At 57.7% G+C, this 243,793-nt stretch overlaps 7 protein-coding genes across 14 annotated transcripts; 1 reads left to right on the top strand and 6 right to left on the bottom strand.

The window, feature by feature from the left end:
- The first annotated feature begins 1,292 nt into the window (after positions 1-1,292).
- Positions 1,293-31,111, top strand: UNC13A (unc-13 homolog A). The gene is made up of 41 exons (XM_084302848.1): positions 1,293-1,330; positions 4,241-4,270; positions 4,530-4,629; positions 4,854-4,971; positions 5,201-5,324; positions 5,451-5,524; positions 5,602-5,656; positions 6,155-6,190; positions 6,690-6,900; positions 8,772-9,329; positions 10,342-10,435; positions 11,218-11,267; positions 11,803-11,881; positions 13,103-13,174; positions 13,432-13,651; positions 13,899-14,126; positions 14,549-14,690; positions 14,864-15,033; positions 15,339-15,454; positions 15,557-15,720; positions 15,905-16,055; positions 17,832-17,900; positions 18,028-18,117; positions 18,205-18,339; positions 18,518-18,651; positions 18,874-18,959; positions 19,194-19,320; positions 19,410-19,506; positions 19,638-19,781; positions 20,259-20,342; positions 20,581-20,658; positions 20,893-20,981; positions 21,107-21,259; positions 21,381-21,504; positions 24,356-24,394; positions 26,316-26,372; positions 26,482-26,562; positions 26,672-26,819; positions 28,596-28,688; positions 28,788-28,947; positions 29,403-31,111. The coding sequence occupies exons 1-41, from the start codon at positions 1,309-1,311 to the stop codon at positions 29,689-29,691; spliced, it is 5,091 nt and encodes a 1,696-aa protein (XP_084158974.1). The 5' UTR covers positions 1,293-1,308; the 3' UTR covers positions 29,692-31,111.
- A 463-nt stretch (positions 31,112-31,574) lies between these two features.
- LOC311219451 (unconventional myosin-Vb-like) lies at positions 31,575-44,583 on the bottom strand (the record flags this gene model as incomplete). The annotated part of the gene is made up of 36 exons (XM_084302589.1): positions 31,575-31,733; positions 31,807-31,887; positions 31,974-32,148; positions 32,234-32,504; positions 32,846-32,996; positions 33,252-33,341; positions 33,594-33,745; positions 33,907-33,975; positions 34,255-34,348; positions 34,511-34,697; positions 35,991-36,085; positions 36,163-36,390; positions 36,510-36,638; positions 36,980-37,125; positions 37,246-37,339; positions 37,463-37,672; positions 38,241-38,480; positions 38,749-38,905; positions 39,011-39,222; positions 39,483-39,594; positions 39,670-39,756; positions 39,886-39,983; positions 40,077-40,220; positions 40,672-40,755; positions 41,043-41,165; positions 41,244-41,384; positions 41,600-41,681; positions 41,868-42,133; positions 42,213-42,325; positions 42,551-42,652; positions 42,832-42,913; positions 43,053-43,193; positions 43,339-43,495; positions 43,630-43,774; positions 43,861-44,023; positions 44,278-44,583. The coding sequence occupies 36 exons, from the start codon at positions 44,581-44,583 to the stop codon at positions 31,575-31,577; spliced, it is 5,286 nt and encodes a 1,761-aa protein (XP_084158715.1).
- Positions 44,584-47,931: 3,348 nt separating this feature from the next.
- LOC311219413 (RNA-binding protein MEX3D-like) lies at positions 47,932-58,123 on the bottom strand. The gene is made up of 2 exons (XM_084302539.1): positions 57,897-58,123; positions 47,932-49,255 (listed from the first exon to the last, which is right to left on the bottom strand). Exons 1-2 carry the CDS (start codon positions 57,991-57,993, stop codon positions 47,988-47,990), a joined length of 1,365 nt encoding a protein of 454 aa, XP_084158665.1. The 5' UTR covers positions 57,994-58,123; the 3' UTR covers positions 47,932-47,987.
- Positions 58,124-58,197: 74 nt separating this feature from the next.
- On the bottom strand, positions 58,198-58,470 carry LOC311219450 (uncharacterized protein; the record flags this gene model as incomplete). Its single annotated transcript, XM_084302588.1, has 1 exon — positions 58,198-58,470. A coding segment is annotated over one exon (273 nt), but the record flags the coding sequence as incomplete, so codon positions are not given.
- Positions 58,471-68,181: 9,711 nt separating this feature from the next.
- MBD3 (methyl-CpG binding domain protein 3) lies at positions 68,182-84,854 on the bottom strand. The gene is made up of 8 exons (XM_084302473.1): positions 84,773-84,854; positions 83,484-83,606; positions 78,173-78,332; positions 76,420-76,557; positions 74,009-74,099; positions 73,359-73,536; positions 71,953-72,150; positions 68,182-70,323 (listed from the first exon to the last, which is right to left on the bottom strand). The coding sequence occupies exons 1-7, from the start codon at positions 84,784-84,786 to the stop codon at positions 71,958-71,960; spliced, it is 897 nt and encodes a 298-aa protein (XP_084158599.1). The 5' UTR covers positions 84,787-84,854; the 3' UTR covers positions 68,182-70,323; positions 71,953-71,957.
- Positions 84,855-92,106: 7,252 nt separating this feature from the next.
- UQCR11 (ubiquinol-cytochrome c reductase, complex III subunit XI) lies at positions 92,107-95,197 on the bottom strand (the record flags this gene model as incomplete). Its single annotated transcript, XM_084302680.1, has 3 exons — positions 92,107-92,371; positions 93,764-93,898; positions 95,148-95,197. The coding sequence occupies 2 exons, from the start codon at positions 95,195-95,197 to the stop codon at positions 93,778-93,780; spliced, it is 171 nt and encodes a 56-aa protein (XP_084158806.1). The 3' UTR covers positions 92,107-92,371; positions 93,764-93,777.
- Positions 95,198-98,817: 3,620 nt separating this feature from the next.
- TCF3 (transcription factor 3) lies at positions 98,818-171,163 on the bottom strand. 8 transcript variants are annotated; one of them, XM_084302855.1, is made up of 20 exons: positions 170,883-171,163; positions 168,445-168,546; positions 161,729-161,801; positions 133,820-133,893; positions 132,640-132,736; positions 125,477-125,544; positions 122,210-122,339; positions 120,720-120,769; positions 115,770-115,872; positions 115,390-115,529; positions 115,141-115,267; positions 114,295-114,353; positions 113,550-113,628; positions 112,388-112,461; positions 111,719-111,922; positions 110,776-110,899; positions 110,272-110,437; positions 109,102-109,340; positions 105,425-105,569; positions 98,818-104,691 (listed from the first exon to the last, which is right to left on the bottom strand). In XM_084302855.1, the coding sequence occupies exons 2-19, from the start codon at positions 168,517-168,519 to the stop codon at positions 105,427-105,429; spliced, it is 2,025 nt and encodes a 674-aa protein (XP_084158981.1). In that variant the 5' UTR covers positions 168,520-168,546; positions 170,883-171,163; the 3' UTR covers positions 98,818-104,691; positions 105,425-105,426. The 8 variants fall into 8 exon arrangements, with proteins under 8 accessions (XP_084158981.1, XP_084158984.1, XP_084158985.1 ...); XM_084302858.1 differs by lacking the exon at positions 109,102-109,340 and adding an exon at positions 106,103-106,329; XM_084302859.1 differs by having other exon boundaries at positions 110,287-110,437.
- Between the last annotated feature and the right edge of the window lie 72,630 nt (positions 171,164-243,793).

The following is a 243,793-nucleotide window of genomic DNA, read 5'->3' as shown; positions in this document are numbered from 1 at the left end:
GCGGGGAAGAAAAAGGAAACATTTCACCAATATCTCCCCTTCGGGTGAGGCTCACTGACACCCGAAATAGGGTTTGGGGCAGGAAACAGACCCAGGCTGCAGACCTAAATCAGCCCCCCCGCCACCCCCACTAAGGGGTGTGTGAACCAGAGAGCCCCACCCCGGGGCAGTGGGGGCTGGACAGACACCCCCCACCCTAAAGCAAGGACAGACCCCTACATACACTAGGGTTGTAGGGGAAAGACCCCCCCCCCCCCCCCATACACTGGGATCATACAGAAGGACAGACCCCCCCCCCGCCTCCTGTACGAGCAGGAGCCCCTCCCCAGAGCCATAGGGGCCGCATGGCCCCCACCCCAATGCCATAGGGGCAGGACCCCCAGTGTTATATGGGCAGAACAGATCCTACCCCCGATGCTTATAGGGGCAGAAAAGAGCCCCCCCACCTCGCCCTCCCCCCCGGGGGGGGGAGGCAGGATCTGCCTTGTGTTAAATGAGCAGAATAGACCCACCCCGGTGCTATAGGGGCAGAATAGACCCCCCCAATTCCATAGGGCCAGAATAGACCCCCCCCCTCAGTGCCATAGGGGCAGGACCCCCCACCCCACCCCGGTGTTATATGGACAGAGCAGCTCCCCCCCCCCGGTGCTATATGGGCAGGACCCCTTGTGTTAAAAGGGCAGAACAGACCCCCCCGGGGCTATAGGGACAGAATAGACCCCCCCGGGGCTATAGGGACAGAATAGACCCCCCCGGGGCTATAGGGGCAGAACAGACCCCCCCTCCATTTCCATAGGGGCAGAATAGACCACCCCAGTGCCATAGGGGCAGGATAGACCCCCCCCCCGATTCCATAGGGGCAGAACAGACCCCCCCCAATACCATAGAGGCAGGACCCCCCCCCACTCCGCTGTGATATGGACAGCCCCCCCCCGTTATACCGGCAGGATCCCCCCCGCTACCATAGGGGCAGAACAACCCCCCCCGGCTGCCCTACAAACGCTACCACACGGCCAAACCCCCCCATCCCCAACCCCCCCCCCTTCCCCAAATCCCCCCCCTCTCCCCAAACCCCCCCCTCCCCAAATCCCCCCCCCTCCAGCAGCGCTACACAGGCAGCCGCCCTTCCACCTTCCCATCAAAAAAAAAAAAAAAAAAAAAAAAAAATTTTTTTACCCCCCCCCCCCAGACCCCCCCCTCCTTGAAGCCCCGGGGCGGGGGCGGTGGGGGGGGGGGGGGGGGCGCTGCTGACGTCAGCGGCGCTGTCCGAGGTGCTGAACAAGATGGCCGCCCGCTAGCGCCGGGACCATGTCTCTGCTCTGCGTCCGAGGTGCGGGGGGGGCCGGGGGGGGGGGGAGGGCACCGAGACCCCCCCCACACCACCACGGGGGTGGGGGGGGGCACAGGGGGAGGCCCCGGCTCTCAGCTCGTTTTTTTTTTTTTTTTTTTTTTTTTTGAGGGGGGGGGTGGGGGGGGGTGGGGGGGGCGGCTCCATTCATAAAAATAAAATCGCGGCGGGTTTGTGAATGGAGTGGGGGGGGGGGGGGGGGAAGAGGGGGGGGGGACAACCCGGGGGATGTGGTGGTGCTGGGGGAGGTGGGGGGGGTTTGGTGGGTGGGGGGGGGTTAAACGAGGCCCCCCCCCCAGCCCCCACATCGCAGGGGTGTCCCCCCCCAAAAAAAAAAGCAGCTCCCCCCCGTTCCCGTCCTGCACCCCCCCCATCCACCCCCCATCCACCCCCCCCGCCCCCCCCCGCATCCCCCCATCTCTCCCCAAGCACCCCCCCGCGGACCCCACGCCCCCGAGCACCCCCACCCTAAAGCCTCCCCCCCCACCCCCCCAACACCCCCCCATTTCCCCCCGCTCCCCCAGATGCGCCCCATCCATCCCTGCCCCCCCCATCCACCCCCAACCCCCCCATCTTTCCCCAAGCACCCCCCGAACCCCAAATAGCCCCCACCCCATTACACCACCAGCCCCAATGCCCCCCCATGCCCCCCCAGCCCCACCCCCCCTTCTACCCCCAAACCCACATTCCCACCCCCCCATCCGTTCCCAACCCCCCCATCTTTCCCCAACCCCCCCAAACAGCCCCCACCCCAAATACACCCCCCCACCCCAATGACACCCCCATTCCCCCCCAGTTCCCCCCCCCAGCCCCTAACACCCCCCCATGCCCCTACCCCACCGCGGGGGGGGCCGGGTTCTCCCGGGGGGGTTCAGGGCAGCAGGAGGGCGGCTGGGTGCTGGGGGGGGGGGCTACTGGGGGTGCCAGTCACGCCATACTGGGAATAACTGGGAGGAGCAAGGGGGGGCGCAGGGGGACTGGGATTCCCCCTCCAGTGTTTGGGAGGAAATTGGGGGGCCCCCCCATGCCCCCCCCGTGCCCCCCCCCCCCATGTGTCCCAGCCCCCGCAGCACCCAGGGAGCAGCTCCCGGGGGGGGGGGCAGAGGCTGGGCACGTCCCCGTGTGCCCCCCCCTGGTTATAGGGCAGCCCCTACGCCCCCCCCCCCAGATTTGGGGGACCCCCAGATTTGGGGTTCCCGGGGGGGGGGGGCCGTGCTGGAGGGGCTGTCCCAGGGGGTGGCACCCGGGGGAGGACGGTGACACACGGCCCCCCCCCCGGCAGCTCTCCTCCTGTCACCCTATTTCTGGGGCCACGGGGGCCGAGGTGCCACCTCTGCGCCCCCCCCCCCTCCCCAAATGTCCCCATCCCCCCCTTTCCCGAGGGGCTGCGGCCACCCACAGCACCCAAAGGAGCTGTGACAAGGGGGGGGGGGCCAAAGGGGCCCCTGGGGGTGTGGGGTGACAGACGGACAGACGGACGGGGGGCAGGATGGGGGGGGGCAGAGGGACGGGGGGGTGGACGGACAGACGGACAGGGGGATGGGGGGGTGGCTGGACGGGCAGACGGATGGACAGGCGGGTGCAGGGGTGGATGGACAGGGGGACAGACGGACGGACGGACGGGGGGGTGGACGGACAGACAGACAGCTGAATGGGGGCCGGACAGACGGACGGGGGGGAGGCGGATGGATGGACGGACAGCCAGCGGGACGGACAGACAGGCGGACAGACAGACAGACTGACAGACTGACAGCCCCCCCCCAGGCCCTGGGGTCCTGCTGTGGGGGGCTCAGGGGGTGGCCGCAGATGGTGGCAGATGACAGCCGGGGGGGGGGCCGCGCGTTCCCCCGGGGGTTCGTTCCGTCACCTCGGGTATTTTTGGAGCTTTCCCCAAATATTCCCGGGCTATTTTTGGGGTTTTTCTCCCGTTTCGGGGGCAGCGGCTGGCGGAGGGCGCACGGGGCCTGGATGCCCCCCGGTACCGGGGTGTCCCCCCCCCAGCCCCCCCCCAGGCCACACCGCGCCCCCCCCCCGACACCCACGTCCCCATGGTGCACGTGCCGCCCCCCCCCCGCCTGATTTCCCCCCCCCAGGGCCGGGCAGGGGCCACCCACCCCATGTGCCCCCCCCCCCGTGTCCCCCTGTCCCCCCCTCCCCGTGCACGTGGCCCCCGCGGTGGCACGGCCCCGAAATGCAATCGCCTCGGATAGCGCCAGGGCTATTTTCATCCCTCCTCGGTCACGTTGTTCCCCCCCCCCCCCCGCCACCCCCCCCCCGCCACCGCCACCCCCCCGCCGCCCCCCCCCGCCCTCTGCCACCCGCGTCATTCCCCCGTTCTGCGGGTGCTGTGTCATCCTGCCCCCCCCCCCACGTCCCCTCCTGCCACCCCCGGGACACCGCTGGGGACCCCCCCAGCTCCCCCCCCCCAAGCTGGGGGTGGAAATTTCCCCCCCCCCTCCATGAACCCCCCCTCCTCATCTCCTGGCTGGGGGGGTCGGCGGCTGCCTGCAGGGTGGGCTTCGGAGGGGGCTGGGGGGGCGCTGACCCTGCTCACCTGGGGCGTTATTTCCCCAAAACGGACCCAGATTCAAAAGGGGACCCCCCCCCCAATTTGGGACCTCCCCCCCCCAAATTTGTGACCCCCCCCAAAAAATGAAGGCTGCTTCATTTTGGGTTGCCATCGCTTGTCCCACACCTTCTGTGGGTTTTCTTTTTGGGGTGGGGGGGCTCTGCTGGGGAGGGGTCCCACCGCCTCCCCCCTGTCTCGGGGTTTGGCTGCAGTGGGGGGGGGGGGGACAGGCCTGGGGACCCCCCCACCCCCTTGGCAGCCTCGGGGGGGGTCCTCAGCCCCCACCCCAGCTGAGCCCCCTCCCTCTGTCTCTGTCCCTGCAGTCAAAAAGGCCAAGTTCGACGGGCCCCAAGGTGAGCGCCCCCCGCCTGTCACCGGGGGGGGGGTTTGGCTGTGGGGGGGGGGGGCACAAGGGGACCCCAGGCTCAGCCTTACCCCTGGGGACATCGCTGGGGGGACAGGGCTGGGGGTGCCCTGGATGGAATTGGGGGAGGGGGGGGGGTCACGGCCAGGCCACCCCAACAGCGGGGGGGGGGGGGGGTGTTTGGGGCTGGGGGGGGGGGGGCACACACTGGGGGTCCCCTCACCCCCCCCCCCCGCTCGCTCCCGCAGAGAAGTTCAACACCTACGTGACGCTGAAGGTGCAAAATGTCAAGAGCACGACCATCGCGGTGCGGGGCAACCTGCCTGCCTGGGAGCAGGACTTCATGTTGTGAGTGTCCGGGGGGGGCACCCCCAGCTGGGACCCCCCCCAACTCCCCCCTCTCCCCTCCCCTCCCCGCCGCCCCCTGCGGCCCCCAGAAGGACCCCCCGGTCCCTCCCTGCCGCTGCTCCCCCTGCCCCCAGCCCCGGCTGAGTCCTGGGGGGCTGGGGAGGGGGCTGGGGGGTGGGACTGGGGTGGGGGTGACCCCTTTTTTTTTTCCCACCCCCCCCCAGTGAAATCAACCGGCTGGACCTGGGCCTGACGGTGGAGGTGTGGAACAAGGGGCTCATCTGGGACACCATGGTGGGCACGGTGTGGATCCCCCTCCGCACCATCCGGCAGTCCAACGAGGTAGGGCCCCCCCCCCGGCGCCCCAAATGACACGGAGCCCCCCCCACCACCCATGGGTGGCTCCCCCGTCCCTGCACCCCGTGATTTGGGGGCACCGGGAGCCCCCTTGGGTGCTGGCCCCTCGTGATGTCCCCGCACCAGGGCTGGGCGCCTGGGTCACCGAGGGGCGCAGGGGTGTCCCCGGTGCCCCTGCTGAGCCCCCATTTCCCCCCCCCCAAAAAAAAACCAGGAGGGCCCCGGGGAGTGGCTGACGCTGGACTCGCAGGTCATCATGACCGACAACGAGATCTCGGGCACCAAGGACCCCACCTTCCACCGCATCCTCCTGGACACCCGCTTCGAGCTGCCGCTGGGTGGGTGCCCCCCCCTGGGGGCTGCACCCTCCTCTGGGGAAGGGGGGGTTCAGGGGATCCGATCCTGCAGCCCCCCGCCCGCTTTTTGGGGGGATCTGAGCTTTTTTGGGGTTTTTCCCCCTGCAGATATCCCCGAGGAGGAGGCGAGGTACTGGGCCAAGAAGCTGGAGCAGCTCAACGCCATGCGGGACCAGGACGATGTGAGTGGGGGGGGGCTGGGGGTGGGCAGGGCTGGGGGGGCCACGGGCAGCCCTCACCGCCCGCTGTCCCCCCCCAGTACGCCTTCCAGGAGGAGCAGGAGAAGCCGCTGCCCGTCCACGGCTCCCAGTGCTGTAAGTGCTGCCCCGGGTGCCCCCCCTTTATCCTGCCCCCCCCATGCAGTGGGCTCGGGGCTGCTGGACCCCAGCCCAAGGGGGGCTCAACCTCACCCCGCACCCCGCACCCCGCACCCCGCACCCTGTCCCTGTCCCTGTCCCTGTCCCTGTCCCTGTCCCTGTCCCTGTCCCTGTCCCCATTTTCCGTCCCTCCCCTCTCTGCTGGTGTTTTGTCGCCCTTGCGTGGGACCCCCCCGTGGGGCTGAGCCATGGGGGACAGGGGCAGGGGGGGCCATGGGGGTGGCAAGGGGAGCCTGGGGGCTGGTGTGGGGGCTGCTGAGTGGGGGCAGGAGCAGGGGGCCCCGGGGGCAGCTTGGTTTGTCCCAACCCGTGCCTCAGTTTCCCCCTTTGCAGTCGCTCCGGGGCCGTGCCCAGCCCTGGCGCTGTCCCCAGCCCAGCTCGGTGCCACCCCAGAGCTGCCACCATCCTTATTTCCTCTGCCCCTTTTCTTTGTAGGCAACTGGAATTATTTTGGCTGGGGAGAGCAGCAGAGTGAGTATCCCGTCCCCTCCTCGCCTTCCAGCCCCACGGTCCCCAAGGCGTCCCCTTCACCCTGCCACAGCCTGGGCTGGGGTCCCGCTGGTGGCTTTGCGCTGTGGCTCTGTGCTGGGCGAGGACGGGGACACCGAGCGCCCTGTCCCGGGCAGGGTTGTCCCCAGGGGCTGGTGGGGACACGAGGCTCTGTCCCCTCAGGCTGCCCGAGGGCCAACGAGCAGCTCAGGCATTGCCTCCATGGCAGAGCATCCTGGGGGCGCAGGGGGGTCCCCGCACCCCGTCCTCCTCTCCCCTTTTCCATGTATCCTATTCCCCCTCCGATGTCCCTGGAACGGGACACACACCCTCCCCTCGCCCCCAAATCCCCTCTGTGAGGGGTCCCACGCAGCCCCCCAGCCCCTTCCCCGCATCCTGCTCCCTGCACCCTCCGGTGGCGGTGGGGACGCGCGGTTTCGGGGTGCCCCCCCCCCATCCCGCTCACGGCGTCCCCTTGCAGACGACGACCCCGACAGCACGGTGGACGACCGGGACAGCGACTACCGCAGCGAGACCAGCAACAGCATCCCCCCGCCCTACTACACCACCTCGCAGCCCAACGCCTCGGTCCACCAGTACCCGATGCGGCACCAGCAGCAGAGCTCCCGCGACTCCTACACCGACTCCATGCAGAGCTACGAGCTGGACTACTCGGACCAGCGGCCCATCAGGTAGCGCCCCGGCGGCCGGCGCCCACCTCAGCCTGCTCTTCCCACCCTCCCGCGGGTGGCCGAGGCCAGCGGGGTGGCACCGGGGACATTAAGGGTGACGGAGGGACGATGGAGAGGCGAGGAAGAGGAGGGGGACGGTGCCGGCCCCGAGCCTCTCCTCGCTGGGGACCGCGGAGTTCTCCAGCTCGCTTGGGTCAACTCGCCCCGTCCCCAGCGGCGTCCCCAAACCATGAGCGAGCCGGGGACGCAGACGTGGCCATAGGGCAGGTGGGGGACGAGCCACACGGTCACAGCTCCCCGCCAGCACAAGGTGCCAGCCCCGTCCCAAGGACGGAGCCCCCCCAGCCCACGTCCCCGCAGCGGCGGGGGGATGCTGGGGCACGGCGGGTGGCGGCGGCGGCGCGGCGCCGGGACCTCGCTCACCATCGTCTTCCTCTCCTCCCCGGCAGACGCTACGGTAGCGTAGACTCTGCCGCAAACGACGCTGAGTCCGCTTCCGCGTCGAGCAGGCGGACCAGCCGCCAGCCTTCCCTTGAGAGCAGGCGGTCCCTAGACCTATCGGATAGGTGGGTCGCGTCCTCGTCGCGTGCCGTGTGCCGTCGCAGAGTGCTGTGGTCGCTCCTTGCAGCCGCGGTGAGGCCAACACCAGTCCCGGCAAGGGCGGCTTCGCGCCCCGCCGTGGGGTCCCCCCAGCACGGGAGCAGCCTTGGGATGCTCCGAGGTGGGGGGGAGGAGGAGGGGGGAGGTATTTTCGCCCCTCTTGCTGCTGTGCCGGAGCCGGCGGTGGGGATGTGCCCGTGTCGGGGCGCAGCGATCAGGTCCCCATCGCGGCGCGGGAGCCGGTGCCGCGGGGACACGAAGGCCGCCTGCGTCCCCGACCGCCTCCCAGGCTGCTACAGCTCGCCAGGGAAACCCCCCCCGCAGTGATTTGGGACCCCAAGACTCACCCAGGGGCCCCGCTCGGGCCAGGGTCAGGCCGGGTTTCCAGGCATGAGCCGTGTCTCCTGCACCCCTGCGCCCCGACCCCCATTCCCCGAGGAACCCCTCTGTTGCCGGATGATGCCTGCGCCCCTGGGTGTCCCCAGCACCCCTGGGTGTCCCCGGCGCCCTGCTCCCCGCAGCGTGTCCCCATCCTCCTGCTGGCTCCCTGCCTTCCCCAGGGCGCTGCCCGACCCCTTCCCGTGTCCCCCTCGCCCACCCCGAGCCCCGGCTGGAGACGTGGTGTCGGCCTCTTCCTAGGCATGTCCCTGTCCCTGTCCTGTCTGCATGTGTGCTTCTGTGAGTCCCCGCAGCCCCGCGGCCACCGGGCCACCCCGTCCCCAGCAGCACCTGGGGTGCGAGGAGTCCCCCCGCCCTGCTGCACCCATGGGTGCCGGCAGCAGCGAGAGGAGGGTGCAGCGGGAAGGGGGCGGTGGAAAGGGCCTGGCCCCACAACAAGAGCAGAGAGGGGACCCCAGGGGGTGTCTGTGGGGAGGGGGCATCCGTGAGGGGTGCAGGAGAGCAGGGATGGGGTCGGGGGGCAGATTTTGCAGGAGAGGGGGCAGGAGGCCAGAGCTGGCTGTGGGTGCCACCCTGCCACGCTGTGCCCCCACCCTTGGCAGGGGTGAGCCCAGGGGACAGCCACGAAGGTCCGGCCCCCCCAGCACCCCCCACCAGCCTGGGGGTCCGGTCCCAGCCTTGGGTTCGTGCCTTCGACCACCAGGACGAGGAGCCCGGTGCCCACGCAGGGGCACGTCCCGGGGGAGCCCCCGCCACGCCAACCCCATCCAGCCCTGCTGCCGCGGGGTCCTTGGGGGGCGAGGGGTTGCGGGGCGGGCGGTGCCGTGGCACGGACCCACGGGAACCCCGTCCTTGTCCCCCTCGCCCCGCAGCCCCACGGGGAGCAGCCGCTACGCCTCGTCGGCCGAGCTGAGCCAGGGCAGCTCCCAGCTGAGCGAGGACTTCGAGAACGAGAGCCTGCGGGACTCGGAGCTGGACGAGCGGGACGGCGACTCCTACCACTCCTGCCACAGCTCCGTCAGCTACCGCAAGGACTCGCCGCGCTGGGAGGAGGATGAGGACGACGACCTCTACCTGGAGGAGGAGGAGGAGGAGTTCAACGAGGACTACAGCGAGAATGAGGAAGGCTACCCCAAGGAGGAGGAGGAAGAGGAGGAAGAGCTGCGGGAGCCGGGCACCTACGAAGCCCCCGAGCACGACGCCTACCCCCCGACACAGAAGGCACAGCAGCAGCAGCAGGTCCCACAGCCCCAGCTGGTCCCGCAGGCGAAGCCACAGCAGCAGGAGAGGAAGGAGGAGAGGAAAGAGGAGAAGAAGGAGGACAAGGACACCTCTGTCCCACAAGAGACCCCGGAGGCCCAGCGGGGAGGGGACGAAGCCCCCCTGCCAGAGGCAGAGCCCGAGCCTGAGCCCCCCAAACCAGCTGAGAGGTAGGAAGGCGATTTTGTCCTGGGATGGCACTGGGATGGCACCATGGGGATGCTCTGGACCCTCCAAACTGGCCGTGGTGGCTCTGCTGTCACCCCTGTGTCCCCTGCCTGGAGATTGCCCCAGCCAGCAGCTGGGCACCAACACGGTCAGAGAAGGGAATTTGGTGAAAGCTCGGCCGTGGTCTCCCGTGCTGCACAGAGGGGGTGGGGGTGGCTGAGTCCCTGGCACGGCGCGTGGATAATTCAGGTGCCGGTCGCTGCCTTCAGTTTCTGAATGCACCCATTGTGCCATGGTTCGGTGAGCACAACAGCTCCGCGCAGAGGGGAAGCTTTCTGGACTTTATTTTGGTTTAAATTATAGACTGGACCTGGGGAAGCTCTGATTTAAAGGAAGACACTATGATTTTTTTGCATGAAAAAAAAGTCTTTTTTTAGGCACAAGGGCTGGCGACAGCCCTGGCAAAGGTGCCGTCGGTTCAGGTCTGCCTGCAGGGCCCGTTCTGTGGGCAGCCACTGGGTGGCCCCACACTGGGGACCACCCAAAGCACGGGTGAGGTCCCGCAGGGTGTCCCCAGCTCCCCGTGGCCTCATCCAGGCACCAGCCCCGCTGCCACCTCACACCGGGCAGCCTGGGAGGTTGGGAGCATTTCTCTTCCTTTTCTCCTTTTCTGGATTTTACAAAGAGAGGAGGAAAACAACCCCATCAGCACGTCCAGGCTGGAAATTCATCCCTGGGCGCATCCACCTGCTCCTAGCCCTGGTGTGGTGGGAAGCCCTCCAGCTCCCTTGGGTGCCCAGGGCAGGGTCCCCTAAGGGTGAGGGGATTCTGGCTTCTCCTCACTCTGCCTTGAGCCCTTTGCTTGGGACCTGCCACCACTGCAGAGCCCTCCCTGGTAGGAAAGTGACGTTTGCCATGGCCACGTTTGCTCAGGACCCATTGGGACCCCTAAACCTCATCCGTGCCCGCGTCCCGGTGCCGTGCGGGCGGTGAGCGGGCTGTGTGTCCTTGCAGGGAGCCGGCGGAGGCGGAGGTGCAGGACCCCAAAGCGCGAGCCAAGGCCAACTGGCTGAGAGCCTTCAACAAGGTCTGCCTGCAGCTGCAGGAGGTGAGCGTCCCCGTGGCACGGCACGGCACGGCGAGCCCTGCCTGGCACCTCCACTGCCCGCCCCGTGGCGACCCGCACCTCGAGGGCAGCGGGGACCCGGCTGTCCCCAGCCCGTCGGTGGCCCCACGAGGGGCAGGGAGCGCTGAGGACCTTCCCCGTGTGTGCTGCATGCCGGTGCCAGCCCCTCCGCCCCGTCCCCTGCGTTGCGCTGACACTTTTTTGTTCTGTTTTTAGACTCCATCCTCCATCTTTTCTTTTTGTTTTGGCTCTGGATTCACCCCACGGGGCTTCCGTCCCCCTCCCTGCCGCTTCTCTTTTCAGTTCTCCACCACCATGGCCCTTGCGCCCGCGTCTCCCCTGCCCGCAGGGGAGGGCTGTAGCCCGCCTGCAGGTAAGCATGTCCGAAAGGAACCGGCCCCGCTCCGTGCGTGCCTTCCCCGTGTGCGTGCGTGTGTGCAGGGATTGCCCCGCGAGGGAGGAAGAATTGGCTCTTTCCTCCTTTTTTTTTCACCTCCCAAAAAAAAAATTCCCCGGGGGTCCCTGCACACACCCCCTTCCCTGCCATCTCCCTCAGCTCCAGCTCTGCTGTGCCCTCGAGTGCTGCTCCCACTCCCCAAAAGCTGTGGTTCTGCACGGTGCAGCCGCCCCCACCCAACTCCACCACCGAGCTTTCGGGGCCGTTTGGCCTCCTCTCACCCTGCTCAGCCTCTCGAAGCTATCGTAGAGCCCCATCCTTTTAGGACCAGGTGCTGGGTGCTCACAGCCCCCTCTGTGTTTTGCAGGCCCGCGGGGAAGGCGATGGAGAAGCTAAATCGCTGTGGTTCAAAGGCGGGTGAGTACCCGGGGGGCGCGGGGCTGGCCCCTCCTGCCGACTGTAGGACGGGATGAGCGCTTTGTGGGGCTGGGGAGAGCCGTGGGGAGGTTGGCCCCATGAACTGGGGGCCAGGTTTTTGGGCTGGAAGATGGTCGTTTGGTGCTTTTGGAGATGTCCCCGGCTGCCGCTGTGTCCCCAAAGAGGCACCACCAAGGGGACAGCAAGGAGGTGAGTGGGACAGGGGGCACGGAGCCGGGCGGCAGCTCCCGCATCCCTCCTGCTGTCCGGGACCTGAGCGATGCCACGGGGCACCCCGAGCCCCCATCTCACCCTCACAGGCAGCCCCGCTCCGCACCAAAAAGCCCCCAAAGGCTGTTTTTCACTCCATTTCCCCCCGCACCACCGCAGCAAACCGGCTCACCGTGGGGCAAGCCGCAGCTTTCCAGCAGCCCCCCCCTTCCCTGCGCCTTCCAGCCTGGCCCCAGGAGCGTGGGGGGGGGTCCCCTCCTGCCTCAGTTTCCCCCTTCCCCGCTGACTTTCCTCTCTCTTGCAGGCCTGGCGGCGGGCTGATCATTATAGACAGCATGCCGGACATTCGCAAGCGAAAACCCATCCCCTTAGTTAGCGATTTGGTGAGGTTCCTCCCGTAACGCCTTGCACCCCACAGCCGCCGGCTTCGCTCCCGCTGGACCGCGCCGCCCGCGCCCCGCTCCCCGGCCGCCTCTAACTTGCTTTGTGTTCTCTGTTCTCTCTCCTCCGGCCTGGCTTGGCCGCCCCCGGCTGCAGGGGGGCGGCGGTAAGGTTTCTGCGCTGCATTAACAGCATGCCCGACATTAAGCCCGGACGCAAATCTCTCCCTCTAGTCAGCGATCTGGTGAGCGCGGGCCGAGGGGTTAAAGGGAGAGCACCCTTGGGTGCTGCCAGCCGGCCCCACCGAGCAGCGTCTGCTCCTGATGGTGGTGGTGGTGGTGGAGGGGGGTCCCGGGCTGATTTGGGGTCTCCTGGCCCAGGACCGCGGGTGGGGGCTGTGAGGACGGCGTGGCCGGGCTCTCCCCACCCAAGGGTGCTTCTCTTTAACGGAGCTGCAGGGCCCCGACACCAAGCATCAGCCCGAGGCGTCTGGTTTCCTGAGTTTTGCCGGTGCCACAAGAGCACGGACGTGTCCCCAGTCCCCTCCTGTCCCACCCACCTGCGGTCCCCAGGGCTCAGGCGGTGCCGGTGCCAGGCAGACAGACCCATGTGCTGCAGGAGTGCTGGTTTTTGGACCCCGTGCTCTCCTCCCCAGCATCCTGATGGGCTGTGCCATCCCCTCGCTGGGCACCGCGGTCCCATCCAGTCCCTGCATTGCACAGGGTTCCTCTGCTGTCACCTCTGGTGACAAAAGACGGTGATTTTGGAAACCAGACACCTGTTGTGCCCAGAATTAGGTGACCTTCGCCTCCTTCCTCCACCTCCAGGGTGTCCCCATCCTGTCCCCAGCCCCCTGCCCCGTCCCACCCCGCTGCTCCCCCTCGCTGCCCTTGTCCCCAGCCTGCTCAGGGCACCTGCTGATGCTTCTGCTGTGCTGTGTCGGTGTCGGGGTTTTGGGATGCTGGGTTGTGGGTGGCAGTGGGGTGGGCACTGTGGGAGGGAGGAGGTGGGGGCTGCTGCCTTGTCCTGGTGGGATTTGGCAGGGGACAAAGCGGGGACACTCCTTCTGCTGTGAAATGGCTCCTAATAACAGCCTTTAATTCCCTCCTCGCTGGCCCTGGCTGCCCGCAGGCAATGGTGAGTGCCCCCACCCCAGTCCTGGGGGTCTCGGACCCACGGTGAGGGGCCGTGCTGGATCTGGGGTCTCTGTTTCTTTCCCACAGTCCTTGGTCCAGTCCAGGAAAGCCGGAATCACGTCCGCGCTGGCCTCAAGCACCTTAAACAACGAGGAGCTGGTAGGTGCTGGGTGGGATGGGGCACGGGGCGCTGACAGTGACGGGGACGCGGGGTCCACGCTGCCATCCTCCTCTGGCAGTGACAGTGCAGCCACCGTGCTCGCAGCCACGTTTGGGGACAGTGACATTTGTCCTGTGCCTGCTCCACATGGTGCTGAGCTCGTCCCCATCCAGTGGTGATGCTGCGGGTGTCCCGACACCCATGGCTGGGGGCTCTGCATGAGCTTCTCCCCCCTCTCTCTCCCTTCCTTGCCCAGAAAAACCATGTTTACAAGAAGACCCTGCAAGCCTTAGTGTACCCCATCTCCTGCACGACGCCCCACAACTTCGAGGTGTGGACGGCCACCACCCCCACCTACTGCTATGAGTGCGAGGGGCTGCTCTGGGGCATCGCCCGGCAGGGCATGCGCTGCGCCGAGTGCGGCGTGAAGTGCCACGAGAAGTGCCAGGACCTGCTCAACGCCGACTGCCTGCAGAGTAAGGAGCCACTGCCCGTGGCCTCGGCCCTTCTCGCCTTGGGGTGGCACGGAGCGAGCGAGCAGCGATCTGGGAGCTGGTCTGCTGCATGTGTGGGGAGGTGGTGAGCAGGGCAGAGCTGCTCTGGGCTGGGTGTAAACCCCTCCGGGTTTGAATTTGTTCATCGTGGGGAGCTTGGGGAGGTCTCAGCTCTTTCCCAGGCACTGGCTGTCCCCCCCCAATCCCACCTGTTGCTGTCCTCTCCCAGGGGCAGCGGAGAAGAGCTCCAAGCACGGAGCAGAGGACCGAACCCAGAACATCATCATGGTGCTCAAAGACCGCATGAAGATCCGGGAGCGCAACAAGCCGGAGATCTTCGAGCTGATCCAGGAGGTGTTTGGGGTCACCAAGACCACGCACACGCAGCAGATGAAGGCAGTGAAGCAGAGCGTCCTGGACGGCACCTCCAAGTGGTCGGCCAAGATCAGCATCACAGGTGGGCACCGGCTGCGCCTGGTGACCCACGCTGCGGGGACCCTGTGGCCCTCCAAGGGGTGACCCTGCGGGCACAGCTCCTGACCCCCCTGCCTGATCCCTCTAAGAGCCACAGCATTTGAGGCGAGAGTGGAGACGTGCTCCCTGAGCCATGCTGTCCCTCCACCTCTTGTCCCTGCAGATGTGGCTGTCCCCATGCACAAGCACGCTTTGTGCACCAGCCCTCCGTGTCCTGCAGAGTGGCTTTGGTCCCCGGGGCTCTGTGGGATAACACTGGGGTGACATCGGGTGCTCATCTTGGGGACCTTGGTGTGGCCACAGCACTGACTTTGCTCTCTGTTCTCTCTGCTATGCCACACGTGTGCCTGGCGTGGATGGGTGTACGTGCTGTGCCGTGCTGTGCCGTGCTGTGCCGTGCCGCAGTCGTTTGTGCCCAGGGCCTGCAAGCAAAGGATAAGACGGGCTCCAGTGACCCGTACGTTACCGTCCAAGTTGGAAAGACAAAAAAAAGGACTAAAACTATCTACGGCAATCTCAACCCGGTCTGGGAGGAGAATTTCCATTTGTAAGTTGGCCCCTGGCCCTTTCAGCCCCTCCTTGGCCGTTTGGGTGGTGGGCGGCAGGGACCTGCCCCAGCTGAGGACGGGGGGTGCTGCTGGGTGCCGGGGCTGTCCCTAACCCTGGTTTGGGGAACCGGAGGCCGGGTTTCCCTGCTCACCTTGCCCCTCTCTCCCCCAGCGAGTGCCATAACTCCTCTGACCGCATCAAGGTCCGCGTCTGGGACGAAGATGACGACATCAAGTCCCGCGTCAAGCAGCGCTTCAAGAGGGAGTCTGACGACTTCCTGGGCCAGACGATCATCGAGGTGCGGACGCTGAGCGGGGAGATGGATGTCTGGTACAACCTGGGTAAGCAGCCGTCCGTGTGCCACCCACCCTGCCACATAGGGGGCTTTCGGCTTGTTGGTGTGAGGTCTGCTGTTAAAAACATCATGAGATATTGGGATCAAGTGTTTGTGTGGGGTTGCTCAGGGAAACTGAGGCACGGAGAGGGGCCCCATCCCTGTAGTACCTGAGGATCCATTTGAATCCCTCTCTGTGATGCCTCGGTTGCTTTGTACTTCGGACCCTCCGTGATGGAGCCGTTACAGGATGGGGGTGAACAGAGTGGCTCCAGGGGGCTCACTGCTCACCCCACTCTCTGTGCCCTCCAGACAAGCGGACGGACAAGTCGGCCGTGTCGGGAGCCATCCGGCTGCACATCAGCGTGGAGATCAAGGGCGAGGAGAAGGTGGCTCCCTACCACGTGCAGTACACGTGCCTGCACGAGGTGAGCCATGCACGGACCACATCTCCGCACCGCAGCGCGCTGGTCCCCGCCGTGCCACTGCCGGGCCCGGGGACCTGATGGGACTCGTGTGTGTGCCCCCAGAACCTTTTCCACTTTGTGACGGATTTGCAAAACAACGGCGTGGTGAAGATCCCCGATGCCAAGGGGGATGACGCCTGGAAGGTGTACTTTGACGAGACAGCGCAGGAGATCGTGGATGAGTTTGCCATGCGCTACGGGGTGGAGTCCATCTACCAGGCCATGACGTGAGTTCCTTGTCCCCGGCGTCACTCCTGGCCCTTGTCCTCCCCACATGCTGCTGTTTGTGCTCCCACCCTCACCATGGGGACACGCACCCACCCTGCTTGCATGTGTTTGCCACCTCCTTCTCCATGAGCACCCCGAGCCCCGCGGCACCCAGCGCCCTCACCTCGCTCCTCTCCCCGCCAGGCATTTTGCCTGCCTCTCCTCCAAGTACATGTGCCCGGGGGTGCCGGCGGTGATGAGCACCCTGCTCGCCAACATCAACGCCTACTACGCCCACACCACCGCCTCCACCAACGTCTCGGCCTCCGACCGCTTTGCCGCTTCCAATTTCGGGGTAAGTCCGATGGTGCGTAAACACTCCTTCCTTCTTCTTCTCTTTTCTCTGGGGATGGGGGTTGGGGGGCAAAAAGGGGGCAAAAAGGGCCGTGCAAGGCAGCTCCCCACCCAACGGCAGCTGGGCAGTGGGATATTGGCCCCCGCTTGCTCCCAGATTCATCCCTCTCCCATTTTTGGGGAAGGAAATGATCCACAACCTTCCTAGGAGAAGGTCTAAATTCGCTCCCAAAATTATTATGGTGAAAGCTGTCTTGAAGTCAGGACCGGCTGGGATGGCAACACGCCGTGCACCCTCGGTGCCAAAGCTGGCTGGGAGCTTTGCACAGCCCTGCACGCGTCGGGTGCGAGCCCTGACCGCCGCAAACTCACCCGGCTGTGCCAGCACCCATGGGTGCCTCGCTGATCGCAGCTGAGTTTGCGCCGGGACTGGGTGCACCCGTGGGGACGCGGGTGAGGAGGGGGCTGCGCTCTCACCCCGGCTGCCCCCGCGTCTCCCCTGGGTGCACGCGGGTGCTGCGGGGTCGGAGCCCAGCCCCGGTTAGGGCGAAGCACTGGGTAGCGAGGGACGGGATAGCGAGAGCCGAGCGAGCCGTGCCGCAGGGCCGTGCGGAAGGAGGAGACCACACGACAAACCTTTTCTCTGACGTGGAGGGTTTTAAAAACTTGTTTCTTTCTCTTTTTTTAGAGAGCCTAAGGCTGGGTCCTAAAGTGCCCGGCCGTGTCGCTTTATCCCCGAGTGCCAGCGTGTCCGGTTTTAAGCGCGCTGCAGCCGCTCGGTGCCGGGGGCCGTTGCTGTCTCTGGCACTCCGAAGGTTTGCGGGCGCCAGCGCAGGCTGCAGGCTCGGCCGAGCCGTGGCCAGGTGGACGTGGGACTCGTCCCCGGCCCCACTTGGAGGCAGGGGGATGACAGGTCCTGGGATAGCCCCGGCTCCATCACGGCCGACGTGGGGGTGTCCAACCCCTCCCCACCCAACCCCAGCACAGGGGCACAGCAAAGTGCCTCCCAGTTGCTTTGCTTCCACCTCATGTGCCTGATTTGCAACCCGATGTGAGGTTCACATCCCTTCACCCCATGCGCAGTGGCTGGGAGCTGAGTTAAAGCCTCTCATCCCCAAAGACCGTCAGCCCACGGCGTTTCCCCTCCGAGCAGCCTGGGCAGGGAAGCAAGGAGCCCTCAGAGCACCCACCTCCTGCTTTGTCCAACAACACTCTGTCTCCAGCAGCCTTGCTTTGTCCTGAAGCAGCTCAGACCCAAAGCTGGGAAAACGCAGCCCCAGCACAGCTGCTCTCCCCATGCCCTTTTTTCCTGAGCTCTCCGAAGGCTTCGTTCCCGGCGCTGCGCACCTGGAGGTGCGATGCTGCAGCCCCCTCCATGCTCCTGCCTCAAGCCCAGGCTTGGAGGCACCCGAGTGGGCAGGGCAGGGGTCCCCCCATCCCCCTCCAGCACTGCAGGAGCTGAGGGGATGCATTCTGCCTCTCGGTCCTGCACCGAGGGGTCCCCACTCTGCAGGGGCCACGCATGCCCCAGAGCCACCGAGTGCTGCCACCAAGTCCCAGTCACCGGAGAGCACGGGCTGCTCCGTGGGCACCCCAGCGCCCAGGCACAGCGTGGTGGTGGTGGCAGGAGGGAAGGAAGGCAGGGATGGAGGCAGGAGGGGAGGCAGGGCAGCAGGACAGGGCCGAGCGGGCTGGGGCGAAGAGGCAGGCGCAGCGGGGAGGGGGGCGGCCCCCGCTTCCTCCCCCCGTTCACCCGGCCCCGGGGCTTTCTCCGCAGAAAGAGCGTTTCGTCAAACTCCTGGACCAGCTGCACAACTCGCTGCGCATCGACCTCTCCATGTACCGGGTAAGGCACCGCCGAGCCTCAGTTTTAGACATTTTCATGTTTAATAAGGTCTGCTTTCACCTCCCCCCAGACGGAGTCCTGCTGGCAGCTCTTCTTTTGCCACCAACTCTTCTTTTTTCTCCCCCAGAATAACTTCCCTGCCAGCAGTCCCGAGCGGCTGCAGGACCTCAAGTCCACGGTGGATTTGCTGACCAGCATCACCTTTTTCCGGATGAAGGTATTTGCCCCCTCGGGAGTTGCAGATTTGGAGCCCGGGCTCCCCGGCTGCCGGCTCTGCCCACAGCCCCGCTGCCTCCCCACGCAGGTCCAGGAGCTGCAGAGCCCACCCCGAGCCAGCCAGGTGGTGAAGGACTGCGTGAAAGCCTGCCTCAACTCCACCTACGAGTACATCTTCAACAACTGCCACGAGCTCTACAGCCGCGAGTACCAGACGGACCCGGTGCGTGGGCCTGGGCCACCGGTCGCTGCAGGGACCCCGGTGCTCCCCTCCATCCATCCCCTGCCCTTCTCCATCACCCCCCTGCACTCGTCCTTCCCTTCTCCCCCCATGATGCTCCCCATGAGCCCCGTGGGGCAGACGGGTGACCGGAGCCTCTGCTGTGTCCCCATCGCTCCAGAGCAAGAAGGGCGAGGTGCCCCCCGAGGAGCAGGGGCCCAGCATCAAAAACCTGGATTTCTGGTCCAAGCTCATCACCCTGATCGTGTCCATTATCGAAGAGGACAAGAACTCCTACACGCCCTGCCTGAACCAGTGAGTCGACAATTAATTTATCGCCAAGAAAGGGACGCTCGGGGGGGATGCTCACAACGTGCCATCAAAGCTGGGTTTTCCCTCTGGACGTGGGGCGCAGCATCCCTTGCACAGCTGGGGAAACTGAGGCAGCGGGGAGGAGGCCGGGGGCTGGGTCTGCAGTCACGGGAGCCCCTTCTCACGCTCTGAGCACCTTGTGCCCACGCTGCCCCCCTGCCCCAGGTTCCCCCAGGAGCTGAACGTGGGGAAGATCAGCGCCGAGGTGATGTGGAACCTCTTTGCGCAGGACATGAAGTATGCGATGGAGGGTGAGTGCCCCCGTGCTGGGCGGAGGAGCTGGGCAGGAGCCACCTCAAATATTCCCCTGGAGAAAGAGGCAAACCCACTTCACCCCTCATCAAAACCACGCCTAGCTTAAATCCCTCCCAAGAGGCACTCCCATCTTCTCCCCATCCCCCTGGCATCCCTGGAGCTGCCCAAATTCCCCCGCCAGGGTTTGGGGCTGGAAGCGACCGCCCCGCGCTCTCGCCTTCCCCGTGCAGAGCACGACAAGCACCGCCTGTGCAAGAGCGCGGACTACATGAACCTGCACTTCAAGGTGAAGTGGCTGTACAACGAGTACGTCACCGAGCTGCCCTCCTTCAAGAGCCGCGTGCCCGAGTACCCCGCGTGAGTGCAGCCCTGGGGGGTGGGGGGCCGGGCAGGGGGCTCGTGGCTCCACGCTGCCTGGTCTCACCGGGGACGTGCCTCTCTTCCAGCTGGTTTGAGCCCTTCGTTATCCAGTGGCTGGATGAGAACGAGGAGGTGTCACGGGATTTCCTGCACGGAGCGCTGGAGAGGGACAAGAAGGACGGGGTAAGGCTGGGGCGGCCGATGGGCACGGGAGCATCCCAGGCTGCTGCAGCGGGGCAATGCCCGGCGTGTCCCCACTGGGGACGAAATCCCTCGTCCCCTCCGCCCGCTCACCCTTCCTCTCGGCCCCCCAGTTCCAGCAGACGTCGGAGCACGCGCTCTTCTCCTGCTCCGTGGTGGATGTCTTCTCCCAGCTCAACCAGAGCTTCGAGATCATCAAGAAGCTCGAGTGCCCCGACCCGCAGATCGTCGGGCACTACATGCGGAGGTTTGCCAAGGTGGGCAGCTCACGGGGGGTCCCAGCCCCCCTGCGCCAACCCAGTGCCCTCTCTGCCACCTCCCACCCAGCCACGGAGCACAAAGTGCGCGCTGCTCAAGGGGATGTGCCACCACCAGACCCCGTGTGTCTCCCCGCTTCACTAGCGTGGGCCGTTATCTAATGAATGCATTGATTAGTTAATTAATCTCAATTAATTAAATGCCACCGTCTCGCTGCAGAGTGGGAGGGAGCTGCAGGCGGGCTCGGCAGCCGGTGCCTTCCCTCCTGCACTGGCACGGAGCTGCCCGCAGAGACCGGGTGCGCTCAGTCTGGCTGCGCCCACGCTCCCGGCACATCCACGGGGCCGGGGGTCCCGCTGTGGATCCCAGCCTGGGAGGTTGCTTTGGTGCTGTGGGACTCATGGTCTTCTTCTCTCCTCCTTCCTCCTTCTGTTTGCTGCTCACCGGGCCGGTCCCCGTCTCTTGTCCGGCTGCAGACCATCAGCAACGTGCTGCTGCAGTACGCCGAGATCATCTCCAAGGATTTCGCCTCCTACTGCTCCAAGGAGAAGGAGAAAGTGGTGATGTATCTCCTGCTGCTCGCCGCTGTCCCCGCGCGGTGGCCCTGGCTGTCACCTAGCTCAAGAGCTGGTCCCTGTGACCAGCCTGCCCACAGTCTTGGTGCCCAATGGTGGACCCCAAAATACTGCAGGGCTCGGTGCCGTGGGGCTCTGATGCCCCCCATGCCGGGTGGGGAGCTCACGGGGGGCTGTTGCAGCCACGTGTGCTGGTGCTGACCCCCCCATCCTGCCCCTCCAGCCCTGCATCCTGATGAACAACATCCAGCAGCTCCGCGTCCAGCTCGAGAAGATGTTTGAAGCCATGGGGGGGAAGGAGGTGCGTATCAGGGGTCTCTGGGGGGTTGGGGGGGACACCACAGGGAGGGGCCGGATCTGTTCTTTTTCCCTGGCTCCACAGCGCTGGAGCAGTCCCAGCTCCTCACTTCTGCACGGGTCACCCCACCCCATCCCACCCTGCTCTCACCACACCAGACACGGACGGGCAGGGTTTGGGGTGCAGAGGCAGCCCCCCGGGGGCCCTGCTGCCTTCTCCAACCTGTTCCCCCTCCAGCTGGACACCGAAGCCAGCGACATCCTCAAGGAGCTGCAGGTGAAACTCAACAACGTCCTGGACGAGCTGAGCCGAGTCTTCGCCACCAGGTGAGGGGCACGGGCAGTGGGCCAGGGGCTGGGGTCCGGGAGCCGTGGTCGTGGCCGGGCTGGGGGCCTGGCCCTGTGGTGTCACCGGGGGGGACGCTGAGCCTCCTGGGCGCTGCGGTCCCCAGCTTCCAGCCGCACATCGAGGAGTGCGTCAAGCAGATGGGTGACATCCTGGGCCAGGTGAAGGGCACCGGCAACGTCCCCGCCAGCACCTGCAGCAGCGTCGCGCAGGATGCCGACAACGTCCTGCAGCCCATCATGGACCTCCTGGACAGCAAGTGAGTGGGGACGGGTGTGCAGGGACACCCCCCGATGTCCCCAAACCACCCCAGGAGCAGGGGGGACCAGCAGGGCTGCGGTGGCCGTGCCGGAACCTTCAGCCCCGTCCCCTCTCTGCAGCCTGACGCTCTTCGCCAAGATCTGCGAGAAGACGGTGCTGAAGCGGGTGCTGAAGGAGCTCTGGAAGCTGGTGATGAACACGATGGAGAAGACCATCGTCCTGCCCCCGCTCACCGACCAGACGGTGAGTGACAGGGACGGGGACCAGGGACAGGGACCCTGGAGCTGCGGCCGTGCGGGACGTTGGTGCCAGGGCCCCTCGCTGGCTTCTTGAGGGGTGCAGGCTTCGGTGGCACCCCCAAACGTGTCCCCAGCTCATGGCTGGGGACAGGATGGAGGAGGGAAAGGTCACCCTTAACCTGGGTGCCCAATGAAGCCAGCGCCTGCTCGGCTGGCCTCACCGACAGACTGTCACCTGGTGCCATCATGGCACCAGGAGGGGGGACCCGTCCTCTCCTCCCCTCCACACTGGGGCAGCGCCCCGTGCCCTGTGTCAGGAGGGGCTGTGGAGATTTGGGGGTGTGCCCCCTTGCCAAAGGCCCGGGGGAGGACACAGGGCTGGGGCAGAGAAGCCCAGGAATGTCCCTCTGTGGGGGGAGGTTTCCTGCAGGCTTCAAGGCTCCGTGTCACCGTGCTGTGCACCCGTCCTCCCCCACGCAGCGAGGCACCCCCAGGCTCTCAGGCAGGGACGGGGAAAGTCCCCCCTTGGGTGCCACCAAGGGCTCGGAGCTGAGCCTGTCGTTCTCGGTGGCTTTTGTCACTGTCACAGGGCTGGGGTCTGGCTCTGCCCTGGAGCCACCAGCGGCTGTCAGCTCTGCAGGGCTCTGGGGCTTCTTGCGCTGTGTTGGTGCCACCAGCTCTCGGTCCCCATCCCGGTCCCTGTCCCTCCAAGCCACGCATGGCTCCACCACGCCGCAGTGGCAGCGTGCCCTGTGCCGAGGGGAGGTGGCAGGGACATGCAGGTGGCTGAAAGCCCCCCCCGGGGTGATTTTTTGCAAGGGGAGGCAGCCCTCGGAGCTGTGAGGCTGGTCCCTATACAGGGCTCTGCCCACCCGGGGGGCGCAGGGCTGCGTGTCGGAGCCAGGTCCCCTTGAAAGAGCCCCCCCCGCTGCTGCAGGGAAGGACGGGGCGGGTTGGGATGGGGCCATGGTGCTGACAGCAGGGTATCGACACCGCGGCACGGCTGGTGGGGGACGGCCCCGGACCCTCGCCCCGGGGAGGGGGCAGCCGGGGGCTGGCACCTGGGGTGGGGGACACGGAGGAGGGGGCCAACACTCACGCCACGGTTGTTCTCTCCAATTGCTCCGCTCGCCCCTCAATGGCAGATGATTGTAAGTACGGCAGCTCCCTGTCTGTCTGTCTGTCTGTCCGCTGTGTGTCGGTCCTGGCCTCGCCGGTTCCTGTCTCGTGTGGCTGCCCGCGCCCTGCCCGCGCCCTCCTCCGGCCCCCTGTGCCCCCAGCCGGTCCCCGTCCTCTCGCTGCCCGCTTGGCACCGGCCCCAGCTGGGTTTTTAGTGGGGGGGGGACAGAACCTGGACACTTTTGGGGTGCCTGGATTTGGGGGTGCAAGGCTCAGTGCTGGGGAGGGGACGGTGCTGGGCAGCTGGGGCAGTGCCACGCGTTCGGGGCAGCCGAGGCCGGGCTGAGCCCGACTTCTTGCTCCGTGCCGGGGGGGCCGGGGGCCACTGGAGCTGGAGCAGGGGGAGTGGTGTGTGCCGGGCAGATGGCAGCTCTTCCTCACCCCTCGTGCCTCAGTTTCCCCGTGGCCGGGCTGTGGCCGTGGTGAGGGCTGCGGGGAGCATCGTGCTGGGACACGAGGTCCCGGCCGGGCGGCTGGCAGCGGGCGCGAGGCTTTTCCCCGGGCAGGGCACCGGAGCCCGGACTCGTGGCTCCCTCTCTTGGTGCTGCTGCTGGTTCTCAGACCAGGAGGCTTCAGTCCTTCCTCGTCTGCTGGGTCTGGGGCTGTCCGGGGCAAGGGAAGGGCCAAATCCCCCCCGGCCTGAGCCCTCCTCGAGCACGGGAGGCGCAGCAGCAGCGTGGGTGCGACCGGGTGCTGACCTGCAGGGACAAACACCCGTCCCTGTTCCCCCCCGGGCCTTTAATTTCCAACAGCAGCATTTGGAGAGAACTGGGGCCTGCCCCCTACCTCCCCCCCCGACCCCACATCCCTGGGGGGGGTCTGTGTGGTGCCAGCTCTGTGGGGCACGAGGTCCCCCTGCCCCCCCATCACCCCGTGCCTCAGTTTCCCTCCAGGGTAGGGAACCCTCCTGGTAGCCCTGCTTGGTCCAACCGTGCTGCTCCCCCCCCCCCCCCCCGCCTCACCCCTCATCCCCCTGCTCCCCCACCCCCCCGCAGGCTCTCTCACCCCCTCTGCTGCCCCCTCCTCATTCAGACGTGCTCCAGCCCCCCCCAGGAGGCTGCTCCTGACCCCCACCGTGTGACCCCGCTGTTGGCCCCATCTCTGCGGGGCCTGGGCACGGGGCCAACGCTGGGACCGGAGCTCTGCCTGTGCCCACCCACCCTGAGTGTGCCCCCCCCGTGCTGTGAGCACCCACCAGTGCTGGAGGGAACGGGGGGGCACCGGGGGCTGCCCACACACAGCTCCTGCTGCCCCGCAGCCCATGGGGACCAGTTCCCTCTGAGCCCAATATCCCATGGGGACCAGTTCCCTGACCCCAATGGGGACCAATTCCCTCTGAGCCCAATATCCCACAGGGTCCACTTCCCTCTGAGCCCAGCATCTGCATCCCAGCACGGACCAGTCCCCCAGGGACCCTGCGTCCCAGCAGGACCCAGTCCTCCACTGGCCCAGCGTCCCAGTAGGAACCAGTTACCCCCAGCCCAGCACCCCAGGGTGGCAACCAGTCTCCCACCAGCGCAACATCCAGCATCCCAGAGGGACCAGTGCCCCCCACCCCTTAGGAGCTCAGCGATGCCCTCTCCTCCAGCCTGCGGCTCCCACTCCTCACGTCCCCCCCCCGCCCCATCCCACGCTGCCCCCCCGCCACCGCTCAACCTCTGACATTGCTTCTACAGGGCACGCTTTTGAGAAAACATGGCAAGGGGACAGAGAAGGTAAATAGCCCGTGGGCTCCGTGTGTGTCCTCGCCCCGGGGGGCCACCCTGGTGGCCCCACACCCGGCCCCCCCACCCCCCCCGGGGCCTGTCCGTGCTTCCTCTGTCGTGCTGTCTGGCTGTGGCGTGCTGTGGTGTCGCGCTGTGCCGTGTTGTCCAGGACGTGTGCGGGATGGGGCCGTGACCCGTGTCTGTGTGTTGCGGGGTGGGGTTGTGCCGTGTCCCCCCCCCCCAGCCTCTGTGTGTGTGTGTGGGGTGTTTCCCATCCCAGGCAGGCGTGGGGGACGCTGCCCCATGGAGATGGACCCGGGGGGGCTCAGCATCCTGCCGGGGAACGGGGTGTGTGAGCACAAGGGAACCTGGGCACGAGCCCGTCCCAGTGCTGCTGGCCTCGGGAACGGGGCTCTGGGCCATGCTGGGGGGGTCAGGGGGCTGCTGGGATCCCCTGGATCTCTGCTCCCCCCGTCCCCATACATGGGGGACCAGCAATGCTCGCCGAGCCCCATGACCCTCCCAAAAGCAGGCAGGGCAGGCAGGGCAGGCAGGCGGGCGCTCCCTCCACCCAGGTGCTCCCCACTGCCAGGCTGGGGGCCAGCACGGCCCCCAACAGCCCCTTTCCCCCCGCTCCCCAGCCCTGGGTGCCCCAAAAAGCCACACCGGCACCCTGTGGGGCGATGCTGTGGTGCCTGGCCCCACTGTCCCCGTGCTGTGACTCAGGGGACCCCCAGGTCCTGCCCCGCTGTGTTCCTCCACTGGCCGCAATTCCCCAGCCGTGGGGGGCTGCAGGGAGCGAGGACCCCCCCCCAGTAGGGACGAGACCCGGCACACTCACTGCAGGCTGCCCGCTGTAACTGTCCCTCGCTGTTCTCCTCAGAGCAGGGTGAAGCTGCCCAGTCACACTGCAGGAAGGACACGGCTCCTCTGCTCCCCGGCCTTGTCCCGTGCTCTGTGGGGTGGGGGGGTCCCGGCTCTGTACCGTGTCCCGTGGGGGTCCCGGCTCTGTGCCGTGTCCCGTCAGGCTCCGTTTGACAGCCACATCCCTGGGCTGCTCACCAGCCGGGGAACGGGGCCAGCAAGGGAAGGGTTAACGGGGCAGGAGTTGGGGCCACAAAAGGTTAATTTGGGGTCGGGGGGGGGGATGTTACGAAATGAAGGTGTGGGGGGGCCAAACCCTTGCGTAAGGCAGCGGTTCGTGGGGGTCTCATTGCTGGGAAGGACTGGAGCTGCTGGTGCTGGGAGGAGCCGGGCCTCGCTGGCTCTGTCCCAGTTTGCCCAGTTGCACACTGGAGGGCCTGGGACGGGGAGCTGGGGCTCAGCCTGATGAGCGGGTGCAGCCCCGGGGGTGGGTGACACCCCCACACCCCATGCCGTGGGGCTGCATCCCCTGGGGCCGTGCCGGTGCTGCCCGTGGGACGACGTCGTGTCCCCATCCATGGGGGCGGCACGGTGTGGGGCAGCTGGGGACCGGCACCGTGGGGACCGGTGACACCGAACTGTGGTGTCCCCTGACTGGGGGGACCGGGGGTGCCATGCGGCCTCAACACCAGCACCATGGGGCACAGGGGGATGGTGCCAGGTGCCACGGCTGTCCCCCTGCACTCTCTCCGTCCCCCCACCCCGTTGCACTCTCGTCCCTGCGGTGCCAGCAGTGCCTGGTGCTCGGGGACACGGACGCGGGTGCTTGGGGAGCAGGCTGGGACCCCAGGGCGTGCGGTGCCTGGCTCCAGGGTGACACCCTGCCCTGGTGTCCCCGAGCCTCGTCATCACTGTGCCCTGTGTTCTGGGCTCTTGGGGAAGCCCAGAGGGCTCGGAGGAGCCCCCCCAGAGCCTGGGGGTGCCGGGGAGCCCCCAGGCAGCAGCGCACCCAGCCTTGCACCCTGGCCGCTCACCGGCGCCGTTCCCTTCTCTCTGCTCTCCGCAGGGCACGCAGATGATCTTCAACGCGGCCAAGGAGCTGGGGCAGCTCTCCAAGCTGAAGGTGAGGGTGGGGGGGGGGCCCAGATCCCTTCGGTGCCGGGGCAAACGGCACCGTCCCCCTTGCAGGGTCCCGCTGGCCTCGCTCTGAGGGCAGGATTTGTCCCCGGCAGGACCACATGGTGCGGGAGGAAGCCAAGAGCCTGACCCCGAAGCAGTGCGCCGTGGTGGAGCTGGCCCTGGACACCATCAAGGTGAGGGCACCCTGGGGCGCAACGGGGAGATGGGGGGGAGCCCATGGGGGAATGTGGGGAGGGGGGGCAGCAAGCAGAGCCCCCACCCCATGGCCGTCCGTCCCTGCAGCAATACTTCCATGCTGGTGGCGTGGGGCTGAAGAAAACCTTCCTGGAGAAGAGCCCCGACCTGCAGTCGCTGCGCTATGCCCTGTCCCTCTACACCCAAGCCACCGACCTCCTGATCAAAACCTTCGTGCAGACCCAGGCTTCACAAGGTAGGGCCCCCCCCCACCCCCCCGGCCTGCTTCTCCCCCTCCCACCCCTCCCAGGGCCGTATCCTGCCCCCGTCCTGGTGGTGCTGGGGTCCCGGAGGCTGCGGGCGTGAGGCTGGGGTGGGTTGGATGAGTTCTGTGGATAAAGAGGGGCCGTGGGGTGCCCGGGGCAACCTCATCCCCCCCCCCCAAGGAAGAGCAGCGTGGCCCCGGTGCCAGGCTTGTCTGCGCCCCTGGGGCGTGCGTGTGCTGTCTGTGCGTGTCCCGAGGGACGTCCGTCCGTCCGTCTGTCTGTGCCTCCTGTGCCAGCCGTCCGGGGGCCGGCGGGGTCCCACGGGTGCCCGCAGCACCCCCGGGTGCCGGGGTGGTGCCCGGCGCCTCCGTGTCGCTGCAGTGTCGTCCGGCTGTCGGCCGTGCGTCTGTCTGCCCGATCTGATCTCTCTTTCTCTCTCTTTCTGTTCCCCCCTCCCCTTTTCCTTTTCCTTTTGCTGTCCCCCCCCCCATGCACGTTGTCTCCTTCTCCTCTCTCCGTCCGCTCCGTGCCGTGTCTCCGTCTCTCTCTCTCCTTCCCACCAGTTCATGGTGGAAAAGGTGTTAGGTTTACCCTTAGTGAAGAGATTTATCCTGAGAAGGGTAGGTGCACCGCTCGCCCGCCCCAGCACCCTGCCTGCAGCCGCCGGCCTGGGCTAGTAACCGTCCCCCCCACCCCCCCCATGCCAAGATCTGTGCCCCCACCCTCGCCCCAACCGAGCGCAGCCGCTTTGGGCTGAATCGGGAGGAATTTGGGGGCGCTCAGCCCCCTCCCCGTCACCGCAGCTGGGGGTGCCCGTGCTCACCTTCACTCGTGAGCTTGGGGCGCCCAGACGGTGTCCCCAGAGCTGCTGCTGGGGGGGGCACCTGCCACCACCCGTGGCCACCCCCGTGGCCCCCCACCCCGCTGCCAGAAGGACCATTACTAGCCTTGCTCCGGCGAGCCCCCCCCTCGAGGAATGAGCACAGCCCCCCCCGGGCCCCGCTTGGCCTCCATCGCACACCGCCGGGGTGGGGGGGCCGGGTCTGCACCCCCCCTGCTTGGCCTCCTGCACCCAGCCCCCCCCCCCCCTCGCCCTCCATCGCCTCCATTCCGGCTCAGCATGCGGCACTGCCCAGGCAGGGGTGCCCGTGGGGACGGGGGGCTGGGGGGGGGCAGAGGATGGAGGCTGGAGCGTGGCATGGCCGCAGCGCTGTGCCCCCCCCTGCGCCGTGCTGTGACACCCGGGGACGTGTCCTTCTCGCTCTGATTTCCTTCCCACCGGCTCGGTCGGATGCCCTGAGCCTGCCTTGCCCCACCGAGCCTGGCCCCCCCCTTCGCCTTGCACCCCCCACTCCTTCACCCATGGGTGCATGCACGGCTCAGGGGGTGGGGTGGGGGGGTTGCAGGTCACCAGATCCCTGGGACTGGATGTGGTCCCCGAGATGGAGGGGCAACGTGGGGCCACTGGTGGCCCTGGTGGTGGCACAGGGGCTGGGACAGGTCCCCTGGAGCACTGACCCCCCCCAGCCCACAGGCACCCCCGCCCCGTCCCCCCTCTGCCCCATCAGGGCAAGGGGCTGGGGCCCAGGACCCACAGACTGGGGGGGGGGACAGCAGTGACCCAGCCGTCCCCACGTGGGGACCAACCCCGCTGTCCCCACCCGGTGGCGGTGACCTGCCTCCTCCAGCGGGGTGGGTGGCAGGCAGGGGACACCGGGGACATGGGGGGGGGCTGGCACTCACGCTGCCCCCCCCCGGCCACGCAGGATCCGGTGTGGACGACCCCGTCGGGGAGGTGTCCATCCACGTGGAGCTCTTCACGCACCCCGGCACCGGAGAACACAAAGTCACCGTTAAAGGTGGGTGCCGGTGGCCTGGGGGGCAGGGGACCGGGGGGTGGCAGGGGACCCGGGGGGGGTGGTGGCACCCCGTGAGCCTCCCGTGCCTCCTGCACGCAGTGGTGGCCGCCAACGACCTGAAGTGGCAGACGTCGGGCATCTTCCGTCCCTTCATCGAGGTCAACATCATCGGGCCCCACCTCAGCGACAAGAAGAGGAAATTCGCCACCAAGTCCAAGAACAACAGCTGGGCCCCCAAGTACAACGAGAGCTTCCAGTTGTGAGTGGCAGCCCCCGGGGATGGGGACCCCTGGGGACACAGGGATGGGGACATGGGGATAGGGACATGGGGATGAGGACCTGGGAATGGGGACCCCTGGGGACACAGGCTTGGGACACGGGCATGGGGACCCCAGGGGATACAGGGAGGGGGACACGGGGATGAGGACAAAGGGATGAGGACCCCTGGGGACATGGAGATGGGGACACAGGGATGGGGACCCCTGGGGACACAGGGATGGGGACACCACCACCAGTTTCAGCTGCGGTTGCTCATCCCCACTGGGATATTTTGGGTATTTTCACCTTGGCAAAAACCACACAGGGAAAGCAGGAAAAACAAAAACAAAAACAAAAACGGGATTTTTGGGGGGCAGGCGGGCAGTGCCCACATGTGCCACTGTCTCGGAGCCCCCTCCCCGTGCCAACGCCGCCTGTCCCTTGTCCCCCCCGCAGCACCCTGGGGACGGAGACGGGCCCCGAGTGCTACGAGCTGCAGGTGTGCGTGAAGGATTACTGCTTCGCGCGGGAGGACCGCACGGTGGGCATCGCCGTGCTGCAGCTCCGCGACATCCTGCAGCGCGCCAGCTGCGCCTGCTGGCTGCCCCTGGGCCGCCGCATCCACATGGACGACACCGGGCTCACCGTGCTGCGCATCCTCTCCCAGCGCAACAACGACGAGGTGGCCAAGGAGTTCGTCAAGCTCAAGTCCGACACGCGCTCGGCCGAGGAGGGCAGCAGTTAAATCCCCCCCCCCTTGTCCCCCCCCCTACCCAGCCCAGCGTCCTCCAGCCACGTATAAGCCATAAGAGCGGCCACGAGAGGAGGCGCCTGCCCGGCCCCGGTGTTTGGGGGGGTGCAGGGGCAGCGTTGGACCCCCCCAGTCCCTCCCCTGGGTGGTAGCGCCGAGCACGAGCACCCCCCCGTCCCACCCCGATGGGGCTGGGGGGGCTGCAGGGAAGGGCTGGACCCCAAGCTGGGCGATGGGGAGGCTCTGCCCCTTCCCAGCCTGGGCTGGAGGGACCCTCATGCCCCATCCCCACCCCACCTGGCCCTAAACCTCATCGAGTGACACAAGGGAAGCACTGGGATGGGGGGGTGGGAGGTTGTGGGGGGGTCTTCCCAGCGTGATGACCCCTTGTCCCCCACCCGGTGTTAACCAGGGGCAGGGCCCCCCCAACCCAGCACCCTGTACATATGTAAATAGCTGTACATACACGGGGCAGCAGGACACGGCCGTGTCCCGCACCCCGAAGGGCTATAGGGGCTGGGGGGCCGGTGGGCACAGCCCCCACCACAGGGTCCCCCCCCCCAGCCGGCGGTGGCACCACCAGGGCCGGGAGCAGCAGGGAGCAGCCCCCGGCCCCTATCCTGTCTTCCCTGCCTGGCCGCCGTGCGGGTGGCCCCGCTGCCCCCCCCCAGGGTGCCAGGGTGGGGGGCACCCCCCTCCCACGGGCTGGGGGGGCACCCATCTCCCTTGGCTCTGGTGAGCAGGGACTGCCCACCCCCACCCCCCCATGTGGCACAAGGTCTCTGCAGCAACCCCCATGGGACCTCTTTGGCACAAGCAAGACCCTTGGCCCCCTCCCCAATAGGACCCCCCCCCATATTCCCCATTAACCACCATTTCTGTGTGATCAGTGGTGTGCGTGTCTCGGGGGGGTGGATAGGGAGCACAGCGTCCCCCCCGTGCTGAGAGGGACGGCCACCCCTCAGCACCAGGGGGGACAGAAGCCTGAAGCCCCCCCAGGTCAATATATACCTCTCAGCCCCCTCCCCACCCCAAAACAGGGTAACCCAGCCCCCCCCCTCCCAGTCCTTTTTCTATAGGATTTGCCTGGGACCAAAGGGTTTAGGTATCCACTCTCATTTCTGTTCAATGTTTACACCCCTTTTCTAACTGCTGCTCCCGGGGGGGGCCCAGCCCCATTCTACCCCCCCCCCCCAAAAAAAATGTGCCCCTTCTCCCCCCAGTCCTGTTTGGCATGTGATTGAACCGACCACCCCGCTCCTGTACCCGTGTCACCGATGCCCCTGTGTCTGTACCTCCCCCCGCCGGGGGGGCTACCATGGATGCATGACCGTGAGATGTTTTGCACTATTTTGACTTTTTTGGGCTCTGTAAAAATATTTTATTATAACTGACATTAAAAAGCACACCCTTGGCTGTGGCTGCGGGTGCTGGGGGATGGAGGAGCAGGCACCCAGGGGCTCCCTATCCCCACTGCCCCCCCCTTTAAGCTCAACCCCAAGGATAAGGACCCCAGGGATGCTGCACCACCCCCCCCCCCCAACTCAGGATTTGCTCTTCCCACCCCATGTAAAGGCCAAACTCCATCCCAGGGTTAAAGGGGACTGGGGCAGACCCCAAACACCCGCCCCCCCCACCTCCAACCACCCCCACCCTGCAAAGAGCGCATGCCCACAGCCAACCTCAGACACCCAAATTATCTGCAAAGACTTTTATTAGCACCAAAAGGATTAAAAAGTGGCCAGAACAGATGTGGCTGCGCCACAAAACAAAGTACCCACGGGTCTCAGCAACAAACAGCCCCCAGGGGAGCACCACGCAGCGCAGCAAACCCCAAATCACCACCGTCCTCCTGCTCCTGGGGGGTCAGACAGGGCTCAGAGGCGGAGGAGGAAGGCCAGGTCTATGGTGTCGGGGATGCGGAGCTCGTCCAGGTGCACGGGGGAGGCGACGAAGGGCAGGTTGACAGGGAAGAGGTGGCTGGTGTCCACCAGCAGCTGGCTGGGACCCCCCTGCTGCTGCTCCTGCAGTCGCTTCTGCAAGGGACACGGCGCTCAGCAAGGCGGTAGCAAAATGGGGACAGAGCCCGGGGCCGAGGTCCCCGCTTACCTCCACGGTGCTGATGAAGTCGGGGCTCACGCGCTCCTCCAGCCCCGCAGCGGGGGTGTACGCCCGCAGGATCTTCACGACCTGGAGGGACATCGGGGGAGCTCTGTGACCCCCCTGCCCCAGATCCCAGCCCCAGGGGGTGACCCCCAATCCCCCCCCTCGGGTACCTGCTGCGGGGACAGCACCGTGCACAGGCTGCAGATCGCCCCAGCATCCTCCTCCGTCGCCTTCTTCACCTGCAGCAGCTGGGCAGCCTGCACCAGCGGCTCCAGCATCTCGCGGGCCCCGCTGTGCTGCAGCCCCTGCGCCCGCAGCCACTGCTCCAGCTGGCTGATGTTGTACCTGCCGTGACAAAGGGGGTCAGGGGGAGGCACCCACCGTGTCCCAGCCCCCCCAAAACGCACTACAAGCCCTTGGGGGGACCAACCTGAGCTGGATGCCGCGGGTCCAGGAGCAGGCATCCTTCCTCAGCAGCAGGTAGTTGAGGGTGGTGCCGCTGACGAGGAAGAGGAGCTGGCGCAGGACCTGGTGCCCAACGGCCGGGGCCAGCCTGTGGCGACCCAGGAGCTGGTGGAAGGAGCCCAGCTGCTGCAGGAGCTCGGGCAGGGTGTGGGCTACGGGGGCCGAGGGCCGGTGGAGGCCGGGAGGGCAGGAGGAGGCCAAGCCCTGGATGGTCTCGCTCTCCAGCATTGCGGAAACTGGAGGGTTAGGAAGAAAAAAGGGGAAAAAAAGGTTGGTCAGAGCAAAGAGGTGCTGTGTTGTGCTTTGCAGAGCTCCTTAGTGCTGCATCATGGTTGGGGACATAAAGACTGGTGGAGCAGGGGGGTGAGGGAGCCCCCCAGGGGTGCTGAGCCCCCTCCAGCTCCCCCTTCCAAGCTGGGAGGCTCAGGGAGCAGCGGGACCCCACAGAGACCCAATTCCAAGCCCAGCTCCGGGCACACCACAGGTTGCTCCTGCAGCACTCCCCTCCCCAAGCCAGCATCCCAGCACAGGGGCCCTGCGAGCCCCCCAGCCCCCATTCCCCGAGCCCCCTGGGTACCAATCATGGGCTTGAGGCGCTTCTCAGCGGTGCGGATGAGCTGCTGGTAGAGCTGCACGGCCAAGGCGCCCAGGCTGCGGCCGGCACTCTGCAGGTCCAGGTGCTGCAGGCGGTGCGTGCTCTGCCGCGCTGTGTTCCCCTGGGAGCAGCTCTGCGGGCACGGCCAGGTCAGGGGGACAAAAAATAAGAATAAAGAAATACAGGGTACCCCCCCCCCATCCCTTCTGGGGGATGAACGCATCGGCTCCATCCCTCTACAGCCCCATGCACGCCCAGGTTGGGATGCTTGGGATGCAGCCCCAGCCCTGGGCAAGCTTCACTGCCCCCTTCCCAAAGTCCCCAAAGCCCCCACACTTCCCAGGAAGGGTGTAGGGGCGTGATGTCCCCCTCCCCAGCCCAACCTCACCTCATCCCGGCCGTACTGGCGCAGGCAGTTCAGAAGCTGGCAGGTGTTTGCCAGCCAGAGGGCCACAACTTCAAAGTCATCGCTGTGCTTCTGCAAGGTGGGGGGGGAAAAGTGAGAACAGGGGAGGGGTCAGCAAGGCTCCAGCAGTGCCAGCAGCAAGCACCCCCACCACATGCTTTCTCCAAACCCCCCCAGCCCCAGGGGATGCTCAGGTTGGACTCCCCAGCTCCCCCACACAAAGCCCTGGGGACCAGGCTGCAGCCCCAGTGCCTCCCCCCCATGTGCCAGCAGAGCTCCTGCTCCTCAGCCCAAATCCCCCCCCAAGGGGGCCAGGCCCAGCACCTTCATCACCCTCTTGATGGCATTGATGGCTGCATCCAGCAGGGAGCGGGCCCGCGGCTCGTCACGGCAGTGGTCTGCGTGGCGGAGGCAGAGGAAGAGGAGGAAGGCCGGCAGCTCTGGCAGCGCCCCAGGGCTGCTCTGCGGGCGGTAGTCTGCAGGGGGGAGCAGGGGACAGGCACTTACTGGGAGCTGAAGGGGGCAGGGTGCTGCCCCAGCGAGGTGGGAAGGATGAGACCATCCTCTGGGGAAGAAACCCTAGTAGGGAGCAAGCTGCTCCGTTGGGTAATGGGGTCCCCGTCCACCCAAATCCTACCTGTGATGACGGCCTTGATGATGCGCCCTTCGTCCTCCGTCCTCCACGCCAGCATGGCCTGGGACAGCCCTGGTGGGGATGGGGCTGCTTGGGACACTGCTGGCTCCTGCCCCAGCCCGGCGGTCTCTCTCTTCACTGGTGGGGAGGAGCAGGGGTCACATCCTGCTGTGCCCTGGGCTGGGGGACCTGGAGCAGGTCCCTTCAGCTCAGCCCAAGAAGAGCTCCCCGGGGTTTGTAGGTACCCTGGTCCCCACACCTTGAGGCCGGGTGATGCACCAGCCCCAAAACAGCCTGCCCCCCCCACCCCAGCCAGCCTTGTGCTCCCCCCCTCCCCATGCAGGCGCTCACCTGTGAAGTCCTGGATCTGCTTCGCATAGGCTCTGAGCTGCTTTTGGAGCTTCATGGTGGTCCTCTCCTGCTTCTCCAGCTTCTGGGACAGCTCCTGGGCAGGAACAGCTCTTGTAGGGTCAGCCACCACCACCAGCACCCAGCTCATGGGGTATGGAGCTGGGGGATGCCTTGGGTCCCCTGCATCACTCCCCAGTGGGATGTTGGGGCTCGCTATGGGGTGGGGGGAGCTGCCCGAGCCCTGTGCCCCCCTTACCCAATTCTCCTCCTTGAGCCTCACGACGTGGTGCTGCAGCCCCTCCTGGCCCTGGTGCCGCTGCAGGTCCTGGATGAGGGCTGCCTGCTGCTGGCTCAGCTGCTTGAGCGAGCGGATGTCGAGGTGCAGCCCCTCCACCTCCTCCTCGTGCTGCTGCTTCTCCTCCTGCAGCTGGCTCGCCAGCAGCCTGCGTGCGCCGGGGGAACCCGAGTCACCGAGCCAGGCCAATGTCACCTGCCTGGCCTGCCCTGGGACCCGTGCTGTCATTGTCACTGTCAGTGACACACAGCGGGGTCGAGAGCACCCTCAGCATGCCCGTGCACCCCGCTGAGGGGTGCAGACCCAGGAGGAGGGGGTGCCATCCCCAGGGACCTGGCAGAGCTCAGAGGTGTGCCCACGGGAACCTCGTGCAGACCAACACGACCACACGCAGGGCACTGCACCTGGGTTGGGGCAGTCCCAGACATCAGCACAGGACAAAGGGATGGAGAGCAGCCCCGTGGAGAAGGGCTTGGGGTACTGGTGGGTGGGAAATAGGACACGAACCAGCAGCGCCTGCTCGCAGCCCAGGAAGCCAGCAGCACCCTGGCTGGGGTGAGGAGGGGATTGTGCCCCTCTGCTCTGCCCCTGTGGGACCCCACCTGGAGCACAGGGTCAGGGAGTCCAGAGGAGGCCACAGGGATGCTCAGGGGATGGAGCAGCTTTGCTATGAGGACAGGCTGGGAGACCTGGGGGTGTTCAGTCTGGAGAAGAGAAGGCTCTGGGGAGAACCTACAGCAGTCTGCCAGTGCCTGAAGGGGACTTGTAAGAGAGACTTTTCACAAGGGCACATGCTGATATGACAAGGGGTAAGGGATTTAAACTAAAAGAGGGTAGGTTCAGATGAGCTGTTAGGAAGGAATTCTTCCCCCTGAGGGCGGTGAGGCCCTGGCTGAGGCTTCCCTGAGGAGCTGTGGGTGCCCCATCCCTGGCAGGGCCCAAGGCCAGGCTGGATGGGGCTGGGGGCAGCCTGGGCTGCTGGGGGGGGTCGTGCCCACGGCAGGGGTGGGACAGGGTGGGCTTCAAGGTCCCTTCCAACCCAAACCTCTCCATGGTGCTGTCAATCATCACACCCCATTCCTCAGGGCATCATTTGTCCCTCAAAGCCTGCAAGACTGGGACTTGCCCCCTGCCCTGATCTTCCCTCTGGATGCACCAAGGCCAGCTGGGGGCACCCAGCAAGCTTGTGGGGTGGGGGCACCCATTCTGGGGAGCTCCAGCCTCCCAGGAGGATGCAGCACAGCAGGGAAGAGGAGCCAAGGATGCAGGTAGGGAGACTGCTGCTTTAGAGGTTCGGAGCTGCCCAGCATCACAGCACTGCACGGGTGAGGTGGCTGCAGCCGGCCAGGACAGCAGGGAACCCCCCAGCAGCACCCCACGATGCTGCACCCCACTGCAGGGAACCCAGCCCCAGCCAGACCCTCCCTGTGGCCCCACTCACTTGTTGGCAACCTGCACAGCATCGTAGGCGTGCTTCAAGTCATCATCCGCTGCCTTCTCCGGGCTCCTGCCCAGCCCCAGCATCCCGGCGATGTTCTGCCAGGACAGCAGGGCAGGGTGAGAGCAGCCCCAGCAGCCCCATCCAGCCCCATATCAGTGGGGCAGGGACTCACCCTTCTCTTCAGGAAGTCCAGGGGTTTCTTCTCCTCATGCTCAGCAGAGGCTTTGCTCCTCCGCAGCTCCTCGCGGGTGCGGGCCAGCTCCTCGGTGACGGCGTTGAGCTGCCCCAGCAGCAGGAGGTACGCCTGCTCCAAGGGGTCCTGCCCCGCGCCGCCGTTGGGCAGTGGCTCCGCCGCGGGCTGGGGACCCTCGGACACTGGCTGACAGCGCTCCTCCGGCCCCTGGGTGCAAGGAGGGGGCTTGGAGTGGGAGCCAGGGGCTGAAATCCCTGCAAACACCCCCAGGTGGGCGCATGGCGGTCCCACAGGCTCCTTGTCACCCCCAACTCTGCCAGCCCCACCATTGTCCCCACTACCTCAGGCTGTTGGTCGGAGCCATCCCGCGACGGGGCGGTGGACATGGAGGACAGGTAGCTGCTCTCGGAGCCCAGGAAGCTCTCGGATGAAGGGGAGCGCCTGAAGGTGCTTTGCTGAGGGGGAGGAGGGCAGGGTTGGTGCCCCACACCCCAAACACCGACCGGCCAGCACACACCACTTGTCCCCTCCCCAGGATGGGGCACAAGGACAGGGCAGCTCAGCCCTCCAACCCCACAGCTTAACAGAAGGTAGTTTTGGAGCCTCCCCCTTAAAGAAAGGTGGTTTTGAAGCACCCCCAAAGGATGATGGCTTTGGAGCCCCCCTCCTTTAAAGGACAGTGGCTTTGAAGCCCCCCAGGCTGCCTTAGCTGGGGGATCCCCCAGCACACGAACCCAGTTGCCCACTTCCCATAGTCCAGGGGTCCCCAGGGGGGTCGAGCCCCCCAGCCCCTCACCCTGTGGAAGGCCACCTCATCCCGCAGGTTCTCGTAGCCCTGCTCCAGGCGGGCGTACTCCTTCACCAGGCTCTGGTAGCGCGCCCGCTCCTCCTCCAGCTCCTGCTGCAGCCCCCGGCTCTCCCGCACCGCACGCTGGTGCTGCTCTGCAGGGGACAGGGGACACACGGGTAGGGGACAGGACGCAGCCCCTGCAATGGGGGGGGGGGGGCACACCAGGCCTGCAGGACCAGCCTCGTGCAGGATGGGGCAGGGGAACCCTTTACCTTCCAGATCCTGCGACTGCTCCAAGGTGCGCTGGATCAGGGCATCCCTCTCCTCCCCCAGGTGCAGTTTCACCGCCTCCACCTCTGCCAGGCGCTGGGGGGGAAGCAGAGGGGTCAGTACAGCCCAGAGACCTCTCCGTGGGCACTCAGCACCAGGCTCAGTGCCCTGGAAAACCCCCACAGATCAAGAGCAGCTCCAGCTATCCCCACAACAGACCTTCCGGAGCTCATCAACCTCCTGTGCCAGACGGCTCTCGGCACTGTGCCTCTCCAGCTCTGCCAGCCGCTCCTGCAGCTGCTGGACCTGGGCATCACGAGCTGCATCCTCCCGCAGCCCCTGCATCTCGGCCCGCAGGCGCTGCACCTCCTCGGCGTGGGCAGTGTTCAGCGCCGAGAGCTGCTCCGCCAGCCGCTGCTTCTCCTGGGCCTGGGGGGGGGCAGAGCAGGTTATGGGGTGCTGGGGGCATCCCCTCAGGTCCCCCTTCTCCCCATCAGTGGGAGCCCTGCGCCTTGGGTACCCCCCCACCACGCAGAGCTGTCCATCAGGCACCATCCCAGATGGAGCCACGCATCATGAGCTTTGCCATGCCTTCACATCCTGCTCCCCACCTCCAGGGACAGGGCAGCACCACAGGGGCCCTCCCTCCCACCCCGCAGCCACCCCCAGGGCTGGAGCGGTGGCAGCCGGAGCCGAGACGCTCACCCAGATGGCAGCAGGAGATGTGGCCGGTGGGAGAACGCGCTGTGCCGGAGCCATTCCGGCACACGCTGCTGTGCTGTGAGGCTGTGCCCACCCAAGCACCCAGGAGGGCTCCAGCACCTCCCTGGGGTGCATCAGAAACCCAGCACTGACCCCTCAGCACAGCACTCCTGCCTGGGGACACACGCCCTGCAGGGCCAGCTCCATGGGCAGGATGGGGCAGCCCAGGGCTGTGCTTCTGGTGATACAGGGACTGGTCGGCAAAGGCAGGTCCGAGGCAGGCTGCAGCACCCACCTGCTCATCCAGCCTGCACTGCAGCTGCATCACCTTGATCTCCATGCCCTTGTGCAGCTGCTTGTAGTGCTCCACCGAGCGTGCCTCCGCCCGCAGGCGCCGCAGCTCCCGGCGCGCCCGTGCCCGGCGGTAGCAGCACTGCAGGTAGAGCACGGCCCCGCGCAGCCGGGTGTAGTGTCTCCGGGCCAGCCAGCCCCTGACGGCTGCCTGGATCACCACAGCTTTCTGGTGCCACACCATCTGCAAGGGAGAGACGGGGCAGTGGCACCACCAGCAGGCACGGGGACAACGGTGATGCCAGCCCTGTGCACCTGAGGACACCGGGGGCAGTGCCACGCTGTCACCAAGAGGTGCTGTGATGCCAGCTGACCCTGAGCAGCATGGCAAGATGTCACCAAGGTGTCAGGAAGGTGACAGCATCACCGAGAGCATGCTGCTCCCCCAGTTGCATGGGGCAGGGGCTCCCCACCACAGGATGGGGGCACCCAGCACCCTGCCAGGCTCCTACCTGCCGGTACAGACGCCGGGCAAACATGCCTCGGGCGAAGGCTTGGATGGTGACAGCAGCCCGGCGTGTGCGCAGGTAGGAGCGCCGGGCCAGCACCATCCTCATGGTCTTCTGCAGCACCACAGCAGCCCTGCTCCTCCGCAGCATCGCGGCAAGCCTGCGGGGAGGCGAGGAGCTGGGTGCAGGGCAGCAGAGCCCCCAGCACACCCCAGAGCCGGGTTTCTGCTCGTTGCATCTCCCTCAAAGCCCCATCCCTGCTCACCTGCGGGCCAGCAGGCCCCGGGTATGGCGCTGCAGGCAGAGCACCGCGGCACGCACCCGGCCGAAGCGCCGCCGCGCCAGCCAGCCCCGCAGGTGCCGCTGCAGCAGGGTGCAGGCTGCCCGCAGCCGCCGGTACCGCAGCTCCTCCAGGTACGCCACCTGGCCCGCCCGGAAGAACACCTTGCTCTTCCCACACTGGTACTTGCTGGGGTCCTGGGGGCAGAAGAGGGGAGTCAGAACCAGGGAGGAGGCACGCCCTGGACAGGTTCCTCCAAAGCAATGCTCTGCATGCTCCCAACCTCCCTTGCTCAGCTTCCCCAGCAGCTGGGGGAATCCCAAATCCTCCCCACCAATATTACACCCATTCCTGCACCCCATGGGGCACGTACACACACACTGGGAGAAAGATGGGAAAAAGCATCAGCAAGGGATGCTCAGGTACTACAGCTGCACCCCCTGAGCAGAGCCCTTACCTGGAGCAATCTCCCCAGGGCAAGGCTGCAGCTCTGCTTCACATCAGCACCCCCCAGCTCCTCTCCATTCACCAGAGCCCTGTATCTGTCGAAGAACTCCTGGTATGTCCACCTGTGGGGCACAGAGGGGATCAGGGGGGTGTTCTGGCCAGGGGAAGCCCTGGGGTGTCAGGGAAGCAGGGGGTACCTGGAGGGGTAGCCCGCGGCACTGATCCGGATGGTCTCCAGGACCCCACAGGCTCGCAGCTGCTCCACTGCTCGCCTGGAGTCAAACCTGGGGCCAAAGATAAAAAAAACAACTGATCCCATGCAGCTCATCAGGTGTGCACCAAGGCATGCAGGACAGGAGGGACAGGGCTTGGAGGGTGGGAGCAGAGCCCCGTGGTGCCCCCACTGCACTCACACGAAGGGCAGCTTCTCATCATTGGGTTTGATGCAGCGGACATAGTGCGGCGTGGTGCTGCCCAGCATCTCCATCAGCCGGTTCAGGGAGGCTCTGAACTGCAGAGCACAATGGGGAGGTGGTCAGGGCCAGCAGGAGGGCCTGGGGGTCCCCTGGGACAGGGCAGGACTCGGGGCTCCCCCATCCTGTACCTGGCTGGAGATGGACTTCTTGCTCCTCTGGCTGCCAGGCAGAGACCTGCGGCTGGGGCGGCCGGGCAGCCGGTGGCCGCTGGACCTGCGGGACTGCAGGGACACGTCCCCATCCTCCAGAAAGAGCTCGGCCAGCAGGGCAGACTGCACGGAGCAGAGCTGTGAGCAGCAAGCAGCACCCCACACCGCCCCAGAGCCAGCACCAGCAGGACACGGCCCCAGAGGCCAGCCCCGTGCAGGATCCCGACACGGCCACAGCCCCAGTGTGCCCTAAATGTGCAGGGACCGGCTGTGCACCCAAGGGAACCCAAGGGCAAGTCGTGGGCACCCTCCCGGGTGAACAAAAGCTCTCCCCCCAGATGTCCCTTACCTTCTGCCAGGGCCACATGGAGCAGAGGGGAGGAGAAGACAGCATTAGTGACATGGGAGCAGCAGCACACCCCAGCCCGAGGGCAGGAGAATGAAATTGGGGTACCCACATCACGGGGCACCCTGACAGTGGGTCACCACCCCCAGGAAACGCAGGGCTCACCCTGCACGGCTTCCACCTCCCTCAACACCCACCCCTCGCAGCACCCATGGGGCTGGCTCTCACCTTGCTGGCTCGCAGCAGCCCCACCAGCTCCTCAGGGATGGTGTCCCTGTTCTTCTCCACGAACCCACTGCACTGGTACTCCACCTGGCAGGGGACAACACCAGCACCAGCGTTAGGGGCTTCCCTGCCTGGATTGGGGCAGGGCTCTTGGAAAGGACCCTTGCAGGAGCCAGGGCTGGCTGTGGCCACACTACTGATGGCACCACCACCACAGGACCTCTTGTTTTCTGTAATTCCTGCCCTTGGAGCTGCAGCCCAGCACGGAGAGGGCAGAGGCTGCAGGAGATGTCCCCAGCAGCTCCTGAGGGTCAGGCTGGGTGCTGCCAAGCCCCCCACCCAGCGAGGTACCACCACCACTGCAGCTCTCCTACCTTGCCAGCGAAGTGGCAGACAATGAAGGCATCCACGGGCCTCTTGGGCTTCTGGAAGTGGGAGCTGCCGAGGTGGGTCTGGTAGAGCTTCTGCGCCCAGCTCCCGTCACTGCCTTGGGGCATCTGAAAGGCAGAGGGGTTGGACGGGTGGCCGAGGGCTCAGGACAGCCACAGCAGCCTGCTCCAGTGCCTCGTGCCCACCTTGCACTCCTCATTCAGCAGGTCCAGGATGCCGAGGCGGCCCTCGATGAGCTCAATGCATGGCTGGTTGTCACAGAAGTCGACAAAGACCCAAGGGATCTCCTCGGTCACATACTCTTCCTGCTCCAGCTTGAAGACATGCTGGAGGGAGAGATGGGGAGCAGGATGAGGTGGGGCAGAGGTGGCCGGTCACCGGCCTGGCTGCAGGCAGCAGCTGGGTTTCTGCAGGGCAGGGGCACTTCTGGGGCTGTGCCCAGCTCCAGCAGCCTCCCAGAGCACCAGCCACATCCCCAGGGCAGAAAGCCAGAGGCACCGGCACAGCAGGGTGCTGGAGGGGACATCTGGGTGACACCCACCAGGTTGAAGAGCTGCTGCAGCTTCTCGTTGGCGTAGTTGATGCAGAACTGCTCAAAGCTGTTGAACTCAAACATCTCAAACCTGCGGGGAGAGACCTGGCTGAGCAGGACAGAGCCACCCCAACCAGCCCGGAGCTGCAGGTGGCCACGGACCCAACCCCGCTGCAGGGACAGGCACTGCCCCAGGACCCAGCTGGTGGCCACAGACCCACGGCAGGAGCAGGACCGTGCTCTTCCACGCAGCATGGCAGAGGGGAGCCACCCTTACCCGTAGATGTCCAGGATGCCGATGGAGGTGTGGTGGCCCTCTGGTGACCGCAGGGCACGGTTGACCCTGCTCGCCATCCACCTGAAGACCTGCCCGTACATGTGCTTGGCCAGGGCGTCCCGGGAGTCCAGTGCCTGCTGCCTGGAGAGCGGCTTCAGGTAGGTCTCCCCAGCGGTCACCAGCTTGCGGTGGCAGAGCCAGCGCGTGACCTGTGCCTCCTCAATGCCCAGCAGCTTGCAGAACTGTCTCAGGGCCTCATCAGCAGGCTGCAGAGGGACAGAAGTGTCACCAGCACCACCGGGATGCGGGTCCCGATGCAGCTGGGCATTGTGAGCTCTCACCCACCTCCACGAAGCACCCGTCCCCGTGGCGGTCCCTCCCTCTGACCGCAATGTCACCCAGATGCAGGATGGCAGCAAGGACGGAGAAGAGCTCCAGCTGGTCGGCCTCGGGGACACCTGCGGGCACAGCGGGGGCGTGAGGGGCTGCCCCCAGTGCTGGGGGGATTCCCACATCCCACAGGCTGGGGAGATGGGAACAGCCAGCAGATATCTGGGCTCCCCAGCACCGGGGTGTCCATCCCCGGTGCTCCCACCAGCAATGGGGTGAGGGCAGTGGGATGGTGGGGACCAGCCCTGCCCACCCCCACGGTCTCCCCCACCCATGCCCCACCAGGACAGTACCCAGGAGGGAGAAGGCGTGCCGTGTGTTGTCCAGGTCAGCTGCATCATCGATGCCAGCAGTGCACCGCCCCTGGCGGGTGTAGTGGAAGGTCTCTGCCCCACCTGCAGGCAAGATGTGCAGGTGGTGAAACCAGCACAGCCCCACCAGGCCCCAACCCCCCCCCCATCCTGCGGTGCAGAGCACACACAGCACCCACTGGCAGCCCAATCCTGCCTCCATTTTGGGGAACAGCAGGAACACCAGCACTGCCCACGCCATGCCACGGGGCCGCGGTACTCACGGAGACCCAGGCCCTGCAGCTCAGGCAGGGCGGCCGAGGCACAGAGCTGGTAAAAGATGTGGTAGTTCCTCTCTGCTGCCGCCTGTGGGAAGAGCAGCCAGGTCACCTCAGGGCCCCAAAAAGGGCAGTGCTGAGGCCCCAGACCAGGGACAAGGGACACTTTGCTCTCCCAGTGAGACCCAGGAGGAGCACAGCAGCCCCTGTGCAGCCCCGAGACCCACCTGGAAGGTGACACGGGACTTCTCCAGCAGGTAGGTTTTGATGGTGGCCCCAGTGACACGGGCTTGGCTGAAGCCAATCTCGATGTACTTCCCAAAGCGGCTGCTGTTGTCGTTCCTGGTCGTCTTTGCATTCCCAAAGGCCTGGCAGGAGACATTAGGTGGCCTCAGACCTCCAGGTGCTCTAGAGACCTTCAGTCCCTTCCACCCACCCACATTACTGGAGGGAACATCAGGGATGCAAGGCCACGAGGAGCACAGGGAGAGCCTGGGACGGGCAGGGACCCACCTCCATGACGGGGCTGGAGGCCAGCACCTTCTCCTCCATGCTGGAGTCCCCCAGGCAGCCCCCGACGGTGGTGAAGTACCTCATGGCGTACTTGGCTGACGCAGTCTTCCCTGCACCAGACTCGCCGCTGATGATGAGGGACTGATTCTTCCCGAACCTGCAGGAGGGGGACATGAGCCCATGCCCCAGGGGGAAGGCTCTCCATGGGCCGTATGGGGGCTCCAGCCCTGCCCCACCACAACCCAGGGGGCTGCTCTCACAGCAAGACCCCCCCCATGGTGCTGCTCTCACCTCACCATCTGCTTGTACGCCTCCTCCGCCAGCGCGAAGATGTGGGGGTCCATGTCCCCCATCTCCCGGCCGCTGTAGGCGTAGATCACCTCCTCCTCATAGATGGGCAGCGGCTTGTAGGGGTTGATGGCAACCAGGATGATACCTGGAGAAGGGGATGTGCACAGGGAAGGGGCATGAGGGCACCCATCCCGGGGTGTGGGGGGGGGACACGGGGTGCAGGGGGCTCACCACAGTAGGTGTAGATGGCGTTGGCCTCCAGGAAGCGCACGCGGAGTGAATGCAGCACGGCCGGCTCGTGCAGGTAGCTCAGGGCCACCAGGTCATCCTTGCCCGAGAGGCACTCGGGGTTGCAGAGAGGCGGCAGCTGGGACTCGAGGGGGTAAGCCAGCGTCTGCAGGGATGGGGCAGGATGAGTGCTGAGCAGGGGCAGGCAGCCCCACGGTGGCAGCACAGGCAGAGGATGCGGCCACAGCACGCTGTGCTCAGACAGCAGACAAGCCACCAGGCACATCCACGGCCTCTCTGCTCCCCGCTGAGGAGCCCAGGCTGGTTTGGGGGCACAGAGTGAGCCCCAGCACCCAGCTTGGGATGCCCGGCCGTGCAGTGAGCAAAGGGACCCATGGGACCATGAGGCCCCAGCCTCACCGAGCCATCCTCCAGGCGGAGGTGCAGAACGGCATCTCCTTCCTTGTAGTCTCTGGTTAGTTCTGCTGCCCTCCAGACCTGGACAGAGTCAGGGATCCAGACCCGGGCACCCTGCGAGGACACAGAAGGGATGAGGTCCCAGCAGATGGCCTCAAACACAGGATAGATGCAGACAGCCCTGAGCTGGGCATCGCAGCCTCCTGTGGCTCTCGCAGGCAGCAGCCTGGTGCTCAGCATCACCACCAGGCACCCATGGACCTGCTGCTCCTGCTGGCAGGGATCCTGCCCAGCTGTGTAGGAGGGCATGGGGGCTACTGCTGTGGGATCAGCAAAGATCAGAGCCCAACACCAGAAAGCTTCTGCAAGAATGGGATCAAAACCAGCTCCGGCACCGCAGAAACAGAGCCAGGGAGATACCCCAGCCCCAGGTTCCTTGATCTGACCCAGCCCCGTGGCTCTCCCTCCCCAGCAGGCAGCACCCCCTGCCCTAGTGCTTTAGGACAGGCCCTGCCCCACTGCAGGATGCAGGGAGATGGGGAACCCACAGCTCCAGGACCCCACTGCAGCAGCTCCGCCAGCCTGCAAGGAGAGAGGGTTGCTGCAGGGGGCCGGTGCCCCCGCTGCTCCGTGCAGGCAGGCACGAGGCCATATTGCAAGCTTAAAAAGGGAAAAAAAGCTCCTCTAATGGCTGCAGTGCTGCTGCCGGGCTCAGGGAGCACCTCACTGCTTCCAAACACCGCCTTGGAGCCCTCTGCTGCTCTCACACCCCGCTCCCACCCCAGCCCCTCATCAGGGGCCAGGGCTGGCGATGCCATCCTGCTGCTGAATCCACAAACCCAGGGGAGCAGTGGGCAGCGAACCCCCAGGTCTGGGGAGCACCCACATCACTGCCCTGCTGGAGCCCAGCAAACACGAGCCCAGCAAGCTGGGGAGGGGGCACAAAGGGGGCTGCGCTTTGGGTGCCCCCTCTCAGGGACCAGCAGCAGTCCCAGAGGTGCTGGGGGGGGGGGGGGGGGCAGCATTGCAGCCCTTTCCCCCCACCCCCAGCAGCACCAAGCCTTACCTGCCCATAGGGCTGCCCTGCTGCCATGGTCACCCCCACTTCTGCCACACTGCTGCCCCCCCTGCCTGTGGTCCCTTTATGGCTGTTAATTGCTGCTAATTGGCTGGGGGGGTCCCCGCCCACTAATTGCTGCTAATTGGGTGTGGGGGTCCTGCCCTGCTCTGCCACCTGGTCAGCCCCACACACCCTCACCCGCTAGGGGAGATGATGAGGGGCTGTGGCTAGCTTCTCCCCACCCCACAGCTGCAGCACCCTAAGAGACCCCCACCTTGTAGGCACCCCCAAGACACCCCCACCTCCCATTTGGGGCATCCAAACCCCCTCCTGGGACCCCCCTGAGAAGGGGACAACCCAAGACCCCTTGAATCACCCCCCTACCTGGGACCATGGAGGGCACCCCAAGCCTCTCCTATCTAAGACACCCCAAAATTGCCCTCATGCAGGGCAACTTGGGCCACCCACACCCTGACCCCCACCCAGGGCACCCCAAGCACCCATGGGTGAGTGACGGAGCAGGGTGCTGCTGAGCTACCCCCGGCTGAGTTCAGCTCAGTCCATGAAGGGATTTTTTTTTTCTCAGCGCACCTCCAGCCTTTTTCACTGACTCATGCCATGGGTGCATGGGGGGGACACCCAATTTGGGACCCTCATCTGGGGCCCCCTACCATGTGCAGTCCCTGTGGGGCCCTGACTTCCTTGCCCCAGGTCCCTGGGTCTGGGGGGTGGCACCCTGCACCTGCGGTGTGCTGGTGGGTGTCTGGGGGTGCTGCTGCCCATGGGTGGCCACAGCCCTTGGGAGTAGGTCCCCATGGCCTGTGGGTGCTATTTTCTGTGGGTCCTTGTGGTCCATGGGTGCCACTGTCCACGGGTGACACAGCCTGTGGGTCCTCATGGCCTGTGGGCACCCTTTTCTGTGGGTCCTCCTGCCCCATGGGTCCCACGTGCCCACGGTGGCCCTGGATGCTGCAAGGAGGTGGCTGATGGCCCTGTGCAGAGGGGCTCAGGGTTGGTGACCAAGATGAGGCCGTGGGGTTGGCCTGGCAGCTGGGGACAGGGGGATGAGGGGCTGCACAGGCAGGGTAAGAGGTAGGGGACAGCGAGCAGCCCCGGGGACAAAGCGGGGGCGCTGGCCAGGATGGGGACAATTCACCCTGTGGCAACATCCCCTTGGGACCCCACTCTTGCCCCAGGCACCCACCCGCGCCCAGCTGCTGCACTCTGAAGCAATCCCACGGGGCTCTGCTGGGCAAATGGGAGGAGGGGAGCCTTGTCCCCCTGTAGGACAGTGCAACAGGGATGTTTGCTGATGCAAAAATTAATCCCCGCTCACTCGAGGGCCGTCAGCGCCACGCGGCTCGTTAATGAATCCCATAGGTGGGCTCGCGCCGTGCGCACCCTGCGGACACCGGCCTAGGCCCCAAAAGCCAGGGAGACAGCAGGTGCTGGGCAACCTTTAGTTGTTTTTTTCTCCCCAAACTGGTCCCAAAACCCGGCCAAACCACCCCGGGGATCACCAAGTGGGGACACAGACAGACAGACAGACGGGAGTGCTGTGGGACAGCCGTGCCCAAGGAGCCCGGTGCCGAGACGCCGCGGGCAGCGATGCAGTGGAGGCAGCACATGGGTTCGTATATAGTAAAAAGTCTTTATTAAGAAGGCTTTGAAGTCAAAAAATAAAACTCTTGATACAATTTTCATAACCGTCAAGTCAGCTCAGCAAATATATAATCAGTACTTTAGCCATGTAAGGTTAAAGGTCCGTTATTTTCTTTTTAAAATAAAATATATTTTAGTTTTTAAAATTTATTCAATAAAGTACATATTTTCCTATAAATTCCCTACATATACATAAAGAGGTAAAAAATAAAAAAATAAAACTAAAAAAAAAAACAAACACAAAAACGACCGTGAAATAAAAAGGAGATAGAAATCTGTCAGGTTTTTGTGACGTGACGTGTCCACCGTGCCCCCTCCAGCCCCCGCCCGGGACCCCCAGCCTCTCGTAATGCGCGTTTTGGGCAGTTTTCACATTGGCAAAATAGAAGATAAGACCTGTGTTACAAAAAAAATATATATATATTTATAGAACCGTCAAGAATCATCCAAAAAAATAACTACATACAAAAAGAACGACAACAAAAAAATTATAATAATAATAGAATGCTTTTAAAAAAATAAAAGACAACCCTTGCGTGTCCTAAAATAAAAAGTGCAACCGGACCTTTTCTTTCTGTTTATTTAACTTTGCAAACTGAATACTGTTATTTGGAAAGGACTGTTGAAGAACAGCTGGGCTTTCTCCTCCCAGCCGCCACAGCCGGGTTAAGAGTTAAAGCTATTCTGTAAACATTTGATTTTGCTCCTCTCTGCGGTTTTGCGCCCCTCTTCCTCGTCGTCTTCGTCCACCCCTTTCTCCCCACCCCTCCCGACCCCTTTATTTTATTTTTTTTCTGTCCGCCCCTCCCTCCCCACGATCCTGCCCTCCGGCTTCCATCCAGCAAGAGAAATAGCATCTCTGTCCCCCCCCCCGCGCCCCCAGTCTGATCCGTTAAATAAAAAGGTTGATTCCAACAGTTTAAAGTCCTTAAAAAGCTGTGTTGGGGGGGAGGGGGAGGGAGGGCTGACCGCCCCGGCTGGCCGGCCCCGGCTAGGAGAAGATGTGGATGGCTTGGGTGGCCGGCGTGTGGCACGCGGGGCACTCGGGCTCGGCTTTGCCGCAGATGCGCATGGCGCACTCCATGCAGAAGAGGTTGTGGCCGCAGGGCACCAGGGCGGCGATCACCTCGCTCTCGAAGCACACCATGCACTCGCGGGAGCTCTTGCGGTGCCCGTCGGAGCTGCTCGAGTCGGTGGGCGAGCCCGAGGCGGCCGAGATGCTGCCGGGCAGGGAGGAGGAGGAGGAGTAGCCCGTGCTGGTGGAGAAGGAGGAGAGCGAGCCTTGGGTGGGCAGCCAGGACAAGGTGCTGACGGGGTCGCTCTGGATGCGGCGGGCCAAGGGGTGCTCCAGCGCCCCGCCGGCGCTCTCGGGCAGGGTGGGCGAGTGGCGCGGCGTGGCCGCCCCGCTGCCGCGTCTCTGCGAGCCGCCGACGGAGGAGGAGCAGCCGCTGAAGGCCTGCAGGGGGTTGGCGGCGCGCTCGAAGGGCGACCAGATGGTGGTGGGCGTCGTGAGGTCCAGGGCCAAGAAGTCGAAGCCGAAGTCGCACTCCTCCGAGCCCAGCGAGGCCGGCGGCTCGCTGAAGGCGAAGCCGCTGCTGGTGCTGTAGGGGCTGGTGGGGCTGGCGTCCGCCACCCGCCCGCTGTAGAAGGACTCGGTGGAGGCGCTGCCCAGGGAGCTGAGGCTGTCGTTGCGCAGGGCGGCGGCGGGGCGCCGGGCAGGGTGCGGGGCCTTGGCCCACAAGACGGCCGCGCCGCCCTGCAGGTCGAGGCAGACGTCGGTGCCGTTGGTGTGGAAGTCGTTGTCGGCGTTGACGTCGATGAAGGAGCCTGTCCGCATGGTGATGTGCGCCTCGATCTCCTCCCGGGCCCGGTCCACGTTCTCGGGCATGCCCGTCACCTCGAAGACGGGCTCCTTGTCCCGGCTGGGCGTCACGATGTAGGTGTGCGTCTGCTGCTGGATGCGCTTGATGGTGGCTCCCTTGGGGCCCACCACCAGCCCCACCACGCGGTACGGGACCCTCACCTGGATGGTGGTCTGTCCCGGCAGGTTGGGGGGCCCCTGCATGGCGCCCGTCAGCCCGTTCACTTTGTTGCGCGTCGCCCGGATCATGGAGAAGTGCTCGGCGGCCGAGAGGATCTCCCTCTTGGCCATCTCCACGTCCTCCTTCCTCCCGGTCACGATGAAAACGGGCTCCTCGCCCCTGACCGGCGTCTTGATGTACGTGTTGGTCTTGGCACGCAGGGCTTTGATTTTGCAGCCTGCAGAGCGAGAGCAGAAAAGAAACATCACGTCAAAGGCGAGACCCCACGGGGACCCCTGCTCACTGCCTGGGGGGGAGATGCAGACCCAGCGGGACCCAGCAGGTCCCAGCAGGTCCCAGCAGGTCCCAGCAGGTCCCCCAGCTCTGCAGCAGCAGCACAGACACCCCTGGAAAGGGCTCTTGCTGGTTTGCCTGCACCTTGCACCAGCTGCCAACACCGGGAAACAGCCCCGGCCGTGCCCAAAGGCAGCGGGGATGGATGTGGAGGGAAGGGGGAGCCAAGCACCAGCACCCCCTCCTCGCCTCCTCCCTAATTCCTCCCTGAAGGGACACAGGGGACACCAACGCAGGGACACTGCATGAGGGACAGGCTGCCAGCACTCCTGTTTCTGGAAAGACCTGCTCGCCCCGCACCAGGAGCGTGATTCAGCGGGCAGAGCCTGTGCTGGGACGCAGGAGCCTGGGGTTTGGTGCCTCGCACAGCCCGGCTGAGCCCCTGCCCCTCTGCTCCCACCCGGCTGAGCCCCTGTCCCCGCAGCACCCTCCCAGCCCCGCTGCTCGCTCCGGCTCTGCCCACGCTTCACCAAGCACCCGCTGCACATCACACCCGAAGCAAAGCTGGGAGCCTGTGGGGACGGAGGCTGCAGGAACGGAGCCCGAAGCCCATCCCTGCCCTCCGCCAACTCGGCTGCTGCAGACCCCTGCTGATAACCCACGAAATTGCTGCACGGCACCAGGGAGGGCTCAGCTGCTCGCGGACGCAGACACGGCGGCTGCGAGCACCCGGCTGGCTCAGGGCATCGCTCCTCCTCCTGCCCCGTGGGAGGGCAGGGCTGCTCTGCCAGCAGCGAGGCTGCAAAAAGCAGAGCCCCGGGAGGCTGCCGCGACGCAGCCGGGGCCAGGGCTGGAGCAGGACACCCGGGCAGCCCTGTCCCACGCAGGGGCACCGACCCACGCTCGGCTCCCTTTCAGCACTGCCGCCAGTGAGCAGAGCCCTGACAGGCTGCGCTGTTCCTGGAGACCAGCGTGCTCAGCAGGGCATTAAGTGTCATGAATAATTGAAAGCTAAAAAGCTGTCAAAATCAGCGAGCGGCGGCTGTTCCAGGTGTCACACCCCGCTCTGTGGCTGTGCTGAGCCCTCCGATTGCCACGTCCAGGGGGAACTGAGGGGGGTACGAAGCCAGCCTGTCCAGACACCACCTCCAAAAAACTGTGGCTTGTGCCAGCAGCCTGGCTCTGGGGCAGAGAGAGGAGCGACCAGGCACAACTGGGGACACAGGAAAGCCACCAGCTACGGGCTGGGACTTCACATGGGCCACACCAAGTGTCTTTGGAGGCCACCTCCAAGCACTTGTTGCAATCCACCACCTCGAGCCCCTCTTGCCGCGTGTTGCCCCGGGGATTAGCACCCGCCCAGGCTCAGCCTTCCTGCAGCAGGGCTCAGCACGGGGCTGCCTGGTCCCACGCCGGCTCCTGGAGATGGGAAAGCCACTGAGCGGCTGCGGGAGCTCGCAGAGGAAGAATGTGGGTGGAGAAGGGTTTGTCTGGGCTTTTCCTAATTTAGGACAACAACTGGAAGGTGTATTTATGGCTGGGGGCAGCACAGGGGTGGGGAAAGCAATGGCCCAGTCACCAGGGCAGGGCAGAACGAGCAACCATCAAAGACCCTTTTTTTTTTTTTTTTTTTTTTTAAACAAGCATGTGTCAGTCCTGGCGAGGCTGCCTGGAGCAGGGAGCCTGGCAGCCCCACGTTGCCCTCCCAGATTTATTCCAGCACCTGCTGCAAGCTCCCTTCCTGCTCCACGTCTCGGCAGCACGAGGCCGGCACAGGCGGTGTCAGCAGCACCAAGCAGGGGGCTCGCTCCCCCGAGGCGACGCTCAGCCCGGTTATGGAGAGGGGCACCTCAAGCCCAGGCGATGCCGTAAAGTGGAGCAGAGGGATGCTCACACCCTGCTCTGGGGTACGGCAGGGAAATAAATCTTTGCTAAAACCACCTGGCACCATCTGGGGGGGCTCGGGGCGGGGAGAGCTGCACCAAGCCCGCGGAAGCCCACAGAGACTCTCCCAAAATGCTGGAGGCAGCAGCGAGGCTCTGAGGGTGTCGCTTGCTGCGGGGACAGGTGCTCTGGTTGGGGGAACGCAGCATGTTTGGTGCCCTGAGACCCCACATAGCCACCAGCACCCTCCTTCCAGCCCCCTCCGGGGACACGGTGGCACCGAAGTGACATCCACAGGGGCAGCAGGCACGATCTGCCCCCCTGAGAGCTGCAGGGCGTTTTGCTGGTCCCCCCCCCCGGGTGCCACCCTTGCAGCTGAGATCTGAAACTGTTCTTCCGATCGGAAAAGTGATTTCAAGACAAGGAGCTATCAAAAGCTGCCAGCAGTTCTGGGAGCTGCTCGGTGACAACGGCCCCTGGGGGCACGCCGAGAGCTGCTCGCGGAGCCGCACGGGGGTTTCTGAGTGATTGAGCACCCGAGGCAGGGGCTGGGGAAGCTGCTCACCCGCGGCCACCTCCGTGCCTGTGCAGGAACAGCGCTCTCACGGCTCCATGCGAGGAGCCTGGCACGATGAGCAGACGAGCACTCACAGACGGGCACCACGGGGATGTTGGAGAAGTGCTTGCTGCTGGGACGGGCACCGGGAGAGCCCCACGGCCCCGAGCAGCTGCAGGGACCGGCTGGGGGCTGGCTGCATCCGTCCCTGGTCCCAAAACTCCACCTAAGCCAGAGAAACGGGGCTGGCAGCTACTGGCCGTGGGGCTGTCCGAGCAGCGGGTGGCAGCTGTGGTGCTCTGAAGGTCACGGCCACCACCGGCGGATGGGCAGCTTCCCCGGGCTCAGATTCAGGACCACTTTTAAACCCACGCTGCACAGTGAACCATGGGTCTGCGAGTCCTGGGGACTGGAGAGGACACCCAGCCTTGCACTGGCACAGATCCCAGCAAACCCTCTCCCTGGTGAGGTGGCTGAGCTGATCCTGCTCCTCCCCAGGGGGCTCTGGGAGGTGCCAAAGCGCTCGTGCCGAGCACCCCGCAGCCCGCCTGGGGGACCCCAACTGAGCCCGGCGGCCTCAGACCGCGCACCACACATGGTTTCACCCGCAACCTGCAACTGGGGGAATGCTCTGTACCAGTACGAGCTATTTTAGATCAGTCTCAACACGCCCCCACCCAAGCGCGCTGCGCAAGCCTCCATCCCAGATGGCCGCATCCATCTCGAGTCCGCACAGCGCAACCCCAGCGGGCGGGGGCCGTGCGGGACGGGGGCTGCGGGGAGGTCCGGGCGTCCTGCGGTGTCGCCAGCCCTCACCCCAGACCCAGCACCGAGCCCCAGCCACGTGGCAGCGGTCGGCGTTCCCAGGGTTTAGCTTGTTGGGGTGGCCGACGCGCAGCAGTAATTATGAGGGAGGAGGAAAACAAGGTGCCAGACTTTGCTACGAGTCTATAAATAAGGTGGCTTTAAAAGTGTGTTTCGGATCCAAAAAAAAAACCAACCCAACAAAACAGGGGGCAGACCCTGGGGAGCTGCAGCCCGCACAGATCCCTTCCTGACACATCCCCGCCAGCCCCAGGAGCTGCTCTGTCTCCAAGCTACGGCTCTTGGGGACAGCTCGGCGCCCCGTGGGCCCTATTTCACAACAACCCACGGCCCCGTGATGCTGCCAGCCAGCACCTTCTCTCCAGGGGTCTGCCACGCGCACCCCCACCAGGTGACAGCCACGGGGCAAAGCCCCTTGCACCGGAGTCCTGCCCTGACTGCCTGCAAACGGCACCGGCAGGACGCAAGCTGGAGGCTGCTCTCCAAAATGCTCCCAACCCGCAGTCTCCACACCCTCCGTCTACGAGCCGCCCTCTGCCAGCCCCACGGATGCGCCCATGGCACCTGCCCACGGGGCTGCCCCTCGCTAGCAGGTTACAAGAACAGAACCCGGGGGGATCATCGCCGTGGTGGCACCCACTGAGGTTTTCGCTCAGGGCACCCTCGCACGGCACCGCCAACGAGGCCCCGGCCGTCTGCCAGCAGCCCCACGCCGCTCGGGGCTGTGAGCATCGCAGGTGCCCACGAAACCTGCAGAGTGGGATGGGAGGCACCTCGCCATCCTCCACACTCCCGGAGTCATCTGGGCAGGAGACAAGAAACCCACCACGGCACGCGGCACATGGCTGATCTGCTCGCTGGTCCCAAGCACAGCCCGGCCACAGCCCGCTGGGACGCGGTGTGGCCCCTCCACGTGAGGAGGACAACGCCAGCTGGCTCCCTGGCCGGTGACCAGGCCACGTCTCCGTTTGCACGAGGAGCTTTGGCTTGTGGTGCCCCAACCCTGAGCTACGAAAACCCAGGGGGCAACCAGGCTTCTCTGGAGGAGTCCCTGGTGGCGTTAACCAGCAGGACTGCTGCCTGCAGAGCCTCCAAGAAGACCTCGGCCTTCCTCTTCCCCGGCACTTCCTCGCCTCTGACCCCGCACCACGGAGCCACCGGCCCCCTTTGGTCCGGGCGAACAGCACCAGGACCAGACGTGGAGAAGCACACGTTGCTCCTCCGCCGCATCTCTTCTCCCCTCTTGCTGAGCGCTTCTCTCCACCTCTCTGCAAACAGTAATTAATTCTCCCTCACAACAGCTCTGCGGGAGGCGGGCACCTCACACCTTTGTTTCTTCTCCAGACTCCGGGGAAAGCGAGGCAGGGAGGCTGGGCTCCTCGCCACGAGACGGAGAGGAGGGAGCTGGTGCCAGAGCCAAGATCCAGAGGCAGAGCCTTCAGCGACCGGCCCAACCCGCGCTGCCAACCCCAGGACTTTCTGGCTCTGCTCAGATCAGACGAGGCAGCAGGAGGTGGCCGGGCCAGCCGAAAGGACGTGGCACGGCGGGCAGAGGACGGCACGGCGAGGGGCTCTCCGGCAGGCCCAGCCAAACGCCGCAGGTTGGTTTGCAGACGCTGGGGCTGGCTCAAAAAACAAGGCCCGTGGTCTCTCTGTACATTTTCCAAGCACCGAAACACCCGCTGCACTCCGGCAGGGAGGAGAGCAGCCACATTTCATCCTTCCTGCATCTCCCCTTCAAGCATCCCAGCGTCTCCTATAAACAGCAACTTCCCAAAATCCTGCACAGAGCTGAGAAGTGCCCGCACATCGCAGCGGGGAAGTGGAACCAGGCAGCGAAGCTGCACGGGGCAGAGCCAAAAGCAGAGCCCCAAGCCCTCGGGATGCTCCGGCAGCCCCCAGGACACACGCTGCTGGGCACGGACCCCCCAGCAATGCCTGCACGGGGCTTGGGGCTCCAGCAGCCAGCCCGCCCCGTGCCCCAGCCTCCCCTTTCCCCGGCACGGCTTCGATCACCTTCACGTCACCGCCCTACTTCTGCTGGCTGGAAAGAGCAGAACGCGATCAATGCCCACAGCGCTTTTTGGAGACAGTCCCTCCCACGGCAAGAGTCATGAATGGGCTTGCACGCGAAGGCATGACCACGTAATCCTGCCCGGCCACGCTGCCTTTCGGGAGCGGTGTGGGCAGGGACGAGAAGGGCCTCGGATGCAGGCAGGCACCGCGCCGCCACCGGAGCCGGGCTGGACATGAGGGGCTGCAGCCACAGCCTCCGGCCCAGCCGACACAACACCGAGGTGCTTTGCGCAGCAAAGGTTTGCTTCCTGAGCTGCTGCTCCCTTCGGGAAAGGTGTAACTTAGCAAGTCTGGAGGAGAGAAATCAAAGAAAAAGGAGGAATTGGAGAAATCCTGGCCAACGCCCTCTGTCACGCAGCAGCCCATGGGACAGCCTCGCGCCGGCTGGATGGGGACAGCGCTGCCTGCCTACGGGACCTGCCTCCACCCCGATAAGCGGCATGGGCAGAGGCGCTGCTGGGCCTTGGGGACAGGAGATGGGTCCCCAAAGCACCCCGAGAGCTGCTCCAGCACACGAGGTGCCGTCAGGTGCACACACCCACCCCCAGCTCGCAGAGACGCTCAGCACCTGCACCTCACCGCTCGTGAGCGCAGCCCTCCCGCTCCAGCCATCGCCTGGCCGGGGACGCGGGGACCCTGCGGGCTTGGCCCCGCAGCCGAGCATCACCCCAGAGCCACCAGCGATGCCCCAGGGCAGCACCTTTGGGACACACATTTCTGATGGCGCTGCCTCTTTTGTTGCGGCGGAGCTGAGGGGATGGGAGGCAGGGAGCAGAGCCCGGGTGGCGGGGAGGTGACAAAGCCTCCCGAGCCTTTCAGCCACCAGGGATCCCGGTCCCTGCCCACGCATGGCACCACAAGAGCCCGTTGCAGGCTCTTGGCCAGGCTGGGCGCTCAGGATGGAAGCAGGCACAGGAGAAATGAGAGCAACGGGGACATGGCTCGGTGGGATCTGACCTGAGCCCACAGCACAGCTCGCTGCTGGAACAACCACGGACACTGCAAAGCACCCCAGGCTTGGTGCCCCCCCAGGGGACACCCACAGCACACTGCTGCACCCACAGGGGGACCTGGGGACCCGAGGGACACGGTGCCAGCACTGACGCAGGAGGACGAGGCACAGGAGCCCTGAGGAGGAAGGGCTCTGCTCAGTTTAAAGCCCCCGGTGCTGCAATGGCCTTGCACTTCCCTGACTTAGAGCAGCTGCCAGCAGCGCTGGAGGAAGCAGAGCGCAGCGGGAGCACAGAGACACCCCGGTGACACCCCTGTGCCCCCACATGCTGCTGAACCAGCCCCTATATACCACAGCAGCCCCCTGCCAGCAGAAACACAGGGTGCCAAACGCTGACCCCTCCTCACACCAAAACCCCAGCACAAAGGGGCTGCAGCATCCTCGGGGAGCCAAAGGCACCCACGGAGCAAATCCCACGGGGATGGGCGCTGTGGGCGGGCTGGGGCACCCACGGCCCATCACTGGCACCGTGTCCCCCCAAACCCCGCAGCAGCACCCCACTCACCCCACCTCAATGTAGCACAAGCATCTCTCCCAGCCTCCTCCTGCAGCCCCACGGGGCTCCATGAGCACCCTGAGCTCCACACGAGGTGTGCGGGTACCCGGGCACATGGCGAGCTCCTCGGGGAGCAGAAGCCACCCCGAGGCCGGGTGCTGCCGGAGGCAGGACACCTGGACAAAGTCGGGTTCACCCAACCCACCCACGAAGACGCTTCCCAGCGGAGGCACGGACCTCACCGTGGGATCGCCAACCACCGAGGGACCCCCGGGGGGCCGCGAGCCCCTCGCCACACAGCCGAATCCACGCCCGCATCCCGAGCGGAGCGCGCTGCTCTCCCCGCGGCGCTCCTCTCCCCTCTCCTCGAGCCGCCGGCGACGTCCCGGGCTCGGCGGTGCCGTTGTGCCGGGCTGGGCCTCCCGGTGTGCTGGCGAGGGGTGCGCGGTGGAAAAGTTGGGGCCGGCCGGGAGCGCGGCTGGCGGGGAGGCAGCGCAGGCCAATGGGAAGCGCAGAGCATGATGTCACCACGCTCATCGCAGCGTGGCTCGGGCTAACAAAGAGAACAATGAGGCTGCCCAGCGCCCCGCTTCCCCGCCGATAAAATGCCCCCCGGGACCCCAGCACCGAGCCCCTCCGGGAGGGACGGGGCCGGGGCAGCGGGGCTGGGGGCAGCGGGAGCGGCGAGCGGCACCAAAACGCCCCCAGGTCGGGGCGCGAGCAGCCCCAGGACCCAGCTCCACCTGGATCTCTGCGGGAGCAGCTCCCTTCCTTTTTATTTTATTTTTTTTACCCCCCTTTCTGTCTTTTTTTTTTTTTTTTAATTTTACTTTTAATTTCCTTACCGGGGGGCTTTTTCCTTCAAGGTGCAACTCGGGGAAACGGCTATTTGGGATTTCCTCGAGACAAAGCCCACGCCTGGCACACACACGCCCAGGGCTGAGGCGTGCCCGGGTGTCCTTTTGTGACAGATCCCAGCGAGCTGGGCTCCCCCCCACCCCAAACTGCTCCAAATCTGGGGAGTTTCACCTATTTCCACCAGCGGATCCATCCGATGGGCGCCCTTTGGCCGCGGGCTCCGAAACGCCCGGCGTTAGCGCAGGGCGAAGGGGGGAGAGACGGGAGGGTGTGGTGGGGGGGGGGGGGGAGGTTTCTGGGCTAAAATAAAATCAAGGCTCTCCCCGCAGGCCGTGCCCGTCCCTACCCACCCCGCTGCCACCGACTTGCGAGAAGTCCAGCCATCCCGAGAACTTTCCCTACGCGCCAGGCGTTTATTCCGCCCGTGCTGGCCTACGTGCTTTAATTCATATTTACCCTTGCTTTTATTTTTATTTTTTTTAATTCCCCCCCCCATAAAAATCGCAGCTCGCTCGTAAAAGCCCCGAGGCGAGCGGGTGCCGCCAGGAAGAGTTTTTTTTTTTTTTTTTTTTTCTTTGTATGTGTTTTTTTTTTTTTTTTGGGGGGGGGGGGGGGGGGGGGTGGGCAGGGATTTATTGCCGTCAAGTTTCCGCCTCCGCGCCGCTTCGAGGGGAAAAAAAGAGACAAAGCCCGAAAAGTGACCCAAATCGGAGGGGAGGGGACAAAGCAAGAATTCAAGAAAAACCCAAACGGGGGGAGCGGAGCGGCACCGAGGGGGGGGGGGGGGGGCGGCTCCGGGCATCCCCCGGGGCCGGTCCCCGAGGGTGGGAGCGGGGTCAGGGGGGGATGTCCCGAGGGGGGGGTCCCGGGGCCGTTACCTTGGCGTCCCACGATCTCGGCGACGTGCTCGGAGCTGGGCACGGGCACGCACTCGGTCATGTTGACGCTTTTCTTCCTGCCGCCCAGGATGCTCATCTGCTCGGGCAGCGGCAGCGGCGGGGCGAAGGGCCCGAAAACGCCGGGATGGGGGGGGTGGGGGTGGGGGTGGTGAGAGTGAGGAGGAGGAGGAGGAGGAGGAGGGGGGGGAGGAAGAGCAGCGGCAGCAGCGGGAGGAGGGGGGGGGGAGGCGGTGCCGGTTAGCGGGGGGCTGCCCCCGCTCCCCCGGTGGCCTCCCCGAGCCTCGCCGGGCTCCGCTTCCTCCAGAGCCTCCCCCGCCGCCTCGTCCAGCCCCAGCAGCGACAGCTGCGACAGGGCGAACCGCAGGGCGGCCGCTTCGTCCGGCGGCGGTGCTGGCGGCGGCTGCTGCTGCTCCTCCCGCTCCGCCTCGGGCTCCGGTTCCTGCCCGCTGGGCGGCGGCGGCGGTGGCGGCGGCGGAGGGCTGAGCAGCGCCAGGCAGCGGGGCGGGCCGCGGGCAGCCTGCCCGCCGTCGGGCTGGTAGATGGAGCCGGGCATGGCGGCGGGAGGAGCGGCCGGGGCGGTGCCGGTGCCGGTGCCCGGGGCCCGGTGCCCGCCGCACGCCGCCGCCGCCGCTCTGCGCCCCCTCCCCCCCCCCACCCCCGCCACCGCCCCCCCCCCTCGGCCCCGCCCCGCCCCGCCCCGACAATGGGCCGCGCCCCGCCGCGCGCCTGCGCGTGCAAGGGGAGGGGCGGGGCCTAAAGGAGCCACGCCCCCTTCCCTCGCGCTCCGCCTCGCCGCTCGCACGGCTCCGCCCCGCCCCTCTCTCCTCGGCCCCGCCCCCTCCGCGTGACTCCGCCCCCTCGTTCCATGGCCACGCCCACTTTCGTCGTGGCTCCGCCCCCCCCCCCCGGCTCCGGGAGCTGAACCCTGGGGCACGGCCACGGCCCCGCGGGGACCCCCCCGGGGGCTGGAGGGAGCCGGAGCCCGGCCCCGCCTGGGGAGGGTCCGGAACACGATGTAAGAATGGGGGAGGTGGGCGGGGGGGGGGGCTGCGGGACCCCCGGGGCTGGGGCCCGAGGCTCCGGGACAGCCAGGATTGGGGGCTGCCTGCGGGACCCCCAGTGCGGGGACCCCCAAGCTTAGGGGCTGCCTTCGGGACCCCCAATGCGGGACCCCCAATGCTCCAGGGCTGCAGGACTCTCAAGCTTGGGGGCTGCCTTCAGGCCCCCCAGTCTCTCCCCAGCCCCCCCAGTCCCACCCCAGCCCCCCCAGGAGCCCCCAGCAGTGACAGCAGGGACGCAGCAGGTCCGGCTCTGCACAGCCCTTTATTTGCTGGGGCGCCTCTCCCCCAGGACGGAGGACACAGCAGCAAAGGGTCGGCCACAGCCCGCCCGGCCCCCCCAAACGCAGGCAGCCAGCCCAGGTCAAGCCCCCATGGTCACAAATTCAAGGGTCTGGGCTCCCGGCCCAGCTGCTCTTCCAGCCCTACAGCCCCTGACACCCACAGAGGTCCCCGAAGGGCTGGCTCCAGGCATAAAACACCTCCTGCCCCCCCAGGCTAACTCACAGCTTTCCTTTCCAGCCCCTTTCCTCGAGGGGTGCAGTGTGGGGGCTCCCCAGCTGTGCCCCCCAGTTCTGGGAGCTCCCCTGGCTGCCACCTCTGTAGGAGTTGTTCTGCAGCAGGCTTCAGGTAGAGAAAGAAATTTGTTGAGTAACTGGGGAAGAAGGAAGAGCTTGTTAGAACCCCGTTATTTTCCAACATGTACTGCTGCCCACCACGCTGTCGCTGTAGGGCTGCCCCCCACCGACCAGCTCCCTGCAGAACAACTTCCCCCAAATCATTTTCTCCACCTGGGCCACGGGGTTATAGGGAATTTCCACAGACGGAGCTTTAAGAAACCCTTCCTGGCAGTGACGACACGCTAACTCACCCTAATGCACCAATTATTAGGTCACCCACTACCTCACATGCCCAGATTCCCTGCTCAGATTCCACAGGTCCCATTCTCAAGCTTCATTTTCTCCATTCTCACGTAACTGCCTTCCCAAAGCGCTGTCTTTGGGACTAATTCAGCCAGGCAGCTTGGGGTTGTTTTTAATTGCGAGCACCACCACCCGCGTCTGGTCCAGAAACCCCCTTCCAAACAGCCCTGCTCTGTTTGCGTTTCACAGAGCCCTGTAAACATTAACTCCTGCCAGCCAGCAGCCTAAACACACGGGCAGTCCCTCGGCTTCCACATTTTGCCCTTCAGTTGGTGACTGTGCTACAGGGATGGACTTTCACCCCATACTTCTGACACTCCGGATGGTTCAACTTGTATGTCATCTTCTCAGCGAGATAACAGCCATGGGGAACTGCCCCCATCCTTCTTTCCATTCCTTTTACCCACCCATCTAAACGTAAAATGTTTCCAAGAAGGATTTTCAGCAGCTGGAAAATATGTGAAGTTTCCTCCTTTCACCTCAGAGCTCTTTCTTGGTTTTGAGCTGACCGGCTCTTCTTGGGTGGCTGCAAAAAGGAGACGGCTGCAACTTCTCCTTCCCCAGGCATTCACAGCTCCGTTTCACCAGGATCAGGCCGCGTCTGCCCAACCTCAGCTCTTGCAGAGATGCACCAGCACGAGCACATCTCCTTGCTTCCTCCCACCTCAGCCTCCTCTTCCCCTTTCCCATCCCCGTGCCACGGGCTGGCAGCTCCCGGCACGTTAGGGACAGCTCGCCCTGCTGCAGGCTGAGGCTTCTCCTCGAGGGACAGATGTGGCAAAACCAGCAGATCTCAGCCACGCAGGCTGGCTGAGAGACATCCCCTCCTCTCACTTCCCAAAATATTGAATTCACTAAGTTGAAACACCCCGCTGAACTACTAAAAATAGTGGGTTTTCCATTACTTGCGGTTAAATGGTACGTCCCCCTTCTGAGCTTCTCCGATATACAGAAATTGGAAACTCATTAATGACCACCTAACCCTATGCCTCTCTCAACTTCTGCGGGCAGCTGCACCAAGGCAGGAGCCTCCCCCTGCGCTGTGAACCTGCCTGAACCAACCCTGACGTCCTCACAAGGCAAACCCTGCGGCACGCTGACCAGCACGGGCCACCAGCCCGGCACCTTGCGAGCCCCACCAGGAGCGCTGCACGTGGGCTCTCTCACCCCAGCAGCTACACCACCAGCTCCCAGCGCTGTCATTTTTGCCTACACTGTGCTCTCTCAGTCCTCTTGGGAATTCACTACGTCAAGTCCAACAACACTTAGAGACGCTGCCAGTTCTTAAAGTGCTTTTGGCAAACCTGGTTCGTAGATGCTCTGCCTATGATCTGTTCCATTTTCAGCAGAACTAGCTCATGCTTTCTTCTTTCCTTAGATTCTTAATTTCATTCGTGACCCTAAGTTGCCTTTTTTCTTAACCTGAGTAATGAGGAAGTCTTTAAAAGCCTTGCCTTTGTTAACAAAGAATTTGTCTATGTAATCCATTTCTCCAGCACAGCTCCAGTTCTTTAACAAAAAAGAAAAAAAAAAAAAAAAACAACAAAAAAAACATACAGATTGAACTTCCCTAAACACAACTGAAAAGAGAAGGCCCTCACTTGCTGCTTCCAAGCCCACCTCTATAATCCATGCCAGAAGGTTTCCCCATTTCCTATCCGGTCCCATTCACTCTCTCCTCTGCTGCTTTGCACTGCCTGTAATCCTTTGCCAGGCAGTCCCAGTTACCACAACCGATCCCAGAGATGCTCTCCGGGTCACAAACCTCCTTTGCTCACTTTCCACGTGGCATCACGCTTACAGAACAGGCATTTTTTGTCCACAGCTATCACGTTAGGAGAGACTTACTGCACTTTCTGTGTAGCTTGTAAGTGGGGTGCAGGCGTTGTCATCAGCTGAAGCAGGTCTCCGACCAGCACTGAACAAGGATGTCGCTCAGAGTGACCTGTACAGCCCCCTGTGTACGTACAGGGAGTTAAAGAATGCTGTACTAAAGCACAGCAAAGGTGTAACAGCACATTGAGCCATTTTCTGCACGGCGAAATAGATCAATATAGCTACAGCAAAGTTATTATTACCACCACAGCTATGCAAGTAAAACTCCCTCAAGTGTGATTCTGTGACAGCCACGTCTATTTCAGGTCAAGTGTGCAAATGCAGAAGTTAAAATGCCCTAGCTAGAATATTTATTGTGCTATAAAGATCAAGCCCTAAAAGAGGAGATACTGAACATAGAGGGGTGGGGAGGAAAAACCCCACACTTGTTTCCTTTCCTTTTAATCACAGCACATTAGCCAAATGCGATAAACGGGACCCAAGGTTTAGGTGGGGAAAATACTTTTGGAGGACGACTGCAAGTGGTTCCTCTAACTCTTTCGGAGATCAAACTCGACTTTCTGCACTGTTCTTCAAGCACATGCAAACATCATGCAAAAAATACACGCTCTGAGCGGTGCAGAAGAGGTGGTGCAGCTTGGAGAAGAACTATAAAAAAGTCCTCACTTGTGTGTGGGAAGGCTTATGGGAATATTTCAGCACATCAGGAGCTGAATCACTGCATGTAGGTGGAGCCAGACAGATTGACAAGATCTGCAACTTGAAAGATGACCTAAGTCTGAGATCAATCATCTCAAAAGTAGCTGACTGAGGGAACAACATATGGAGACGGATCAAGGTGACGAGGCTGAATGTCAGCACGGCAGGGAAAAACTGCATTAGATGCACATGCTACAACTGACCGAGCATTGTGCAACTCAAAGCACGGACAACTGCATTCCTCCCGGCATAACAGGCTGAGCGCTCTTTTCTTCTGTTGCCTTTCAGTGTCACCACAACTTTATCTCAACAGACTCTTGTCTACTACAGCAGCACGTAAAAAAGGCACTCTGGGGGAAGCCATTAGCAAATGTCTCTTTTTCATGCATTAGATTAATGAAGAATCTGGCTTTCAGGTAACGACTTCTGAAAAGTTGTGGAGCAGCCACTTGATGCAAAACTAAGAATTAATTGTACATCAGATAAAAGCAAGAAAAAATAAAAAGACTGTGCACCAAGCTTTCAAGTTTCACAGCCCTTCAGATCACTGAATCCCAGTAAGATCTGCTCTAGAGGTTAATCCAGGACATAAAACCGGACTCAAATTACAAACAAACCCAAGTAATAACTTATTATTCAACTCTTTCAGAAACTTGGGAGCCGATTCGTCAGAAGACCTGTATTTTACACATGCAAACACACAGATTTCTACAGCTAAGCAGTTCCTGACTTCTGCCACCGGAGACAAAGAATTTATGAGGTCATTCAGTGCCCCACTATTCTAATTCAGCATGAGCTCAGAATATTTCCATTTGTGCCTCTGTAAGGTAAGAATACACTAAACATAAAAAGATTAATTTACCATCAGTATCATCAATACTGAATTAGAATGCTAACTGATCACCCTGACAAGCATTTCAAATGCAATTTGGTAGGTCATTCTGAAGTTCAACATGTTTTTTCCTTCATCGTTCTCACAAGTGCCCTATCACTGTAAAACAGGCTTTAGCAAATGCTGTCCTGTGCTGTTGGGATCAAACTGAAGGGTAATGGTTTTCCCTCATTAGTTCAAGGGAAATTCCCACCCCTGGAAGTGTTCAAGGCCAGGCTGGACGGGGCTTTGAGCAACCTGGTCTAGCAGGAGGTGTTCCTGCCCCTTGTGGGGAGGTGGAATTAGATGATTTTTAAGGTCCCTTCCAATCCAAATCATTCTATGATTCTGTGAACACAGTTGATCTCTGCTCATCTGAGAATAAATCCAAGTTTTAAGCTTGCTATATCCTCTACAGGACACCATTTTCCATGCCGTGGAATGGATTCTGACCATGGGCAGGCAGGAGGCAGTACGCCACCATCTCAGGTCTGTGTCTGCTTCCAGCAGGAGCTGAGATGCACAACGCAGGTACCATCGAGTTTATGCTCAGTGACAACAGCTAAGAATATGCACTCCGTTTGATAGGGGATAACTGGCATCATCCAAAGACTCACATGCACAGCAATCCCAAATGAACAGGACTGACTTGATAGTTAATGCTGAAAAACTTTTTTCTTCATTAGACACATTCTTCCCATTCCCTCCCTCCATTTGTTTCAAGCCCTTTAAACACGTTATCCTACCTGCTTTTTGAGGACTGGGAGAATCAGGCTACATTGAACAGGCTTTCTTTAAAGCGAGACAAAAAGGACATGACTCAGAGGTGCTGAAAGACTTAGTTACCCTTTTGTATGTTCTGCTGTATCTACCTCCTGCAAAGTAGTACGGAGTAGGAGTGAAGGGAAAAAAAAATGCAGTAAGCAACTAGACACAGAGTCAGAAGGAAGAGCTGAGCCTGTAGGTAGGTTATCAGACCCAAGGAACAGACCTGAACAGAAGGTAGGGAGGGATCTGGATGGAGGTGAGATGGCTTCGCCCCCTCTCAGGGCGGGACGCAGCCTGGGAGGCCCCCGGCCCTCACTGCCTGCAGCGCTGCACCCAGCCCGACCTGGGCCTTGGGATGGGTCTGGGGGACATGGGGGCCAGGGCAGCTCTGCTACGAGGACAGGCTGGGAGAGCTGGGGGTGTTCAATCTGGAGAAGAGAAGGCTCTGGGGAAACCTTCCAGCGGCCTGCCAGTACCTAAAGGGGCTGCAGGAATCAGAGAATCACAGAATTGTAGGGGTTGGAAGGGCCCTCAAGAGATCACTGGGTCCAACCCCCCTGCCAAAGCAGTTCCCAGAGCAGGTTGCCCAGGCAGGTGTCCAGACGGGCCTTGAATATCTCCAGAGAAGGAGCTCCCCCAGCCTCCCTGGGCAGCCTGTCCCAGCACTCTGTCACCCTCCCCAGGAAGAAGTTCTTTGGCGTGTTGGTGCGGAACTGCCCAGGCTCCATTTTGTGGCCACTGCCCCTTGTCCTGTCCCCACAAACCACTGACAAGAGGTTGGCCAAATCCCTCTGTCTCCCACACCTCAGGTATTTGTGAACATTGATAAGATCCCCTCTCAGCCTTCTTTTCTTGAGGCTGAACAGACCCAGGTCCCTCAGCCTTTCCTCACAGAGGAGATGCTCCAGGTCCTGTATCATCTTTGTAGCCCTCTGCTGGTCTCTTTCCAGGAAATCCCTGTCTTTTTTTTGTACTGGGGAGCCCAGAACTGGAACTGGGAAAGCTGTGGAGGGGCTCTTTGTCAGGGGTGGGCAGTGACAGAACAAGGGGTAATGGCTTTAAGCTATAAGAGAGTAGGTTTAAATTCAGTATTAGGAGGAAATTCTTCCCTCTGAGGGCGGTGAGGCCCTGGCTGAGGCTGCCCCGAGGAGCTGTGGGTGCCCCATCCCTGGCAGTGCCCAAGGCCAGGCTGGATGGGGCTGGGGGCAGCCTGGGCTGCTGGGGGGGTCGTGCCCGTGGCGGGGTGGGACGGGGTGGGCTTCGAGGTCCCTTCCAACTCAAACCACTCGATGGTTATGTGATTTTAACTGCTGGCAGGGAGCCTGGAGAGCCGCCTGTTGGGCGCATTGTGCGCTTTCACAGAAAGAACTGGGAACCCGTTAATTTTCTAAAATGCTCTCCCACACACAGAACTGTTGCAGTTGCCACAGAGGTAACATTCAATGGCAAACAGGAGGGAAGAAAGGCAAGAGTATGTTTGGTAATGATACTAAAAGAACAATTAAAAGTTGATGAGAAACAGCCAAGACAAAGTTAGACAGAGATGAGTAAGCAGCAGTCCTGAAAAACTAAGGATAAAGGATTAGGTGTAATATCCGAGGCCTCAGAAATGAAATAAACAGGCCTGGAAAGGAAATTTGATTACCAGCTTGTGTGTTTCAAAGGAGAAAGTCTTAAACCATGGACAATACCAACTACATGGCTACAAAATACTTACTACAGAGAAACACAGTTACGCAGCAGCTCTGCAGAAGGTACAGCAGCATCAGTGGATTTTAACTCTTTTAAAAATCTTTGGGTGCAGTCCTCAGTTGTGCAACTGGGTGCCTTTCACAGGATTAGCACAAATACTAGTTTGAACCAAGGAAACTTTAACTAACAGGATAGCCTGCTGCCTCTTCCCTCTGTTCCTCCAATTGCTACAGTCAGCCTGTAAAAGATTACTTTTCAGCAAGACAGCTGCAAAACACATTTAACCTTCATTTACATTCCTATTCAATGTTTTCTTAGTTTATAGAAAGGAGCAACGGGACAGTCTCCTATAGCTATAAAGAAGCTGAATTACCTCCACCAGTAGCTGATAAACTAGCACCGATGAAAAGGTTTCATTCAGCACAGTTTGTCTCGCACAAAGTGAATGCTTTTAGCTTCCACTGCAACTAAAATGCATTTTACTGATGGAAACACATGTTTCTGATTTGCAAAGTTCATTTCAGCAAGCCTGTTTTCACACAGGAAGCAGAACAGAATAGTGCATTTATCAGTGAATTCTAAATTTAAATATTTTTGCTTTAATACTATCACTAATAATTCACAGCCCTGAAACAAAAGACTCCGTATGTCAGGCTTAACATATCTACATTTTAACAGTCCAGCCATGTCACTCATGCCTGTTTTCCCTTCCTAAGGTGCTCAGGTTACAAGCAAGACAACTCCTCCCTTTTCTTGCTCAACAGGCAGTTCAGCAAGTTCAACTTCGGATGCGAATCAAGCTAACTTTTTCTTGGGCAGAACCACCTACAAAAGGTCTGCAGGATAAATCTAAACTGCACCAATACCCATGCAAATTCATTTATGTTTATTGATTGCCCAACATTTTATCCATCTAGAATTCAGTAAAAATAATACTGGTAATAAACAAGCAGGGAGAATTAAATTCCCTTAACTTTGTTAGTTTTAAAAAACACAGCAGAGAAAAAAACCTGAGTCATCTTAACGGAACAGCTCCAACACACTTTGCGTAAGATAAAATCAGAAGTCTTAAACAACCAGGAGTCTCTTTCACTTTTGCACAGTAAAACTGTGTTTTGAGGGTTTTTGCCCTATCTACCAACATCAAGCAAAACAATTTCCCTCATCTCCTCCAGCCAGTGCCCTCTGGAACTGGGCAAGCTGCTGTTTCCAGATGAAACAAGAAAAATCTGAGCATGACACAGGATAAGTACAGCTTTTGTGAATGCTGATGGTATATATCCAACGTTACATTGCCTACAGAAAAAGATGAAAAACTTCAACTGTATTGGACAAGTTCCTACCCTTCCCAGTGAAGATGCACAAAGACCACTAAAATCTGCTTATATGTCACTTCCAAAAAGGATTAAACTAGCTGAATATAACTAACTCCCCACAGAGCTTGGTGTAATTATTTTTATAGAAAATAGCCAACCAGAATAGATTACTGGTGCGCAACCAGTGCGCAGGACAAACCTAAGGCTATTTTACACTGCTGCTTTGTATTACATACATTTATAATCTTTGAGGACACAGAAAGGTGCCGTTACCGCTGATGGAAATAACTACTGTTTTCAAAAGCATCCTCACAACTGCTTCTCCAAGCAGAGGAACCTGGTCTCAGACAGAACCACTGTAACTACATTCACATGTAACAACTGCTGTATATTATGAAAAGTTAAAGATTTTGCTGAACTCCATTCAATTACTTTTCCTACATGTCTTATTAACTAATCATCTGCTTCAAAAGCTCTACCTCAAATAGCAACTACTTTCTCCACCTTGGGGATATATTCGACAAAGGCAGACAACTATGTGCCCCTTGGTCATGTCCATGGCAGTAGGCTGTGGCAAGACAAACTAACCCAGCTGTTGTTGCAGCACCATGAGAAAGAAAACAGGTTCATTTAAAAGGAACTTTTCATTCACTTACCTGTCTCACTAAGCAGGTAAAGTTATTCCCTGGGATGTGACAGGAAACCTGGGCCCCTTTTTGGTACTTTGAACAATCAACTCCATATGAATGAAAACAAACTTTTTAAAGGGCTGACAGGGAAAAAAAGAGCTCAGCAAGGAAAGTAGAGGTAAGAAAACAAAAGAGCTGGCACACAAGTTAGCAACAATTTAAACTTAATTAATTCTTCTTAATGAATCTTCAATGCATTAAAAGACTAGTATCAACTTCTTAATCATCTGAGTCCTGGTGCTTACATATGTTTAAAATTTATTTTGATTAAAATAAAAAGTAAAAGACATCACTAGATATTTAAAAAGTTTTTAAAAAGTCAAAAGAAATAGTGTCAGAACAAGATGGCCATGTTCAAGAAACCCCCTCCAGGATGGATTGTAAACTGCTAGAGTTGAGATTCAGACGACCACATCAGCAACTCGCCCGTTACACAGGACATCCTGGTAGCCTCTTCCTCAGTGAGGACACAGAGGACTCTGCAGCAAGAAGGAACTGGCTTTCCACAAGTTTCATCCATTCTCCTCTTCTGGGTCTCAAACTTCAAGATCCAAATGTCAGAACAGAGCCCACCACAGAAACGCAAGAGCTTTTCTGCTGAGGTAACTGGAAGGGGCACAGCACAAAAACTCCAAGCAGGGGCTTGAGGGAGACCAGAAGAATCTCTACTTTGTGAGAAACATTTAATTCAACACAATGAATTACAAGAGGACAGATTTACAGAATAATAACCGTAACAGACTGTTCAAAAAGGAAAGTAATTTTCACTGGCTGCAGTAGCAGGTAAAGTTCCCCAAAGGAATACCTGGTAGAGCAGCAGCAAAGTACAATTCAGTCTTCTTGCAGTACTCCAAATGAGCAGTATCAAAGAATTTTGTATTCTCACATCTTTAAGAAAAGAGTTAATATAGTATCAGTCACTTTGGCATGGGATATTTTTCAAGGAGCTTAAACCTATTCAGATCACTACACTGAACTACTCCCAAAGGCTATTACTCGCCAGGCAATTCCCCTGGTCCCTTGCTGTTCCTGCTAATCATTCTTACATGATAAAGGCTCTGGGAGCTACTTTCTTCCCCAAGTTTTGGGATACCAACAACTTGTACAATTGGTTAGTGGCACAATATTTCATCCACCACTTTATACTGTACTTTCAGCTGAGACATCCATGCACAAATTATGCAATGGATACCCTAAGACTAAAATAACTTCTGCAACCTAGTCAACGCATTCTCCAAGCTACACACACATCTTTCTCCCATCTCTCTATCCTCCCTCCCCAGATAAATCCCTTTTTAGCCACAAGTTACCCCAATATGCTCACAGTTGTACTAGAAGAGACTGATGAATCAATCAAGGTACCCATGGTGAAGCCAAATACTTATAAACACATTAAGGCAGGTTTCACATCATTTCATTTTTTGGACACAAAATGCTGGTCACTTCACTGCACATGCAAATAAGAAAGATTTAATACTTAATAAAAAGCTTTAGATTCATTTAGATATCAATTATAGAAAAATCAACCTTTTGCCTTTCTTGTTTTTAAAAGAGGTCAGAACATTACTGCACATGAAAGCAGATGTGTAGACACACCTATTGGAATGGATTCCCTTCCCTCCACACACACAGAAACAGAGGTCAGGGTTCTTGGCACCAGAAGAGAAAAGAGGAAGGTTTCCTCATTGTCAGTCAGAAATGAGTCATCCTTCCATTCTGAGTTGAGAAGGTCCTTCTGACCAGACCTAAGCCAAAGCAAAATATACCACAGAGCGGGTATATTTATCTTCAAAACTCTGTTCTGCTATGCTTGGACATACACAGAACTCTGTATCTAAAATGTGCACAGTAGTGCATTCGGTGTGGTGTTGGAACTCGCTAAAAACCAGATTGCCATTGACCAGCTCCTCACGTGTAACTTCCCCTACTCATCAAAACCTCAGGTGGAAGAGGCACTGGTAGTTCATCTCTGAGACTACGCTTTCAAGACCAATGTGGTCTTGCGAGGAAAATGAAATTCACTGACCCAAATAGACACATGGAATGACAATCCACAACATAAAATGACCTCCCTACAGTCTGGTACAAACAGGTAGCCTACAGCAGAGTAGCCAAGGAGTGAAACAGCATCTCTCTCACTTGCATTAGAGAGAAAATGGCTTTGATGGGTCATTGTTAAAGATACTTTGCTAGAAAAGCTTGAAAAAATCACTGACCCACAAAAAAAAAAAAAAAAAGGACAGGAAGTTTGGTTCCTATTATATTCCCTCCCACTCTTTTTTATTCCTTTATCCCCTCCCACTTTTGTCTTCCTGATTACCCTACCCCTTTAGAAAAAGGAGGGGCAGTAGAGTTTAGTCAAGTTCCATCTTCAAAACTACCCAGCAATTAATGAACCATCAGCTTCTCAACTTTTCCTGAAGTGTACATCAAAATGCTCATAGGTACAGTTGGATTGTTGGTGCAATTTACTCTGCAGACACTCTTGGCTTTGTAAATAGTTGTGCTGACCCTGCTGATAGGGTTTATACTGGGAATTCTTAGATGGAACTCCCTAGAAGAAAAAGAAAAAAGACCTTGTAAGTTAGTAGGCACTTTTAAACACCTTTGTAGCAAGCACGCTCTTAAAAGAATAAATAAAGCACCATTGGCAAAACATAGCCGTTTCTTTATCTCCTGTTTTTCACCTTCAGCAGACAGTTTGTTCTGGTTCTTTGCTGTTGCCAGACCTTTGTAGTAGAAAGGAATGCAAGATATTCACTGTCCAAATAAAGCTACTGTTAGTCATGTGGTAAAACAGGAAAACATAAAGAGCCCAGATAGAAGATGGTATCTCCCAAACGCCAAACAGATTTCACAGTATAATCAACCTTCCAGCATGAAGGATCGCTTAACATAAAATCATTCTTCATTCTACCTGACACTGAAATACAGCTGCCGCTCCCTCCAAAGGGGGTTTTCTTTTCTTCTGCTCTTCATCCTAAAGATTCCTTTCTTCCTCCACATTCTCGACTCTTGCCTCACAGGCTCACACAACCGGAGTCTGCATAATGAAGTGCCCTGGGTATTGGCTATCCTATCCCAGCGACAGAGCACTAATTGCTTTTCTCAGGCTAAAACTTAATATGATCAAAAATTAAAACCAGTGAGTTCTGTTTTTATCTCATTGCACGAGCTCCACCGATGAAACACGCAGGCTAGGGTTACATCAAACAACACAGCAAGGAAACACTTTGCTTCACAGGATGGTGCTCTGTCCCTGCCTAGTGCAACAGGCAATGCTTAAGGGAACTTCAGTTGGTGTACCTTGGCTTGGCTTTATAAAACTGCCTCCCCCCCACCCCATTACTACACAGTGAGGATTTATTATTCAGAGCTATTTTGGTTTACAAGACAACAAAAAAAATCCATTTGCACCTTTAAAGAGGTCCACTGCACAAGTGGAAGTCAGAGAGAGACTTGAAAACAAGAAGCAAGCCCATTATAATTGTTTTAAGGGATACACAGTGTAAAGGCACATTTCTGGGAATCCTGCAGGTACCAGTGTTAACCATTTTTTTCAGTTATTCACAAATTTTGAATACATGCATTCTTCTGTTACTTTCGGTTTGCTAATTCCTGCCACAAAGTATTTTAGCAACTTCCTTCTTTTGATGGTCATGTTGCCCTTTCTGACTTCTAAAATGTTAGTTAAAATTTCCACTATTCTGCCCCCTAATACACCCTGCAAGAAAATGCTTACTAAAAAAGCAAAGGTTAGCCAAAAATGGAGGGAGGGGAACTAAATCCATAAGATGGCAGCTGCCCTTCCTGCCCACAGTATCCTCTTCCCTGTCATAGGTAGTAATAAATAAACTGGGGAAAAAAAGTGACCACAAAACAGGTGAACGTTTAGGAACTGACCCAGTTTCAAGACAGAACCCTTCAAGTGCTTACACACACATTCTGGTTACGCTTTTAGCCCATCTAACACAAACATAAAGCCCCAAACATTTGATGACAATAAAAACTCACCAGCCATCATACCCCTCAAAACATTTGATTTTTTTTGGTGAAAAGAGCACTTTTGAAAATGTGTGCTAAGAAGCAAAGATTTGTTGATATATGCCAGGATTCCCTCTGAAACCATTTCTGTCTTCAGAACTATTCGGTACAGTTTAAGGAAAAAAGAAAGTTGTCATACCTGGACTATACATTCTCCATCTCCTGGTCGTGATCCTGTTCCTCTTCCTCCTCCTCCTCTTCTCCTTCTTCCTCACCTCCTTCTTTCTCTGAAGGAACTTCCCCATCTCTTGCAATTTCCTCTACGTGGGCAAGCATGTCAGCCATCAGGGCTTCCTCCAGCCTCTTTCGCACCTGCTGCACCAGCTCCTCTTGCTTCCTGCCCCAGATCAACGAACACTTGAATTAATTCTCAAAGCTAACTATTTCAAGGGAAAGAAATCTTATATTGCTCATCCATGAGGCTGGGCAGAGAAGCACAGTTTTAAAAGAGCCCTCAGTAAGAACTGCACTGCAAAAAAAACCCGCCTGGCATTACACTTTAAGTGAAGCTGAGAAACACTTTATAAAAGTTGCCCAATTCTTTCTATTGTGAGTCCTTACTACTGATTGTACAATTTCTTAATTCTGGCTGAAATTTGCAGCTGGTTCAAGATTTTTTTTTTTTAATCACAAATATTAATTTAAGCAAGAAAAAGTCAGCCTACCCTGCTCAGATTTCCAAAAACAAGAATGGATTTTTTTTTTGACTATTTCATTTTTTTTCCCTTCATTCTCCTTTTGAGTAACAATCTTAAATTTTACAGCTTCTTTTATCTCAAAGTCACAGTGATGTAAAGAAGCGGTCAACAATTTGTGGCTCATGGGACTCCTATTTCATCTCAGCCACAGGAAATCAGAAAGTTATAAACAGACCTTTTTTCCTGGTCATTCATGTATAAATCACACGGAAGGAGTCATCCTGTAGTTCAAAAAGATTTACCAGCTGAACAGTCAAAACAATTACTGCCTTTGTACACTGTTAATGAATGTGAAGTAGTGTGATTTCAGGTTGAGAATGGAATATACCAAGGACATTATCAAGTGCTTAAAGCTGAATTTGACCAATTTTGATTCACTGAAAGCAAGCTATACCTACATAAATGGCATCCTTATTTGCTGCCACAGCAGTGGTTAATGCTTTTATTTGATCTTGTGCTGTCACAAAGGAGTAAGATGGCGAAAGTCTCATTATTTAGCATTTCCCCAATCCCTCCTTTGTTTAAGAGTTGCCTTAGTCAAGGTTACTCAAATTCAGATACTCCTTTTCAGTAACAGGAGACATACTGACATGAAGAACAAATATGAACCTGAAACCTCAGAGTAAGCAAGCATGGGTTAAAATTAAAAATAATGTGCTTTAAGTACATCCATGAGAGCTGCTTTGTGTAACAATTCTTTCTACTCTTCTAATAAAGACACATTCAAATTAACTCAGCAAGCCCTAGTGCTCTATCAAACATTCCAACTCGCCAGTGAAAAAACGTGGTGCTGTTTTATCACAAGAAAACATGTTCTAAGACAGTATCTGCTATTTCTAGGTAATACCTAATATCTTCATCTGTCACCATAAATGCTTTGCAAAGCGGCTGTGAAGTGTTTAGCCAAACTCCAGGATTCTTCTCGACGGCTGCAGACAGCTGGCCAGTGATGGGCATAGTGCTGGTGTGCAGAGCACTAGCGATAGCAGAGAGAAGGGTTTCATCAGTGCAACCAGGTCCAACCCCTGCAAGCCGGAGGAAAAGCAACGATCAGCATGGCACGTGACAACATGGCACATCAAGACAACAGCAATAATTTCAGATTTAACGGCAAAGCACGCGCTCTCATTTAGAAAGTCAACACAACATAAATCTCAGACCTCAACACTTCCAACGGCACCTGTGCTCCCAAGGTTATGTAAACCTAGATCAATTCCTCATTATGTTACATAAAAAACAACCTGGGAATGGAAGCTCTTTAAACAAGCACTGCTTCTGGAAAACAAACCAACAAAGTCTAGAAACTTTGCCACTTCCTCTCATTATGCTTCAGCATCCCCTGAGGACGGAGGGCGCCTGAGGAGTACTAAGGGCTCCTGCTGAAGCGGGAGTGGTCCACAGCACCGAGGAGCAGGAGGAGGTTGACACAATACCTTCAGATCACCGCTGACTGGGATCAAAACGCCACCCCTGGAGTTGAGGGCAGACTCTGATTACCTTGTAAACCTTTTGGAAGGTCCATTGTTTTCACCAGCTCCTCCGCAATGTCAAAAGCATTCAGTCCACTTAATTTCTTCTCCCAGAAGAGCTGACATCAAAGAAAGTGTTTATTGGTACAAAGCAGGGAAATGGAATCGACAACCACACAAAGCACCTGCTTACAAGCAGAAAGGGAAGGGCGCTGCTGCAGACAGTTTTATATTGGATTTACTGCAGAAGTGGTCTGAAGGCGGGGAGCAATCCTCATTACCAATCTCACATCTCTGTCCTGATTTACTGCCTGGAAAAAGACTTTCCTTTCCTCCAGGGACTGGTACTCACTGCTTCTGAACTGGAACAGCAAGGCAATGCTTGCTTGCTTTCACCCCAGTGCACACACAGTATGGGACAGCTGTTTTTTTTTACACTACTGTTCCTCTTTTGCTGCCTCGCATATGCCACAGAACTGAAGTTAAGGAATGCAGAACTCGTCCAAGCTATTTATGAGGTCAGACATTGTTTTATTCCTCTCCAGGCGTTTCTCATGGGAAGGATCACCGCTAGACCTTCGAAGAATTTTGAACTACGGGTTCTCCTCAGACCTAAACAGAAGTGAACCCATGGTTTGGTGGGAAGTCAGATACTAAAACTAGATAAACTTTCAACTCTCAATCTACGTGTATAGGTATGATCAATGCATAGCTGGAGTATATTTTCTCTTACAACAAAGCAATTTTATTGAGGCTTTGAAAAATGGAAAATTTTACCCTATACAGTCCAGACACATCCCCTTTCCACACCTGTCAAAATCTGAGCGTAACTGAACCCACACTACTTTTCCAATTACAAGCTCCTAAAAAGAGGAAGGAGGACAGTCAAAGCCAAAACACATAGGCTGGATGCTCGTTAGCTACGACTTTCAAATAGGCAAATATAAAGCCAGCACATGATGGGACTTCGTAGTGCTTTAGAATTCTGACGAAACATCTGGAGTCAATTGACCAGAGGTTTCACTATACTATATTCTGGTAAAGTAAGTAAGGAAAACCCAGACTGAGTCTACAAAGCTGCATTGCAACAAGTAGTAACGTGAGCAGGAAACTACAGAGGCTGGCTTACCTCTCTGCACTGGGGCTGATCTCTGCTGTCTAATGACTGTATTCATGTAACAATCTCTCCCTCAACAGGAGGCAAATCTCTATTCAGCTCAGGTTTTTTTGCACATCAACTTCTTACTTTTAGTGTCTTATTGTCCTACCTAGCCAAGGAGTTTATAGGAGGAGCAACACTACAAACACATGTGTCCTACCTCTTTAGGAAACAAAGCTAAAAGCCCACAAGCCTTGTTTAAAAAAAAAAAAAAGAATTAAAAAAAGCCACTCCATTTCAAATAGATTCTAAATCACACTTCAGAAAGATAAGTTCTTAAGTTTGCATAAAAAGTTTTCAGCACAAGAGGTTATTTTATAAGGTAAATCACTTTCCTCTTCAAACGATGCATTTTAATTCCACCAGACCTGCCAGAGTTTAAGGTATACCAGTAATTGACACCATTGACAGTGCATGAGCAGACTAATGAAGCTGAACATCTAGTTTCTAAAAGGTATAAAGACAGACGCGCCACAGGAAAGGATTCACAGAATCCCTGGTGTGAGCTCTGTGGAGGCAACAGGCTGTCAGCTCTACCTAACACTAATGAAAGGAGAACGCCTTCCAAAGGCTGCTTTGAACACGTAAGCCTCATTTGAACCAATGCCCAGCTTCAAAGGTACATTTGCCCTAAGCACACTTTTTGCATCTTTCACGAGATGAAATTAAGCTGAAAGATTTCCTTTACTTCTGGTGTATTCTCTTGTTTGAAAATATACAGTGCGTGAAGAAAGACAACAACTTTACATTAATGACGTTCCAAGGGAATTTCTAACCATACTCATCCAGGCAGAGTTAACTACTAATGATACACCCATCTAAAAAAAAGGCCCATGCAGGGGGTACAAGCCCTTGCAGCACATCACAAGCACCACGCTGTAGTCTGCACATGAAACAGGGATTTCTTGAAACACAGAATTCTAATACACTTGGAACATTTTATAACGATTACAATGTAAATTTCCTCTAAATTGTTTGACTTCTGTCTACATTTGTAGATAGGTCTTAAAGAAGTTTTTAACTAAAATAGAACTGTGACCTTAACAAAGGTTGGAGTCTAGTTATAAAACAGTGCAGACAGAATATTAGCTGTATACTAGAAACGTTTTCTGCTCTGATTTTAAAAGCTGGAAGCACTATAAACTATTGTTTCTGAAATCTCAAATTACCGTGGACGTTCAGTGTTAAAAAATGAAAGTGTTTTCTTTTGGGACCTTCTCAGCAGCAAAACCAAAAGTCTCCTAGCTCTGGAAAAATAGTTTCTAAGCTCCAAGCCTTACCTGCCGGGGTTGGTCCACAGCTTTCTGAGGATCACTCTTCACCTTATTGCTGGGATGGTTTGTGATCTTTGTGACAGGCTGTTTGAATATGGAGGCTGTCTGTCTGACAGGCAATGCTGTATTCAAATCAGGCTTGCCCTACAAATTTCAAAACAAAAGGAAGGGAAAATCCCATAAAACATTTCCAGTTTACCAACATGCTACTACAGCTACAAAGATGCGCTGTGGGCAAGAGAGACGTTATGGACTTGAAAACTTGCCTGAGCTTAAGCTGTATCAGTGGGACCGTTGAAGATGGTTGTGCATTTTTAAATCTTGCCCAAGAACTTTAAAATGTAACCATGTTTTTCACTCTCACATTCTACTTAAGATACCAGCCACCTCTCATTCTAGTTTATACACGTTGGTTTTATTCCAATTTTGACAGAAGTCAGGAGTCAGAACAGTGGATTTTAAGATGACGAGCCACCTTTGAACCACTAACCCTGAAGGTTTTGACACAGTGTTTGTAATAATTAAAAAGTTTATTGTGCAGGATTTAGAGGCCAGTTTGCAAATCCAGAAGCCATTCTAACACCTTCAGCTGAAATTCAGTTGTGTATGCCAATAAATAAAACAATACAGCTGGAATCTTGATCACTTTTTTACCTTCAGTTCTTCATAAAATTCATTTCTTAACGGGCCTGATAACTACCAAGCATTCACAACATGACTGTATCTTACACTGCTTGCAAAACGGGAAGCATGTTCCTCATTCCTGAGATCTACTGTGCTAATCTTGAAATGGCTGTAGGACATACTTTGTTCTCGAGGATGCAGACACAGTATCTGCTTAACATATTTATTCATGAGATGTAGAAAACTATTCAAGACAAATACCACCCTGAATCATCTTGTGCACTAATCCTAAACTAATGATAACTATACATTTATTGAAAGGTTTGGGCAGAATTTATAGCCTAAGAGGGGTGTTGGCTACTGGTCTGACTGAGGCAAGGCATTTTTCTTTTACAGCATCACTACAGCACCTAGTGCTGCATGTAAATCTTCCTATCACTTAGATCAGAGTACTGTTCTTGATTCTTTACCAGTTGACATAATTAGAAAATAAGCATTATGCTGTTTTCCATATTTAACATTTAGGTGCAGAGACACAGCTTTTAGGTTCTGAAAAGCATTTTGGCATCTGCTGAAGATGACATGAGCCTATCTATCCAGGCTGACAGTATACCACTGTAACCACCATTTTTATTCAACTATAATAATCAAAGCTACTGGGTGCCAAACACAGGCTCCCTATTTTGCTCTGCAGACAGGCCTTGCTGTCCTCTTGTCCCTTCCTCTTTTCGCCCAAGCCACGTTCTGTCCACGGATCAGTTCCGAAGCAGAGGCACCAAGGCCAGCTGCACCACCTCGCCGTGCCAGCAGCACGCTGCAGGCTCAGGGCTCTGGAGGAGATGGTGCCAGATGCGGCCACCACCAGCCCTGGAAGAAGAAGAGAGGAGGAGGCCAGCCCTGCCTCCAGCCCTTCTGGCTGCAAGTTTCTCCATGTCTCAGTACTGTGGAAGAATCAATGAGCTGCAGCTATCTGTCCAACACCCTACAACAGAGGTAATATCCCACACAACTCCAGCTTCCCCCATTCATTACAAAACGCTCCCTATTTGTGTTATCCCACATACTGTTCTGAGAAGCAGCCTGGCCAGCACAACAGGTGGATGGGAAGAAAGCTTCCAGTGTATCTTACTCTTACTTTGGCTTGGTTGGAACAGTCGTAGCGCATCCTCTGTCTGTTCTTGTTCATTTTACTCATCAACATCTTTCCCGTGCGGAAGTCAAAAGTGCTGAGGTCCATGGAGCTCCCCAGGTAGCGAGCCAGCTGGGGCTTGCTTCGGAACTTTTTACCGCTTGGGCTGAAAAAACGTAGAAGAAAAGAAACACGGAGGGAAATTAAAACCCTGTGGACTTCAATACCAGTGCTTGAGACAAATTTTGTTTCCTTCATGAACTTCCAGAAGTGAAGTTCACACTCAACACAAGATGGGTATCACTGCATTCATGTCAGCTCCCCGTGCTTATTGTGCAAGAGACAGACTAACTGCAGGACTTGTGAGAGTGTTTTTGTACATAAAGAGCAGAATTCACACCAGGTATAAATTAACAGGGTGTAGTTCACACCATAACTGAAGTGGAAGACAATGACACAGAAGTACTTAGTGCTCAATTGTCTCAAATAATAAATGCCTGTTTTCAAGGATAATTTCTTCTCACAGGAGCATTGTCTGACTGGCACCATAAACTCTGCTCGGGTTCCTGCCTCCCCCTCGAGCTGTGCATTTGGGTTGGATTACAAGGCTTTGGTAGCATCTGGAGCACCAGGATTGCGCAGTATCAAGTACTCAGGGAGGACAGAAGTTAACTGCTGACAAGGTGCAAAGTAAAGAATTACAAAGCTTAATTAATGCAAGAATAAAGGCCAAAACCTTACAAAAGTTTCCATTAATGGCAAAGCAGAAGAGATTCTTTTTAAACACATGATTTTCCATGAAAGACTACAATCTGGCAAGCACACACAAATTACTCCTGTTTTATTTTAATAAGAACTCAGCCTTTTGCACTACTACAAAAAGCACTAATTGAACCCTTTTGTATTTCATGCACAAAGCAAAAATAAGTCAATGCACTGCGACTGCACTGTCAGACCTACACAGACATTGAGCACAAAATAATCCTTCATGTTCTCGTTTAGCATCACAATGCCACTTTATTCTCTTAATTTCTTTCATTTCAGTTACTTTGTATCTTTAACACACCAAGTACTCCATTTTTTGGCAAGCAGAGGACACCACTACCTATGAAGCAGGCAACCTGCACATTCAGCCCCAGTGCCAGTCTGGTAAAAGCTCACTTCGCGTTGCGCTAAGCACAGGTTAGCTAGCAGATATTTAAGACCGAGAGATGCCAGCCTCATCTTCTCCCCCCACCCCGCATTTATCTATTTTCTTCTATTACAAGGCAGTTAGCGTTAGAGCATGTTTTCAGCCATATCACAGGGAAGCAGGATTATCTCCTCACCACCCTACAAACACTGTCTGCTCTCGATCTACCGGCGATCTCGTTAGGAAACGCGAGGTCACATCCAGGCAGACCTCAGGAGCAGCCTGCCCCTGCACAACGTGGTGACATCCATGAGCTTGGAAATTCAGAGCAACTTCCAAATATCCAAGCACTGAACTTCAAGTGGCTCGAAGCAGCACCTACATGTTAGAGACCCCGATTTTCTATGGAGGAGGGACACGATACCAGCATGACTCAAACCTGCTGGAGATGAATTAATGCCGATGAGGTTCCAGTGCCTCCTGGAGACAGACCTGTGATCAAGTCACCTGCTGATACTCCTGAAGCCAGAACCACAAGCTCCTTGTTCCGAGACTTACACTAGAAGGCCAAGAATAACTTGAAATAATAAAGCTGTCAGAGGCTGAGCAAAGCAGCATTACTAACTAGTCCAGCAATGCAGACCCCACTCTACCAGTGTTGCTGCGGGAAGATACTAACAACCTCTCTAGGGTTTTCTTTCAGGGTAGCTCAAAGGAAAAAGCCTTTTTTCACCACATTATCTGCTTCTTTGAAACCTTTATAGGAGTAAAGTCTGAAAAAAATAGCATGAGCACGGAATTTCTAGTCCCGTGGTAGTGACTAGCAGTGGCAAGTCAATTAGTCCAAGTCTTAAGACTCTCTACTGGAAAAAATAAGATTAAAAAAAAGAGAAAGAGAAAAACAGATAGCCAGAATGAAGCAAAGAATGAAAAATTCTCAAAAAAAAACAAAAAACAAAAAACAACAACACCAAAAAAAAACCTGTGAGGCAAAGACAGTATGAATTATATTAAAAATGTTATAAGCCTCTCAAAGGACAGATGATGCACATGGCAGCACCTGCCTGGGAAGCTCCTGGCCTTGGCTGCCCCGTGCCACTTATCCTGCCCCACAGCTGCCCCGCGTGCTGCTCGCACACATGCACAGGTATCCAGGCAGGGAGAATTGTCATCTGCAGAGGGCAGGGAGAAGAGGAGCAAGCACTTCATCACCAGCCGTTCTTCAGCAGGACCAGCACGCTGCGGAGCTGCCCAAAGACTCAGGCATAAGGGCAGGAGTAAGCTGACAGAAACAGACTGGGACTGGACACCAAATCTGAAAACAGTGCTTAAAAATACAGAGGGAGTTGCATGCCTTGACCCCAAAAGAGGAATACCCAGCTCCAGTACCCTAACTCTGTTAGGACAGGGCCATCGCTGCTGTTGGTGAAGTCAAAAGGGAAAACTGGACACTGCCTCTTCCAAGACCTGCAGCTCCACTTTACGGCCTGGCGTCTTAACAGAAATCCACCAGAGGGAATTTTGGAAATAACATGGTAGGCTGGATGGTGCTGAGGTGGCAAGTGCCTTGTTCTGTCACTTACAATGAGGGCACTTCCAGAACAGCAGAGCCAGGTACACTTGGAGGCAGCGTGCTGCAGCCCCTCAGCTTTTTGCTCGGTACGCGTCCTGGTAGCTCTGCAAGGGATCTGAAAAGCTGCTCGAAGTCAACTTACAACTAAAAAAATTCTGAAATGGCTCAGACTCCTGTCCCTTCCTCGGGACGCTTGGCCCAAAACAAAAGCACTGAAGTGCAAAGAAGGCAAACTTTTATTCTGATTACACACTGAGAAAGGCAGCTGGGTCCTGAGCCGTCCTGCAGCGACGGCAGGGAGGGAACAAAGCTCCTGCAGAAAGCCAGCAGCGAACTCACAGGGTAAACGCAGCACGAGCAGGCAGCTGCAGCCAGACCGTGCTCGGTGGGGCACAGCTGCTGGCCACCTACAGGCTCCCAGCAAGCCCAAATCCGAGCAGCAGCCCCTCAGAGCCCCCCTACAAAGCACGAGCGAGTTTTGCTTTGTGGTGGAGCAGCAGTTAGGGAACCCGAGTGTAACTGGAAGGCTGGTGTGCCTCTTGAACCACAAAACAGGGATTTTCTTTCTGCTCCAGAGCCTCTATTTTTTTGTTTGTTTTTGTTACAGAGTCTGAAGAGGCCCAGAAGAAGGAAATTGCAATACAAAAAATGCAGAAATCGACCTCTTCCAGATGGTACTGCAGGCGCTGGTACTGAATTACTGCCTGCCACGCTTCACCCCGCCACAAGCAGGGCGGCCGCAAAGCTGCGAGGGATTCCCCTGCCTGCCCATTATCTGCCCCGCACCAACAAACCGAGCCAGGCAGAAATGTGGGGCGGTGTTGGCGAGCCCGAGGAGCCCTCCTTTGTCGTGCAGGGGCTTTGGGGGCGCAGACGGGGCCGAAGGCAGGCAGCCTATTGAGGGCGAGCCGCCGCCAGGTGCCCGCTGTCCCCGCGCGGCTCTGCCTTTGTCTCCTCGCCTCCCGCGCCCAGGCAGCGGCCGCCAGCCCCGGCTGCTCCCCTCCTCCTGCCGCGCTCAAGAAGTCTCCTCCCCTCCGCTCTCCCCATTTAGCGTCCGCCAGATCCGCACGACTTGGAGAGCAAGGGACAAAAGACCAAAAAAAAAAACAAAAAAAAACAAAAAAAAACAAACCCAAACCACCAACCCACCCCAGATGTTGTCTGCCTTTGAACGAAATGGAGACGGCCGTCACCGAGGGGAAACGGGCGATGGGAAGCGTGTGCTTAGAGCCTCGCTCCCGGCACGGGGCGATGGGTGTAGCACAATGTGTTTCCTCCCCTGCTCAAACCCTGCTGCCTCCTGCGCCGCCGCACGCGCGGCTCCTCCCAGCCCACCCCGGGACCTCGGCACGCACCCGAGGGCGCGCGGCTCCCCGAGGAGGCACCTCCTGCACGCTGCCACCCGCTCCCCCAGCACCTGCACGTTATTCATGGCAACAGGATCCGTACTGAGCCCTCGATCTGCCTCGGTGCTGACCTCAACAAAGCGGGTCCTGGAGCGGGACAGCACCAACACAGCATGGGTACAAGAGCAGGCAAGCACTGCAGCCACCGTAACCCATCTCCTGTCCTCGCACCTCATCGGCATCTCCCTGTAACCTCCGCTCTGCCTGTCCCGAGCTGTCCTCCAGCACCCCAAAACCATCCCTTGGCGGAGGACAGCCCCGACCGTCTCCCTGAGGCTCACCTCACCTCCCGCACCAGGGCAGCTTTGCTGGGGGAGCTTGGGATAAAGCTGAGGAACTGAGAATGAGCAGAGCGTGCTCTCAGGGAAAGCATCCTCCTCTGCAGCTTCGGGGGGGAAGGTAATTCTTTGCAGGACAGCATTACGAACATTTTCTTGAACTTTTTACTTAGGTGCTGCGAAGGTAACAAATTCACACCAAAATAAGCTTCACCTAAGAGACTTAAGTTTTCCAGAGCAGAGATGCCAACAGCTTCCTGAAGCAGAGACAAACAAGCAGCCCAAACTTCTCAAGACACTTTGCCATCAAACCCGCAACAGAAAACAGCACGAAGAGAAGCCACGCAAAGCAGCCAGCAACCTCCTTTCCCCAGGTGGGGACACGGAGCCTGGGGAGAGCCCTCGCAGCAAACTGTCTTTGAGAGCCTTGGCTGCCTTGCACAGCTCCTGACGTGCTCCCCTGCCCGATGCCAGTGCAAGCCCTCCATCCCCACACCTTTCCTGCTCACTCAGGATGTGGCCCACGAGCCACACCACATCAGCCAGACGCCTCCTGGGCTCTCCCAGCTCTCACATCACAGACAAAACAACACAAAAAACTAAAAAGGTGAAACACTTCTGCACTGTCAGCAGCTGGTAAGCACGAGGTTGGAGGACTGTTCGTAACAGCCTGCTCGTGGACTGCACCTCGAGGAGGGCACTGCCAGCAGCACACCGCTGGTCAGACGCACATTGTGCAGAGCACGCTTAGCCTGCGAGATGCATTCACCTCCCAAAGCAGAATTCACATTCGACAGAAGGCAAGCTTTCACGTGGAAAGCACTTGCTGCTAGCATTTAGGGCTGCAGAAGGAAATCTCCAAACACACAGCACAGCAGCCCTAAAGGAGGCTTCAGGAAAGCAGTACGTGCCGCCCGCCGCTGCTCACCTCGGACTGGTGTTAATTCCCAAGGCTGGCGATCGCACACGAGAGCGCTTGTTTCCAGTCAATTCTGACGTGAAACCATGCACGCAGTTATCCACGCTTACTGCATCTGTATGCTCGGAGCAGCTGGGCAAAAAAAAAAAAAAATCAGCCAGGTAAACAACAGGCAGAAATAGCAGAGGTATTAATAAATTGCCACTCACATATTTTCCACTCTGAGGTAATGCAAAATGCAACAGTAACCAAAAATTAGTGCAGCAGGGCCGTGCTATACCTTTGATCTCTGTCCAAATTGATATAAAGGGAAAATCCATTATACCTTGGGAATAAAACTATGCTACTTATCTTCTCCCCCCGCTCTTTTTATAAACGCGGCTCTGAGACTGCAACTTTACAGATAAAGCCCTTGGACAACCAGGGATCTCGGGGGCTGTCAGCTGCGCTGCTCTGGCTGCTACAGGTGGTCCTTTCTTCTCCCCGCAGGCTGGGAGCTGCGGCTCAGGGGCTGGCACTTCAGCTTTGGGCTCTCGGCAGCGGCCGTTTGCTGCTTTGCTTACGGCTCAGCGCCGCACGCTACCCTCGCAATCGCAGTGTGATTTCCCAGATGAAACTCCGCACGTGCAGCAGCTGATAGCACGCGTCTCTCCGATTAGAAAGGCCAGGTGAGGACACCCGGGGAGCCTGGGCTACGCTCCCGCAGCTCCCCACGGGCCCGAGCTTCGCACACCGCCTGCGGGCAGCCCCCGGGTGTGCTGCAGCCGCCCCGCAGGGATGCGGGAGGGATCCCCGCGGCCCCCCGCAGCCCCACGGCACCCACAGCTCGCAGGACGAGCAGCTCCCGGCCGTTTGCTGCCCCGGCAGCGCCGTGCTCGGGTTGGGGTGCCCGCACCGAGCCCCCTGCCCTGACACCCACCCGCTGCCAGCACCCAACGCTGCCTCCTGCCCCAAATTCCTTGTGCAGAGGGAAAATGAAGCGGGCAGGGCTCCGAGGGGGCTGCACATCCCACAGACACCCCCAACCCCACAGACACCCGCCCAGGGAAGCCGAGCAGCACCAGACGGGCACAGAAAGCCGGGGGGGGGGGCCGGGGAGCTCAGTTCCCGGCCGTGGGGTGCCCGCAGCCCCCCCGGGAGACCCCCGGTGGCCGAGCCCAGCCCCGCCACCACCCCGGGCCCCCCCTGGAGCAGGTCCCGGAACCCCTCGGCCCTTCACCCCCGGGTTTCACCCCCGGGTCCCGGCCTCGCCCCCCCCCCGGCCCCGGTACCGCCGCCGGCCGCCCCCCCGCTCCCACCTTTTCCGCTCCATCTCTGCCGCCGCGGCCTCCGCTCGCCGCCTGCCCGGGCCCCGCGGGGCCTCCCCCGGCTCCTGCCTCCCGCTGCCGCCCCCCCCCTCCCTCCCGCCGGGCCACCGAGCTCCCCCCCCCCCCTCGGCCACGCCGCGGCTCCGCTCGGCTCCGCTCCGGGCCCGGCCGCTCCGCTCCGCGCCCGCCCCCGCGGTTCCGCTCCCGCCCCTTCCCCCGCCGCCGCCGCCGCCGCCGCTCCCCGCGCTCCGCCTCCCGCCAGGGCCGGGGGCGGCCGCATCAGATCCCTCCGCCCGGGCACGCCGCGGGATATAGTCCCAAGCGGGGGGGCAACGGGGGGCGGCGGGGTGGTCCTCACCGAGCCTCCCCCGGGCTCCCTCGGAGCCCCCCCGGTGTGCTCAGAGCCCCCCCCGGTCCACCCAGGGACCCCCCGCCTCAGCCTCCGCGTGGAGCCGCTCCAGAGCCCCGCGGCGACGCCACAGAGACCCCCCCCGAGACCCCCCCCCAAGCTCCCCGGAGACCCCCCCGGCCGCCCACAGCCAGCCCTCCGCCTCCACATGGACCCCCCCCCCGGCTCCACTGAGACGCCCCTGGCTCCACATGGACACCCCCCACCACCACAAAGACCCCCCCGGCTCCCCGGAGACCCCCCCCCAGCTTCACAGAGACCCCCCCCGGCCGCCCATGCCCACCCCTCCGCCTCCATATGGACCCCCCACGAGCTCCACAGCGACCCCCCAGCTCCACATCGACCCCCCCGAGCTTCACAGAGACCCCCACTTCCACGGAGACCCCCCCCGGCCGCCCATGCCCACCCCTCCACCTCCATATGGACCCCCCCCAGCTCCACATCGACCCCCCCCGAGCTCCACACGGACTCCCCCGACCTCCTCGGAGACCCCCCCGGCTCCCCGGAGACCCCCAAAGCCGCCCATACCCAGCACATGGCCCCCCCCCGGCTCCGCGTGGACCCCCCCCCGAGCTCCACGGAGACCCCTGCCCACCCCTCACCCCCAAATTGCCCCCCCCGGCCCCGGGCTCACCCCGGCGCCCTCCGCCGCGCCCCCCCGCGCTGTCCCGGCGGCGCCGCCTTGGGCATCCTCCTTCCCCCGCGCCCCGCTCCGCGGCCCCGGCCCGGCCCCGCGCCCCCCGCCCCGCCCGCTCGCGCCCCCTGCAGCCCCGGCCCCGCGCCGCAGCCCCGGGGGCACCGGGCGGGGGGAGAAAGGGGGAGGGGGGGGCACGGACGGGGCGCCCGGGGCGTGGGGATGGGCACCAAGGACGGGGGGCACGGGTGGGGCAGCAAGGACGTGGAGTCATGGACGGGGCACAAAGGACACAGGGCATGGACGGGGCACAAAGGATATAGGGCCGTGAACGAGCCGTGCAGGACACGGCCCGAGGATGGGCCACCAAGGACATGGGGCCATGGACAGACCACGTAGGACATAGGGCATGCAGGACATTGGGCATGGATGGGCCATGAAGAGCATAGGGCATCGGTGGGCCACCCAGGACATCGGGCATGGACGGGCCATGCAGGCAGGACACGGCCCCATGGATGGCCCACCAAGGACATGGGGCATGTAGGGGCCAACCAGGACATTGCCAGGCCACCAAGGACATCGGGCCATGTGGGACATGGCCCCATGGATGGGCCACCAAGGACCTGGGACCATGAACGGGTCATGAGGGACATGTCCCATGGATGGGTCACCAAGGATGTGGCCCCATGGGCAGACCATCCAGGACACAGGGCATGGATAGGCCACCCAGGACATCGCCCACAGATGAGCCACCCAAGATATGGCCCTATGAATGGGCCACCCAGTTCATAGGGCATGGATGAGCCACCCAGGATGTGGCCCCATGGACTGGCCACCGCAGAGATGGCCCTATGGATGGGCCACGCAGAACATAGGACATAGATGAGCCAGCCAGGACGTGGCCCCATGGACGGGCCACTGGGGCTGTGCAAGTGGCAGCCCCACGGTCTGGTGTTGTGGGCACGTGGGCAGGGCTGTGCCAGCGCCATGGGTGCTCAGTGGGGCCATGGGGCACAAGAACCCAGAGTCTCTGCTTCTGCAGGCTGCGGTGGCATGGTCCCAGCACAGGGGGCTTCTCCTCGACCACGTGCCCAACAGCAGGACCCACGCAGCTCACCGTGCCCAGCCTGCTGCACCCAAAACTGCCCTGACCCAACACCCGCTGCCTCCTGCAGTGCCTGGACATTGGAAGAAGAGGGCTGGTCTGCTGCGTGGCCCTCCTGGAGGCTTTTTCTGGGATGGCTGGATTTGGACATTTTACAGGTCTTTTCCAACCCAAATGATTCTGTGATTCTGTGGTTTTGCTGGGTTCGTTCAGCACGGTCAGTAGCACCAACATCCATGCTCCTGGGGTTAAGTCCAAAAAGAGATTCATATAAAAAATACAAGAGGGAAGAAAATCTGCTGTGGAGGAGATGGTGAGAAGACAAAGCAATGAGAAGCATTTTAGGAAACAAAACAGTAACCAACTGCCTACTGGGTGCATAACGAGACCGTGTCCACGCACCGGGGAAAGCCCAGCCCAGGGGGCCATCGCCACGACCCTGACCACGGGCATGTGCCCCAAGGAAACAAGCACCACAAGTCACCACGTGCCGCCAAGCCACTGAGTGCAGTACCCCAGCAGAGAGGTTTCTGCCTCCGGCTGCTGGTGAACGACGTCTACCTGGAACCCCGTGGTTTGATAATCATGACCGAGCAGCTGCGTTTTGGCAGCCGGGCGTATCACAGCAATATCCACCTCCCGAAAAGCACCGAGCCATTTGTCTTGGAAGCACCGCGCAGCAGCAAGCTCCGCAAGGCAGCCTGCTGTCGAAAACATCTCGGAGCAATTAATTTTTCTTTAATGAACAAGTGACACACTAGGCTTTCGTTAAGAACCTTGCACAGACCGGCAGTCCTGAAGCGACCGCGATTGGAGGTGCAAAATAACAACGCCTCCCAGCGTGCGCCCGAGTCCTGCTGGCATCGGCAGGGCTCAGCGCCCTCCTGGAGACGAGCACGGCCCCGCCACCGCTCAGTTCTCCCGACACTGAACTTCTTCAGTCTGCTTGAACTTCCCGTACTTCCTCCAGCTTGCATCTGTGCAAAAAGCTGTTGTAGTTTTACTGATTTTTTTAAAAACACGTCTCACTCACTTGTTTCAAACTCCCTTATTTGGAAAGCAGCAGGGAGCGCGAGGAAGGATGTGAGACGTGTGTCGGGGATGAGAGGAAACCGAGTCCCACACACATGGGGCACGAGTTGTCCAGGCACAGGTAAAAGTTCAAAACAACTTCAAAGAGGTGGGTGCACTCCTAGGTGCAGGGTTGCATTTGCTTGTACAGGAAGAATTTTATATTTCTGATACCTGACAGAGGAGATTGTGTCTTTACTTTAATCAATACAGAGCTTTCCGTTGCCCTAAAGGCATTCCATCTCTCTAGGGTTGTTTTTGGTTTTGTTGGTTTGTGTTTAACATCCTCTCCTTCTGGACTAACGCTTATGAAATGTCTCGCTTTGCTATCGCTATTATTTCCTGCAATCTTGAACACGCAGACCAGAAAAGCTCTAATTGCCGGTATTGATCAAAACCACATTATTTTTCACAAACATGCTTTCCCTTTTTCTGTGTTGCTGATTTGGGGGGATAAAAAATAGACCAGCTAAAGTCATAGCATTCCAATCGAACCCTCGTGCTAAAACACAGCTTCTTGATGAATAAGAAAGGTCCATGGAGCAAGCGGGCAGAGGGGAACTAAGGCAGTTACCCCGCTGCAGGCACAGAATCCTGCACGTTCCTTGTCCCCCTGCTCTGAAACACTCCTCAGCACCTGGGCTGGAAACTCAGTAGCTGTCTCTTTTACACCAACCATTCCTCTTTCACTGACTAAAATCAAAGCCACAAAAAGGAGACAACATTTCACTGAACAAGATCATACAAGACACAGTGTCCACATTGGAACACCGCATTTTGAGGAAGACACTCTGGGAGAGAGCCAAGAGGAGAGCAATGAAAATCATCAGCTGTCTACAAACTGACCTACCAGGCACGAGGGAAGAACCGGATTTGTTTAGTCTCGAGAAAGCATCTGAGATCTGATAACAGCCTTCAAATATGTAAAAGTGAAAGAATTACTGCGCTTGCATTTCAGAAGGGGAGAGAATTTCCTTTTTTCCAAGCATGTAAGCACGGAAATGGACCATGTGCAGGGACCAGAAGCTCTCCCTCAGTGGCACTTTTTAAGAACAAACTGGACAAACTGGAAAAGCTTGGGAGTGGATCCTGCTGTGGGGTGGGGATGGAGAAGCTGACCTGTTAAGTGTCCGCTGAACCTCAGGCACAGGGTAACAGTAGTTAGAAAACTGGTTTTCACTGACAGCGGGTGCAGGCAACAGGCTGCAAAAAAAGATGGTGTTTACTGTAAGAGTACGTGGAAATTTGGGCAGGAACTCTTGAGCGCAAGGGAAAATGTTCCTGTGTTCCTTTGGGAACGCTGCTGAGGTACAGAGGATAAGGTACTTGTAGACACTGATACCAGCTGGGTGCACTTGGGTGCCAGGCAGCCTGCGTTGCTCCAGGACTAGCAGATAATCCAAAATCACCCAAATCGGCTGCTGCCAGACACAGAAGCTAGCATAGACTGTCCAGACAGAAAAACCTCTTCCACTGAGCTCCGCGGGTAGCTCTCCCTTCTGCTCTGCAGTGGCTCATCCCAGCCCCAACAGAGGAGCTCGTTTCAGAGCAGGATTCACCAGGGAGCAGCCAGCCCACCAGAGGGGCTGGAGCTGAGGTTGATCCGGAGGCTGCAGCAGTCAGGAGAGCGGCAAGGTCTCTAGAGCTGAATGCAACAGACTGAATGGGGCTGTGGTGGGTGTGATAACGGCTCCGTGTTCCCACTCCACCTCCCGACACCCTTCACAAGGAAAGCGAAGCGTCCGGACCAAACACTAAAAAAAAACAAACATTAAAAAAAAAAAAAAAAAAAAAAAGGGTATGCTGGAACACAAGTCTTACTGTTTTTAGAGCTTGCTTTTAAGTTACGCAGCTGACACCAAGCTGAAGGCGCTTTTTGATTTCTGCAAACGCTCAGCCCTGCGGCTGAGCCACCGCTGTGCCCTCTAGTGGATCTCTCCGGCTGCGGAAGGGCAGCTTCTCGTATATCAGCTCCTGGTCTTTAATTAATTTATTCACGTATGTAATGTATGTGACATTTTGTCAGCTCATTCTGAAAAAAATATTAAACTATTAGAAAAGAGGTAATGCTAGAATATTAAAAACTAGAAGGATCACCCCTGGCACCCGGAGAGTAATTACTCATATTTTAACAGAAATTTGCCCAAGAATGCAAAGCCACTTCCAATGGTGTATTTCTGAAGAATGCTTGCTCTTGTGGAAGGAATACTAGAAATTAAATTAGTTATAGGCTAATCCTAGGGTTAATTAGAGACAAAAACGTCATTTGAAATGCAGCAGAAAACACAAGCAGCTGAACAATCGCCAAAGGGTAAACAAATCCAAAGTCCGTATATTCCTTACGGTGCCTGCCTGTGCAGGCAGCTGGTGTTTGGAATATGTTTCTGAAGTATCTGCTGATCCAATCTGCTGTGCACAACGCTATCACTGGGCCCTTGCTGACAACCCTCACTCGGGAGAGCTGCAGGCTGAGAACACGGGAAGACCACGGCCCTCCGAGGAGCGGGCAACAGAGGCAGGTCCTGGGCCTGAGGCCTCCTGGAGACTTCCCTGAGCAGTGGGAGCAGAGGCTCAGCCGCCCACAGGAGCACGCCAAAACTAGGTCATCTCTGAAGTCAGCAGCATGTTGTGCCCGTCCTGTCTAGACATGTTGAGCAGGTAAGAGAGAGCACAGACTAACTGTTCAAGCCTGGTCTTACGATCTTGATGGCATGTGAACGTAGGCTAGCACAATGCCCACTTTCACGGCATGCCTCAGATGAAGATGCGTTGATATCCATGCACACGCTCAGGGATGTTGTCGTCAGCATTTCCACGGACAGGTTCAGCCCTCCAGGAGCCAGCCCAGAGCTCAGGAGCAGCTGGCAAGGGGACAGACTGCAGAAACAACACGATCAGCCCATTATGCTTCCGTACTGCCCGACTGGAGTGAGTTTTGCATAGGAAAATAATTTGTTTTCCCCACACAACTAATTACTGATGATGCTGCACTAATGCTGAAGCAGTTATTGTTAAGTAGCTCAAGCGCCCTGTCAGATTTTACAAGTTTTCTGCAGAAACATCACTGAGGAGCCTTCAACCCTGAGTGTAACTCCCAAGCAGCACAGCTACTGCAACTGAGATAAAAAGTTTTCCTTAAAAAAGATTCAAGCATTAATGAAATGCCAGAACTTCTAACTAGGTGGAATTTGGCACTGAACAGAGAGAAAGCAGCGATCCTGTTATCACTCAGACACATTTGTTTGCAAATTTTGGCCTTTGGGGAAAAGGGCTGAACTTCCCCCCCAGGTCTGAGTTGTCTGCTGTGGCTTCATGGCTGAGACTATGTCAAGACCAATCCCCACACTTCATCTAGCAGCTAAAGACTTTCATGTAAAGTGCTCTGCAGTGGGTTGTTTTGTCCCTAATTTACATTTTGATAGATACACCTAAAAAATACAGATGTGGGTGTTGAGTAGGAAAATAATATACATTAAAAAACTAACCCTGAAGCTCTCTAAGCCACTGAGTTTCATCCTTGTGTACTGAAAGTCTCCCAGGGTTTGCAGACTACCTTCCTCGAGCCCCTAGACAAGAAAAGCTAGCCTATTTTTAGCTAGCAGAAAAAGGCAGCCTATTTTTAGACAAGCATACAGCTTTAAAAAGGTGTTGACCTCTTAACCTATCTGTTTGGATGCAGAAGTTGATGTTAAAAAAAAAAAAAACAAACAAAAAAACACAAAGCCTCACACCAAAAGCCAGTGATCTGTGTTACAGCAGAACTCTGCAGCACTGGCTAAGGGAAGTTAACTGGAAGCAAGAGCCCACAGATGTGACCGAGCTAGGAAGGACCAGCTTACCATCAACACATCACTAAGAACAGTTCAAAGACCACAGCAGCTTTAAAAGTTATGAGCAACAACTACCCCGGGACAAACCAAAGGCTCAGCAAGCCCAACCCTAACAGCAGGCACTTGTTGATGCCTGAGGAAACTGCACAGGAAAGGAGGCAAACACGTGGCACACTCCTTAGGACACACACTCAAACAAGCTGAAGACACAACACAGAACCAAACAGGGATCTGGTTTAAAGAACGCAGGCAAAGAAGATCACAGCACCACCAAAACATCATTCACGTGGTTTATTTTGTACATCAGCTTTACAAATTACTTGCATTAGGCCAAGACCAGCTGTGGAAGTGATGAGAAGAGCACTAGGCAGGCTGGTACGTGGAGTAAAACCCCCTCACAACCAAGTGGCCACAACTGCTCATGGCAGAGAGCGGGATGTGACAGCCCACTGCAGAATCTGTACCAGGCATTTCAAGTTCACCTCAAAGCAGGTCTCAGCGGACGGATGGCTCCAACACACTCAATCCAGCGATAAATTTCCTACAATAAACACAAAGCAGTCATTAAGCACTGCGTCCCGCAACGTGCTACAGCAGTCAGCATTACAGAGAGGTTTCCAAACCCTCTGGTATTCACACAAGACATTTCTGTTACAGATACACAAACACCAGAAGGCTTTTAAGTCTCTTTGGAAGGAACCGTAGGCCACCACAGAAGCATCCTCTTCCTCTACAGCACTGAGCGTGTTCCAGATGATTTGTGCACGCTGACACATCAGTGCTCTTATGTGAGGAGAGAGAATGTAGGCTGTGGGCTCGGGAAGGCATCCACATACCTACTACTGACCAGGACAGTTGTTCTGTACAGAAAGCCCTTTCTGCTTAATTTAATTGTTCCTACATCACCTGAGAGCTTTTCCGCTGACTTCTCCACAAACTTCCACAGTCACCTGAGATACTACGAGCACAGCTGAGTTTCATGAAAAATTTCTTTCATCCTTTGGTTACGCTGAGGAATAAATAACCTGTTTGATGCACATTTTGAAAACAGGGAAGACACAGTAAAACATCTACAATCCAACAGGTACCTCTGCAACAAGCCTTACAGAAGCACTGGTTTCTCTATGAAATTCTGTGTAGCTTGAAGGCAAGCCCCTCACTTTCATTTACCAACATTTATACGTAAGTTATTCCGAGAAGCAGCAGCAAATATAGAGGGGCACACAGCTTCCTGATAGCCTCTTCTTGTCAGCATCCTTTTAATGTAAGGCAAAGTCTTCATAACTCATATCTGCAGTGAGGAATGAACTAATTCTAAGCCTGCTTACTACACGTGTGTGTATTCAGAGGCCTAACAGCAGGTACTGTAATTGCTGCTCTAGCTTTATGAATGGTCAGTCTTACAAAAACCAGTGTATTTCATACGCAGTTAGAAAGGGAGAGGAAAAAACACCTTGAGAAAGCCAATTTTCAAATGAATTTTTTGTATATAGTAACCAGCACAGAACACGTAGCTTATTTTTAGTAACTCCATGGAAAGGAAAGGCATCCAAATTTGCCTGACAGCAAAACCAGTCTTGAGCTTGAAGCCATTCTAGCTAAGATTAGAAGTGGATCCCTCAGAAGTTCCAAATGACCACAAAAGACTTTATTTGGCTTATCAAGAATTTCAGTAAATTGTGAAAAATCCACTGCTTACAACATAATCACTTGAGAATAATGCTCTTAGTAATACTTCATCCTTTGGCACTCCGAGAAGCCCTACCCCTAACACAAAACAAGACAAGACAGAGCAATAAACACTGAATAACCAGATTAAGCAGCGCTGTTTTGGCCCACCAATTTGGCTGTGCCCTGGAGAAACAAGGCACGCCAACTGCCGCATCCACACACCTCCACTACGTAAGCTGCCAGGTGCACAAACCAAACTCACCGTTAGAGGGAAGCTTAGTCTTCAGTTTTATACTTGCCACCGATGTAGGGCACATACTGAAGGACGAGCTTCCAGTCTGTGATCCATATTACACCGGCACCAGCTACAGCACCCCACGTGAAAAGGGTGGGAGTCCTAAAGAAGAGAGGCAGACACACAACACACACAGGTAAATGACCAACCCTCCAGTCAGAGGGCTGGCAGACACTCACCCCGAGGTACCCAGGAAACTCATTTCAATCAAGAAAGCAGCTTGACAGAAATTTGGAGAGAATCCCATGCACAAAGGAGCTGGTTTCCAAGATAACCAAGATGTTTTACAGGAAAGGGTCGATATGCTTTTATTTAAGAGAGGTGCTACTAAGTTTAGAAAACACAGACTGGTTTATTATCCTAACTCTCCAGCTCATTTCTCCTTTATTCTTGCCTGTGGCTACCTCATCCTTCCTCACCATGAACCGGCAACCTCAGGCGCTGCAGCAAGCACCTCTGAAACGCTCTGAGGTCAGCCAGGACAACACGCAGGCCACACACATGGCTGTCAAACCATGGTAGGATAAAATCTAACCCCAACAACCACTTCTCAGTGCTGCAAACCCCATCTGAACCAAGAGAGAACCATGGAGTGGTTTGGGTTGGAAGGGACCTCGACGCCCACCCCATCCCACCCCGCCATGGGCACAAACCACCCAGCAGCCCAGGCTGCCCCCAGACCCATCCAGCCTGGCCTTGGGCACTACCAGGGATGGGGCACCCACAGCTCCTCGGGGCAGCCTCAGCCAGGGCCTCACTGCCCTCAGAGGGAAGAATTTCCTCCTAATACTGAATTTAAACCTACTCCCTTATAGCTTAAAGCCATTACCCCTTGTTCTGTCACTGTCTTCCCCCCCCACCCCCCCGACAAAGAGCCCCTCCCCAGCTTTCCCAGTTCCAGTTCTGGGCTCCCCAGTACAAAAAAAAAGACAGGGATCTCCTGGAAAGAGACCAGCAGAGGGCTACAAAGATGATACAGGACCTGGAGCATCTCCTCTGTGAGGAAAGGCTGAGGGACCTGGGTCTTAAAGCCATTACCCCTTGTCCTGTCACTGCCCCCCCGACAAGGAGTCCCTCCCAGCTTTCCTGCAGGCCCCACAGGCCGCTGTCAGATCTCCCGGGACCCTTCTCTCTCCCTGAGCACCCCCAGCGCCCCTCAGGGCTCCCCCGGCTCCTGCAGCAGCCCCCAGCAGGGCGGGGGCGCCCCAAAGCTCCCTGAGGGGAGCAGAACAGGGCCCAGAGGGGGAACTGAGGGCCGGCTGCGGCCCCCCAGGGCCCCATAACCCCCCCCCAGGGCCCCATAACCCCCCTCCCAGACCCCATAACCCCCCCCAGCCCCCCCGGCCCTCACCAGTTCTGCAGCAGCTGGGCGTAGCGCGGCCCCAGCACCCTGCTCAACATGGCGCCGCCTCAAAGTCACCCCCGCGCCGCGCATGCGCCGCCGCCCCGCGCCGCGCAGAGGAAGGCCCCCGGCCCCCGGCCCCCCGCCCGGGGCTGCCCGCGGCGCTGCCTGAGCGCGGCGGTGTTGTCATGGCAACGGGGCTCCGTGACCATGGCGGGGGGGTGAGGGGACGGGGCCTGGCCCCACAGCAGGGTAGGGACACGGGGCCAGAGCCATAAATCATCGTTAGGGTTGGAAAACACCTCCAGGATCACCTGGTCCAACTGTCCCCCTGTCACCGCTGTCACCCCCTGAGCTGTGTCCCCAAGCACCACGTCCAGCCTCAAAAACACCCCCAGGGACAGGGACATTGGCAGGGACTGGCCCTGACCCCACACAGGGCAAGGGACACAAGCCCTCAGGGCATGTCCCCGTCCCTACAACAGAGAGCCCTGAGGGGACCGTCCCTGTCACCCCAAGGGAGAGGGGTCACAAGCCCTGAGGGGCTGGTTCTGCCCCTGGACAAGGGCAGAGATGTGGGGTGAGCCCCCTGTCCTCATGCTGGAGCAGGAACGTGACTGCTGGGGATCCGGTGCTGTCCCCAGGCTGCCCCCAGCTCAGCTTCTCGCACTCGGTGCTGGGGGAGGCTGGCATCTGTCCAGAGCCGTTTCTCCAGCGCCTGGCTGTGCCTCTGCAAACCCTCCTAGCTGCTGTCACTCAGGAGAGGGAGTTTTGAGCTAGATTTTTTTCATAAAACATCCCCAAATCCACCAATGGTTTCATAAAGTTCCTCAGACTCCCCAAAGCCAGCTCAGCTCCTTGTTAATCTGCAGGTCCCAGAAAGTCCAGGGGGATGCTGGAGCCTGATGCTCTCATCTGCCTGAGCTCCGTGGCTGGGCTGACTCAGCCTTGGGGCTGCAAACCCCATCAGCGCCAGTGTCCAGGAGTGATGCCAGCAGCCTGCACCTCCCTTCACACCCTGCGCTGCATGTGCAAGTTTCACAGAGCCCAGACCCACAGAGCTGAATCTCTTGCAAAAATCCAGCCTGTATTTTTTTTTCCTTCTCACCAGGACACAGAACAACTATTTTATCAGCTCTTTGCATGATCAACTTCACCACCACATTTTGACAGTTTGAGTTTTTCTCTGCCTAGATACCAGCGGGGCGATGCAGGTTACTGAACCGTGCAGGCTTTTGGGTTCATTTCTGTGAGTTTTTTCTCCGTTGCCCACGCACCAGCTGGTGCATGAGGAAGTCAGACGGTGCCGCACGGCGTGCGTTCCTGCAGGAAACTGGTGCCTTTGCCACCGCCACTGTGGGTATGGAGGGGGAGTGAGCCTGGTGGGCAGGCTCTGCACAGGTTTGGCTTTTTTAATGACATTTCAACTGTGTCTTGAAGTCATGCAAATGCAGGACAGTCTCGGCTTTCAATTTGCAATGGGAGTTTCCTAGATGACCAAAAAAAAAAAAAAAAAAAAAAAAGCAAAATAACTCCAAACTTTAGAAGCAATGAAAAACATCTCAACGTGTATCTTCAGAAAAGCCCTGGGGCTTTCAAGGCAATTCTGAGGGCATTTCCCCCTGCTTTTCCACAGTCCAGGCAGACACTGAAAGACACAATAATACTACCAATTTCCTGGTTAAACCAACAGCAATATTATCTTCTTCCAGCGCATTTTACTGTCATCTACAGTTCAAGTGCTGCAGAAGGGGATCTGCTGGCTGCTCTGGACACCACACTGTGACACAACGCTTGCTCATTCCTTGCAGAAACTCATTTTGGCTGCTGGGAGGAGAACATGGCTCAGACTGCAGCAGGGAGCTGAAGCCTACCTCCTAGCTGTAAGAGGCCACCAAGGTGAGGGAGGGACACTTTCTTCCATGGCTGTCTTCTGTGGCACAGCTGTCCCTTTAGTTTTGGAAGCAGGAGAGAGGGCAGCAAGCCTGGTTGCCCAGAGCTGCCTTAGGTACACCACAGTGAAGCCTGGAGTGAACTATTTGCTCTTGACCACTCTGCAGCACCTCCTGCGTTGCTCCTGCCCTCAGCTCCCAGCCCAGGCGCTTGCCTGCTTTAAGTTCCGCCTGGTGCATCTCTGAGTGTCTGTCTTCCAAGCTGCAGCCTTGCTCCCAGGCACACTTTTCTCCCACTTCTAGATTGGGTACAACCTTGGTTTCTCAGTCCTCACTCTTCCTTGTACCGATAGGGGTAGACAGCTCCATCCTCACCCTGGGAGTGCTCTTCACTCCCTGGCCTGGCAGATCACATCTCAAATTTCTTGATAACCAAAGTATTTGGTGTCCTGAAGCAGTTTGGCTTCCATGGACCTGTCCTAGCACTTAGCCAGCTCTAGGGAGAAAAGCAAGTAGGCTGGGCACACGGCCATGCAGCTCACAGGGCCAAGGAAGCGAGGAACAATGCAGGGTAAAACCAAGCCCTGCAAGGAGGCAGTGAAGGCAAAGAGGACGAGGCGAAGCGTATCAGCAGGGACAAGGAGATGCTGAATTGAAAGGACAGTCATTTGATTCACTCACTGTGGCTCGGGAAGAGCAGTGCACTACCTCAAAGAGAGCTTGCTTACTGCTGAGAGAAGGGAGACAGGGCTTAATGACATTTAACTAATTACTGCAAGAGTCACTGCTTAGTTAATTTGGTCGGTTTTTCCTTCACGGCGCTGTGTGGACAAGCCCTGGGCAGGAGCAGCACAGCAGAAATGCCAGCAGCAAGCCTGAGGAAGGAGCTGCTGTCAGGCAGCATCACAACACCAGGGCCTCAGAGAGGGTCTGCTGGGGCTCGGTGCTCCTGGCTGCAGCTGCCACGGCTCCGTTTCCCCCTGAAGTAGCCCGATGTGATCAGCAAGCTGGCAGCAGGGGGCTGACCCAACCACTGAAACCACATGGGTTAACGTGGTGACGAGCTGGGGGAAATGCCTGTTGATCAGAGGGGCAATGCACGGGGGAGCTGCCCAGTGAGGGCTGGGGGACCAGGGAAGGGAGAGCCCAGCCAGGCAGCGCAGCGGTGGGCTGCAGATGCAGAAAGTGATGGAGCGAGACCAACCATCACGCCTGATGCAGCTTGGCCAGGGCACTGCCTCACCACTGCGATGCACTCGTGAGGCTGGGTGACCTCCTGCTGCTACTGGCTCCAGCCCACTCCTGCTGGCTTTAAGCCCTCCCAACCCCTCTGCCAGGTCATCTCCCCCCTCCCCAGGCTGTGCTGGGCTCCTGGCAGGGGCTGGCCACATTTATCCCAAGTGCCTGCTTGCACCGACCTCGCTGGGTGCTCCCCAGGCAGGGCAGAGGCAGGGAAGCAGCAGCGCCCTGGGGAGGAGGCCCAGGACCTCTTTGACCATGGCACGGCCGAGGGAGAAGCTGTGCCAGAGACCCCAGGTCTGCGAAAGCCCCCTGGGGCCAGCAGCAGCTCAGGCTGCCCCATGGTGGGCAGGAGGAACAGAGAGCGAGGGGACAGCACCTGGGAACCTGCTGTGGCTCGTCTTTTCCTTCTTTCTCTCTCTTTTTTTTTTTTTTTTTTTTTTTTTACAAGGTAAAACCTTTATTACAACTTTTCATTCATAGGTATACAACATCTGAAAGACAGATATGGGGAAAAAAGGTAATATTGTTATAAAATGTCACATTTATTGCTACATTACTGTTATATACAGGACAGTTCTCAAAATCTACTTTAAAAAAGTTAGGATTATTTAAAAATTCCAAATAATCCAGCCAGCTGTTTTGACACTTGTATAAAATTATTTAAAAAAATGAAAACAATTCTTATCTTGAGGCACTCAGAAACACAATTTAATCCCCCAATTGTGATTCATTTCAGAGAACAACGCATTTCCCCACCCCCAAATACTTTATTTTTCTATTTTTTTATTTTTGCTGGGTTAGGCATATATATATATATATTTACTATATATATAGTTCAAAACTATAATGTGTATCTGATTTAAGAACAAGGATTTCAGCCACTTAAGTACATCTGGATTTACAGGTAGGCAGCATAAACATCAAAAGCAAGGACCAATTTTTTATTTTTTTTTTAAAGGCCAAAAAAACAAAACCAACCCAAAACTTTCTACGGGGTTAAAAATAAACAACTTCCGCAGGCATCTCCCGTCTGCTCTCCCACCCCCCCCTCCTACAAAAATATATATGAAGAGCAACCGAGTGATGCTTCATTTTCTCAGAGGGCTCCTTAGAAATTGGTTCCTTCCCCACACACCGCGAGGCCGTCCCCGCTCGGCCTCCCCGGGTGCCTCCTTCCCCTCCCACAGCTCCTACACCCCGGCAGGGGAGCCCACGGCCTCCCGCGGCCCCGTCCCTCCCCGAGCCCCTGTGTTACGAGGTCTGCTCAGACGCTGGTGGGTTTCAAGTCATTTGGCCTCGGCACCCAGGCCCCCACCGTTTTACAGCACAAGCTCTGCTCCCCCCCAGTGCCCAGTGCAGCGGCGCGGTGCCCACAGCAGGGATGGCAAAGCCCGAGGAGCAGGAGGTGTACAGCAGGGGAATGGCAATACTGGCACGGAGCCCCACGGCGGGGCTGCCTCTTTCCCCCTGGGAGGGGACACGGGACAGGAACACAAGTTTTAGCAGAAGGGATCCCAGACCCGCTGCAGCAGCCATCTCCCAAATCCTCCTAGCCCAGCGGACGGGCTGGAGCCACCTCGGGGCTGGAGGTGGATGAAGGGAGCCCAGCCCAGCAAGGAGGTGGGACGCAGCTGCTCCATGCGGAGGTGCTGGGGAAGAGGGGGTGAGATGAAGGATGCTGGCAGCGAGCTGCTGAGCAGCGAGCAGAAGGCACGGGAGGGTGAAGCGTGCGTGGAAGAGACCCAGGACAGGCCCTGCCCCTACAATTCAGTGCTCAGCTCCCACAGCACGAGTTGGGGGGGTGTTCCTGTGCTCTCATCACTCATCCACCCCCCTGGTTCCGGGGCGCCGGCCTGAAAATGGTTTTGGAGCTGCTAGAAATGAAGCTGGACCCTGAGAGCAGCAGGGAGCAGGGGCTCAGCAGTCATGGACGAGAGCGGAGAGAAGGGGCTGGGCTGGGACCTGCAGAGCCCTGGGGGAGAGGAGAGGGGGTTGCATAGGATTTCACAGGGCAAAGTCCTCGTGCAAGCTTGTGGTGCTGAGAACAGGTCTTGCTATTGCTGGTGTTAAGCAGGAACGGGGGAATCCAGCAGCCACGGCTTGCTCCAGGTCAGCCAGCTCCGTGTCTGGGGCTCGCTGCCTGTCCCAGCCCAGCTCCAGCACCAGCTCTGTGTCACCTCCCCGTCCCCAGCTCTTTGCTAAAGCCCCAGGCCGGGGGCTGGCTGCACCTGGAGCTGGCCCCGATTCACCAGCACGGCACACAGCAGGGCCTGCAGGGCCACGGGCTCTGCTGGGACATCAGTTGGCGGCCATCCCGTGAAAGCAAAGCTCAGGGATGGAGAGGAAGGGGGATGGGGGTTGGAAGCCCCCTGTTTCTTGAGGGCCCCCTCTCCTCTGCGGGCTGAGGGGAGGGAGCAGTGAATCTCCCAGCCAGGGCCCAGGCCCCAGAGGCTCGGCTGGCTTCAGCGTGCGTGAGACACAAAGGACCTCTGAGAGAAGCTTCTGCACTGAACCTGAAATTGCAGACTCCTGGGGAAATCCCAGCCTGCTTCTGCCCTTCCTGTTCGATCACCACCGGGCAGCAAGTGCAAAACCTCGAGGAAACCGGCGCATCGCCAACGCACCGACTGCCCGCCGAAGTCACGGCTGGGGAGCTCGCACATCACGCTTCTGCATTTCTCAGCTGGAGAGGGCAAAAACCCCAACTGCCAGGCACAGACCAGGGCCCCAAGCAGCGTGCAGGCAGAGCACGTCCCCACACCACACACAGCCACATCCCTCGCACCCAGGCTGGAGCTCGGTGCAGGAGGTGGCACAGGCTGCAACCCAGACGTCGTGGGTCCTGTCCCCTCCCGCCAGCACAGCACCTCAGGAAACCAGAGCGAGATGTAAAAGCAGGGGGCAGAGAGCCCGAGGAGATGTTGGCAAAGAGCAGGAGCTGAACAGCAGCCAGGAAAGTTGGCTCGGCTGCGAATGGGTCTGGTGGTGGGTCACAGGCAGGGGAGCGGTTCCCTAAGGAGCTGGAATTGGGCTCCCCAGGGAGTGCTGGCAGCAGGTGGGGGCTGCCACCACGAGACCATCGAGGTGCGGTCTCGGGGAGGCTGCAGCTGTTTTGCTCTGGGGCAAAAGCAGGTGAAGGTGAAGCGAGGGAGAAAGAACAAAAGTCTGCGAGTTTTGCAGTTACTAAAGCAGATCCCAGGCACTCCCCAGCACCTGGCGGCACGCTCGGCTCTGGAAGCAGGGCCGAGGGAGGAAGCACAGCACCGAGTCCCCCTCGCAGCGCATCACCTGCCTGCGGCACCTCCCTGGGCAGGACCACCGACACGAGGGATATAGACAGGGAAGAGAAAGGGGCAGAAAAGGGATCTCCGAGTTCAGCAGCAGAGTTCTCTGGCCACTCCACCTGAAGAGCTTCATTGCAACAGGCTGGGGCTTCGGGAACAGCACCTGGCTAATGATTGTTTTTAGGAAAGCCACTGTCCCTGCAGGTTACAGGCACCACGTTCACTCCAAGCCCAGCACACCAGGCAATCCAGTCAATTTTCCTTGCTACACTCCTGTAAAAGAGGCAGCTCCTGGGCACAGCAGTGCCAGGCCCCTGCCTCATGCTTCCCTGCTGGAGAACGGAGGACCCAAACCCTCCCCAAGCCCTGGCACAGTGGGGTTTATGCTCCAGGACTCAATGCCACACCTTTGTCCAAGCCCTGCCAAGGAAGCTGGCCAGTTTTGCTACAAACAAAAGATTGAAACCACCTAAACACGGATGGAAAGCCCCTTCTCTGTGGGAATGCCTGGTGGTTGGGGGTGTTGTGTCAGCCAGAGCCCCCTGGGCCTGCGCAGTGTCAGGCAGCACTCAGAGGGGATGAAGCATTCAGTGAAATTTTGACCAAATCATAAATTTTCACACGTTCTTTGCTGACAGTTTCTGCATTATTTTTTTTTACAGGACCTTTTCTTTCAATCCACCTGTACACACGACCACCTTCTCAAATTCTTGTTGCTAAATCAAAATGTCGGGGAAGCACTTGAAAGTCTTTTTGTATGGTTTCAAGCTTGCCAGGCTAGGACATCGCTGCACCCCCCGGTACTGGGGCAGCTGCACTGAGCCCGCAGAAAGCCCCACACAACGAGTGCAGCTGACTCCCCACTCCCTACCCCAAAAGAGCACCCAAAAGAGCTACAGCTGGACCAGCAGGGAGAGAGGGGCCCATCCTGCTCCAGCAACTGCACCCGGCTCCTGTCTGGGATGCCTGCGGGGAGACGAGCGATGTCCTGAGTGTTTCCAGCACGTTTTGCTAGAGCACAAAGCATGGCTACAAAAAAAGAGCACCAGGTTACGCCAAGGAAATGCTGCGGGAGACCTAATCCTGTTCACCAGCCCTTCCCTTTCTCTAAGCTGAAGCAATGCAGCTCCCCGAGAAACACAGGCCAGAGAAGCAAAGAGGAGAGGGACGGGCCCTGCTGCTGGAGCTCCAGCTGTGCTCGCTGTCCCCACGTGTCCCTGGCCAGCCCTGCACCCCCTGACCGTCCCGCTCAGCCCGGCCCCGCCAGGCAGAGCCAGGCAGCAGCCGGCCCTGGGCATCGGAGGCACTGCCGAGCTGGGGCTTCACCTCGCCCTGGGGTGCTGACCCCGTCTGCTGGGAAGATCCGGGCACAAAACACTTCGGAAGTGATTCTGGAGAAGGGGAAGGAGAGGGAAGAAACAAAAAAATCCCGGTGGACGCTGTTCTGTTGCCAACTGCTGCTGGGCTGCTGCAGCTCAGCACCATCGTGGCCCTGCTGAGCTCCCTGTGCTGGCTCCTGTGTTGGTGGGGTCCCCGCCGTGTGCTGGGGCTTCCTCCTGCTGGGTGCACTGGAGCCATCTGCAGCGGCCCCGGTGAGCCTCGGAGTGAAGGGGTCGTTGGCACAGCTCGGCTACCGGAGCCTGTCGTGTGGGACGGGTGCTTGCTGCTCCCCTTCCTTCCCAGATGGAGACAGGAGGCCGGGAGCACTCGACAGCGGCCACCACGCGTCCCCCGTGGCAAGAAGGGTGGCGTGCTGAGCTGAGCTCACCTCTGTGGATGCTTTGGAGTCACGACAGCGGGTGAAGGTGGGATGCGAAACCACCCCTCTTCCTGAGCCTGCAGCACTTGCACTTCCAGTGGTAACAGCTCCAGAGCGCGGAGATGCCACAGAGGCAGGGATCCTGCTGCAGCCACGGCTTGCCGAGGGCTGGAGTGGCTGCTCCCCTTCCCACCACCTCCGGCTCCTGTGTCCGTGCGTCCATCCGCCCTGACGCTGACAGAGCAAGGTCCCCGCTGCTGCCTTTGCTCCACCTGCCTCTGCCTCTTCCCAGTCCCTCCAGCTTTGTTCGGTCGTCTTTGTTCAGCACAGCCCCTGGAAGCGCCTCTGACAGTAGGAGTTCACTCGGATGCACGGGCACAGGGCGTTCTCCTCCGCCCTGGGTCTTCCTCTTGCACCCGCGTTGCTTCTTGGCTTACCTTGGAAGCGCACCAGTCCCTTGGTTCTCTTCCACCCCCTGGTGCCTGCTCTCTCCTGGCAGCTCGTCCTCCCTGCCACGGTGCTCCAGGGGCGGGATGCAGCCGCCAGCAGCCTCCAGGAGGAACGCGAACCCTGCAGGGAGCTGTGATGGACTCCGCCCGGGAGGAGCTGGAGCACTGCAGAGGATGCTGCTGCAACTTGCTTTGCTGTTTAACTTCCTTTTCCCAAATCAGAAGTGGCCAAAGCAAAGAGATGGTGAATTCAGCACGAGTTTGTTTGTTTGTTTTTTTTTTTTCTTTTTTTTTTTTTTTTTATAATGGAAGGTACAAGCCAGGCAAGGAAGAACATCTCCTCGCTGTGGCTACATTCGCTTTTAGTGGCTTTCAGAGCCGAATCTGAGAATTCCTCTTTATATCCAGTCTCTCTTAATACAATTTTAATATTCTGGTTGATCCTAAAGATGCAACGTTAACTATAGAAACAGCAGCAGAAAAGCATGGGGTACAAGACATTTTTTTATACAAAAAAAAATTCTTTTCGTCGCTTACAAAACATATGCAAAAGAAGCTAAAAAAAACAAAAGGCATTGCTATTTGTTCTACATAAAAAATCTCATAACTAATGTTCTTTTTTTTTAAAAAAGAAATATTAAGCTTAGGCACAATTTTGCTGCTGGCTGCTTGTGAACAAGCCAAGAGAACACGCCACCCCCTCCTAACTGAGTGATATGTATTGACTGTTCCGCACTTTATACTTAAGGCAATTTTTTTGTTTTTGTTTTGTTTTTGACAAAAGTGTTTTTCCACCCCTTACGTCATGCCAGGATCCGTCCACGTGTGTCAGTATTAGCAGTACTAAAGTTTATGGTACGAGAAGGTTGCAGGTCACACCGAGGGTTTTCTTCCTACAGATCTCTGTATCCAGAGGAACAAAAAGATCTACAAACAAAACAAGCAAAAGCCACAAATGAGAAAAACCCGAGTGAGAATAAAACAGGGCCACTGTACCGCAGCCTCATCTCTGCAGAAGTCAGCCCCGAGGGCCTGACATGGCTGAGCAGAGCTGAGACATGAGCTTGCTGTTTTGCTGGGCTGCCAGCTTTTGACTTTTTAAACATTATTTTTGGTTTTGCACAGCAGCACCATGCCCCCAGGGGATGTGGGGCCACTACAGGGGGACTGCAGGCTGCTGGGTTAGCCCTGCCCCATCTCTCCTGCACGTGTTCAACCCCACATCAGCACCCCTGTACTGCTCAGACTAAAACCAGGGACAGCCCAGCAGGACCTGCGCATGCCACGGCCTTGCTTGGGATTTTCACTTTCTCTGCTTTCCCCAGCGTTTCTGGGACCTGCCCTCTCCCTCCTGTGGGACCACCAGCAGTCACTGGTTTCCAGTAGCCAACTGGAGCAGGGCTGGGAAGTGCAGTGCAGAGCTGAGCTTGCTCGGGGTGGTGAGAGTGCCCAAACCCCCTGTGCCAGCTACGGGATGGTGCCTCTCCTCGGGCAGAGGCTTTGGGTGTGCATGGACGAGCAAATGGCACACACGTCTGGCTCATCCCCCAGAGGTAAATTAAGGAGGATGCCGGCTGCAGCCCAACAAGGGGTGCTGAGCTGCTGAAGAGGAGCAGCACACGTCTGGACCTGGCTGGGATCACGGGGCAGGGAATAATACCTTTACATGTGTCCGACAGGGTTGTGACCATCTCCTAGACCAGGATGTGAAGCTGAAAGCGTCATCTGGGGATCTCCTACCACTCCGGACACTTTCTCCTCTTCCCGACGTTTCAAGCAGGCTGCTTTAGGGTTCAGATTGCGCTCTATGCCAAAAACAGCAAGGGAGGAAAGGAAGCAACCTCAGTCTGGGCAACAGCATCGTGCACAGCAGCAGCATCCGAAAGCGAGAGGACAGGGTCCCGGGACAGACGCACGGGACATGCGAGGAAACGAGCTCGGTGAGAGCTGCTCTCTGCCTGCTGCTCCCAGCAGTGGCTGCAGTAACGTGGCCGGACCCTGCTAGAGCAAAACCCCGTGCCCGGCCGAGCCACCGTGCCAACCGAAACGTGTGCTTGCTTTCAGAAACCCCCACGTGCCCCAGCCAGCTAACGGAGCCGAAGACTGAGTTTTCCAAAGCTGCTTAATGGGATCCAGGTGCCAAATTCCCATTAAGCACGACAGGAAAAGGGACAGAGAGGCTCCAAATCCACCCCGGGGCCGTGGCTTTGGAGAGCTCAGCCGGCGGCGCGGCGCACCCGAGGCAGACACAGAAGGAAGCAGGAGCCGCAGAGCCACACGCACACGCAGAGCTGTGGGGGGAGAGGCCCCGAAATGCACCTGCCAGCTGTTACCATACCTCGTACTTGCTGCTCCAGGCCCAGAATGACCTGCACCGCTTGCTGTAGGATGATCAGTTTGGTCTGTGCTTTGTCCGTTTTTAAGTGCATCTGACACATGCGTCCCAGTTCCTTAAAGGCCTCGTTAATGTCCCGCACGCGCACCCTCTCCCTGGCGTTATTGGCCATTCTCCTCTCCCGGTCCCTCAGATCTTTGTCCTCCAGTGACAAGGCCTCGTCTGTACTGCTGGGTTCATAGCACCACAGGGGTTAGTCAGGGGGGTGGTACCAGGAGGGGGGCTAGACGTTGCCGTGCTGGTAGTGCTTCTGGTGTCCGCTGCCAACGGCCCAAGCGGCCTCCCTCTGGGTGCCAATTCGCCCCGGGTGCGTTCTGGGGCGGCCCAGGCCACTCGGGCCATCGGCCACCCCTGCGAGCCGCGGGAAGGTGCTGCCAGCGCGGGGCTGGGGGGCTGCGGATGCAGCAGCAGCACCGACAGCTTCCCCCCCCTGCAAAATTTCACCATTCTGCTTGTTTTCCAAAGTTTGGGAGGCGTGGGGGGTGTCCCAGCCAAAAACGTTGGGTTTATCCCCCAAGCCAAAGACTTGTTGGCAGAAACCAAATTCTTCTTTGCAGTTTCCTTCAGAAACCAGAGCTGCAGTCCTCCCAGTGAAGGCATTTGTGCCCCAGCAGTGCAGGGCAGCGGGGCCCAGCACCCTCTTATGGGTGGGGGCAGCACTGGGGTGGGAGCCGAGTGCCCCCGGCTGCTGCTGGAAGTCAGTGTCAGATGCAGACACTGAACCAAGGTCTTTCCACGGGGCCAAAATCCAGCCCCAAAATCAGCCTGGAAGGGGTGAATTTTCTTTTCAAGGCAGGTTTGGGAGCTCAGGAGAGCTTCCACCACTGGTGGCATCCTGGGGGTGCCCCAAACAGGCCGGTGGGTGGGGAAGGCAGCACCGTGCTGGCAGCATCTTCAACCTTGGCCTCGCCCGCAGCCCGTCCCCTCCGAGCCCCCAATTTGCTGTACAGACGACCTTCTCCCCCAGAGCAAAAATTCTTGCAGGAAAGACACCTTCCTCGGGTGAGACCTCACACCAGGGCAGACCATGGCCTTCGGCTCCAGAGGAGCCACGTGGGGACAAGCCCCCACCTAAGGTGGGTGGCAGAGGCAGAGCCTTCCTGGGTCTGCTCGGGGGTCTGGAGAGCCCCCAGGCTGCGCCTGACCACGTGGAGGGGAAGTGAGGGCTCCCCGGATGAGCTCTTGCCTGCATGGGGCTGGGGGCTGTCGCTGTCCCTGCCACTGTCCCTGCCTCTCTTCAGCGCCTGGGGATGCTGCAGCTGGGGAGTGGAGCCTGGCAGTGACAGGGCTCATTCCTCCCAGCTAACGCTGGTGGCTGTGGCTCCTGGCAGTGCTGCAGCTCCTCAGTGCCTTGCACGCCGCAGCCGAGCGGGATGGAGCCCTGTCCCCGCCACCAGCAAGCGCTGCTGGTTTGTGGGGCCATGCGGTGTCCTCAGGGCTGTAAGGATGTGCGGCTCCTCAGCCAATTTGTGGCACCTGCCTGCCTGGCTCCTGTAACACCTCCCTGATCTCCTTCCCCTTCCTGCCCGGTTAGCCGCTGATCACGGCACAAAGACCCCAGCAGCCCTGGCTGGGCACACGGGGGCCCCATGGCCCCACTGCAGCCCCACAGGAGGGGATGTGGGGTCGGCTTCTCTCCTGCAGAGCAGCCTGGAGACCAAAACCGCTGGAGAAGTGAGACCCTAGCTGCCTGCTCTAAAGTCTGCCGACAGCAGCACACGGGGCTTGACTTGCTTCCCCAGCTGCGTCCAAGAAGGGTTTAAAAAGGGACAAGCGTGGGAGACCAAAGTGACCACGGTGCCAACTCTGTCTAACCCGGCCCCACGCCACCCCTCGGCTCCTGTCTCCATCCGCAAGCAGCAAGTACAAGGTAGAGAGTGGGACCACCGAGAGGTCACGGCTGGGGACTGTCTGTAGGAGATCGGAAAGAACAGAACCAAAAAAAAAAAAACTCGAAATAAAAAAAAAATAAAAAGGAAGGGGAAATTAAAAAAGAGACAGGAAAAAATATACGTTATGAAAGGCAAAAAATTACAAACTGAAGAGAGGCACAAAGGACTCCAACATCAATGCAACAGCAGAGGCCAGCAGAGAGGAGCACAGCCAGGCACAAACCACGGATTCGTGTTACAACAGCCTCTGCAGAGAGAAAGGGGGTTAACCTGCCCGGCTCTGGGAGGCAGGAGCATGCACTGCGGGTTGCGGGAACAAAGCAGCAAAGTCTCCGGAGCGGGAAGCTGAGCCCTGCGAGCCCTGCGCCTCCCCTCCGGGCGCACACGCGTGGGGAAGGAGCGAGCCTGCCCCGGCGAGGGGGAGAGCCCGCACATGGCCACTGCTGGCTCCGGGCCCTGCTATGGACACGCAGAGCTCCCGGCTCGTGAGGGACAGCGGTTCTGAGAGGCGGCGAGGGCTGCCCGGTCCTGGGCTCAGCCGTGCCAACCCCTCGCACGGTGCCTGTGCTCCCCAGCGCTGTGCCGGGGAGGAAGGAGGCACCTCCCGAGCAGCCATGGGGAGGGACGGGCACTGGGCTTGGAGCTGCCCTTGGAGAGGTTTCAGGTCCTCTCAAAGATTTGCTGTTTGTTTGTTTGGGTGTTTTTTTTTTTGCTGGCCAAGCAGCTGAGCAAAGCGGCTGGCTGCAGGAAAGCGGGGACAGCCGCCGGGGCTGGCGGGCGCAGGTTCCCCCTCGGGGACCAGCATGCAGCACACGCGATGGCAGGGGGGAACAAAAGAGAGAACAGCAGGGTTGCAAAAAAAAATAAAAAAAAAAAAGGACAAAAAAAAGAAAAAAAAAAAAAAAGGACATCAACAGCCTTGGGAATCCAAGGCCACAGGGCAGAGAGAGAGTGCAAGGCACCACAGCACATGTCACAGGAGACAGACAGACAGACAGCCCCGTGCCGATCAGATACGTAAAATATCACCACTCCGGGACCCTCACTGACCTCTAACTTGTTGCTCCAGGTTCAGTATGACTGATACGGCCTGGTGTAGGATTAGCAGTTTGGTCTGCGGTTTTTCGCTGTTTAGGTGGAGTTGGCACATGCGTCCGAGCTCTTTAAAGGCCTCGTTGATGTCACGGACCCGCAGGCGCTCACGGGCATTATTGGCGACCCTCCTTTCTCTCTCTCTCTCGGCTTTTTGCTCTGGGGGAAGAAGATCGTCCTCCTCATCCTCATCTTGACTAATGGTTTAAAATAAGAACGAGACAGGGACATTCCTCGCGTGCACTCTCAGCACTGGTCAACTCACAGAAAAGAAACACACATCGGGCACCGAGACGCTGCACCCCGCGTGCCCCCGCTGGGACACGGGGACATGCGGTGACTTCGGAGAGAAGCAATTAAGACTCTTCTTCTTCCATCCCCTCCCCCCTGCATTTTTTTTTTTTGAATACAAAGCAAATAAAGAAACCACAACAATGCGATTAAGGCCTGAGTTTGTCGCTGGGAGGTTGTGCGGTGGCCCGGAGAAGGCATTCAGGGCTGACACTGGCGTCGCCAGCTACAATTTCGGGGACGGGCAGCACCTGCCTCTGGGGCAGGAGGCGGCTGCTGCCTGGCAGGAGCGGGGCCGGCACTGCCCCTCTGGGCAGCATCGCCCTGCCGAGGTCCCCAAGCCGATGGCGAGGCTGTGGACAAGCCAGCACACTGGAAGGACTCCACCTGATCCGCTGCCACGTGTCTGGCTGGATGCAACAGGGGTTGAGGAGCCCCGAGGCAGACAGCAGAGCCAAACTGAAGCAGGGAGGAGGCTGAAAACTCCCCCAGCCTCCGGCCAGGGATGCTGAGCGCCCCTTCCTGCCTGAGCACAGCCGCGATGCCCCCAGCGAGCACCCAGGTGGGCGCAGCTTGCGCGGACAAGGCACAAAGCCTCCGGCCATGGGGATGGGGGCAGCAGGGCAGGGAGGCCAGGAGCCTTCCCCAGCAGGGCACGGCCCATGCCACACATCTGTGAGGACGGGCAGGGCTCCCGTGGTGGGCAGGGGCTGGTGGGTCCACACCACAGGACGACCCCCGGCCTCACCGAGCTGAGCCCAGCGCCTGGGGGTCACCGTGGCCGTGCCCCAGCCCGAATGCCTTCAGACGGGTAACAGAGTAAGTGAAGGGAGAGACCTGTTCAAAGAGCACCTTGTTCTGTTCCGGGAGGGTTTCAGCTCCTTCTTCTCCTCTTCTGAGTTATCCGCCACCGATGTGTTCTCCTCGTCCTCCTTCTCCTCCCGCTTTATTTCGCTGGTTCCCGAGGAGACGCTGCTTCGCCCCAGCCCCCCTGACAAGCCTGCTGAGGAAGCAGAGGGGGTTGGAGTGAGCTGGGGGGGGTCCACAGCCAGCAAAGCTGGAGGGTCACCGGCTCTGCCCCACAGCTGCACCCCATCCCCTTTACCCGCCATCCCACCCCTTCCAGGGTCAGAGCCCAGCCCTCCCCCAGCAGCGCAGGGCCCAGGGGCTCCTTGCACCCACAGCCGAAGGGACAGGAACACGCAGCACAAACCAGAAGCCACGTCAAGGACCTCTGGAAAAGGGTCAGCACTGGAACCACCAGGGAGCACCAGCCTCGTGAGAGCCCCCACCCCGAGCTGCCATGGGACTGCAGCGTGCGCGTGTGCGGGGCTGCCTTACCGCTGTACGTGTCCTGCGGCCTGCTGAGGTCGGGGAGCGAGCTGGGCTGTGACGGAAGTGTGACATGGTTGTGGAGCATGCTGGGGGTGCTGGACAGCCCGTCTTCGGGGTGACCTCCTCCCACCTACAGCAGAACGAGCAGAGCAAGCCTTGAGGGGTGGAAGTGTCACGGCCAGCGGATGCGGGTCACCCCGAGCAGAGCCACGTGCCCTCCATGCACGCTCCCACAGAGCGCTGGCATGCAGGAGAGAAGAGCCAACCTGCACCGGCTCCCCTCCAGGGACTGTGGTGAGGACACTGCAGAAAGCAGCTCTGTGCCCCACGGGAAAGCCTCTTTCTGCTGGGCTGCACAGCTCGCATGCTGCAGACACCCTGCATGGTTGCACACATCCCGTCTCCACCAAGCACCAATATTTCTGCAAGCCCCCCAAGGCCCCCAGAACAGCGGACATCCCAGCAGCACGGATGTCACCCTGAAGGGCTCGGGCGCAAGGGACAATGGTTGGGCAGCCATCCTGAGCCTGAACTCCCCAAGGCCGCACTGCGTTGGCAGGACAGAGCCAGCCCTGCTGCAAGTGCTCATTTCTGCAGCTGGCACTGTTTTGTGGCATGGGACACACAGGTTGTCCATGGCTTAGCTCGGGTGCAAAGCACATCTGGTTCTCCAGAGACTGGAAATGCATTAATGTTCACTTTAGCAGGGAACCAGACCTGCCACAAACATGCTGCTGCGGACAAGGGTGGACCCTGGGGAACCAGCACAAGACCCCGTGGGTGCTCAGAGCACCTGGGATCACCGGTGGCAGTTCAAAGCTGCCACCCAAGCAGGACAAATCGAGCTGCTCTCACACCAAAAGCAATGCCCCTCTGACTGTCGGGGGACGTTAGGCCATAGCTTCCCGATACAGCCCTGCCAGACACCACCGTGTGCTCCCCCACTCACCAGACTCGGGTGCCTGCTCCCCAGGGACATGACCGAGGCGGGGAAGGCCTGGCCCAGGCTGCCCACAGCGGCGCTGTGAGCTGGTGCTGAGCCCAGGAGCCCGTGCATGTCCCCGTGGCTGCTCGGCATGGCGGCTGTCTGGCCCACGGCGTGATTCCTCAGCACGTGGATGGCTTCGTCCAACCTGTCTTCCATTTTGTTTTGCTTCAGGGAGCGGGTGGAGAAATAAACCTGCGTTAATGCCCGCAAAGCCAGCAGCCCCTTGCAGCCCTCTTGCTAAGGCTGCAACCACACCTCCGCTGCTGCGAGGCGGACGTGGGGAGAAACAACACCCTGACCCCGGCACTGCCACCCCCAAGGACACGAGGTGTCACACCAGCAAGTCTGCTCCGACAAGGGGGGCAGAAACCAGCATGAATCTGTAAGGCTGAGCCAGCCCCGCAGTGATGTGGGTGGGCTGTAACGGGCTGAGGGTGCTGGGCTATGTCAGCAAGGCTGGGGGCTCGGGGAATCAGGTGCCCAAATCTGCTCAGCTGCACCCAACCGTGTACCAACCACCCTCCTTCGGGTCCCAGACGTCTGGGGGAGGCGTTTACCCAGCCCACTCCCACCAGCTGCCTGGTGGAACGGAGAAGAAAAGGAGAAAGGAGAACTTTGGGCAACACTTACTAAGGTGTGGAGGCTCCCTTCGTAGCTGGGAGATAAGGCACCCTGTCCGCTCGCTCGCGACCACTGGGATGTGCCTGCAAACAAACGGGGACAGTTTGGGACCGGGCACAGCAGCCGCTAGGTGGGGCTGGAAGCTGGGCCAGCGCAGGGCCACCAGAGTGCTGCGCAGGCAACCATGGCGTGCCCTGCGATGCACAGGGCCACCACGGCGCTGGTCACACCACGCACAGGGGCTGGCACATATAGGTCCAGCCACGCCACGTGCAGGCACAGGTTTTGCCCCTGCTCCCCATCACCACTCCCGAGGAGCTTTGGCTCTGGGCAGGGCAGCCTCATCTCACAGAGATGCTGCCAAGGGTTGTGGTCCGGTCCCACAGCCACCCGGGGGACTTTCTGTATGGCCCCTGCTGCTCTGCCTTGTCAGGAGCCTGAGCTCAGGTCTTTGGAGCTTGAGAGGTTTTAAAATCCGTATTATCTCAGGGAAGAGGCAGGCAGTGTGCCCACGCTGCTGGGCCAGGGACCAGGGCTGTGCTGCTCTCAGCACCCCTCCCAGAGCCTCCACGGCTGCTCCCATCTCGGTGGAGCAGCAGGCCGGGGGGGTCACGTCGCTCTGCACCCAGACAGCCGGGACGTGGACCTTCAGCAGGTGCTGACAACGCTTTTTACTAGTTGGCTGCGTCCCAGTTCAAACTGGGCTCCTCCCATGGGAGACAAAACCAGGGAAAAACTGCCCAGGCCCCACTGAGACAGGATGCTCGGGGACGGAGCTCTCTGAATGGTGTGAGGAGTTTTGAGGAGGGGGCAGAGATGCTTCAGGCTCGCTCCTACAGCAGAGCCACCTACTAAAATACCTCTGCAGGGGCAAACCCAGGGGCACATGGGGCCATCGCCCTGCGTGCCACGCTCCCAGAGCTGTGCCATGGGACAGGAGCTGTGCTGTGCACTGCTCCACTCGGAACAGAGGGGGACATGCACCTTCCAGCTTCCCTTTCCTCCCTCTTCACTCTCCTGCTTTCAAAAATAAGGGGGAATTTGGTCAGATTGCCAAAAGCATAGGGTCTGTAATGAGGGTTTGGAGCTGATCTGGGAAGCACACTGCTTTACACCCCCCGACAGCAAACCCCACGCACCCCTTTACAAGAAGAGCAACGCTTTCACCTACCTGCAAGGCCCTGAGGGGAGCCGACCGGTGTAGAGGGGTTTGATGAGAAGTTATTGCTAGAGTGATCTGGGGAATAAATCTAGAGCAAGAGAAGCAGGGCACAGTCAGCAGCGCTCACCCCGTGCTCGCTCTCCCCTTCCCAAGCACCGCCGCAGCGAGGACCAGCACGTCCCTCCCATCCCAGCACCAGCCCCGGAGCTACCCCCAGCACCCCGGGAGCCTTTGCCCTGCAGGTCTCCCTTTAACACTGGGGTCTCCCTTTGTCCCCCCACTGCCGCTGACCTCCCTTCTTGGAGTCCCGCTGTGGAAGGAAGCAAGAGACCCCAGAAATTACCATGGGGTGCAGCACCTTTTGCAAAAGCAAAGGTCCCTGTGCTGAACGGGACAGGGGCAACCTCAAGCTCTGAGAGCCCAGCAGCAAAGGACGCTGCTCCCCAGGGGAACCAGTGCCCTCCAGTTTGAAGCAGCACACATGGACAGGGCACCAGGACCATCAGGTCCTACCACAGGGACAGCGTGGGGCACACGGCTGTGCAGTGCAGTGTCAGCTTGTGGGCACGGGTGTGCCCGTGGGGCTGTTGTAACGCCCAGTGCCTCAGTTTCCCCATCTGCTAAGGGGCAGCTGTGTTCCTGGGGTGCACAGGCTCGCCCAAACTTCTTGTGTCTATCTTCCCCACTGCCAAGAGGGGAAAGGGGGAGGCCTATAGGGGCAGGGAATGGGTCAGGGATCTGCCGCAGCTCTTACTGAAGCTAGTGCCTTCCCAAGCGCGTCTCCTGAGCTCCCGGCCGTGGTTCCTCTGTTACCTGTCAGGAGAGGACAAAGACATCACTGCAGGGCGCCAGAAACCCGCTGTGACGAGGCACCTCATACCAGACCTCCTCTTCACCTGCTCTCAGATTGAAATCCCTCATTCTTACTGCTTTTCTTGAAAAATAAATGGAGGCACAGCTCAGAGCGGCCCGGACGAGGGCGTGTGTGCCCCAGTGGCTTCCCTGGGGCCATAGAAACATCTCGACGAGACGAGGCTGAAGGCATCGTGCCCTGACAGCAGCCAAGCATTCCCACCACAAGACCCACTTTAGCGGGGCACTTTAGGCCTCTACAATCCCCAGCTTGTTCAAGGAAGGGGAAAGAAGGGTTTCCCTAGGAATCAAGGTCAAGGACCTCACTTGCCAGGGAACACGAGTTCTTTTCAGTAACAGGCTTTGTGACAGGTTCAGCAGAGCCAGAGACTGAAGCACTCAGGGCTTTAACTTGAATGCAGCACTCTGGATTTAGACGAACGGCTTCACACGAAGCTCCTGCGCCCTCCTGCAACTTGGTGCCAACCCCCCCACAGCTCACATAAGCCATGGCATCCCCACGGGGTGATTTCACAGACCCTGGTCTCCTCCTAGACTCACTCAGTGGGGTGCCAGCCCCTGCTGCCTCGGGAGGCCAAAACCCCACACCTGACCCCTGTTAGAGCCAGCCCAGGCATCCCGCAGGGGTGACCTGCACGTTGCGTGGCACACGAGGGACAAAGAGCACACAGGTGTCACAGCCCATCACTGCGTGTTGGCTCCGCGGGGTGCCCGGGGCCCTACGTACCCATCATGGTGTCTGTCCCGCTGATCGGGGGCGTGTGGCTGGAGACGCCGTACGGGGTGGAGGCCGAGGAAAAGCCCGACACGGAGGGGAGCCCGCCGTTGACCTCTCCTGAATGCAGCTGGTAGTTCTGGCGAGAGGGAGAGAGGGGTGAGGGAGAGAGGGGTGAGGGAGGGCCCCGAAAGGCTGCAGCCGCCGGAGCTCTGCCCGCAGGGCTGTGCCGCGGCTCCCGGGGGCTGGCGGGGACATTACCATGCGTTCGTGCTGATGTAAACTGTTGAAGCCGGCGGGCTGCGGGAGCGGGGAGGAGGAGCTGCCCAGCATGGCCCCGTAACTTGACTGGCTCATGGCACCGGGTGAACTCCACAGGTCTGGCGAGTTATGGAGCCCGTCTGCAAGGGAAGGCAGAGGTGAGCGGGGCAGAGATGCCGGCACGTGTCCTGCAGCCTGCGCTGGGGGCTGCTTCTGTCCCCTTCACCCATTGCCCACGCTGAGCATTGCCCTGTTTTGGCACACGGAGCTGTTTTGGGGCTGCATCTTGTGCTCCAGCCCCAACCACACGCTGTGCAATTCCTCCATCAGCTGCAATGTGCTGGGCAGCCCCTGTGGCACCGGGGTGGTTAACAACTCACCTGCCATATAAAAGGCTCCGGGATACACAGTGCTGGGAGGTTTCGAGGGGGTATATCCAGCTGGATCCCTGCTGTAGTCATCACCTGAGTTGGATGGATACACCTGCAAGGAGGGAAGAGGGGGTGAGGAACAGTGCTCGGCCACCCGCCGGCCCCGCTTGCTCCCTGGGGGTCACCCCCCAGCACGGCTTCGCTTCCCCTCATCCCAGCAGGCAACAAAAGAGGCAAAATTTGGCAAAAGAGGTGGGGGTCAAAGTAACGGGGATGGTACCAAACAGCCTAGGAGTGGCGTGGGGTCGAGCCGACCAGCCTGCACCTTCCCGTAACAGCACCCAGGAGGCCGGCACCAGCACAAGTTTCGACTCGCTGCTCTAGTTCCCTTTTCTGTGGTTATAACTTTTTATGGGTAACCACAAACATGATCATTTCTGCGCCCTAACCCGCACCCAAGGGCATGGGCCGGGCCGGGAGGAGATGGCGTGGGGTGCTGGGGACGGGGACCAGCGAGCCCTCAGGACCGGCTCATCCCCATGCTGTGTTCACCTGTGAACCTGTGGGCTGCAAGGTGCCACAGCTTTATTTATTTTAACAATCCTTCTTCATTCCAGCAGCAGGACAGCCCCCAAAACCCCAGCCTGTGCGCGTCCCAGGGCTGTAGGGACACACGCAGCCTCCCAGACCCCACAGGGGGAGTGCCTGGCCCCAGCCCCGCTCCTTGCACTTGTGCCCGGGGTCAGGCTGCAAACCACCAAAAACGGGGAGACCACAAAGCTGTGACCTGAGCAGTCCCTCGTGCGGAATGGCACACGGGAAAGGACAGCTCTTGGAGGGTTTTTGGCCAGATTTTTGCAGTTCCGCTCAGGTATGCAGTACTTGACAGTACATTAAGAAAAAAAGGATTTTTTTTTTCCCTAAATTAACCAACCGCATCCTAGAAAGCCCTCGCAGAAAACCATCATGCGCTTTGAGCAAAACCATACATTTTTAAAGCAGGAATTCAACACGCAAAGAAACCGAAATGCCACTCGAAATTACGTGAGAACCTTTGTTTCGGCCTATTTTCATCACCCCTTGATTCATTCTGAAACTGCTATTTGATTTTTTTTTTAATACCCACGAAAGCAGAGGCGGGTGCAGGGGCTGGCTGGGCACGCTCAGCCAGCTCTGCCTGGAAGATGCAGCTCTCTTTGGAAAGGAAACCGGCCTCAAGTTTCTATTTCCCCACACCCAGCCAGCCCCTCTGACCCCTTCCCCTCACCCAGCAAGGGGGGGGCAAAATTGTTCTCTATTTCTGCAATTGCCCAAAACACTGAGAATTTCTTCTTTTTAGGGGGAGTAATGGATTAAAAAAAATCTCTGAAATGCACCAGTGATTATATTTAAATGCATTGCTTCTTTTTCCCCTTGGGCCCCAGGTTCCTGCTTCTTGGACCAACTTCCCTTGAGCCCCGCGGGCAGCGCTTGCCCTGCACACAGTTCTCATCTGTGCCCTGTGAGTGGGCAGCTCCGTCCAAGGCCAGCAGCCCCCCGTGGTCCCCTGCCTGCTCCCCTTTGGGTGCTGACCTCAATGGGGAGGCTTTGCCCTAAACCAGAGCTGAAAAAACCTCCCCAGGGCTGGCGTGGGGCTTCCCCAGTGGGCGGTTGGACCCCATGGGGCACCAGGGAGCTAAAAGCAACTTGTGGGCATCAGCACCACTGGGGAGCCAGTGGAAAACGAAAATAAAGAGAGGGAAAGGGTAAAATCTGACAGACAGAAACCGTCCTCCATCCCTCGCTCAACAAATGAAGATTTGGGGGGGGCTTTGCCTTTGTGCTGCATCGAGCATGGCTTTGGAGGAGCCCCACGCGTGGGCAGCGCGTGCGCACGGCGGCTGGGGAGAGCGGGGGAATGGAGGAGGCTGCGAAGAATGAGAATCCAGTAAATTGACTTTTCCTATAATTTGATTAAATAGCGGGAGCTGGGACAGGGAATCGAATGAAGCACGTCTAATAGCCCTGCGCCATCTGCCAGGGGCTGGCACCTGGCCAGCGCGCGAGGCAGCTGTGCGGCAGCGGAGCAGGGGGGCCGTGGTGAGCCTCAGCATCCATTTAATAAATCCAGAGCGAAAATAAGAAGAATAAAATAGCGGGGAAGAAGGGAACAGGGTTGCAAAGCAAGGGGGTTTCGCCTCGCTGCGAACCTGCCCTGCTCCGACGTCCCTGATCCTCTGCCTCCCATCTGATCCCAAGGGTCCCATTTCCCCACCCTAGCCCCACGGGTGCACCCAGCCCCCCCAGATCTTTAATTTCACTTTTGGGCCCAAGGAGAGGCTTTGAAAAAGCCGTCTGAGCTGTTCCCCAGAGCAGCAGAGAGGGTGCGAGGCGCATCCCAGCCCCGCTGCGCGCGGGGGAGCCGGCCGAGCCGCGGCCGCCGGCCAAGCGCCGCAGGAAGCGGTAAATCAGCGCCAGGTCCCCGCTCCCCCCCGCGGCCCCAGCCCTCGCCGGCAGCTCCGGCGTCGGCCTCGGGGACCTCCAGGTGAGGTCATTTCCTCTGGTTAAAACTGCCAGCGCGGCGAGAGCTGGCGAGGGAGCTGCGTGAAAAGCCCCAGCGCTGGGAGTCGCAGGGATTTTTTTTTTTATTGTTATTATTTTTTTCCCCCTTCCCTGTTTTTCTTGCTTAAATGCATAAACTGGGGTGGGACTCCAGGCAGACTAAAACCAAACAGAGCAGTGACCAGACTGTGAATTCTCAGGCTGAAGCAGCTCCCAGCCACCATGCTCACTGCAGCAACAAAACCCTGCAGGAACCAACTCGCAAAAAATCCCCCCCCAAGCCTCCTCCAGCAAGGCCAGCTGAGGGGCAGGGGCCTCATCCAGCCCCCGGTGCTGAGTCTGGGGATGCCTGCATGTGGGAGAGTGCAGGTAGGAGCCCTGACCCTGCCATCCAGCTCCGTAACAGCTCCGCGTTGGACAGATGCAGCGGTGGAGACCCAGAGGCTCTCCGTGCCCTCCGAGGCACACAAGATGCGGTGCCATGTGAGCCCAGCACCCGATGACCTATTTCGCAAGAACTGACCCCAAACGGGGTCAGTTCCCATGAGCCAGGGGGCACCATGGGCCTGTCTGCAGCCAGCAGCTGCCCCTCGCTTCCCTCTTTAACCATCTCACACCGCTGGTGCCCTCGGCACCATCGCTCCCACCTCAGCCACCAACTATTTCAGCCGCTGACCGCTCCCAGTTTCCAAAGCAGCTACAGAATTACAGATTAAAGCACTTTATTTTAATAAGAGGCTTATTAACCTATTTATTTTGCACGGGGTCCAGCGATAACACAGAGCGGGCTCCTTCACAGGCAAGCCAGACACGAAAGAGCCTTTGATCTGCTGCCTTTGAGGCAGGCAAGGGCCTTTTGCCTTCCTCACCACGTAGGTGTGGATTTCTTTCTCCTGGCATGGAAGTTCAAAAACAAAACAAAAAGCCAGAGGTCACGGCAGAAGGGCAGCCTTCGCCGGGGAAAGGGGCTCGGTGGGGACGAGCCCGAAGGAGGTGGGCTTTTTTTTTGGTGGGGGGGGCGAAGGTCGGGTGAAGGCACGGCCCCGGCCCACGCAGCCAGGCCCGGGCTCCGCAGGCGAGGGCCCGCCGGGTCGGGAGGCAGCGCTTCCTGGGGTGGGAGAGCAGGGTGCAGGCGTCGGCGCTGACACACGCACGGGGCCGAGCTTCAGCAAACACCAACAGCTCCTCCGGGAGGGCCGGGGCCCTCCTCCGGGCACCGCCAGCGCGACAGGCGGAGGGCCCCGCCGCCTTTGATATCCGAGGCCAATAAACGGCCATTTGTCGGGAGCAATGTTTTCCCCACATGTCAGCTGCGGTTTAGAAGCTCTGAATTTCACACAAGCACGACGCAGCGACACAAATTCTGCTTTGAGCAGGTTTTCTGTTAAAACACAGACTCTCACAGCAAGCCGGTGCTGCTGGCTGGAGCTGGGCTTCTACTGGCTGCCCTCTGCCGCCTCCGCTCTGAGAGGCGATGCCAGCAAGCCCTCAGCGCCCTTCCCTTCCTCCATCCTCCCCAAACTGGCAGCCAGGGGCTCGTTTCCAGAGGCAGAACCCATGGCAGAGGTTTCAGACCATGCCTTACATTAGCAGCGACAGCACAAAAGCTCCTCATGGCTGGACACCCATGGGCGTCCCCTCGCTCCATGCTGTGCCAGCACCAGCTATGGGTAGGGGTACGATGTGCTCCGGCAAGAGCCACGTCTGCAGCCACCCCAAACCCCAGCTCCAGCCCCCCCACAGGACGCAGCCCGCCTGAGCCCCTGCGAGCATGCAAACGCTCCGGCGAGGAATGTGGCCTCGGCCGCTGCACGGCCAGACAGCTCCCATATTCCTGCAAGAACCCTCCAGCCCGCCCCAATTAGCTTTCCTGCAGATCCCATTACTTCTAGCCACAAAGACATTGTTCAGTTTATTCCCTTCTAACAGCCGCAGGAGCATGGCTAACATATTCCTACAGGCTGCTCGGCTTTCTTATAAAACAGCGCAGGCAGCGCACACACCTGGAGCAGCCCCAGCTGCCTGCCTGTGTTACAACTGGTTTGGTTTCCCTTCTGGAGTGAAACCTGATCGCCCCGAATATTGCATTTCACTGGGGCACTCGCGACATAACGTCAGGCTGAGGAGAGCAGCGAGGGCAGGGGGCTGGGCACAGACGCTGCAGGCTGCTCCGCTTGGGGAGCACCACCACCCCTTTGCCTTGATAGCACCCCAGCCCCGCTGCGATTCCCCATTTTCCTCCTATGAAGGAAGGCAGGGGCAGTGAAACCCTTCCTCGTCCTGCTAAACGCCAGCCCCCCCCCCAGGAATGAGGATGCTTTGCTGGCCAGGTGGCTGGAACCACGGGGACGGCAGCGCTGGCTGCAGAGGGAGCAGGGGATGGGAGACCCGCAGGGATCTTTGGGTTATTGGACTCACCGAGGAGGGGAGTCCAGGAGGCACCTTCCGAACCTTTTTGGGCTGTCCATCTGTGTGAAAGAGAAGAAGAGAGGATCAAACTTTTGAAGGGGGTTAGCAGGAGGGAAAACAAGCTCCTGCTAAGCCAGGGACAGAAAATGCAGCCGCAGATAGAGGTCAGACCTCAGATGTCCCAGAGCCAAAGGGTCAGTAGTGAGAGCAACTGAGGATGAGCCTCTCCTCCTGTCCCTGACTCCTCGTCCCATCTGCACCCTCAGGGTGGGTTTCACCTGCAAACCGAGCCCACAGGACAGCTGCAATAAGGGATGCTCAGCAGGCACAGAAAGGCTGCGCTTGCTCCTTGGATGAGACAGAGCCCATAAATAATCCCTCGCTAGCTTTTTTGGACACAGTTTAAGTTGGTTTATGAAGAGAGGATGTAGAAAGAAAACAAATGCAGCAGTGGGTTTGTATTTTCATTTGCTCCTTAGAAGATAAATATTTCGTAAAGCTTCCCTGCTGCAGGACGGCAGCCCTGGTGTTCATCTGGGCCGGTCCCTCCCAGGTCCAGCCCCAAACAGCTGGCAGGGTGGGAGACAAATTTTTTTGGGGAGACAGTGAGGAAACATCCTGAGGAATGGCTCAAGAGGAAGCACTGGTTAAAAGTTTGTGGAGCCAAGGACTCTGCTGGGTAGAGCTCAGGAGGAGAAATTCATCACACAGAATGAAACGGTGCAAGAAGTCATTTCCCAGGCTGACAACATAAAGCAGCACCATTTTCAAGTGGCAATATCAAAGTGAATGCCTTTTTCTGAAAAGTACTGGAAAAAATACATGTTACACTAGGTCACTTCTGGTTTCGTTTGCTGGGGAAAGCCCAAAATAGCAACAAAGAGACTTTTGGTGAGGGTGAGGGGTGGAACCATGACAAGAAACACAAGTTCTGGTGAACTGGGCCTCATCTTCACTCGAAAATTAAATTCACACCCAACCTTAACCTCCACTGGGAGCAAAATGCCCAATTTCTAGGTGGATCCAGACGTGGGCAGCTGGGCAGGGAGAGCTCTTGGAGCCAACCCCACCGCTGTGGGGTGCACAACTCCCCGACCTCGTGCCACTGCAGCTCGCTTGCAGCAGGACCAGGGCTCTGCCGAGGGCCATCAGCCACAAAAACACCTCGAAGGCAGCCCAAGGTCTTCCAGGAACGACTACTGATGTGCAATGTGGCTGGAGGTGTTTTTACAAGAACCTCAAGCCATTTGCATCTTTCACCCAATCTGACATTTGCTGGAAAGAAGGAAATTCCACAGGACTGAGAGTCCAAATTCCCAGGTGGTTTTTGTATATATACTTTATAAAAAAAAAATAAATAAATAAAAAAAAAAAAAGCAAATGCCAGATTTGCACCTACGTGAACACATGGCAGCCTCAGCACTTTGATTTCTGAAGGCAGACCTCAGGCTCAACACAGACCGAAGCAGTGGCACCCATGGGTGCCAGAAGCGACTTACCTATGTTGCTCTCAGCACCTCTCCTGCGAGGATTGTTGGGGTAAGAAAAATACTGAGACCCCCCTTTCACCCCGGTGGGGGAAAGCGTGCTCGGACTCGCGATTCCCATTTCGCTGGGCAGGAAACCAGTCTGCAAACAAGGAGACAGAGAAGCCCTTCCATGTGATTACGCTGGAAAACCACCGCGCTCCCTCGGATAGAACAGAGCTGCCTTGAGCCACCCTTGCACAAATTCAGCCAAGAGAAAAAAAAACAACAAGCCAAAGGGCCAGAAGGAAATAATGTAAATACAGGGGTGGGGAGGAATACGTGTGCAGCAAGAAAAGGGTTTTTCAAGCTGTGTTTTCTCACTAGACCCCAGCGAGGAACCTCTCTACAAGCCAGGGGTGCACTCCAGCAGGTGCCGTAGCAGGGAGCATCGCAGTCCCACGCTCACCGTGCTACCTCATTGCCCACCGGGGCAGGATGACACCCCGCCGATGGTTTTAGCATCACAATCTGCTATGATGGCCAAGAGGAGGCGACCGTCAGGCTGACGGGCTCTGTGTCTCCCTCGCCATCCTGCTGGCAAACCCCAGCAGGTGGGAAGCATCTGCCTGAGGCCACGAGCTCTGCCCATGTGGCACCCACGAGGGGCCCGTGGGTGGTGGTGTTCTGCTGGGGACCCGGCTGTGAGGTCTCATGCTGCTCGATGTGGTTTCACTGGCTTATTCTGCTGAGTAATGCACCCCATTTACTTTGGGGTAAGAGCTTTCTCCCTTTTCTCTCTCCCCATTTTCAGGAACAGCTGGGAGCTGGGGGGACACACCAGGACATGAACAAAGATACAGCGCTCATCCACCAACCAAACCATGCTTTAGAGCCCCGTTCCTGGAAGAGCCCCTGTGCTGTCTCAACTCTCAGCCATGCCTGAACATCGCCCTAAACACACGCTTTATCTCGGTTGCAAGACATGGGAGAGGTTACGCTGTCTGTGGCCCATCTGACCGCACATCTCCAAGTCCCTCCCTGCCTGTAAAACCAAGCTCACGATCCCAGTTCCTCTCCACTCCATGGTGGCATGCAGCCAGACCCATCGCAAGCAAGGCAATGGAGCTGCAATGCCTTTTCTCTTGGTGGTTTTCTCTTGTGTTTTTATCAAAGAAAGGTCAAATCTCTCTTTCGAAAAAGAGGAAACTCCTCCCTTGTGTTTATCCGAGCTGACCTTGGGGGGAGCCCGACCCCAGGGGAGCAGCACGGCTGTCGGCACTGCCCCTTGCACCTCGGGAGAAAATTACGTGTATTTACGTCGAATTTAACAGGGCTGGCAAAGGGCCTTTGAGTCCCAAGTTTAGTTTCAAGCCATCTTCAGAGGACAAGTTGAAATGAAGGAAGACTTCGAGCTTTTGAGAAACCGGAAAGAAAAATGGACTGCTGTAAAGCTCAGCCTCCTCAAAAAAGGGGTCGGGGAGGGAAGGAGTATTCATGTATTCACAGCTGGTAGAATTCCTGCAATCTGTTCCACCGGTCATATTACCTTTGCGCTGAAAACGTTATGCGCCATGGAGCAGCGTGGCCAAAAAAAGCAAGGGGCTGGAGGAGGTGCTGGTGGCCGGTCACTGCTGCCCTGCTCCATCCGCAGGTACCTCCAGGAGAGCCACTGAGGTTTTAAGGCAACTTCCCAGAGAAAAGGGTATTTTCTTCCCCTTCCTCACCCTGGTAACGCTTCTGGAGGCAGCTAAGGGTTAAGTGAGTGGGGAGCTGCAAATCTGCCTCAGTGGGGGTGTTTTGGGAAGGAATGATGGCATTTTGGGGAGGGCATTTTGGGGAGGGCATTTTGGGGAGGACCGTGCTCCCAGGCGTCTGCCATCGGACAATTTTCCGGCACTTCTCCAGCAAACCAGGTTCGAACCCCTCACCACAAGCAAAGCCAGAAGCAACAACTGTTCTGGGGGCCACGGCGAGCAGGCAGACGGCCCCACTCGCTGCCCGCGACAAGAGGGGTTTTGTCTCCCCTCCACATCAAACGGGCTCCGTCTCGCCCGCCGCCACCCGATCCGGCCCCGCGCGCCCGCGCCAGGGCCTCTCCCAGCCCGCGGCACCATTTGCCCACCCCACGTCTGTTACCTTATATCTCCCCCTCCTCCACGAAACCCCAGCAAAACCATAACATTAAAAAGCACGGCTTGGCATCTGTCCCGTTTTTATTTTAGCAGCTTCAGTGGTAAATTAAATCCACTCTGGCACAGACAGCCAGCACAGCTGTTTCAGCAAAGGAAACATCCTCAGTTCAGAGAAGAGGAAATTATGACAAATTTGTGTAAAATTAAAACACGTAATATGTGTGTGTGTGTACATCTATAAAATAAAAAGCTGCCCAGCCAAAAGCTGTTCCAAGAACTGGATGAAATGGTGGGACGGCTTCCTGGGGCAGCGCTCAAGCACCGGTGCAGGGCTCCAGGGGCTCTTGCAGCAGCACATCGAAGTGGAGGTGCTCACTTCTTCCCAAAAAACTATTTCTGGCTGCCCGTGGCAGCGGGTGAGATTATCTCAGTGCTGGTTGACTGCACTCCCCGGCTCTGATTTACACCCGCGGGATTCCCCACAGGAAGCCAATTTCCCCCCACTGCACAGCCCTGGTCCTGCCCCTGGGCTTCCCACGGGGCAGCTCAGCGGGGCACGGCTGCTGCTGCGAGGGGCAGCTCTCCCGAGCCCCGTCCCTCCCCGACCAAGGAGATGAGCATCCACAGCACCAGTAGGAACCCAGCCACCACCTGATGCCCCCCAGGCAAGGCAGAGACCATCCTGCAGACTCCCTCTGGCGCATGGGGTGGTGTTAGCCAGCGAGGGCTTTTGCTTTCTTTTTATTTCAAGCACGGGCTTCTCGCAGCCCGAGCTGCTTCCAGCACGCCCGGGAGCTGTGGTGTGGTGTGATGGAGGTGTCGGAGCTGGAGCTGCCCCACAGGAGATGCCGGGGGCAGAAGGGGAGCAGGGAGAGGAGGGCGAGCAGCACCAGCGGTGCTCAGCCCCCAGGCAGGCAGCCGGAGGGGGTGGCACCTCCATCACGCTGCTGGCTCTGACAGCACACGTACGAACTGCAGAACTGCACACCTACGAACCGCAGGCACCCAACAGCCCCTCCTGAGCAGAGCAGAGGCTTTTCAGGACCCTGTGCCCAGAGGCGAGATGCAAGCTGCCAGGGCGCTTCGCATTCCCCTTCCCTGGGCTCTCACGCCTCGCACTGCAGCCGCAGATCGAAGCAAAAATCCCGACGTGTTTTATCATTACCTGGTTTAGTCCTGGCATCCCTGTGTCTCTTCCAAACGTGGAGTAGGAGGCTCTTTCGCTGCCCTTCCCTACAGGGGAAGAAAAAACACAAGAAATGTTTGGTGTCCAAGGGAAGCGGGGGTTCTGCACAAGTGCCCTCCCGCCGAGGCGCGAAGCCCATTCCTGTAGGAGCTTCCTGCACCCGTCTGCAGGGGCACCCGCAGCAGGTAGCAGCTTGCTGCTGGCACAGGAGCTCTTCCAAGTTCACGAGCGGCAGGGCTCGCTCGGTCCCTAAACAGCGAAACCCCAAACCGGCTGCGATGCAGGGAAGTGCTTGTGGCCATGGAAACTGGCAGTTTCAGACCAGAGCAAAAAAAAAAAAAAAAAGAAAAAAAGAAAAAACACAACAAAAACCCAACCCTCCAGACATATTAAAAAAAGCCATCTGAATTTGGCAGAGACAGGGGCAGAGCAAACCCGAAGCCAGGCGTGACTGACCAGACTGCGCACACTTCCCGTACAATAGGAAACCCTATCTCAGCAGAACTGAGCTCCTGCTCCTCACGGATTATCTCCTTCCCCTTTCTTGGTGGATATTCAACTTTCCCAAAAAGCACGCGGCTCTACAGAGCAGGCATTGAACAGGAAAGCGTCCCCTTCCTCCTCCAAGCCCCTGGGTTCAGTCCCTGTGATCAGGAGCAGCCCCGCTGCCAGCCAGGCCCACGCACCCCAGCACCCCGAGCACCCCGCGGCGGCTCCTGCCAGCGCTCAACCTCACCCTGCCCACGCGCTGCTCAGAATAGTGCTTTCGAGGGGAAAAAAAAGAAAAAAAAAAAAAGAAAAAAAGAAACCCAAGAGGCACAGTGAAACGTTTCCATTCTGAAACGTCCCTGCAGCCCCTTCCCTCGCAGCCACCTCCCCGGAGCACGCCGTGGCCCCGGCAGGCAGCACCCAAGGGTGCCAGGGCAGTGCCGCAGCCCCGGGGAGGGTGGGATGGGGGCGAGGAGGGACCCCTGGCTGGGAGAAAGGCAATGGGTTTACACTGCTCCCTGACAGCCAGCTTGGGGGTTTTCCCCCACGTGAAGCAAAACAAGATGTTTTTGTAGTGGGGAGCAGCCACTTTTTCACTTTAAAAAAATATATAGAAAACTGGACTTAAAATACTTAAAATACAGAAGGAGTTTTCCCTGCTGTTCATTACAGCCTATTAACGGTGCTGGGGAACAGGGCGAGGGACAGGAGATGACCTCCAGAAATGCTTTGGCCAGGGGCAGGACGTCCCTGTCCCGGTGCAGGGCAATGTGTAGGGACGCAGCCGGGTGGTGATGGGCTCCAGGAGCCCCCTACGAAACCCCTTCCCCAATTGGGGTGATTGCATCCTGCCCCTGGGCTGGCTTAGTAAGCAAAAATGTCAGGGGGAGGATTTTGCCAATCTGCTTACCCTAAAGCCTGCTGAGATGCAGGGTAACGCACTGGGGCTGCAGTGGGCAGGCAGCTACACGTGCTGTGAAGAGGTTTTGGGGGAACGGCTGAAAGATGGGGGGGGGAGAAAACTTCCCCAAACCAGCCCCATGAAACAGGCAGAGAGGTGGGACGGGAGAGGAGGCTGCTTGGTTTTGCAACCCCTGGCACTGACTTAGTTCGGGGCCTTGAACTCAACCCCGAATTTCTGAGCGGGTCCCTCCTCTGCGGCAGCCGAACCCGAGAGCCCCAGGAGGGACTGGGTGGCTCTGGCCCCGCTGTTCGGCATCGCTCCTCCCCGTGCTGGCATCCCGATGGCCAGGCCCCGCCGCTGTTTCGTTTCAGAGGCTTAAATGTTAAGTAAACTAAGGTCAAAATGTCAGAGGACAGATCTCTTAAATGACCTAATTTTTAAAAGCGCTTAGCGGCTATATTTGCCGCAGCGCCGGCGGCGTTACACAAATAACTCCACAAGTTGTGTCATCAGGGAGACGGCGATCACTCCTAAACCAGAGGAAAACCAGGGTAATTCCACAACGGTTTAGCTGTTAAGCAACCACGAGCCCTCTCTTCTGCAAACACGTTGCAGCTTCCACGCGCCGTGAGCCAGGGGCACAGCACCTCGTCCACCCTGATGGTCGCCAACGCCGCGCTGAAAGGCACTCGAACAGAAATACGACTGCAGCCCAGCGTAAAGTCTGCCCAATCTTTCCCAAAAACCTGCTACTTTCATCTGACGTGATTCATGGCAGGAACAAAGCACGCCTGGTCCCAGCGACCCGCGGCACCTTTGATCAGCAGCGCTCTGCGGGACGGGAGCAACCCCAGAGCGGGCAGGGAGCGCGGCCCCGGTGCCTGCATGCGCTCTGTTCCGTAAGGACATAGAAAAAGGAAAAAAGCAGCAAAAATCTCAGCAGCGGAACTTTTAAATTCAGTTGCCTAGGAAAACAAGGCAGGAGGAGGAAGGCTGGAAGAATGGCAAACTTTTCTGGATCGTAACAAATACTGAGCTTATTTTAAAAAGAGCAGACAAAGCTGAAGCTGGCAGAAGGAGGTGATGTTTCTGGTGCTGGGGAGATGCCCGGCAGCACACGCAGCAAACCAGGCTGCTCCAAGACTAGGCACAGCCCCAAAAACAGGGCTAAACCCCAGCAGTGCAGCATGGACCACAATGGAAGCAGCTCTCGGTAGAGCAAATGCCAGGAATCTCCCCAAACACCACCTCCAAATGACTGAAATCCAACAGGGTGAAGAGGTGGGCAGACATCAAGCGAACTCTGGAAAAAAATCAGGATACCAAGAATAAAAGCCTTTGAGTGAGGAATTGGATTCCAAGGGAATCCCGTCCTCTGGATTTGCCCCTGCAGCTTTTAGCACGCAAAGGAGAAGCACTGCGGAGAGCACCTTAAAAACAAGGTGCACCCAGAAACTGGCTGGGAGCATTTCGTATTTACGGCGTTCACTGGTTCGCTTCGCTGCGAGCCCTGCCATCCATCCCCCTTTGCCAAGCCCTTCCCTAGCCTTCAACCCTGCTCAACAAGTGCTTTCCCAATCCCTCCCCTCTCCCCGGCGTGTCCTCTCTTGCAGGATCCCACAGCGCCGGCGCTCAGCCGAAGCCCTCCCCAGGGCAGCACCCAGGACTCCTAACTCAGTTCTCCCCTCCCTAACTCAGATTTGCTCCCGGAGCGAGGCAAAACACCAGGATAAAAACTCCTCTTTCTCAAGGCGAGCCGCGAGCTCCGCGAGGAGCAGGGTCTGGCCTCGCTGCCCCGCATCCCGCAGCCCTTTTTGCCCCCGGGGCTGAGCGCAGGCATCTCCCCTCCAACACAAGCCGGGCAGTGCTTTCAAGCAAACCTGTGGTTTTGCCGTTTCTCTCCCCGAGACAAGCCCCGCTGGCAGATGCGCAGAAGAAAAGGCGATCCACGTCGCCTACAGGTTCTGCCAGCGCCTGCCGGGAGGACGCAGGTGCCTCGCCGCCGCGCGGCCCCTTCCAGCCCGCGGGGAGTTCACACGGGCGCCCTCGCATCACCCCGGCCCCGGCTCCCACCCACAGCGCGCCTCTCCCAGCCCCGCTAATTCCATCAGAATTACGTCCTGGGGAGAAAGGGGAGGAAAAACACAGCCAGCCATTAAAAGGGAAGGGGGAAATAGGTTTGAAAAAAAAAAAAAAAAAACAGAAAAAAAAACAGGAGCGGCAACAAACCCCCGTCCGCAGGCAGATTAAAACCATTGTCCAGGAAGAACACAATCCACAACAGCTCACAATGCACACAAGATTAGAAACACTCCTCTGAAAAGAAGCTAATTACTAGAAATAATTACTAGAAAGAAATCTGTTATGGCTTATCAGTTTCCCTGCTGTTTAAGCAATCCCCCCCCCCATCTCCCCCTGCTGAAGATGAATGGTAAAAGAGTGACTGATTTGGAAGATTGGTGAATTAAAACAAAAAATGCTCCTCGCTCTCTGTGACAAGCCTGTTCGTCACCGTGCCACGTCCCGGCATCCCCCCCCGGGCAGACAGGGATGGCCCCCATAAACCTCGTGCCACCCAGGGCCACGGGGGTCCCTGTCCCACTGCGCACCCCCAGTGCTTGGACCTCGCCAGGACATCATCACCCAGCCTTGGGGAGTGGCACCAAGGGAGCACGGGTTGGGAACTTGTTGGAGGATGGAGCATGTGGGTGTTGTTACTGCTCCCTGCTCATCGCGGTCACTGTCCCCTACCTGTCACCAGGGCAGGTTCTTGTTCACGGCACTAACAGCAGCTCTGTTCCAGGGCTTTTTATAAACTTAGCTCATCCAGTCCACTGCAACGCAGGCCAGGTTCCCACCCGGCCAGTCTTGCAGACATTCCCTCTCGCTTTTTTCCCAGTGTTTTGCTGATTAGAAGCTGTGCCAGAGGGGACCCAGTGCTTTGGAAAGCACCTGACTGGAGACTGCCCTCGCACCAACCCCTTCCCAATGTGCATGAGCAGGGGCCCGGGCAGCCCTTGGAGCCCCGAGAGCTCCTGGGTCCTGCTAGGGGAGCAGCCCCCCAGTCTGTGCTCAGCGCCTCCCAGGGCCCAGCTCCCACCGTGCCAGGTGCCGTGCGCTCACCCGAAGACCACCGGTGAGCCCCAAACGTCACATTTGGTGTCCCAGCTGAACGGAAAGGAAAGCAGCACTTCTCCTTTCAAAGGCTGCTCTGCGAACTCAAAACCAGTCCTGGGGGAGGCGTGCGCTGCACGGGGCATCTCTGCCATCTGCAGAGCCTCCCTGCGAGCCCAGTGTAGCCGGGTGCCTGCAGCCAGCAGCACCCGTGCCTCCTGCCCCCAGGATCCATCACCCGCTGCGGAGAACCACACGCACTCCGTCCTTCTGGGACCAAACCTCTCCAGCACTTTGCGCCAGAGCTTTGTGTCCTCCCCACCCCATGGGGGCTGCTGAAGCGTTTTTCTCCCCACGGCTGCTCAGCCATGCTGCACGTGGAGGGGAGCCCTGGGCCAAAAGGCCGTGGTTTCCAACAAGGACAATGTTCCTCCTGAAATGTTTCTTCCAGCGGTTTCTGCTCCTCCCTGAAGAAATAGAGGTTGAGTGGGAAATGGATACAAACTCTTATTTTGGAGAAGGGTTTACGTGAGCGCATTTCATGCACCTTTTGCCCATCCGGTACCACCTGGTGTGTCTGTCCATGCTAATCTGCCCCTTCCACCGCCTTACGCTTTAAAATTCATCAGTCCCACTTGACTGCCCCGTTGGCATCACTCTTCCCAGCTTGTGCCCCCCGGGGGGAACCTTTTGGGAAACCAGGGAGTGACACAGTGAAGTGACATCTCCAAAGCTCACACTTCCCTCCCACTTCGCTACTGCTATCATATGCAAAAAGATTTTTTTTCCTGCTCTCCTTTCTCTCATCTTCCATTTATGATTTCGCCACTTGAAAAGTTTTCAGTTTGGCAAAGAGGAAGAGAAAACTCCACCTGTGGTCTTCCTCCAGCCTGTCATTCTCAGCACAAGAGCACAGAGGCTAAGCAAAGCCGATTTATTTATTTTGGAACCTGCTCCAGGAGCCGGTGTTTTCTCCTTTAACCGCATTCAATTTTAGGCACAAAAGCGACTTTGAAATGTCCGGAGGTCCCTGCCCCTCCTGTCTGCACTTTCCCGCCCCCCCCCCAGCTCCCGTCCTGGTGGTGGGGCTCCGGGTGCTGCGCCCGAGACCTGGCACGGGCAGCAGGAGGGCCGGGGGCAGCGCGGGGCGCTGGGTGCCACCGCTTTGGTGGCAGCTGCTGGAAGTCACCGCCGGGGCGGGGGCGGCTCCGGCTCCACGTGCTGGGGACCGGCTGGGTTCGCAGCCCCGTCGGGGAGTGCCGCGGTGCTTGCCAAGCACCGGGAGCCCTGGCTTTGAGAGGAAGCCAAACGCGTCTTCCCTGCACACATCAAAGGGGAAACCTCCGTGTTCCTCCCCGGGCAGCTCCTTCTCGGCTGGAAGCTCTCAAGGCTGCCTCTGCCCCCGGCATGGGATGGGCTGGGAGGGGTCCTCCCCCCCGCGCACACCCCACAAAACCCTGCTGCATTACATCAAGGCTCCCCTGCCTTATTAAGGAACATCTCTTCTACTTTGCTTACATCCTCCTGGGGCAGAAAATGAGAAGGAACAACCGCCCTCGCAAAGGGAGCCACTCGGAAACGCTCTTCCACCTTTGGAAGGCGAAGGACAATCGAACGTCCCGCCCCAGCAGCGAGGAGTTTAACGGGGGAGCGGGGCTGAGGATGAGCCCCGTGCCCCAGACACGGGCCAGGAGGAGGAAGCACACTGACAGCCACTTCCCAGTGCTGCCCCGCTCTTCTCTTCCCCTTTCTGACCAGCTCTGGAGGAGGAACCTCAGAGCGTGGTGGGGATTTTCTGCTTCAAACACAATTCCCTCTGCTAACCCCACCCGTGCAACCACGAGCGCTTGCTGGAAGGCTCAACCCACCACTGCGTGGGCAAAGGTGGGGAGGACTAACCCCAAATCCTGGCCTAATGTCATTAGAGATCTCTAAGACCGTCAAGATGGCTATTTTCTGCTCTTAATCTCTCTCCTTCCACCCCCAAGCTGGGAGAGGGAACCGGGTAACTTGTGGCACGCACCCCGGTCCCGCAGGATCACAGTCCCGGCACAGCGAGGTGTGCTGCCCCTTGTGCTGCCCGGCACAAGGAACTGAGGAGCTGGATGAGGGATGGAGGAGCCCTGCAGAGGGCTCTGCCCACAAAAAGAGGTCCCCCCTGAACCCCAGTGCCTCAAGGAAGGAGCACCCTGGCTCTCTGCCTACGGCAACAAGGCTGGAAGGCCGAGCGTCCTGCCACCATGAGCCTGTTGCAAGACCTTGAGCATGGGCTGCGTCTATTTCCCCCCCTGCATGCCTTTCCACTCCCGATTACCAGCTCCTTGAGAGCAAACTCAGCCCTTCCCGTGCCAGCGCAGCAGGCATCAATCTCTGTTATTGCCCTTGGGTGCTACAGCAGAACAGGGAAAAATAATCACGTACATAAAATCCAGAGGCTGCCGTGCACATCAGGCACTGATGAGCCCCTCTGGCCAGCAGCCCCTTCAACCACAGCTCCGATAGCCCCTTCTGGAGCGGGTCTGATGGGGGAAGCAGGAGCGCTGGGCAGTGCAAACGCTGCCAGTAAGCACACACCTCTCCCTGTTAGATCGCCCCAGATTAATCCCGCACCTACGGGGCAGCGGAAGGCACTTACCCACTAGTCCAGGTCCCAGGAATGGTGATGAAGATATGCTGTTGTGCGACGGCAGGTCCCTGTGCTCGCCGTAGTGGGGGCCTTCACCATAGCTCTGCTGAAGCAACACAGACATCATCAGCGGGTGCCCGGGGGTGCTGAGCCGAGCACGCGAGGCGTGTGTGGGTTATCGACCTCCACGCGTGCCCAACCTAACGCGGCGCGACCTGATGCCAGGGGGGAGGAAGGAAAAAGACCCGAGCTGCTGCTGTATGGGCAGTCCCTGGAGAGACCAAAATCCCCAATCAGCCCCCAAGTCGCATCAATGCACTGCACAAACCCGAGGCCGGGCTGTCGGGGCGCAGTGCCTCTCGCAGCGAGAAGGGTCAAAGTCAAAGGCAGCTCGTGAGCAGGGCACAGAAACGATCCCAGCCTCGCGGCGGGGAGCGGGCAGCGCAGCTGCAGCGTTTGGAGGGGACGTGGCACCAAGGCAGGGACACAGGAAGGCTTTGCCCCATGCTGGCAGCTCCTGCACAGTTTCTGCCTTCGCTCAGCACCCGCCAGGTGAGAGGCGGAGAGCCCCAAAGCCCCCCCGAGCCGGGGGGGTTGAGGGGGAGAGAAGGTCTATAAAAATGAGAAATGATACAGCGCCTGCTCTGTCACTGACCTAAGGGAAGGGAACGGTGTCATTGCGAAAACGAATCACACAAACCCATTAAAACATGAGCATCTGTCAAAAAAACACCATTTCAATTAAGTTAATGTCTTTTCTCTCTTCCCCTCCTCAGGCCCCAGTTCTGTGCTGTTGCAGCCTCGGCTGCTTCCCGACAAAATCCTCCCAGCTCTCCCCATCCTCAGTCCCATTCGGGGCCCTCCCCAACCCCGCTGCGCTGAGCCCTCTTCTCCCCATGCCCAAACCTGAGCATGGGGAGAGGGAAGATCGCAGGCTCCAGGTCTGGGTGAGGTTTTTGGAGGAGAAGCCTTCTCCAGGGGCACCTCAAAGCAGCAAAGCCTGCAGGGATGAGGTCGGGGCCCCTCTGCTCACTGTGCCCCCTCTGGTAACAGGAACAACACTCAAAATGGGGCAAGAAAAGTTGTTCCAGGGTTAGAGCCAGCCTGGGCACAATGCATGCACTGAGAGCCCATCGCAAAGCCCCCGTTTATTTTCATTTGAGCTCGGTGTTTGTGCTTTTATCCTTACCCTTCCTTGGTCAAATGTGGAGCTGTTTTGATCTCCCGTTCCCCAGGAACCTGATCCCGGTCTTTCATCCAAACCTACCGAAAAACAGGAAGAACAAAGGTTACTCTTGCTTTATCAGCAAAGCCTCAAAGGTGTTCTCGCAAAATTAACTCTTCCTTCTACAAACAAAACAATATTTTCATTAATAAACCACTTCCACTTGGCGTGACCGATCCTCCCCTCTCCATCCCCACCTTCCCACTTCAGCTGGGAGTTCAAAGCTGATCCCACCGCAGCCTGGAAAGGCTTCAAAACACGGGGCAGTGGGAAGAGGAGAAACGAGTATTTTACCCCCGCATTACCCCGCGGTGCCGAGGAGCCTGCTCTCCTCGAAGCCTGCTCTCCTCGAAGCCTGATGTTTAAGAGGGCTGCAAATTAAGAACCGATCGTGCCCATCCCAGTGCTCCAGCGGGACCCGATTTTTGCTTGTGAGCAGCGTGCCAACAGGCTTGCCCACTGCTGGATCACGGGCTAAAAAACTCTGTTCTCCATCAAACGAGCCTCGGATGTGACGTGCTGGGGCACACCACTATGCTTTTTCACGCTTTTTCATGCTTTTTCACGGCTATTTTTGGTGTAAGCCCCGTGCTCCTGCAGAGGATGGTGTGTGGATGCTGCGGCTCCGATCAGAGCCCGCTCCCACCCGGGTAATTTTTAGCCCTCCGAAGCGTGTCCCGCGCAAAGGTGACTCAGCCCAGGATGGCAGCGAACCAACGGGAGGGGTTTTGCAACGTGCCTGCTCGCAGGCTGTGGTAGGAAACCGTCTCCTTTCATCGCCTGCCAGGTCCGCCCAGGCTGTGCCTCTCGGGCGACCAGCACACGAGGTGCCCGAGGGAGGTGGCCAACATCCACCAGGACAGAATCGCCCCGGGAGCCGCAGCAGCCGAGCTCTGCAGTTAAATTGGGCACTGCGACTGCACGGAGGAAACTTCTCCTGGCAGGCGAGGCTGAGCCCTGGCCTGGCCGAGCAGTGGGATTTCCAACCCGGCGTTTGGTGATGTGAGCTGGCACCTGGGGCTCACAGCTAAGGCCAGAGCGGACAGGATCCTGCACCCACAGGTGCCACGAGAGACCGGCACGAGGCAGAGGCTGTTCCTCCTCCACCTGCTTTCACCCTGGTGGTACCAGAGCTGGGTCGGCTGCGGGGCTGCTGCGGAGAGCCCTGAGCCCACAAGAGGGATGGAGCCACCTCTGCCTTGAAACTGTGCACGGACCCCGTTCCCATCCCCAAAACTGGGGGCTCCATGGGCTCCCCCTGCCCCAGCCAGCTCCGTCAGGGTGCCAGCAGCATTTACGGGATGTTGGGCTCCAAACAGAGCGGCCCCGACACGAGGAACTGGGGGAGCAGCGAGGGCCGGGCAGTTTCAGGGCGCACTCCGCCTGCATTTTAGCAAAGCTGATTATTATGGCAAACACGCCACGTATTTGTCTCCTCCGCTCCCCTTACTGTTCATTTAACCAGAAACTTCTTTCAAATTACATCCTTCTATTTCTGTGCCTTTGTGTTAATCATTTCCCCAGAGAATTGGTGTTTAATTGCTGTCTAATTTGCATAATTATGCATATTAATCTCTACACCTAATGAATATTCATAATTCTCATTTAGATTTTGTTTTCTAATCAAAAATTTCCAATGTGATTACTGTGCAGAGCAGGGATAAGCCTCTAATAATACCTTGGATACTAGGGAGAATTACTGCCAATTCTCCCACCTCCTACTTCCTAGAATAAACTTTTGCTTTGCTAATGTGTTTTTCTAAAGCAATTCATCTGCATACCCCGCAAACACCAGTGGAGATCGGGAGGCAGAAAGGCTCCTATTCATTTTGCTTTCCCGGGTACGTTTGGAGCATCCCAGCAGTCGGGGTGATGAGGTGAGCAGTAACCGCAGCCTCAGCCACCCCTGGCAAAAACTCAGCCCTTCGTGCAGGCAGGACAAGGAGGGTGGCATGCCCTGGTGGCTGCAGCCAGCGAGGCCCCCCCCAGCCCTTCTCCAGCCCCCCTGAACCACGAGGAGCTGCCCCAGGGGGGATGCTCAATGGGGCAGCCTCCTGGCGGGGCTCTGGTGCCTGGAAGCCCACGACAGGGGCCAGCCTGCGGACCGAAGCTCGAAACAGCTTGAAAAAATGGTCTCACATCTTCCCAAGCTTCAGCAACCGGGGCGAAAGGTGCCTGCAGAATGTCCCATTTTCATCCTGGAGGTGTTCTAAGAATTCAGGCGTTTCTGGGATGAAGCCAGGACAAAAAACCCATCCTGCCCACCTTACGTTTCTGGCATCCCAATGTAGTGCCGACCTGCTCTCCCCTCCCTTTGTATCGGATCTACAACTCGGCAGCAAATGCCCCCTGCCAAACCCATGAAAACCCAAAGGCTGGCCAAAAGCAGGTGCTTCTGGAAAACCGCCCACCCGAGGCTCAGTGGGGTTTTGCTCAGCCCACACCCCGCAAGGCTGCAAGGCTGCTGCCACCACCACCCACGGCCACGCTTCCCCCAGCCTGTGATGCTCACCCATTGCTCCCGGTGCTCCAGAGCCTTCCCCACGGCACCGAGCAGTTGGGCTGGACCCAAAAAAGAGGAGGAGGAAGGGGAAGGAGCAGGAAATGGAGATGTCCAGGCTGAGAAGGGCCAAGGGCGGCATTTGGGGCAGGCTGCAGCAGCTCCAGCACATCCCCAGGTGCTCGCCCAAGGGTGTGCAAGCCTCTCACCCGGACCCTTTGGTCACAGAGGCCCAGGGAGCGAGGCCACACACCTCGTCCCCATCCCGATGGAGGTCAGGAGTGCTCTGGGCACTGCCCATCAGTTTCCTGCCTGTGGGCACTGCTCACATGCTGCAGGGAGAGCTGTCGGGCTCCCCCAGCTCTGCGAGTGCACCAAGCCTCCAAAAGTCACACCCAAACTCCTCGAGGGGAACTCCCAAAAATCCCCCCTGGCTCAGGGACCTGCCTGCAGGACAAGGCTGTCACCTCCTGCGTCCCCGCAATGGGACAGGGACCTGTGGGCACCTCCCTCCCTCCCCAGCTCTGCCTCGTCCCCAGAGCAGGTTTCCTGCACACGAACGTGCACAAGGTGCTGGGCAAGAACTACAGCCAAGGCCCCAGCTGAGATCGTATCCAGCTCGCGTGGCAGGGAGCAGGACTACTTTTGCACCAGCATATCCCAGCTTTTGAGCTTTGCAGCGCTGAAAACGCTCTCCCAGCACAGGGCACGCACGCAGTTTCTGCAGACACCCACACGTGCACGCAGCTGGTCGGGGCCAGCTTTATTTTAAAATAAAACCCTTTTCCAACTAACCAAGTTAAGGCACACTTTCCAATTCAGAAAAGACAAAAATAGGAGCTACCTCCTCTCTCCATTAATACAGTTATTAAAAAACGTACAGATTAATTGTGCATTTTAATAACCCTGATCATGAATATTCATAATGCATTTCTTGCTCATGTTCTAATTAAAATGTACTAATAGAATAAGATGTAGCTGTCAGACAGTCATTTTTTTTTTTACTTACGATTTCTGTGCCACAGCTAAGAAGAGCTGATAGTCAAGAACTGCTCTAAGCTCTCAGCACGGATAAAAATAATTTGCCCAAACTGAGCCTGAGTAAAAGCCCTCCGTGCGCCACGAGGCCCTGCATGCCCTCGCCACCCCAGCACACCCTCCAAGGACGCATTCAAACCACAGGGGCTTTCAGTTATGAGTGAGAGGAATGGTGAATTTAGCAGTGCATTTACTACCCCAACCTTGCATGCTACGAAGCATCCCCTGCTCTGCACCCCTTTCCGAAGGCGAGCAGGGTGCTGGTGTGTTTGCTCTCAGACACCTGCCCCATCCCACACGAGCCGTCCGGGCCCCGGGAGCAGCTCCCCACACAGGAGGGAACCTGCAGCTCTGAAACCAGCGAACTGGTTAAGGAGGCTGTGTGGTTTTCTGCCCCGTTCCCACATCCCAGCAGCAGCCACGTGCGCTCCTTCCCACCCTGTTCTCTGCAGGCTGCTTCAGCCCCCGTGCCCGGGATGCCTGGAGCTGAAAACGCCACACAGAGATGCTGGCTCTGGCTTCAGTCAATAACCAGAGCCCTGGATTCTACCTGGGAAGCTGTCCTGTCCCTTGAGCCACTGGAGAGCCCCATGGCTTCAGGAGGGGTGCTTCTCAGAGCTCTCCACTCCTTGATCCCAGCACAGCTCCGGGATGCAGCTGGCAGAGAGCAGGGCTGGGTGTTGGATGTCTCCACCATCCAGCCACTGCAGGTCCTTCAACAGGAGCTCAATCCCCAGTAACCCCTTTGCAAGCAAAACCCATGGGGCAGGCAGCGCTCCTCTGAACCCAGGAGACATGCAGGGACACACGAAGTGGGACATCTTGCCCCCGAGACTGCTCGGTTACCATCGGTGCACCAAGACCAAGGGCTTGCTCTTAAACCCTGCACCAAGGCACACCTGGAGGAGCGCACGTAAAGCTGCAAAGCTGTGGTCCAGCGTGTTCAAAATGCCTTGAAGATGACTCACTTTTGGCCTCAGAAGAAGGCAGTGGCAGCCCCGTGCTGGGGGACAGTGAGGGACATTGGTGGGGACATCACCGGGGGCCACTGTGTGGCTTGGGCTGCAGCTGAGCCGGGCTGAGCGCTTCCCTCCCCCTGATGCCTCCACCCTGCCCAGCACAATCTGTCAGCATCAAAGAGCCCTCCTTAATCTGATTCCCATCAAAATACCCTTTATTATTTTTATTTTTTTTAATAAATCTATTAGAAATATTAAGGCCAAGCCCCAGCTCTGGGAGCAGTCGCAGCCCTGGCTTTGCTGGAGGATGGCGATGCCCAAGCACGAGCGAGGTGGTTCTGGTGGCCCTCGTTGCAGCAGGATGGGAATACAGAGCTGGGAATAAAAACCCCACAAGCAAAAGCCCACCAGGGCCACGCTTGTGAACACACCAGCAGGACAGGGGGTGCCCACGCGACGCCCAGCGCCTGCCTCCACCAGAGGTGGGACACTGCAGTGACAGCCACCGGTGCCACCGTAATTTGATTTGAAAGAGAGGTGACAGAAGGCTGCTTGATAAACACTTCCAAATTAAGCGGCTTTGTGTCCTAATCGCTCTGGCGATCAGCCTCACAGCAAAATCTCCACTAAAAGGGATTTGAAATCAATAAAATTAGTCGACTAGTAATTAGCTTTAGTCCCAGTCAAACCAGCAAAGTTGTTTTTCCTGGCGAGGGTTCGCTCCCTGGGCCCACGTGCTGCCGCCCAGTGAGAAACAACAGCACCAACACATCCCAACACTGAGGCATCCTCAGGGAAAGCCCCCCCGGCCACCGGCACGGCCTCGCCAAGGGGAAAACCGGGGTGTTTCGGAGCGGCTGCCTGTTTATTTACCAGCCCCGTCCGCCCCCGAATAGGAAAAAACAGATTTGAATGGGAGGCAGTCGCCGGCTGTTTACAGGACGTTGATTGTGGACGGGACTATACAATTTGTTCACTTCCTTTTCCCGGCGCACGACAAAACAATTCCACCCCCCAGCCCCCACATATATAAAAAAAAAAGGGGAAAAAAAAAAAAAAAAAGGAAAAAAAAGCAAGAGCAAGCAGGGCTGAACACCTGGAGGGCAGCTCGGGATGCTCGGCGCTGCCAGCCGAAGGGCAGGAAGGGCTCCGTGCTGCTGCCAGAGAAGGAAGCGAGTGCTTTGGTGGGCCCTCTGGATCACGCCCCCCGTGGAGGGATGGACCCTGCTGGTGCACTGAACGAGGTCACCTCGGAGCCTGCCATAGCAGAACCCTACAGGTTTATGGGGCAGGCCCTTCCCCGTTTATCTTTGTGCCGATGAAAGCACGAGGAATTCAAAACCAAGGCGCACGCGGCCATGCTGCACAAGCGCCTGCGCCCCTGCCCTGAGGGGGACGCCTGCTGCTGGCTCCCCCTCCCCAAACGCATGCTCAGGCATAATTTTGACTTAAAAAAAAAAAAAAAAGAAGAAAAAAAAAAGCTGATGCCGCCACTTCCGCGATCATTAATTCCTCCGCTTTGCATCTGCTCTGGCATCTCCTGTGTCGTGTTCTGGTTCAGCAGTTGCTGCATGGTCCACACTCAGAGTGGGATTTTAGGAAATATTTGGGGCTGGGAAAAAATGGGAGAGGTACCCCAAAGAGAGAGGGGAAAATGATCCATTCCCCATTGGCTTCAGGCAAGGGATGCGTATGGAGATAAAGCAGGAAAGAGAAATTAAATCCACAGATAAAACAAAGCCAGAAAGGGGAAAAAAAGCCAAGGAGGTATTTTGTACTCACAGTCTTTCGGAAGATGGTCTGCGAGATGATGCACGTGGCGTTTCCAAACAGAGCTGCATTTGCAGCCCCTGCTGTGGGTTAGGGAAGTGCTTAGCCTGGATTTCTGAGCCCAGGAGTGGCTGCAAGAACTCTCGCAGGACAGGGCAGGCTCCACGGCAGCCCTGGGCCCAGGATCTGGGGACCAGGGTGATGTCCCAGGAAGGAGCAGAGAAAGCCAGCAGGCACCGCACCCAGCACAGGGGTAAGGGGTGCCTGGTGCCGAGAGCAGGGACAGGGCCCCCGACCCTGTTGGTAACGGAGATGAAGACGAGAGCTTGCCCCCTCCAAGTCGTAATTAAGAAAACAAATCACCTGGGCCAGCCCCACCAAGGCCGTGCAAAACAACGGCGCGATGTGCAGGTGGTGGGAAAACGCTGCACTGTGGCCCTTCTCCTCGGGGGAGAGGCCAAGCTGGATGGGTTCGTTAAGTTAATGACGGCCAACGAGGCGAGGCCAAGGCAGCGAGGCCAGCGGGCCTCCCCCCCAGCCAAGGCACGAAGGCACACCTCCCAGCCCTGGGTAAGGCCAGCAAGATGCCACGGGGAGAAAGAAAACAAACCTGTGACGACAACCAGAGGGAAGAAAATAAACTTTAAAGCTCAAAACACTTCCACCAGCTGTGAAAACAACGGCACAGCAATGACCAAACAAGAGCACAAAGGAGCGGCACGAAAGCGGGACAGATGATAACGGGGCTGGGCCAGGCAGTGCCTTCAGCGGGTCGGCAGCGCGTGGGCCGGTCCCGCTTGTGCCCCTCGCTCCCCCCGTGCCCACCGCCCCATTCTCACTTCACAAGGAGCAGGATGCCGAGCAGGGACAAATCAGGGACAAATCGTGGGGACACATCCAAGAACAATGTTGATTTAAGGCGGGCTGATAACAAGCGTCAGAATTAGCCTGGCTTTGTTAGCACCTTGGATTATGGCGTAATTCAGAGGAACAGCTCTGCTACCCGTGGATGGAGGGGCCCAAAAAGAGGCGACTGCTTCCAGACAGCTGCTGGCAGCTCTGAGGGTGGTGCAGGGCCAACCTCCAGGCCCCGCTTCCAGCATTAGCCCCCGAGGGGCACATTGCAGGTCCCCCCCCCCATCCTCCCCACACGTTTTTGTTGAGGACCCCCGGGAACATGCCCCAAAGCTGTGCTCCCAGCAGGACTTTGGAAAACCAGCGGGAAGGAGCGCGGCGCCGGCCATCGGCCTCACTGCCCCTTCGCCTTCCCTGCAGTTTGCTCCCAGGCATGCAAACTTGAAAAAGCATAATAATATTAAATATGGAAACCCAAGGAATGGGGTTATGAGAAGTCCCTGGCCTACACATTGGACTCGTGCCGCTCCAAATCCCCATCTCCAAGCCCCTCTGAGGCCTCCGAGGGCTTCTTGGGAGCAGCAAGCCCACAAGGCAACTTAAACACGAGGACAGCCCCGTAGAGAACTCTTCACGTCCTGCATCACATATATCCGACAACAGCAACATGTCTGCTACCACAAAACAACTTAAATCCAACAGATAGAGGCTTATCTGTGAAGCAAGGGGTTATATCCCATTAAACAGAAAGCTTTGGGGAGAGAGGAGCGAGAGTAAATCCACATCCTGTTTTTTTCCAGCTCATTTGTTTTACCACAAAGTTGCACACTCATGAAAGATGCAGACACTCGAGACTAACGCACGCATTGTTGTCCGAAGAAAGAATTCATTTTGCTGAGCGTGCACAGCAGCCCGATGCCAGCGGGGAGTGAAATACGATGGCTGCGTGTCCCCCGGGACGCCACGCACTGACCTTTCGGATTTCGCAGACAATCGTGTGCTTTGCATGTACGTACAGATGCTCGCACACCCGGACTATTTTGGTTAGAGGCATTTACCTCTATTTCCGCTCCAATTTGCATCTTTCCAAGTATTGTTTAATTTGCAACGTAAAATAAAATGAGGGTGTCAGAAATGCAATGGGGGCGCTGTCCTTTTGCAGGGGAATATAAATCTTTTCCCACTGTGTCTCCGTTGCTCCCAGAGCAGGAAAATAGGAGCCAGAAGCCCGTTTACTTCCACCTGACCGACTAAAATGTTGCAAGAGAGACATTTCAGATCAAAGGAGAAGACTTTCCTCAGCGATTTCCCTGGGACACGTCCCGAGAGCGGCACCAGCACCGTGTACGTGAGCGCTCCCAGCCCACTGGGCAGGGAGGCCAGAGGTGGTTAAAAATTAGACAAATTTCAGGCCGTTTCCAAATAATGGGGAAATGATGTGGGGAAACGGCCAAACCCCACAATCCCGGTGGCCTCAGTAGTTTACCTGGGAGCCTTCTCTTCAAGGGAAGAGGGCCGGTGGTTAACACCATGTGGCTACCAGCCCAGCGGCCTGCCCTGCGAACTCCCCTGGAGCAAGAGGAAAAAACAGCTCACGTCTGCCCAGGGAGCACGAGCACATGTGGGCGGGAGGAAGGCAAAGGGGAGGCACGGCTGAGGCCATTTGCTCTGCCCTAGAGGCCGGGGCTGCAATCCTGCGGGGTGCTGGGCAGCCCCACTCCCCGGCACAGGATGCCCCGGACCGCACAGGATACCGGCGCAGGGCTGGCGAGGAGAGCTAACGTGTTAGCCGAGCCGATGATTCAGCCCACAGGAAGGATCATCTAAGAAGAATTGTTCGACACAATGAGAAAAACTTTCCCAAACAAAGTGTTCTCAACACCACCTGCCTCCTCCGCGGGGCCGAGGCAAGGCCTGAGCTCCAGCTTTTGTTTGCAAATAACTTCAAGACCGCGGTTGCCACAACAGAGGTTCGTCTTTTTTCCCCTTCTCCTTTTCCGAGGGGACACGGCTCAGCATGGGGCTCACCCCCCAGACCTCCCCCAAAGCACGGCGCTGGGCAGCGCAGCAGCCGCACACCCACTGCATTCGTTCGATGCCAAAACCCAAAAAAGTTCGGGTTGGAGGGCTGTAAGTGCAGGACCGTGACCCTCTGCACCCAAACACCCAGAGCAGGATCCCCAGAGCACACCCACACCCCAGCAGCGCACACGGCACTGGGTCTGGGGGATGAACAGCACGTGGAGCCCACGAGGGGTCCCTCCCAGGCACCAGTTTTTGCAAAATTTAGTCAACACGGCACAGCATGGTGAGATATTTACCTTAAGAACGGTTTAAGGACAGATGTGACCTATTTAGAGCTCTGCCAAATATTTCTGTAATTGAATATACCATCGATTATTTAAATTACATTAAAAAGGGCTGTATTTGATCTACTTGCTACTAAGAAGCACCGTTTCCAAGAACCACGACTTTTTTTTTCCCCTCTTTAACTATAAATACTTCAAGATGTTCACTTGTCCCTTTCCTTGCTAAGAATCCACATCTTTGCATAACCATGCTCCATGCCCCAAATTCCACTTCTGCCCCTAAAGCCAAGAGGACACGTCACGGGAAGAGCTTACCTGAAGAAAGAAACCAGTTTTGTTTTAAGGGCAACACCAGCTTATGGAGCAGAGTCCAAAAGGTGAAGTCTCATCCAGCCTCCTGTCCTCAGGGGAAACCAACCTTGGGCCATTGGTTTTGGCTGCCCATCAGCCTCAAGAGACTTTCTGAAGTCACCTCAGCCAGGGGACACGGAAAAGTTGCTCCAGCACCTCGTGCCCTGGTTCCCTCCATCCACGACACCCACGTCCAAGCAGGGTGTTACCCCAGACCCCTGAGGACAGACTGAGGCACTGGCATGGTGTCTTGTTTTAAACCTACATCTGTCACCTGGCCACGCGCATAGGGACCAGCTCGAGGGATGGGACAGGAGGGTGGCACCGCTCCCACCAGCTGTGTCCCACTTAAACCAGCCATGTGGGTAAGGACGAGCCCACCATGGCACACGCGTGCGTCTGGGCTCCTCCTGCACCCGGCGGGTGGAGGATGTGCCCGTGCCACGAGGACATCCCCGAAGGAGCCAGGGAAGCCGTCCCAACTGTGCCCCCCCTCCGCAGGGCCCTGCTGCTCCCACCGAGCTCTCCTCTCACAGGGCAGATGGTGCTGGGCTGGGGCGAGGTGCCAGCAGGTGGCACTCCTCGTGTGGCACCGCGCCTCGCGCTCCTGGGACCGAGCAACGCTCCCCGCTCCTGCACGTGCATTTCACACCATTTCCTGGGTGCAACACAAGCATCGCTTAGCAATGGCCCCTAGGAGCCGGTGTGATCTCTCACACTAACAGTAAAACCCCGAAAATACCCCTCTGCAGCTCCTCGAAGACCTGTGAGGACCTCAGGGTTTATTCTGACAGGTTTTATTCTGACACCGCCACGGAGCAACATCGCATCATCCAGCTGCGCCGTTCTCTCGCTCTGCCCCGGACAGGCACCAACCCATTGCTCGGGTCGCACGCTGTCTCCCCCAGCCCCAAAAGCACCAGCCTGGCTTTGCACGACCCCCTGAGCCCTTTGGTGCTGCCCACAAACACCCCACTGTTAGAGGAATGGGCTGGAGACAAAAAGGGACCCATTAGATTATCTCATCTCCCTCTCCTCTACATCGTGTTTGTGTTCTGGTGCTTTTGTCTAGACGAGCGGTAACACTTCGTATCAGGATCGCTGATACAACTGTCAAGCAAAATTCACCATTAGACATTTCTCTGGTAGTTTTCCTAAAGCTGCCTTTTAACTGCAAGAAGCTCAGGGGAATTATTTCCTCCATGAACAGCAAGAGCTGCCCCGGTGCAGAAGTTTTGGGGCCCAAGGGGGGTGACACCAGGGGCTCCCGCTGTGCTGGGTCACCACTGGCTGCGCAGGAGCCACTGCCCCACAGCTGCACCTGCAAATGCAACTTTGGAAATAATATACACATATAAAAACAGGGAAAAAACAAGCCACCCCTAACCTCTGCAAGGAAAATCCTGCAAATGTGAGTGACCACATAGATCTCTGGCAGGCAGAACCAAGCCGCCTTCGGTTCCTCACTGCACCAGGCTTGAGAGATGGCTTGGGGCATGCGAGGCACTCGCTGCTTTGGAAAGGAAAGGATGCTTTGCCCCACTTTTGTCTTGAGCAAGTTCTGGGGCTCACTGGACTTTCCAGGAGTTGCTGAACGCATAAAACAGCAGGAAACCCAGTGAAAACCAGTTCCCCATTCAGAGCACAAAGTGCCCCAGAAGCCCCCATGACAGGGCCAGGCCAGCAGGGAGGGGAAGAGGAAGATGAAGACCTCGCCGGCTCAGCTGTTTGCAAAACCACAGCTCCACACCTCCCGAGAGCCCCGTCTGCTTCGTCAGGCTGCAGGCTGGAGGGGACAGCCGGCTGCAGGAGCTGCCCCAGCGGGGCCAGGACCCCTTAGCCCCGAGCCGAAATGAGGGAGCAGCCCCCTGCGAGCCTCCCCGCTGCCCTGGGACGTCGCGGTATAGCACCTGCCCCCAGGTTTGCTGCTCTGTCAAGAGCAAGGAGCACGTCTGCCTCTCTGGGGACCAGCCTCAGGCAAGCCAAGCCGAGTTCTGCTCCTTCTGCTTGCTCCAGCAGCATCCCCAAAACCTCGGGTGCTCCCCAGCATCCTGACTGCCCTGAAGCACGCAGCGCGCTGCCTTGCTCAAACACAAACCCGCACTTGTTTAAAACTCAGAGGTCAGGGTCTCCAAACCAGAGCAAGAGCCCAGACACAGCCCAGCTCGCTTCTGAGCAGGCACTCTTCAGAGAAACTGGTTTCTCTCCTGTTAAGCCCAGATACGCACAAACCACTCAAACTAAAGCAAAACCATCTCCACGCAGCTGGGCACTGGTTGGATCTGTTCCTAAAACCAGCTGAAATGAAACCATCTCGCAAGCCCCTTGCAGAAGGAAAGCCCGCGACCAGGCTGCGTCACAGCCCTGAACCACGCCAGCCCCCTGCTCCCACTGTGGAGCTGAGAAACCCCCAGCCCACAGCGACCTTGTGCTTGAGCCAGCCCCAGCTGCGTGCCTTTCTCCTCTCCGTGCCGCCGGCAGCACCTCGCTGCAACAGGTTTTAAGGGTCTCACATTACGGGGGAAGGCAGGGAAGCAGCACGAAAAGATGAGCGATTCTCATGTGCCACGCACCCTGCTCCCAAAACGGGACCCTGTGTCCTCGAGCAGCGTTAACACCCTCTGCTCCTGCCCCAGAGCGGCACGGCACCCGAAGGAGACCCCTGCGGATCTCCAGCCCGCCGCTCGAGCCCACCTGCCTCCAAATCCCTCGAGAGCAGATTCGCAACTGCTGAAAATCACTCCTCCCCACTCCGTCCTCCAAACCCCTGCCAAAAAAGCCCCGGCGCTGCCAGACATCTGTTGGGAAGCACCTACCCCGAAAGAGCCGGCGCGGGGCTGCCATGTCCACAGAGCCGCCGCAGGCTGAGCCCAGCGCCCTGTGCCGGGCGCCCCAGCCCCGCGCTCCTCCCACCGGCCCCGGTCCCTGCCCACTCCTGCCTGCCTTTGTTCAGGGGACTGTGGAGGAGTTCACTCTAAGGACAGGCAAAAGCAGTTAGAAGAAAGTTAGTGGGGTTTATGGAGTGGATTAAGTTTACCAGGGGATTTTATGGTGCGCTGCCCGGGGAGCTCGGAGCAGCTCGGCGGCATCCCCTCTGGAGCAGGCTCCCAGGGAGCCTGGGCACAGCCTGAGAGCACTCAGGGCAATGGGAAGGGCAGGGAAAAACTCACCTAAGTGCCCTGTGCTCTTACCCACAGGCGTTACCTCCTTAACACAAGCCCTTCTAAAGGCCAGGGTTGGGTTTAGCTGCACCCCTGCTCGCAGGGCTCCATCCAAGCCCGCAGAGCAGCTCTGGAGCAGTTGTTTGCCCTCGAACAAAAGCCATCTCCACCCAATCCTGCGTGGCTCTGTTGTGGTGATACAGGGTATTTGTCTGGCACAGCCTTGGTCACTGTTTATTGTCTTGCTTTCCTTTATCTGCAGATCTCAAAGTGTTTTATAAATGTTAAACCTCAAAGCCTCTCCAGGGAACAAAACTGTTTCTAGCTATTGTACATATGGAGAGACTTGCCCAAAAATTAGGGCAGAGCTGGAAATGGAGCAGCGGAGACCAGAGCTGACACAGCCTCTCTTGGCACAATATAAAGCAACACAGATTATCCCTTAAATACCTGTGTGGACAGACACATCTCCAGCTATTAACCCACATGTTGTCGAGCCACCGCTTGGAACAAGCCCTTGGCCTGAAAGCCTCGCGCGCTGGAACACAAAAATCTTTACAAATGGCAATCCAAACCACAACGTCTCACTGAGCTTTCAGTTTTCTTGTTTGGGTCAAAAAGCACCAGTCGTACGGTTTCAACTTTTTAGAAAATTATTTAAAGAAAACAGAACAAAAAACCACAATGCTTTTAAAAATACGAAGCGTGCTGGGGGAGAAGCGCTGTTCTCTATTTTTGAGCTGACCCAGGAGGGCTGGCAGAGGCAGCACATTGCGCGAGATGCTCGTGCCGGGCTTCTCCTGCCATGTGGCACACGTCCTGCTGTCACAGGGCCCAACTGCAGCCGTTTCACAGCGGGGAGTGTCAGTCCCAGCTCCCCGTCTTTTCACTCCCTTTCTTTTCCGTGCGGTTCAGTCAAAAGGAACCTGAGGAGCAGCAGGAAGCACAAATTCAGGGCCATCCAGGCTCGGCTCTCCCAGTGCTCCAGGGAAACGCTGCGGTGACGGGATGGGAATCACACCAGTGCTATACTCAAGGGATCGCTGCCTGGAGCATCCAGCTACGGGACAAAACCGAAACAGCCGGGCAGGTGGGACGGGCAAGAGCCAGTGCAGGAGTGCCCTGGTTTGGGGAACAAGAGTTCAGAAACCTCAGCCTACCGAGGGTGAGAAGCGTGAGGCAGCCTCGCGGCAGCCTCCTCCCAGATTCTCCTCGAGCTCCGGTGCAACCCCAAATTCCCCTGCCTGGGCTGTAAAGGCTTTGGGATGAGCTCCTACAAATAGCAAGTGCCTGGCCCAAAGGACCTCTGGTTTCAGCTGCTACAAGAAATGTAGTTCTGGAGAGGACCCCAGAAGTTTGCTGTGAACACATGGCTCCGACAGCGGTTCTCCAAGATGCCTCAATTCCCAGCCCTTCAGAGAGCATCACCCCAGCCCCGAGCCCAGGACCCTATGGGTCTGACCCACACCTAGTGCTCTGCACAAAACGAAACCTGGAAAAGCTGAAGGGGCTACGAAGAGCACACAAAAACCCTACGGGACAGAATTCAAGGCCCATTTGCCAATCCAAGCTGCTCACATCCAAGCACCGTGCCCATTTGGACAAGCTTCGTGCTTCTAAGCAGCTTCTGGAGAGTCAAAGCCAGAGGAACACCTCTGTGCCATCCATCCCCAAATTCAGAGACAGGTCTACGGCCAGCCCCTTCCACTGCTCCCCTGGGGCCCTGCCCAGGAAGGCCCCGAGGCAGCTCCTGCCGGTGGGGAGAAGACAAGCACGGTGCTCGTAGGCACCTCGGCTAGAAACAGCGGCTTAAAAATAAACGAGGGCTCAGTTTTGAGTTCTGAGCTAACAGAAACCGAGAGGACTTCTGCAGGATCTCTGCTGACCACAAGGCAGCCAGGACTTCTTCTTCAGCTGTTTCGCCCCCAGACTACTTCTGCAGGACGGGGCTGCAGCCGCTCCAGCCTCAGGGCTGCTCCGTGCGTCACGGCCCAGGAGGCGACGAAGGAAAGGCGCCGGGCGCGGCACTGTCAGGGCTCCTTGGGGCATCTTGCCCAGCCAGGAGGAGAACTGGACTAGAACAAATCCCCTTCCACCCTGGCTTCAAGGAAGAAGACCGAAAGAGCCCCTGGCTGCTTGGGTGAGGATCCACTGCCGTTGGGTCCCTGTGGTGTCATGTACCCATGGAGCGGACCCTGGGTGCTGCTCCCCAGGGAAGCTCAACCCGAGGCTCCTTCCAGAAGGGTTGGACGGGCAGAGTTCACCAAACCACCCACCCTGCCCTTTTCTATCTGTTTCACACACCTTCACCCACAGATTGCCAGGGAAGGGCTTAATTGGGGCCGTGATGACTGCTGAGCCTTGCAATATAGGCAGTGAATAAACTGCAGGCAGAGCAACAAAAAGGAGGAGGAGAGGAAGTAGGAGAGCTCCAAAACTTGGGGCAAAAACCAACACACACACACCCAATTTTTCCTTTCTCTCTGCATAAACACCCAACGGCCATGGGCTGGGTTACTCAGAGCCAGAAGAAACAGCGCTGTGACACAGCACGAGGGGCAGCCCTGGCGTCTGCCACACATTGTGCTGCACAAATCGTGCCAGTGCCAGCGGGCAGGTGCGAGGACAGGAGCACAGGGCCCGCTTCTCTCACGTCCCTGGGGCTGACTGCATGGAAGTGGCTTATGCCCTGTGCAGTGGGCTCAGGGAAGATCCCTGCACTGCCCCAGCGAACACCTGGGGCAGGTGGGACTGGGACAAAGCTGAGCTGAAACGTTCCCCTGCCACCGGAGGCCTGGACCGGAGCAGCTCCGCACCCGAGTGGCACGGTGTCCTGAGGACAACCACAGCACAATGTCACCGCGAGCCTTTCATCCTGCACGCAGACAGCAGCTCGTGCTCCTGTTAACAGTACAGCCAGAGCCTCACATCTGGGGACTCCTGCCTCGGTCCCAGCACTGGGGATGCTGGCTCCAGACCCAGCGAGCTCCCCAGATGTGCTGCAGGCCTGCTGGAGCACATTCCTCCGCTTTTCCGAGGAAAACCCTGCTTTTAGGGTTAAAGCAACACCGGTAGTGGGATTGTCAGCGGCACAAATGCACAATCAGGAGGGGAAGATGTGGGGGGAAAGCATCCAACTGGCGAATATAATACTTGGAAGGAAAAGCAGATTTTTAAAAAAATAAAAAATGAGGGGGTGGTAAAAAAAAAATCTCAGGAAGTCATCTAGTCATTCCTGCTCTTTGCTGAAACAATAGACTCGGGATGCTGGCTAAGTTATAAATAATCCTGCTGGCTACACAACACAAATACAAGACGGGAGCGGGGTAACTATCGCTCCATGGAAAGTGACTCACCACCTTCGTGCCGCAGACCCAAAGAAGGGCAAACATCACAGCCTTGGGGCAGGCTCTGCCGCTGGGACCCCGGTGCTTCGGGAGCCCAAACCCACGTGGCCCCGAGCCGTGGGCGCCCTTTGTCACGGCGAGGCTCTCAGCGAGTTGAAGCGCAGAGCGCGGGCTGGTGCCGAGGGCCTGAGGGCAAGAGAGGGCTCAAATTGGGGAAAATAATGGGAAGCCACCAACTCCGCAACATCCTTCTCTTTTTTAGAAAGGAAGTTGCCGCTGCGAGATGACTTCACTGGGCTGCTGGTGCCCGCTTCCCAAACCTCTCCTCCGCCACCCGGGAGCGAACACGCAGACCAGTGGAGCCAACGCGCGCCGGCTCCTGCGGCACAGGGAGAGGCTCGTGCCCGGACAAACCCTGGGGAAGGGGAGGCACGCGAGGGTCCCTGCCCTGAACACACCGCTGGGGGACACACAAAGCCCCTGCCATCTCTTGCTCCTACTAGGGAAGGCCCAACTTTTTGGGGAGCCAGGGACAGCCCTGTAGCTGCTCCAGGTCCACAGGTGACCCTGGGAGGGAGCACGCGGCGCCCGCAGCCTTGTACCAGGACCAGGGCGCTGCAGGCACGGCCACGGTAGCAGGGAGCTCTGGTGCCAAGAGTAACTGAGAAAGAGAAAGATCTTCCCAACGAGAAACTTGGATAATTTGGAAGTGACATAGATTCTCACTTAGAAAAAAAAAAAAAAAAGCAACTGTTCAAAAAGAGCTTCCTGACTTGTTATTCCATTACCCAAATCTGGAAATGTAATCATATTAGTTCAGCTGCATTAACACAACTGAAAAAAACAAAACAACAAAAAAAAAACACAACAAAAACTGTCTTAAAGATTGAACTGATCTGTGGGGCCAAGGGAAAGGAGAACAAAAGTCAGAGACCTGTGGCACCCACTCCTGCAGCCAGCCCATCACTCCTGCAGGCCTCTGAAGGCAGATCCGCAGAGGATGTGAAATAATCAGGATATGAAATGATTTTTAAGGGTTTTTTTTTGCCAGGTAGGCGAGGTAAAGGTCACCGAGAGCCGTGTGAACACAAGCAGCTCAGTGACATCGTGCTGAGCTGGCTGCAGAGCTGAGCTTGGTTCACACATACCTCGGAGGAGCAGAGAAATCAGCCCCAGCACGAAGCTGTGCGCTGCCCAAAGCTGCCAGAGAGATGGCAGCCACAGGGCAACGGTGGCCCAGGCTGGGAAAACGAAAATTCACCCAGGTTGGTAAAACAAAGTGAGGAAACACTCAGCAGCTCCGTGCACCATGCTCCTGCTGCAGAGACCAAGATGCCTCGGAGCCCACGCAGCCGAGCACTTTACTTATGCTTATTTTTAAATAAAAGGTGCCTGTCGGTGCTGGTGTCTTCTTTAGGTCAAGCAAGGAGGCTGCAAAACCTACGAGGCTGAAACAGCCGTGCCAGGAGCACTGGCAGCTTTGGCACAGACTCCTCTCCAGACCTGCCACCGAGAGGTCACTGCTCGGGACAAAACCCATCCCTCTCCCTCGCTCAGCCGCAGCCTCTGCTCTCAGAAGATGCTGGAGCAAGAGCCCGGGCAGACACGTTTGGTTAAGGTTTTAGAGGAAAGGTGCGAACGGTTTGAACCACAGCACAAGGAGGAATAAAGGCATCTCGCTTTCAATTTTTTTTTTTCTTTAAAAAAGAAAAAAACCCAAAGACATTTGATAGGGAGGCACATCCATCTTCCCACAGCCTCTCAGGCCATTCATCATTTGGATAAAATCCAGTTTCACATTGAAATTCAGCTGGACTTTCAAATGCAAATACGAGGAGAAGAGCAACATATGGTAGAGGTTAGTACGTATTTTTCCTAATTAAATGGCATACTGCTGTTTTGTATAACAATGTTAACGGGGCATTAACAAGCCTTTGGAGGAGAGACCACCTCACTTTCAAAAAAATGCCTCAGAAAGCAGAAGGGGCCCAGGACCTCCCCGCTCTCCGAGGAGCGGTCACACGTTCACCACGGCAAGGACAGCTTTTGTCACGTGCCACGAGCCAACTGTCCCCCTGTGCCACCTGGGGAAGGAAAGGAGGTGACCGGCACCGCCAGCGTCCTCTGAGCCAGGTCCTGTCCTGGCGGGTCCTGCCGGAGCGTGGCTGGGTCCTGCTCCAGGCCCAGGACGTGCTGGATGCCACCAGCTCCAGGAGGCACGCAGTGCCGTGACAGAGCCCAGGACAGCTCCTGGAGGGGGAAAACTGCACCAAAGCCCCACTCCCAAGGGATGGAGGATGGGCAGAAGATGCCCTTTGAGGAGAGGAACAGCTCCGTGCCGAGCGGTGCCAGCCAAGCCTGGGGCCACCAGAGCCAAGCGCCACCACTGAAGGAGAGGCCACTGCTGGCTGGCAACGGTCTGTGCCTGCAGAGAGGACACAGGGCACGACACGTGCCTTCCAAGAGGCTTCCTCCTGCATAGGACCGGTCAGGGTTTTGTACAACAGCCCTTTGCCCTGCTTGGTATAAAATCCCACCCCCAAACACGCCCAGGGGTGCTGGAGGCTGCCCTTCCTGCCATCCCCGGCCGCTCTGGAACGCGGCCATCCATTTATTTTTGGTCCCTGTCTAACCAGGAAGGCTCCCCTGCTAGAAAAAGCTTGTGCCACATTAACTTCACCTCCCTCTTGCTCCTGACGCAATCTCTGGCTAAATTTAGAGAGAGATGGTGCCTTCGGACACTTCGAGGCGGGGGTGTGCTGCTCAGGGTTAACAGGCAGATGGACAGCAGGTTTTTAGGTTTTTTTTGCCCCACTCACCTTGGAGCTGAGCTACCTGGAGAGATAATATAAAAATTCAAGGGAAAAAAGGCAGATGTCTGGGTATTCACCTCCTTTAGGGGTGAGGCAAGGTGGTATGAGTCCTGTAAAGCCATCCTCCCTCCAGAAACACTAGTCACGGCAGCAAGAGAGGCATCAACAAAACCATTAGGAAAATCCTCAAAAGCTGATTCACGAAACCTCCATCCTTTTCCCCTTCTGATGTTTTTTCACATGTGCTTCCATCCCGTGAGGTCACCCAGGGCAGACAAACCCAGAACCTGTACAAAAACCTCCCCACCCTACCCCAAACCCAGGCTGCGCTGGGTTTGAAGCCGCGGAGAGACCAAGGGCACTGCGGGGCTGTGCGGGGGGCTGCAGGGACCCAGTCCCACACCCCCAGGGTTGTCCCCAGGGCACGTCCCCCGACAAAGGGCACCGCGGGAAGCCTGGCAGTGCCGCAGCTGCCAGCTGCGCGTTTTGATGCCACGAGAGCGCCGTGCCCCAGCTCGCCTCCGGTGATCTCCAACCCTCAGCGCCCGCCGCGCTCCCGGTCCCCCGTACAATTACGCATTCAGCACCACAATGTATTTCACACCGTATTTCATGCCTCATTTGGCAACAAAATTAATTAAACTTTAAGTCAACACTGAAGGAGTGCAGTACCTTTCTTCCCTCCGTGGCATATATAACTCAATTTGTTTAAGCTAATGCGCTAATCAAGACTTGCAAAATACTTGGGAACCTTCTGGCAGGAGGGCCTCCGAAACCCGCAGCGAGATGCTCTCCACACTGGCTCTGCTTGGAGGTCTGGCAGGGCACAACCATCATTCAACAAGCCCCATTTCCCTAAAATTTAACCTTTCTCCCCCAAAATACTGCTCACAAACACGCATTCTGGCCTTCTGCTTGTGCAGCGCGATGCCGGAGGGTCGGTGCCATCCTCACGCCCCAAACCTGTCTGCTCTGGGCATCTGCATGCACCCAGCAGGGTCGGTGGCCTGGGGATGCACCAGGGAAGCCGCAGCCCTTGGATGCTGCCCACGTCCCTCCTCCTCGCTGCCAGGGGACACGTGGGACAGCCAGCGGTCCTCCTCGGAGGCAGCTGGGAGCCTGCAGGCTGCCACCCCCTCGCCGTGCTCCGGGGATGTCTCAGCTATTTGGAGGCGCTGCGAGAGGGCAGGCTAATCCCAACCCACGCGGCTGGGAATCCGAGAGGCAGATGTGGGCAAACTTTTTGGCATAACTGAGACAGCTGCATCGGCCGGCACCAGCCCACCGCCCCGCTGCACGCCCCGGGTCGGGGTGGCTGCCAGGGCGCGGGCGGGAGGGCGAACCCCTCTGCTCCAGCACCCGAGGCCAGCAGAACGGGCTGAGCTGAGCGGCGAGGAGCGAGCACCAAGGCAGAAGAGGAACAGCCACCAGCAGCCTGTGACCCACGGCTTACCTGCATCGCAACGCCTGCAGCACGGGGCAGAGGCACCGAGCACGCCCTGAGAGCGCAGTGTGCTTTTCAGGCATGGCACGGCTCCTGTGGCAGGTTTGCAGCCCGCGGTTAGAGGATCATCCCGCATCAACCCCATCTATCAGGGGTCACCGTGCATCCCAGGAGGGCTTCACCAGCCTGGGGAGTTCAGCCCATGGTCCTGTGCCATGCACACAGCACAAAGCACGTGGGAAATACGCGCACAACCTCATGGCCTTGACCACGGAGGCAAACACTGCCTACTTCCAGCTGAAGTGGTAAGATCATCATCACCTTCCCACTTGTGAAGATGTTATAAACAGCATCATTAGAGTCTGCTCTTGTATTAGAACAAAGATGTCACCTTTAACAGGGATTTTGGATGCCAGTGAGCAGAGAAGATGCATTTACGGCATTCTTCAGCCGAGTTACCGCAGTGCCTGACGAGGCATGAGGCCCTCCAGAGCAACGAAATGGCACCACACGTTCCATCTGTCCCCTGAAGACACCCACTTGCTATCTCAAACTTTAAAAAAAGGTTAACTCCAATCTGAGCGTAAGTGCACATAACATTAACAATGGGGATGCAGTAGGCAGCGGCTGGTCACACGCGGGACACGTGCTGCAGCAGGCACCCTACCGAGCATGCAGAATTTGAAATTAGCAGCAGCGAGGTCCAGCAGAAACGCCTGCCAGACCTGCTGGGCCCCTTCCAAAGCCATCTCTCCCCTTTGGAAAGGGCACAACAAGCGTGGAAGGCTTTGAGCTGGGATGCTGAGCCAAAAGCGAGCTTTCTGCCTACTCTCACCAGGAGAACACAATAGGAACAGAGGATGGAGCAGCACCCAGCCCTGGCAGGGCTCCCTGGGGATGTAACAGCCAGGCACAGCCAGGTTAGGCACATGCTTTTTCCCTCCTCAAATGCAGAAGTCCAAATCTCAGCCTTGCAACAATGCACAATGTTCAAGCAACGCTGCGTGAGCAGGGTTTGAGGTGGGCTGAGGCAGAGCTGCTGCGCCCCAGCACCGAACCCCCAGCGCGCTGCCCTCCACGAGATCAGTTTTAGCCAGGTCCTGGCCCTCGCCATCACGACACCAGCAGCCTAAGCAGCGCAACAGCGCTGGGCACCACCTCCTTTTAATAAAAGGAAAGCAGGTGCTTGAGCTCGAAGGCAGAAGGCTCCCTCCTACCCCAGCTTCACGCCAGGTAAGGCACGTGATGCTTTACATAAGATGCACTCATCTCGCCACAAGCCCTCGAGCAGGCACAGTTACACCAGGGCTGCGTTGCCTCATCTCGGGAAGGAAAAAGCTCTACCGGCAGGAGATGGCTGCACCGCTCTAACTCTGCTGGCAAAGTTAAAGCTGTGTGCTTAAACAAGGTCTGTGTCAAATTTGCAGTTTCTAAACAAAAGCTGTCGCTTATCTCAGTACAGCTTTGGCTCTCTAGCACCTCCGACATTCCCCGTGCTCTTTCCTCGTTCAAAATCTCAAATCCAGCCAGGAGGACTCTTCCTTCGGGTGGGAGATCAGCAGAAATACCCCTCCCCTGAAAACACGTACCCTGCGAGCCCCTGAAGCTGCAGGCACACAAAGATGAGGGAGATTTCTCTGCTGTACCCGCAGCCACCGGCAGGACTCCTGAGCGCTGAGCTGCCCCTAGAGCATCGCTGCTGCCCCAGCACAACACTCCCCCTCGGTGCTCTCCCCAGGTTCACTCCTCAGGCACCTGCTGGAAACCTGCTCCATCAGGACGCACTCACTCCCAGCCTTGCCCACTGCACAGAAAATTTAAGGCGAAAAAAATGTATTCGAAGAAAAGCAACAAAAAATAGCTGCATGTCATCCTCACTGCGATGGTGCAGGAGAAGCAGCTGCCATGGCAGGGCAGCGCCAGGAGCAGGGACACAACTGGAGATGGAACTGGGGCGTTCCGTGGGGTTGAGGGAGACAGGCGTGAAGATATGCCCCTGCCTTTTGTTCCCCCACGCTTGCCATTTCCTGCTCACCCAGCTACAGAAGCTTTCAGGCCCTCCAAACATTTCTGTTTTTGTTTCTCAAATCCTGTTTTCTGTATCCTTAACGTGACCCACCCCACGGACAAACCGCCAAGCAGAAAGCAGGGAGGAGGACACCAGGAGCTTCCCCAAGGCAGCGAAGGAGAACAGAGCTGAGAGCCCTTCAAAGCACCTGGCTGCAGCAGGTGGGAGCTGAACTCTGCTGAAAGCCCTGAAAGCCCTCCGGGCTGCGGCACGGAGAGCCCAGGGCTGGCCCTGAGGGCATCCCCCCAGCACCTCCAGCAGCCTCCTCCACATGAACGCAGCCCTGGGGCACGCAGAGAAGTCGCCGCCTCATTCAAGGCACTGCAAACTTGACTTCTCCACAACAAGAGGGTTTTTTTCTTCCTTCAAAAATGGCCAAAAAGTCATTTTAACTTCGAAAGACAAAGCCGTGGCAGCAGGCAAGCAAGCAAGCTCGCTGCTCTGACTTTTTGTTGTGGTGGCTCTCCATTTAGTGACAGTTTCGCAAGCCTGCTGCACGGGCACGCACACGACCGCAACATAAACAAGCAGCCTGCAGTACACGCTTTAATGGAAAGTGCCAGTTTTAAATATCAAGTCCCATATTGCGTACCTCATGTCTGCCTTCCATCACATATCAAAATAGCAAGCAAAGCCCATCACTCCCACTCCAGCATAAGCAAAACATGTGGGAACTCGAGGCAGTTAGTAGGAAAACGTGATACATCCTTACTAATAAAAGCTCCGCTTTTCCTCACTATGGCAAATAGCTGCAAACGCCATTCTGCAGCCTGAAGCTCAATCATGACAGCACTGCGCCCAAAACGTGGTGCTCAGCTCCCCACAACCCCCCGAATTCGCTGCTTTTACCACCAGCCCCCAGCCCCCCAAAGCCTCCCTTCCATGCCGGGATCCTCCTGACACGCGGCTGCGTGCACACGCAGAATAATTAAATCTTCAAACAGCTAACCCACAGCCCCAATTAACGAGACAACCTCATCTTTCATAGAATTTATTACTCTCAGTGCTGTTGCCACAGGTATCCAAGTTTGAACGTTGTTTAAAGCAGGCTTTCAAAGGGGATACAGACTCACCTACCTCTGGGGAGAATGCATTTGCTTTGTTCACTAGACTATAACTTAAAATTTGTTACATGCACCAGCTTGTAACTCTTTGAAAAACTCCCTGGTTAGCCAGCTTCAAATGTATTTTATGAACTTGCCCCGATCAAAGCAATTCCCTCAACAATGAGCCTCATCTCACAATCTCACTGGCAAAAAAGCGCTGAACAAATTTTGGGGGTGGAAATCACAGCACGGAGCTGGGGGGGGGGGGGGGGGGGGGACTCTCCCCTCCAAACCCACCCAGGGGACCTCAAGCACGGGAGCTCCCTTCAGCACAAAGCGAGAAAGAAAAGACATTTAACGGTGAATTCAGTTACTCAAAAGGAAAACAATTAAGGCTATTTTTTTTTAGCAAAGATTTTTATTTATTGTGAGCAGGAATCGTGTCGGCAGAAGGCAGCCTGGGCTGCTGTTCCAGTAGGACACAACCCTGGCATCGCACACTTTGCTGATGCTTTGGGGAGAGGGCTACAGGCGCCGTACATTTGTTGTGGATGCAAAGCACTGCTGGTGAGCTGCTCCAGGAGATGTAGTACCTCGTGCAACCGTTTGCCTCGGTTTCCCTTCCCTGCTCGTGTTTGCTGCAGCAGCGGCGCAGCTGGCACGCGCTGACCCCAAAAACTCAGCAGCCACGAGGTGACAGCCCCAGCGTGGCCCAACGGCGATGCCACGGCCCGGGAAGAGACAATGAAACTTCTTCACCTCCCGCCACTCCTACTGTCTCAGCGTCAATTAAAAATGGTCATTTCCATGTGAAATCCAGCACGCGCGGTTTCCTGCTAGAGGCGCAGTTTAATTAAGCACGCTGGGAGGGAGCTCGTTTCTGATCAGATTAGTCATCTACAAACTATGACATGGGGAGGGGGGGACAGAGGACATGGCTTGAAATGTTTTGCTACTGCAAATAACAAACAGTTTGGCACGGGGATGACGAAACCACAGCCCTGTAGGAGCAGGACAATAGGCATGTGCCGAGCGCCCCGGCAGCAAACAGCGGGGCTCACGCTGGAAGCGCTGGTCGCAGCTCCAAGCCCCAGGAAGACCAACTTCCCCGCGGTGACCTATATGTGCTATAAATGCTGCAGACACGGCCTGCATGACGTAAGCTCCGTCCTAGTGGCAATTGTTGGGTTTCGCCTTGCCAAAAAAACGCAAAGCGGAGGTGCTGAATTGTCCGGGCGGCGGGATAGCTAAACCAGTTCCTCCCTGGTGCATTTAAGGACAGAAATGAGGGAAACAGTGGCAGAGCTTAAAATAAAACCAGGAGACAAATATAAAAGCAAAGAGATCTCAAAGCTGGAGGGCTTGCATTAACACTTTGAATTTTCCTGGCTTCAGAGAGCAAACCGGGTCCCCCCTCGCGAGGAGGCCACCCACGCACGCACCAGCAGCCCAGCCAGGGGCAGCCAAAGCAGTCATTAATTGGGATTTGAAGAGGATTTCAATTTGGGGCAGCTTTATCACCGCAGTTTTCTTGTAGCAGTGTTTCAAATTACCACACTACCTTATTTACCAGCCCGATTTTGGAAGCGAGAACCTTATCCTGGCAAATGGGGCGTTTTGGCTGGGAGTCAGCAGGGTCCCTGCCCGGCTCCTTCCACTTCCAGCTTCCCCTGGGCAGCAGAGAGCCTCGAGCTGAAGGCTCCTCCGGAGGGGAAAAATGAAGAGCTCCACCTTGCCCCAGGATCTCCCTGAGGAGGAGGGAGATGAAGAGTGGGAGGCCACAAATTCACATTTCCAAGGGTGGGCAGAAGCACAAAACATAAATGCTCCTGGCGCAGAAGGCATCAGTTTATTATCTCGGGGTTACTGCAATAACGAGGTATTGATGTTGTAGGGCGCGCTGCTGAGCCAAGACTTCAGCGAATTGGCGCTCGGTTCCTCCTTCCAAGGAGAGGGATGGCAGCGGAGGGGAAACACAGCACTGTTTTCAGCAGGGGCATGGGACCCAGCTGAACACAAGCGTTTGAAAAACACGAGGCACACTGAAGATGAAACCCAGGCCTTGCTGTGTGGCGAGCAGACGTAAGGAGCTAATCTCCAGGTCCAGATTACCGATGGCTGCAAGGCGCTCTGCTCCCTCAGCAAGTCCAGGTCCCCAAATCCAAGGGCCATCTGCTCCTCACCTCCGACCAAGCAGCGCTGGTGACAAGTCGCCGTCAAGTTCTGAGCTAGCTGCCTGGCTGTGCCTTTGAGGGTGAACTAGCCTCTGATGGCACCTTGCTGTCAATTAGTAAATTAAGCTTAACCACCATCCACAGACTACGAAAACCACTATCTAGGACCTTCTGTAGACAGCCTGGATCCTTCTAGCAGCTGCACTGCACCCCTGTACACTGCACACCTTATTGGAATCTTATTGCAGTTATTCACCCAGCAAAAATCCCTCTTCAAACACCCAGAAGTCACAAATGTGAAGAGGAATTGAAATGTGTCCCCCTCACTCTCCAAAGGTGAGGCTAAGCACAACAGGCTGAGGAGCGAATGCTGCTGGTGCAGCAAAAGGTTTCCCCTAAACCAAGCCTCAAGCTGCATTTCAAACACAGGCTGCCTGTCTGCAGGACAGAAGAGCTGCCCCAGAGCCCCAAAACCAGGACAGCAGTGATTGTGCAACTGCTGTTGTATAATATCAGTCCTCTGTTTTTATGAACTACTCACAGCCAGGCTCAGAAAGCACCAGCCCAGAGGAAGGGTGGTGTCAACATTACCTTTCACTCACCCGAACGAAGAGAGAGGGGAAGAAATAAAAAGAAAGAAAAAGGTTCTGCATCGTTTTGGCTGCAGCCCAGCTAGGCAGAGGGGGTCCGGTCACCACGCTGGCTGCACCAGCACAGCCTTGCTTGAAGCCTCAGCTCGCTGGCCGGCTCTGCAAGCCAGGCAGCCAAGCCAGCCTCTGAGCAGGAAACGAATTAATGGGAGCTTGCTCCAGAGCTATTCTCTCACTAGCGTGTAGCATGTCTTTGGTGGATTATTTTAACAGCAGAAGTCGCAGGCACATTCATACACAGGAACACTCGCTAGGGAGATCAGCTTCCATCTGGGTTAACCCGAGAGTTTCTGCCCTTGAATTTCCTCCCTTTTCTCCAGCACCCACTCAACGGCTTACCTCCCTGTAAAAATGTTTGCTCAAAAACATCTTGACAAGCAGCTAAACAGTTCCACATTCCCCTGGCCCCAAAGAGCAGGAGCAGAGCACTGCACGTTGCTTCCACAGGAGCTCCCCTTTTCCGCCACCATGCAGAAATCCCACCCTGCTCCCTGTGGCTGGCCACGGGCACTGCCCTTTCCCCAGACAGCTCGACTTGAGCCGGCGCAGGAAGGTCAAGTTTTAACCATCCCCAAAGCAGCAGCATGTTTCGGCAAGAAGGGCAAATTAAGCGAACTTCCTGCATGCCAGGGGCTGCAGTGAGCCCTGCGCAGAGCACACCTTCCCCGGGCATCAAAAGCCTGGCACGGCACTGCGCCGTCCGCCTGGCCTGGGAATTCTCCGCTTCAGCCTCAGATGAATCCACACCGTGCTTCCAAAACCAGACATCTAAAAGCTCCGTGCCCTTCAGAGCCTGCTGCTCCTCCCGCAGACACCCTGCTCCCAAACCCCTTTGATGCAGGCATCCTTGTACCCTCGCCAGCGGGGATGTAGCCGCACGGCTCTGCTCTGCCCCCCAGCAGCCCCAAACCTCATGCACGGCTCCAGCCGCCCTCGCTGCCGTTCTCCCTGCTGCCAGGAGGGCTTTGTGAAGGCACTTTTGGGAACAGAGAGATCCCACCTGCAGCAGGGAGCTGCTGGGGGGCTGAATAGAGCAGACACCCAAATTGCACTGGAGTCTTCCTTCAGGCAGCTGAGCCCCAGGAATTCACCACCAAGGAAGTGTCTCCTCAGTGATGTGCAGAAAAAGTCTTCCAGGGTACAGCACACCACCCCCAGCTCCGGCAGCAGCCTCCCAACCAGAGACAGACCAGCACGAGCAGCTCTGCCTGCCCAGAGACACGCAGAGCAACAAGGAGAGCATCCGACAAACCAGCAGCAGACAACCACCAGAAAAACACACAACACACAAAACTACCGAAACCGCTCCGGTTGGGTCTCTGGTAGCAAACACACATTTATTGTAAGAGACTATGTTGTTAAAGAAAAAAAAATTAAGATGACAATACCTGATCCTCCAAACTGAGTGCTTGCTAGGGTCGTGGGTCTGTTTTTTCCATTAGCCACTGGCAGGGGAAACATCTAGAAAAACAAGGAGATGAGAGGGAAGGGAAGAGAAAAGAGATTTCAGTATGTTAGTTTTGCTGTGCTGCTGCAAAGGGGGGTCATGTTGGGCAGGCAGGGGGAGGAAGGGGGAAGAGAAGCACTTTACTGATGCAAAAAACTTTCCTCTCCCCGTGTCCCTGCTACATAGATCAGCTGCAGGAGGGACAGGAGAGCAGCGCAGCTGTGCGCTAATATACACACGCATTCCTACGTGCATAAACTTCTCCTGTGTACACAGCGTGTCTGGTTCCTTAGGTGCAGTTGAAAGCCATCCAAGACGCATCGCTGCTGCGGTCAAAACCGACAGTTTCTGCCCCAGCTTATTCAGCACGGCCCAGCCAGGAGGGTGCCCCCGGAGCCGTGCCGAATGCCCGACTTCATTCATAAAAAGCTCCCAGGCCAGCGACAGCACCCAACAGAGCTCACTTCGTCCCTCGACCCGTAGCATGGTCCAGGTCTCACCCCGTGCCCAAAGCCACCCAGCAGCCCCATGCCAGCTCCCAACCCTGGTCCCCGGGGGCTCCAGAAGCACCACGAGCGAACGCAGCCCATGGGCTGGCAGAAGCCGTGCCAAGTTCAAAGGTATTAAACTCACGCTGAGCAACATTTGCATATTTTGCAAAGTCAGTAACGTTGGCTACTCGCTTGCTATGCTGCTGTGGCCACAGCATCACAGCTCATCTTCTGCCAGGGAGCTTCCCCAAAAATACTGCGTACCTCATCAGCGAACCCGGGTCAATATATTTAATGTAAGGTGGGAGGGCTTCAGAAGCTGTTATTTAAAAATCTATATGCACCTGCGTGCAGGAGAAAACTAATTCTTCTCCACACAAATGGAGCTCCAGCCAATAAAACAACTGGTGGGAAAACGCTTTGTGAATTAACATTTTAATATCCTTTTACTACTCAAGATACTTTCACCACCAAGTCATTTGAATTTTTATTATTTTTAGCTTTGCAATGTCTGAGTAACTCAAAAGTTTAATGCTTTGAAGATTAAACAATGTAATGGCACAAGAGCCTACAGAAACGCAGCGTTTCGTGCCCTGACATAGCTGATGTCTGGCTGTGGTCAGAAACATTCCTTTGTAAAGAACCGTCTGCCCAGCTTTGTTTTTACAAATGCTGGGGAGGAAAAAAAAAAAAAAAACACAGTTAAATGTGGTAGAGATGCAAAGAGAGCAGTTAAGAAACCAACTGCCATTCAAAAAAGAACTCAAATTTGGGATCATATATATTTATGAAGGTGCACACTTGAGCAGTACAGAAGCACACGCATTTAAATAAAGGTGTAAGCAGCGTTTAAGTGCACGTGTGGACAACCAGCAGCAAGCCCGCAGGCACGTTCCTCCCCGCGGTGTCACCCTGCTGCCAGCACCCCGCTCCCCGGGGGCTCAGCCCCTGCTGGGTGCTGCTGGGGCCCCCCCTGCACCCCCAGAGGCTCAGCCCCACACCCAGGGGGCCGGTGGCCCCACCATCGAACAGGCCTTGTTTCCTCAGGAAGTCGGGCTAGAAAACAAAAACAAACCCTGACGACACCGAATGCTCGCAGCCTACCTTCCTTTCAGTGCTCTGGTTTGTTTTTGTCAGCGCTGTTTTCTGCAAAGATCCCTGAAATGACTAAAAATGGAATTTGCACAGCTGACCCGGCCCGGCCCCGCTCACACGCCCTCCCATTGAGGTGGGGAAGACAACCAAGGGGTCGGAGACCCCTTTTCCAGGCAGTGAGAGGCAGTTCTGCCCACGTGAGCAGGGGGCACCCCCATCCTGAGCAGCAAAACAAAACCCCAAGAGCTCCCCTGCCTCCTTTCCGCGAGGTTTTCTGCTTCCTACGCGCCGATGCCGAAAACCCCGCGGTTGGAGCGGCAAGCACCAGCGGAGAAAATGAGCAGCCCTGTTCCACTGTGCACCTTCTACTCCTGCACTGAGGTGTCCCCCCCGCGTGCGGCAATCCCCAGCACGCCCCCGCGGGGATGCCCTCGCCACCGCGCCACCGCCGCGAGGTTTCAGACTGATGCAACCCTTCCTGCGCTCCCTCCCGCAGGGATCCGCGACCAAGCGGGGTGCCCTGGGTCACCCCGCGCCTCGAGGCAGGCTCCGAGCACCTTTATCGCTCGCCGGCTCCAGGAAACGTTTCAGTTTTTTGGTGGTTTTATTTTTTTTTTCTTTTTTACTTTTTTTTTTTTTTTTTTTTTTTTGCTGCCAAGTTTTTTTTCCACCATGGTGCAGGCTGGTGCGCGGCCGCATCGAGGAGCTGGGTGCAAGTCATTCGCGAGGCGCTCGCTGGCGTGTGTCACTCACAGCCAAAGTTCACCCACCCACTGCGAATTTCCTTTCTGCTTCGAAATGCAGCTTTAAAAATAAACTTCGAGGGGGGGGGGGGGGGAGGATGACCGGGGCTGGCACACACCAGAGGGACCCAGGCGCAGCCTCGGAGGAGCTGTAATTGGGTCATTACTCGTCCTTTGTTGGATTTGAATAACGTAGATGTAAGTGGTTATGTAAAATCCCCCATCTTAAGGCTCTGTATATAGTTTCTCAAGTCATGTCTCCGGCCTCCCTGACAGCTGACAACAATGCCCGTGTATCCTCACAGCTCTAACCCCCACCACCGAAGGATTTATTCCCCCTCCACTTCTCCCAGATTAAAAGATGCAAACCCAGAGCACGGGGAGCTCCCAACACCCGCGCTCGCTGCCGGGGAATTACAGATGAGAGACCCCACGCTCCCGGCAGCAAAGTTGTAAGCAAGAGAGGGAATTTGCCAGACACAAGTAACAATATCAAGCAGCATTTTATTTATTGGGCACTTCCACCAGTGCATCAGTGTTTTCAAATTAAAGAGCTGTTTTCACTTCCCCCGCTCCTCCACCTTATGAACTCCAGGCTGAGCCAACCTCAGGCCTGAACTCAAAACCTGAAATCTATTTTGCAGAGTGGAAAGCATCCAGCTGTTAATTCGGGGAGAAGAGGGAATTCGACTCAATAAACGTTGCCAGCAGGATATTTCATACGTGTTCATTTAAGGCAGGCCTTCCTGACTACAGCCCCAAACGTCCACCCCGGCGTAAAGCAAACTTCACGACCGCTTCCCTCGAAACAAAAGCGAGAGTTTTATCATGGAAATGCAGGCACTGCGCCTTGGCCAGAGCAGGGCACTTGGTGCCGCTTCAGCAGCATCCAGCATCCCGGGAGCGACAGGAGCAGGGGCAGAAGGAGCTGCTCAAGCCCTGCTGGCTGCAAACAGTTCGGTTTCCACTCTTATTCCAGCAGCTGGATGGCGAGGGCCAGCAGGCAGCGAGAGCCGTCACTTGCCGAGGGAGCAGCCCTAGGCGACTGCTCAAGCCTCTGCCCACCCTGCAACTTCTCACCGAGTTAGAAGCCCGCCCTGACAAGCGGCATCCCCGCAGCATATGGTTAATACTCTGCTAATAATCATTGCTGTTAACAGTATTTCACTTCTGCCAGAGACCCAGGCTGGCACGCAGCCGCCTGCCTCTCTCCGGCTTGGCAGGCGCGCACCGCGGCACGGATGAGCCCCCAGCCCCGTCCGTGGGCAAGGCAGAGCCCTGTGCCTGGGCACCCACCCCGGGACATGCCTGTGCCTTCCCAGGACACGCAGGCAGCAGCAGCAGGGCACAGATGTGGTCCGGGATGGCTGCAGCGAGCATCTCGCAATGCACATGTGGGCAACACCCGGGCACAGCTCGCACCGCACATGCCCACCAGCCCCAGCCTGGCACAAAGTCACGCACCAAAACCAAAGGCTGCTAAAAAGGTGGAAGCCTGCAACGCGAAGCAATAGGCAGGATGCTTTCTCGAAAGCTCTCCTCCAGATTTGCAAGCCTGTTCTGGACTATTGCCAGGGAGCGGTGGTGAAAGAAAGCTTACAAATTACCTGCACTTTGGGGCAATTATAAAAGGCAATTTGTTCCGAGGTAGAGGTAAGCGCTGTGCCGCGCACACCCCAGAGCAGCAAGCCGAATACAGGGCTGCACCTTTGGCTCCAGCTCGCTCAGAAGCACGTTGCTTTGGTTTTCACCCTCATTGTCAAATTACACTGGCAGAAAGCTTCGGGTGAGTGCTTCGCAGCTCAGCAGCTACCCAACGTGTTTGTTTATTAAAGAAGGCACAAGGTCTTTCTTTCCAGGGCTCTAAGCCCCATTTACAGCCTCTCGCACAACCCTTTTATCAACTCCGCAAACCCACCAGGGCCAGACATTAAAATCCACCCAAAAGACAGCACAAAGCTGGACCACGGGCTACAGGGGCTGAACATTCCCTAGGAAAAAGGAACTGAAAGGCTGATCTGAAACAAATGCCTCCAGCCTCTCTGAATCTCTCCTGGCTTCCCTCCTTCCACTCTCTTATAGAGAGGATTATTGGGCTCCACTCCTGCTTATTCCAAAAAAACATATAAATACAGTTGAGAATGAGATTTGTGGCCAAAAATCCTGCATCCCAACGACACAAGTACAGAAACCCACAGCGCAGTCTCCCTGACACCCCCACGTTTTGCACAAGCCTGCAACGCCAGGGTGCCCAGCTCCCAGCGAGGAACCTTTCCATTTCCACTTCCCATCCTCCAGGAGAGATGCTAATATCCCTTTATGCAAACTCAGGAGAAGGGTGTGCATGTGCGGAGAGACGAGGGCTTGTGAAACAGACCTGGCTCACATCCAGCCTGCATCGGAGCCCATCGGCCAACTTATCCTGGAGGGAATGTCTTCGAATCACTCGCTGGCAAATGACATTTGCAGGCCCTGATCCTGTAAGCAGCCGCCCCCGGTGCCGCTGCTGAATGCATAAGCCTCAGACGAGCGCAGAACAAATTCTGGTCATTCCCCAGGTTTACATCAGCGTAGGAGAGCTGGAATTGAACCCAAATCCAACCCTTGGCCGCAGATTAATCTCCAAGGACAGAAATATTCATATACAGAGGGAACAGGTCAGGACCCCTCCAGGGAATACAGCTCTCAGCATGCAACTGAGTGAGGATGGGTTGTCAGTTTTGAAAATAAGGGCTTGGGTTTTTTAAAGCTCTGAACGGGGAGTGGGATTTGTGTTTTTTTTTCCTCAGAGACCAAGCAAAGCAGGAGCTGGCACAGCCCCAACCTGCGAGCAGGCTATGGGCTACTGACCGAGGCTCAGCCCAAAACCTGGCACTGCCTGGTGGACGAGCTGGCGAGCCCCGGGACGCCTGCTGAACAGCAGGACCTCGAGGATGAGAGCAGAATAACCACACACCGCTCCCCAGCGAACCTGGAGGTAGTTCTGTTTTTAAAGGTATGCTTTAACCCAGTCCCACAACCAACGGTAAAACATCCTGCTGTTCATTTAACAGAGCCAGCCTCCCGACAGAAGCCCAGCACTAGGAGAACTGGACTCGTCCTTCTGCAGGAGACTTGATCTTACGTGGGACAGAGGCACCACCACCAAAACTCCCCAGCACAGAGCCCAGCAGGGACAGGTACAGCCCCAGCTGTACAAAAAGGTTTATTTCTCAATGCTAAACCTCAGTGCTTGGGTGCAAAGCTACCAGGCTTCAGCACTTTCCATAGGCATAACAGCTACAAGGGCAGCAGGCACCCCTGGTTTTGCCACCTTTTTCCCCTTTTACTCTTCTCCCCTCCTCCCTACGGGGCAAGAAAATCAACCCAGGGGCCAGCCCGCAGCCCAAGCCACGGCACCCATGGTTATTCCTCCTCGAGGAGCTGTTTTCTCTATCTTCGCAGTACGTTTGCTTATCTTAAAAGCAAGACGCGCGCTCCAAGCCCCGTGAGGGTGCAGCAAACGACAGAGGAACCAAACAAAGTTATTTTCTTTTTGAACACGAGCTCTCCCCTCCGCAAGTCACCTGCCAGCCCCGGTGTGGCAGAGGCTCGACGTGCTCGGTGTGGCACGTCGCTGACTGCAGACGGCAGCACAGGCAGCTGTGCTGGGGACTAACCCGCGCCCTGCTGCGGCTACCAGGGACTTCTCTTCCCTCTGAGCCGCGCACATCCTTCGGGGGGAACTCTTAGGTTCTGTTTCTTTGAAAACGAACAGCCCCTAAAGGCAGCTAAAAGGTTTCCAGTAGAGCAGAGCGTGGGGAACGCGAGTGCCTAACTCGTGCAAAAATAATGTGCTGGAGAGCTTGGACAAATTTCAAACTGAGATAGAATAACCTGTGGGAGCAAAAGTTTAATAGTCTGGATCGGGGGAGAGGAAAGAAGCCTGATTAATCAGCTACTGAAGTTACATCTTTGCATTAGCTTTGTATCCATGGCTTCAAAAACAGTTACCTGGCTCTTTCACCACCAGCATTTAAACAGGCTACACACGAGTACGTTATGCTTCCCCAGAATTTCCCATCAAAAAAAAAAAAAAAAAAAAAGAAAAAAAAAAACACCAAAACCCACCAACCCCCCCACCTCTCTGTACTCCCTGCGAGGAAACAATATACATTGAGGGGAAGGGGGGGGGAGGAGGGGCAGCAGCTTTGCTTTAACTTGAAAATAAACAAGTTGCAGCACATGTGCATGCACACAAACACGGCACATCTGAAACCCATCACGGCCAATTTCCAGGCTCCCATTTCCTCCCCCGTGCAGCTCCGAAGCCCCGGGCCCTCGCTCACCATACTGAAGTCCAGCAGGTCACTGAGCTCTTTGTCTGTCCCAACTGCAGCCATTCTCTGCTGCTGCTGATTCATACTCCCACAGACTCAACAGTGGCAGTCCTAGAGAAAGCAAGGGGGAGGGGAAGGAGATATTTTAATGACTAGAGCAAACTACCCACCCCATTGATGAATATTTAAAAAAGACACAGCGAGAGGAGAGAGAAAGGGGGAAGGAGAAAAAGAAAACCCAGCCGAGTGCCGTGCCCCGCCGGGCTGGGAGCACAGGCAGAGCCCTCACATCGCACCCAGGGGCAGGAACAAGCGGGCTATTGACCAGACACACTTGGATGTTAGTTTTTTGCTGCCAATTCCACTAGTTCGGGCCAATTCTGTTCCTGGCGTGCGGCGAATGAAGGGGGGGAAAAAAAAAAAAAAAAAAAAGTCAACTCATTTATCAAAGGGTTCAGGCAAGTTATCACTCGGGCGCTTGTCTGGCTCGGCTCGCCCCTTCGCCTTCCCCCACGCTCGCTCCCTGCAGGAGGCTCGCTCTTGTCCTTGCCTAGTTTTGTTTAAAAAACGAGAGAAGAAAAAAAAAAAAGTCTGATCTTGTGCCTCTTTCCTTGAGGTTGCTGAGCACCTGCAGCTGCTGCTCCAGGGCTGAGCGTGGGGATGCCCAGCGCCGGCGAGAGGAGTGGTGAGAACTGCCCCCCCCCTCCCAAAAGGGCCTGAAGAAAACTAAAAAAACGCCTTGTTTTTGGAGGGGGCTGCAAAAATAAAGCTCTTCAGGCAACCTGGCAAGATAGGTAAATATTATTCTTCCTAATTTTACGGATTTTTTGTTTTGTTTTTTAAAAGGGAGATTGATCTTTTTGGCCAACTCACTATGATAGAAAAACATTTCTTTGGGAGGGAGGAAGAGAGGCCTGGGAGGAGATAAAAGATTCCTTTTTTTCCTCTCTTTTTTTTTTTTTTTTTTTTTTTTTAGGAACTCATTCATGGTTATAAAGGGCAGCTGGCCAATAAATTTAACTCATTAATCATAAGGTTAAAAAAAAGAAGACAACTGCATGTGATCCGAACTGTTTGTAAGCTGTGCCGGCTCAGCCACCACATTTCAATAAAGTTTAAAAATACAAAATATACCGAAATCCGCCCAGCACGTAAAAACAGCCCGGGGATTTTTTATTTTTTGTTTTAAAAAAAGAGTTTAAGTGGCACCAGTGCATCTGGACATTATTTTTAAAGCGCCTTCACCCACCCACAGCCCCGCTCCCGGCCGTGACGGGGGGGGGGGGGGGGGGGGTAGGGGCAGGGAGCCCCTTTCTGGGGGTCCCTTGGGTGCTGGGGGGGGGCAGCACCTTGGGACCCCCCCATTTCCAACACACGAAGCCCCCTGAGGCAACGCTCACCCCCGGACAACTTTAACAACTCGCAGAGCAGGGTTCAGCCAGGGCCTTTTTGAAAAAAAAACCACTAATATTTTCACCTCTTTTTATAAAAAAAAAAAAAAAAAGAAAGAAAAAAAGCAAAACAAAACTCTGTTTTTAACTTAAAAGTTAAAAGGGCCGCCGGGCCCCGTCCTCCATCCGCACAAAGGCCGGGGCCGGGCTGACCCCGCGGGACTGGGGGGGGTCCCCGGGGGGGGGGGTCCGAGGCCGCTTCCCCGCTCCCCCCGGGCCCCCCCCGGGCGGGACAAAGGCTGCCAAGGCCCGGCCGGCTCCGTGCCCCCCTCCCGGCCGGGCCGGGCCCCTGCAGCCGCCGCTCGGCGTGGCCCGGAGGGGGGTGTGGGGGGGTTTGAAGCAGCCTCTGCCCCCCCCAAACCCCCTCGCATCTCCCCGGGACGAGCCCGAGCGGCCCCACCGCCACCCGGGTCCCTTCGTGCCCCCCCCCCCCCAAACCGTGCAGCCCCCCCCGGGGCGGGGTGGAGGCCGAGCTGCCCCCCCCCCCCCCCAATCCTTTTAGCCCCCACCCCCACCGGCCTCACGCTAAGGGGGGGGCTCAGAGCGGGCCGCCCCCTCCCTGTGCCCCCCCCCCGAAACTTTTACAGCCATGGGGGAGAAACAGCGACCCCCCCCCCACCCCAACCCCCCGGGGGGGGCCCGGTCCCAACTTCGCAGCCACCGGGAGCGGGGCGAGGGAACCGGGCCCCCCCCCCCATAAAGAGCCGGGCCCCCCCCGCAGCGGGGAAAGGGGGTGGAGGGGGGGGGTCCCGGTGCCTGCAGCCCCCCCGCTCCCTCCCCACCCCCCCGGCAAAGTTCGCGGAGCGCCGGGGACAAAAGAGCCGGGCCGGGGGGCGCCGGGCACGGACCCCCCCCGAGCCCCCCCCCGGGGGTCCCGCCCCGACCGCGGCTGCTCGACGGCTGCCCCCCCCCCCCCCATAACGGCCCCGTTACCCCCACCTCGTTAGTTGTTTTTTTTTTTTTTCTCTGTTTTTTTTTCTTTTATTTTTTTTTTACCTGTTCCGGGGCACAACCGCGCCCCCGGTGCGTGCGCGGAGGGGCGGCGGGCGGGGAGGGGGGGGGAGGAGGAGGAGGGCAGCGCATGAAGCTCCCGCGGGCACCCAGGCGGTGGCGGCGGCCCCGGCCCGGCCTCGGAAGCGGCCGCGGCGCCCTGTGCCGGCGGGCGGCCCCGGCCCCGGCCCCTATTGTTCTGGCGCCGCCGGCGGGCACGGCGCAGCGAAGCGGCAGCGCCTGGCTCCGGCCCGGGCGGCGCGTGCGCCCCGCGCCCCCGCCCCCGGGGTTTGGCCGGGCCCCAGCGCCGCCGCCTCCCCCCCCCCCCCGCCTCCGTTAAGCCACGCCCACTCTTCGTCAAGCGCCTCCCCTCGCTGTATCCCTCCGCCGCCTCTCCTCGCGTCTCCCCCGCCGCAGCGCGGAGAGCGCCGAGCTGAAGGCGCGGTGGGGGGAAAAAGGGGGGAAGGGGGGAGCGCGGCGGGGAGCGGTGGGGGAGGGGAGGGCCGCCGTGAGGAGAGGGGGACTATGTTTTGTGGCGGAGGGATATGGAGGCGGATTGAGTGACGGCGCGCACCGCCGGGAGATGGACTGATAAGGCCGCGCGGCGCTGCCCAATGGAAAGGGGGCGCAGCGCGAGTGGCGGGAGGCGTGGCCAATCGGAACGCGTCCTGCCGCGGGGCCCGCCCACCAAGCGGGGAGGCGGGGCGCTGTGCGGGCAGGGGGCGGGCGTTGGTTCGCGTCGCCGCCCGCAGCTCCCCCGGCGGCCGCGGGGCCCCCGACGGGGCGGGCGGGCAGAAAAGAGCCCGGCCGGGGGCGGGGGCGGGGGCGGCCCGCGGACACGGGGGGGGGACAGCGCGGAGCGGCCGCCGCTTGCTGCAGCGAGGGGCGATCGTTTCCCACGTTGCTTCCCCCAAAACTCCCGGGAGAGCCGCGCCGGGGCCCAGACGTCGCCCCCCCGGGTCCCGCCCGTGCAGCCCCGCGCCCTGCGCTGGGTTTGCAGGGGAGGGGCAGGGGCAGGGGTTGGCGTGGGGCTGGTGTTGGGTGGGCAGGGGGTTCTCGAGTCGAATAAAGTTGCTGCTTTATCATTATTCGGTTGCCGTCCGACCGAGGGTTAGAGGTGGCGCTGGATCGCCGCGCTCCCAGAGCGGACGCCGAGCGGGGCTGGGGGGGAGATGCCCCGATTCCGTGGAGGATTTGGGGTTCTCCCCCCCCCCCCCCGGATGCCCTCGCTGGGGTTGTACCCGCTGGTTGCTCGGGTGCTGAGCAGCGGAGCGGTGCCCGTCGAGGGGCAAAGAGAGCAAGGGATGGGGAGGGAGGACTCAGGACCCCATGGGGGATGTCACCCCCCAGGGTGCACGTGGCAGCAGAAACGTCCCCTCTCTGTAGCACCTGTGACATCCCAAATGCCTCCCGTGCCTGGAGACCAGACACAATACTGGAAGCATCCTCACCCCTCTGCCTTCAGCCCCATCCCCTCCCGTCTCATCGAGCCCCAGTCACCCTGCTATGGCTGGCTCGGGTTCCCTGCAGCCTCGGCACTGCCGTGCCCCGGCCAGGAGCCTTCCTGGGGGCACCAGGGGGCTGGTGATGACATAAAACCACTGCTGGGAGCGGGGCTGAGGCCTGGGGCACGGGGGTGCAGAGGTGTCACCCCCTGGCCCATGCTTCATGCTCCCCGTGCTAAAGGAACAGGGGAGCAGCCTCGTGCAGCGCCCCTTGCCTTTCCTCCCGTGTTTTGTCCCTGCCTGGTGGCCCCCCCCGGGGTGCTGTCACCCCCCTGTCCCCCCCAGCGTGGCCGCTCTTCCCTTGCTGTGAAGCGTCGCCCCTCGCCCGCTCCCCCTCCACCTTCCGCTCTTCGGGATGACAAGGAAGAGATTAAACATTTCCCTAATGCAATTATATTCTAATTTTGCCGGTGTGGCCATAATTTCCCTGTCAACAATCGCAATTAAAGCTCAGAGCCCGGGTGCCCTGCCACCGATGGCTGTGCAAAGCCCCACGGCAGCGCGATGCGGCAGGCAGCGACAGGCACCCTGTGGGATTTCCCTTCCCTGGGACACCCCACACTGTGATCAGCTTTGAAGATTTCCCTTCCCCAAGCCCTGCTCACTGCTGGGTGTCTTTGCATGGGCTGAAAATAGTTTGGCTCTGAAGGTGGGAAAGAAAAAGGGTGAATCCCGCATGGATTTGGGGGTGGGCTGGTAACGGCAGCGGGTGCTTAGGTGGGTGCAAGCACCAGGCTCCTGGTGGCAGGGGCATGGCAAGAAGCATGTGCCCAGGCCTGCCCACGAGGCTCAGGGCTCCTCCAGCACCACGTTTCGCTCTAAGCAAAGTTCCTGAAGTGCCCAAAGTTTCTCAGGCATGGGGACAGGTTCCCCGGGGCAGTGGTCACAGCCCCGAGCCTGCCGGAGTTCAAGAAGCGTTTGAACACCGCGCTCAGACACGGTCTGATTTTGGGTGGTCCTCTGGGGACCCAGGAGCTGGACTTGATGATCCTCATGGGTCCCTTCCAACTCAGATATTCTGTCTTTCAATGATTCCCCCTTCCAGCTCGTGGCACAACCCTGCAGCTTCCCATCTGGGGGCTATTTTAGGGCAGAACCAGCAGGGATGGGGGCAATACAGAAAGGGGTACAACACGGAGACGGGTCGCCCGCTGAACAGACGTGTGCCGGGCAGACGCCTCCTCCACCTTCATCCTCTCCACCTCCACTTTCTCCACCCCTGACCCTGGAGGGGTGAGGAGCCCGCAGGCTTCGGAGCAGCCTTGGCCCCCCCAGGTGCCCCGCGGTGTGCGCCACGGGCAGACCCCACGCAGAGCTGCACGGCGCTGTGACACGGCGTGGGCAGCACCTCGGGTTCTCCTTATTTTCACAGCCCAGCCCTTTATGATGGGGATAGCAGCTCTCATCTCTGCAGCTGTTAGGGCTACCAAGGAGTGAGCAGAGCTGAGATCGTCTCCTGCAGCGCCAGGAGCTCCAGTGAAGCAGTTTCACAATGACTCCAGCAGTGCTCAGAGCAAGCGACGGCAGGGGAAAAAATCGTTGCCCAAGGGGGACCCCAGAGCACAACCTGACCTGAAGGAGGGCGTGGAGGCGTTCCCCCGTGGGCAGGGTGTTCCATGAGGCTCCTCACAAAGCTTTGAGGACGCTGGGGACATGCCCTTGGCCAAGCCTTGCTGGAGCAGGGTGAGCCCATCCATGCACCACTCTCTGGGGAGGAACCAAGCCTGTTACAAAAGCATTTGCCACCTTAGAGAAGGGTTTTGCTGCCCTGGCAGCTGGCAGCAGCCGTGTCGGAGGCCTCCTGACGGCGTCCTGTGGGTCCAGAGCACCCCAGCCGGTCTGGAGGCATCAGCACAGGAGCAGCACGGACCCACAGCAAGGTTCCTGCCCATGCTGGGTGTGGAACTGATGGAGACAAAGCCCTGGCTGTGTCCCTTGGTCGCTCCATGGCATGCAGCCCACGTCCCCCAGCTCTGTCCTGCTGCCCCCAGCACCACCCTCCCGTCCCCAGCACCCATGGCTGCAGTGCCCAAAGGCAGCCCCACAAAGCTCGGCCATCTCATGGGTGGGTGAGATTTCTGCAGGAATCACCCAGGTCATGCTGGAGCCGGGCACGGGTTCCTCGCCCACCAAAGGAAGGTGATGCCATGAGTGTGGCACAACCAAAGCAAAGAGATACCAACAAGTAACGGTGCAGCCGGAGCGGGAATGCAATTGGGTCAAGCCAATCCAGCAAAAATCCACTGCAAACCAAAGGTGCCCAGCAGAAAGCCCAACAGCCTTGGACTCCACCATGAGCTAAAAAAAACCCATGGGTCTCCGCTGCCTGACACCAGCCAACCTCTGACAGCTCCCGTGGCTGCGGTGCAGGAAGAGCAGCAGGACTCCCCGTGGGACGAGCAGGGGCAGCTTTGCACTTTCCTCAACCTGCTTCGCTCTTCCTGGAAAACAAAGGAGGAGAAGGAAAAACCCTCCTTGCCCCTCCTGGAGCAGCAGATCTGAGCTGAGCCCTTGGGTTTTGGCAGCTGTGGGAACACCTTTCCGTGCACATCCCATCAGTGTCCTCGTGCTGCCCTCCCCAACCTGTGAAGCCCCAGCTTTCTGCGAGGCTGCAGGAGCGACACGTCCCTGCCCCACGACGCAGCTCCGAGCTCTGTCCCAAACTCCCTGCCCTGCTCTCACTGCCCAGACCGCAGCCGTGGCCCCATTTCCACAGCCAAAAACCAGCCGAGATGCAAAATTTGTCACTTAATGGTGCAGGACCTGGCATTATCAGCATCGCTGGCACAGGGGCAGAGGCTGAACCCGACAGGGCAGGGATGGAGGCTGGCTCCGGGGTGGCTTTTGGGGAGGTTGCTCAGCCTCCGAGCCCCCACCCGTGGCCGTCCCCGTGTCGTGAGTGGGAGGGTCCGGGCAGGCTCGCTGCTGTCCTTGGCTGCGATGCTGGCCCGGCCCCGGCATTGCAGCAATGCCTGGGGGAGGCCTTGGCCTCGGTGGGATCTGTGGGATGCCGGCCTCACCCCTCCTCCTCTGGAGCCTCCCGGCCTCCGCAGACCAAACTGGAAACAAACGAGGCTTCAGGTCAGTGGAACTGGCTTAGAAAAAAAATAATACAGTGACTTGAGAAAAATCCCCGTTTCTGTGAAATGTCCGTCAAACGGGGCTGCGTTTCTCGGGTGGGCCATGTCCCCGAGGGAGGCCGGGGGCTGGGAGCTGTCCCCGTGCCTCTGTCCCCTCCACAAGTGACCGGTGGAGCCGTGTGGCAGCCACAAGCACGGAGAGATGTGCCGGGGTGCTTTTACCGAGGGGCATCTTTGCAAAGGGACTTTTAGCCTCGTGCATCCCCGCAGGCAGATGATGGGAGAAATGCTGCTCAGGTGTCAGAGGTGGCAAAGCCTCTGGCAGGGGATGGTGGCATGGGGGTGACAATGACATGGAGGGGACGACGGCACGGAGGGGACAATGGCAGAGAGGGGAGGAGCGGGGAGCAGTTCCTGGGGTGCCATCCTGCCCCCAGGCCGCCCACTCCTTCCAGACCCCGATGCCCACATCGCTGGGCGCTGCCACCCCGCAGGGTGCTCCTAGGGGTGCTGATGGCCCCAGGGAGCCCCGGGGTGCGGGGCCGGGGGCTTGGAGCAGCCGGGGCTTCGCGCTGGATCCTGGTGACTTTAAGGAGCAAGTTGGGCTTCATATTTGCATTTAGTCACAGTGTGAGTCAGACATTCCAGCCCCGGCTGCCGAAATACCTCAGCTCTGACTCCGTATTTCCCACTGCAACCTTTTTTCTTTTTTTCCCCCTTCTCTTTCCCTTTCTCCTCTTTCTCTTCCCTTTCTCACCCTGTCTCTGGCCAGCCCCATCTCGAGGGCTCATGGGGCACGGGGAGCTGCAGGGGACGGACGTGGGCACCCAGGGCTCGATTCTCCCCATCACAATTAAGACTGGGGAGTGGTGGGGGGGTTAAACCCACCCCACCATGGAGGGCTTCAGCCACGGGGCTTTATCAACTCTGGGGGGCATACGGGGGTGCACACCAAAACCAGCAGCAGCTTCCAACAGACCGAGCACAGGGAGCAAGGGGGGCTGGCAACGGGGGTGCAGGATGGGACCCCCACCCCAGGAGCCCCTGGCGCGGGGGCCAGGGAAGGAGCTATGCTGAGTATTTGGAGAGAAAGGCAGTTCTGTGCTTGGTTTCCTGAATGATGCATTCCACATGGGGTTGCATCACGCACAGCTGTTACATCACTTTAGCCAGGAAATTTAAAACAAGTGGTCTCGGCTGGAAATGGTGGTTTAATTATTATTTATGGACGACAACAACAACAGAGAGAGGAAAAAAAAGCCTCAAAACACTTTTTTTTTTTTTTTTTTTTTTTTTTTTAGCACACACAAACCTACTCCTCTCTCACGTCCCAGCTTTGTCCCCAGCTCCTGCCCAGCCCACACGAACGCCCTGGAGCTTTGGGCTCCCTCTGCCCAGGTACGGACCCTGTGGCCACGCTGTCCCCAGGGGTGTCCCCTCCTTCCTGGCCACCCCCCGCAGCACCAGCTTCACCCGCTGCTCGAGCGCTCTCTGAAAGCCTCATCGGCTTCGCTCGCCATCCTTTGGGTGTCGTTTATTATTAGCGACAGCCCTCGCGAGGCGCGTGACTATTGGAAGTCTATCAACTGAATTATGACAGCAAATATCTCCCCGGGGACAGCCTGGGGTCATGCGATAGACCCGAGTCCATCCCTGCCTGCCAAGGCCACCCGCATGCCCCGTGGGGACCGGCCCCAGCCCCATGGGTGACCTCAGGGACAGCAGTGGGGCAGCACCGGGTCCCCTTCTCCATCCCCTTTTGCTCCTTTCCTTCCAGCTGTGGGGGACCAAAGCGATGCTGAGAGCATCACCTTCCTCCCATCACGACCCTCATCTTCCTCTCTTCCCTCCAAGGGGATGCGGGAGGACGAGGGGGGTCCCGCTGGGGAGCAGGGACCTGGTGGGGTTGGATGGATCCAGCCCCCCACGCAAGCACGGACACAGCGCCCGCCTGCGCCCGCCTCCCAGCCAGGGCAGAACCGGGATGGAAACTTCTCAGCGAGTTTTGGGGCAGCTCGCTGGAAAATTCAGAGGGGAATTTACGTGCGTGCGAACCCCCTCGCCTCGTGCAAATCGTGAAAAATGCAAAAATGCCTCATCAAAACGCTGACCTGCCGCGTTGGCGATGAGAAACGCTGCAGCCCTCCTGCCACCGAGGTGGTGACAGCAGGTTCCTGCCACTTGCTGTCCCCATTGCTGCCCTCCAAGACGCCACTTCTCCTCCTAACTACACCCAAAATGATGTTTTTCAGCCCATCGCATCTGTGTGGTCTTTGATGGGGCTCAGCAGAAAGCGGTCCCCAAAATGTGACTTTTTGGTGGCTCAGTGCTAAGGAAACCCTCCCCGTGTGCCCTGGGTGGGTGACGGCTCTCCAAGACCTTCCCCCACCCAACAGCAGGATGCGGCACCCGCAGCGAGAGCGCAGCACCTCGGGGTGCAACCCTGCATGGGGGGATGGGAAAGCTGCCTTCAAATACCCCCCCAAAATACAAACCTAAATAACTGGGTGCTGTGAGAGAGCCCTGGGCACGGCTCGGCACGGAAACGCGGCGTCCCCAGCCCGGGCGGAGCCCCCCCCACGCACGCTGCAGCCCGCGGCCCAGGATAGCAGCCGCCTACGAACAGGAAACCCTCTGCACTTTCGCCTGCGTGGGGGCCCGGGGAATCTCCTCTGAATGGAAAGAAACGGCACCCCCGTGCCCGGGGCCGTCTGGGTGCCCCCGCCTGGGCGGGGAGCTCTGCGGGGGTGCCCGGAAGGGCTGAGGGGAGGGGGGGGTTCCCCCACCACGATGTCTGGGTGGAGGGTGCAGCCGACTGGCATCGCGTGGGGGTAGGAGAAGGGGAAGGGGAGCTCTTCCTGGCAAGATCCTGCTCTGGGGATGTCAGAGGGACCTGGGGAATGGGGATGGGGCAGGGAGGAGAAAGAGGAAAGGGGACGGGGGGATGGATGGCCATAGTGCAGCCATCATGGGACAGCAGGGACGGGGTCAGGAGCTGTGTCTGTGGGTGCCAGCTGGAGCTGGGTGCATCCCTGGGGAGCCTGAGACCACTGGGACAAGGCTGGACCAGCTCTGCGTGTGCCCCCACTGCCCTGGAGCATCAGCTCGGCTGGGGGGCTTGGGGAGACATCGATGGACAGGAAACCTCCTTCCTTTGTTGCTCCCAGCTTTTTCGTCTGCCTGGCTTGGGGTGGGGGTCCAAGACCACAGCCCCTCTGCGGTGCACTTGGAGGGATGCTGAGGACTGGGGAAACCGAGGCACGGGGGGACACCACCCATCCAGGGGCCCCTGCGGGCAGCACAACAGACTGGAAGAAATGCAGCTGGCTGCATGATACAAAAGTGAGGTTCAGTAAGTTTTTGTTTGCAAATGTCCGTGAAAGTGGAGCTGCTCCGGGTGAGCTGGGAAGAGCCAGGGTCCCCCATGGGGACGCCAGGGACATTGGTGGCCCCTTCTGCCTTCGGTGCAGGGCAAGGAGAGGACAAGGCTGGTGGCTTCTTTGGGACCCACCTGGGGATTTCCCTGCCTCACCCAGATTTCTTCCCTTAGTGGGTTTCGTGATAGCGTGTCAAGTTTCAGCATCGTTTGAGGAGTAATAGAAACCACCCCAGTGAATTGCGGGCTCTGTCCCCCCGCTGGGCACAGCCGCGGAGAGGGGGTGGCCGCATCCTGACAACCTCCTGCAGCCGGAGCAGGGCCCAGCCTCCTGCCCAGCCAAGGGGACCTGCAGCAGTCACCGTCCCCCTGTGCAGTACTTGGGTCTGCAGCACATCCTCATCCCTCCCCCTGTGCTGACAGCTCTCCCCAAAACCCTCAGGCATCAGAGCAAAGCCCAAGGCAAACATGATCGGGCACTGAAAAAAAAAATCAAAACAAAACAAAAAATGCCACTCAATCTGGTGCTCTGGAGAGACAGCCCTTGAGCAACCCAAATTTACAGATTAAACCCCCAGTGATGGGGCTGAGCTTTGGATGTGCCTCTCCCGGCACAACACGAGGCCAAACCTCCTTGGATTGGGGGATGCTGGGGGCCGGGGGTGGACGGCAGCCCCCAAATCCCCCCTTTCTGCTGGAGTGCAGGGATGTGGTGGTCCCGCTGGCTCCATCCCACCCTCACCCCATGCCCGTGCGGGGCTGCAGCTGCACCCACACCGCGTCCCCCCCGGCCCAGCCCGTGGCTCCGCTTCTCTTTCGCTTCCCCGGGGCCGGTGCACGCGTGGGCGGGGGGGACCCAACCGCACCGGTAAAATTAGGCACTGGCAACCCCAGGGCTCACGTCACTTCGGGTGAGAGGAAGGAGAAGCAGAAACTCATGGCAGGGCTGAGCGGCTGGCGGGGGGGGGTCCTGGGGGGGCAGCCTGCAGGATGGGGGGAGCAGGGGGGCGCACTGAGTGGTGACCCCAGCTGTGTCCCCAGGGGATGTCCCCAACAGCCCCATGGATCAGCCCGGTCCCTGCTGTGGCTGCACCCCAAAGCCACCCCACAGCTTTTTGGGGGGAGCAGAGGGGAGACGGGAAGAAATATGGGGGTGGGTTAAGGGAAACCAGCTGGAGAGGAGGAGGAGGAAGAGGAGGAGGAAGATGCTGAGCCCTGGGCATGCAGAAGGACGTGGCAGCACACCCACCTCCACCCTGGTAGAGGGCTGTGCCAGCGCGGATGACAAGAGGGGACATTTCGGGTCCTGATGGGGTGCTTGGGGCATTTAGGACACAGCTGGATGCTGGGGCTCTAGCACCGGGCTGGGGGTTCCCACAACCCCTCCGTGGGCTGGGGACATCACTGCTACGCTGGGGCCCCCTCCCCGTGTCCCCACAGGGCCCCCCCTGCTCGGCAGCGGGGTGGGCCGGGGGGAGGGCGCAGGAAGCCAGCTTAACGGCAGCCAGTCGTGAAATCTAGGGCAGCCCCATCTGTCAGGCGTCTCCCGCTCGAATCCGGCTGCGGTGCCTCCCCCCTCGCCCCCCAGCCCCTGCGTCCCCTCCCCAGCCGCCTGGGGGGGGGTTACCCTTATTAAATCCCGGTGCCCGTTGTTCCACGGACAGCCCCATCCCAGGATCTCCCCCGTGCTTGCCCCAGTTTTTGGGCACCCGGGAGCTGTCTCCTCTTCTGAGGTTTTGGGAAAGCTCCCGGTCAGGGAGCCGGGGAGGGGGACACGATGCTTTTGTTCAAAATCCAGAGCCTGGGGGGGAGAAAAGTGCGTTTGGAGATGGAGCAAACAGGCAGCAAGGTGATGCTGGCTGTCCCAAAGGCTCTGAAACACGGTGATGGCGCCCTGGATCTGCATTTATTCCCCGCACAGCTCAGCTTTCAAAGCTTGGGGTGTCTCAGAGCCCCCTTGCCGTGCCCTGGTGGTTCTCAGGGTCCCTGTGGTGCACAGGGGGGGTCCCATCACCGTAGGGATGGGCTCAGTGATGCTGGAGCACCAGGACCGTGCCCTGGCACCCAAACCTACGGCAGCCCGAGGGGAAGCACCGACCCCGTGCTGTGTCCATGCAATAGGAAGGGGCTGCTGGCCCCGGAGCTGCCCCTCTCCTGCAGAGCGCTGAGCAGAGCAGGATTTTAGGCAACGCGGGGTCTGGAGAGCCCAGCGCTGCCACAGCTCTGCTGGAGCAGGACGGTGCCATTTTATGGGAGCGCCGAGCTGCAGGACGCAGATTTGCCTGAAATGAAAATATGCCTCTGCGTGTGCGTGTAACCTCGCACAGCGGGGCCACGCTCACTCTGGGGCTTGCAGTGACCTCGGTTTAACTTGGCAGCCGTCAGACAGCTTATCTTATCTCTGCATCGCGCCCTGTGCTCAGCCAAACAAGTGCCAGGCGCTTCTCCTGCCCCTGCCTGCTGGGGCACCGTGCTCCCGGCCGGTGGCACGGCTTTCCCTGGGTTAAATCGGGATGCTGAGGAGGGCTCCTGTCCCCACATCCCTCCTCCATCCCTCAGGGAAGGTGAGGTGGGGATGCTGGGCATCATCCTGCCACTATTTTCATGAACAGCAAAGCCAAAGCCACCCGTGCTGGAGCTGCTGGCGGTGCCCATGCTGTGGGTGCTGCGGCCGGGGCTGGCATGGCTGGGACAGGCTCTGGGGCTTGTGTCTAATCCTGCCTCCGCACATGTGCTCCCAAAATAAAGCACCGATGCTAAAGGATTCACCTGCTCCAACCTGCTGCTCACCGGGGAGGATGTTACCCTGATTTCTTTCTGCTGCTTTCCTTCTCCTGGTGGGTTTTATATGCAAATATTGACTTTTTTTTCCCTGCAATACGGGAAGGAGATGGGAATGGGGAGCTGAAGGAAGGAGCCGGGAATCCAGGCTCTCTGCTGTGAGCCCTGCCCCGTGATATGCTCCCCCTGAACTGTACAAGGAGGGCACGTTGCTGGACTTGTCTCTTCTCATTTTTGGCGCTGGACAAAGAGCTGCACACCCCCAGCCCAGCTGCTGCTGCCTCTGCGGTTTCCCTACCTGCTCCAGAGGCCCCCGGGCCAGGGTGACAGCGAGGCGCAGCAGGCAGGATGTCACCTCAAACCTCAAGAGGAGCAGCCGCAGAGGGGGAGGGCGGCGGGGGTGCCGGAGGGGGGGATTTGCAAGTCACCCTATGTAAACACGGGCGCTCCTTCCCAACCGTCCTCTTCCACAGCCCTGCCAGGGGCTGTGTGGCTCTCGTGTCCCCATGGGGACAGGGACAGGGCAGTGGCACAACGGTGTCCCCTTCCCCCGGGGTCCGTGTGGCACCCCGACCTGCCCCCCATGGCCGCTGTGAGATGGGTTCGGTAGCACTCCCCACTCCGGCAGTGGCTGGGGAGAGCGTGTGGGTGAGGAGGGGGGGTCTGTGCTTAGGGGGTGTGAATTTGGGACAGATCCGTGCAAGAGCTCACCTGATGCCTGTTTGCCAAACACTTTTGCTCATCCATCCCCTGAGCAACCTCCTGAGCCCCCCCACAGAACCTTGAGTGCATCGGGGGTCTGCACCCCTGGCAGGGGGCTGGGGCAGGGCATGGGGCTGGGGGTGCTGGTGGAAGCACCCCGCTGTCCCCAGAGCCCTGCCAGTGCCCCTGGCCCAAACAGGGCTTGGGAAGGTGGTGGCAGGGTGGGGGACAGCCGGGTATGGCAGCGCTCACAGCCCCACGGTGCTGACACTGCTCGGTGGTGGCGGTGCCACGTGGGGACCGCACCCGCGTGTGCATGCACCCACGAAGCACCCATGGGTGCCCGTACCCTCAAAGAACCCAAAGAACCTGCATGTGCACACCCCCCCACGAAGCACCCAAAGCACCCATGGGTGCACACACCCTAGGGTGCCCCTCTCCCCAGGAAGGGGGCAGCCGAGGAGCCCCCCCCCGGCGCCCCCTCCCCGCCGCAGCGCGGTGCAGGTTTCCGGCCCTGCAGGTGCGCGGGGGGGGGCTCAGAGCAGCGGTGGGGGGCCGGGGACCGCGGTAGGTGGGGGCTGCCGGGTTGTGCCTGCCACCCCCCCACGTCCCCTGCCAGCTCTGCCTTCACTCCCCGTCCCCAGCAGCGAGGGGCAGGGAGGACCCTTGCCTCGGGAAGAGCCACGGGGGTGTCCCAGGGTGGGGACAAGCTCAGGTCCAGGTCCCTGAGTCCCTGGATGGCTCCAGCCTCTGGTCTCCAGCCCCTTTGTCACCCGCACGGTTGGGGCCCGGGGTAGGAGGTGGCCGTGGGAAGGGGCTGGGGCTCTGCAAGAACTTCTGTGGCTTTGAAAGAGAGCAAGAAAAAAGGCAAGAGCGGCATCTCCGGGGAGCAGCTGCTCCTGTTTGCCCTTCTTCTTTCCTGCTTTTTTTTTTGTTTTGAAAAAAAAAAAAAAAATCTTCTCTTGCCTCGACCACAGCGGCGCTAAGATGGAGCTGCTCCCTCCCAGCTCACCCCTACCCAGCTCCCTGCGCCTCCCCCAACCTGCCACCTCCACCGCAGCGATGACAATGACAGCTGCAGGGGCTGCGGGCGTCCCTTCCCCCTTCTTCCGCACCCCTTCCACTCCCCCCCACCGTCCCCGTCCCCCTCCTCGCCCCCCGCAGCCCCCCGCAGCCCCCCGAGCCGGGCTGCCGGCAGCCCCGCCGCGCTTGGGCTGACATTTGAAAAATGCCAGGCTGAGACGGGAGACGGCAGCTGCAGGGTGGCACCCGGCCAACTATTTCATTTTGGGTGGGTTTCAGTTTGTTTTCCACGGCGGCCGCTCACATGAATGAAAGGGGAAGGCTGCATGCCGCCCCCCCTTCCCCCTGCGCCCCCCCAGCCGCTGTAGGGTAGGGGGGAGCGGGGGCTGCCGGGGGGTCGCGGCACCCGCGTGGCGGTGGGACGGTGCCGGTAAATGGGGGCTGAGCAGTTTGGGGTCCCAGTGTTGTCCGTGTGTCGGCTCCCCCAGTGGTTTGGGGACCCCAGCCACGGGGCTCGGCTTCTCCCCATGGTGTCCGAGTGTCCCGTTGTGCTCCTGGCCCTGGGGTCACCCATGGCAAGGGACAGACAGACAGACAGACAGACAAAGTACTGCTTAGTAGGGCTTGGCCAGGAGTGGGAGGGCAGCTCGTAGCGGGCTCAGGCAATGTGTCCCCACGGGGATGTGGCCACGGGCTGGGGGTCCTGCCCCACATGGGGGCACCCATCGGGGAGCCCGACCCCAGCGGGGTGTCCCTGTCCCCACTTCAGCCTTGAGCCCCTGGGGAGATGGAGAACTGGCGCAGCCCCAACAGGGGGCTCGGTGTCACCGTGGGGGACATCACCGATGGCACTGGGTTCGTCGGGGTTTGCCAGCGGGTACATGGCACGGGGAGCACAGAAAGGCTGGTTTCTGCCCCCCTTCCTGCAGGTACCCATGTCCCCAGCCTGTCACCCTGCTTGGCGATGGGCAGTGCCAGCCGGGACAAGGCACAGGGACGTTGTGCCCTCTGCCCTCCGCTGTCCGGGGCAGGGGACTGCAGCAGGCGGCAAGGACAACCCGTGGATACTCATATTTTATATTCATGTAAGCAACATAAATCCGCCTGGCTGCTCTTTCCCTGACAATAGAATTCATTATGATGGAAATATCCTCCGGAGGACTGCAGCTTAATTACCTCCTCATTTGCATTTTTGCATATTAATGACTGCAGAGCTGCTAATTTTGCTGCATTATTTTAAAGGCGAAGCCGCACCGCTCCGCCGCTGCCTGGCCTGCCATTTTCTCGCTCCGTCCCTCGCTTTCTCCCCCGTCACAGCCGCAGGTGACCCAGCCCCGGGCTCAGCGGGTGGCTCTGTGCTCCCGGTGCCACCGTCGGAAACGTCAGGCCTTCCTCATTAGCGCCGTGCCCTCGTTAGCCGCCCAGGCTGCCCCACGCCGCGGGACGGTGCCCACGCTGCCTGTCCCGGGGGTGCTCCCGGCACAGGGCGAGCGTTGGGGCGAGCGCAGCCGCCCGCGTCCCCGCGTGCCCGGCCATTGTTCTGGTGGCGGCTTTTTGGGCCGCGGTGTCACCGCGCGTTACTTCCACTCCGCGGCTCCAACCGCAACAGGCTGGGGAGGAGGAGGGGGCCTCGCCCGCCCCCGATAGCCACCAGCACCGCGCGTCCCTCCTCCCACTGCCATCGGTGTCCCCAAGCGCCAAGGGACGGTGTCAGGCACGGAGGTGTCACCCTGCCGAAATAAGGGACAGCGGGAGGAGGGATGCTCGGTGACAACACCGTCCCGTGGTGCAGTGGCAGAAGGAGAACCAAAGGTTTCCTGTCTGAAGCCCAGAGCCCGATGAGATGTCCCCGGTGACATGTCCCCAGTGCTATATCCCCAGTGACGGGCTGGCCCAGGTGCCACCACCCTGCGGCTGCCCACAGTGACTCAGTCCACCGGGTGCCACCAGGGGCTGGGCACAGCTTTCAGGTGTCACACTGCGTGGGGTGTCACACGGTGTGGGGTGTCACACGGTGTGGGATGCTGAGCGTTGGCACCGGGCAAGGGCAGCCTTTGGGGCCAGGCAGGGAGAAATGGAGGTGTTGGGGGGTGTCTGTCTGTCCCCAACGCCTGGCAGCTGCCCCTCTGTCGGGTGGGACCTGACCACGGAGGACGGGGTCCCTGTCCCCAGCTGGTGGAAAGGTGCGGGAGGGCTGGGGGGTGGGCAGTGCAGGGGGAGCGTGGGGATGGGGATGGGGACAGGGACGGGGACAGGACAGGAGCTGGGGACAGGGAGAGGGTTGGGAATGGGGACAGGGAGAGGACAAGGGTTGGGGACAGGGACAGTGACAGGGCTGGGGACAGGGACAGGACTGGGATTGGGGACAGGGCCAAGGGTTGGGGACTGGGAGAGGACCAGGGTTGGGGACATGGCTGGGGACACGGCCAGGGCCAGGACTGGGGCCGGGGCTGTCTTGGGGACAGGGGCGTGGCCTCTGGCAGTGGGCGTGGCCCGTGATGGGGGCGTGTCCGAGGGCGTGGCCGCCAGCACAGCCGGGCGGGGGGCGGTGGCGCCACCTGGCGGCCGGGGGCGGCGCTGCGGGGCCGGGGGCGCCGCGGGACCCCCGAGTGCGGGGAGGGGTCGGGAAGAGGGGTCGGGGATGGCCGGGGCCCCCCGCCGTGGGTGCCCCCCTTGGGCAGGGCCCCGTGGGTGCCCTCAGCACCCGCCTGGGACCCCCCGCGGGCTCCCTCCTGATGGGTGTGTGTAACCCCAAAACGGGGGGGGTGGAGGGGGGCAGCGCCAGCATCTCCCCCCCTCTGATTATTCCCCCCCCGCTCTGCCGACCCCCCCCGGGTGTCTGCGGCCGCGACCCCCGGCACCCCGTGTCCCGCCAGCGGCCCCACGCAGCCCGGCTGTGCCCCCCCCATGTCACCGCCGGGGGACGCTGCGGGCACGCGGGGGTCGGGCCGGGGGTGGCAGCGGGACCCCCCCCCCCTGTGGCGGTGGCAGCGGGACCCGAAGAGGGGACAAGGCGGGGACAGCGCCGCCCGCTAGAGGGCAGCGGGAGCCCAGGAATGGGGTCCCCGGGAGGGACCCGCACCCTGCACCCCTCCATCCTCCATCCCGCACCCTGACCCCCCCAATCCTGCACCCCGCTCCGACCTCCATCCCTTCACCCCCCCGCCCCCCCCCCGGCCTCCCCCTTTGGCCTCCTTCCTGCTCCGGTCCAGCCCCAATCTCTCCTGCCTCCCCACTGCAACCCCCCCGTGCCTCAGTTTCCCCCCCACCGCCCCTCCCCGGTGACTCGTGTCGCCCCCGGGGCACCCCCAGACCGGGACCTGCCCCTCGGGGTGCCCCCCGCCCCCGGAGTTTAACCCTCGCCCTCCCAAATCCACTCACATCCCACTAATGCACTAGCCTTGACACGCTGACCTGCCCCGGCGCCCCCCCCTGCATCCCGCAGCCCCCCCGTCCCTGGGGACCGCTGGTGTCACCGTGGCAACCGGTGATGGTCAGCAGCCGGTGACCTGGGAGCCCTGGAGGGAGCCCTGGCCCTGGCCGGGGTCAGCGGGGTCAATCAATCTCATTGCTATGCACAGCGCCCTTCGTTAGCTGCCAGCGCCGGTAACGAGTGCCAGGGCTGGCAAAGCACGGGGAAGGGAGAGAAAAAGGGACAAAAATGGGGGGAAAAAAGTGCTGCTTGGAGAATTTTGTTTCAGGAGACTCTCCACTAGCTGTGGGAAAGGGCAGGGGGGTTCCCCCCCAGTAATGGGGGAAGTCACCCTGGGGAGGGCTCGGGGTGGAGAGGAGAGGTGACAGGAGCCTTCCTCCATCCCCAGTGCTCTGTGTCTTCCTCACCAGCCGGTGATGCAGGTGCAGAGCTGGGCTTGGTGAGTGCCGGAGCCACAGCTCGGGGCCCTCCTGGGCTGGCTGAGACCCAGCAGACTCATCTCCCCGCTGGGACGCCCGCCTGCCCTGCCCGGCGGGCTTCGATCGGCCGCTGTCTCCGGGCTGTGCTGAGACGGGTCTGGGTGGCAGAGCCCCATCATGGGCAGGGGGATGGGATGGGATGGGATGGGATGGGATGGGATGGGATGGGATGGGATGGGATGGGATGGGATGGGATGGGATGGGATGGGATGGGATGATGGGGCACTGAAATCTCCCCCAAATCAGGGTGCAGGACCTCAGGAGCAGCCCAATTGGTTAGGGCAGAAGGGGACGTCCCCAGAAAGTGTCCAGGAGGCAGATGGGGTGGGAACCCAACTTCTTGTGCAAGCCCCAATGCTCGGGGTGCAGAGACACAGCCCCGCGGTGGGACGAGCTCCCTGTCAAAAGCCCCAGTGTAGGATGCTCGGCATGGACGGGTCCCGAGTGTCCACCCCAATTCCACAAACTGACCCCAAAAGGGACATCCTGAAGCCATGGGGGGTGACCCTAGGGACAGGGAGGAAGGGGGGCACCAGCCCACCCCCCCATGCTATCACTGCCCACAGCCCCCCCCATGCTCCCCGCTGCTCCGGCCGGGGGCTGGAGCCTGCAGCGCACAGACACGTTGTCTCCAGCGCACAACCACACTCATCTCGGAGATGGGGTCTGCTGGGAAAAGGCTCCCCCCCCCTCCACCAGGTCACCCGCAGACGGGGGCATTTCCAGGATTTACCGGTAAGGCTGGGGCCGTGCACCACCACCAGTGCCATTTCGGGGCCTTCCCGCTTCCTTCAGGTCCTCCCCCCCCGTGCTGGAGGTGCTCAGGGGGCAGCGGGTTTGGGCCCTTTTTGTCACTTTGGTGCGGTGACAGCCTGGTCACAGCAGGGATTCGGGGCTCCTGGCTCCATCCCGAGGCACCAGGCACCACACAGGACGGGAGCTGGGTGCCAGCATCAGCTTCAGTCCCTATAACATCGTCCCATGTTCCCATTTTGGGCTCCAACCTGGGGACACCGCTCCCACACATCCCTGTACTGGTGGTCTGGGGGTGCTCCTGAGCCTGCCCCCCAGCTATCCTGAGACTGGGAATGAAGGCAGATCACAGCTGACGGCTGGGAGATGGATTTATTGCAACGATACAAAAATTAGTTTATAGAATATATAGAAATAAAGATTTCCTTCCTTGATGGGGGAACTCAGCGCAGCAGCAGCTCCTCTGGCAGGATTTATTAATCACGCTGGTGTGCTGCTTGTGCAGCAGCAACCATTTCCTGGGGGGTTCTGGAGGGACTCGGGGGTGGAGGGGTGGGAAGGCACAGGGACCCCCGAGCTGTGGTCACCCCCAGACAAGGCTGGATCCACGGCAAGGCAGAGCTCACTCCTTCATGAGCCGCGATGTCGGCTGCTTGGAGGCTTCTGCAAGCTGAAAGCTTCGATTTCAGCCCAGTAACATTTATTCTTGCTGTGGGGCTGAAAACCAGAGCAACCTGTCCTTAACCCTAATCCTCACCCTCGCCTTGCAATTTGCTGGGTTAAACACGGGGAAACTGAGGCACGGGTGCAGCGCGACTTTGCCCGCAGGCAGAGAGAGCCGAAGGGAGGGCACGAAGGGCAGGAGGGGCCGTGCTCCCTCTCACATTTGGGAGCGGGATGCAGGCGTCCTGGCGACGAGCATCCCCCCGCCACCTCCCAGACCCCCCCATTTTATTGGGCAAGGGAGAAAAATCCCTGAGAGCAGCCCCTGTCCGCTGCACCCCTGCACTCCCCGATCGCCACCGCCCGGAGGGTGCCACCGCGGGGGGACCGCGAGGGTGGCGGCGGGGGCCGCCGGGCGCAGGCGGGCTGCAGGATGCTGCTCTCTGTGTCTCCTTGCTGGGCGGTCGATCCCCAGACAGGCTCCTCGCCTTGCTGCGTGTGCTCTTTCGAGCCCATTGATTTCCCTGAGTAAGTGAGTTTGTATGGATCATGCAGCATGCAGCCCGGGCTGCCCATCGGTGCAGCAGCCGGCGGGGGGGAGGGCGGCCGAGGAAGGGGGGAGCCGGGAGAGAGCAGAGCCGATCAATATGGACAGTGTGAAGTGAATTAATGGAAGACGTAGAGGCTGGCTGACAGCGCTGCCGAGGCCGGGCTGCCCTTCGGGGACCGCGGGGAGGCAGCTGGCGATGCCGCCGGGGGCCCGGCGATGGCTCCGTGCCTGCGATGGGGGGGAGCGGGGCTGGGGGACGCCGGCGCGGTCGGGCACGGGCGCACGGTGGCTGCTGAGCCCCCCCGGGAGAGATCGGGGACCTCGGGTCTCTGGGATGGCCCCGGCTTGGACAGAGGCTCCCGGTCGGAGGCCACTGGGGCAGCATCCTCCATGCCCGGAGGATGCCTGGCTCCGCAGGAGCAGCTGCAGCCACTTTCCCAAAAGCCAGGCACCTTGGCTCTAAAATATTTGTATACATTTATTTTTTTTCCTTGCAGCAAACAAAAAAGTCTCATAGATGGTTTCTGATCAGGATTTTTTTTTTTTTTTTTTTTTAGGGGGCAGGTGAAAATAAAAGATGGAGAGAAAAATCCTTCCCTTTGTCATCTTTTCTTTCATGCTGTTGTATTCTCTTTCCATGCCCAGAGAAAGCTGGATGTAAACAGGACCCTGCCTACAACCAGCTTTGAGCAAGTACAAACATTTCCGACATCTCGTTTGCCTTTGCAGAGCATTGGGTGGCGAGCTTGGAATAAAAAAAATAAAAAAAAAATAAATAAATAAATAAATACGGAAAAAAAAGGAAAAACAGAGAAGCCTCAAAAACACACACCAAAAGCACTGCACTGCTGCCTGCTCCCCACAGCACTGAGGGGCCAGGAGCAGAGGCATTTCCCTTTCAAGTCTCTTGGCCGCTTGCCACCCTGCCCTCGGTGCAGGTGGGCGATTCCCATTACTGCTAATGCAAGTTAAACAGAACCACCTGCCGAGCACGTGGTCTGTGCAGAAACCTCCCGAACTCCACCCGAGATGAGACAATTTACGACCATCGCTGGTTGCTGAGGCTCGTTATGGTCTCACATAATTACTCTTCCTCTCATATCTTTGCTGAGAATGAGAGATAAAGAAGGCAAGTGTAGCTTGCATCAGTAGGTTTCAGAGTTAACATGATTTGATGAGCTTGCTTGTAACGTAGAGAGATGGGCTTGGGGAGCTACTGTGGTCACTGAGAGGTCACTGGTGTTTGGTTCTTTGCTGGTGGGTTCTGGTTTGCAATTTCTATTTTCCGTTTTCACCTTTGTAATGGGGGGAAGCAGCTCAGTTGGGTTTGGTGAAGTACCAGTGAGGCCCGTTTGCCAGCCTCAGTCTGCAGAGGATTGCAGGCACTTGAGGAAGAGGATGGTGCCTTGAAGGCAGCTTCAAGTCTGGATGTTTGGGATGTGTGGGGGTTTGTTAGGCAGTGCCCCTGTGCATGTGCTCCTTCTTGCTCTGTGAGCAAGGCTAGAAGCACACAGGGACAGGTAGCTCCTGGAAAACCCAAAATGCTGGAACTGATCCCAAACACCCTCCTCTCTCGGAGGCTGTGGAGCCCGTGTTGCCTGGGTATATGTGAGCTCCAGCAACTTGCCCGGGGAGGCAGCAGGGGCAGCACCCCACGAGGCTGTGCTGAAAGGAAAGGGCTGGCAGGGTGCTGGGGTCCCCGAGGGGATGCGTGCCCATCCCCAAACCCCTGATGATGGATGCAAGGAGCTGGGGGCCACGGAGCAGGAGATTCAGATGCTGCCTGGTCCTGTGCTCGCATCAGAGCTTTGATGTGAGCTACTGGGAATTGGAGCAAGGGGAAATCACACTTAGCAGGCGGGTTGGCAGAGCAAGGTCTGATTTTTGCATGCGCTTCGCCTGTGGCTGCTGTGTGCATGCACACGAGGGTGCTGCTCCTGGGGTGCTGCGGTGGTGCTGGAGAGGAAATCGGGGGATGCAGAGCAGGAAGATGCTGCCGAGTGGCGAAGGCAGGTGGGCACCCATGTGTCGGGCACACGATGGGTGCAGAAGGTGCCACCCCCCCGCCTGCCCAGCACGTGGGACCTCCAGGCACCGCGAGGCAGAGGGACCGGGGTATGGGGAGCACGAGGTTTGCTGGCCCTTTAAGGGAATAATTTCGGAGCTGGCCTACTGAGTTATTGATTGGCGCTATGGTAACGTATATTAGATTATGTATGGCTGGAAATGTGTTGTGGACTGGGAGGCTTGTTTGGGAAGCCAGCACTCTTCTTCTTGTAAACCAGCTCCCCGCTGAGGGGCTGGGGTGCGAAGGGTCTGCGGCGTGCTGGCTCTGTGGGGCTGAGACCAGGTACAGCTCGAGGCATGTGTGGCTGGGGGCATCCCTGGGGCAAAGTGGTGGAGGCAGAGGAGATTTTTGTTCAAAAGGGCATTACCAGGTGGATGGGAGTGCCCAGCTGCATCCCAGACTCAAGAAGGGCCTTTCAGCATTCATGACACCTGGATAAAGACAAGTCCCAGCCTCTCCAGACAGCCTGCCAGGGCTTTGGCTTGGCTGTTGTGGAGAGAGCTGGAAAAGCCCAATTTTGGTTTAATTGCCCTGGCAGAAGCAGGGCAAGCAGGCTGCAAGGGAGGTGGGTTGACCAGGCAGGTGTAAGAACTTCACCAGCTGGTGGCTTCCCACAGTGTGGGTACTGTATTGAGTCCAAACCCCACCAGCTCCACAGCTCGGATGCGCTTTTGGCTTGATGGGGCAGGGACGGCTTCTTCCATGGCAGCAGGGAGGCTCTGGGCTGCTCAGGGAAAGCTGCCTGGGCTGCAGCTGTGCGATGGTGCCTGGAAATCCTGCAGCAGAGAGTTGGGGTGCCTGGGAGCTCAGCGAAGCATCCCTCTGTGCACGTGTGCCGGCTGTCACCATGCCGGCCCTACCTCACCAACACTGCTGGAAATCCACAACACACAAAGCACCTCCAAATGCCCCAAACCGCCGAGTACCAGTTCCCGACTCATCCTGCTTATGCTGCAAAGTCCTTTCCAAAAGAAGCCCGAGGTTTGCAGGGTGGTGCAGGGGCTAAAGGCGCCGTATCGATCCTGCCGGCGCTGGCCTCGCGCCGTCACCTTTCGGCGCTGGGCACGGGGCAGTGGGGAGGCAGCGGAGCGTGCACCGAGCCTGGTCGGGGGTATTGTGCTGGAGTAATTGGGCTTGGAAAATGAGAGGCTTTGAAATCCTTTAAAAGCAAGGAGGGAGGGGAAGGGCCCCGGGCTCCCCGTGCTGTCGGCTGAGAGCAGGGAGCAGCTGTCCCGAGGGGGACCACAGTGGCGTGGGGATGCCGACTGCTCCTGCAAACCCAGGCAGGTCCTGGGATGCAGAGGGGCAGGGATAGAGAGAAGGGGACAAGACCCTGGGAGGAGGTGATGTCTGTGGGCACGCACAGTGCTGGGGCTGCAGGAGGCTTGCTGGAAGTGTGACAAGGGATTTTTTGGGGAAAAATGAGGATGTCTCTTGTATCATGCATGGCTGCTTTTTTCTGGCACTGGTGTTTGCAGCTGGCGATTCAGTGCTACAGCAAATATCTCTGGGTCCAGCAGCCACCAGGTATTGAGACATATCTCTTGGAGGCAATTATCAGCGACTGTTCCGGTGCTAAATACGTCGTCTTCTCCTCCCTTTCCTTCCCTTTTTTTTTTTTTTTTTTTTTTTGTCTCCCAGTGTAACATAAAAACATATTGATCGCTCAGCCAGGCGCTCCGAGCATGCGTGTGATGGGGAGGCAGAAGGCTGGGGCCATTGGGGCTGCCCGAAATTCCAGCAGCTGCAGTGCCCGCAGCACCCCTGCCCCTGGTGCCATCTCCCAGCTCTCTGCACCGTGCTGGCATCCCTCAGACCCTGCTGGGTGAAGGTGGCAGGAACACTGACTTGGGCTTGTGTGGGACCATCAAGCCCAGGGCCCCGTTTTGGGCAGGGCTGTGTGCTTTTCTCCTCTCCGAAGCATTTCTCCTTGCCTCAAGCAGGGAGGAGAAGGTGTGGGCACCTGGGTGCACATCCCAGCCATGAGCAGTGATGCTCAGAGCATCACAGCAAGCTGAGGACGTGCCTCCCTGCCCTCCCACACACCTGTGTTTGCTGCTGGCCAAGAAAAATGAACTTCAACAGCTTTTCTGAAGCCTGGGGCTAACCTCCATCTCCCAAATATCCTGAAGCATCCACTCACCAGGCTGGGATAGCAGGAGGTAGAAAGGACATCGTTGCTTTTCAGCAATTCCTCTCTGCCCCAGGAGCCTGCAGGTGCTCAGGTGCTGTCCCCAGCTGCAGGGGTGGCCCGGCCATCATGGGAGCCACTTGTCCCCATCAGCAGGCTGGGGACCCTGGCTGGCACTGAGGTTGTAGGGTACCTTGGGCTGCTCTGGGGCTGAGGTTGCTTAGAAGGAGATTGCTTACGGCCAGGCTGGGCTTTGGTTTGTAAAGCTTTGGGTTCTGGGAAATCTCAGGAGAATTTAAAGCAATTTTTGGAGGATTTAAAGTGAATTTCCTGCTTTTTTTTTCCATGCACAAGGAATTACCAAAGGCTGAAAACCCTGGGCAAACCCCACTGTGCATTTCAGGAGCTCAGGGAGAAGGGTTGGGTCCTGGGTACCACAAATGCATCGGTGTTGGGGTGGTGTTAAGCCCCTGCTTCCCTCGGAGCTGTTGGCTCCTGAGGCTCTGGCTGAGCCCAAAACTCCCACTGTCCATGCAAAGTGGCTGCTCCCTGCACAAACAGCCTGCCCCAAATTTTGTCCTGGCCAGGGAAATAAATGACGTGTGCTTTTTTTTTTTTTTTTTTAACTGTCCAACTGGCGTGAGCTGCTGCAGGGCAGGATGCCGGGTGCTGCCTGTCCCTGTGCAGGTAGTGGGGGACGGACAGGAGGGGGCGGTGGTGATGACAGCAGCGCTTGGCTCATCAGCACGTCTCTGATAGCAGCTTGGAGCCCTCCGCGATCGATCAAGCCAAGGTGCACGGACTGCTTCAGATCTATTTAAAGAGCCTGGCTGCCTGGCCCCGAGGGGGAGAAGCTGGGAATAAACCCCCCCGGTCACCGCTGCGCCTCTCCGAGGTGTCCCGAGGGGCTTCCCGACCCTCTGCCATGGGGACACCCCCGGTGCCACCTCGTCCCTCAGCTCCGGTCCCTGAAGTTAGAGCATCCCAGCTCAGACGCGGGGCAGGGGACACGGCGTGGGCATGGTGCAGGTGTCCCTCGGCCGCAGCCCGGGTGCTGGGGAATTGCTGCTGAGGTGGGGGCTGGAGGCTCAGCCCAGCACCCGGCATGGTCACGGCTCAGGGAGCAGGGGAGGCTGCGCTGGGTGGTAAGTGCGGGGTCGAATCCTGCCCCCCAGGACCATTGTGCCAAATATCCGCCCCCCCCAGTACTGCTTTGATCCCATGAGGTTCGGGCTGTGCCACCCACCCCAGCGGTGACCAGGGGACAGTCCCAGGCCACCCCTGGGCGCAGCACCCAGGTGTGTGCACGGGGGCTGGATCTGGCCGTGGCTGCGTAGCACAGGGAGCAGCGAGGCTCTGAAACCGTCCAGCTCCCGGGATTTCTGCAGAAGCTGCTGCTTGTTTTATTTATTTATTTATTTTTCCTTGCTGAGAGGAGCCAGCAGCTGCAGACAGAGCGGGGCATTAAGGAAAACAAATGGGCCGGAGCCGAGAGGGAGAAGCCCGGATACGGCCACATTTGTCAGGCTCCGTATCGGCATGTGGCCATCGCTCAGCAGCCCGTTATACCTGGAAATGGCAGGGGAGCTCAGACAGGGTGCTGGTGGTGGTGGAAAGGAGGTGTAGGGGTGGGGAGGGCAGGATCTGTCCCCCACAGAGATAGGTGCAGTGGTGGGGTGAAGGATGTGGCCCCAGCCCAGGGAAACAGCACTCCTCTGCAGACCCCAGCACGGGGGTGACGGAACAGGGACGCAGCTGGGGACCCCATGGCAAGTGACAGCCAGGTCCTTGCTCTGCTTCTGGGACGGGCAGGATGTGACAGTCCCCACGGTGCCTGGCTCCCAGCAGCAGCAGGTCGGGTGGTGGCAGCTGCTGGGCCGTGGGCTGCCATCAAGGTGGCTTTGGTGGCATAACAGGGTGCCTGCCACCAGTATGGGAACAAGGAGGGGGTTGGCACAAGGGAGATGGTGCCAGGAGGAGGATCAGCCACCCGCGGAGCTCCCTGGTATAGAGACATGCAAAAATTCAGCAAAGTTGTCATTTGGCAGGAAACTTTGGCTCCAGGGCAGGTGGGTCCTGGGGCATCACCTGCAGCCGGGGGGTTGCAAAGTCTCTGGGGTGTGCAGCTGCACCCATCAGCCTTCAGGGAGCCCCTGGCCCCCTTTAAGCTCCTCACCCCCCGCTCCATCTCCCCTCGCCCGGTCCCCTCATTAGCTGCAACACAGAAAAGTGTTTTGAAACCTTTGCAGAGGGGTCCCCCCCCCCTCCGGCCTCTGCCACTTTTCCCGTCATGCTCATTAGAGCCCTGAGTATCAATCAGGCAGGCGGAGATGAAAGCCAGCTGGGGATGCATTACACACCTTGGAGAGGGATGAAAGCGCCTCTTTAGTCCTAACAAACCTCTCGAAGCCGAGATGCAGATGGACGTGCGCCTCGCACCAGCTGCCTTTCATCTTAATTTTCTCTTTTTGGGCTCCTTGTCCCAGTGGTGTCATGTGGGTGACAAGTGTGGTGGCCTTGGGTGGCACCCAGGGCTGGGTGCTGGGCAAACTGCAGATACATGGGGAGGAAGATATTTTTGTCCACCTGTCCTCTCCAAGGACCCAGAGGATGACCCAAAATGTCACCATCCATTAGGAGCCTCCACAGACACCTCTGGGTGCAGCATCAGTCCCTGCCCAGCCCTGGGGACTGCTCCCATGGAGGCAGGTGGCAGGATCTGGCTCATGCAGGGTTGTTCTGTGCAATAGATTTTAAATTTAGAAATTGTTCAGATTTGTACTTTGAAAAAAATCCATGGGGCATTAAATATTTACAGAAAATCAGCAGCTGTGTAAATAATAGAAAAATCCAATATTCTGAGAGTGGACCGGTTTTCAATAAATTTGAAAATTTTATGATATTGTTATTATTATTTATTGCCTATTTTATTTGTCGGTGTCTCTTTTCACAGGCCGTGTGGAGCTGGGTGTTTCACCAACTTGCGCAAAGTGAGCGGCCGAATTACTTGGGCTGCAGCCACCCCTGCCCAGCGTCACCACTGCCCCCTGAGCCCGTTCCGCTCATCACACTGATGGGCTGCTCTGGGAGCAGGCGTCCCAGGAGGGTTTCCTCTGCTGCTGCCTGGGTGAACTGAGACATCCTCTGAGCATCCCCACGTCCCTGAGCATCCTGCATCCCTGAGCGTCTCCGTATCCCGCAGCATCCCACGTCCCTACACCAGCAGGTCCCAGGCACGGGGCCGAGGGCGAAGCAGGAGCCCCGCAGGGGAGGAGTGCTGTGGAGGGTGACGGCAACGTAGCACCTACTCTAATGGGATCCTCTCCACAAGTAATTAAGCCTCGGCTAATGCTAACCGTAATGTGATGTATGTATGCCTTTAACTAATCATTTATTAGCCTCGTTGATGGTTTGTCAATATTAATTCATTTATTTAAACAACTCCGAGCTGTAATGAAGATGTTTGCTTTAAGGGGGAAAAAAAGAGATGGAGCTGCCAGGAGATTTTTTGTTGACTCGATGGATGTCGCTCTGCCCTGGGTGATGAGCGGTGTCCCTGCCCTCAAAGCCTGGCCCCTCGCTGCCAGCAGCGTCCACAACCTGGTGGCAGCCCTCGGAGCATCCCGAGGGGCTGCTGTAGGGCTGTAGGGACCCCCCCTCACAGCACCTCTGGGCTGGCTAGGATGGGGCCACCCGAAGCAGCTGAGCGCTGTGACCAGAACAACTTAGTTTCAAAGAATTTCCGTCAGTTTGACCTTAAAATGTTCTAGCCATACTTAGACGCCTGAAGTCAGACCCAAATGTGCTGCACAACCAGGAACAATTGGTTTCTGCTGACTTTCGACTTGCTAATGATTTCAAATTGGTTTTCATTTCAAATCAAATTACTTCTATTTAATATTTTTTTTGAGGTGGGGGAAAGGGAAATTGACAAGAAACTGAAAAAATGTATTTTTTATTCCATTTCATAGCCCACCTTGGGCTGGATTTGCTCTTCCTTCTGCAGCCCTTGGGTGCCAAGGCCAGCAGGGTGCTCTCCAGGGCAGCATCCCCAGGGCAGTAGGGGTCCTGTGCCGGGGCTGTGCCAAGCAGCTCCCACAACACGGGCTTTGGTGCTGGCCCTGGATGTTGCAGCATCTGCTTTCAGCTCTCCTCCTCAGCTTCTTAATATCAGCTAGATCACAGTATTAAAGTTAACTTTCTCTTAAACAAGCTTAATTAGCATCCTTCAGACAAACATAAATTAATCCCGGGCTGCTCTGGAAGATGCGGAAATTCCCCTTGATCGATTGCCAGTCCTGGCTCCAAACAAACTCCTCTGAAACCCAGATCTCACTTTGGATCTGCCATGTATCACCCACAGAGCTGGTGAGCTGGGGGCATCCCCATGGTCTCAGTGGGGTGGTCAGCCCTGCTCCAGGCACAGGGACATGCCTTCGGGTGCCACCACAGCCATGAGTGCCTTTGGATCACCATGCATGGACAAGTACAGCCACGCATGACCACTTACACCCACGCAATGTTTGACCATGCCCAACCGTGCGTGACCACACATGCCTATGTTTGACCATGCCCAACTGCTCAACACTGCTCATGACCGTGTGTGATCATGCACAACAACATTTACCTTGTGTGACCATATTTACCTTGGACAACCGTGGATGACCACTCATGGCCACTCACCACCATGCCCAACCATGGTTGACCACACACAACGACATATGACCATGAAATGACCACACAAGGACCATATGCCACCACCACACATGACCACCCATGCCTCCACCTTGCTCCAGGTATTCCCCCAGCCCCAGGGCTGCAGGGACTCCTGCAGGGTTGGTGTCCTCGCCATGCGTGGTCTTGGATGGTTTGTCTCCCACGAATGCAGTTGTGGACCCTGGCCACCTGTGCAGTGCCCGGGGTACCCTGTCACTGCAGGGTGACATGCCGGCAAAGCAGGACCTTCTCCTGCTTGGTTTGATCCTGCTGCCTGCTCTTTTCCTTTGACGCCCATCATTCTGATACGAGAAGAGCCAGCAAGATGTCCTAGTCTCCTTCTCCAGGGGAAAATGGAAAAAAAGTTTTGGATTGCTTTGGTAGGAGGGCAAAGCATCCTTGGGGGTGAAAATCACTCTTTCGGGAAGCTGCTTAAGGACAGCCCTGCGGTTTGGTTCTGTGCTGGTACAGCCCGGCACAGCGGGCACCCCACAGCCCCGACTGCCCTTGCGAGGGCCGGCCCCAGCAGTTCGTGCCAGGATCTATAAAGTCTGCAGGAGGCAGCTGGGTCGAAGGCACGGATCCTCCAGGAAACGGGGGTGGAAGGAACCAGGCTAATTCAGCTTGAATTGTTGTTGGAGTTCGTCCACTTTGATAAAAACAACACCCGAGCCGCCTGCGCCTTGTCCTGTGCAGAAATCTGTGAGAACAAGGATGGGAAGATGCCTGCTTGCAAGCAGGGAAACTGAGGCACAGGGGATCTGATGGGCTTTCCAGGGGGCGGAGCAGCACCAATCCTGGCACCAAAACCCTTGGACACAGGGCTGAGAGCCAGCCTGGGGTGGGATTTCCCTTTAGGTTTGCTGTGCACAGGGGCCACATCCTGCTCAGCATCACCCGACCCAGCATGGAGAGATGAGGCATTGAGGTAATGGGGTCCAGGGCCATGGGGGGACACAGTGACCGGGTCCCCGAGGGTGCCAGGCTGTCACGGGGCACAGGACCCTGTCCCAGCTGCGGGTGGAGGATGAGCTGGAGGGGGGGGGGGGGAACAGGGAAGGAGGGGCACCCAGCCTGACACTGGGTCACGGAGCCGGGAGCGTTGCGAGGTGCCGAAGGGATCAATAGCAATTCTAATATCATACAAGTCAATTTTGACCTGTCATGGGCAGCTCGGCAGGCTGACTCCAGAGCTGCGGGACCTGATAAATGGGCTCTCAAAACCATATTTATAGCAAGAAAAAGCTCATAAAATTGAAACAAGGCCAGAGCGCGGGGAGGAGGCTGCTGCCCGGCCGCAGCCCTCCCAATGAAAGGAAATTGGGAAGGGGAAAGGTGGGATGCAGGGTGAGGAGGGGGGAAGCCTGGTGCAGGGAGTGTTTAGGGGTGCTGGGGTGGGCTCAGGGGTAAAGAGACCCAGCCCATGGGGCCGGGCAGCACCAAATGATGTCCCCATTGCAGGCACATAGCCCGGCTGGGGGACAGGGGTGAGGTGTGGGGACCTGGCTGTGCATGCATAGCATTTTGGGGTGCAAATCCCTACTAACTTCTGTACCCCATTCTTTTGCAGCCCCACATCAGCCCCAGTGACACGGCTGCTGCAGGGGGGGGGCTGAGAGAGCTGGGTCCAGCCCAAGCCCTGCAGCAGTTCCTGACCTATTTTGGGGGGGGTGGAGGAAGCAGGGGGAAGGCGCCTTCCCCCCATTATTGCCCCCCCAGGCAACCCCCCGCAGCCCACAGCACGGCTGCTCTTGCCGGGAAGGCCGTCCCGTCCCTTCCCTCCCATCTCACCGCTCGCTCAGCCCCACGTCCCCAAAGAGCAAACCTTGCCCTGGGTTTCCAGTAGCTGCAGTTTTCCTCCAGGCCTTGATGTGGAAAGACATTTATGAGAAGAATTGGAAAAAAAAAAAAAAAAGCAAAAAGAGGGCGGGGGGGAGATGGGCTTGTGAGAAGCTGAGCCCCTTCCCTGCTTGGCTGCACAGTGCAGGAGACTCGGTGATGTGCCCCAAAAACGTGCCACCGCCTGCGCTGCCGTGGGGACAGCAGGGAGCAGAGTGAAGGTCTCTGTGCTGTCCCTGTGCACGGATTCATTTCTTCTTCATCCCCCTCCTCCTCCTCCTCCCTCTCCCTGTTTTAAACCCCATCCGGTGCTGGGGCACATTTCCCTCCTCCACCTCTCCGTGCACTTTCCCTGCTGTAAATCCTCCCCCAGATATCGCTCCCTGTGGCTCCAAAACCAATGGCCCTGCACCCTCACTGGCTACAGGGCATCCCATGGCCATGCTCTGTTCACACCACTCATGTTATTTTGGTGTCCGGACCTCGCCGGGGCACAGCTGGCATCTCCCCTGCCCCTCTGCCTTTACCAGCTACCTTTCTTCGGAGCCACCTGCCACGGGTGTGAGGAGTTGCCTGTTCTCAGATTGAGTCTCTCAGGGGGCTGTGGCTGGAGGTTTGGGAAGGAGGAACAATGCTGAAGGAGGGTCCCAGACCCCAAATTTCCCAGGTCTCAGCTGGGACTGGCGTGCCTCAGCTGGGGTCTTTGCACCACATCCTCTGCGTGCCTTGTGGGCAGCATTTTGGGGATGCTCCTGCCTGGCCCTGGGCTGGGGCTGCTGGGAAAGAGGGGAGAGAGGGGGGGGGCTCTGGCTTTTTGCCCCCCTACAGAGCATTATGAGGGGTGGGAAAATGCTGACCTCTGGTTTTCCACTTCTTCTTGCTCTTTCCTTCCCTCCAGGGGCTTTTCTCACCATCCCCTGCGCAGCAAATAAAATGTCCTGATAACACCAGGATCAATGCGATCTGAGTCAATCAACCCAAGAGGGACCTGGCTGGAAAACCGTGCCCTGTCCCCCTCCCTCCTCATCCTCCTTATCCTCCTCCCAACGCCACGGGGAGATGCAGCCTGACCCCCCGGCCGTGACTGTGCAGCAGCTGGGGTTGGCTTCCCCCAGTGCAAGCTGCGTGCAGGAGCAGCGTCTCCATGTGCTGCTCTTGTATGAAACGAGTCTGCCAGGTCTCAGCACTGCCTGCAGCCAGTTTGCACCCAGAAGGAGCCAGGGGCATCACTGGGTCTGGCCTGGGGGGGTTCCTGGGTAGTGCCAGGGTGCAGAGGGGCTATGGGTACACCCCAGGTTGGTGCAGTTGCTTGGGGTGCATCTCTCCTGCCCTGTGCCTCAGTTTCCCTGATGGCCCCGGTGAGACAATACACCTTCCTTGCTTACGCCCTGTATTTGGGACAAGGTGCAACTGCTGTGCAGAGATAAATACCTCCCAGGAGCATCCCCAGGGGTTTCCTGGTCCAGTGGTAGTACAGACACTTCGGGGAACTGAGGCACAGTGGGGCCAGGGCCAGGCTGGCTGGATAGTTTGACCCATGCTGGGAGCCAACACCAGGCAGCTCAAGCCCAGAATGGATGAAATAACACCATCCTCAGAGGGATTTATGGGCAGGATGGAGGTTGCCTTGCTGCTGCTGCCTCCCTGCTCCTGCCCCAAGGGAGGGCTGGGATAAATCAGCTGTTTGCCCAGGTTTTCTCCCAAAGTGGGAAGTTTCCCCCTTCAAATGGGAGAGGAGGAAGGAAAGATCGGTGTGTTTAAGCAGTTTCAGTCCTGTTTCTTCCGTCCCTTCCTAACGAATCCACTGGTTCCCAGAAACACTTGAGAATCTTTTTATAGATAAAATTAGCAACATTCTCCCCCAAAAGCTTTGTATATAGATTTCTTTAAAAAAAAAAAAAAATCTCCATGGAACAATTAGCTTCAACAGCCCCTTTTTCACCACGTGAGTGGCATGCCTTTGCCCCAGTGCCAGCACTGTCCAGGGGAGGTGTGGGAGCCTGAGTGCATCAAGGATTTATTTCTGCATGCAAAGCCCCCACTGCTGTGGGGCCAGGTAGGGTGACTCACAACATTGTCACTTCCATGCAAGAGCAAGGGGTGAAGGAGGGCTTCAGAGGTGGTTTGGGTGCTGCTGTGGTTGTATGGGATGGCTACAAAGAAGAAATGATAGGGAAAGGAGAGGTGCAAGGTGTTGGTGGTTATTGCCTTGCAAAAACCTTCTCCAGTCCTTGTTGAGAGACAGATGCAGAAAAAGAAAATGTCCCATGGGACTCAAACACTGCACTCCCCTCTGCAGACAGAGCCCTGGGTTTCTGGTTTGCCCCCTGATGAGGATTTGAGGAGATCAAAGAATGGGCCATAAGATCTTGATTTTCTCCATTTCCTCTCAGTAGTTCCTTGAGGGACTGAGTGACTGCCTGGCTGGGTGGGTGGCAGCTCAGCCACCCCTCTGCCACCAGGCTTCAGAGCCTCACATGGGAACCTGAGTCCCCCGGAGCTGCCGAGGTGCAGGTGCCATCATCCTGCCTTGTCCTGCTCGCTTCCCCTCCATCTCACCGCAGGCACAACCCAAAACTCTCAGCAGCCCCAAGCCTGGTCCCTTCCCCATCATGTCTCATGTGCTTTCCTGGTGTAACGCAGCTTATTTCTAGACAGGATGGAAAGAAAGCAGGAAATGCCAGTCTGGAGGTGGTTTCTGGAGAGCCACCACTATGGTGAGCCAATGACCAGCATCTTCCAGTGGGGATGGAGCAGGATGGTGGCTGGGTGTCCCTCATTGCTGTGCTCACGTGGACTTGTGAGCTCTCACCTGGTGGCGGTGGCCAGCTCCCTGCCACCAGGGGCACTGCATCCACCACCAGCCCCACCACCTCTTGCTCAAAAGGTCTTCACCCTCAGCAGCCTGGTACTGGCACCCCAGGGGCTCAGCACCACAGCAGCACCTCCTTTCCCTAGGGATGGACACAAAATGCCCAAGGCAGACAAAAACCAGGAAGAAAGAGCTTCTGGCAGCAGCAAGAAGCTGAGTCCAAGCTCCTGCAATGTTGCACTCCCACCAATGTGCGTTCCCTTGGGGATGGAGATGGACATGTCCCATGGGGTTCTGCTCCTTCCCTTCTGCTCCTTGGCCACCTGGGAGAGCATCTCCCCCACTACGGACACGCACTCAGGCCTGGCCTCTTGGAGAAGACCCAACCACAGGCGTCCCAGGCCTACATCCTCCATTGGGCCCAGTCTCCAGGCCTCCATTGCCTCCACCTTTCACAACCCTCAGGCCCTGCTACACCAATGTGTCTCTGGAGAAACAGGAGCGGTTGCATGGAGAACCGATGAGTGGCAAACAACGATGGGCATTGGGACAGGACATGTCTGTGTCTACCCGCTCTGCCAGCCCTTATCTGGGGGATGCGCATCCGGAGGAAACAAGGAAGAGCTAAAGGGGACATCTGGCTGCTCGAACCCTTGGCCCCCATCTCCACGTACCAGGTGAAGATCCTGGCGTCCTCTTGACTGAAGCTAGGCAGAACGCCGTGTCTCCGGCCTTCCTATCTCCTTGCAAAGCGTGGCAGTTCCTGAATTGCCCGGCCGCAGCGGGCCCTAATGGCCCAGAGCTGATGTTTTATTGTCGGGTTTAAAAGTGTAATTAGTTCAAGTGTAAACAAAAAAACCTTGCTTAATTAAGAATTTTTAAACAGGGCAGAGAGAGATTCCGGAAACATTAATGAACCCCAGGCAAGCACCATAAAATTGATCGAGGGAAGAGAGACAGCGGGGACGGGGGAGGGCTGGGACGGGGATGCGTGATGAGAGGGTATTACCGCAGAAATCGCCTTCAGTTTACTTTGGCCGCTTAATGCCGGAGTGCATTTGGAAGCCTGTGTTTATGGCGATGGGTCTCCATAGAAATATCTAATGATTTTTTATGCATTAATGGGAAAGTTGGACAGCGGTAATATATTGTTTAAGGAGACGGAGAGGATCCTTTTAAGGCTGACATGTTGTAGATCAAGAGTGACAGGCCGGGTCCTGGGCTGAGGTTCCCCGTGCCATGGCCCGTTGGGCCCCATGCCTCAACATGGATCAAATACCAGCGTGTGCCTTTAAGAGTCCATAAAAAGAACAAATAAAATCAAAGCATTGTTTTCCCACCACCCCATCCCTCCCTTCAATGCTCTTTTTGGCCGGTGCCAAGAGAAGCTAAATATATCTGCCTTTCCCGTCTGCAGGCAATCGGCAGTGGATGGGAAGAGGGTCTCAGCGTTTCCCATCCAGACGGCTACCAGCACGGAGCAGCAGATGCGTGTCTCTGCGTTGGTAAGCTCTTTGTAGGTTGGAACCCTTCTGAAGCAGGACGAGGTGTCTGGAAGGTGCTGCTTTTTTCTAGTTGCTGGGAAGCAGCCAGCGGCTCCACTGGGCTCTGCCCAGGGCCATCTGTCCTCTCCTGGGCTTGTTGGGTTTCTTGGGTGAGCTGCTGGAGAAGGTTGGTGGAAGGAAGAGTCTTGAAGACTTTCTGTGTGCTGGTGCTCTCTCAGAGGTGATGGGCTGGAGAGCTGGAAGGTCTGGAGTGAAGTGCAAGAGCAAAGTAAACTTCTAGCTTGGGAAAGGCCATCCCTCTTATTCTACAAATTGGGGTGAGAGCCCTCTGCTCAAGAAAGGAGTCCTGCTGGCTCCTTCTCTAGTGCTGGGAGCCCAGATGAGCTCGAAGTGAAGAGCAACCCATGCTGCTTGCTGCTAAGGGGCTTTGAAGGTCGAGGCATGCTGGGCTCTTCCCTTCCTGACCCAGCAAGGGGCCCCAAGCTCCAGGTGTGTTTTGCCCAGTCCTTTGGGACAGCCAGGTCCTGGAGAAGTTCAGAAATTTTCTGCCCTTCTGGTCAAAGTTCCCTTTTCTAGACCTCCACAGGCAGTGTCTCTGGAAGTCCTGCAGGAATATCCCCCTCATAGTCACTAGACCCCTATAATCATCGTGTTTGGTGCCACTGTTGGCAACCAAAATCCTCAGAGAGAAATTGGCTCCTGGCTGGGATCCCATCTTCAACCTGAGATGGTTTCTCCTGTCCTGCTCTCCAAAGAGACAGAGGAGAAACTGGTCACCAGCCTTACTGCCAATGTCTTCTCCCTCCTGCAGTACATGAACTCACTGCCTTCTGCTCTTCCTCAAAGGTCACATCTTCCAAACATCTTACTTGTGTCCCTTCCATCCCAGGCTCTCCACTTTGTCTATATTTTCCCTCTAAATCTGGCACCCAGCCCAGCGAACTGCTCCAGCAGAGCTGAGTCAAGCAAAGAGGACGGCTGCCAGGCCTGGCACCGCATCTGGTCCCTGTGCGCTCCCCGACATGCTCAGGGCTTCCCCCCCCCGCCCCCTCCACATCCTTGGTGATACTCATGCCAGGTGGCACTGGGGTTTTCCGCTGTCCTGTCCCCATCATTGCCACCATCTATATTCAAACTTCCCTCCCTCAGCTTCCCAGGCACATCAGCTCCATGGCAGAGCTTTGCTGGGAAGAAAGAGGGCCCAGAAGACCAAGATGAAACAGAAAGCTCTCCTGATAAAGTTAGCCTTGCTCAAACTCATTCATTTTCCCAACATTTTCCAGAGGTAGGGACATTGGGGTTTGGGGAGTTCAGGGCATACCTACTGCTTGGGCGTTCATAAAACACCAGGCTGTGCTAAGGGAGGGATGCTTCCTGCCAGCACAAGGAGGTGGAGTTACACCACAACGTGGTGCAAGAGGAGATCAGAGGCCAGGGATTATTTCCCGTGTGCCGTTTGGGGTACTTCTGCCAGCAGAGCAATGTTCAACAGTCCTCGTGCTTCTGGCCACAGCGGGCAAGGAGGGGGTGGCATTCAGCCTGGCTGGTCCTGGGCACTGTGCTGTGGCTGTGATGCCAAGGGCACACGTGCACCCGCAGCAGTTATGGAGCCCACACCTTGCATTAAAACAAGGGGTAGACATTCAGGTAGGGATTGGGTCCCTCTTCCCACCCTTCAGACCTTACAGCTGGCACGGCACCCACCCGTGGAGCCCCCTGGGACGAGCTGGGCTTTGTCCGCCTGCCTCCCCTTCCCTCCTCTCCTCTCTGCCTCATCCTTCATTATATCTCCGCTCCTCCCACCCTCTCTCTGCCTCTCCTCCCTTCCCCTGCCTTTTGTTCCTTCTCTCCTCTTCCCCTCCCTCCTCGCAGGAGCCTCCCCCCATCTCGAATCCCTGCTCCAGTTGCCCAGCCTGTGTCAATTAAGTATCGATCCCCTGTTCTCTATCGGTGGTCAGCTGAGCTAACCAGTCCTGCTAGGTGCTTTTCACAGTGATGAATAATAACAATAATAATAAAGGGGCAGGGGGGAGGCAGCTGCACTTCGTGCCTACAGCCCTTCACCTCTCCCTACCCCGCGTGCGCCCGCCCTCACCCCCTCCACAGCTACAGGCAAAATCAATAGCGCGTGGAGTCAGGAATGGAATATTTTTATCCTCTAATTGGGAAATGTGCTTTGACAAAGCCCGAGGAACAGGGAGGGGGCCAGCAGATACTGTACCAAGAGCTGGGGAAGGCGGCAGAGCCTGGCCAAGGCAGGGACACCGGGGATTCGCCGCTGCAGCTGGTGGCAGCTGGGAGGAGGTGGTGGCAGTGGGAACGTTGTTTGGGTCCAGGCACAGCTCCGGAGGGCTGGGGCAGCTTTGGGTGGGTGGAAGAGCTACTGTTGATGATGGTGCAAGGACTAAGAAGGGACAAAAAAGCCCTTTTTTCCCCCAAGTAGTGCTTTGTTGTCGGGTTTGCTCCTCCTTGCTGGGATCCAAGGGACATCCTAGGAAGCCTGCACCCGGAAGGTCAGAGGTCCTCTGGGACACTGTGATGGTGCAGACTCCCCCATGTGACCCAGCAGCCCTCCCACCCCATAACATGATGTCCCACACGTCCTTGCCCAAACCTGCAGTGCTGACCAAGGTGAGACATGGCATGGGACACCACAGTGAGAGGAAGCCACCAGTCCCCCTGGGTTGTCCTTGTCCTGCAATGCCCATGCATGGATGTCCCTGCGAAGACGTCCACGTGAGCAGTAATCCTGCAGTGACCCTCGTGCTGCAGGTCCGAGTTTATCAGTGGTAGACACCTCTCCTCATCTCCAGCCATGCAGGTCAGACGTGCTGCATTGTCTCGAAATATCCCTTTCCTCTGGGAAACCAGCCACTGTGGTCCCCAGGCACCACCAGGTCTTCAGGTGCCACCAGCCCCATCCTGCTCCAGGACACCGGGGTGCAACTAACCTGAGGTCAGCACAAAAGATGCTGGGGATGGGCTCTGCCCCATACAGAAGGGGGCAACCAGGGTTAATACCTATGGCTGAGCGCTGGGGTGGTGGCTGGAAATCATGGGAAGGTTGAACGTGTCTGGGGAGACCAGGCAGGACCATGGAGGGACACCAGGACACAACTCCCTATCTCAGCTCCCCAGCAGCCCAGACCCAGCCAGGCTCACCCCAGTGAGTTACACAGGACCAGCACGAGCACCATGCAGCTCTGCTTGGGGTAGCTTTGGCTCCCCAGGGTGGAAGATGATAAAGGTTCTGCAGGGCTCTGCTAGGTTTATTTTGGGGGTAAGTAACAAAGAATGTTTGTTCCTCTAGGAGCCATGAGCCAGCAGCATCTATTTGGGACTGTTAAAAAAATATATATAAATATCTATTTCTAGCCCTTCCCCTTCTTTCTGAGACACCTGTAACCTGCCCTTGCCCTGATCCATGCCCAGGAAGGGAAGGCTTTCATCCAGCACAGGAGGTCTGAAGCACTACAGGGCATGGGTGAAGCCTGGTGCTGAGCAAAATCACCCTGACCCTAGAGCCCTGCCTGAATATTGGGGCTATACCTGCCAGTTCTGGAGATCAAGGAGACTTGAGCCTTGGCTCTGCAGTACTGCCCTCTCTTCCTCAGAACTTCAGGGTGAATCAGCCTGCTGCCTCTGAATGGGGTTCTTGCTTCTAAATTAGTCTCTGCTCCTTAAATTGGGGCATGTGGCATTCTGCTTAGTTCTTAACTGGAGCCTGGGTGCTTGGGAAATAGTGCCCAGAGTGAGGAGCTGGGGACAAATCCAGCTGGGTGAGAGTGCCAGGGACTCAAGACCTTGGGCTTGAAATAGCCAGCAAGGAAGGAGTCTGGCTGCTTGCTTTGGGGAAAGCTGATGTGAAAATCAAAGAAATGATGTGCAGAAAGGGCTCAGAAACCTGTGCAGTGACCACTCCTCCATCAGGCAAATACCAGGAGCGATGTTGACTTTGAATGAAGCGTGCGGGGAAAAGCTGCGGAAGGAAATGCCATTTAAAAGCTGAAATTAAATACTTTGACCTGCCAGCACAGGATGTTTCAAATGATACTTAATTTCCCAGGTTAAGATGCCTATAATGCTTCAGAGTAAGTTAATAAGTTACTAGATTTTAGTCTAATTCTATATTCCCTAGTTTTATTTCATAGGAGGTTTTGAAGACCTCTAGTTTAGGAAAAAAGCCAAGGGTTGAAGGTTTTACTTTTTGCTTCTCTGGGACAAACCTGCAAAGATTTTCTGCTCCTGCTGGTGCCAGGCAGGTGATCCTGCCCCTCAGCAGAAGGCTTAAATCTGGCTTGTCTGCTTCAAAGGATCCTGGTGGAACCTGTGTCCCAAAACCATGACTACTCTGCAGACCCTAGGACAGCTCTTAAAACCTATTAGATTCTGTTTTAATGGGTTGGAGGAAGCCAGTAGAGCCTGCAAGCACAGGCACTCCTTGCAGGGGTGTCTCAGATCACTGCTGAAGGAAGGAGTTTGGGTAAAGGTCCCAGCAAGGCACCCACAGCACGAAGTCCCAGCCCCACCAGCAGCACCCAAACACCTCCTTACCCACTCCTGGGAGGGAGCAAGGTCGGGGCTCCCCCAGGAGATGGAGGTGGGCTAGCCAAGCTGCCAAGGGGACAGCGACTGCTCACAGTGAGGTGCAGAAGCCGGGGGTGTTTTTACTCTGTGCAGATGCTTTCTTTTTGATCTGGTTTTAGGTTTGCTTTCAAACCTTTTAAACATCTCATCTCCGAGCCCAGTCCTACCTTCACCATAAGAGCACTCTGTGTTTGGCTGGTTTATTTTTAGGCACGACAGTATCTGTCTTCTTGTGACTGCACACAAAGCCTTCGCACAAACAGAGGGGGAAACCTAGCACCAAACCCCAAACTTCTCCTTTCCATCCAGCTGCCAAACCCCAGTGCTTGTAGCCCTAGGTCTGACTCCCTTCTGGCTGCCCCATGCCCTGCCATCTGTGCCCATGTCTCGCTGTGACACCCATGGGTGTGATGCCAGCTTGCCCTCCGTAGGAGAGACTCTGTGGGTCCATGCCTTGGGCTGGGCTGAGCCAATTCTCTAGGAAATAAAGCCAAACGGGCAGCTCTCCCTCCCCCAGCAGGGCAGAGAGTGACAGCAGCTACCATAACAGTGGGCACCGTTCTCTTCCCCCAGCCCTCCTGGCAGCCTGCTTTATTTTGGGCTATTATTTTCCAGGCTGTTTTAGATGAAACCAAGAGTGAGTTGGAGGGAGAAACAAAGGAAAGTGCCTTGAGCTCTATTCCCCTACTTATCCCCATGTCATGGGGCAGGTGGGAACAGCTATGGAGAAGGTTACTGGGTAAAATGGTACAGCTGTGGTGCCCACCTATGGCCAGAGGGTCTGCTGCATCCCTCAGCATGGTGTGGTTGAAAGGCAAGGGGAGGTGATGCAGCATCTCCACAGCTTGGTTGGTCAGCAGTGGAGGTGAAATGGGACGCTCCCATTCATGGCCTGGGGCATGTATCCCAGTACCCCCCTCTTTATATACAACAGCTTCAAAAAGAAAAAAACACCAAACACAACAGAGGTGCCTGTGCAGGACAGCAGCAGGGGCTGAAGGCAGCTCCTACATGGTACTTTGTGTCTTGGTGAAGAACTTTCATCAATGTTCCTAATTATTTTACGGGATCCTTTGCTCCCCAGTTCTATGTTATCCAAAATTATCTCCTTCCTTCTGTTGTATCCTTGACCTGAAATGGATTTGCTTCTCCAGGAGAACCTGGGACCAAGCAAGTGGGCAGGCAGTGCCTATATGTCATTTCTTCAGCCTGGGTCTTTCAAAGAGGACTTCCATGCAGGGCCCCTCTCCGATCAACACAGTCATAAATAATCTGGGGGGGGGGGGGGGGGCGGGGAAGGAGAAAATAAAGCAGTAAAGCAGAATTTTTAAGGCTGGTAGACACAAAGAACAACTGGGAAAGTATCTAAAGACATGAGCAGACTGGCCAATAAAAGGGCAGATAAAATACAATGTTGATAAATGCAAAGTCATGCACATGAGGAAAACAACCTTAACTACCTACACACTGTGATGGGCTCCAAATTAGCTATTACTGCTGAGGGAAGAGCTCTTGGAGTTAATGTGGGTAGTTCTCTGGAAATGTCAGCTCAATGTTCGGCCGCAGTCAAAAAGGCAAATCGGATGTTAGCAATGATTAAGAGAGGAATGGGGGAGAAATCAGAACACGTCATTATAGTCCTGTGTCAATCCATAGAGCACCCATTCAATCTTCCCAAACACTTCTGCTTGGAGATGAGCAAGGAGAGGCACTAAGGGTGGGATGGACACATTCCCACCTGTGGGGTTGTTAAGGGACATAGGAGGAGCCCTAAAGACCATGAGCAGCCTGGAGATGAAGAGAAACTGTGGTTTTCTCATTTTCCTAACAGAAGGATGAGACAAAGCCCTAAGCCACTGACTAGCAGCCTTAGAGCAAACTGGTGTTTTGTTGTGTGAGGAACTCCATGTCTCCAGGCTGTGGGGACACAAAGTGTTTGGAGGGGCCAGAATAACCCCTCAAGGGCAGTTACGTGGGATGGCCAGTGCAGCTTCATCTACCTGTCCTGGTGCTGAAGATGAGGGGAGGTATTTCAGCATGGGAGATGCCACGTTATTTCTGACAGGCTTCCCGTAGGCATCTGCTGCTGGGGAGAGGGATGTGCTGGGGGTCCCAGAGGCCTCCTTGACTTTGAGGGAGGGAAGAGCAAATCAGCAAGGTTCCCTGTGCATCACAAATTGGAAAACTTTAATGCCCAAGGTACATCTGAGCAGGGGCCACGGAGAACCCCTCCATTTCCAGCCATTGGGAGCATCACCTAGCTTCTCCTCTCACCTTATTTTTCCCATCCACATAGTGGGGAAGGCCACAGGGCACAGGGTAAAAGCCCGAGGAGAGAGACCACATGCTCTCCAGGAGAAGAGGACTTTGGGGAGGGGGTGTTTGCTGTTAGCACTTCGGTTAATGCCTCCACAGTACCTCGTCTTTCAGTGGCAAACAATAAAGCTCAAGGTGAGCATCACCTCTGCCCTATCTCTTAGATTCGCCTCTCTCCTGTCCATCCATCACGCGCTTGCTCTCCTGCAGCCGATTGCAGCCGACCTGCATCAGCTATTGATTTATTGACAGAGGCCGGGTCTGGAAGATTCAGGGAAGCAGCTCCCCACAGAAACACTTTTCAGAAGTAGAGATTTGATTTTTTATTTATTCTTCTCTTCAATGTATGGATTTAACAAGCTCTAGGCAACAAAGAACTTACTCCTCCAGCATGCAGGCTCTCACACTCCCTCCATCTCCTCCCTGTCTCCGGCAGTAAAGTCATCTTTACAGGATTACTCTTTTAGGGCACGAGGCAGCCTGCGGCTGAAGGCAGCCCTGGGCGCACACGCGGCATCCCCGGGGCTCAGATATTGCAGAGCCTCTGTGCTGGCCTCTTTCAAAGAGGGAAATTTTTCCTCAGTCTCTGTGTTTCATAAGGGCATATGGCAGTGTCAACACAAGACAAAAATTATATATTTTTTTCTGGATTGAGACGATGAGCACCCAGTGCAGATGGGTGCCAGGGACCAGAGGCACCCATGGGTGTTGTGGTGTCCCCAGAGCCACCAAGGCAGGGCACAGCTGGCAATGCCTGCACCTCCCAGACCTGACTGCGGGGCGATGCTGTTTGCTTTGGGATTCTTCTCCTCCCTCTTCCCAGCTTGGAGAGATGGGAAAGAGGAGAGAGTGGGAGCAGCCCGGTGCCCTCACACCATGCAGCTCTGGACGCTCCTACATTTTGGGGGTATAAAAGCCCCTGCGCTTTGCATGGGGGTAGAAGAGGCAGCACTCAGCTCCATGGTCCTTTCAGCCTGCTTTTCCTGGATCCAGAACATCAGCCAGGCTTCAAGCCCAATGTGTTTTCCACTAATGGGAGCAGCAGACTCCAGCGGACAAATTCATCCCATCCCTGCCCTGTGCTTCTCCTCCACCCCAAATGCCTATCCCAGGGACCTGGGACAGGGCTCGACAACCCCTCGTCCATCCCAAACCAGCCTATTTTTGACCAGTATCTCTGTTTCCACTCCAAATACACCAGCTAGGCTTTGGTTTGTCGAAGCCATCCCTCTCCATGCGCTTTTCAGACAGGCGATAACCTCACTCTCAAAGCGCAGCTCTTGGCATCTGGAGCACCCTCAGCACTCCCCATCCCCACTGCCACCTCAGAGAGGTGACCCCAGCCCTGCCCTGGCTCCAGAGGTGGATTTATTGGGCCCATCCCTTACAGAGCTCTTGTTTTGAATAGTTAATGATGGGTGATTTCATTTGCGGCTGCATTAACCATCTGATTACTCTCCTGTGGAAGACTAATTTACAGACAATGGAGACAGATGCTTCCCAAACTATCAGCCAAAAGGCCTAATTCCTGCACAGCCAACTTTTTTAATTTACTTCCTTGCTGATTAAAAATAAATGTTTTAAGCCATAGCAGGAGCCAAGCTGGTGCTAACGTTGAAGGTGCTTCGAAGCGAGCTCTTTGTAGCAGCTCAGGCAGCACCACATGTGCCCTCATAGAGGACAACTTCTTGTTTTGGGGATGGCAGGCGTGAGGTGATGCTCAAGAGCTGCCCCTGGGGGAGCACTGGCTGGGGATGGACCTGGGATAACGCTCTCATCCATTTATGACCATACGGATGTGCTTCCATCCCGCTGCCCTCTTCAAACCCTCTTCCCACCACCCCATGGCTCCTTCCTTGTTGCAGCTGGGACACAACTGCCTCAAGCCCAGGTTGGATGTGCTTCCCACCATTACTCCTCCAAGCTCTGGTGAAAAAAAACAGCTTTCACCAATTGTTCCCAAATTCAGAGGAAGTCCAGGACCTGCACTGATGCACGCTCCTGCCTCCCCAAGGTCAGCTGCTTTCTGCAAGGACATTTGTAGCAGTATTTCACTCCCGCTCGTTCTGCCCCAGCTCCACGCAGGCTGCATTGCTTGTAAGGGCTTAATAATTACTCTTAGATAACTTTATTGGCTGAGAAGTATTGGCTGGCTTTGCTGCAAAGACAGCCTCCTGCCTCTGCGCAGCGAGCCACAGGTGAAGCTCAGTGTGAGCAAGAAGGAGCCTAGGAGCTGGCAGATAATTTGGGGGGCTCTGGTGGGACCTGTGGCCAGGGATGTGTTTTCTTACTCAGGACAGGATGGAAGTGAGGCAGGGGACATCCATCCTTGGCTGGGTTAAGGTTCTCACCACTGCTCTCTGATGCTTTACATTCCCAGAGCACATAGAGGACATGGGATTTAAGGATTTAATTAATTCCTCCAAGCCCCTAGGAGGAAGATGGTAACAGGATGGAGCTGGGGCTGCAGCAGGTGCGCTGGGATCCCTCACAGGCATGGGGGCTGCTCAGAGCTGAGATTTCACCCCCAGTCTGTTGGACGGAGGGGAAACAGGACAAGGGGTTTTTCTGCTGCCAGCCGCGCCATGGTGCCACCCTGCATCACATCATGCCTGGGGGCCTCATCCAGCCAGCGGGGTTCAACCCCACTGCCGCGGCACTGGGAGGACCAGGGTGGTGGGAGAGCAGCCCATTGCCATGGAAACCGTACATCCTGTGGCGATGCGCATCCTGGCGTGTTTTTTTTTTTTTTTCTTTTTTTTTTTTTCCCTTCCTCTCCTTCTGCGAGACCTCGGCATTGATCCGGGAACGTGCTCTTCGCATGTATGATCCATGCAAACACCGTGTTCCTATTGATCAGGCTCCTTTGCTGCTCGGGGTCTGCGCTGGCAGCAGAAACAAAGGCCGGAGGAAGGAGGGGAGAAAATTACCCAGCGCCGCTCCGAGCAAACAGCAGTGGCAGCATCGGCGGGCTCTCTGTGGAGCTGTCCCCTCGTCCCTTCCCACTCCTGCCACCTACCCTCTGTCTTCTGCTTGTTCTTCCCTTCTCCATCTTCCCTCTCCTGCCCCTGTGCCAGCAGGCACCAAAAGTGTCCTCATCTGTGCTCAGCTCTGTCCCCGTTCATGTGCCAGGGTTACACCGTGTGCCACTGCCACGTGTCCACATGCAGGACATGCCCAGGGGACACTTTTAAGGGGCCCTAAAGGGATTTGTGGGGGCAGCACTGGAGCTGGGGGTGTGCAAGCTGCAGTGACGGGGAGGAGCCAGGGCACAGCCCAAATCTCCCAGAGACAGGGGCAAACGTGTCCCTATGCCACCAGGGCCACTGCTGTCCCCTTCCCATCCCTGTCCCTGCACAGGACCCCAGCAGGTCCAGGGGATGATGGCCTGTCCCCAGCACAGGGACAGGGGGTGCTATGGGGGCATCCCAAACCTGCCTCCCCAGCCAGCCGAGCTCTGTGTGAGCCTTAATAATTACAGCGCCGAGTCAATAACAATTAGGCCTAACAGCCACTCAGCAGAATTGACGCAAATTATTTTAATTTTATGTTTCTATTGATGAACCTCTCCAGGTTGGCACCTTCCCCCCCACCTCCACCCCAGTGCCTCCCAGCCCCACTCTCTGGTGGCACTGGCACGAGGGTGGTCGGAGGAGGCAGGGGACAGCGTGGGGCTCCAGCAGCCTCCTTCAGTCCGAGAAGGCACAGCCAAAGCTGGAGCTGCCTGCAGGAGATGGGTGTGTGCGTGCACGTGCATGTGTGTCTTTGCACGTGCATCCATGTGCTTGTCTGTGCACATGCGTTTCTCTGCTCTGTCAAGCTGGAGGAAAAGCTCTGTGCTTCCCAAGTGGGTGCTTCCCTGTTGGCATTGCCCATCAGGCACAGGCTGCCGGCAGAGGCTGCTTTCAGGTGGCTGGGGAATGGGCACCGACCAGGCTTTGTTTCACAGAGCCGAGTGCAGTCTCCCACGTTATTTTTGTCGTGTTTTACATGCGTGTCTTTTACTTCACGAGGTGTGTGTCCATCACGTCAGATTTTGCTGTTATAGGTATTTATTTTCCCTGCTATTCTAAATAATTGCCACAATACATTAATATTATATAAAACTTCTAATGAACCTCATCAAAATGGAGCCTCAAAAGGAATCATTACATCTCACCACAGCCATCTTAAATCTCCTCGCAGGGGAAACTCAGCCCTGTGGCTCCCAGTCCGGAGGTGCAGCCACATCCACAGGTCCCTGCTCTGTGCCTGGGGCTCTGCAACACTCCCAGCCCCCCAGTGGCACAAAACCCCCCTTGCTGGGATGTCTCCCCCAAAAGCCACCATTCAGTGAAAGTAAAATAAAATAAAATTAGAAAAAAAAAAAAAAAAGGTGGATAAACATATATATTTTTTTATTCTGTCTGGTGACCAGTGAAAGATTCCTTGGATTTTTTTTCTTCCTTATGCACTGAGCTGAGCAGCTGAAGGCACAACCAGCTCCATGTCACCAGAGATGGGAAGCAAGGGGCGATCCTCCAGCTGTGGCACCCAGGGAGGCTCCTCTTGGCTCTTTTCCTCTTTCTGTCTCTTGGTGTGGTTTTTCCAGCCCCTCTCAGAGCCTCAGAGCCGGGAGCTGGCAGTGCAAAGCTGTAAATCGCCAGCTTCCCCATCCCTGCTGACCTGTGTCTTTTCTCCGCTCCTGTCATTAGGGCGATGCAGCCCATTCAGCTCGTGACAGGTGCTCAATTGCTCTTAAGTGGCTCCCAGATAATTGGGGAGGTCTTTAGCTACTTGTAACTTCCAATAATAAACAATAGAGAGGGGGAAAAATATCCACACCGAGCACTTAACCGCCGGTCTCACTGTTAAAACTGCATTAGGGCTCTTCTTCCCACAGGCCAACCCCAGGCCATTGCTTGCATGACACCGTGCCACCCAGACAAGCCAGCATCTCCCCTTGCCATCGCTTTAGGTGGAGGCTGATGAAGGGTCAGAGCCCAAATCTGGCTGTGCCCCTGGCCGGGTGTCACAAGCCAGGGCCGTGTGGACCAAGGGGCATGAGCCCTGCATGGCAAAACCACCCCCTGCCCCGGAACAGCTCTGTCTGAGAGCAGCGAGCTCAGGTCCACGTGTCAGGAGCACGTCATCGAGCTGCTTGTGTCTGTGCTTGTGCCACAGCTTCATTTTCTAATTAAGATCTGGCTCTGGGGAATCATGCAAAGAAATAGCTTCATTCACTGCATCGTGGGCTGGCGGGGATGGGATGGGGCACGCAGGCTCGTTGCAGCATCGAGCAGTGTGGAGGCACATCGAGATGTCCTCCCACCTTCTCCACCACCCCTTTTCTGTGGCCCATCCGCAGGGGACATCCCAGATGCAGGTCAGGCTGAAGGCAAAGCCGAGGGTCCAGCTCTTCTCCTAGAGTTTGCTTGGGCTCCTGCTCGACGTTGCACTGAAACACTAACACCTCTAGAGCAGCTTCCTGACAGAGTTAAGTCAGTTCATCAACCTGAACTTCTTAAATAGGTGAGTGAGGAGGTGAGGAGACACTTCAGAGCACACTGGGATCCTCCAGGTAACCTCTGGGCACTTGTGTGCAGAATCATCCCCACATCAGGGTGCAGGGCACAGGGTGTTCTCCCAGGCTGGGTCCAATGCCATCCATTCCAAGGCCACATTTGGCCTTGGCCAACAGTGAGCAAAATCCTTGCTGTGCCTGGGCTGAACATCTCTGTGCCCCGAGGGCTGCTGCTAGCCCAGTTTTCACAAAGACTGCGGATGGTCCCCCAATAACAGGGACCCTCTGCCATAAATTGGCATTGATTCCCCACCAGAAGAAAAGGGCAACAAATATTATTCCTGATGAATAATTCAAGCAGCGCTAAGGCGCGCATTGCACGTTCATTACCCTCCAGGAGAACCTGGGGGATACGGCTTGAAAGGCCCTATAAAAGGAAGCAGGGGAAGATTTATTTTTAAGGTTCGGCAAATCCCGATAACCCCTGGCGGGAGGGGTCGCGGCCGGCACTGCTGCGGGTTTGCTGGGCGGCTGTCGCGCTGCTGAGCCCCCACCGCCGCCCTCGCAGCTCTCTGATGCTTTGTTAAAAAAAGAAAGCACTTACCGTGCTGTTGGGGGATCGGTCCATTCGCCTTTCTTCCACGCCGAAGCTTTCAGGGATGAAAGCACTCTAAAGTGCTGGCTTCGGTGCTGGGAGCTGAGCAGGGAACGAGCCCCCTCCGTCGGCTCCCTGCCTGCTCAGGGGGCAGCAGCAGGGTCACTGCGATCGGCGTCGTGAGCGGGGCAAACCTGGGCTCCTCGCTCTCCCCCCAGCTGCTGCTGGGCGCAGGGCAGAGCTCTTGGTGCCACTTTTGGAAGAGGCGTTTGGGCACCACACTGTGGAACCATGGAGTTGTTTGGAACCATGGAGTTGTTTGGGTTGGAAAAGACCTTCTGGACCATCAGGTCCAACCATCATCCTGAGCTACTGAGTCCTGTCACTAACCTGTGTCCCTCAGTGCCACGTCCACGCGTCTCTCAAATACCTCCAGGGATGGAGGATGGAGGGGACCCCACTGCTTCCCTGGGCAACCCGTTCCCACCCCACTCACTGGGACTCTGAGCCCGGCCATCCAGCCGGGACTTGTGGGGCTGGAGGCACCAAACCCGCTGTGGTTGTGCGGCTTACCCAGCAAGTGTTCCAAAAGGTAGGGAAAACAGCCAAAATTGCACCATTTAGGCAGGTATGCTCATCATGAGCATCTTTCTGCCCACCCTGTCTTGGCACTGTGTTTTCCAGCACATCCCAGTGCCGCTGCGGGACGTGGCTTCATGGTGCTGCCTTCACAGCACAACCTGTTCAGTCACCCTAAGCCTCCCCACAGGGAAGCCACGGCATGTGGAAGTTTGATTTGGGGGATCTGGGGGCTCATGAAGGCACAGAGCAGGAGGCTCTCTTCCTGGAAGTTACCTTTGCAGGAATTGTATGGGGGTTTGCTATTTATTTTAAGAAAATTTGATAAAGTAGGTGGGTTTGGGTGGTTCCAATACAAGTCTGATGCTGCTGAGTTTTGGCGTTGGGTGCCAGCTCTGCCATGGATTCACAAACAACCATGGGCCAGTACTGGCTCTACCAGGGTGTAACCCCCGGTGTAACTCCCCTGGGATGCTCCTGTGACAGAAACAGCAGCTCCTGGTGGCTCTGCTTACCCACAGACATCTGCTCCTTCAAATAAGCAGCATTGTTTCACTGGAATTTTACTGGAATTGGGCAAATTGTGCCCAGATTGACCGCCTGGGCTATGATGCTTTTGCTTCCCTGGCTTGTACCTCCTGCTTCCCTCTCAGTTTTCTCTGCCAATAAAACCTGCATCTGAGATTGAGCCCTTGATCAATGATGGCAGGATCCATCTCCCATCACCTGCGTGGGACGAGAGCGAGGTGGCCGGGCCGGCCGGGTGGGGAGAGGCAGCCTCCTCGAGAGGACAATTCATCCTGAGTATCGGACACCAGCCGTCAGAGGGGACAAATGGCTCTCTGGAGGTGGCGAGCCTCCTCTGCCAGCCATCGATGTGCTGCTGGTGACCAGGCTGGATTTAATGCCTTGCTTTGGGGCAGCCAAAGGCCAAGACTCAGCTGGGAAAGCTGCAGCTGACCTGACCTGGCGGTACCAGGCTCGTGGGGACCAGACCCACCCAGCACGGGCTCAGCTCGCTGGGTTTTCTGTCCTGGCAAACCGTCCTGTCCTTTGCAACAACACTGCACCAGGCCATGGAGCTTTTAGGGCAGAAACAGACATGTTTGGGTTGTTAGCCTTCACGGAGCAGGGCACGAGTCAGTTCCATGCACCAGGAGGAGGCTCTGCTGCCCATGTCCATGCAGAACAGACACCTCTTCCCTGTTCCACCAAGGCAGGGTATCTTCCCCACAAGTGTTTTGGCCCAGGATGTGTTGAAGTCAGGGAAGATTTCTCACTGCTCCCCAGCCTTGGGGTGTGAAGGCCATGAGGACTGTCACATTCCACTCTCCCAAGCGATCAGTTCTGTCTGACCAGGGCACACTCAGCAGGAAGGTGCCCAGTGGCAACTGAGAGTCCAAGTGATGGAGAATCCTTCTATAGCACTAGATAACTGCCGATGATTAATTACCCCTGCTTTTAATAGCATTTGCCTTGTTCCTAGCTTGAATCCAAGCAGCACAAGTGTCTCATTAGGTCTTTATCACAGTCCTCTGCCATCAGAAACCCTCCTCTATGTTGGTGTTTATGGAACAACCCCATCCTTACCTCTCCTTGTGGCCCCCTGGAATTGCCCATGACTGCTGCCCAGGACCCACCTTCATCAAGCGATGTCCAGAGGTGCCAAACCCCAGGCAGAGGCAGGGAGACACCGCATTGCAAATGCACAGGGATCTTTGCCATGGCACAGGGCTCAAAGCACAGCACGGGGAACAAGGACACCTTTCCCTCTGCTAATCGGGCTCTTGTAAAAGCCAGGGTGAACAGAGCAAACCTGGGCTCCTGCAGGCTCCGAGACCTGGGTCCTGCACCCCATGGGATGCTCCTCCAGCCCCCGCTCCCCCAAACAGCACCGCACGAAGGCACCGATCAAGTGAAAGGTGGAAAAAGGTAATTAATCTACAGAGAAAAAAGTGTTAATACCTCTAAGACACCGGGGACACTGGCTGTCAGCTTCCACCAATTAGTCACCTAAAACCCTGCCTGTATGATCTCTGTGGTACAGCTGAGTTGATTACTCTAATTAATTTTGCATTGATCTGCATGGATCTGCAGCACCAGGGCCTATCACGGGCAAAGGAGGAGATGGATGCACGAGCCGGGGCGAGGAGGAGGGAGCGCGGCCGCTCCGCTGCCAGCAGCCCGGCTCCTCAGCTCGTCCCCATCCCTGCTCCCGGGGCTCCCGGGGCTGGAGGTGAGCGAGGGAGCCGGGCAGGGAGGGAGTGTGGGAATCCAAAATGGCATGTACTCAGCTCCCAGCATTTTGGGGGTACCCTCTTCTGCCTCACACCCAGCAAATTTGCCCCAAACCCACTCTGAACATCCCACAAAGGCCCAATCCCTGTGTGGATCCACGTGGGGCAGGATCCAGCACCGTGCAGCTGTGCCACCCTGCCCAGCAGAGGATTTTCTCCTTTTCTTCTGTCCTTTCGGTACCTGGGGCTGCTGCCTGCAGTGCTGGAGGTTTTTTTACCTGTTTTCCCATCTCCCTCAGCTACAGCTGGAGCCGGGCACCAGCACTCATCCTCCGAGCCGATGCCTGGCCCAGTATCCCAGAGGATTTGCCAAGGAGCAGGTACTGGGATGCCAGTCATGCTCCGCACCCCTCCATCCACAGGCAGTTCTCTTGGCCAGATGGCTGGCTGCCTTTGATGTGATTTTTGCCACAGAGGCAGCAGCAGGTTTTGCAGGAATGCGGCCACTCTCGGCAGTGCTTTGATCTGCTCTTAACTCTCCTCGCGCCCCCAACAATGTGGCCACCTCTCCACCACACATAGCTTGCACACACACGCAGCTCCCCAAACCCGGGCACCAACACCTGCCCCAAAACCTGGCAGCAGACCCAGCCTGGACCGAGGTGTTACAGGGCCCCCCAGCAGCCCCCAAGCTCGCTGCTCCCCGTGTTCATGCCCAACCATCCCCTCCTTGCTCAGTGCTTTTAGCCACCACCAGAAAACATTTTCCAGCCTGCCCATCTTGTGCTGTTATTCCTCTCTTTGCAATGCCATGTTCAGCTCAGGATTTGTTCTTCCTGAAGGAGGAAAACAGAGGCACGGAGAGGTGTAACCCCCTGGATAGGATTAAGTAAGCAAGTGGAGCATTGTCCTCGCCCAGCCCTAGCACATACAGGGTTAGCTGCTGCCTTCATAAACATAATTTCCTGGGATTAATATTAAAAATGTTTCTAATGGCTCCCACTTGTTTACTAAATAGCCAGCGCAGAGATAAGTTATCAACTGCAGCTATAATTCGTTATTAATCAAATATTCAAATCAGTACTGCAGTTGGCCACAATGGGACACACACATAATTCTCCAGCTCTGGTAATAATTAATCTTTTCCCCCCCTTTTCTTCCCTTCACTTTGGACTCTTGCAAATATCTTTTGGTGTTAAGAGGTCCCCGGAGAGACCTGCCTCTAAATGAGGTGTAAAAATCTAAGCCGCACAAAAAATAGCATGCGGCTGGGATCGATATTCTCTTCACAGCTACATCGATTAACAACAATATTCTTCATTTATTAATTATGAAGGGGAATTTTCCATCCTTGCATCTCTTTCTGTGCTCGGGTTGGCGGGGCCCCGGCGCGCCCCCCCTGTCCCTCCTTGTCTGCATCCCCTGCGCACCGGGTACTGGAGATGGCGGCTGTCGGGGACGGGGATGTCGCTGGGCAGGAGGTGTGAGCGTGGGGCTGATCGCACTGACACGGCCCCGCTCGGTGGGCTGGGATCCTGCATCACGAGCTGGAGCACGGGGGCTGCAGAGCAGCACCAGCAGTGCAGAACAGGGGAGGGAAGAGGCAGGGGGGGTCACAGCCCGCTTGCTGTCTCGGCTGTGCTGTATCTGATAGCTCCATCCCTGCTGCCTCCCAGGTGCTCCGCTCCTTCGGAGGCCGTTCCCAGCAAAGTCCCTTTTGTTTAAGCACTTCCAGTTCCTGCAAAGGGCTTTTGCTGGGCTGCGATGAAAACCTGCAAAGCCCCAGATTGGACTTGCTGGGTGCTTGCTTTGCTTGCTTGGAGCACCCAAGGGTGCTGCAGCCTCCCCTGGCACTGGACGGAGAATGCCTCAAGCTGAAGGATTCCCCAGGACAATGCTCTGCACAGCTCACCACGGAGCAGCTCGCGTGCGAAACCCCATTTTTGCATCAGCAAGGAGGGATTTTTTTTTTCTCCTCTCGTCCCCAGGAAAGCTTGGGGTGGGCTGACAGAGCAGGACTGCTCCTGCTGCTCCCTGGAGCCCCTGGTCTCTGCCCAGCTCCCTGGCTTCTAGAGCCTCTCTACAAAACCCCTCTGTGAGCAGGGATGAGACCACATCACTGCCCATTCCTAACAGCCACATCAGGCCCAGTGTGTGCATTTCAAAATAAAAAGTGTGCCCCAAAGCCGTCTTTCTAAATATAAAAAGGACTGGCGGGACAGGTACAAACACCAAGTGCACTTGCGAGGCACCGAGCACCAATGCTCAGGCAATCAGGGAGGATGGAGCAGCCGGGGCCGTTGGCTCCTGCCGTGGATTCTAGGGGTACCCGGTCCCACGGCTGTGTCCCTGCCTGCACAGTAGGCACACATTGTACTTCAAAGTGCGTAATCGTTATTTAAAGTGAAAATTACCACCGAGCTCTATTAGACTTTAAAATAAAAATTAGAGATTTTTAAAATAGATTTTCCCTAACGAGGAGCGTGACGGATGGGCGTATTGGAGAGCGCGCGAGCGGAGTGCTGCTAAGTGAAATGAAATGGCATTAGGTAGCATCCCGCTCCCTCCCCACTGCCCTCCTCCCTTTAAAATCCATACCAGCACCATCCTCCTGGAGTGGCACTAGGACAGGGGCCAGGACATGGCTTTCCCTCCAGGTTAGCATGAGCAAAGACATTTCCTCCCTTTGCACATAAAGACATTTCCCTTTCCCTACATCAAAGACAGCCCGAGAGGCAAGCAGCCCCGTGGCAGAAGCAAGCCCTCTGAATGCACCCGCACCTCCTGCCACAGCACGTGTCCCCAGGAGCAGTGTGTGTCCCCAGGCACAGGGAAGCATGGCCAATGTCTCGTCCTTCCCCACCCTGCTGGCCTTCATTCCCAAACACCTGCAATTTTGAAGCAGAGTTAGGCTTAGATGGCAAATTTCTATTAAAAATTCAGCAGGGTTAAAGTACTGTATTTTTCTTCTCTAGATGACCAAAACCTGAAAACTTTGTGACAGTGATAAAGGTCAGATCTGGCGGTGTGGAACAACATTCATTTTTTTGTTTGGTTTTCTTGCTTAAAGCACATTTGGCAAATCAACATTTGTGGCTTTCGTATTTGTTCCAACAAGAAAGCATTTTCACAGGGAATGTGGAAATGAGGTCTCTGTAATTCCTACAAAATCCAATTGACGCTTTTCCTAGCTTCATTAAATGTGCTATTTTTACCTTGCCTGGTGTAATCCCTACCCATGTGTTGGTAGTGAACGGGCTGGGACATACTTAAAGCAGCAGCTCTTAACGTGAAGTTCTGCTTAATTTCTGCTTTATCTTTCCAAGCACCTTATCAGCCGTTCTCAGCTATCTGCCTTCCGATCCCTCCCCTGTCACTTGTCAGCGATCACAGGGATGCTGAATGCAAAGATCCTTCCCCATCAAAACCTCAGTGTGGGTGATGATCCAGCCCTTGCCTGCTTCTTCCCTTGGCTTTGTGATGGGTGGGTTTGGTGCTGGTGGTGCTCAGCGCACTGAGGACCTTCAGAGGTCCCTCCCAGCCCTGTCTCCTGTGATGCCATGGATGGAGCAGGTGCACGCTCATCCTGCCCTCTCCATCTGGGCACTGCCGGGAAGAGCAGGCTGCTGGGGGATTCCTCCCTTCCATGGTCACCTCTCATTCAGCCCCGTGAGCTGTGAAGGGTCGTCCCCATCCTTCTCCCACCATCACCATGACCCCAGCTCCTCCATCTCCATCTCCATCACTGGAGACCTCCCAGCTTGATCGGGCCCCACCAAGCGTTGTCCCAGCACAACCAGTGGCTTCCCAAACCCCTGGGGCAAACCCGCTGTGAAGAAATGCCACCAGGAGCTGCCAGCTCTTCCCTCTCCCTCCAGCTTGGAGTGCCACCAACGACTCAAGCCTGCAAGGTCCCTGCTTTCACCCCCATGGTAGAACAAGGCTGGGTGCCCCTGCCAGCGCAAAGAGGGTGGCCAGGACGTGTGCTGGGAGGGGGCAGCACGGCTGGGGCTGGGGGCGATGGGGCTGGGGGCGAGGAGGCAGCTTGGGGCTCCGGTGTGAGGTTAGCACTGAATCCGCAAAAATCAGCGTACCTTGAAAAGTGCTCAATACGCCTATTGATCAGTCCTTTCGCCTTGATCAGTTTGCTGGTGTGTGCTGCCGCAGTGCTGCTTTCGGGAAGGGAGGGAGAGGCAGAGGAAGGAGGCAGAGGAGGGGGCAGGGAGGCGAAAGCACGCCTGCGCTGAGATGCTCCAACTTCCCAAGCCCAACTTCTCCTTCCCTTTGGGGACACCTCTTGCCACCAGGCCTGCTGGCCTCCAGGCCATGTCACCATCCAAGGAGGGCAGGCTGAGCTCCAGCCTGGAGCATTGGCTCAGGGCAGGGGGGAGGTAGGAGGGAAGGAGAGCAATCCCCAAAGCCTCCTTTCTCCTGTCCAGCAGTGTTCTTGCCAAAGCCTCCTCAGATGCCTACAACTGGGCGTTCATCCAAAGCCAAGAGCAGAAGCTAAGGGCCAAAATAGGGAGGGGTAGGTGTGGGATCCCTCCTGGCTTGGAGCCCACTGAGGGCACCCAAGGGAGCATGGGGAGCTCGGGGACACCCAGTCCTGCTCCCTGGAGGGCCTGTGCCTAGGAGTCACTGCACAGGAGCAGACGTGGGGTCAGGGTGTCCCATCCTGCCCAAGAACGTGTGCCTGGTAGGAGCTGTCAGGTAGCAGAGGCATCCAGAACAGTGCGATGGGATGGAGCGGAGAGGGGAAGGTGGGTGGGTACCAGAGAAACCCTTTAGACCTGGGCATAGGAATATGTGAATGCACATGCATGGGACCAGGACAACTTCAGGTGTGTGCATGGCCGGAGCAGGGACACCTGTGTTCTGCTCCATGCCCACCATCTGAACACCCTCAGCAGCCCGAGGGCTGTTGCTGGCAGCATGTTCTCGGGAGCAGCCACGGTTCTGCTCAGAGGACTGTTAAAGCACACTGGGCTTGGGAGTGGAGGGAGGTAAAAACCCACTCCCAAAGGTCACGGAGTTAATTTCCAGCTTGTGTCCCCCTCTCACACCTCGCTGATTAATAATTGAAGAAAATGTATTTCTTTTTCGGCTTGGCATAAATCAAAAATAAACACAGCATCCATATTCTGCCCCAGGGAGAGAGCAGGCACGTGGGCTGGAAGATGCTGAGCAGGCTCCACAGCGAGGTCTCCCCAGCCCCTCTGAGCCTCCTTGGAGCAGGAGGAGGCAGAGATGGCAGTGGGGGCTCTTTGGAAGTTGTCCGTGTTGGCTTTGAGCTTTTCCCATTGAAAATGGTGCTAAAAGGCTTCTTGAGACGAGACCTGAAGTGGAGCTGGGCTGGGACATAGTGCAGGGAAAGCCTTAAGTGTCCCCAGTGCCCAGGTCCTCAGGTCCTCCATCCATCCCTCCTGCTCCCACCCACGTCCTCCAACCCTTCTGCCCCAGCTGAGTTCCAGGCAACTCCCAGGGAGAGATTTTTGGGTTGCTGGAGTAACGCTGGGAGAAGCCACCAGCTGGAGCTGGTGCATCAGCACCTGGAACCCTCAGAGCCCCGGCACACCTGGCAAGGGAGCAAAAGGAAGGGTGACAATGCTGCTCTGCCTTCACCAGTGTCACTTTTCTGAGCAGGTCCTGAGCACCAACCATCCCTCCCCGCTATTTGTTCCTTCTTCCATCCCTTAGAGCATCTCTCCTGGACGGTTTTGGCTGGAGCATGGCCATGCTGAAGTTAGCATCCTCTCCATCCCTGCTGCTGCAGGCATCGTCATCCTTGGCTGTTTCTCTCTGTATTTCCCTTGTCCTCCTGCTGCCTGTCCCTGTGGCTGTCTGCGGGATCTGCCCCCCAAGATTTGGAATTGCTGGAATATTGATTTGTTATGAAACAATTGAATAATTTTCCCCACCTTCCATGGGCATCCCAGGGGCCTCAGTGTGTGCAGGTGCTGTGCTTTCAATATAAAAGACGATTGTGGCTTCTTGCACCTGAGGAACAGAGCCACGCTCTAGGAAGACTTAAAAATGACATTGGGAAGCATGGAGGATAAATCAGGATCGGGACCATGCCACGAAGGATGCTGGAGGGACACCCAGCAAGGCTCCAGCATCCTCACTGGGTACAGCTCCTATGAATTCATCTCCCACCCAGCATGGGTGCATGAGTGCTGTCTGTGGCCTCATGTCTGGGGGTGTCTCTGCTCAGCTTGCACACACACACACACACACACACACACACACACACACACACACAATTATGCAGATCCCCATTAAGGTGGAGCTTCTTTTTGCCCTTCTGGAAGCAGCTGAAGCCCTTTGTTAGGAAGATGGAGGTGTGCAGGTGCAGCATGAGGACAGGGCATGGCGTGCAAAGAGACCTCGAGGTGGAAGAGTTGCTGGAAAGCGGGGTGCTGTCACCATCACCCACAGCACCCTCCTGCTGGGGCTGGGACCGGGCTCTGCATCCTACAAAAGCACCCCAGGGAACCCATCTGCTGCAAGCGATCCCGAGGACGTGGCTGTCCCCAGGGGCCAGGCTGCTCTGATTTCTGGCAGCCGGCTCCCAGCTCTCTTCCCTTTTGGTTAAATAAAGCTTTGGGCTGTGATGAAGCCCATTAAAGTCAGAGGCAAAGGTGTGGGATTGAAATGTAGGACAGCAGCCGCTGCAGAATGTGGTTGCATGGGATCGATAGGAAATCAATACCCAGCTCTGCTTCATGGGCTCCCGCCAGGGTCTGCCAGCCAGCGGCTCCGCTGTGCGCCCCGTTTCCCCAGCGCAACACCCTGCACTGGGGACAGGGCTGGGGGCCGTGGGGACACCAAGAGCCCTTCTGCATGTTGGGGGCTGCAAATTGACACCAGGGAAATGTACCAGAATGCACCAGAAGTGCAGCCCCAGCTCCCCACCACCCCACCCTGCACCTTGGGATGGTCCTGGGGCTCATCCTCTCCCAGGCTCCTGGCAGCAGAGTGGGTCCACACGGCAGGGACAAGTCCTGGAGGCAGCTCTGCATCCCACTGGGGCAGCACGCTGGAGGCCAGGGCTGATCCAGTTCCGGGGGAGGAGGCTGCATCCTCCAAACCATCACCATTGCCATCACCTGCGGCCAGCACGGCCCGGCGGGGAGACAGAGACACAAAGGGATCTATCAGAAATGATAGTTTAATTGGAGGGAGGTGAGCACAGCACTATTTAACCACCGCTGCGCATTGATGGATTGATCCGAGTCTAGTTACGCACTGTTTGTGACATTCGGAGGGCTCCCAGCCAGCCTCCAGCCATAATTTTGGCTGGACACTGGGTGCCGCCTGGGGCTGGGCCCATGGGAACGGTGTTGGTGCCACTGTCACCCACCCCATGTATGAACAGCCTGTGGCTGAGCACCACCCCGCAGCCCCCTTGAGCTGTCCCCCCTTCCAGCTGCTTTGATTTTTGTGGACAATTGCCTCTGTCCCTCCTGCAGGAGAAGGGATGGGGAGGGTTCTGCAAAAGCACCATTAAATGGTCGGTTCTGTCATCCCAGCTCATCCCCGCGAACACGGCGAAACCGTGCCATGATCAATCAGGGCTGAACATTAATTATGATTACACTCTGGGATCTGGATTGCGATTGATTAATTGATTCCTGGGCCCCTTGCAGCAGCAGACCCTTCATAGGAATTGCAGAGTGGTGCAATGGCTGGCCTGACCGTGGGCAAGATTTGGGGACAGGAGCATGGCGGATGCTCAGAAGGAGAAAGAGGATTACGTTCTGGAGAGGAGAGAGGGAAAAGCAAGGTCCCTTCACCTGCGGTGCCCCAGCACCCATGGGGACATCATGTCACCTCCGTGCAGCCACCCACGGCACAGAGACATGGCCACTGGGGACCCTGAGAGCAGATCCCATTGGGATCCCATCCACACAGCTGGGCTGCCGAAGTCTCTTTGTCGCAGGGGCTGCACCCCCCCCATTCCTCCCCGCTGCTGATTTCAATCGACCTGCTATTGAAATCAATGCTGGCCGTACCAAGCCCTGCTCTGGCGGGGAGGGAGGACGGGGCTGTGTGACCTAGGAGGGATTTTTCTGTCATTAGGCTCCTGAAGGAGATGCCTTGGGGCTGCACACACTTGGTACATCCAGCAGCACTTCCCAGTACTGCTCCAGTAGTGAGGGTGAGAGAACAAAGCTTCCCTGGGCACCCTGGTGGGGTCCACGAGCCCTTGGGTGTGCTGGGAATGTGGAACCCTGCTCCGGGCATCCAGGGGCTATCCTTCAACATCCTCCCCTCACCACAGCTTTAGGGCCATCCTTCCAGCTCAGCATCCCAACAAACTGCCCGACACGATGGCTCATCAGCTCCAAGGGGCTTGGGGTCCGGTCTGCATTTCTAGGTGTTGTCCCTGGAAAAAGCACAGACGTGCATGAAGAGCAAATTCGTGAGCTGCTAAACTCACCTGCTAAACTCACCCGTGTGCTCCTCGACCCTTTCTACAGGCAGGGCTGGGGTACCAGGAGCAAGCTCACCCATCCCTCGTGACAAAACACCACCGAGCAATGCCCAGGGTGCCGAGCTGAGCCGCAGTGCCAGAGCGGTGGGTAAACAGACGATTTCAAATACACTGGTATTAATAGGATATTGATAATCAGAGCAGGGCAGCAGTGAGGGGAAACAAGCAGGGGAAAAGCTTCCTCATGAATCTCCAGGGGAATTTTTTCCAAAGGTTAAAAAAGGAAAAAAAAAAAAAAAAAAAAAGAAAAGAAAAAAAAAAGGGGGTGGAGGAGGCCATGCAGGAGAATTAATTTATTTTGACGGTAATTTTTCTGGTTGCCATTTAAGGCAGACACACGGGAAGTGCTGGGGTTATTGACATATAGACCGAGGAGATGGCAGGACCCCCATCCCCCGGCCCCTCTGCAGCAGGCTGTAAGTGGAGGGCCCGTGATTTATTTAGTATCCATGAATACTGAGTGAAATCAGAATAATGGGGCACTTAGCCGTGTTACTGAGAAATCACTATTGTGATGCAATTTACTTCAATTAATTAAGCCTTTTTTGTTACCATTATTCCTTGTTTTACATTTTGTTTTAAATTTCAAACGATTGGGCACATTGTGGTGGGATGCTGATCGCTGTAGTTAGAGCCAGGCGGCAAGAGGCCATAAATACCGGCTGCGCTGCTCACGCCGTCCCAGCCCCGTGGCCACCCCATGCCCCACTGCCCTTCCCAAAACCCAGCAAATGCCACTCAGCGCCAGCCCACAGCTCTGGCTTTGGTGCATCGGTGGGTTGAATGGGACAGGGATACACCCGAGGATGCTCTAAATAGTGGTGAGGGATTTAGCTTGTGCAGGAAAAGCCTGGGATTTGGGTGTCTCAGGGGAAATGGAAATGGGAGTTTTTCTCCTGTTGTGAACTGAGAGATTCTGCCCCAGTTCTGGCGATGAGGAGAGAAGGATGAGGCCCCCTCTGTGGCTGCAGAAGGAGATTTTCCCAGGTGGGAAGGCATGTTTTGTTGCCCAGGAGGACTTTTCTTGAGTGTTCCCATGCTGCTTGTCCCACGCTCATTCCTGGGAGACCTGGACCAGGAGCTCTGGAGGGAGAAGCTCAGGGTGGAACAGCCACCAAGGGGAACTGCAAAGCCCTGGAGGGGCTGCATCTCCATGCGTCTGCTGATGAAGTGCTGTGTTTCTGCTTTCCCCTCCTGGTACGTCTCAGAGTGGGATAAAGGAACAAGGGCACAGCTCTGGTGGGCAGGGAGCGGGCACTAGGAAGTTTGGAGATTCCCCTGCCTGCCTGTGCTGAGCCCTGCATCCAGGTGGGCATCTCCGGGTGAAGGGTCTACAGTGAACTCGGCAGGTACCTCCCCAGAGCAGTGTCACGCTGTCTTCAGCCTTGATCTGTGGTTGGAATCAGCCCCTTCAGCAGTTACCTGAAACCCCCCAAGGGAGCTGAGACTTTGCAGTAGGGCACCCAGCACTACGGAGACCCCAGACCTCCAGCTGAGCAGACCTTCCTGATCCCCAGGGACCTGCTCAGTATCCTTGTCCCCACACCGCCTCTGCCCCTCTCCCTCATTCCCATCCACCAGCATCACGCAGAGCCCATGGATGCGAGCACACTAAAAGATATCGCTCGCTATGCAGAGCAGCCAGGAGTTTTTTTCCAGCCCTCTGGGTGATACTGTTTAACCTCCTGTGATTTCTGTCCCCAGTGTAATCATACCCACTGCTGCAGCGTAACACCTGGCCGAGAGGTATCGCAGTGGGGAAGGAGCAAAGAGGGGGGGGGGGACACCCCCACGAGGACAAGAAAAAAGAAATCATGGGGTGGCTGCTGCACCCCAACCAGGGGCTCTGAACAAGGGTCTGGTGCTCTCCCTTTAATGGAGGGGAGAAAAAATATTGGTGCCCTGGCCTCCCCCAGGAATAAATTCATACTGCCGTATTGATTCAATTTTTTTTCTTCTTTTGCCTGATTCCTACAGCCCCCTGGGTAACGAAGATTAAGCTCCAAGCCCTTCTGATATTACTTTGAAATGCAGAAATCTTCAGAAAAAGACACTGCATCTCCTCTCTTCTTGGAAAACAGCAAATATCTTTGGGGACAGGCTGGCACTTGCCTATCAGTTCCTTCTCCCATTTCTGGAGCGATCAAGGGCCACATGTACACACTCGCACCCATACACGCTCGTACACATGCGTGTGTGCACTGGTGTGGAGATGCCAGCCTCCCTTCTGCCCCCCCTCTGTGCATCGTGTTCAGGATTCAAAGACTCACTTGATTTAACTGGTGTTAAACTGCAGCAGGGAGCTCGGGCGAGCGCGGGAGCCAGCCACCTTAATATCAGATCAATTAATTATCAGCCCTGTTATGACGAAGGCTGCTGAAATGTGGGTTGAGAGATCTCAGAGTGCAAGCAAAGAGCTCTCATTTCCCTGGTCCCGTAATCACTGGAGGCAGGCCTGGCCTGTGATCTCGGTTACACAGGCATAAATCTGGAGCAGCTCCAGTTATTTAATTGGTGTCACTTGGGAATTTCCAGCGATGCAGCTCAGAGCCCTCTGGATGGGAGCCTTTCCCTTCCTGACAGCGATTTAACTCCCCCGACCGCAGCAATTGCTCAGCTGGGGAAGGGCAGTTGCTGGAGGCATCACCGTGCTCCAAGCTGCATGGTGAGATTTAGGAAGCTCTGAGGGTCCTGAGCCAGTGAATTGCTGCAGGAAGATGAGTGTGGGGGAAAGGAAGGAAGGAAGGAAGGAAGGAAGGAAGGAAGGAAGGAAGGAAGGAAGGAAGGAAGGAAGGAAGGAAGGAAGGAAGGAAGGAAGGAAGGAAGGAGGGAAGGAAGGAAGAGGGGATGGAGATACTGCAGGAGAAGGTGTGGGGATGGAGCAGGGAGCAAAGTGGCCCCTTGCAGAAGGGAGAGGAAGACAGGGACAGGGACAGAGACAGGAGCAGGGACAGAGTGGTGTTTTTTGATACAGGCATGGTGTATTCGCTTTCCAGGCTCTTGGCTGGCAAAGAGCTGGTGACTGCAGCCCCTCATGAAGCCTCCAGGCACTGGAGTTTTTTGCATAAGCCTGGACCCAGCTGCGTGTCCGGGAGCTGCCAAGCCAAATCTTCCAGCATTTGGCCATATTCAGGCTCTTCCTTGGGCTCATCCTCAAGCTTCTCACAAAAGCACATCTTTAAGGCTTTGGTATGTCCCCAGCCACTGCTCTGCTCCTCTTTGACATCCCTGAACTCAGTCTGGGCTCCTCCTTTCCAGTTCTTCTCCCAACATTTCCCATCTTCCTGCAGCAAAGACATGTGTTCTCACAACTGAGCCCAAGTCTGCTCCTCTCCTCTTCCAGAGCATCCCACATCTCCAGACTCATACTTTGGGCAGCATTTAAGGATTTTGGCTTCTCCCAGCCCCTTTCTGAAGGATGGTCTCGGTTTCCTTTCCCTGCGGGGCATTTTAAGGTCTACTTTCAAAGCCCTGGGGATCTGGAGTTTCCTGAATGTACCCATCTCCACATCGCATCAGAGGGGCTGCCCTGGGCATGTGCACTCTCCCACGAATATGTTTCCCCCAGAACTCACCTTGAGGGACCTTCTTGGCAGGTCTTGGGTGCCCAGAGGTGGTTCCAGGGGATGCTCAGGGATGCCAGGAGCCGCACTTACCGTGTGTGTCCACAGGTCACCTCTCTGCCAAGCCAACCTGGGTTCTGAGGCATGGACTTTTCCCCTCCCCACCTGCAAATGAAGTGATATTCTGACTCCTTATTTTTCTATTGATAAACATTATTGTCCTTTTCTTGCAAACCCTTCAGCAATTAAAAAGAAAAAAAAAAAAAAAAAGGAAGAGGAGGAAGAAGAAGACAAAGGGAGTTGATGTTTGACTGCTGGGCTATCACTTAAGTCCTTGTTCCTGTTTACTCAGGACTTATTAGAGCTCATTCAATGCCTATAGCATGGCTGGATCAATACCTGCTGGGAGCAAGAGAGATTCCGCTTGGCCACTGTAGCCCATGTTGCAGAATTGATCTGCTTGGCTGCTGCAATCTGAAAATCCATCTTTTTGCGCTCTCTCCCTCTCTCCCTGCAGCCGGGTTGCCAAGCAACGGGGGCTCCTTCGGGCGGCCATTGGTCAGCGGCGCGGCCGGCCCGCGGCCCTGCGTGGCCACTTGGCCACTTCGGGCCGCCATTCGTCCTCCAGGACGGCCGCGGGCCGCGGGGCGGCGAGGGGAGGGAAATCAATCGCACCTCACATTTAACCTTTCCGTACAGAAACAAGAAAAAAATCTTTTAGAAAACTATATTGACCCGTTCCTTATCACTTTGCGCCACTGCGGCCTGCTCGAGCCAGGGCGCCGATGCCCGCGCGCGTTCAAGTGAAGCACGTCCCCCGCTGAGGTGGATCGCTCTGCCACCTCGCCTTTCCCGGCCCTTCTCTCTCACCTTGGCCGGACACAAAGTTATGCCAGTTTAGCTAAAGGTGTGTTTTTAAACTGATTTCATTAAACTGGGGCAAAACCTTTGTGCGGATGTACTGAAATCAATGTAAACCCCATTTACATCGATTTCGCTTCGCTTTGGCAAAGGAATCGAATTATACAAACCAATACCAACCTGCTTTAAAATGATTTAAGAGTGTCTACACAAGACCAATTTTGGCTTGCAATTTTGTGTGTAGACAAGGCCCATCCCTCCTCTCCAAAGAGCCATTCATTAGGCAAATCCCCCTGCCACAAAAGCCTCTGAGCTCTCGCTGCCTCGGCCTCCCCAGCGGCCTCCTCCCGGCAGCCTCCAGCAGCTCATCCCCAGAGCGGTGCCCAGGACTCGCTCCCGATCCTCCAGCTGAATCCCCAGGGCAGGGTGGTTGTTCCCCAGGTGCTGCACATACCTCAGCACGGACACTGATCCTGGTCAAAATCCCTCCTGCCGCAAGCCCCCATGTTCTCTGTGCGTGAGCGCGCCGCCCAGCAGCGCCTTTCACTCTGGTCCCCAGCTGGTGCTCTATCTAGATCCTGACGTCTTAGCACAAGAGTGTTATAATCCCTGGCTTGTGATTGTCTTATCTCATCGCAGCAAAAGGACAGAGGGGTCAATAGCAGCACACGAGTGCTCAGAAGTGGACACTCAAAGCTGAGTGCCAAAAACACTGTGAGACGCCCGTGTCAAGTGGCCTCGTTTCCTCCAGCGCCAATCGCCTCCCTCAAATGCCAGGGTGAGCTGCACTCCTCCAACATCAGCAAAGCCAGCCACCTGCCCCAGACCCCAGAGACCCCCAGCAGAGGAACTTCCCAGGCAGAAAACATGAGCCTGGTGCTTGCTCAGCAGAGCTGGAGGCTGACCCAGCCCTCAGCACAGCCTCTTCAAGGCCCATTAATATCAGGGAACCCCACATTGGGATGTCCTTGTTATCACCGGGTCAAGGGCTCTCCATATTACCTCTTTGTGGGTTCAACACACAACTCCAGGACTCTGAGGCTGAAATGTCAGTGCCCTACATCCATGCATTTTGTCTGGGCCAAGGGAGGCTCACTGACATTGACAAGGACCCCAGCGGCCATGCTTCCAGCCATGGCAAGCAGGCTGAGGGCACCTCACCTAACCTTGCCTCCTTCAGCCAAGGAGGAATCATCACGGAATGTACATATTATTATCTTATTTGAAAGATACATAATATTTGAATATTATATTATTATATTATTTGAAAGGTATGTTATTACCTTATTGTAAAGAAAAAAATGCCAGTGGTTTCATCTCAAGTAGAAGAGCTGAGATGGAGGCAACTCAGCCCAAGACAGGTGCAGTTACAAGCTCTCTCTCTGGCTTTACATCCAGGCACCCAGACAGGGCTGAATTTCAGTCCTATAAATGAGACCAGTCCTTTGCCATAAGAGCCATCCTCAGCCTTCTGCCATGATTTTCTTCTCTGCAATCACCTTTTAAAATTTTCCCCTGCTACACTAATATTTCACTTTTTGCACAGAGGAAGGTAGACTCAGACCCCTTCAAGGAAAGGCACGGCAGCACAAGAGCCCTTTTGGTACTGGCCCTGCTGCTGCATTGCCCTCATTCTGGGAACATATGAAGCCCTTCCCCATCCAGCACAGATCATGACTACTCCAAAAGTTTAGAAAATTTGAAAAATGCCACTTCATCAAAACTTATCTTTTTCCCCAAAGAGCCAGCTGTTTCATTAAATCTCCCTTTTCAAGCATTTCATTGGACATATGAAAAGAGTGGGAGTCATCAAATTGCCCCATTTCAACGTTTTCCAAAAGAATCATTTCCTCTTCCATCCCTGTGTAATGTGTTTTTTTTGTTTGTTTGTTTTAAAATCACGATTAATTTACACTAAAAGGAGATTTGAAAAACTGCCCAAGCTGAAATTTAGCTACTATTTTAAAGCTTGTCAAAACCACCTGCTTTGATTGACAATGTCTGCATTTTTTTTTTATTTTTATTTTTTTTCAATTTTTCAATTTTTCACTTTTTCCCTAATTGAGGAGGGGGAAGAAATTAAAATCCACACAACTTCTCACAGAATGAGGAACCCATTTCCTGCCAGCTCCCAAAACTCTTCTCCAAATTTCTGGGGGATTGAAGAACATACTTATGGGCTCTGATGATTAGCAACACTTCCTCGAATTGGGGCAGCACTGCTCTCTTCCCACTGGGATTTTTTTTTCTGATATTTTGTTTTATCTGCATGTTAATGGCTGCTGAATGATCACTTTACTAAGCAGTGCATCAACCCCTTGCAAGCCGTCTGCCCCAGGTTCTGCGAGAACTCCCCACGCCAAGAGGACGGCTCAGGAAGACCATTAACTGATTTTTTGCTTTCACTTAGAGCTTGCAACATTGACATGCCTGCTCAATATTTGACAAGCTATCCGCTGGCCCTGTCCACTGCTGAGATCTGAGCAGCATCTCGGGAAAATATTCCTGTTCTTTGCTGCCACAGAAACCTGCCTTTTTGATCCCGAGCCATGGCGGTCCTGATGGGGCAGATCCTTCCCCCACCAGCTGCCATGGACTGGGAGTAGCTCTGCCTTCCAGAGCCAGCGTGATGGGGAGCAGGTGTCCCCAGTCCTCAGGTGGCAGTGGTATCCCCACGATGGGCATAACTGTGGCCACCCTCCCCTCCTAAGCACGTGCCGGGCTCTGAGGGTGTTTTGTTCCCCCTGAAGTTAAGCAGACACAAAAGCACTGACAGGCAAGGGTGCATGCTCATGTCCCTGAGTGCACACCGCTGTCCTGTCACTTGTGGCCATCAGGATCTGCCTGGGCTCAGGCACCTGCTGCCTGGTTTGGGCTTGGGCCATAGTCTTAAGAGAAAAGAAGGGGTGTGGCATCTTGCCCCATTCCCCTCCAGCAAGACCCCTAAATGCATGTATCATTTAAATATCTGCTTGGCTTTAAGGTGGAGAATAGACGCAAGCATCAGCTTCAGCACCCCGTGCACCTGGGCGCTTGGCAGACACCTGGCTTGTCCCGCTGCAGCATGCAGGCTGCATCCACAAACCCTTTTGGCCTTCTGACAGTGACTTGATCTCTCCTTCACACTGCCCCGGGGTTGTGTGGGGACACGGTCCTGGGGAATTCAAGCCGTGCACTTTGATTTGCTTGAGCGTAATGTGCCGGGGTGTTTGGCTGAATGAAGATGCATCACTGAACCGGCGCCAGGAGCCGGCATGCAGCCGGCACTGAGATGCAAAGAGCAAGCGGGGAGGGTTCCCCTTCTTTGCAGATCCCGCCGAGGTCACATGTTGGGGAGATGAACCCTTCATGACTGTTAAAAATCTCGAGTCTGGAATTGCAGGGGATTATCTGGCTGTTTTATTCTCCACTTGTTTTCCATTGAACATCTTCCGCAGACGATGAGAGGGAGAAAGAGGAGGTGGAGGCGAGCAGGAGGGAGGGGAGGTGGGAGAGAGTCAATTGACAAAGTGAGGTTATTAATTTTTCAGAAAAGAAAATGCATTCTACATTTTGAGGAGAAATATTGATACGTCGTTTAATGCTCTTTTATTTCTTTCACTCTCTCTTCTTCACCACTCTAGTTTGTGTTCTGCAGGTCCTGTGTTTGCAGAAGCCCCTGTCTTCGGCAGTCATTTCTTGTCTATGAACCAAATCTCCTTGGAGGCTTCTCACTCCTTTCTGCAGGTTGAGCAGAAGGAGGGTGCAGGATCAGTGCCGTGGGATGACTTCAGGGGCACGGTGCATCTGCCTCCCCTCAGGGGCTTGGCATCCTCTGGGCTGAGGTGTTGTTTGAGGCAGGAATTCTTGCAAGCCACCAAACACCTGAACGCCTCCTTTCAAATTCCCTTTGAAGCTGTGGTTATTTGGGGGAGGGAGTGAGGGGGGGAATAGAAAGCCCACGGTTCTATTCCCATCCTCCCTCGCTTTCCCTGCTCAGGTCTCCATGGACATCATGGCTGGTGCTCTGGCTCATTGCAGCTTTTCCAACCTCTTTTTGCTCTTCAGTCTCTTCTGCATCTTTCTTCATCTTTCTCCACCTGCTCCTCTGCTCCCCTGCTCCTTCCCCCTGCATTGTTTAACTTCTGGGGCTCCTCACCCACCAACATCGGCCCCACTGGCCCAAAGTCCTCCTGAAATGCCACAGCAAGGACCCCAGAACCTGGTGGAGAAAGCAGACCTACAAAACCCCCGCCACATCCAGTTGACACCCGTTCTGTTTGTGCACCAGCTGGATAAACTGGCCAGAAAATGCGGTGTCTGGAGCAAACGTGTGCATTTAGCCCTTTTAACCCTACATAAATGAAGGGCAGGAAACAAAAACTTCATCCATTAATGTAATGACAGGTATTTCCCTGTTCTTAGGCTGGGCCTAGTCAAGCAAAACACTTAAGTACATGATTAATTTGAAGTCTAAGAGACTTAAGCATGTGCTTAAGCGTTCTGCAGCCCTGGACCTAACAACAGAGGTTTCTACAGAGCAATCCATGCTCATGACATGTTACAGTGGTAGTTAGATGTATGGATTAAGGGTGCCATAAACAGTTGAGATATTCTGTTTAAACAATCATTTGTTGACAAGACTATTCTAAGCCCATCGAATCCCTAAGTGATAGATGTATGTTGTCTTTCTGAGTCTCATGCTGTATCAGCCATTGATTTTTTCAGCCTGGATGCTAAGGTAACCTTTACCTGAGAGCTTAAGCAGAAAGCAATGGGTGTATGCTCACCGTGCCAGCCACTGTTTGTATTGCTGGAGCGAGAACAAAGCGAGGGCTCATCTTCACATCCATCCGCACTGCATGGGGCTGCCCTGGGCTGCTGCAAGGCCAGGGACGAAGCAGCCCTCTTGGCTGGGCTTGTTCAGTGCTGTCACGGCACATTCATGGAGCTGCCTGGGAGCTCTGGCCAGGGGATGTTTCCTCAGCCGCAGACAGGCAGCCCCTCCCCAGGGTCCTGCTCCTGCCCCAGCCATGTCTCGGGGCGGTTTCTCATCCCCAACCCACCCGGCCACCCAGGGGAGGAGCCCCGTGTCCTTGCCATGCCAGCAGCTCACCACTCAGCAGCCATTTCAGATGTTTGTCCCCAGAGACCCACGGGTGCCCCAGCAGCTCCATCCCCATGTGGGCACCATGTCGGGATGCCCTTCTCTGAGATCTGTTTTAATCACATTTATACAGTGTAACCAGGGGAAGGAATCTATTGACAGTCTGTCTTCACATTTCTGTCAATTCTTCCGTAGACATCATTAAATCCAAGAGTGGATCTTAATTTAACGTGTTAGCTAACGGGTTATTTAATTAGTTTTCAATACCCCCCCCCAAAAAAAAAAGAAAAAAAAAAAAAAAGTAGGTGGTGGGGAAATGGGTTATGTATTAAGGGAAGAAAAAAAAAAAGAAAAGAAAAAAAAAAGAGAGAGAAAGAGAGCAAGATGATGAGCACATCCAGGTTTCCCGGATCTGCAGAGAAATTGTCTCCTCAGCCCCTTCGCCCCTTCTCTCTCACAAGAAAGAGCCCTGTTGCGTTTCCCCTTCTCCCCACTGTGTTCAATAATAAATGAAAATGGTAAAAAGCAATTCATACACAGGCTAAGTGTCTGGATTTATTATCAAGACAATTACACCGAGGAGAATTCCCGGAAAATTACTCTTCGAAGTCTTTCTCTGCCACCCCCTCCTAGTTTGGATAAATACAGCAGCAATTACTGCTGCAGGAGAGAGGAGGGCACGGGGAGAGGGGTGCCACCACTCCACGCCCCAGCCGGGCTCGCTCTCGGGGCGCCACCTGCCATCGGGGTGGCTTTGTGCCCAGGGCAGGGGGGGACTTGGGGGTGTGGGTTTGGGGGGAGAGGATGCATGTTTCCCATGGACAAGGCTGTGAGCTGGGTATCGATTATGGCCAGCTGGAGCTCTAAGCATGTGTGTGTGCACGTGTGTGATAGCTGCATGCGGCTGTGAGCTGCCTTGGGTTATTTTAGTGAAAAGCACTCCGTGACCTAGGGTTGGTGTGGAGCAGGCCTGGGCACCCATCCAACAGGGACCTGGTGCCCAGCCCCACTGGGCCCAGTGGAAACAGCTCTGGTCTGACTGGGGGTGGCAGGTCCCTACCTGTCCACATCCCTGCTTCGTCCCTTGTTCCTGCCTCACTCCCTATTTTCCCTCATCCCCAACCCTGCCTGTCCCCATCCCTGCTTCATTTCCCTTTTTTCCCTGTCCCCATCCCTTCCTCATTTCCTCTTTTGCCCTGTACCCAACCCTGCCTGTCCCCATCCCTGCCTCATTTTCCTTTTTTTCCCTCTATCCTACCTCTGCTTGTCCCCATCCATGCCTCATTCCCCCTTTTTCCATTGTCCTCATCCCTGCCTCACCCTTGTCCCCATCCCTGCTTCTGTCCCATCCCCACCTTTCACCCATCCCATCCTGTTCCTGACTCATTCCCATTTTTCCTCTTCCCCCAGCCCTGTCTGGTACCCATCCTCACCTCGTACTGCTCCCTGTCTGTCCCTTGTCCCTGCATCGTGCTCATTACTCGTGTTCATCCGAGCCTTGTCCCCATCCCAGCCTCATGTCCCTGCATCGTGTCCCCATCCCTGTCTCATGTCTCCATGTCCCTACCTCATGTCCTCATCCTTCCCCATCCCATCCCCGCCTGTCTCCTGACCCCACTGCTGCCCACCCCGGGCCATGCCCGGCGGCGGGGCACATCCCCGGGGAACAGAGGCACCTGTTGCGGGGACAGAACCCCAGGGACCAGCGAGGGGGACAGTGCCCCCCGCCCCGCACCCCCTCCCCGGGCCGCTCCGGTGCGACCGAGCCGGAGCAAAAGGCACCGCAGGGGCCCGGCCGTGCCCGCCCCTCTGCCCTGGGGCTTGGGGAGAAAAGTCTCCAAAAATAGGATCGCCTCTTTTTGGAAAAGCAGAGATGGTTCCCGAGCTGGGAAAACGAGTCGTGCTGCAACAGGAAAAAAAAAAAATGCCGAAAATATTCAGAACCGTGAAACGCGGATAAATACACTCGCATATGGATAAAATAAATACAATCTCCATGCGAATATGTACCTTGTATATACACAGTATGTATAATATAGATATTATGTACAAAATAAGTGCATTGAATGCCTGATTTCGGCGCACAACACTGGGCAGAGCCGTGCTGAGGAGCGGAGGACAGCTCCCGGTTCGCCTCCGCACGGGCGTTTTCCACCGCGCCGGTACCGGGCGCTCTCCCGCAGCCCCGGGACCCCGTGCTGGGGCACCCCAAAGCCGCCCACGACGTTCCGGGGCTTGGGGGGGGCACCTGCAGCTTTTGGGGAACACCCGTGGGTGCCAGGCACCGGGCTCTGCCGATGGCACCGGGCGTTTTAACGCGCGTTGTTAAAAGAAAGGTTTTACCGGACATCGCCCTATATGCTCGGCCCTGCCCCACTAAAAGTCGCCGTTTGGTGGTTTTTAACTTTTTTTTTTTCCTATTTTCTTATTTTTTTCTTTTTTCCCCAAGAATGCTCAGACATTCGTGTTTGGGGATCCCACATTGCACAAGGAGAGAAATGGCAAAATGGGATGCCCGGACCCGGAGAGGAGAGGGCAGAGCTGGGGGCAGCCCGAGGGGGGTTCCCAGACTCACGCGCCCCGCAGAGCACCCACAAACTCGCTGCACTTCCCTCTTCTAAGCTTCTAAATCCCGCCCGGGCTCCGGGACGGCCGAGTCTGAGCGTGGGAAAGGCGGAAGAGGGGGCAGGAGGGAGGGAAAAAAATAAAATTTAAATTAAAAAAAAAAAGGGGGGGGGGGGGGGAATATCCCACCTCGGGTCTTGGCGAAATCCGAGTGGTTTTCACTGCCTTTCCCAAAAAAGCCCCGGCGGGGCCGTGCTGCTGCCAGGGTGTAAAGTTCAGGGCTGGTCCGCTGTGAACTTTTGAAAACAAATCGCTGGTGGAAGAGGCTCCCGGAGGTCCCCTCTGCCTTCCCCGGCGCTGGGGGCACGGCGGGGGGGTGCAGGGAAGGAGGCCGGGTAGTGGCCGCCGGTGGGTGTGCGGCCCCGGGGAGTGCGACCCCGGCCCCAAGCCGCGCCGCGCCGGAGCTCGGCGGGGAAAAACTCCGGGGGTGACATCGAAAAGAGCGGCCGCGGGTCCCCAAACCGCCTCCCCGGCGTGAAATTGGATGGGCCCGAGGCCCCCCGCCCGCTCCCCGCCGCCGCCGCGGCCCCGGCGCTGCCGGCCGCCGAGTTTTGGGGGGTATCAAAGTTTGGGGCAAACGAGAAAAGTGGGCGGCGAGCCCCAGGAGGGGCCGGCTCGGCCCCCACCCCCCTGCAGATTTATTTCCCCTCCTTGCTGCGGTTTTTCCTCCTTCCCCACCGACCCCGGGGGAAGACGAACGGCAAAATAGCGGGCGGGGGGCACCTTCCGACGGCCCCCCCCGGCCTGTCCCTCTCTCTAAATTCACCCGGTGTGTTTTTTACGGAGATGGAGGAAATTATTCGCAGAGGGTGGGGGGATAAAATATTTCTACATCCCGCAAAAAGGAAAGGAAAAGAAGCCGCGAGCAGCGGGGAAAGGGCCTGAGCTCGTAGCTAAAATTTTCTCAAAGAGAAAAAAAAATAAAAGAAAAAGGAAAACGCCGAAGGTGCAAACGGGCAATGGGGGGCGGCCCGGGGGGACGGGTGTTTGGGGCCCAGAAAATTGTTGTGGAGAAAAGGGCTGGAGCCCCCCCGCCGGCCCCGCTGCCGAATTCCTCCCCGAAACGCCAGAAAGCCGAGCTCAAGGCGCAGGGAGACGCCGTGAAATCGGGGAAGGAAAAATCGTACCCGAAAAGGTCGGGAGGGATCTGGGGGATGGCAGGAGCGTGGCTGCCCCCGCCGGGGCTGTGCGGAGCCGGGGAGCGCGGCGGGGGCGGGGGGGGGGGCCGCGGCGGGACCCCCGCGGGACGGGGCCTCGGTCCTGACGCTGCGCCCCCCGGAGCGGGTTTTTCCCATATCCCGCTTGAACAACCCCAAATCCAGGTGGAACTTTTTTGTTCCGGCGTCGCTGGCTTTTCCTGCATTGTTTTGTTTTGGAAGTGAAAGCGTTTGAATCCCCTTCAAGAACCGGTATCAAAGTCTCTTTTTTTAAAAGCTATTGATTGCAAAAGTCTTATTTAAACCAACACATTTTAGTTTCTCACATTTTAAAACATCATCTGGGGCCCATTGTATGGAAAATCGATTAGCAGAAATTGCCACGCTCTTTGCCTCCCGCTTGATTGTTGTAAAATCGAGACATCCATAGGCAAAGGCTGGGCTGGGAAAGATTTGGAACCGAAATGAAAGGGTTTGCAAGGAATCTATAGGCACTAAATAATTCACCTGCCAGGCGATGGTGCTGTTATTTTGAAGCCTTAAAGAACTTTAAGGAACTTGATTTCCTATAGGGAAGTGCCATGGCGGGATGCGCGGGGCTGCGCGGGAGCCACGTTGCCGCTCGCTCCCGTTCCGTGCCTGGCAAAACCAAATGCTTTAGCCCCTGGGCTGTACCTGTCCGCCGGCTGCCACAACCCCTGCCCGCAGGTGCGCGTCCCACTCCTCTGGATGTATTTCTGGCCGTGGCGCTTGGGTTTTCGAGCTCTTCCTAAGTGTGTGTGGGGGAGCGGGGGGGGGGGGGGGGGCGGAAATACAGAGAGATTTGAGCGCAAAACCAAACGGCTGGAGTGCAGCAGCGCGGACCCGGAAGGCAAGGGTAGAAGCGGGGAGGGGGCAGCAGTGCCCCCCCTGCCCTCTACGCACCTTCCCCACCGCTCCCGGGGCCGCTGCCCCCTGCCCGAGCTGCTCGGAGCGCCCCGGGGGCGATCCCGGGGGAGCGGCCGCGAGCCCGGTGCGGGCAGCCCCGAGCACCCCGTTCCCCCCGGGGGGCAGCGACGGGCGGCCGGGGGGTGCTGAGAGGGCTGAGCGCTGCCAGGATTAATTGTTGCTTTTTTTTTTTTTTTTTTTTTTGAGGGGGTGGGGTGGTTATTTGCTCCCCCCGCACTGCGCCTCTCTCCCCTCTCGTCCCAGTCGGCGGTCCCTTCGGGTGCTCTGCCCCGTCCCCCTTGCCCCCAAGGCCGCGGGGTTGCGGGGGGGGGGCCGGGTGAGGGCCCCAGCTCCCCCTCCGCACTTACCGCCCCCGGCTCCGCGCCTCGGGGTGCCGGCACTGCCCGGCTCCTCTCGGAGAGCTGCCCGGGCGGCTTCGGAGGAGCGGAGGGATGGGAATTAAATAGAGAGAGGGAGCTCAGGAAGAAAGAGGAGGCGAGGGAAGGGATCAATAGCATCCAGCTGGCGAATGGAAAGAAGGGGAGAGGGCCCCGGCCGCCTCCGAGCAGGCTCCGCGTTGGGGCGCGCAGCGACGGCGGGCAGAGCGGTGCGGGGACGGGACCCTGCGCGGGGACGGGACTCTGCCCCCGGCCATCCCCGCGGCCTCGGGGCGCTCCGAGCCCTGCTCGGGAAGGCGGAGAGGGAGGAAAAGCCCGGCGGGGTTCACCCGTGCCAGCAGCGGCTCGGGCCCACGGCCCGGCCCCGGGCTGTGCCGCCGCCTCCCCGCTCCCCCGGCCCCGCACGGCTCCGTGCCGCTCGCCTAATGATATTGCATCGATCGGGGAAGAGCCGGGGGGAGGTGGGAGGTGGAGGGGGTAAAGGGGGGGTGCGCGGAGCTACCGCATTACTCAATTATGTCGCACTAATTACTAAAAAGTCTCTCTCTTTTTTGTTGTTTGCTTGGTGCA

Source organism: Netta rufina (genome assembly GCF_964035555.1).
Source record: "Netta rufina genome assembly, chromosome: 28".
In the NCBI taxonomy this organism is placed as follows: Eukaryota; Metazoa; Chordata; class Aves; order Anseriformes; family Anatidae; genus Netta; species Netta rufina.
Note: the sequence above shows the minus strand (reverse complement) of the source record. Positions and strands in the feature narration are given on the sequence as shown.

Coding starts and splice junctions, on each gene's coding strand:
- UNC13A (XM_084302848.1), top strand. CDS start 1,309: ATGTCTCTGCTCTGCGTCCGAG. Junction 18,118..18,204: donor TCACCTTTTTCCGGATGAAG/GTATTTGCCCCC, acceptor CTCCCCACGCAG/GTCCAGGAGCTGCAGAGCCC. Junction 26,820..28,595: donor GCAGACCCAGGCTTCACAAG/GTAGGGCCCCCC, acceptor CCGGCCACGCAG/GATCCGGTGTGGACGACCCC.
- TCF3 (XM_084302855.1), bottom strand. CDS start 168,519: ATGAATCAGCAGCAGCAGAGAATGGCTGCAGTTGGGACAGACAAAGAG. Junction 133,894..161,728: donor CACTCAGTTTGGAGGATCAG/GTATTGTCATCT, acceptor GTTTTTCGGTAG/GTTTGGATGAAAGACCGGGA. Junction 122,340..125,476: donor GGATGCCAGGACTAAACCAG/GTAATGATAAAA, acceptor CCTTGTTTGCAG/ACTGGTTTCCTGCCCAGCGA.
- MBD3 (XM_084302473.1), bottom strand. Junction 74,100..76,419: donor CTGTGGACCAACCCCGGCAG/GTAAGGCTTGGA, acceptor CTTTGATGTCAG/CTCTTCTGGGAGAAGAAATT. Junction 73,537..74,008: donor CCTTCCAAAAGGTTTACAAG/GTAATCAGAGTC, acceptor TCCGGCTTGCAG/GGGTTGGACCTGGTTGCACT.
- LOC311219413 (XM_084302539.1), bottom strand. CDS start 57,993: ATGAGCATCCTGGGCGGCAGGAAGAAAAGCGTCAACATGACCGAGTGC. Junction 49,256..57,896: donor CGAGATCGTGGGACGCCAAG/GTAACGGCCCCG, acceptor CTCGCTCTGCAG/GCTGCAAAATCAAAGCCCTG.